A 288358-nucleotide genomic window follows, 5' to 3' on the forward strand; every position below is an offset into this window, starting at 1 on the left:
TTAAATGTGTAATTTTAATCTAGTTACCTGACTCCAAGAGCGGGTGTGAAGCTTTTGTTTTCATCTGCCTCATTTTGCAGTCTGTCTTTTGTCTTCTACAGAATATTAATCATTTTGTCTTTTTATATATTTCTTTCCTTGCGATACTTCTTAAATATATTTAGAAATAAAAAGGATATTAATAAATAAACAAATGGAACTAAAATATATTATGGAAATACGAATTAATTTCCAGTTAAGAAGGTGCATCACAGAAATTAGGATATAAGACAGTAAAAATGGATAAACGGGTTTAAATATACCAGCAAGCTGAATTCTAATAAGCTTAAACCAATCAGTGTGTTTATAGAGACAAACGATTTCATATAAAAATATACTTTTAGTGGCATAATTATTCCACTGAAAACTAAACATTAGATTTCTTCCTGTTGAGAAATGACCTATGTTACATGGAAACATAAGGCAGAAATATTGATTTCGCACCAACTTAACAGAGAAACTTCCTGTCTCCGGGTAAAGGAATGGGAGTTCCAGCAAGGGGAAAAGGAATCCTCTTTTTTCCCTTCTGATTTGATCCAGTGCATAAATTAATTTAGAAAACATAACGCTAATAACTTTTTTAGAATTCTTCTATGAAAAAAATAAAAGTAAAAGCCCATAGTTTAGACGCTTTTATTTTTTGGATGAGGCTTTAGGTAAAATCGGTTGCACCGGATCACGTGGTGCTGTCATCTGCTAGGAAACCCTGGGTGTCCTGTGCTTTCTACATCGTACTTTAGGAACAAAATCTGCACTTGAAGACAGGTAATGTAGCCAGGGACTTTTATTTTATTCAGTTAACACTCTTTTCTTGAGCACCGACATGCATGCTGGGAAGAGGAAGTAGACAAGCCGCAGTGAAGAACATTACTCCTCTCCTGTAGGCAGACCATCCATTTATGGTGGTCTTTATTCCATTCATTTGATCCTTTGTTTTATAATAGTAGTTTCAGAATTTATTGCACTCCTTCATTATAAGATTTCTCCCCAATTAATCCTTTTCTCTTTATTTTCATGACTTTGGATTTTCCTCCGTGTCCCCTTCCTTTTTTTTTTTTTTTTTTTGTTTGTTTTTCGAAACAGGGTTTCTCTGTGGCTTTGGAACCTGTCCTGGAACTAGCTCTGTAGACCAGGCTAGTCTCGAACTCACAGAGATCCACGTGCCTCTGTCTCTCGAGTGCTGGGATTAAAGACGGGCGCCACCATCGCCCGGTGAAAGGTTATTTGTCCCCTTCCTCTTCCTTCTCATCTTCCTTCTTTTTAATTTTGAGTCAGGGTCTCTTGTAGCCTAGCTGGCTTCAAACTTGCTATACACAATTCAGGGCTGCGGTTGAACACCTGGTTTTCCCGACCCCACATCCCGAATTCTGGGATTATAAGTATGTACCATAGAGTTGAATCAAGGCATTAGTTTATTTATTTTGGAAATTGCAATACAATTACATAATTTTCACCTTTCCCTTTTATCCTTCCAACAGCTCGCATGTATTCCCATGCTTGTTTCAAATTCATGGTTTCTGATCTCTCTCTCTCTCTCTCTCTCTCTCTCTCTCTCTCTCTCTCTGGAATATATACATACGTGTGTGTGTGTGTGTGTGTGTGTGTGTGTGTGTGTGTGTGTGATTTCAGAGCTGCCCACCTGGTATTGGATAGCCATTGGTTAAACAATTTGTAGGCTTCCGTGGTGAAGACTCTTATTTCTCTCACCTCAGTATTCATTTACCTGTAGATCTTTGTCTAGGGTTGGAGTCCCCATGAGAAGAGGGAAAGATCATATGAACCAAACATTATTTAATTTTTTTAATTAAAGAGGTAAGTCAGTGTAGGTTTGGTTTAAGTGAGGCAGGACATATGTTGGTTCATCTTGGTTGTCAACTTGACACTTGTCAACTTGGAAAGAAGGAACTCTCAATTACAGAATTGTCTCTATTATGTTCACCTATAACATCTCTTTAGGACTTTTTCTCGGTTGTTAAATGATGTAGGAGTGCCCTACCCATTGTGGGTGATGTCATCTGGAGGCCAAGGGTCTGGATTTATAGTTCAATAGGAGCCTAGAAGCAGGCCATCAGATAGGATTCCTTTGAGGTTTCTGCTTCTAGCTCCTGCTTTGAGTTACAGACTCAGCTTCCCTTAATAAGAAATTATCACTTGCAACCCAAATAAACCCTTTCTTCCCAAAGTTGGTTTGAGGTAGTGTTTTTGTCACAACAGAAAAGTAACTAGTAAGTAAGACAGTAGCTCAGTTGGTAGCGTGCTTGTCTACTGTGCACGAATCCTAGGATCTAACCCCAGGATGGCATAAGTAGGCATGATGGCATAGAGCTGCCACTCCAGAACTGGAAGGATGGAGGCAGAAAGTTCAGAAGCTCAAGGTCATCTTCTATTTCACTACCTAGGGAATCTGGGACTAGCCTAATCTACGCTCACAGTTTTCATGAAAATTAAAAAAAAAACACCAAAAAAATGTTTTGGTTGATATTCAAATGGAGGTGAAAGTTTTTACCTGACTTTCAAAAATTGAAGACAAACAGGAAATATGAATTGTGGGTTGTGAAGCAGTCACCACTGGGTTTAAACCTCTGCATGAGTGCAGGCTAGCCCAGAGACAACAGAGGCTAAGCTGGTGTGGTTGCAGGCTAACTCAAAGAAAACAAAAAAAAACTAAGCTGGTGTGAGCACAGGCTAGCCCAGAAACAACAGAGGCTAAGATGGTGTGGTTGCAGGCTAACTCAGAGAAAACAAAAACTAAGCTGGTGTGAGCGCAGGCTAGCCCAGAGACAAAAAGATAATGCACAGGGGCTTCTGCAATCCTGTCCTATAGAGTCAGCTGCAAACAACTACAACAACCTGGTAAGTTGAAGCAAGAGAGGAAAATTGATTACTTTAACCCGCGGCGCCAAGCAGTAAACAAGGCCCAGGTATTAGAAGAACGGTACTTAGGTAAAATGTCACTGAGAGTCTAGAAAATTTTCCTTTCTGTACTCCTACTTCTTTCTGCTCATTTGTGTAAACTAGTTTTTTATTAGCTTTCCTGAAGACCAGATTTCTCTGCTAACAGTCTAAATGCTAAGTAGAAGATTGCCCTCCTCAGCTTCCAGGCGTCGATGGTATATGATCAGCCTCAGGGGCATTTCCTACCTAAATCTCTGAGGAGTGGAATATATTACTCTAGACTGAAGTAGATACCCAATCTTGATCTAATCAGACAGAAAATGGAATTGGTCTCTATCTCATAATGCTTTAGTGAACTGTAGTTTAAGCAGAGAAGAAAGGCAAAAATGAGATCTTTTGAAAAGGATATTATTATGTATGCATTTAGACCAAAATGTAGAATGTCCTTTGGGACAGAGCTCAATCACTCAACAAATTCATTATGCAATGTTGGAAGAGGTCATTTCCTAACAGTGCATTATTTTCTTCATGGTAGCTGTGTTCTGGTAGAGCTGTAAATTTGGGGAAGGATGCTAACTATAGCAACAGCTCAAGAAAGATAGGGGGAGGCGAGGCAACACCTTTAGCTTTATGAGGATCAGATAAGACTCATTTTAAGAACAGTCTTCTACTGCAGCTTATTATAAAGCAGAACTTTAAATTGCTATTTTCTTTCTTTTGCCTAGCATGCTAGGAATTTAAAAGAAAAGTAATATTTATTAATATAGATAAACTGAAATTCACTAAGCAACAAATATTTGTCTTACATAGTAGCTCTTTGAAACTATTAGCTTTCTGGTGTTCTTTCTCTGAGCATGGGGAGTGAAAGAAGATTTATATTCCTGAAGGAATCTCAGAACTATGATGGGAGGGAATATTTATCCTAAGCATGAAAAATAATGCTGCCATTTTTAAGACCAGAAAGAATTCCCTGTGAATTTAGACAAAAGAGCAAGTAGTTGACACAGAATATTTACAGAACTTTGCCATTCCGGTTTTTATTTTTTTTTTCACCCGTCAGCTGGATTTTATGAACCTGGAGTCAATCTACAGTTCATTAGATCAGTACTGTGCAATAGAATTATGATGTGATTCAGAAATAGGAGATGATAAACTTTAAGATTTGTAGTAGAAAGTTCAAAAGTAAAAGGAAATGCAGATAATTTAAGCAACAAATTTTACCCTAATATGCATTCAAAATTCTAATTGGTAACAAACATAAAAATTATTGAGGCATTTTGCATCATTATTTTCATATTCACTACCCCGAACCTGGAATGTATTTTGTGCCTGAGACACATCTCCCATCTTCACCATGTACATTTGAGGCACTCAGTAGCCATGGGTGGCAAGTAGCAATCACTGACAGAATAGCCACAGAGAGTAGCTATTGTCATGCATTTTTAATAATAAAATGGAAGTGTGTCAAAAATCTCTCTTTGATGGCCAGCTCAAATCCCACATCTTTGAAGGCTGTTTGATATTATCAGTATGAAGTGATATTTTCTTGTACAGTCTCTCATCAAATTTTCTCCTACTGTGTTCCTTGAGCGTGTCTTTTGTTACCATTGATGTTCAAATGCTGACCTCCTCATGCTGTTTTCTTGAGGAAACTTTCTCCTGTTTAGCGATACAGTCCCAGCGTTGTGCCCTGAATAACACAATAATTTACTTTTCTCCACAGCTTCTGTTTTCAAGACTCCAGGTGACAGCTTAAACAATGTTGTCATTTGATGCAATTTTGATATGCTACCCTTTGGTCAGTTTATGTGTGATTATATAAGGGAGGATAGACTGTGAAAGAGTCAGGGGCCAGAGATTCTACACTTTGAATTCTGATTTAATGCCCATTGCAAAACTTGGGACTGGTTCCTAGTTCTCCACTTGTGATAAGGTTTTCTATTGATGGCTTGAGAAAACTCAACAAGATGATGTTCAGTCGATGCTCTGTTCTGCAAAGTCTAGGGCAGGACTTTTTTCTCCTTTGCTCACTGTTTTGTATGATCACAAGTCCCGTGTCTATGCACGACCAGAAAAAGAATATTTTAGTGAGTTATCTATCTTCCCAGCACCTGAAAAGAACCTATTTAGTCTTCTGCTCAGTTCCAGGAGCATTACATTCATCTTAAAAAGCACACCCTGAGTCTGTCCATTTCTTCCCATCTCCTCTGCAGGTCTCTGTATTTTCTCACCAAGACAACCCAGATGACACATGAACCTCCCTTCCAATGGCTGAGTATCATTTTAGACTTCCTTGCCATTCATTTGGCATTGGTTTTAACATTTGTCCACTCGCTTTTCAAATACAACCTGAACGATGGTCTCAGAGGCCTCTCCTGGCTGATCTTTATTTAATTTTCCAGTCCACTGAGTTACTATGTAGCAGCTGTTTATGTCTCTTTGTTCCTCAAATATCCAACCACATCCCTGCTACATGACAAGCACATTCACTTTGCTTGGGCATTCCACATCCGGATTGGATTAACTATTTTCCCCTCATTGCTCTCTCAGTTCAAATATAATCTTATCTTCCTCGCTGGTTGTCAAATTTAAATAAAATTTCTCTTTCTAGTGCATCTGTGATTTGATTATCTTATTTTTTTATTTACATAGTCATTTGTCAGCAGGCTCCAACACTGGAAGTAACTTCCCTTCAACCAGAAGCCTTTCTGTTTTACCAAAACAAGTTCGTTCCTGAAATTACACTGTCCTTTCAGTCAGTGCTCAATATGTTTTTGCTGGATAACTAAACTACACATACAAAGTTATTTCCGCATAGATCTTGGGTGATTGTGAAAAGCAGATATTAATTCTGAATGACAATATTGGAGAAGAGTTGAACTTGAGATGAACTTTTGCTAAGCCATAGCATCAGACTCCTGGAAAAGAGGGCAGGACATTCTATATTATTAGCAAGGTCATAAAGTCAGGAGTGAGCATCCTATTTGTCATTTGTAAATGTCATTCAAGACAGAGGCATCCTGAATAATAGATCATTCATGAAAAATTCTGTCCTTTCTAGAATGATTCAATTCATTCCGATATTCAGTGCAGGTATTCAGAGGTAAATACTCAAGAATTTTTAATATTAACTGTAAAGAATACTCACTTCTTATCCTACATATCTGTCCTAAATTTTACATTTTAAGTCAGGTGCCATATGGAATGATCTTTTCCTGTGTTACACTGAGACCATTAAAATAATTCATTGTAAGATGGAATATATAACCACACAATGGTGTCTCACTATACATTCTTTAGAGACTGAAAATTATGTACTCATTATCAAGTAAGATTAATTTTTAGACGCATATTGATCTTTAGAATTCATATGATTGTTATGGATAACATTGTGTTACTAATGGTTATCTGAGTCATTCGCAATCAATTGGATTATTTGTTAAAGTTTAATGAATTGGGCAACACTATCCCAGCTGCTCAGTGGAGTGCACTTGTATAATTGAGATCGTTTCTCTCTTCATATAAAATTTATCATCCCAGGTCTCCAAGCAGCGTTTGAAAGTTCAAATGAGGCACGAATTACGCCTCCCTCAATAGGGTTCTGATGTGCCTGCATTTGTTATATGCTCTTTTTTTTTTTTTTTTTTTTTTTTTTGGTTTTTCGAGACAGGGTTTCTCTGTGGCTTTGGAGCCTGTCCTGGAACTAGCTCTTGTAGACCAGGCTGGTCTCGAACTCACAGAGATCCGCCTGCCTCTGCCTCCCGAGTGCTGGGATTAAAGGCGTGCGCCACCATCGCCCGGCTCGTTATATGCTCTTTTTGGAGAGGAGAACTCCGTATGTTTTTATTCCATTAAAAGGTTATATACAGGAGAAGCTAAATAAGGAGAACCCAAAGAAAAACATATAGGCATCCTCCTGAATATTAACCCTCAGCAAGCGATGAAAGGAGACAGGGACAGAGACCCACATTGGAGCACAGGACTGAATTCTCAAGGTCCAAATCAGGAGCAGAAGGAGAGAGAGCACGAGCAAGGAAATCAGGACCATGAGGGGTGCACCCACACACTGAGACAATGGGGATGTTCTACTGGGAACTCACCAAGACCAGCTGGCCTGGGTCTGGAAAAGCCTGGGATAAAACCGGACTCTCTGAACATAACGGACAATGAGGACTACTGAGAACTCAAGAACAATGGCACTGGGTTTCTGATCCTACTGCACGTACTGGCTTTGTGGGAGCCTAGGCAGTTTGCATGCTCAATTTACTAGACCTGGATGGAGGTGGGGGGTTCCTTGGACTTCCCACAGAACAGGGAACCCTGATTGCTTTTCGGGCTGAGGGGGGGGGGGACTTAATTAGGGGAGGGGGAGGGAAATGGGAGGCGGTGGCTGGGAAGAGACAGAAATCTTTAATAAATAAATAAATTAAAAAAAATGTTATATACAGCTTTATGTTTCGAGCATGCGAACTGCTTTTCCTTCTACCTTTCATTAGTGCGTTACTGTGACTCACTGTGTCTGAGTGTAGCGCTCCATTAAGATAATAGCCACGTGTAACTGTGCGCTACTTTCTGCTGCTTCCGCTCTTATATCTCAGGTTCTCAGCATCCTATTAATTCCTCTAATCTTCGCACGCCAGACAAACAAGGAATGTTGTCAGTGACACCTGTGTCTCAGTAAGCACAGAAACGCAGCTAGATTTCATGACTTTCCCCTCTCAGAAAGAAGGTTGTATTTCCAGTAGATGGATGAGTGTGTCTGCCTAGGAAACCATTTTTTTTTGCTCCTACCATGCATCTTAATATTTATCAAAGCAAATAAAGTCTAAATAATTTATAAAATCAATATAATTGGTTTTATTTAGACATAGAAGCACGGAGGGGAGAAAAAATAAAGAAGGTGATGATTAGCCTCTGGTGAATTAAAAAAAAATCCAGGTTATTAGAATGCACAGGCTATAGAACTAGAAATATCTAGAGTCAATGGTGATTCTCAGTTTTAATGAGCAATTTAATGACCTGACCCAGGTTATGAGAAAGAGAGACTTGCTTGAGGTCTGTCGTTTATCATTCTTTGATTCTCTTCACATGTTTGTGATGTCTTTTGTATTTCAGATGTGCATTTTTGTAATTCTCTGTTGTTGGTTTTTACACCTGGACTGGTTTTTAGTGACTTGTGTTTCTTAATGTCCACATGTAGCTCTCTCCTTAGAAACAAGTATGCATTTGCTGGAGGGCTCTGCGGACCATTGTTCTGACTGTCCATTCCACTGACAAGCCAGACCTGGCTCTGGCTTCACCTTTGCCATCTCTTATTACCCTTTTCTTAAGGCATCATGTTCTACTCCTTTGTGCTGCTGGAGTTTCCTGGAAAGTCCTTGGAGGTGGGGAATGGATAGCAAAATTCAAGTTCAACCACTCTGGATGCTAAAGGAACTAAATGAATATATGATACCTTGTCCTAACACATATTTAGATTTTGTCTCTTATGCTTAAATGATGACATTTAACTTGAAAAGGGATGATAGATCAACCTATTTTGTGCTTATGTCTTCCCTAAATGTGCTCTCATTCAAGACTTTTTTTCTTGGGGGGGGGTTGTTGCTATATGTTAACTACTATGTGAAAATTAAAAACAGTAGCTATCAAGTTAATTAAAACTTGAAGTCATTGACCTGGGTCTAAATTATTGATTCTGTTATTTACCCATTTAAATGAGATTTGGGTAAAACTACCTAAATTCTTTTATTATTTTTCATGGAAATAGTATCCATTGATACTACTCCTTGAACTGTTTTGTTTTTTTGAGACAGAGTTTCTCTGTGTAGCCCTGACTGTCCTGGAATTCACTCTATATACTAGGTTGACCTCAAACTCACAGAGATCTGTCTTCCTTTGCATCTGCCTCCCGAGTGCTGGAATTAAAGGCATGTGTCAACACTGCCTGGCTTGTTTCTTGAACTGTTGCAAGTGTATAAAAGTTCATGGTGCATCATAATCTGTCCAAGAGTTATTCTTTTTTGTATTTCTTAAGGCTAGATATATTACTTATCAGACATAAAATATATGGTGCCCAACCTATGGCTTATCCACAGAAGTATTTAAATGTGGTACTCAAAGCTTATCAGATAGTTTTGTTACATTGCAAATATAAATGAAACTTGATAGTGTTTATTTTTAATATGCTTTGATAGACTTGCATGAATCTTTTATAGTACTCTTGAAGTATGTCATGCTTTATTTTGCTTTGCATATATTCTTTTGAAGTTAGAATTTGCCAAGGCCCTGGCAATGGGGCTAGTCACTTCCATTTTGTATTTCATATTTTTCTGCAAGGTTGTTTGCTGTTTGTTTTCAAACAAACTCTTATTAACACCTTTGAGGTAGTCCTGGGTTGTGAAAGAATACTAACCAACCATGAGCAAGTGAGGGAACGAAGGGGTAAATCAGCATTCAGCATTCCTTCATGGTTTCTGCTTCCTGTTCCCGCTTGGCATCCCTTCTGCAACATCGCTGGGTGAGGGATGCTGGGTGGGAAATATAAGTCACACGAGCTAGTTCCTCCTCAAGTTGCTTTTCGTTAGAGTGTTTATCACCCAAGTGTGGTGTCAGAATTACTACGTTAGTTGCCATCTTTTCTCGGGACCAAATATTCAAACGTCTGAGACGATGGGGAATGAACCACTGCACACATGCACACAAAATAAATAAATAGCAAGAAAGACGTCATAAAAATGTTATCTTTAAAATACTAAAAAACATCACGCTAGGTTACTATTGAATTTATGTGAGCACATAACACTTTTGTAGAGAAGTGTTCATAATTTTTATTATATCCCTGTCAAGTCATCCCTAGGAGTGGAGTTTTGAAATGAAAAATGGAAACCCAGGATTCATTGCAAACCCCATTCTTTTGGTGTTGGATTGGCTCTGTACCAGGTGTGTTTCGACAGGCTCTGCATCATCGCCTCCTTCCCTCCACTGATATTGTTTGAAATCCACTCTAAAGAATACAAGTTTAACTCATTGACCACACCCTGATTGTGGAAGCTCCGGCTAAGGATTCCAGGCTTCAGAAACAACACTGGAAGCAAAGGGTTAATAGTAAGCCAGAAATGGTGAGGCCAATGTGCACGCATCACTTAAAAACTCATATTTCATTTCTAGTATGAAAACTGAGTTTTTAAAAGAAATATGGGTGTCAATCCTAATCAGAAATGTAAGAATTTTTGTCACACTTTTCTCAGTTATCTTCTGTGATAAACCCCCTAGTCAATCAGGGAGTCTACACTGAATTTTAAAATGATTTTAATGCTCAAATAGAACATAACCTTTAAAATAAGCAGATTAACCAGCAGATTATATGAACTAAGGCATAAACAGGAACCAACAAAATTCATGTTATTCCTCATAACTGCATTTAAAAATTAAGAAAGGAAATGTCATTGAATATATATATTATATATGTGTGTGTGTGTGTGTGTGTGTGTGTGTATCCATGTATAAAGGGTGTTTAGGGGGGTCACTGTTTTCTAACAATTTGATTATTTAAAAATCCCATTGTAGACTATTGGTTATTTTTTAAAAAAGATGGAACATTTACGAAAATAATTGTTCGCTAACCTCTATTTTTCAGTATCAGAACTGGAAAAAGCTGAGCGAAAAGCGAAAAACCTGAGAGGAAAACACAGCAAAGCCTTGACAATGCCTTCCAGATGCTTTTCTCTGCGCCGGAGTCTGCTCTGAGCAGTGGGGAGATGTTTCTAGTGGATCTCATTGCTGCCATGGCTTTGTTGCTATCACAGATCGTGGAGGTGGGGCAGATCAAGTATAGTTTTCCTTCTTGCACTCGGCCTGCATGCGTGCATATTCATATTTGGTCCTGGCAGGATATTTTTGTGAGAAACTCACAAAGTATGAAAACTCTTTTCCTTGAGTGGGCTTCAAGGACATGAAGATGTGGCAAAAATGAATAAGTTTCAACATCCTGAGGTTTTGTCTTAGTAATGTCTCTTCTGTCTTCTCTCTCTCTCTCTCTCTCTCTCTCTCTCTCTCTCTCTGTGTGTGTGTGTGTGCGTGTGCGTGCACTGAACCTACAGCCATCCATCCAAGAGTTCATGAATAGTTTAACAAAGAAAGGGCAGAGCTATTGAGTAATCCAGGCTCATTAATTGTGTACTCGCCAGGAGGATCTGACTTTAAATCATTAATGCAGGCAACATTTCTCTTTAGAGCCATCAATGTGATTCTGCCGCATGAAAAAATGGAATAATGATGGATTTGTTTTTCTTTTTTCTTTTCCTTTTTATCGGAACTTCAGAGACACAGGTATTTTATAGGTACTCTTAGAAGGGGGGACCAAGTAAAAGGCTGGAAATGTTTTGAGGATGTCATTGTTGCCTTCCTGACAAAGAGCTGGCATCTGTAGAAATACTGATTTACACTTTGATAACACAGGGCATTTTGTAAGTTTCAACATGTTTTATGTTACTTAGTAGACAGTTACATGATACAGCAAATTCATACTTTGTAATAATATGGAACTTTCTTTTTGAAATTTTGAACAGTATAGCTATGTAGAAAAGTGTTATCTATTTAAATGATGATAGATTAATTCTTTTAACTTGCTTTTCAGAAATAATATGGTATTTACTTAACTCTTTGCAATCTAGGTGGGTGTTTCCAATGCTGTTTACGGCACTGGGTATGATATAACGCTCTCTTCGATTTCGGCTACGACATACAGCTCGCCCGTGAGCAGAACAGCATCAACAAATGTGACAAGTAGGTCCATGTTTTCAATTCCTTTCCACAGTGTGTTTGCTCATCCCAGCTCTGTTGGATAGAGCTGCTTACATGGGCAGCCTTTGCGTTTTCCGTACGAGATCAGTACAGAGTCATTAAAATCAAATGGGAAGTTGAGAAAATGTGTAGAACTTGCCTTCTCTGGGCTCTTTTGTTTCAATTACTTTCAAAGAGAAAAGGTGTCTTCTATTGTACTTGCCTGTGAAGTGTATCAGAACGACTGTTAACAGACATATTTGAATTATTAGAGCCAAGAAAACAAACTCACCATTCTGGTTAAGAAAAGATTATTCAGTTGTTAGGACTGTTTTTTCTTTTCTTAATTCTTGCAGGTAAACCTTGTATTAACAAATTCTTTCAAAAAAATGACTCGTCAAAAGTATATTTAGCATGCAGTGTTTGGTAGCATTCCATTTTCGACATTTTTACAAAAGAATGTTTGTAGTATTACCTCAAAGAATTTATTTCTTAGCCTTTCTTTTTAAAGCAAAACTCTAAGGAGAAAACATTCATACTGGTTTCTGGGAAGTTCAAAAGTTTATGTTTATAAATATATATATTTTTTTACTCTTTTTGGTGTAAATAGATCATTTAATAATGTATATTTAAAATAATAGAACCAGGGCCTCCAGTCTTCCTTGCTGGGGAAAGAGTTGGATCTGCTGGGATTCTTCTTTCCTGGAATACCCCACCCAACCCGAATGGAAGGATCCTATCTTATGTTGTTAAATACAAGGAAGTGTGCCCATGGATGCAGACAGCATACACCCGAGCCAGAGCAAAGCCGGACAGTTTGGAGGTTCTGCTCACTAACCTTAACCCTGGAACAACATACGAGATTAAGGTAAATATCGTGTGAGTGGATACTTAGTGTTAAATAGTAAACCCATGAGACAAGTGCAAGAGCTTTTGTCCACCTTGTACATCTGCTGGGCAAATACACGGAGTCACTGAAAAGGTAGTGACCGGCTGGCTACCTGTTCTCAACACCCAACTGCACATGTAAAACCTGCTGAGGTAATTGAAATCTTTCTTCATCTCTACCTAGATGAATATTTACATACTAATCCGTTTTGAAAAGCTTTATCTTAATATCTCCTAGGGAAAGCAAATTAAGTTTAAATTAAGTACTTTGGGTTTCCAAATGAAAATACTATGTTCTATTTGTTTATTATTTTATTTTTATTTCTTGCTGTGCAAGGAAGGAACAAACCCCATGCATGTCAGGCAAATGCTCAATCACCAATTCACATGCCCAACCTGAAATACAGTTCTTTTCAATCAGGCTTACGTTTCATGTTTGTATTTTCTTCTAACCCTGTTGAACTTGAATGTGCTTTTGGATGATGGATCGAAAACAATTGAAGATACAGTTTTACTAAAAATAATGAGTTCAATTCTGTTTCATTCAAGAAGTTTTATTGAGCTCTCACTCACTTTTGCCTTTCTAAAATTGCCTAATACTTTGCAACATTAAAGCTTCATGATTTAATGTTTGATTTGAATACTAAATAAATATGAGCTTACACAAAGCAGTACTATATTAGATTAAATAGAAATGTTTGCAATTAGGGATCACTGTGGCATTTGCGGATGAGAAAGTAAAGAACAGAGGCATCTGCTTGGCTCCTTGCTATTTTTAACTTAATATACACACCTTGTCTTCTTTTTGAACACATTAATATTTATTATTTATTTATTGTGTTGTATGGGGTGTGTGTTCCAGGGGATGTGCATGTCATGGTACAAGTGACCCCATGTGTTGATGTCAAGGGACAATTAGCGAGAGTTGATTCTTTCCTTCTACCTCTGGATCCGTGAGCTCTGACACAGGTTGTCAGGCTTGGTGGCAAAAATCCTTACCTTTTGAGCCACCTCACCAGCCCCGACATGCTTCTCTTCTTGGGGTTGCGAAGAAAAATGAGTACAGAAAAGAAAACTGTGTTAGAGTTGAGTGTGTGGCCTTACAAGCTGTGGCAGCCTTCCTTGATGATAAAACACAACAGAAAAGACGCTGTAAGAAAGGTTTTTGACATCTGAAAGTTGCAAAATGTATTTTCGAGAAACATATGCATATTTAGGTTAATGAGCACACACCATATACGCTTCTGAGTGTAATCAGTAAATAATAAATTTAACGGCATGTAAGAAATCATTGTTGAGGGCAAGATGGTTTGCCCAGGCTAGTTCTGCTTAGATCTATTTTTATGACTTTGTACTTGATTGCTCTGAATTCTCTCATTTCAGTCTGATTAAGAAGCCAGTAGTCTACGTTTCATCTCACACTTCATAAATCACTGTTGTGACATTTGCTCTCTTCAAATAAATGCTAGCCACTGATAAATTCCAAAGGGAATTTGGCATGGTACATTTGATATCTTCAGTATAAGTAACACCTATGGGGAAAAAGTCTGTAAAGTAGTCTCTGTATATTATTTCAGTGAGTCTCAGAAAGACCCAGTGACATAGGTATATTATTATGAGAAAAACATATGTCTCTAAAAGAGTTAAGCAAATTACCTAAAGTTCCCCATCTGGCAAGCGGAAGAACTACACAACAAGATTACCCCCTTCCACTCATGGCTTAGGAGTCTCGCTGCCATTTTCAGTGTCTTTTCTGGTCTATTTGACTAAATTATGCAAGTAAAACATAGTTTGGGTCCCTGTTAAATTTTGACTTTGTACTCTATGTTGTTAATTAAGCCGACTCTTTATTTATTTATTGCTGATACCTTTCTGCGAGTACTCATATGCCCCATTGTACAGTGTGAGCCTTAATGTCTGATTCCATATGGGTAGTCCGTCTCATATTTGTAGTGGGTAAAGACTGGCTTTGGAAAAAAATATTTCAACTGGGTTCATGTTCTACCATGATGTCTTTTATGAACACAGTTAAGCCTTCTGTCTTCTCCTTCATCCACTTCTTTTCATGTGAAGCATGTTGGCCAGACTAGTTCTTCATTTGGATATATGAACCCTCTCCCACCCCACACTTCCCACCCATGTCGCTTTTTATCTTGGGAATATGGTTAAGAATTCCTTTAGAGCTTACCTTGTGGGGAAGTGAATGCTGTATCACTTCAGAATCTGTGTATTTAGGAAGAATCTGAATCTCAAACCCTTGATCTGTTTCAGGTTGCTGCCGAAAACAGTGCTGGCATCGGAGTGTTTAGTGACCCATTTCTTTTCCAAACTGCAGAAAGCGGTAATTTTATGAAGTCATTAATTCTAAATTAATTTAATCATGAGTTCTTATCATTTAAAAAATGGAATACAATGAAAATATGATGCAAAAGGTATAAAGTTATTGAGGATGTCCTTTCAATTCCTATTAGTTATTTGGGGTAGTAAGAGCATTCTGAAAAACAAAATTGTTCTTTCTAATCATAACAGATATTTACTATAACGTTGGGAGCAGAGTATTTGAAAGTACAAGAACAATAGAATAAAAATTATTTTTTGTCTTGTTAGGCAAAACAGCTTTATTTTAATTTAATTTATTTATTTTAAGAAAAGTTCTTTCTCTGCAGACTAGGCTAGGCTTGAAGTCATTATGTCATCCAGGTTGGCCTCATATTTAGCATTTAGTGATGTAAATAGGCTTTTGCCAAGTGGGCCTCTATATGTCTTTTCCTATAAGCTCCAGTGAAAAGCATTTTGTGACATTATACATGATAATACGGACTTTGGTGATTGTTCTGTAACACTCAGCCATAACCAAACAGTTCACACATCTTCTTTCTCCCTGTGACCGAGAGGAATCTTGATGTCATCTTCAGTTCCTCCTTCCAAGTAATGTGGAAATCTACCAGCAACTTCTGTGAGCACTTTAATAAGATGTAACCAGGGTCTTAACCCACACTGCAAACTTTGCTGTCCAATCCATTTTCATTTCCTCCTTAGCCATCTAATCCAATTAGAAATCAAATAAGTAAATAGAAAAATAGACAATAGTATCACCAATAACAAATATTTTCCATGAATCTTATATTCTAATGGGATAAGGAAAATAAATATGTGACTTAATATGCCAGGTAGATTATAAGGCTATACAATAATTTCTATGATTTTTGAAATTATGAATGATATATATCTGTACATACATATGTACATATGTATATGTATACGTGTGTGTGTGTGTGTGTGTGTGTGTGCAAAATTTCCCAATGCTGAGCATAGTTTAGCATGGGCCCTGCTATATAAAGAATTTACAATAGTCAGTATAGAAAAAATGTGTAGTACACTCAGCAATCAAGTTACTGATTTAATATATATTGAATTCTATGGAATACATGGTATGTGTAATTATTAAGAAAGGAGAAACTTTTTCTATGAAAACAGTAGTTCTAAAATACAAATTAACCAATGATATCGTGCTGAATGATATTGGAGTCTGTCTACTAACATTAAAAGCCCTGCACTTAACCCCCTAAAGAGCGTTGTTCTTTTTTTCTTTTTTCAAGAAAATGTAAAATTTATTTCAGATTTAAATATTAAAGGAAGAACTTGCAGCTCTATGTTTAAAAAGTAATTTAGAAAAATGAAATTCTGTGTACACAGGCTGTATACAAGTCTTGATTTGTGGGACTTTGGGTACTTTATAGTAAACCTGTAGTTGGGTCAAGATGTATTGTAGGAGGCTGCTTGTTCATTTCCCAGCCACCCAGACTCCAAAATTAATCACACAGAACCCATATTATTTACAATACTGTTTGGTCAATAGCTTAAGCGTATTTCTGGCTAACTCTTATATTCTAAACTAACCCATCTCCATTAATCTGTGTATCACCACATGACTGGTTTACCAGCAAAATTTATGCATGTCTGTCTCTGGCGACTCCATGGCTTTTCTTTGACTCCTCCATCTTTCTCCCAGCATTCAGTTTAGTTTTCCCCTCCTGCAGAGGTCTGCTCTGCCCTATCAGGCCAAGCCAGTTTCTTTATTCATTAACCAATAAAAGCAACATATATGCAGAAGGACTTCCTACATCAATGCATGACTTTGCTCCATATAAAATCTACAATCAAGATGCTAGTGCATGCAATCAAGAAGCAGAATCTTTAGAGAAAAACACTTCAATCACAGACAGGACAATTAATTTTCAAACACAATGAAACCTCAAAGAAGTATACCAGAAATATTTCACTGAAGCAAAAATAATGTTAAAACAAGTTAATATAAACATCTTCCTTCAGGGATGTTTTTGTTTTGTTGTTTTTTTAAGCCTGATTTAGCAGAATGGTATTTGATCAATGTTTATTATTTACATTTTGGAAACAAAGTTTCAGATCTTAATAAAGGTGCAGTTACCTTACAAATTCCACTTCTTTGCATTTGTTCATTTTTTAAGGCCCAGTTGGAAATATTTCAGTTTGTGTGCAATCTTTTATTAACATATAAATATTTTGAAAATATTCAGATAATATATAACTACAATGAGAGAATTTTAACAATTAATATTCATGAAAAATCTTAATTTTACAATTGTACAATATCATGCCTTTAACAATCTCTGCTCCTTTGTTTTATTGTATTTTGTATACCTCTAAAAATTGAACATTAAATGCTTAACAAACTTCTTAAATTTCAACTCCATTTCATTAATTCTCTTTAAGGAACTTTCTGCTTATTATTTTATCTCTTAGAAATTATTCTCAATAACTGGTAATTTATCTTTGTCATTAAAATACAGTCAGCTTAGAATTTCTTCATTCTATTTGTCTAACTTGTCTTGAATCTCAGACTAAACCTCTTGCAGGATTTACACAGCCTTCTTTTACAAATCAGACTTTGGCATTTTTTGATACAGTGAAAACCTAAACCCTAGCATTTGGCAACTTACTCCCAGTCACCATGATTATTAGACAGAGTCTTACCCCAAGCATTTTTGTTTTATTCTATAATCTTAAAGACCTTGATTATTTATTTGCATACAAACTAATGTACACAGTTTATTTTCACTCTGATATCATATAGTTGTCACTGAAACTAAACATTCAGATTATTGTTATAGATAATTAATAATTGATAGTAAGGCATTTGGAGGAAAGGTTGTTTTTGAGCATATTTAAAACTCAAAAGAAAAAAAATCATCAACTATTATTTGGATAGCTATCTACTTGACATTAGACACTAAATATTTATGAACTTTTTAGATAAGAATTTTGTGCATTTTGGCTACTTCTACATTACCTAAATAATTTCAAAATATTTAAGGAAGTAAAATTTCAGTCCATATTTGTATATTCACAAAGAGTTATTGATTGAATAGTTTGCAAGTGTATTTGAAATACTTCATTGAATGAATGGATGTGGTCGACCAATAATTCTGAAATATGCAGATATGGCTCAACTACATTTTGTAAAAAATTTAAAATAAATATATATTTAGGTAGAAAGATGATTTTATCAAGGTATTACATATTTAGTTTCAAATTATGTGGAAATTTAATGCTTTTAAAAAACATAAAGAGCATTTTAAGTTTTACAATAGTTTCCCCTCTTCTCTTACCCCTGTGCTATCCCCAGCTCCGGGTAAAGTGGTCAATCTTACAGTTGAAGCCCTTAACTATTCTGCAGTAAACTTGATTTGGTATTTACCTCGGCAACCAAATGGAAAAATCACCAGCTTCAAGATCAGTGTCAAACATGCCAGAAGCGGCATAGTGGTGAAGGATGTCTCCATCAAAGTGGAGGATATTTTGACTGGGAAATTGCCAGAATGTAATGTAAGTGTTCCTGCAGCATGTTTTCTCACATCAAAATTTTTATTAAGCTTACATCTTCAAGTTTTTATATTTTTCAAAATTATACTCTTAGGCTATAAGTGTCATGTTATGTGACACTGACTCTATTTTAGGGCTGTGCATTAAAGATTGGAAGATAACATCTACAAGGCTGATCTTAAAAGACTTCATTAATGGGACAGCATTTGGTTCAGTAGTGTGTTGTAAGAGGCTGCTTGTTTGTTCCCGGCTGCTCAGACCTGAAATAATTACTCAGAAACTATATTAATTAAATCACTATTTGGTCTATTAGCTTTAGTTTCTTGTTGGCTAGCTCTTACATTAATCCATTTCCATTATTTTATATTTTACCATGAGGCTCATAGCCTACGGGCAAGGTTCCATCTGGCAGTTCACGTCTCTCCACTATGGTGGCTAAATGGCATCTCTCCACTCCTCCTTCTTTCTCTCAGCATCCAGTTTAGTTTTCCCCACCTAGCTCTACTCTGCCCTATCACAGACCAAGGCAGATTCTTTATTAATTAACCAATAAAAGCAACACATATACAGAAGGACTGCCCACACCAGTAGTGGAGAAAGGACAGATGGAGACAGGGTGTGTGTGGTGGGTGTTCCAATTGAGGTATGACAGTGTAGTTTCTACTGGAGTAGAGGCCGTAAGTCCTTGTGTCATAGGAGAAGGTACCTGTAGGGGAAGACAGTCAATGTTAGATTAAACTGGTGGGATGTTTAATGTGGTGGCAAATCTTTGTGAAAATATTGCCATTTTTCATCGATGCAAAATCTATGGAAATACTAAAGTAATGCTTTTCCCGAAATTATCTTTGGTATTTTTTATTGTGTTACCACTGATGGAAAAACGGCCAAGCAATAGTTACTTTTTAAAAATAGTTTAGTGAAGTTTCAAAATCTTTTGTTTCAAATTCCAATCTATTTTGAATACACACAATGTGTGAACCCTAATATCTGAAAACATAACTTTTTTATTGTTGTTTTTTTATCATTTGAATACTTATGATTTAACAACTGGTGGGAATAGTTAAGAATGGAGATTAAAATTTTCTTAGGTCTTTTGGTCTATTGACTTAGTATGAAATTTAAAAATTCTTAATGATAATTTAGCTGCTTCTTTACCTTAATTTTATGCTACTTTAAATTCTACAGAAAATTTAGAGATGGATATAATACAATGGATATAATAGATACATTCTGTTCTAATATTATAGACATCAGTGACCATGATTAAAATCTAGATTTTTTTTCTGAAACTCAATTTGTTAAATTTCTCATATACATTGAGAAATGATATTTATAGTACAAAGAAAAAACTAAATGGGTGGTGCTCCTTATGTTTACCTAGACTTCTCCTGTGGTTTTTCCTTTTGCTGTTTCCTTTACTCACTAGGAGAACAGCGAGTCTTTTCTGTGGAGTACCACCAGCCCGCCTCCGACCCTCGGTAGAGTTACACCTCCTCTTCGCACTACACATCCATCCAGCACATTGGCCCGGAGTAAGATCAGCTCTGTGTGGAAAGAGCCTGTTAGTTTTGTGGTGACGCACCTGCGACCATATACGACATATCTCTTTGAAGTTTCAGCTGTTACAACGGAAGCAGGGTATATTGATAGTACCATTGTTAGGACACCAGAATCAGGTATGATTTAATTTTGTTAGAAAAAGAGAAAATGACCTGAAGTTATATATAGGATTAATCTTTCATTCTGTCCATAGATTTTTTTTTTTACTGTTAATCTTACTGTCTTTAAGGAACTCTTTCTCCCATATTAGATAATAGGCATCTACTGGGAATGTCTTCGGTGCTAAACAACATCTAAAAGGAAAAGAGGTTTGAAAGAGGGAATTCTTTAGTTAGTGTTAATGGCAACTATCAATCTATGCCCTCTATAATTCTTCCTAATTGTCTTTACTCTTTCAATACATCTTAGTTATCTGTAGTCTTCCCACTGGTACATTATTACCAGATGTACAAGACACTATTTGAATCAGCAGAGCTAATCTTGATCAACATTTCAGTGTCAAATTATAACAGAGGTTGAATATATAACCACACATATCTTTATGCACAGCATTTTTCTTGATTGAAAAATAGAGGCAGTAATTAGGCCCTTCTCTGTGTTGGGACTTTGGGGCTAAGTTAGACATCATTAACACTATTCATTTTGGAAAGTCATATTTATAGGTATGATTTATTTATGTGGATACTGATACAGTATCATAACAAATAGTGTAGATATTATGAACATAATATGTACCTGATATTAACACAAAATATATATCACACATCTTAACACCAAATAGATGTCTGATAAGTATATTGTAATATAGCATCAGGCATCAGATATGATTTGTAGTTTTGAGGATACCAGAAATTATTGGTAAGGCAATTTTTTCTTTTGGTTCAAAGGCATGTATGTCGGGTCCTATTATTTTCCTTCACCTGTTACTTTGAAATTATTATAGTCTCTATTTAAATAGCTATATTTGAATCACGAAAAAATCATATAAAATTAAATTTATTGGACAAGAATTTTGAGTAAATACTCAGAGTTGTTCATTAGAACAAAGATATATTCTGATGTGAAAAATAAAGGTCATTGGGCCTATGTTTGAGGGTTTTTTCTCCTTAACTTTTCTATTCTATCTGTATGTCCATGAGAAAGAGTTTCTCAAGCCAAATATCCACATTGGTTGGAAGCATTTGTGTGTGTGTGTGTGTGTGTGTGTGTGTGTGTATGTGTGTGAATGTGTGTGTGAGCAAGAGAGAGACAGAGACAGAGAGATATTAATGATTAATGTATGTATTATATATGTTATATATGGCTATGTATAACTAATATGCATGTGATTATACTGGGAGGATATGACATTGGAAGGATTAGTTTACAGTAATTTTAAGAATGAAGTACATTGCATCATCATATACATTTATTTAGAAAACTGTGAGAAGAGGTTAATCTAATCATTTCATGGGCCTTACTCAAATACTTCATTTCTAAGCTTTTGTAATTTTTTTCAAGTTTAACATACTTTGCTTTTAGTGTGTTTTTTTATACTTTGTATTGCACTACTTGTTTTTAACAGGGCATCTCTTTATCATATATATATTGTATTTATTTTCTTTTTGTTAATTTCAGTGCCTGAAGGACCACCACAAAACTGTGTAACAGGCAATGTCACAGGAAAGGCCTTTTCCATTTCATGGGACCCACCGACTATTGTAACAGGGAAGTTTAGCTACAGAATTGAATTATATGGACCAACAGGTACGACTTAGTCCATTTTGCCTTTACACTTTAAAATAAAACCTATAAAACAATGGATCATTTCTATTTATTTTTAAAAACACAAATTCTTGAAAGGACCCTAAATTGAGGTAAATAATTGAAAATTAATGAGGAAATCAAGTCCTTTAGCTCTTCTGTTTAAAACCACAAATGCATGAAAGGAGGCTAAAGTGCTATTCATGTTCTCAACGGGGAAGGAAGAACTAGAGAAGGACTCTCAGGAAAATTTTAGACATGACCTACACCTTCAAGCATTTGATCCAGATCTTGACTTATATTTAAAAGAACATTAATTTTAGACTATGACTAATCAGGTTTCCATGTATAACAGGCATTCACTTCTAATCACCAGAGCTCTCTGGATATTCTACAGGGAATTCCTGTATTCTGTGCAGTGTTATTGTGACCCTAAATCCGCTGTGAAAAGGTTTTCAAAGTGATATTGGTGGTTTTAAATGGCAACAAATTCTCCACCTTTAAACAAGTGGGACTTGAGTGTTATCTTGTCAGAGGAACTAGAGGAATGCAGATATACTACAGGCCGTAAATTAAACATTAATTTTTACGGAATATGTGATCTCATAGTCTCTGTGAAAGTTTAACTCTGGCAGTGAGCAAATAACATAAACTCTTACACTGCTGTTTATGTGAAGCACTAAAAAAAAGCCTTAAAGTTGCAAATTCTTTCCTTGTGCAATGTCTGTGGTAGGCAATGAGTGAGTAGACTTATTTCTAAGTAACTTCTGAAAATCTAATACATGAAGTTTATAAAAGTAAAAGAAATCTCATTTCCTATAATTGCTCCCAGTGTGCTCACATGCATGTATGTACGCCCCCCCCCCCCGAGTCCATAGGTACCCACTCACACACATCTTTTCTATTTGGTATTTTTTCAGCTCTTGAATGGCATATACATTCTTTTAATCAGAAGTTTGAATGTTGAAAAATTCAAAGGAGGAGGAAGTAGGCATGAGAATAAGTAGAGTTGACAAATTTAGTTTTATTGGGACTAAATATTGTTGGGTTGCTAAAAATGAGAAACAAAAGGAAAATTGACATAAGAGAGCTGAGAATTAAGGTGTTTCTGATGGTAGAGGTAAGATCTCCTTAAATACAGGGATTGAACTAAGATACAAATATGGCTTGTCTATAGAAGTGGATCGTAGCATTCCTAATACTGCAGTCTTTTAAAAGGGTTCCTCAAGTTGTAATGACAATTGGTTTCTTTGCTACTCTCTAATTGCACTTTTGCTACTGTTATGAATCATAATGCAAATATTTTTGGAGATTAAAAATACTTGCCAAAGGTAATATTGACCCACAGGTTGAGAACCGTTGGTTTGTAGTAAGGCAGAGTATGGTGGGAGGAAAGGGGTTGTTGGTGGGATTGTGCAGACATTTTCTTATTGACTTAAATATTTCACTGTAATTGGAACAAGACCTCTACCTGAGACTGAAGAGGAGACAGGAGGTTTTGGAGGTCTGAAGAGAAAGCATAAAACAATCATTGAGAAGGCAAGACCATTTGCCTATGGAATTTGAGAAAATGCAAGGCACCATTTTAGGAATTATTTGGAACGTGGTCAAGGTCCACGTCATGAAAGTTGGAATGGGTTTGTGCTTTTTTTCTCCCTCCTTCAGCAAGAGCAACTGAAGAGCACTGAAGTTTTATGTGAGGCAATTGTTAATGACAATGATATTGAGTGAAGTGGGCATCAGGGATGAGGGTCCAAATGAAGTAATAGCATAGCCAATGTAAGATTCTTGAATGGGAGGTTTAGTGAAATTAATGTTTCCTCATTAATTTAATGAATAAGTGGAGTTCAGGTAGAATAATATGGCAGGAGATAATTGCATGAAAATGAGATAATACATCTTTTGTAGGTACTGATGATATGTATGATCAGAAAATTACTTAAGAAGGCTTTATAATTTAATGCTTATCTCTCAGGATAATAAAATCAGTACACACTGAAATGGTAGTGTAGAGTTATACACCATGAGCAGAATGAAAGTAAATGGCCCAAGCTAATGGATATCATGTTGACATGGGTTTGAGAACTGTGGACTTCCTATAAAGAGGCAGGGCAATAGTGCTCTTTGACCCTCCTGTTTCTTCTTCAAGCTCTGAGATCTTGAATTATATCACACACCATCATGCTCACCATCATTATATGCTGGGGACCTAACCCAGAGCTTTGAGTGTGTTAGGCAAACAGTATCCTAGATGAACTATGTTTCTAGCCGCTGTTTTCCATTTAAGTATATTAAAAAGGAAAATAGGAACTCAACAGAACTCTTTAACATAAGAAAATTATGTTAAGCACTGGAATATCTTATGTTGTTTCTACTGTTCAAATTTGCATAGAACTAAACCAAATATTTAAAATATATTCACTCATAATAATAAGATTTTAGTTTAGTAGTCTGGTTATTGTCCTTGCTTTTACACATTATATGAAATGATTACATATTTATAAAAATAACCCATTGGTCTGGTCTGCTTTGTGCAGGGCGGATTTTGGATAATAGCACGAAAGAACTCAGATTTGCATTTACGCACCTGACACCATTTACAATGTATGATGTCTATGTTGCTGCAGAAACCAGTGCAGGGGTGGGACCCAAATCAAATCTTTCAGTATTTACCCCTCCAGACGGTAAGAACTTTCTCTCATGCAGAGTTAATGCGACCATTTTTCAAATGCTTGTGAATTTTATTGAACTGGTAAAACAATTTTAGAAGGAATTTGGTTTATGTCTACTTAAATCCCATAATTTTCCTTGCTAAATTGCTGCCTACCTTGTTGTGAATCAGTGTTCTCTAGAATACTAAAACTTCAGCATGCTTCGTAGAGAAAAAAGACCCAGCAGCACGGACTGGAGAAGATTGTGTGCACTGAAGGTGTCAAGGAGTCAAAACGGCTTTTTACAAACACCAGAAGTCATAAATTAATCTCACTCTTTTAATATTGCTTAATGGCAGTATTAGGCAGACATGGAATGTGTTTTCTCACAAAAGCCATTTCCGAAGGCATCACTATATTCCTATCACCCAGAACAATGTATTTTGATAATCAAAGGGTTTTCTGAACTAGTGGGAACAAAATACAAAGTTTTCAGAGTTTACAGAAATTATGAAAATAACGTATCTCAAGAAATTATCGTATGTGTGCTTATTAAGCATCAATATATTGGGTGAAATCTATTGTTCTAGTATCATTTTTATATTGTTATAAAGAACCAATTTTATGGCTCATCCTTAACTTGCTCAATGGCTTCATTTCTGCTTAGATACAATTATTGGTATGAAGGCAATTGTGGTTCAGAATAAATTAACACTTAAAAATTTGCAGTTTGTGTAGTAGCTAACATACAGCAACTGGCAATACACACACACGTGCGTGCACACACACGCACTCACCTGCCTACTTAATTGAACTGGGCATGTCTTCACCGTTCTTGCTCATGGATTAGACCATTAGAGGGCAGCAAGTGTCAGGAAATTCTAATCATCTGTCTCTTTTTAAAGAAAAAAAATATTTAACCTTAATATGATCTGTTTGTTGAATAATGTAGAAGAATATAGTATTTATTGACTTAAGATTAAAATCTATGTGCATGTTATACATTTGTATAGGTGAATATGAAGATTAAAATGGGAATGTATAGTCATGAGGAGAAAGGTTTCATTTGTTGATGTTGAGACTTTAAGGTTTTGCCCCATCCAAAGAGCCTTCGCTTTGTATGGTTTTCCTAGTTTTCTCTAATTCAATCCAAACAGGACTCTTCAGCATTTCTCAGAAAGTCAAGAGAAACACAGTGGAGATTTTTCTCAAATTTATTTAACCCACTGATTTTTTTCTTTCATTAAACATTTAGTGTGTGTGTATGTGTGTTTGTGTGTGTATGTGTGTGTGTATTGCATACCTCTATGCCAAGGGGCATGTGTTAAGATAATCAGGGAACAGCTTTCTGGTGTGGACTGTGGTTCTTTCTTTTTACCTTTTGTGTCCAGGGTCAAACCTGGGTGATCCTGTTTACCTGCTCGTGCTCAGTGGTAGCGTTCATATTTAGCAAGTGTTAGGAACTTAGGATCAATCTTCAGAATGGGAATAATCAAAGCAAGACAAATTTTAAAACCCAACAAAATCATTACTTTTTATCATTAATCTTGATCTCCAGCATTTGACCAAGATAAGGAATTATTTGGCCAAGGTAATACGTTGCCACAGACAAGGCTACCTTGCCTGAAATTGATGTCACTTAAAATTTCATTCCCTTTATTTGTACGTGTTTTCTTCACAAAATGCACAGAATCCTGAGGACCCTCATTCAGAATTTTCACATGGACTGTTTTTCACACTGAATTATCTTGAACGGATGACTCTTTTGTTGAATATGAAAAGCCATTGGTCCTGAATTTCATCTTACCATCTCCAATAGCTTCCTATCTTAGAGACTGCATCCTGGAGACACTTAGGGGGTTCTCCACTGGCTACAGCAATACCTACGAAGGCTGGAAAGGCGTGGATCTAACCTGTCCAAGCCTGCCTTTCTTTGTGGGGATCCATGACCTTTCAGCTTCAGGAAGTTTTCGTGGGCTTTAGCAACTGTAAAATGTTTTCGGTTACTGACGTTAGTTAATCCTCCTCGCAATAATGAAATTGTGCCATAAAAGAATTCTGAAGCGACCTAATAACTCACTGCACTAGCTACAGTCAAGAAAATTAAGATCCGAATCTTATTCTGTACCATTTATCGTTATAACAAGGTTTGCTGTATTTTAATTAGCATTATTTATTCACTGCCCCATATCTTAAAGTACTCAATTTTCTGCTTTAATTAGAATAATTAGAACTAGCTTACTTCTCCTAAATAGGATTCTGACTAGCATCCAGAAATTCTTAGGCAAATGCTGAGTTGACTTCTTATAGAGAATGGCATGTGCTACCACAGGGCGACCGAGTTCATTAACACCAAGTCACTTAAGATCCATAGTCTATTTGGTTATCAGAGAAAGGATGCTACTTCTATAGTAGCTCTCCAGGATCTTTCCCTAATGTTTTTATGAGCACATCCTTTACTATTTTACTGAGCACATATCTACTTAGGCATGAAGAGAGATGACAGAGGAGGGAATTGTAATTTAATACTGCCCAATGTTCCAAATATCACATAATTGTTGGAAAACAACAGAATCCCATCACTTCGTGTTTTTTCATAAATCTCTTTAGATTTTAGTTTTAGTGTTTCCTCATAGTCTTTGAATAGAAGTTTAATCTAGCTGAATTAAATTATGGAGAAAGGTTACTTTCATGTATTTCCTTTGTTTCAATATCAGTGCCCTATTTCATTTCTTCTAGTAGGAGAAAAGAGCTTTCCATCTAAAAATTTGAAATTTACCAGAATTGGTGTGTATTAGTTTTGTTTCTGTTCTACTTCTCATTTTTCACAAACCTTTCAAATGTGTTGTGTTGAGAACGACTCATTCTCTGTGGCTAACACCTTCAGAATTGATTCTGCACTGTGAATAATTGCCCTGTGTGCTTGGTTTTCTTTAATTTTGTATCGATATTAAAGGGATCAACCTAATCCGCGCTTCTCTGGTTTCTCCATAAGAGCATCTGGGATACCAGATAAGTGACTTTTTAAAGAGAAAACAGGACTGTCTGCTTCACTTCCTTCATCAACTAAATTTTTTATGGTCGGTAAAACGAATTTAGCATCTTAATCTTCATTTGAATTACGATCGTCAGCATTAGTGTCATGATGTAATTTTTAGTTTTGTGGATAAATATGTGTAAAAGGGAATATAGTAAAAATACATAAAATTTATTTATTAATTGGGCTCACATGCTAATAGTTATAGTAGACATGTATTTTTCTATGATATTGATATTTTCGATGTGTTCCTACTAAGCTTTCACGAAGAAGAAAGGACAATTCATTTATTTCTCAACTAGAAGACTTATTGTCTGGTTAAATAAAAAGTTTAGTTATGAGTTATACGTTAAAATTTAAATTAATTTGAAAAATGGCTGCTTTCTTCTGTGATCTATATTACACAATGCTGTTTAAGGTCTTTGCTACACAGCAGCTCCATAAAAGGGTGTGAAAGAAAGGTAAAAAGAGGTTTGCTGTTTCTGTTGCTCTGCTTTGCGACCTTACAGTAACTTGAGAAACTTTTCTGCTCTTGGATAACACAGAGGGGTAAACACAGTGATAGCAACATAGCTAGAAACAATGTTTGCAGTGGAATAGAGCTTTCTTTTACTTAATTTGATAATAAAAATAAAACTTTGCTTCTACATAAAATGATAATTTCACTGAAATAAAACAGGTGAGCTGCTGTAGAAGGCTTTCTGCTTCTTTCGTCCTTGTGTTTTCAGGACCATGAATGTGTTCAAAGATGAATGAAGGACTCACTGATTGTGTGGTCCTTCGCTAGAACTCTTTCCTTAGCATCTTTCTTAGACCAAACCATGCCCTCTCCGCAGATCAGAACATCTCGGGGAGAGGAGTCTAAAGAGTTACCCTTCATTAAAGACTCAAAATTTGTAGCTAATTTAATTGATCTTAGTCCCTCTTTCCATTATGGCGTTTGCCCATGCTAGACACTAAAATCTTAACCACCAGAATGATTTTTTTCAGTCGTAAGTATCCATGTCCTTGGAAATAGTTATATTATTACATTGTCTAGATGGTTTCCATACTGAAAATTTTTTGAAGACAAAGGAAAAACAATCTATTGGAAGCAAAATCTACACAGCTATAGCATACTACATGTTTGGATTAGTTATAAATATGTTCTCTAATTGCAATGATACTTGTGGGAGTTGTGATATTATTTTCACTTTCTATTGTTTTGGAAAGGGAAGGGGGTTCTTCTTCTCTGTGTTTTCCTGAGGTGGTGTGATTCTCTTGTAAATTTACTAACCCTAGACCATTCAGAGATGCCAAAGGCACATAAGCTAAATGTGCTATTACATCTTGACCATAAAGTATAAAGAGCAATGTTTTCATGTCATATTTTCTTTTTCTTGAACCTGTAGTCTAGAAGTTCCTTTGAGTTTTGATCCATACAGTAACCTTATGGGAGTTAAAGAGAAGACAAATATGTGTGTGTGTGTGTGTGTGTGTGTGTGTGTGTGTGTCTGTCTGTCTGTCTGTCTGTCTGTTCTATAGGTAAAGAAAGGGATTCGGTTTTCAGGTCATTCACAAACATAATGGAATGCCTACCCTATTTAGTCTTGCTTCATTGTCTTCAAGGCACTGGGAGGTTTCCCAGATATCGCTCTTGACCATTTTACACCTAACACTTGTTTTAACTACTTGGTGCTGTATGCAAACAGTTGTTTGCTTGTCCTAGATGGTTAACGTATAAACTCAGCAGACAAATTAATTCCACTGAGTCTTCACACAGGTTCATGTAATAAACTAAGAGACAGCAAATTGCCATTGTCAACTATATCTCATTGCATCCTGGCTGTGCCAGAGACTGTTTGGGGGTGTGTTATTAATTTTTTTTTATAAAGACTTCAAGGTTTTGACTAGACATTAATTATTCATAAGAGCATCTTTGGAAATTTCTTCTTCTTCTTCTTCTTCTTCTTCTTCTTCTTCTTCTTCTTCTCCTCCTCCTCCTCCTCCTCCTCCTCCTCCTCCTCCTCCTCCTCTTCCTCCTCACTATTATTGCTGTGTTTGTGAACTGTTGGAGCCCTGAACTTGTCATGGTGTGATTGTGGAGGTTAGGGAGCAGCACTGGAAAGTCTGTTCTTTCTTTCCTTTCATTGGGAGTTCTGTGCATCCAGCTGAGATACTCAAGCTCAAGTTGTCAGGCTCAGAGGCAAGCAGTTTCCTGAGCATCTTGCCAGTCTGGAGATTATTTTAGTGATGCGGTCTGATCAAATGGTATGACATTTTGTTTTGGGGAAATGATTTCATGTGACCCTGTTGCTCATATTTTGAGAGGAATGCACATAAAGCTAGTTTTAAATTTCCATGCATTTAAGGAATCTTTTGCCATACTGAACTTTTTAATATGTTAGTAATTATTCTAGTCAATTTCCCCAGAGCTATTTATATATCTAATATTATGGGCTAAGGATTTAGGGAATAGTTTGCATTGGAAACTGTATTTTCTCTTTTTAATTCTATTTCAAAATACTTTTTAGTTCCAGGTGCAGTGTTTGATTTACAAATCACAGAGGTAGAAGCCACAGAAATAAGAATTACTTGGCGGAAACCTCGACAACCAAATGGAATCATCAACCAATACCGTGTGAGGGTATCAGTCCAGGAGACAGGAGTCGTTTTGGAAAACACACTACTCACAGGACAAGATGAGGTACTGCACTTTCATTTCCCACTTTGCCAAGGCAAAATATTGGTTGGTTCTCGTCCTGATGACTTGGTGGATTTGCCAACCTTCTACATAAAAACTTGACAAACTTGCTAGACCAGGAAGTAAAATACATTGAGATATTAACTAGATCGTAGTCTATTTTAGAACCTGTCAGTTAGTGTCACTAGGCTCTTTCATATGAAAAATGTTCATGGAGCCATCACACAGAACTAAAGCTATTTCTATATGTGGGTTTTATTACTCCAATCCTGTTAATGAGTGGCTTGGAGACAATGATTGTGATGTCAGTGCTCTCTTGGAGGCTTATAACTTAGAACAGTTGCCAAGAATGAAAAAAGAAAGGAAAAAGAAAAAGACTACTGTCCACAAGTGATTCTGTCCTTTTGGACCTAAGAAGCTAGCTAACAGCCTCAGCGTTACATTTATTAGTGAAAACATGTAACTAAATACAAAGAAAGCCAAGTGCCCCATTCAACATGAGAGGCTTCAGGCTTCTTAATACATTGCATTTCAGCACAGTGGCTGCCTTATTTTCTTCTCTTGTTGGTAGGAAGTGCAGGTGGCTGACGTGTGGCACTGTCTACTCTCCAGTCCAGCCAGCCAGCCACTCACCTGTGAGAACCCTTGAAGTCCCCAGACTTCTCAGAACCTCCTCGGGGGCACTCTAAGGCTAAGTGTACTTAGAAACAGAGTAGCAATCAGTGGGCCATTAGAGATGTATGTGAGGCTTATTAAGAAATTGGCTTCTGCTGTTTTTAGTTCAGAATTTCTATTCTTATACTATAGTACCATTCTCTGTCTCCCCACTCCCTCTATTTCTGGTACCAGAAGACCTCCTTTAACTCTGGCATTGATTTCACTGTGGTCCTAATGCTATGTAGCTATTCGGTATTTCTCACTCTAAGTTGTGACCCACCTCCATCCCCAGGTTAAACTTCAGTCGTATGTTGTGTTCTTTATTCTGTGTAATGGATCGCGAGTTATATGTTTTCTGATATTCTAGTTAGCGTCTCATCAAAGAGCAGAAGCTTAAACATTTGTTGCTGCTGAAGACATCTTAAAATAGATGCACGGTTTTCTTTGAACCAGGTGACACGTTTTCCAAGTTGGCTAATAGCATTTGTTGACTGGCCAGACACACCTGTTTTTCTCTCGAAGTTAAAGGTCCCGAAAGGACCAGATGGAGATTCTGCAACATAGTAGAAAGGATATTATTATTAGAGTTGTCCAATGTGCATTTAAATATGGACCTGGCTATTACAAGTTAAAATGGTTAAGAGTGTAGGTGTAGAAGGCAAATGATGAGGGCTTAGTGCCTGGTTCTGCCAATACTGATGGCTTAATCCTGGGAAGGGAGGCTTAACTCTTACGACTTGAGATTTAAGTTAGGAATTACACGATTTCCTATAATAAAAGGTCAGTGATGAGGACTTCATGGATGATGTCTATGTATCAAGAGCTTATCAATGCAGCTGACATTGTAGTAAATTCTGTGCTGATATTTACGACTTATTGGAATTAATCTTGGCATTAGAGCTTTCCCTCTACTGGACATTCAATTTCTCAACTCCTCTTAAGAAGAGTCACTCGTTCTTATGTCTGTAAAGGGATCATTTCTTCTTACACCAAATTCGTTTCAGGTGCTCTACTTCCTCGTGTGAATGATTGCTGTGTTCACTTTAGAACATTCATATGGGTGGTGGATATAATACAAAGGTCTTAACCAAGGGGCCTTGGGTATTTGGCCTGTCTCTGCTGTGCTTTATACTGTTGTTGTTTTTTTTAAAATATTTTTTGGCTCTTTTTGCAACTATGGGTTCTATATATTTCAATAAATTCAGAATATGCATGGATGAATGAGATACATATTTTATTTTTTAAAAAAAGAAAACAAACTATCTGTTTTCATTTAACATACCAATTCCAATTCCCACTTCCTCCCCACCTCCATCCACTCCTCAGAGAGGGTAAGGCACATTGCTTTGGGGAATGTCCAAGGCCCTCCCTATTATATCTAGGCTGAGCAAGGTATCCATCCAAAGATAATGGGTTCCCAGAAAGCCAGTACAAGTGGTAGGAATAAATCCTAATGTCCCTGCCAGTGGCCTCTCAGTCTGCCCCAGCCATACAACTGCCACCCAGATTCAGAGGATCTAGTTTGGTTCCCTGATAGTTCCTTCCCTGTCTTGCTGGAGTTGGTGAGCTCCCATTAGCTCAGGTAAACTGTTTCAGTGGGTATCCCCATCATGGTTATGATCTCTTTTCTCATATTCTTACTCCTTGTGATCTTCAGCTGGACTTTGGGAGCTCAGCTCAGTGGTCTGCTGCTAGTCTCTGCCTTTGTTTTCAACAGTTGCTGGATATTCATCAATCTAGCCAGGTGGTGGTGGCACACACCTTTAATTCCAGCACTCAGGAGGCAGAGACAAGCAGATCTCTGAGTTAAAGGCCAGCCTGGTCTACAAGAGTTAGTTCCAGGACAGATTCCAAAGCTACAGAGAAACCATGTCTCTAAAAAGCCCTCATCTTATGGGGTAGAGGCAGGGAGGGGATCAGATAAAAATGTAGAGCTCAATAAAAATCAATAAAAAAAAAGAAAAGAAAGCCCCCTCTCCATGCTCCCAGTTTTGTCAGGCAGTCTTGTCTATTTCCCATTTCCAAGTAGATCTATATATGTTTTTCCTAGGGTTCAGCTTCTTACTTAGCTTCTCTCGGGTCATGGACTATAGGCTCATTATCCTTTGCTTTACAGCTAGTATCCACTTATTAGTGAGTACATACTGTGTTCATCTTTCTGGGCATGGGTTACCAAAATGAGATACTTTGATTCTTCAGCTGTTTGGGGCTGAAATATTTGGTTGGTGATGTTTACTAAGGCTCCCTGCTCTCCTTTTAGACTTGTATTTCTGATAGTGACCTTTGGGGATTTGAAACCATGAAAATACAATCTAACCTACACTGTTATCACTAGTCTTACTAATTTGATCACATGACCATAGAAGGGAGCTGAAATTTCACTAGAGTGGCCAAGTGACATCTCGTGGGCAGAAACATTCAGCATTTTATTTGCCTTATGGTATCTTAAGATGCTATTCTGAATATTAATACAATTAATACATAAGGCTTTAACTTTTTATTGTGGATGGACAGTTTTTTTTATGCAACAGCTTCCCTTTCTCATTAGTTCTGGTTTCCAGATCATTTCTACTGAGTCCCTCTCCTGTGTGCATTTTGTAGTTTTACAGTGATCCTTCCCCCTAACTCAGCATAGTGTTCTATAGTGAGTTAAGCTAGATCCATGCTGAGCAGAACTAATTTCTCCATTAGTGCGAATTTCTCCTATTAAAAGAAAGATTAAAATTAAATTTTTGTAAACTTTATTCTTTTGGGACTGAAGCCTGAAGATCATTGTTGTCATCCCTCTATGAAATGATATCTAGTTGAATATCATATTTTGATATTTCCAGAGGCAATTTTATCTAGCAGTCATCAACTTGGCTGGTAGCATCATAGACTTCAGAGATCAATATTGATGGTTTTTTTCACCCTACACCTTTCTCAAGTACATCAATGTCTTTGCCTGGTGAACCAGAGGAAAGAGCCTGGTTAGTCGATCCAGAGGAGGCTGAGTAGGTAGGAATGCCTTAGCGAGAGTATGAGAGTATATTGAACACAGATGGAGCAAAACCTGACTAAAGCCTGAAACATTTGCTCACCCAGATAATGCCCAGAGTCAGCATCCTTTAGGATGCTTTCAAACATGTTAACTATAAACTTCCCTTTTACTCCTTGTTTTTGAGAACAATACAAATGATATATTGAAATAGGCGTATCTTTTAAGGATAAGTCAGACATCCCACGAATTCAATTAAGCAGAACTCCACTGAGTCTGAGCTGATAGAAATTCCACTTGTTGCATTGAAGGTTACTACATGTAAAATCAAGTTGGTTTATTCAGGTGGATTAGGAATTTAACTCTGCAGACTTCTAGCTCTTTCACATAAATTCCAAGGATTCCTCTGTAACATTTGCTAGGCCTTTCATGTTGATGAATTGTGACATTCCCTAATTCAGTGGTTTTCAGCTAGGAGCAACTTTGCTTTTTTTTTTTTTTTTTAATGTAGGGTAACCTCTAAAGACATTGTCTTTATGACAACTGGAGATATACTTTTAAGGGATATGGGCCAGGGATGCTACTACGCATCCTGTAGTGCTCAGGATGGTAAGACCAGTAACAAATTTACTTAATGTGGAAAGTCAACAAGTCAATAGCTATCACGTCCAGTCATTTGCACTCAAATTGTCAAAATTGTCAGCATTGCACTGGGCTTTCCTTTACCAGTCTAGTTCCTTTAGTTCTACCTCTTTCCCTCTGCCTCTTGACGTTCTTTTTAAAGTTTAAACCCATATAGTCATATTTTGCTATTAAAATCCACTCTTTTCTCACTGGAAAAGTCTAACAACTAACCTAATGCCATTTTTTTCATTAGGGGTGCAATGAACTTTATTGATGGTATTCAAGAGAGTAGGGCTCCCTAAGCCCCCTCCTGCTATTCTGGGGGTCTGGGATGGAAACTGTGAGGGAGATGCTCAGTGTTAAGGGTTAGTTAGGCCAGGGACCGCTCAGCAGCCGAGGACCTCTCTCTTGCTGTGTCCTTGCTGGGATGGGTGGTCCAGGGCGGGCTTCTTACTCCTTGGAGGCCATGTAGGCCATAAGATCCACCACTCTGTTGCTGTAGCCGAATTCATTGTCGTACCAGGAAATGAGCTTTACAAAGTTGTCATTGAGAGCAATGCCAGCCCCAGCATTGAAGGTGGAAGAGTGGGAGTCACTGTTAAAGTCACAGGAGACGACCTGGTCCTCAGTGTAGCCCAGGATGCCCTTTAGTGGGCCCTCGGATGCCTGCTTCACCACCTTCTTGATGTCATCATACTTGGCAGCTTTCTCCAGGCGGCATGTCAGATCCACGATGGAGACAATGTGCGAGAACTATTCTCAGGATGGGACAATCCATGATCATCTGCAATACTCTGGCTTGATAGGAAACTAGAGTTCAATTCATTGCCCTGGTTTGAGATGGGCACTTTTCAATGAAAATTAGAATTGGGGTGAGATTCGGAGTCAAAAGCATTCAAGTCAACTCTGATGTCAAAATGGCAGTTTGTCAACAGGTCTGTTCAACTTAGTTAATTGTCGGAATGCTATGGTTGCCTCGCCAAGATTTATTTGACATGTGGTTGAAACTATCGAGAGATTTTAATGCAAAAATCACTGTTTAAGGAGAAGCTCCTTGTGCTACCTCATGATGTCATCCACAGAGCTTTGTATATGGGAGATTTTCAAAGAGCGAATGATTGATAGTGGGAGCAGCTGTGTGGTTCCAGCAGCGCCTATTGGCTGGAATACCAGAGTGTTTCTGAATTATATCTTTGTGATTCATATCCTTCCCCATTTCCCTATGGAGTCAGAGCTCAAATGAGTTGTAAGAAGATAGAAAAGCTTTACTTTGTCCTACCGTAGATTCTCTTTCCTAGGTTCTTTATACTATTATGAATGATGGCCTTCCGGGGATCCTCTATCTTTTCCCAAAATGTTTTCCTGGCCAAGATTAAAAATGATTTGTGTGTGTGTGTGTGTGTGTGTGTGTGTGTATGTGTGTATCTCTCTCTGTGTGTGCATGTGCGTATGTGTATGTGAGAATGTATGCACATGCCACGTGTGAGTCTTCCCATGTGTGCTCACTTAAAGGCTTGTATTGGGATGTATTTCCCTATTGCTTCATTTAGTTTTAAAAACACCTTTATTAATTCTTAGAGATTTTCAATGTGTTTCGATCATATTCACCCCAATTCCTTTCTCTTTATTCCTCCAAGTTTCACCCCCACCTCCCTAGCATGCCCAATGTCATGTCTATAATTTAATTATTTATATTTAATAACCTATTGACTCCAGTTTGTGCTGTCCATATATTTCAGATGGAATGACATCTACTGGAGTGTTGTTGACCTACCAGGGGTCCAATCCTTAGATTGTCTCTCTCCTGTTAGAGCCATCACTCTGGTTTTTGAGACATGGTCTCTCCCAGAACCAGAACTCATAATTTTGGCCATGATGGCTGGTCAGTAGACATACTACATCCACCTGTCTATTATGATTTTTATGTCTAGCATGTGCACATGAGAATGCATGCTCTCGTGTGTATGGGAGCATGATTATGTTCACAAGCTTGTTGAGGTTCAAGGTTGATGGGTGGTATTCCCCTCAATCTCTTTCACTCTTTTAGTTGAGTTAGGATCTTTTTAAAAAGCACAGTGCCTGCTCAGAATGCTGGTCTACCGAGGCAGCTTGTCATGAGGACTTCCTTTCTCAGCTTTCTGAGTGCTGAGTCTGCAAGTGGGCTACCATGCTGCCTGGCATTTGTGCAGCTGCTGGAGGGATCTGAACTCAGGTTCTCAAGATTATGCAGTAAGCATTTGTAGGCAGAGACTGCTCGTTCGTTTCCTGGGCACCCAGACCCAAAATAATCACGCAGAAACTATATTAATTACAATAATGTTTGGCCAAGAGCTTAAGCATATTTTCAGCTAGCTTTTTCATCTTAAATTAACCCATCTCTACCACAAGGCTCGTGGTTTACCAGCAAGGTTCTGGGGCATGTCTGTCTTCATTGGCAGCTACATGGCATCTCCCAGACACTCTCTTCATCTCTGTTTGGATTTTCCACCTGACTTTACTCTGTTAAGCCACTGGCTAAAAGTAGCTTCTTTATTAACCAACAGCAATAAAATTTATTCCTAGCATACAGAGGGGAACCCCACATCAAGAATTTCACTGCTTTGGTCATCTTCCTAGCTTCTGGGTGATTTTATTTTAGTAATGTTATTTTGGAGTCTAGGAGTTTTCTTAAATCATTTCCCCATTTTTTTAATCTCACAGAAAAAATGGCATTTAAATAACATGTTTTGTAGATATTTCAATTAATTGAACTATTTTAAGAATTTTTCACCTTCTGAGGTTTTTTTCTTGAGCATCTATTATTACTATAACTTTGAAAACACTGAACATATCAGTGCTAACAAGGATAGGAATGTCTAGTATTAGCTCCAGCAGTAATGACAACCCAAAAGTATGTAAGGTAACTATGAATTAGGTGTCCCAGAACATAGGAATAATCAGAACATACATAATTAATTGATTATTAATTTAAAAAGTATCAGAGTGTTTAGTTTGTAAGAAACAGAATACATTCTTTTAAAGGGGGTTTTAGAAGTGGGATTGGAAGCAAAAGAGACATTTTTTTTCTCTGTATGGTAAGACTCCATCAATCCACTACCTACATTCAGCAGCTAGCATAGTTCTGAATGCTCACTCCCTCAGTTGGCTCCCATTGTTGCAGTAACGAATGGACTTAAAAATGAACTCCAGATTTCATAGCAGTCTTGCTCGCTATAGATCTTTCGAGAATCGGCATTTTCATCCATTTAATTATCGCATGGTTGTAACTAGGAAAACTCCTGATATTGTCTTGGCATCATTTAATCTACATTACAATCAATTGTTTCTGTTTATCTTAAACGCCTATGTTGACCAGTATGCTCAGATTAGAATCCAAAGTCCACATGTTGCTGTGATTCATAACCTCCTTGCAAGAATACATTTTAAATTAGTGGTTAATGTTCATTTCAAAGTACACATTCTATCCATGCATTTGACTAGAACCTTTCATTCATTCTACTGTGGTTAGTTATAGTGGTTTGGGAACCACAAAGGAAGTGACATCAAACAATCCCTGTCCCCACCTTCACTACATACATCTGTTATCTGCTTCTGATCTTTTCACTCCAGTGTCTGTTACCATGATAGATTTGACACTGTAGAATATAAGAACAAGGACAGTTACTGGGAATATATCTTAGAACCATGGCCAGGTGTGCTGTGAACACTGCTTCAAACCTATGCATTAAAAGTTCCTATTTGTCTGTAATTGATTTGATTAAAGAGAGATTCTAATATCACTAGTATTGATAGTAAGCAGACATCCAATCACTCATAAGTAGTATACAAATGAGGATGCTTAGATAAGAAAAAAAACAAATTTAATAGTATGCTCAAAATACTATTTGTAGATGAGAAGTTAAATTATTTATGTTACAAAACCTTAGCATGAAAATATCTAATTATGCCATGCAGAAAAACAACACATGTTTGAAACTTATACCCCCTTTCCTCCCAAAATACAGTACCATTCTAATAACAACTAGAGTGGTCATATTATGTTACCATGGTGCAGGGATTTAGTTGAGAACAAACTCTTGGAAAGTAAAGACCACAATACTTATAGAAACATTATTTTCTTTCAAGATGCATAATTCCAAAGTGACCAAATTTTATGTCATGAAGCATTGAGTTCTCATTGTTTGTAAATGCCGACTTTTTAATTGCAGTATATAAACAACCCCATGTCTCCAGAGATGATGAACCTAGTGGAACCAATGATAGGATTTTACGAGGGTTCTGCCGAGATGTCTTCGGACCTGCACTCTTTAGCTTCATTCATATATAACAGCCCCCAATACAGTGACTTTCCTGGCAGGATGAGAGCTGAAGACCAGAGTTCACCAGCTGGTAGGTAAAAATTTAATTCTCTCTGAAGCCATTGAGACCAATAGCGAACAGAGGTATGAACCTTAGAGTTCATACCATGTTATTAATGGTCCATGGATTGGAGTCAGATATTTCTTTTTAACTGTCGGATAGCCTCACGAAACAAATGGAGATGCCACCCAAGTAGTGCCTGGCCCTCTCTAACCCATTTGACCTTCTTCCTAGAGAAAGTAGCACCCCAGAGTCTCGAGCCAAGCTGCATAGACAATCAGTTATTACAGTTGCCAAAGCAGGTGTGATGGGGAGGGATTAATATATCTTCAAATCATTTACAGGCTCCACATTCTCTGCAGCTTTTGACAAATAGGTTTTCAAATGTCACTAAAGGCAAATAGGTCAGAAAGTTACAACTCCAGTGCACGGTGTGATAAACAGGTGTAGGTGTCCCTGGGATGTGGTGATGTCATTACCGTACACACTTGCTCTTTGGGGGTCAGGGAGGCTTATTGTTTCTAAAAGGAGAGTGTGATATATGGCAAATTGAAGGTACGTGATTAGATAACGCAGGACCACCCTGCTTCTTATGTTTTTATAAAATTTTAGGTAGGAATAGTGTGCTATTTCACTGCCGTTTCTGTGATCTGGTATTTTCCTTATTCCAAAACGAAAGGTTTTTTTGGCCTTCCATTTATGATAGAATTTGTAAAAGAAAATAACATTTCAATCAATATGTCTTTCTTTTATGGATTTATGTTTCTTGTGCAGAGCCCATTGGGGCAATACTAAGAACTAAAAGACTCACAGGTTCTAGTATAGCTGTTTCCTTATATATATTTCAAATTTAGTAGTTCCTAATTAAAAATACATATGTAAAATTTAAAAATAAACATCTTAGACGTTTTTGTAGGCACATGCATGTTTCAGTTAAGTATTAAGCAAGAATGCTTGCTGTAAGCAATCACTGGGACTAGCAAATGCATGATGAATTTTGAATCCGAATAAAACTTCCATTTCTTGAAGTCTACAATTAAAGTTTAGTGTTGATTTATCATGTTACCTTCTTATATTACTTCCTAGTGTTTGCTTTCAGGAACGAAAACCTCAGCAAGTCTTTCCTGGAAAGTTATATATTTTTTCCTAAAACACTGCTATCATGTTCTAAAACATTTTACAGCAACTTACAAGTCTATATGATGAACACAAGATTTTTATAGATATTGGAGAGTCTTTAGAATTCATAAAATGTTTACATTTATTATGTATTGTTTGTCTACTGTTCTCTATATGAGAGGGTACAAAGATATTAATATGTCTTATTAGGTTTCATTGAGAAAAATAATTTTGATTGTAGAGCCAAATGTCTTTTTTTTTCTTGTTTATTTCAAGTAGTCACCACCAAGAATCAGTACATAACTGACATCACCGCTGAACAGCTGTCTTATGTTATCAGGAGGCTTGTACCATACACCGAGCACACGATTAGTGTATCTGCTTTCACCATCATGGGCGAAGGACCACCAACAGTTATCACGGTTAGGACACGTGAACAAGGTATAAACACCTTTCCTTTGAAACAAATACTTGCAAATATTATTCGCGTTAATAATTCTTTGACTTCTTCATTCCTATTAACTGTTCATTCTTCTTTTCAAGTGCCAAGCTCCATCCAAACTATAAACTATAAAAACATTAGTTCTTCATCTATCTTGCTGTATTGGGATCCTCCAGAATACCCCAATGGGAAAATCACTCATTATACAATCTATGCCATGGAACTGGATACACACAGAGCTTTCCAGATGACTACTGTAGATACCAGCTTTCTCATCACAGGTAGAAGGAAACGTCGTGTTTCTTTTTGCACTCCTCCTCCTTGAATAGAAATGTGCACTAATATGCCTCTTAAATGCTGCAGTATGCATTCCAGATTCTGTTGACATGTGCTTCTTGGGATATCTTAGAAACATTTATGGCAATAATGATACAACCTATTTCTTCAACTACATCTACCCACAAAATATAAAAAAGGGTATCATCACCACTTTCACAGAAATACACATAACCTAAGAAATATTACACTTAGGGTATGGAAATAATTCATTCCTGACGACTTGAACAAATGGACTCACATGAAAATAAGCCAAAACGACTCAGTTGACAGGGGGTGTTTGACAATTATCCTTGCTGTGTGCCAAAAATTCTTTTTTCCCCAGCTTTAAGTTACTGCCTTAACATTACAGGAAAGATCTCTGATATCGTCTGCACGGAAAAGCTTGAAGCCCAAGGAATTTGGGGACAAGGAGTATACGAAAGCTGACTGAGAGAAATAGTCTTTCTAATAAATAATTCCCATGGTAAAGGACACTAAAAATATTATATTTTGAAGGTTTTAAATAATTATTCTTCTGTCCTTTAGGGTTAAAGAAATATACAAGATACAAAATGAGAGTGGCTGCCTCAACTCAGGTTGGGGAAGGTTCTTTGTCAGAAGAAAATGACATCTTTGTAAGAACTCCAGAAGATGGTAAGAATGTAGAGTGTATTTTTAATTAAGAAAGGAAGGAAGGAATGAACAAAGGGAAGAAGGGAGGGAAGAAGGAAGGAAGGAGGGAGGAAGGGAAGGAGAAGGAAAAGGAAGGGAAGGGAAGGAAAGGGTATTATTCTCTTGAATAATAAACCTCTACCTCATGGAAAATTCAGTGTCTAAAACAATAAGGATGAAAAATTACATGTTTTAACTCTTTTGTTCTATCCCTCCCAGTGCCTGAATCCTCACCTCAAGAGGTCAAAGTAACCGATGTGTCTCCCAGTGAAATGAGATTGAACTGGTCTCCACCTGAAAAACCTAACGGGATTATTATTGCCTATGAGGTGCTTTACCGAGATGCAGACAGTTTCTTTGTCAAGAACAGCTCCACAACAAACATAGTTTTAAGTGACCTAAAACCTTACACCCTCTATAATATTTCTGTCCGGTCATATACCAGACTTGGCCATGGCAGTCAGTCATCCTCATCCCTCTCTGTGCGGACGTCAGAGACTGGTAAGTGTTTTGTTTGCTTGCTTAATAATTAATTCTCACTTATGAAGTAAACACAGCTCTCAATTTCCTTGCTGTCTGTACTTTTATGAGCTAAAAATTCTCATTGTTATATTTTGTATTAAAGAAATTTATTCATTTTTTTTCTGGAAAAAATGTAGGGAAACGTCTTAGCTGTTTTAAAATTTATAAGCTAATTTTCTATATAAATGATCTTTTAATAAAAATCAGTGAATTGTTTAAACAAAAGGCAATTGGAAAATACCAAAGACTCATCCATGTTTCTACAGAATTTAGGCTGAGTAGCTTCTTGCTTTCACTTTAGATAAACTCAGTGGCACACTCAGGAGACTAGATTTCTGTATTCTAAGAGGGATATAAAGGTAGCAATGTAAAGATGGTGCACAAATCTTATGACAAGACAGTTCTTAGGGAGCAGGCTAAGTTCAGCCTGTGTTTTAATAATGGGGGTAGAAAGGGAAGAAGGATTCTGTAGAGGGTGGCGAATAGGCAGGCAGAGGTGTGTGTGTCTGTGTGTGTGTGTGTGTGTGTGTGTGTGTGTGGTGGGGGGGGGTAAGGGAATATCCCAGCTAACCAAAATAACACAAGCAAAAAGTCATTTGTATCTCAGTTTCAGCGGCGCATGAGCAATTAGCACAAATGTGAAGTTTTGTCCTTGGTTTTGAAGATCTAAAAATCTAGCAAGACAGTATACCCACACTGAGCGTGATCTCTTGAGGTTGTTTCACAGATTCAATATAATGAGATATCACAACATTGTGGATACCACTGGAGAAGTAAGAGCGACAAAGCAGTCCTTTGTAGCATCAAGAACTGTCACACCCTTGAACAAAACATAATTGATATCAAATTACATATTGCCATGAATATTGAATATTGAATTCCCTTTATGAACATTGAGACTTTTCTTTAGAAGGACAATTGTTTCTTTGGGACTCAGTTTATTTATGTTGAGCCAAATATTTTTTTCTGAATGCCCGTTATGTGTCACAGTTTCTGCTCATGGCCTTCAAGAAAGTTATCATTTTAATTCTAGAGTAGAGTGCAGCACTATGTTATTGATTTTCATCATGAAGAACTGGGGCTCCCAGAGGGTAATTTGTTCGTCAAACGAATACAATGTTCCACGACCTAATTTGCATATAGCAAGATAGAAGGAAATGGTTGCCCTTCCTTCCAAGGTTCATATTAATTGGTGGAAATTTAATTGCTTAAGGCTAGCCAGCTGGCAAGTGATGAAGCATCAAGAACTTGGAATTGAAGCCAACCCCATTAGTCATATAAAGCCCATTTTGCTCTCAAAGCACACGCTGGAAAAGAAATTATAAAATATACGGAGCATCTCTCAGTTCACAGTGGTGGTTGCCTATCTGAGCTTCACATGGCACTAGGAAGAAAAATGATCAAGTTTCATTCTATTGTGATTTTTGAATAAGTGGGATGCTTATAAGATATTTGACTTCTTATGTGGCATACCAAGGACACCACAGTTTAATGATGATTTATAAAAATGTTTCCTGAACATTGCAGACATGTGACATTTTACTTTATATTGGTAAAAGGACACTGATTTCCTTTTCATTATTTGTCTTGTGAGCTTATTTGTAATGCAAGAAGAAGTGAATATTGGAATTTAACTTGAGATGTAATTTCAAATGAGAATTTTAGTTCCAGGCACTATATAAGAAAACATGTTGAACTTTTATAGACAAAGTGAGGTAGGACTATTTTAATAAAATGACCAATAAATCACAGCAGAGGCAAAGCTCAGGCTTGATGGTAGGGTCTCCTGGGCCCCATTCCAGGGTTCATTTATTAGGCTCCCATTCGAGCTATGAAACAACAACGTGGATGGGAAACCTACCCCTGAGCTTCCTGGCCCACCTGTTCTGGTGGGTCACACAGGACTGGCTTGACAGTCTGCTGAGAAGCAGGAGGCCCACTCATGGAGGATCGTGTTTAATGCTGGAGAGGCCCACTTCCCCTGTGGAAGAAGTCTCAAGGCCTCCTGCACAGTCTCCACGTGTATAGAAGAAGGCAGCAGCGGGGTTGACTCCGGTGAGATTTCCTGGCTCCTGTTGAGCTACTAATTTGGCTCCTTTGGCAGAAGGAAAAGGAGGAATTCTGAAGGATTCTAAGATATCACCTGAAGATGAATGAGCTCAAAACAGCTGTCCATTCCTCAATTTAATAATAGTATTAAACATAGCTCTTTTTCATATAAAAGACCCACACTTTCAGTTAAGCTCTATGTACTGTTATTGTGGTGAAAACTTATTGATATGATAATGCTGCTAATAATAAAATACAAGTAAAATAAAAGAATTAGGGGCTGCAGAGATGGCTCGGCTGTTAAGAGTACTGCCTGATCTTCCAAAGATCCTGAGTTCAGTTCCCAGCAACCCTATGGTGGCTCACAACCATCTGTAATGAGATCTCATGCCCTCTTCTGCAGACATACATGAAGGCACAACACTGTATACATAATAAATAAATCTTAAAAAAAGCAAAAAAAGTAAGAAAATTAATTATCTGTTCAAGATCCTTATCATATTTAGAGAACTTGAGTTGATTTATGTTCAGAAGTAAAACAGAGGGTTCCTGTAGGGGCGATCAATTCAGGCTGATTTTGGGTTCATGGGAGTGAATGAGTTTGAGTGTGTGTAGGTGTGCTTTTGGTACAGAATGGGCAATTTACAAATGAGATTAGTTTTCTTATACCCAGTGTACAGTAATCGACAGAATAACAAGAATCACTAAGAATGGTTCCTTTGGTGACATAGGCAGAGTCTCTTTCCTTCTTACCCCATAACTTTCTCTATGGTCATCCTTTAAGTAAATATTTTTTAACTTCTCTGATTTGGGAAAAAAAAACACTAAACAATTTGACACAGATGTATACTAAGACAGTGAACATAACTCTATGAATTTTTTTGCATTAAGAACATCTTTAAGCTTGTTGATGTACTTCACAATTTTATATGCCAAGCATACTGTCTTACAGCATCTTTGTAATAACATCCTTTACTGTAATCACGAATCAAATTATAGCTTTTGTTTTTAGATCCTGAATAGAATCAGTTTATTCCAACAGTTAACTGTCATTGTGCGATTGCTACCATTGAGAGTACTCTGAATGCTCGCTGAGAAAATGATCAGTGTATCTTCACTCTCCAAAATCAATGAGTCGTTGCTCTGCCTGAAGATTCAGCTCTGGCTATCTCCTAAGGATAAATGAATAAAATATAAAGGCTGTCATGCTGAGCTCAGGGATATATTTTTGTCCTGATTGCTAAGAGTAGGCAAGCAATGCCAGAGGGACACCTTTGCAAAATTTCTTTCAAAGTCATAAGTTATACTACATTAAAGTCTTATTTCCACAGCATTCTAAATAACTTTTCTCCTCCTTATAATTAGAGGACCTTTTCATTTTCTTAAAATGGAAGGTGAAATGATGTAATTATGTTTTAACTAAAATTATTACTTTAAAAAGTAACATTTTTAGTTAAAACATAATTACATTGGGACCAGGCTCTGCAAATTTGCATATTGATTGGTGGCTGCTTTCTGTAGTAGTCTCAATCTGCTTCAAAGAGAAATTTCCTTGATGAGAGGTCAAGGCTACACTTATCTGTGGGCATACGGACAAACGTTTATAGATTGTTGGTAGGGAATATATCAGGCATGGTATCCCTCCTGTTGAGTGGGTTTTAAGTCCATTTAGAGTGTTGTTGGTTACCACCAAGGTATTTGTGCCACTATTGCGCTGTGACGATTGTTGATATGCTTCATAGGCATTATAGTTGGATAGGACTGTTGTTGTTTCTGGCCTTTGCAAGGTGTTTCCTGGGCCCAGTTCCAGTGAATACATGTACAACCCCCCTCCACACACATACCTAAGGCACAGGGAACACTGTTGATATTGTCAGAGTCAGAGAATCAGGAAGTTTACTATGAGATTGTATCTCCTTGTAATACCAGAAATTATACCCTAAAGCCTCACCAACATGACTTCCCAGTACCAATCTGCGTGGAGAAATCATATGAGGCCTCAATCCTACCTAAAGAACTACAGTATAGCAAGGAAAGCTGGGAGTTGTTAAGGTAGTCTTCTATAGGAAGGACCTCACCAATTCGTTGTCCAGTGCAAAATGGTCAGTCCTGAAAATATACATACAGATAATATTAAATGGACTGAACAGGCTAGGAATATATGTGTGTGTGAAATATATATATGTATATATGAAATACATACATGTATATATGTATACAACATTATTATATATTCATGTGGTATATTATATATTCATATATTAATCATGCAAACATTAGTGAGACAAGAGGCAATGGATTTGAAGAAGAGTGGGGAGGGATATATAGCAGGGTTAGGAGGGAAAAAGGGGAAGGGAGAAATGTAGTTAAATTATAATCTAAAGAAGAAAAAATACAAGATTACATCGTTTCCTCCCTTCTATTTACTACTTGAAAACTGTTCCATTTCCCCTCCTTTTATTCCAACCATACACCAACCCATTACTCTTTCAGATTCATGGATTATTTTCCTTTTATTGTTATTGTTTTATACACACACGTACATGCAAGCACACACACACAATCACACATAAATGTATATAAATATAACCAACTGAGTCTATTTAGTGTTCCTTATATGATGATGATTTTAGGAATGAGCACTTGACATTGGACAATCAATTAAGGGAGTTATGCTGAGGAAGATTAATTTTTCCTCCACCTGCAGCCATTAGTTGCTGAAAATTCATTAGTGGAATTTTTAGGGTTACTTATGCATACTATCATAGCATCTTCAAATAATAAAATTTTGATTTCTTTCTTCCTTGCTTGTATCCTCTTGGTCTCCTTCAGTTTGTCTTATTGCTTTAGCTAAGACTACAACTACTGTATTGAATTGGTATGGAGAGTGTAGACAACCTTGTCTTATTCCCGATTTTAGTGGAATTGTTTTGAATTTCTCTCTGTTTAAGTTAATGTTGGCTATGGACTTTCTTCAAACTGCTTTTATCATGTTTTGGTATGCCCCTTGTATCCCTAATGTCTCTAGGACTTTTATCATGAAGGGTGTTGGATTTTGTCAAAAGACACTTCTGCTTCTAGTGAGATTTTTTTTTTTTACATTTATAGATTTTCATACATTGAACCATCCCCGCTTCTCTGGGATGAAGCCTTCTTGATCATGGTAGATGATCTTTTTCATGTGTACTTGGATTTGGTTCGCAAATATTTTGTTGAATGTTTTCATCTATGTTTGTAAGGGAAATTGATTCATAATTCTATTTTGTTGTTGTTGCTATTGTGTTTTTATGTGGTTTGGCTACAAGGATGACTATGGCCCTGCTAAACAAATTGGACAAGGTTCCTTCTGTTTCAATTTTGTGGAATAATTAAAGGAGTATTGACATTAACTCTTCTTTGAAAGTCTGGTAGATTTCTGTGCTAAAATCATGTGACCCCAGGTTTGGGGTTTGGAGACTTTAATTATGGCTTCTATTTAAATAGGGGCTATATGTCTGTTTAAATTGCTTGTCTGATCTTGATTTAACTTTAGGAAGTGGTATGTATTGAGAAAATTATCTTTTTTTTTTTGCTTTCCAATTTGGTGAAATATGGGATTTTAAACCATCATCCTTTGATTCTCTGGGTTTCCATAATGTCTGTTGTTATATTCCCTTTTTCATTTCTAATTTTGTTAATTTGGATATTCCTTCTCTTCCTTTTAGTGAAACTGGATAAGGATTTGTCAATCACAATGATTTTCTCAAAGAACCAACTCTTCGTTTCATTCATTCTTTTTGATATTGTTTCTATTATATAGATTTTAGTGCTGATGTTATTCCTTGCCATCTACCCATTTTGGGTGTGTCTTCTTTTTGGTCTAGAGCTTTCAAGTGTGCTATTAAGTTACTAGTATGAGATCTCTCTATTTTTTCTTTATACAAGCACTTACTTATTACTATGAACTTGCTTCTTAGACCCACCTTCACTGTGTCTGTTCCACGAGTTTGCATGTGCTATGAATTCATTTTTATTTATTTCAAAAGTATTTTTATTTATTTATTTTTAAAAATTTCTGCCTCCTCCCCACCTCCCATTTCCCTCCCCCTCCCGCCACTCCCGTCTCCCTCTCTCTCCAGTCCAAAGAGCATTCAGGGTTCCTTGCCCTGTGGGAAGTCCAAGGTCCTCCCCCCTCTATCCAGGTCCAGGAAGGTCCGCACCTTCCATAAGGCTCTTTTAAAGTTTTTTTTTTAATTTATTTATTTATTAAAGATTTCTGTCTCTTCCCCGCCACTGCCTCCCATTTCCCTCCCCCTCCCCCAAATAAGTCCCCCCCCCCAGCCCGAAAAGCAATCAGGGTTCCCTGTCCTGTGGGAAGTCCAAGGAACCCCCACCTCCATCCAGGTCTAGTAAGTTGAGCATCCAAACTGCCTAGGCTCCCACAAAGCCAGTGCGTGCAGTAGGATCAGAAACCCATTGCCATTGTTCTTGAGTTCTCAGTAGTCCTCATTGTCCGCTATGTTCAGAGAGTCCGGTTTTATCCCAGGCTTTTCCAGACCCAGGCCAGCTGGTCTTGGTGAGTTCCCAGTAGAATATCCCCATTGTCTCAGTGTGTGGGTGCACCCCTCGCGGTCCTGAGTTCCTTGCTCGTGCTCTCTCTCCTTCTGCTCCTGATTTGGACCTTGAGATTTCAGTCCTGTGCTCCAATGTGGGTCTCTGTCTCTGTCTCCTTTCATCGCTTGCTGAAGGTTAATATTCAGGAGGATGCCTATATGTTTTTCTTTGGGTTCTCCTTATTTAGCTTCTCTAGGATCACTAATTATAGGCTCAATGTCCTTGGTTTATGGCTAGAAACCAAATATGAGTGAGTACATCCCATGTTCCTCTTTTTGGGTCTGGCTTACCTCACTCAGGATAGTGTTTTCTATTTCCATCCATTTGCATGCAAAATTCAAGAAGTCCTTGTTTTTTATTGCTGAGTAGTACTCTAATATGTATATATTCCATACTTTCTTCATCCATTCTTCCATTGAAGGGCATCTAGGTTGTTTCCAGGTTCTGGCTATCACAAACAATGCTGCTATGAACATCGTAGAACATATACTTTTGTTGTATGATAAGGCCTCTCTTGGGTATATTCCCAAGAGTGGTATTGCTGGGTCCAGGGGTAAGTTGATCCCGAATTTCCTGATAAACCGCCACACTGCTTTCCAAAGTGGTTGCGCAAGTTTGCATTCCCACCAGCAATGGATGAGTGTACCCCTTTCTCCATAACCTCTCCGTTCAGCTATGTTGCAATCCTCAGGGCCTACTGTGGTAGGTAGGGTTGCTGGCCTCTAGTGGAGAAATCATGTCCTTACTATTACTGATTGTGTTTTTATGCCGGCCTCTAACCATCTGGTTTGGGGAGATTGCAATTCTAGGTTCTAATATCTGGTTTTGTCTTTGTTAGGTAGATTTTACCCATTGTTTCTGTTGCCCTTTCTCATTCTTAGGAAGGTGTGGTGGCTGTGTGTTGCCTGGTAGGGAATTTGTCTGTAATACTATTAGGCGTGGCCTCTGAGAATTCCAGGCAAAATGTGTTTCTAGGTTTTGAGCAGTGACACTTAGAAATGGGGTGGCCTAAAAGAAGAGATCCACAGGAGAGAAAAAAAGCAGCGTGCTCCACCAGGATCTGCTTATTCCTCTGGCAATGGAAGAAGAATTTGAGGAAAGATCACAACAGATAGTCTGCTAATTTAAACGAGAGGCAGAGAACAGTTCCTACTAGGGAGTTTTGATTTATCCAGACACATTTATAATCCTATGTGGGGGATTAAATGAGGAAAAATAAAGACAAAAAAGCATTCACATGGAGAAATTGCTAAATGTTAACAGTAGGAAGAAATGCTGTGTGTTTGAAGAACTGTATACTTGTCTTATTCAAGCTGTGAGACAGGCAGAAATAAGTGGAGCTGATTCCTGGGTACTAATCTAGGAAATTTGGTGATTCTTGCTAAGGTGAAACTGTTGGGGAATAATGGCACAAGAACATCATCTGATTCACACTTTCGGTATGTCTCTGCTGAATGAGTTGTACATGGGAAGATAGAAAAGTAAGTACGACTACTGGGCCGGTGTCATCTGAGTATCTGTGTGAAGGGTAGTGGCATTTATTGTGATGGGAGAAGTTCTAGGAAGCAGTCATTTAGAGAAAGTTCAGTTCTCTTCTTAGGTAGGTGGTTGTCAAAAGGCAATTAAATCTCAAAGAATCTGTAAGTTTGAAGGCATTGCTACATGTCTGATACACAAATTCAAAGGATAAAATTTCTCATAAGGATGAGCCACACAAGATAAGATAAGGAGCATAGAATACCTTGGGCTATGTGACATTGGGGGGTTGAAAATGAATCAATGAAAACCTAAGCAGTTGTCACCCATAAAGTGGGAGAAAAACCCATGGTCTGTTATTTGCAGTTAGAAGCCACTTACAAGGTCAAATGCTCTTGATGAATGAAGAGAGATGAAGACAAGCATTTGATGGATGCTGTGGTAAGAGATGGCTGGCATTAGTGACTTGAATGGAGTTGAATTCGTGGAGAAAATGCCTGATTGGAGTTATGATTTAGAGAGCATGATGGGTAAGAGAGGGTGGAATTTCAAGAAATCTAGATATTCAGTGAAAGATAGAATGGAACCATGTTTGAGGGGACTTTTTATGGAGGCTGACTTTATAACTCTTTCCTTGATGTGTATTACAACACATGTGTGTTAACGTACATTCATAGGTCATTTAAAGTGTGAGGTCTGAACAGCCAGGGGAATGTACTCTCGAAGAATGAAGGCCTTGGAAAGCAGTAATGAGGGTAGGCAGTTTATACAGATTTATGGAAGGAAGAAGTCTTATTATTTTTTTTAATCGATGAAATGGGATACAAGCTTATCAGGTTAGAATAAGAAAGGGAAAGTTTATCGGCCTTTTGGGGCAGATAAGGAAGGGTGAAAATGCACATAAAAAGAGTAGAAATATAAGCAACCAGTAATGAAAAAAAAAACTTCCCTGTAATTTCAGGTTAGAAATTCAAGTGAGGCTGTTCCACATGGAGGGATATTTCATGTTGCCATTTTCAGCAGTTACACTAGGAATGTTCATATGGGATAGAGTTGGGCTACACATCAATAGAGACTTGGCAAAGAAAGTAAGGTAGAAGCTGGAGTTGATGAAGATGGCTGAGTGTGGGGGAAGTCCTTCTGTATATGTGTTGCTTTTATCTGTTAATGAATAAAGAAGCTGGCTTAGCCTGTGATAGGACAGAGTAGAGTTAGGCAGGGAAAACTAAACTGAATGCTGGAAGAAAAAAGGCGGAGTCATGAAGCTGACAGATTAGAAAGATGCAAGCTGGTAGCTGGAATTTTGCCGGTAGGCCACGAGCCTTGTGGTAAAATCTAAAATAATAGAAATGGGTTAATTCTAGATGTAAGAGCTAGCTAGCAGTATGCTTAAGTGATTGGCCAAGCAGTGATTTAATTAAAAGAGTTTCTGAGTGATTTTTGGTTCTGGGCAGCTGGGAACAAACAAGCGGCCTCTAACTACAGCTGAGTTGTGATTATAGTAGCTGCTGGGAATGAGCCTCACTGTAGGGAAATTAGGGCCCACCAAAGACAATGGACAATGGGAACTCTATGAAAGGGAAAGAATTCTTTGAATTGGGATTACAAGACTGGAAAGGTAGGAGATAGATAAATGGAAGAACATTGGCTATTATTGGTAATCACCAAGTCTCAGGTGTGGCTATAAAAGCGAGGTTTAAGATGAAGTGGAAGAAAATATTACCAGAGTTAAAGAGATCAAGGGATGCAAAGTTCAGGGGCTTACATGTATCATTTGTGTGGCTGTTGATCTCTCTAAACGTGACAGAGAAAAAGCTAGTTTCCTGGGCTATATAAGTCCTTAAGATTCTTGGAGAAGTTATTTAGAAAAATGGCACAGCCTATTTAAGGAATGTGATTAAGGAATGAAGTGATGCCTGATGGAATAGGATCATAAAGGATCTGTAATTCTTCAGGAAGAAGAAAGTAGAAAATGTTTATACACAGAAGAGGGGAGACATAAATATATCTTCCCAGGTCTTAGGTCCCAGTGTTACCGGGATTATGAAGGAAAATCAAGTCCAGTTCCTGAGACCCCTTGGGCTCATATTCTTGGTCAATTCCGATTTTCACTCAGCGACAGAGGGTAACAGAAGCAGTTAAAGCAGCTGTTGAGGATTTCTGTCACTGCTGCACATGCTTGGGATGGAACTAAAGATTTAGAGTTCTTAGGAAGGGAAAATAGGTTTATATTGCTAGACATTGCTACTGATAGCTATGTATTAAATTATTATTTTTTATTAATGCTTTGCATTCTTGCATCACGTTTTCTCCTAATGCCTTAATTGTAATAAGGACATGGAATCTACGCTTGCAGGGGTTTCTGAATTTTATTAGTTTACGATGCTTGTAAGTAGGAATTTTGTCTATATATTTAGAATACCAATAATAAAAGATTAAATTCCTTTCTTCAGAGAGGGAAAAAAAATCTCATAATAGGACCATAAAATGCAATAACGTTCAGAATCTTAATTTACGTTGGTGAATTGCTCCCTTGAACAGTCATTATTGTCACTGCTGTGTGAGGGAACTGTTATCTTACCATGGTTGCCACCATGAGCTTTCCCCTCTTCCTTTCAAAATGTACCCATCTGTGGCAAAACAATGTTTCTTTTATGAGGGGCAAGGAGACCACTTGTCTGTGAATATGAGGATAAATGTTTAGAATATAGTGATGACTATCATGAGTTCATATACATGCACATCACATTACACAGACTAAGCTGGTTATATTTATTTAGGAACACACACACATATTATATGTATATCTGTGGGCACAAATATTTTTGAAATTATAATAAACTACATTATTACCTTTTCCCTAACACTTAAAATTAAACACACACACTCACATACAAACTGCATTTCTCATAGCAGAATATCACTAGGACTCATTTTATTGCCTTTTTTCCAGTTCTGTTTGGTTCTAACCTAGGTTTCTGTACTATCCAGCCTCTGGATCCTGACCCTCCAGGCAGTATCAGGGGTGAGCTCCCTCTTATGAGGGTCTCAAGAAGGACCTGTCATTGGGCAGCCATTTCACAATTTCTGTGCCAACTTTACTCCAGCACAACTTATAGGCTGGACAAATTGTAGGTTGAAGGCTTTGTGGCTGGGCTGGTGTCCAATCCCTCTACTGGAAGTCTTGCCTGGTTACAGGAGATAGCCAGTTCAGTCTTAGTATCCCCTATTGTTAGGAATCTTAGCTGGGATATCCTTGTAGAGTCCTGAGATTTTCCTTTGTACTGGGTTTCTAGATCTTTCTAGATATACCTTTGACTCCAGTTGTTTCTCCCAGTACTCTCTCCCTCCATTCTCCCCCTCATTACTGAATCCCTCATATTTCCATCCCCACCTCCTTAACCAACTCCCGTTGAGACCACTCTCCTCCCATCCACCAAAGAGGAAATAGAATAGGCATTCTTTTTAGTTCTTCACTCAGAGGAATGGCAAGAAGGATCGCATTTCTTCTGTCCTCTCTACTTGGACTGGTGATTGGGTTTTCCCTCCCTGTCACTGTTCACCAGTCGCCTGAGTACAGGAGTCACTGCTCACTTAAGGTCATTGTGCTCCTGGACTTCTAGTACCATGGTTCTTGTGTAATTGCATTGCTGGGGGCCCAACTCCTGCAGGGGTGTTCCTTACCCTTCAATTGTCCCAAGACATTACAATCATTCTATAGGTAAGCTGGATATTATACCAGATTCTTCCTTCAGTTTTCTTTCTTTCTTTCTGTATGTATGTGTGCATACATGGATGTATGTAAGTGAGAATGGATCGATGTATGTCATAACAAGTTTGTGGGACTAGAAGACAACAGTCAGGAGTTTGATTTTGCTTGGAACTTGTAGAGGCGGGACCTTTGTCGCTGTTTGTGTTGTCCTTTGTCAACCTGCTGGCTGCCCACAGGATGTCATTTTCCTTCCTCTCTCCACCTCCCACGCTACTGCAGGAGTGCAGGGGTCATAGATTACACATTATTACAAGCAAGGATTCTTTACACGGGTTCTAGGCTCCAGTGTGAGTTATGTGGCTTGTATGGAGAACACTTACTTGCTGAGCCATCTTCCTGCTGCAGCTCTCCAGCTGCTTTTGGTAATTGCTTTTATGTCACATTGAGTTTTAGTTATTGTAGGTAACGTATTCATTCGGTGCTGTCAGTCTTCTCCATGGCCAGAACTAGAATCCCATACAGTTGAGAACCACTTTCTACACTGCATTCAACACAGTGGGACCACTAAATACAGAAAACCAGTCTTTTATTTAGGAATATCTTATATTCTTAGGGGATGCTTTTATTCTCAAGTTATATTACTCAGCCTCTAATTCAAGACAATTTCTTTTATTTTTTTCTTTTCTTTCTTTGAATTTTTTATTTTATTAATTAAAAAGTTTCATTTATTATACATACTGGCCACAGTCTCCCCTCCTTCTTTTCCTCCCATTCCGTTCCCCCTGCTTCTCCTCTCTACCCTGTCCCACAATCTGCTCCTCCTCCATCTGGGTTCAGAAATGGAGGCAAGCCTTCCATGGAGTCAATAAAACATGGCACTTCAAGTTTAGGCAGGGCCAAGCTTACCCTGTAAGGCTGGGCAAGGCAGCTTATCACAGGGAATAGGTTTACAAAAGTCAGCTCAAGCTCCAGGGACAGGTCCTGATCCCGTTGCTAGAAGCCCAACGAACAGATCAAGCTACATAATTGTCACCGACATGCAGGGGGGGCTAGGTCAGTCTCATGTAGGCTCCCTAGCTGTCAGTACAGAGTCCTTGAGCTCCCACTAGGTGGGTCAGCTGTTTCTGTGGGTTCCTCTGTCATGACCTTGACCAACTCCCCCTCCTCCCTCACTTCAGCAGGAGTCCTGGAGCTTGGCCCAGGGCTTGGCTGTGGATCTCTGCATCTGTTTCCATCAGTTACTGGATTCAGACTCTCTGATGACAATTAGGGTAGTCACCAATCTGATTACAGAAAATGGCCAGTTTAGGGATGCTCTCCAGAACCTGAAAACAAAAATCAAGATCAAGACAGTTTCTTGCTTTTTCATTGATTCTGTTTTGGGCCAAACTAGCTTATTGATTTTTTGAAATGGTATTGTGGGTAAAAGCCAAAATCATTAAAAAACTGTTTTTGCTTCTCCTTCTTGCATCAGTGTTTAGCTTAGCACAGGTCAAAGTCTTTTAACAAAAAATTCTTACAGTCAATTTACTATTAAGTATTAGAACAACATACTTAAATCAATTCCCTTTTTAAATATGAGGTTGTTGTCCCCCCACCACCAAGAAGTGACCCACCGAGTGGCAAACTGAACCAGAACATGGGTTTTAATTTAAAATGTAAGTTTTCTCCATTGATGTTTAAGCAGGAACCCAATTTTCTGCTTTCACCTCATATGTATTTGCACATATAGAAGATCTTGAAATTTTCTCCCTCATATCAAAATGACTCAAGTTATCTTGAGATTCAGTAGTGTATTCATGGTTTGAAAATAAAAATATCAATTAGAAAGTCCAGAATCATCGAGTGTTCTTTCCTTTGAAATGGCTTTTGGCCCTTTATAGCTGTTAGTTGCCATGGTTCTTGTACACCTCACTTTGTTTAAGAGGCACAGCACTGTGTGTCACTCTGGGTCTAATGTGTGTATTTAAATGTCTTCTGGCAAGTGTGTAAAACTTTTAGTTGGGAAGTTTTAGGGTGCATTTGTTTTTATAAAAATTCTATCTTTGATTTCTCCTCCCCAGTTCCTGGTAGTGCACCAGAAAATATTACCTACAAAAACATTTCCTCTCGCGAGATTGAGCTATCCTTCCTTCCTCCAAGCAGTCCAAATGGCATTATACAAAAGTACACAATTTACCTTCGGAGGAGTAATGGCAACGAGGCAAGAACTATAAATACGACCTCCCTGACTCAGAGCATTAGAGGTAAGATAAAATTATTCCGTTTTATATTTACCTTTATATTGAAGGCATGGCCAGAAAATATTAACCTAATATGTTAAAATAACTTAATTGCCATGATTTATATACTAGGAATAAGAATTCTTTTTTGGCAAAACAGTGTGGGAATTTATGATAGTCGGTTGTGAAAACACTCTCCATCTGGTATTTTCTATAGTATCTTATATCTTGTGTTCATTAACAGAAGGGATTTTTTTGGGGGGGGGCATGGTGTGTATGTGAGTGTCACTGCACACACGTGGAGGTTAGAAGACTCTCCTGTGTGTTCGTGCTCATCTTCCTGTGAACTTCTGTGAATTCTCCCATGTGTACCTCCGATGTTACTGTGGGAACACGGGGGTTCCAGTTACACAGTTCTGCCCCTGGCTTGACATGAATTCTGGAGATTTGAGCTAAGGTCCGCAGGATTGCCCAGCTACTGCTCTACCCACTGAGCCATCTCCACAGCCCTATTTCCGTACTTCAAGCCTGCTAATCAATCCTAGTTTATTGGGCTTTCACTTTTGGAAGAGCGTCAAATGGAGAATCATTTTGTTGTTTACCTACTGCACATCAAGAATATGTTTACTCTCTGTGCCAGCGTATCGATTCTGTTTCTACTTAGGACTGAAGAAATACACCCACTATGTGATCGAGGTGTCTGCGAGTACACTCAAAGGTGAAGGAGTCCGGAGTAAGCCAGTAAGCATACTGACAGAGGAAGACGGTAAGACTGCCATCCATACTGACAGGCTTTTGTTGTGAAGATTCCACAGAACCTGCAGAGATGAGATTGGGGTAATGTGGCCATAGACTGGAGACTGGACAGAATAAAACCTCGTGTAAAAAATTTCCTTTCACCTAAGCTCTGCACACCACTGGCCCTATAGAGAAGCTTCAGTGTTGTGGTATAAGAGCAACTACAAAAGTTAGATTTATATTGAGAAAAATCAGATACAAACATCTTTTTTTTTGCCTTTGAAGCCAACTATACTATGTAAATGTAAATAATAGTTTTATGGGAGTTTTTAAGGTACAGGTTCTAGACTGAATAATGTGAATATTTTAACTAAACAGTGCTCAACATTTTTAATGATATTTATAGTCATTTTGCAGTAGAATTTTTGTACCTTTCAAAGTCTTACAGTATTAGGATTAGCTTATTAATATATTCAGGCTGTTATTTTAGATTTCCCTAGGTATTAGCCAATATGCTACCAATGAATATTAATACTTTTTAAAATTGAAAATAGATTATTCTCTCATACAAAACATCCTGATCACAGTTTCCCCTCCCTCTACTTCTCTAAGCTCCCCCACTTTCCCTCTTCCCGAGGTCAACTCCTCTTCCATTTCTCTTCAGAAAAGAAAAGGCCTCCAAGAGACAACAACCAAAACATGACAAAATAAGGCACAATAAGATAAGGCAAAAATCCCTCATACTGGGGCTGGATAAGGTAACCCAATAGGAGGAAAAGAATCCCAAGAGCAGGCAACAGAGTCAGAGACACCCATTCCCACTGTTAGGAGTCCCACAAAAATACCAAGCTAACAGCTATAACATGTAGCCAGAGGACCTGTGCAGGCCCATTCAGGCCCTGTGCTTGTTGCTAAAGTCTCCGTGAGCCCATGTGAGTCCTGCTTCGTTGATTAGTGGGCCATGTTCTCTTGCTGTCCTCCATCCCTTCGGACTCCCACAACACCTCCTTCTGTGAAGTTCCTGATCTCTAAGGGGAGGGGCCAGATGGAGACCTCCAATTTAGACTCTCTTTCTGCATAATGTCTGACTGTGAGTCTCTGCACCTGCTCCCATCTGCTGAAAGAGGAAGCCTCTTTGATGATGACTGAACAAGTCACTGGTCTATGAATAGCCTAGCAGAATACCATTAAGAATCATTTCATTGTTCTTTTTCCAGTCGTGTTTGGTTCTCCCCTAGGCCTTTGGGCTATCCAGTCTCTAGTTACTGGACTTTCAAGCAGTGTAGGACATGGGCTCCCTCCCATGTCATGGCCCTCAAGTTAAACTAGACATTGGTTGGACACTTCCATAAGTTCTGTGCCATTATTGCTCCAGTATATCTTGTAGGTAGGACAGATTGTAGATCAAAGGTTTTGTGGTTAGGTTGGTGTCATTTGCTCATGCATTTTCTGAATCTAGGTAAAATCAACCTTACTGCAGAGATCATTCTGTATTGATCCCTCAGCAAACCACAGGCCTCTATTGTACTAGAAAATCACTCTGAGTGAGATGCTTTAAAATGGTATTTGTTTATTTTTATATATTTTGAAATAATTGGCTTTTGAAAAAAATTTATTTATTTTATGTATATGAGTACTCCATCTGCATGTAAGACTTTATGAGAGAAAAGGGCCTCAGATCTTACTATAGATGGTTCTGAGCCACCATGGTTGCTGGGAATGGCTCTACTTCTGGTAGAGCAGACAGTGCTCTTAATGGCTGAGCCATCTTTCCAGCCCAGCAATGGGTTTTCTATGAAAAAGAATTATTATTATCATGTTGGGTCGCTTAAGTCATTAAAAAAATAGGTTGTCAAGGCAAGTATTCATCTGAATTCTTGGCCCCATTGCATATTGACTGAGGAACGGAGACAACAAGAAATCCTTTCTGCCTTTCCTGAAAATTCTTAGCAAATGAAGAATGGCCCGGCGAAGTCGACTTTGCTGAGTTAGAACCCTTGGCTAAAAGAGCTTTCAGTGTAGAAGTGTGTAAACAAGCAATGTGTGTAACTTTAGTTACTGGTAGAAGTAAGTTCCTCCAAAAATTATTCACTAGGAATAAAGAGGCAATTAGGTTACGCCATGGCATTGAGGAAAATAGAGCTGAGCACTATGTTTAAGCTGAGACTGAGGGAAACGAAGTGAAGAGGGAACGGGTGAGTTGAGATCATGCCACAAAAACACTCTCGGTGTGTTCTGCTGCTCTGAGAGGCTGAATTGATTATGTTGTAAAAGAATTTAGTTTTTAAAAATTCATCTCTTTCCAGTTTTTACTATGCTTTGTGTGTGTGTGTTCACATCTATACGTGTTGCACTCATTGAAAGTCAGAGGTCAACTCTAGGAAATGGGTTCTCTCATGTTACCATGTACGTTCTGGGGATTGAACTCAGGACATTAAGCTTGGCAGCAAGTGACTTTACCTGCTGGCTACTCTTGCTGGACTAAAGTTTAGTTTCTCTGGATTGTATTTGATAATAAAAATGCCCAAAGTATTAATATATATCATTCAGAATATAATATTCATTATATATTCTGTATGATGTATTAACACTTAGGTCATATATATGTATATATTCTAGTATTCTTTCAAAGAATATTAAAGTTTATTATAGAATAAAAATATGGAGTCCTGCATGTTTGTATCTAAATTACTTCCAGTTTCTGACTGGAATCCTTCTTCCTAAAAGTAAACACAAAATATACCTCATAATGATGCTAAAAGAATATTTAAAGGTTTTCTTTGATAAGTGAGAGAATGTTCTCTCTTAGAAATAATTTATAGCACAGGAAATACATGTCTCTAAATGATGTTCAGACTCTTGTGATAATCAGTAGTCAGCAGCATTTGCCAGGGTAGTGCCATTGCAAACAGCAAAGCAGAAATACCAACTAGAGCTGCCATTCTCTGCTATAAGAACATTGAGAGGGATGCTAACCATTTTCTTACTTATGTGCTATACTGCTGCACTGGTGTTTTCTATGGGACCCGTTCAATGACAAAGATGCATTGATTAGATTTTGATCTTACATAGAGTTTTCTGCCATGTCTAAGGTTGAGGAATGCCATTGGTCTGGGGGTGGTCAGTCATTCTAACTTCCTTCACAATCTTATTCTTATTGTTTTTTTGAATATGTGACACCTTTTCCTCTCAACTCTTTACTATCTGGGGACAGTTTTATTGTTCAATATCTATAATCACCCCCAATAAAACATTGGCTTCTATTAGAGTATGATAATTTACCAAAATGTTCTTGAACAGTCAGTGAGTTACTGTGACAGACCCGAGTTGTATTTTCTCATGAAATACTTTTTTTCCCATTGAATCACAGGAGCAGATGTTCCATGAGCACCATGAAAATCTTCTTTCATCGTTTCTTCTGAAAGTAAACAATCAGGCCCTCCTATCTGTGGAGAGAAGCCCTGAACCTGATTCGTTTACCATAGAGTTTATCAGAAAAAAACCCTAGATGCTTTCAATTTACATTTTCCATAAATATTTAATGAAATGTGTCATTCTTTGTCAAAAATTTCCAGCTCCTGATTCTCCTCCTCAGAACTTCTCTGTGAAACAGTTGTCTGGTGTCACTGTGATGTTGTCATGGCAACCACCCTTGGAGCCAAATGGAATTATCCTCTATTACACAGTTTATGTCTGGTAAGAATTTTTTGGGAGTAGTTCTGAGAACAAATATTAATTTGTAATCTAATAGGAATGTAGTGTTTATTTCAGAATGTGATGCTGCATTAGGGCCCTGGTTATTAATAGGTGGGCTAAAATCCTTTTTAATGAAGAACTCGGCTCAGCTCATATTATGCAGTAGGTCAGCAAATAAAAACTTTTGCATCTAAAACAGAAAATTGTTATGGAAAAATTACACTAAACGTATGCTCCAGGAGATCTGAATAATCAACCTACATGATTATAAGTGTATGATTTAAAATATTTGAAACTCTTAAAACAAATGCTCTATACAACTTTTTTCAAGTTTCCTTACATAAAATAATTTCGATTGAAGTTTAAACCAAAGATATGCTTTTGGGTATATTAAGGTCAACTTTCCATTGATGGTAACCCGGGACTTACTGGTCATTTTAACATTCGTTACTTATTTATCCTTCAGTTTTGAAAATGATGACATCCCAAAGTGTTTCATGTGAGTTAACAAACAGCTATAACTGCTTTTTAACAACATGAGACCCTAGAATTCTTTTGATCTAATTTATGTTCATTAAACATAATCCACTACCCATGTAACACATTTTAAGGACATTTTAAATTATTTCAACAGAGAAAATAGAATTTGTATGAGATTTTGTTAAAAACAGATACTTTCTCACATTTATGTTTCTGATTTGAGAAGAACCAGCATTGGAAGGACTGTCCTGTTTCAAAAGCTTTCCTTTCCTTCCCCAATTTAATACTTCCCCTAATTCCTCTATAGATCTTACTATACTATTCCTTAAAGTTTTTCTTTCTTGCATAAATACCTGATTTCTAGTGTCTTTGTCTAGTTTTGATGACACTAGGAACATCATGAGTGATATTAGTGAAAAGGAAGAAGGAATTCTACTCTATCCATCTTTCCACTTAGTTGATGCATTCATGCATTCATTCATTCATTACTTCATTCATCAATAATTGGTAGAATACTTCTGTCCCTGGGAGCAAGACACCATAAAGCCCCATCCTCAGGGAGTCTACACTGTGAAGAGAAAGCTGGATTGTATACTCAATACTCATAAACAATCAGAAGAAAAAATCGGACCTCATAAAACTGTCATCCTTTATGATCTGAGTAGTAAGAAGGCTCCTCTTGTCTTGCATTGATCTGCAAGGAACTTTCCAACAGGAGATAATATCAACTCCACACTCCCTACCCCACCATGGGAAAACATGATTTGTCATTTTGAAGACGAAGTGTCAGGTTTGATCAGGATTATGGAGTCGGAGCAGAGTAAAATTGTGACAGAGCACTGCTGAAGCTCAGGAGCCAAGTCATGAAGACAATATGGTTGGCCATTTCCCCTCAGAGTTGCCTGAGCATTCCCAGCCCTCTGAGCTCTTTACAGAGGATGAGTTGTAGGGGATGAAATGGCTAGCGGGATGCCAGGAAGTAGGCTATTCAACAGTGTAGGCAAAGATGATATTAGCAGTAGAGGAAGGAGTGGGCAGCTTTGTCCTAGATTTAGGAAGAAGAGCCCAGTCCACCTGGTGATGCATTGGTTGGTTACAGGGGTATAAATCAAAAATAAAAAGATCGATCTACAGTGGTTTCTAGATGTTTGAACCATGCACGCTGTATCCTGGATTTCTGGTGTTTCGGTAAAATATAAGTAAAACATCTTGTTCTTCTATGCTGTGACCATGCTTCTCTCCACAAGCATCCAGGAGTCTCCCCACAATACACATCACACACGCGTCTGGAGAGTATACCAAGGGGTATGGCTGTACCAGGTTTATCTCTTTCTGGGCTTGCACAATGAAGATCCATACTAATCACCTAAACGGGAGCACTGCAATAATTCTAGATGTCTATCTTCAATATGGAAGTATATAAAAGTAGGAGGACTTTTTGTGAAAAACAGTGTCAGATACTTGGCATCTAGCAAGGCTAGAGTCACATGTATCAAACAAGACATTTATCCTCAGTAAGTTGTTCTTTATGCTTTGTTTGTAATGATGTTGAGTACTATGGAAATATTTCAGGCAACTCATACTTTTTACATTCCATGGATTTAGTTCAATTTTTATTGGGTAAACAATAAATTCAAAGTTCAATTCCTCCCTAAGAATACTTATTCTCTTAACTTTGAAGAGGTATTTCTTCTCTAATCTATGTCGAGATAGACCTGAGCCCAAGGGGAGTTTGGTGAAAGCCGGGAGTAAGTGTCTCTAGTGTGTGCTACTGTAGCTCACTGAGCCTAACCTCAATTTAGAATTTATCTGACACTGACTTACACTGACTTACAGTTATAGTTTCTGGTCTGAAAGTTCTTATTTTCGTTTCATCCTTGATTTTCTCAAGACTCATCCAAGTTCCCAGGCCCCAATGAACCTCTGATATTAGACTATTTTTGTTGTTTTCTTAGCCCTAGTCTGCAACTGTGAGGTGCCTGCAAGATCACACCCCTCCCGCCCCATCTTTTTGTCACTTCCAGTCACAGTAAACCTTGCTGTACAAGGTGACCCACCATGCTGAGATTTTCAAAAGGCTCTCTACTTATTCCTCTGCTATAAGAAGGAGCATATTTACATGGAGTTTCCCTCCCAAATCTACTTGGATAATTTTGTGATCCCCTGAGACACTATAATATGACTAACTTATGCCTCCCAGCTCGATTTCTCAGAATTTTTTTAATCAAGACTTTAAAAAAAATACACCCTTTTCTTGACAGATGGGAAGTGATCATTTTTTAAAAATGAATGTGTGTGTGTGTGTGCGTGTGTGTGTGTGTGTGTATGTGTGTGTGTGTGTGTGTGTGTGTGAGAGAGAGAGAGAGAGAGAGAGAGAGAGAGAGAGTTTGCTTCTGTATGGTATGCATATGGAGACTAGAGACAGCTGATGGGCTGTCTTCTTTGATCCACCTTTATGGTATTTCGTTGACATAGGGTCTTTCATTGAACTTAATCTCAATACTTTAACTGGACTGGCTGGTCAGAAAGCTCTCAGTGACTGCCTGCCTCCACCCACACTCACCCAAATGTGGAGCTTCCAGGCCCATACAGCTATACTTAGCATTTTATATGAGTTTTGGGGATTTGAACTCGGGCCGTTATGTTTAACAGAGCAAGAATTCCTGTCTACTGAGCCACATCCTCACCCGGGGATATGACATTTTGGGATCTTAAATCATACAGGATTTGTTATTTTCATTAATTGATTAATTAAAATTTTAGATGTATGAGTGGTTTGCCTCCGTGACATGTGTGCCTGATGCCCGAGGAGGTCAGAAGAAGCCATGAGATCCTCCAGAACGAGTTATAGACAGTTTTGAGCTTCTGTGTAATTTCTGGGGATCTAAGAAGGTGTGGTGCAGGCATCACCATTCCCTCATGGATTTCAAGTTAGTGAGACATAGGGTCAATCCCTGGTTCTGATGTGCGTTATCTGGGGTTCCCTACGAATCTTGATAAGTGATGTCTGCTGTGTAGAACAGCGTCTCCAGTCCAGATTTTCTGTATCTCCCATGATTCTAAGTTTTTGTCATTCCAGTTCTTCTGATAATTGAAAATTCTTATAAAACCATCCCTTTGAGTAGTCTTTCTGTCACTGTGTTTTTGAGATAAAGGATTTTATATTTAGCATTCTGGGTGACTCTTCTCCTTGTCATGAATATTTCTCTACAAAATTGCTCATGAGGATTGATGTGTAATCATTTTGTTTCTTTGACCATGTTAGTCACAGTGTGTAGATGATTTATTCAGAAATCTGTCTTAATCTTTTACAGTTTAAAATAATTTGTTCCTCTAAACTTTCCATCATGAAATAGTGCTCACCATATCAAGATGATAAAGTAACCTTTTCCCTCATTTATGTCAATAAATTATATGTTTTCAATGATACACAGTCCTTGCTGAGGGCAAATACATTAGTTAAATAGTTTTATTAGAACACTGTACATTTATTCTTTCAATGCACTTTGAATTGAGACATGATGATTTTGTAAAGTCATATAAAGCTAATTTACTTGCTGCAGCTTGGATTTAACAATATTGTCTCTGCATATGTCAGCCATGAGTCAGTAAAACTGAGACTTAATGTTTTTCAAAATTGCTGAAGGAATACCCTAAAAGGTATAGGTAACAGACAGTAGAGTAAAAGTGAATCTGTGATTCTAGCATATGTATAAATCTTGCCTTAAAATATTTTCTTTGCCAAATACTATGAGAAGAAATACTGAATCACAGTTTGACAGATATGTATCAACACATGTATAGAAATAAAAGTGTGTAGAACATTAAAGAGGTTATAGATTTATTAAATATGCAATAATATGCCAATCTAAAATAATTTTAAAGGATTTGCTGTTGGTCTTTGATTGGGGTTTTAAAGCAATTCTAATACAGATCTTAATTAAATTTATGATTCTAAAAATTTCCAGGGTACTATAAAAACTAATCTTTATACATGACTGTTTATATGATAAAAATGATGAATAGTACCATTTTTGCAGTGTTTTCAAGATTTTCATCTTATTAAAAATGTCCTTGCTGGATGGTTGTGGCTCGTGCCTTTAATCCTAGCATTTGGGAGGCAGAGGCAAGCAGATATCTGTGAGTTTGATGCCAGCCTGGTTTACAGAGTTAGTTCTAGGAGAGTAAAGACTACACAAAGAAGCCCTGTCTCAAAAAAAAAAAACCTAAAAATTAAAAAAAAAAAAGAAAATGTTCTTGTTGGAGGAGAGTCACTTGTTCGTTCCCAGCCATTCAGCCCCAAAATAATCACATGGAAACCATATTGTTTAAATCACTGCTTGGCCCATTCGCTCTAGCTTCTTATTTGCTAACTCTTACATCTTAATTTAACCCATCTCCATTAATCTGTGCATCACCACAAGGTTGTGGCCTACCAGCAAAGTTTCAGTGTCTGTCTCCAGTGGGGCTACATGGCTTCTCTCTGATTCTGCCCTTCTTTTTCTCAGCATTCAGTTTTTCCCCCACCTCAACTGGCCAAGGCATTTTCTTCATGCACCAATGGTATTCACACCATACAGAGAGGAATGCCACATAGTGTCCTAATGGAATAATTGAGTAATATCAATTCTTGGGACATTGAAGCAGGAGAACCATGAGTTCAAGGTCAGCCTGGGATGCATAGTAATGTCATATCTCAAGAAAATACTACCTAAAGTTAAAAACACTCAATATAAATCAACACCAAACATGGGGTATTTCTTGACTAGAGTTCTCATTTTAAAATGTTGGTTGTAATGACAGGTTAATGAGTCAGAGAGTATTTCAACAGAGTCCGCATATGAAGGATAAAGTCACCATGACTCTTAGGAGGTTGAAAGGTAGCATTATGGGATGTACTATAATGCTGTGTTGAGTGAATGAGAGAAACAAGCTCAGACAGATGAGGTAACTGAGTATACGATCAAATAGGAGCTCTAGTGGGATAACAGTATGTGGAAAAATGAATTAGCAAACACCAGTTTATAGTAGGAAGAAAGCAATTTTGTAAGTAACAAATAATGAATGTTAACATCAGTTTGATTATCAGTACTTAGTGAGAAAGGGAATGAGTTTAGAATGTTTAAGTAATAGAAATAGTTTCAAAAATGAATTCAGAAAATCAAGAATCAAGTTAAGACTACGTACATGAACTAAAATATCAAATGATGAGGATGAGAATTAAGACTGCCACCTTTTATTAACTCTCAACCTTGATTAGTAAAGTATGCCTTTCCATATTTAAAGAAATGGAGAAATATGTTTAGGTCTGGCCATGTAATTTTAGTATTATAGATGTTTGTTTCTTTGTAGGACATTATTGTTTACCATGGGCTTGATGTTCCAAGGCATATAAAATTGGTAAACAAGGGGAATTGGTCTCATGTATTAGAACAGTGGTTCTTAATCTGTGGATTGTGACCCCATTGGAGTCAAATTACTCTTTCACAGGGGTCAAATATCATGTATCCAACATATGATATATTAACATTACAATTCATAACAGTAGCAAATTACAGTTATGAAGTAGCAATGCAATAATTTTATGGTTGGGGGTCACCACAACATGAGGAACTGTAAATGGTCATAGCATTAAGAAGAAAGAGAACCACTGCCCTGAAATTGTCTTTTGACCTAGGTGCCATAATTCAGTCAGACAATATGCAAGTAAAAATAATTAATAACTTTATCTCTAAGACTTCACTAATGCTAATTCAAGGTATTTTCTTTAAATAGGTCATGACTGAAACAAGAAAATGACATGGCATTTTTTTTTTCAGAATGATTCCAAAGGAAATCAAGATCCTTTTGAGATATAAAATCAAAAGTGGTTTTAAAACATTCTGCCAAGTTTAGAATTAAACTTAGCAAAACAATTACAGAAGACTATTTTTTTTACATTTTTTTAAAGTTTTAAAATTGAATGATATAAATTTGTCTGTTTCAGGGATTCAGTGTTGGGTAACTTTCATAGTCTTTAAATATGGTGTGCCCATGACTTTGGATAGATAAAGGTTAGACATGCCTCTCTAGTTTTTCCCTCTATATAACCCTCAGCTTCTGGGTCCACTCATACACTGTGCAGCGATTTTTTAGGTGAACAATTTACTCCCTCTCTGACTTTAACATCTCTTCCTTTCCCATGCTACAGTCATAATTTAATTTAATTACTCATCACCTTAAATTTTTTCTTTCGTTGTTTGTGGGGAAAGGTTCTTGTCCTGTCTTTAGGAAATCACATTATTACCAATGAAATGTTTTATGTTTAAATTGCTGCTTTCTGTTTGACTTAAGGATATAAATCTATTTCTTATCATACTGATGTCTACCACAGTGTTTCATATAAAGTAGATGCTAAGTAAGCCTGGGTAACTTGTCTTGAATGTTGGTTTCCTACTTACATCTCTGAATTAATAAAGATATCTATGTTTGGGACATTATCCAAAGACATACACTATTCACCTCTTGAAAGACTAGAATAGGAGATAGGTAATATGTGATACTAACTTATTCTAAAAGTGAACTTCATGCCATGATTGTTTAACACACATGAACACACATATCATAACATGCTTGATCAGGGACATGAAAACAAAATTAGAAGTCTTTGTCAGTTAATGCTTGTAGAATTTGAGAAACTAATAGTATCAGGATCAATATGCGAGTTTACCCAATGTAACTCTCATATATATATATATATATATATATACACACACATACATACATATATACATATATATATCCATATTCTTGATATAACTGAACAGTGCTTTAAAGATTGGAATGGTAGTTATTGAGAAGCAACAATCACTAAGAGAAGCATTAAACCCATTTGACTTAATGGTCACAAAATTTCAAAAGCAGAAATAAAAGAACCACGAATGAAAAGATTTCTGTTCAAGGATGACCACTGGCTTATTGTTAGTAATAACTAAGGAGAGAAAGCCAGATAATTCAAAGAACAGTGGCTGAATATTATTCCTGGCATGTCCATATTAAGTAATAACAAAACAGAATAATGTTAAATAATTTTATTAACATGTGAGATGATATAACTAATGTAAGATTCACAATAACACATATTTTATATAAGAAAAAGAAACATTATAATGGAGCACATGCAAATTATATTATACATTAAAATAATAACTACAGAACAGAGAATTAAATACTAACCCAGCTAATACCGAAAGTAATAACCACAATTGCAGTGGTACCAAAGTCAGGGAGAGTCAGTCTTCCAGGTTACAGCTTTGCCCACTGATGGCTCCTCAGAGACAAAGATGTTACACGTGGTCCAGAGATTTCTGTGTCACCCACGACCTATTAGCAGCTACTAAAATCAGGAAAACAGGCTGATTTTCAGGGATAGTTCACTCCCCTCTCCTCTTTACTTCCTCTTTGTTCTCAGGTTTTTTGTTTCCTTCTCTATCTCTGCTTGGATTTCCTGCCTTGCTATATTCTGCCTTATCACAGACCAAAGCAACTTCTTTATTAAGAACTGCCAATAAAACTATTTCATAGCATACATAGGGGAATCCCATATGACTTTAATGGTTTTATTAAAATAACAGTTGCCATTTCTGTTTGTTTGTTTTTGTAAATTATATTTTTGTTTTAAAATGACATTTCTCTTAAATGAGTAAATAATAACTATTAGACTTATTTTGGGGGGTATCAGCACTTGGGCTGGGGTGGTAGGAGAATTGGGAGTTGAAGGACATCATGAGTTTGAAATGTGTTTGAGCTACACAAGACCCTGCCTCAAAACAAACAAAACACAAGAAGATGCTCTTGCTTAGTATTTTCTATCTACTTGTTTGGATTGCTTTAGACCTAAAACTCACTTTTATACAACATATGAGAGATGGATTTATCTGAGAAAATAATGACATAAATACTATCTTGACAACAACAGAGAGAAGGGAGTATGTAAGCATTGGTATGCAAGGTGTGCTAATGTAAGTTTGAATACACAGTGTTTTTAGATGTCTGGTTTGGTCTTCTGTTATAGTGGTAGAATACCTGCTCAAGGGCTGGAGAGGTTACTAAGGGGTTAAGCAGGTGTACTGCTATTGCACAGGACCAGAGTTATGTATGTTCCCAGCACCCAGGTTGGGTAGTTCAAAACTCTCTGTAACTCCAACTCCAGGGGATATGGTCCCTCTTGCTTCCACAGTCCCCACCACTAACATTTTACACACAGACAGGCACAGCTGTATATACATAAATAAACATGAAATAAATACCTGGGTGAGCAGAACAAATTAAGAACAGAAATAATAATAATAATAAATTATGATGATGATTATTCTCATAGATTTGGTCATGGTACATGTTGTTGTAGGAACACCTCACGGCATGACTGCCAGGAAGAAGGGAGACACATCATGCTTTCATTAACTCTTCTGTTTTCTATGGTTATCCTACCCAGACCCTCAACCTCTGGGATGATGTCATCCACATTCATGATATCTTTCTCCATAATCCTCTCTGAAGACACACTTTCAGACACATCCAAAGTAGTGATTTTCTTAGCGGTGTCTCAAGCCAATGAAGTTGTACTATCCCAAGATTCACTAAAATTGGTCCAAGCCAATTGTAATTATAGACACTTAACATTTGATTGAATGTTTAAACATACTTGAGAACTAATGAAGTTAATTTATTGAAGTATTCTGAAATATTTTTGATATTTCAGATAAGTGGTGGCTTTATCAAGTTAAGCCAATAAATTACTGTGTAGGAGTGACACATATTTTTGATGTAGTTATTCTCAAAATTATGTGGTGGCAATTAATTCAATTGTCGGTTTCACGTTTCCTCTGTCTCTCTTAGGGATAAGTCATCATTAAAAGCTATTAATGCAACTGAAGCATCACTGGAGTTGCCAGACTTAGACTATAATGTGGACTACAGTGCCTATGTCACAGCTAGCACCAGATTTGGCGACGGGAAGACAAGAAGCAGTACCATTAACTTTCGAACACCAGAGGGAGGTGAGTCCTCAGGGATCTCAATCAATCTGAAGAATAGTCAGCTCAAAAATAATATCAAATATCAATGTTATTACTAAGCCTAATAGCCATCATTAGCTGGATACAAAACTGCATCGACTTCCTGTGTGATGCTGCGAAATCTAAGTCCATGCTTCCATTTCCCATTTGCTAAGGTGGAAACAGTGTATGACGTCATAGGGTTCTGATGAGTAAAGGAGTAAGATCTGTGGATGGATTCAGCACACATCACCAATATTTTAACTGTAGGCTAAATGTGTCAAAGTAAACTATGTGAGGTTGACTTTCTGTTTGCTTTTAGCTTTTGCTATTTCAAGACTATACATTAAAATAGGATTTCATTTTCATGTACTCTGTACTAGAAATTGGCAATGTTACTGTCTGCAAATCAAGAACAGTGGCAATCTTTTAGAGCCAAGATAGTATTGTATGAGCAAGAAAGCTCTGTCTGTAGATACCGTATGTTAAGAGTAGAAGGAAAGCCCAGCCCATAGTATGGATTTAATTTCTGACATTCCCACAGATACTATCCCTAAATTAAGAATTTTCAAAAATGATTATTCCCGTTTTTAACTTAACGACTGTTGCAAAATTTAGACACTTCAGCTTAACTTGTAGTCATGTCTGTCAATTTTCTGAATTATTTGTTTTATAGCACCCAGTGATCCTCCCAAAGATGTCCATTATGTGAATCTCAGTTCTTCATCAATAATTCTCTTTTGGACACCTCCCATAAAACCTAATGGAATCATACAATATTATTCTGTTTATTACCAAAATACATCAGGTACTTTTGTGCAGGTAAGAGCTGGGTATTATTTTTTATATCCTTAATATTGTTGATATTGTGGACTATTTATATTGATAATTATGTAGACATGTGTTTTATGAAAGTCTTATTGATGTATAAAATAGTGGAGAAAAGTCAGGTTCTTTTACATCTTCTCTCTCTCTCTCTCTCTCTCTCCCCTCTACTCTGTATCAGTTTTATACATGTTTGCAGCAGTGAAGTTGATACCACATAAAGAGACTTTAATTTAATTTCTCCAATAACTTTTCTCTTTTAACAATAATGGTTTCATTTGCTATCATTTCCTCCTTAGTTGAAAACAGATTTTAATTTTGTTTATATGCAATACAATTTCAGTGATTAAATATTCTTGCATATTTTCAATTAGTTATTTTAGTTTTTGAGATTATGATATAATTACACGACACAATTTTCTCCTTTCCTTTTTTCCCTCCCCAAAGACTCCCATATATCCCTCCTTGTTCTCTTTCAGATTTATGATCTCTGTTTTTCATTAATTATTGTTGCATACATATATGTATTTCTGTATATATTCCTCAATACATAAATACAACCTGCATAGTCTGTATAATGTTACTCATAGATATATTTTCAGGGCTGACTATTTGGTTGTAGGTAACTAATTGGTGTGTTCTTCCCCAGAGAAGACTAGTTTTTCCACTTTCTGTGTTCTGTAGTTGCCTATAGTTCTCTGTGTAGGGTGGAGGCCTTGCCGACTTCCCCATTCACTTGGGCATGTCCATTGATGTTGTCTGTGTTCTGCTCACATTTGGGAAGCCATGTGGATGAGACTTTGTGCGTATGTCTTCTGTCATTACTAAGAGACACAATCTTATAGTAAACTCTTTGACCCTCTGGTTTTTGCAAATCTTCTCTCCCATAGGAGACATGTCCATTGGAAATGGCTTCACTGATCTGCATTTTGTTTGGCTGTGCTTTTCTTTAATAGTCTCTGTCAAAAGAGAAGCTTCAGGAATGAGGGTTGAGGACTACACTTACCTGTGGGTTTAAGGACAAATATTTATCATATAGTATTTTTCCCTCAATTGAAATTTTTTATTATTGGGAAGAGAGTTTTTATAGTTGCAGGGATATTCTTATTGCTTAGCATCAGCTATCAAAAGGACCAGTAGGCATATGGCTGTTAGTCTGCAGAATGTAGGTCATGGGACTGCGGTGTGCAGAGGGGACTTATCTGGGATATGAATATAGTAGTAATGAAAATGCCAAGATGGATTTAATTTAGAGAAATGTTTTCAATTATGTCCAGTGCAGTTATATTACTTCTGCAAATTAAGTATTTATCAGATTTCTTATACATGAAAAAGAGAAAATGTGGTGGCTTGGTTCAATCAAAGACAGGGAGTTAGAATATAATTTCGGAAACATGAATTTAAAAGAAACGCTCTAATTTGAAGAATAAGGTTTTTCCTGGGTAAAATGACTGAATTGGTTGTGACTTGGCAATTCCTATTCCTGGGTGTCGTTCTAATTAAAAGAGAAGGCAGATACACTGTACTTTGCAGAGGCTGAGTTTCATTTGTAACTCAGGACACTTCGCTCAGAGTCAGGACTTGTGATTGACTGAATGTCTCTAAGACTAGGTTGCTGTATGACTTGCTGCGTTAGTAGGAAAAGGGCAGAGCTTTGCAAACCACCTCAGGCAAAGGCAGCAGAACACAGTGTCCAGAGGTCAGGTCAGTGCACACAGCCTGTCTCCTCCAAGTGAAGTTTTTAAGCTTCATTCCTTGTAAGCAGACTACTTTATAAAAGATGCACAGATAAAGATATATGTGTAACTGAAGGTGAAGGTATTTTTAAACAAATGCCTTAAGAACAAAAAACAAAAGAGGAGTCTGTTTATTTTTTTCTTTACATCAAGCAGAACTTCTATCCCTTTTTGAAAACTGAAAATAATTAAGATAATTATTTCTTCCAAAAAGTCACTCTCAGACTTAACATTATAACACTATGCATAGAAGGTGTTCAACATGAAGATTTCCCCTTTTTTTCTGCCCTTAGAAGAAGCATCACAAAATGTTTTGTACAGTTTGAGATCTTAACAGCAGTTTTACTTCTATACTTGCAGTTTGTGCAAAATTGCAGTTTGGTTCTCTTTGTCTACAACTCCCCCTCAGTTTTGAACATCTACATCCGGTTTCAGCATAATCGTCTAAGTCTATATATTCAAATCTGTGTATAGACTATGATCCCATTTTTAACTCATCAGTGTTAGAATAGGTTATCTCCTATTAAGTAATCTTAAGAATGCTTTTAAGTGTGACAGCTGCAAGCAGGCATAGGCAAGAGATGCTCAAACATTTCAAAAGCACAGTCTCATGTTGCTTGACAGTCTCTCAGGCTTTAATGTATCTCTAAAATTAATGTTCAAAGTGGCATATCTTCTCTATCTTTTTATAAGTTGGTAGAGAAAATACTTGGAATGAAAAATTACACAGCAGGTTATGTATATAGTTTTTATCTTCTTCTGTCTCCTTCTCATAGAACTTTGTGGAACACCCCCATCCTTAGCATGTTTTATTTCCTTCCTATTCCAGACATCTGGTTTCTGTCTTAGGATTCTTCTGTTATAGCTAACACAATGAATAAAAATGGAACATATGACATTCATATTTCTTCTGTGTTCCTGGAAATATTTTAATTGAAATAGCATAGAATTGTTAGCATGGAACAAGATTTACAGCACTTAGCTCTATGATTCAGAAGCATTTGAGCATGAAGTACACCCATGTTTCCATACTATTTTGGGGAGTGTAAGCTCTTTACTGCGGCTCAAGGATCCACCTTTTCTGTTATCACACACTGTTTTTAGTATAGGAAATGACCTCTTATATTATTGTTTCTACTAATATGTGTCATGTTTTTTAGGATGTCTGACAAAATGTCACATACAATTAAAAGTGTTAAAATAAGTCTGCTTGATAATCAACTTTGAAAGCATTTGTAAGATACCTTCTGGTCTTATTTACGTGAGCAAAATGTAAGGTTTAATTATGTAATTTGAGCCCCAAAACAGTATGAGACAAAAATAAGAAATACAAGGTGAAGAAATTAATGAAATAATCACCTGGATAATGTCTAAGATTTTATGAAATTGTTTGGTGTCTATGTATGTCTAAGACATACACCCATCAGGAAAGAATATTGGGTGATTCAAAATAATTCGTTGTTTATTTGTGACGTTTACAGATAATTAGAATGAATTCTATTCCAAAGAAAAGCTAAAATTCATTCTAATAACCTTCCAGTAATTAATATTTTTAAATTGTGTTTATATCAGGCAGTGACTCTATGTGTACAGCTATTTTATGGGTACAAGAGTATTGGAAGGCATCCAAGCTCATATATCATATTTTCTGAAAAATTGTTAGATGTCATTAACATGTCTATTGTCAAATAAGGCACCACAAAACCAAAGAAAATCTTTTATTATACTGACAGATAATGTGAAAGGAACCATAAAAACTTAGCAAATTTTTAAGTCAGTGAATTTTAGAATCATCTTGACTATAAACTTAATCAAATGGAGTATCCTAATTAATTACTTAAGCAAATTATTCTTGCTTTTATTGTAGTTAAACACAGTATTAATTGGTTTGTGTGTGTCAATGGAGTCTAATCCTTAGTAACTCCCTATAAAGTGGGAATAGCTATTCCTATTTTATTGTTAGGGGCCAAGAACCTTTGAGATTAGATTTTTGGTTCAACCTTGCCTTGTTGTACTTGAGTTTAGGTCTACAAGATTTAAAGTAACTAGTGTACATTGTATAGTGCATTTTTCTTATAAAAGTATGGGTAATGATACACTTCTATTGAGACAGGGTCCTCTGTGTATCAGTGAAGTCACTATGTAGTGCAGTCTGACCTTGAACGAGGGATCCACTTGACTCGGTCTTCCAGGTGTTAAAATTACTAAATGCGTGACTCTTGACTAACTTTGTGGTTTTGCTTAAATTATTTTCCATTATTTTAGAATTCTCTTGGTTAGATTATATATTTTATTTTAAATTTTGTACAGAAAGGAAATTGCAGCACAAAATTCTTATTACTGAAAAATATCGAATATTATTTTTACTCTGTATATCAGTGTGTTAACTGCCTTTGCATTGTTCACTACACAGTGTAATAAAGAGTCAATGAAGATGAATAGTAGAAATGCTTTGAGTTTGTAGATCAGGCAAATACTTCAACACTTCTGTTATTATTCATGGAAAAAAGAATATGAAAAGCTGTTTTAATCTTTTCTTTCAAATCTGTTGGAAAAATATCTAATACTTTGGAATAATGCCCAAAAGTTTCCTAAGGGAAACTGAGCTTAGCCAGCATAACCACAGAGTTTTTTCTCTTGGCCATTTGACATTTTCTACTGTATATAACAATTAGTGTGTTTCTCTTTAATATTTGATGTAGTGATCTAAAAAGAAAAACTGCTACCACCTAGTTCACTTTTAGTACAAACATAGTTCCAGTTTAATTTTTAGTTTTGAGACAGGATTTCTCTTTAGCTTTGGAACCTGTCCTGGAATTAACTCCTATAGACCAGGATGGCCTCAAACTCACAGAGATCTTCCTGCCTCTGCCTCCTGAGTGCTGAGATTAAAGATGTGTACCACTACCGCCCAGCCCAGTTCAATTTTTATGATAACATTGCCTTATGCTATTTCTCCTAAGAATTGAAATATTAAAACCATAACAGAGAGTTCTTAGTCAATAACTATTTTGCAACACTCATGTCTACTAAAACACACTCTGAACTATTATAACTATGTGCTTATTTTCAGAATTTTACCCTCCGTGAAGTAACCAATGAGCCTGACAACGTAACAGTGTCTACAAAAATATCCAGGCTGGCCATATTCAGTTACTATACATTCTGGGTCACAGCAAGCACTTCTGTCGGAAACGGGAATAAAAGCAGTGACGTAATTCCTGTATACACAGACCAAGACAGTATGTAAATGTACATGTGATTTTATCTTTAATCGGGAAACTTAAAAATCTCATCATTTGTCAGGAACTTCTCTTTGTGTACATTGGTGTTAAAATTTGTTAGACATTTAATACTGTCCTAGGAGTTTAAGTATATCTAATGCAGCTCTGACTTCTATAACTATAACAGCTTCTTCTATTTTTCCTGCATAATATTATTTTCACATGGTTGATGGTTTTTATTTTACTTTATTTTTATTTTAGCACTGTGCTGTGGATGAGCTGAGGGTTCTCTACATGTTTCTTCATAAACACCTGGAGGTTTAACACTCTCTTTATGACTTCTAATGTTCTCTAGATCTCATTTTACCAATCTGTTCTATTACAGCCTTATACATAAGAAGTACCATAGTTTCTGCCCTTCATACTTTATAACAGCATTTGAACGTATATAAATGGAAAAAATATAAATTGAGTAATATAAACACAACAAAGGAATACATTGCTTGTTCTTGGTAAAAAAAATCACTTTTAAATAATGGACAGGCTCAACACAGGCTTCCTTCTCATCAATCCACTAAAATCCTGTTGTTTCTGTTGCTTTGAGCGATGAGTCATCTGGAATGACAAGGAAGAGTACTCCTGCAAGCACGGATGATTTGGGGGATAGTTAGGACACCTGATCATTTGTTTCAGAAGTTGCTTTGAATCCCAGCAGCTATCTTTTTTTTTTTCCTGGCTTTGAATCCATGTAGGACTTCATGAAGTGTTTTCTAAATTGTCTTTGTGACAAACGTAATAAAAATGTCTATTTGCATTAAAAGAAATTTTTTGTTTACAACTTCTTCAGAATGCTGTTCACGCAGGCCATTCACACAACTATGATGACTGATCCCTTGATTTTGAATTTTTTGTTTGTTTGTTTCAGTTTCTAAAATGAAAAGGAAGGTGGATCACTGTCTATTTCCCATATGGATTCTGTTCCATTTTGTTTAATATTAAGGATTTATTTGTATGTGTATGGGTGTTTTGCCTGCATGTTTGTGAGTGCATCAGGGGACTGAAGTTCCCTCAGAGTCCAGAAAAGGACATGAAACTCTCCTGACCCCACTACAGGAGTTAAAGAGGGTGTGAGTCACCATGTAGGCTCTGGGAACCCAATCCAGATCCTCAGGAAGAGCAGCAAGTGCTCTTAACTGCTGAGTCATCCCTCCAGCCCCCTTCTTGTTTATTTTTATAAAGATTACTGTCTTATTGAGAATGACTTTGACTTAAAGTTCTACTGAGTTAAATCCCAATGTGTACTGTTTGGAAAAAAATCATTAACCTACCAATATAAATATGAAAAACTTTGCCTTTTTCTGGCAAAAATAACTTGAGTAGAGGATAGGTTCACCCATAGAATATAATCAACATGTGAAAATGTATAGTTAAGGAATGTTTAACAAAACCTTTTAGTATAATGAGGTCAATATCATTTCAGACTCTCTTAATTGTAGACCTCTCCCAGGATAATTGCAACCCATAATAGTTTATCAGTTATAATTGCAGCACCACAAGTAATAACTATTTGCTGTGCATTGTATCTTGTGAGACTTTCAAATTCACATTGAGTCTAGTTAATATCTGAAAATTAAAATTTAATAAGTGGGATAATTTCTTAAAATACAAATGCAGGTTAGTGTTTTGTTGGCTGGAGACATCTTGTTCCTGGGGTCAGAAAAGTTTAGAATTAAATATTCATACTACAAACATGACTTTGACCAGGTCTCTTATGGACTCTAAGGATCGGTCTCTGCATATTCAGATAATCATTGGAATAAGGAAATCAAATGTATTATTTAGAAAATTAAGAAATTATTGGTTCTACTTAGAAATGTGTTGCATATAAACACATGTAATCCCCACATGGTAAGAAAGGTAAGTCAGAGGAATACGATAGATATACAGTTCTTCCATGTGTTCAAAATGAAAAGGCTTATTTTTAATAATTTTCATATTTATATGAATATGCATGTTTTTACTTAAAGAATGTACATATATGAGCTGGTGATGGTGTTTCAATAACTACATTCAACTTGTAAATTGTTACTTCTGGAATAACGAATGACTTTCATGTTCTGATCACTGCCTACCTCAGTACCTGAAGGGTTTGTTGGAAACCTGACTTTTGAGTCCATTTCATCAACCGCAATAAATGTGAGCTGGGCGCCACCATCTCAGCCAAATGGCCTTGTCTTCTACTACGTCTCATTGACTCCTGAGCAGAGTCCTCACGGCACGAAGCCACCTGTGATTACACGTGAAAACAGCATACATTTTGATAATCTGGAAAAATATGCCGATTATATATTTCAAATTACACCATCAACAGAAAAGGGGTTCTCTGAGACCTATACTGCCCGGCTACACATCAAAACGGAAGAAGACGGTAGGAAGACCCTGTTGTTGCTTATTTTGCAGATTATTAATGTCCTCTTTGTTTGCATTGCTTTTGTTTTTTTACAGAAGACATTATTTATAATTATTAATTATCTTTTCAGTTGACACAGTAAGTCCTAAGTGACTTACAGTTAAACCAGTCTACTAATAAAATGAAGCCCAATTATATTTGAAGCATCTTCTTTACTAATAAAAATTTGTTCTCATTTAACACTCTCTTTTTCTTTTGTAGTTCCAGAAACTCCACCAATAATCAACACTTTTAAAAACCTTTCTTCTACCTCAATTCTTTTATCATGGAATCCCCCATTAAAGCCAAACGGTATAATTCTAAGTTATCATTTAACTTTACAAGGACCGCACGGAAATCATTCTTTCATCACTTCCGGTAATCACATAGTCCTGGAAGAACTCTCGCCATTTACCTTGTATAGCTTTTTTGCTGCTGCAAGAACAGTGAAAGGACTCGGTCCTTCTAGCGTTCTTTTCTTTTACACAGATGAATCAGGTAAGCTGGAAGATAATGCTACGCCAAGTGATTTCTCTGTTCACCTTGCACACTCTGTTTTGAAGGAACAGCCGGAACAACAAAGAATATTAGATCCTGTTGGTAGCCAACTTAGCATCCTCCTTCTACTTTGCTGGTCTCTTTTCTTTTCCTTTTATCTCCCCCAGGTCAGGCTTCAGAATTGCCTGTTCTGTTTAAAACTGTTTTGAAGCATAGGGTCATAAATATAGGAGCAAAATTATTTGTGGTATTTATTTTGAGAATTATAACGTGGTAGTTTTATAAATCTCTCTGAATTTGTTTCTTCAAGTAGTTAGAATCGAGACAGTATTTCTGTGATACACGATTTATGAACACAAGTTTTATAACGTGTTTCCCTGCAGCGCCTTTAGCGCCTCCTCAGAATCTGACTTTAATCAACTACACTTCAGACTTCGTATGGCTGACATGGAGCCCAAGTCCTCTTCCTGGCGGTATTGTTAAAGTCTATAGTTTTAAAATTCATGAGCATGACACTGATACTATATTTTATAAGGTAGGTTGATTGTAATGGCATATATTGATTTCAGACACTCAGAAAGTATATTAAAATGTTTTGAGCTCAAGGAAAATGGGCTGCTTCATATTAAACAAGGGAAGGGGATGGAGTGGGATATTTGCCTCTTATGTGCAAAGCTCTGAATTTGATTCCAGGTACCACAGTGATTAATTGAACGATGAAAATATTTACATAAAACCCCCCTTTTCCTATAATATGGGTGTTTGTGGAAAATATAGGGAACCACTTTTCAGATGAGAATTGAATGCTTCTGAGAACATTTTACATATTCTCACAGTTTCTACATTTCAAGAACTAACTGTATCATTTATTTAATGCTAGGAAATATACAATGATTTGTGGGTTTTATATAAAATTTAATACATACGAAAGTTATTTTTATTGATGAAATAAGTATCAAATGAATCATTTTAGCCTTTTCACAAAGTATTTATACGGGTCTTGTGGCAACGGTTCCAGAAGGCAAGTGATGTCAACCTCTGAGTCCTCTACGACAAATTTTTATTCTGTGAATTTTAATGGTGATTCGTTTGCAATCCTCAGTGTCTCTTCCTTGTTCTATTTTGTTTGGACATAGGATCAGTGAAAAATACGCAAAGAACCAATAGAATATCCGAAACTTAAGAGTTCTAGAGTTTGAATGCCAAAAAATGTTACAACTAGCTAATAGTTACTTCAGAAAGTTGTCTCTGTCTCTGTCTCTATCTCTCTCTGTCTCTGTCTCTCTGTCTCTATCTCTCTGTCTCTCTGTCTCTCTCTCTGTCTCTCTCTCTCTCTCTCTCTTCCAATGGCAAATAAAACTCCTAGGATATTTTTATTTGCAAGAAGAATGCAGTATGCAGAGTAAACATTCAATGTTGTGAATACTATAATTTATTTCTCTGATAAATCCATTTTCTAGCATGTGCAGCTTACAAAGACAATTGTAGAAAATCAAGAACAACAGTTATATTTTGTTTGTTATCGTCATCATGAACAATGTCTTCTTTCCTGGAAATTAATATATTGCTTTAATATCTGATAGGTTGAGTAGCATTTGCATTATGTAACTTCCTAAATGTGGAATGGTTCCCAGAACAATAAAACTTGTATTAGTGACCCGAGTGTCTAGCCCTTTATTATCAATCCCAAGTTTAATCTCAGTGTTTTCTCATAATTTTGGATTGCCTGTATGGGCTACAGAAAATATTCACAGGAGAGACATAGTTTCTTTGGAACAATCCCATTCTTAAGATTACCTTGCATATGTATCAGAGTGTGCATGCATATATATGACCTAATTTCCATAGAATGATGGCCTTTAATATAAACACTTAACAGAATAGTAAAGCAAAGGCTCTGACATCAAATTACCTAGTTCAAATTTTTCCATTGAGATTTACAAAGATGCGTTATAGAAGTTACTTATCCTCTTAAAATTATTTTCTTCAAATGTAAAATAAGAATTAAAAAGCTTCTTATGTTAATGAAGACTGTATAGGCAAATCCATATAAAACACCTTGGACAATTCCAGAAATATACTAAATGCATTAGCGTTCATTGCACAGAGATTAAAGAAGAACAAAAACTCCCTTTAGTGTCATGGTAGCTTTGAACATTAAAAAAAAAAAAAACAACATTATACTGTTACCTGAATATGGTTTCAGTATCTTTAAACATTCTTTGTTTTCTATTATGTATTTTCCATTAATATTTCACTAGTAGCAAACATACAATTTTATGCCACACAATGTTAAATATATAATTTTAGAGTAAGTAGTTTTCTTTTTAAAAATCTACTATATTTGATTACTTCTATTTGCCACTATTTTCGGTCCTTCTTAATGATTATATTTTTCTTCAAATTCCTTTATGTCTCTTCTCACGTCATGCCCACCTCTGAATATTTAGTTTACCATGCTGATTGTCTTCCTTGTATCTGACTGTCGTTGCTACTGGCTTTTTCAGCTTTTCCTGCCAGGATCATTCTATGTTCCATTTTGTTCTTTTTCTATTGTTTCATTCTTTTTCTGTTCTCAATTACCTGTAACTCTGTTGAGGCAACATAGCATTGGGGCCATTCCAGATGTCACTGGCTCCTTGTCAGCGCACGCTGAGACGTTGACATTGCTGAGAAATTTGGGTCACTCGAAAATGCTGCAGGAAGTCATTTGTTTAATAGAAAAAATTTTTAAAGACTCACTTCTGTGTGAATATATTCAACAGCTAATAAGCTAATTTATTGCAGTGAATGATTAAACTCTCAAGTTTAGTCATTTCCCTGGTCACTAGTTCTTCTGAGCAAAAATCAAAATGGATTTTTATTGTGCTTAATTTTTATGTGGATTTTAATAGCTAATATAAAGTTTTCTTGCTGATGGGGACCATGTTCTGTTTATTAATTTGTATAACTCACAGATCATCTCTCAGAATGGTTTATAAATAGAAAGTGTGGAATAAGAAAGAGGTGGTAGAGCGAGTCCCCCTAGCTGTTAGTGTCTTCTTGGAGATTATTTTCTTTTTAAGAACAAATTTGAGACGATAATTACAACATTCCCTCCTTCTTGCAAGCACTTCTATATGTCCTTCTGTTCTCTTACAAAATCATGAATCCTTTTCTCAATAATTATTATTACATGCATATGTGTATATGCATATACCTATCTATTCCTAAGTACACCTGGTTTTCGTGGAGATGACTTTAAAATGTGATCTAGCATTATTATCAATGTAGGTACCTTAAGACTTAATGCTTGTTGGATGGCACAATGGATCAGCTAGGAAAGTTTCTTACCACCAAGCCTGACCACTTGAGCCCATTCCCCAAAACCACATGATAAAAGGAGAGAACTTACTCCCACCAGTTGTCCCTTGACCACCACACAAATGTCCTGGTGCTCCCTCCAAACAAATGAGTAGATTGGTGTTCTTGGTAAATTTCCACTAGGGAAATATGCAATAAGCACTATAGTTTATATTTTGAGATATACAATTGAATGTGTGTTTGACTGTAATATAAGTGCTTCATCTTGACTTTTCGCTTTCATTAGGATACATTTCCTAATAATTATTTTTTTATTGGGGGAAGTTTTCTATAAGAAAGCATATTCTTGGGCTGGAGAGATGGCTCAGTGGTTAAGAGCATTGCCTGCTCTTCCAAAGGTCCTGAGTTCAATTCCTGGCAACCACATGGTGGCTCACAACCATCTGTAATGAAGTCTGGTGCCCTCTTCTGGTCTGTAAATATATACACAGAATATTGTATACATAATAAATATTTTTTTTAAAAAAAAAAAAAAGCATATTCTTCCCTGGTCAACTATGAAGGCTTTTTAGGTTTTTTTCCCCCTGTATTTTCCTAAGAAAGTTGTCAAAATATAACTTTAGGAGTTATTTGGAATCTCCAACTTAAGTTCCATGGAGACAGACTTTGTTTTATCTATGGCTTTCCTTCCACTGGCTATAATGCAGTTCCTGGTAGATCAGTAAACACACACAGATATGTTGGGTATGAGCAAGTAGGTGAATGTAAATTTGGAAGATATGACTACTGCTCACTGCCCATAAACAGCACTTAAATTTGAAACTTTCACTTAGCAAATTGAAAGGAAATTATAATAAACACATGATTCTAAAAAACAGTTCAAAAACAAAAATTATGAGATTCTTCAAGACCAAAATGGTACACAGTTCATCCTTGTATCATAAGCTCAGCATGCCCTGTAGGACAGAATGTTAATGATTGTTTTAATTATTAATATTCATCAACTCCTAGGTTAAATATAAGAGAAATATATCATTATGTTTGAATGTATCTGGGATGACAAATACATATTTGAAGATGCCTTGTGACTAAGCATCTTTTGCTTTTCAGAATATCTCAGGTTTTCAAACTGATGCCAAACTGTTTGGGCTGGAGCCTGTCAAGACCTACTCGATCAGTGTGTCTGCATTTACCAAAGTCGGAAATGGCAATCAATTCAGTAATGTAGTGAAATTCACAACTCGGGAGTCCGGTAAGTCACAGTTTCTGCCTCTGCAATGTTTGCTCTCATTTTTAATCAAGACTCTCACCATCCCTCTGTTTAATAAAATGTCATTTAGTATTCCCTCAAAGAGAAATAAATTCCAGGGCTTAAAGGTTAGGCTGGGTCATTTCTGGAATCATATATATGTATTGATACATGCATATTTATATACAACTTTTCCTCTATAACTGAGAAGAACAAAATAAAAGGCTACCTTCTTTTCCAAAGAGGCGACAAGGCAGGCTTCTAGACTGTGAAATGTCCCAATTCTTAGAATTGCCTGTGGGGCTAGGAAGAGCAGGAAACTGAACCAGTACTTCTAACATAACTGTTCAGATTTTCATGAGTTGTAACTTGGATTGTTCTTCAAGAAGGTAAGCTATAAGGTTTGAAAGAAAGGAGTCAGTGTTGTCTCTTGTACTTCATACAGTTCCCTAATAACATAGAGTACTATAAAGGGCCACTGGCCTGGTTTCCCAGCAACCAAACTACTGTAGCACAATGGTATGGGCCACATCTAGACTCTGTGTAGGTGTTAAATAGCTCTCATTTGTGAATTAATTGTGAGTTAAATATGCCCCCTTTTATCCTACTAACTAGGTCATATATTTGAAGACGCCCCTCTTCACCTTTTCTTTTTAACAATGATTAATAGATGACTGAAAATTCCTTTTCTAGTCAATCATCACAGTTCTGGATGTACTTGTATTAATGAACTTCTGCATTAAGATTGGAGGTTAAAGATGTTAAATCAATAATTTCCCCCATGAACTTATAGACACTTGAGGGCTTCTCTCCCAGCATGCCCACAGACAAATCAAACCCCTAGTACTTAGAGTTGGAGCTGTGCAATCAGTGTCTGAATTAGAATTCTAGCTACATGGCTTATTGGTTGTGTAACCTTGACAAAGTCTCAAGATTTCTTCGAGCTCTGCATCTTCCACTGAAAAGAAACACACATTAGCCACATACAGTGTAGGAGTTGCCCAAAACTTGAAAATATCCATTAAACCATACTTATTAGCAAGTTTATCATGCAATAAATGTAGCATAAATATTATCATAAGTATTCCATCCTTTGCATGAAGAAGTCACGATCTGGGCAGAGTAAGTGTAATGTGCCTTCCAAACTTAGTGAGTAACCCAAGTGGAAAACCATCATTGTTTTGTTGTTGTTGTTAGAAATGATGGAAATGACTATGGGAAGTGTGAATCAACTTGAGGGAAAATATCAAAATATTTTGAACCTATAAAATATTTAATCGTATTCATAAAATGAATAAAGGTTGAGGATCATCTTACATAAACTGCTTCATAAACTAATATTTTTCAGTAACAAAATTATGTCACAAAACATAATGCTCTGATTACAAAAAAAATAGAAAATTTACACACACACACACACACACACACACACACACATACACAGTAGGCTGTCCTTAATCTCAGAGATCCCACTTGCCTTAAATCCTGAAATTAAAGGTGTGGACCACTCTCACTCAACTCATTTTTTGTGTATTGTTTATTATTTGTTGGGAGTTCAGTGAGTCAGTTAAGTAGATGTTCCCAAAATGTTCAATTTGCTTATTTTAAGACACATTTTAGTATTGTCTTTCTGCATTGATGTATTCATCCTACAGAAGAAAGGTTTATAAGGGTCACATTGAGGACTAGAGAACAGTTATTGAGAAGTCATAGATTTCATGAACTTTTTTTAAATCAAGTTTCTATAATAGCAACATCCCTTCTTTTATTGTTGTGAGCAGTTTGTAATCTGTGAATTAACCACATGATAATTTTCTTCCACTACCCTCATTTTACCGTAACAATGAAGTTATGCTAAAATATCTAAACTAAAATTGAAGTTAGGCTAAAATACTAAAACTAAGGGACCTTATTGGATATGTCCACTGAAAATAGCCAGTGTCTCTAACCCATAATCACTCTCACACGTGGGGTATTACTCTTTGTTCATGTCAACTGCATAGAATGGACCCCAGAGAAAAGAAGCCATTATCGAATAAATTGAGAGAAGTTCTAGCAGAAAAACCTGAGACCCATTAAACAATATCTCCAGATTTCTGTATTGAAATAGTCCCCATTCTTCCAAAGAACCCCAATAGAATGTCTCTGCTTTTCTTATGAACTTCCCAGCCCTGTTGAACCTGAAACAGTGATAGTAGACAATTTTGTATTGCAAAAATGTTCAGTGAGAATATTGAGAAGGTTGCACCAATCTGACTAAGAAAGTTGGCATCTGTGACTGCCCAGACTTGAGGCCAATGCATTTCTGAGACTATGTGAGAATGTGTTTGCTGCTTGGGCCTAGAAAAACATTCCATTAACGGATCAAACTTGTGAGCCTTAGCAAGATCAGAGACAAAAGTTTCCATTAGCCATTTATGTTAAGAACTTGTTGCACACATATTAGAGAAGTTGACATATTAAATTTTTATTTTATCTTTGTGAAACCTCATCCTATGTCTTGGTTGCATAGTTCAATAATTTACTATGTGTCTATAAATCTGAACTTGGAATAAATATTTTTCTCTTAAGTTCCAGATGTCGTACAGAATATAGAGTGTATGGCACGTAATTGGCAATCAGTGTTAGTGATGTGGGATCCGCCCAGGAAAACGAACGGAATAATAATCCACTATGTGATAACCATTGAAAGGAATTCTACAAAACTTTCTCCCCAAGACCACATGTATACTTTTACAAAACTTCTTGCCAATACATCATACGTCTTTGAAGTAAGAGCGTCAACATCAGCTGGTGAAGGCAAGGAAAGCACGTGTAATGTCAGCACACTCCCCGAGACAGGTAACTAGTATGGAGCACATAACTGACCTGAAGCAGGTAACGGGGGTAAAATAATTAACTAAGCTGAAATAGGCCATTAATAACCTGAAGTATTATGAAATGGGTAGCTGACCTTGAGTATATGACTAACATGAATGCAGTAACTAGTATGGAGTAATAAATAACACGGAACGGTGACTATTAGTAATATAAAACAGTTCACTAGTTTTAAACCAACAGCTTATATGAAATGGGCAAATAACCTGAAACAGGTATCTAAGCTTCAGGTAAGTAGTGTAAAATAGGTAACTAATGTGAACAGTTCATCAGTATGGGACTAACCCGATAACTAGCCTGATAGATCTAATGGCAACTAGTAGGAAGTTGGTAATTAATCTGAAACATTTAGTTATTCATAAATAATATCATACATTTATCATGGTATTTACTTGACACTTGTTTTAGTGGTATGTGTATGTAGTAGGTATGCCTGCCAATGTGTATATGTGTTTGCATGTGTCTGGGGATGTGTGCATGAGTTCAAACATATACATGCATGTTTATGTTTGGTTCTGGACACCTGAAGCCAACATGAGAGTCTTTTTGACCCATGTCCAACTTCTAAGTTGAGTCAGAATCTCTCAGTTGAATGCAGGACTTATCTATATGGCTACTGTGGCTAACCTGCTTGCCCTAGGGATCCCACAGCTCCTCCTCCTTCCAAGCTCTGGCGTTAGGGGTAGGCTGCATACCCAGCCAGCATTTATGTAGGTTCTAGGGATCGAAACTTTGCTCCTAACACTTGAATGATAGGTGATTTGCACACTCAGCCACCTCCATAGTCACAATAGCACACTTATATGAAGATACTAAAGTTTAGTTCGAAAAGGCAACAAGCGCTTCCTTAGCCTACACATGTGATCCCTGAGTACCAACTGAGTGTATATTTAACCTTCTTTGCTTTGAGGAGAGATTGAGAAGAAGACACATAGATGGTTATACAAATATAAAATCCTCTAACGTATTGACTGTGTTTTATCATTACTTAAAGGAACTAATTAACATACAAACATTTTAGACTATATTTTCTTAATAATTGTTTTCTTGGCATTCTGGTTGCTTCTGTGGAGTCTTAAGACTTGCAGTATCAGAGCCCTGTGCATCCATTTTTCTTTTCTAAACACTCAGAACTGCCTTTTAGACCATCCGAGTAAAAGAAAAAGGTCACTCAGCTCCAGTCTATAAGAAGAAGCGTCACAACTTCTCAGCGGTGTTTCTTTGTGTTGTTTCCTTCTTTCTACCTTCTCCCACATTCTACAGGTTACCTAAGAAAACCTGGACTCACTCTTGATAACACCACTTCCCTGGCTGTCAGCCCTAATGAGATCTGTGGTACAGCCATAACTCTGGACCACTTCACACGCATTTCCTCTTCAGTGGACCATCTTATAAGTCCCCGTCTCTGGTGAAAGTCACACCACCTAATTTAACTTCACATTTACATCCCCGAGGATACACACTTTAGAAATTTGAAAGGCCTACCTTCCTCTTCGGTGTCAGCATTCATTTCATTCCCATTCATCGTTCTAATGTAATGTTCTTCGGAACTCGCAATATTCTTCCTTTGTAGGTTAGAATGGCCATATTGCATTTGCTTTGTAGGTTTCAAACCATGTTGTGATCTTTCTCCCAGGAAGATCCTGAACTCTGAAAACATACCCAACATTCAAGCTGATGAATACTGTCGGGAAAAAGAGGAGCAGTTCAGCTTTAAATTCCCCTTTCATGAAGGTGGCAGCTGCTTTGTCATCTTTGATATGCTTTGGGTTGAAACTTCAGCAGTTTTCTTATGGAGAAACATATTTACATACAGGAGCAGCAGGAATGAGGATCAATGGCAGCAGTCAGATTCCAAAAAAGAAAACAGCAAAACAAATAGTTCTTTATGCTGGGCTTTTACTGCTTCCTGCAGTGTCTCTGCAGAGGGCTTACCGCCCACAGTTACCCAGCCTGCTCTTCAGTCTTGTCTTTCTATGTAAGGACTTGAGATTAATTGACTCTAGTATACTATTTAGATCTCCTATGTTCTGCCAGCTTAGATCTGTTATCTAAAGAACAGACTTGGCTATTTGAAACATAGAGGTGATACTGAAAGGCATAGGGTGTGTCTGTAACCCGTGTTGGTAATTCGTGTCAGTAACCCACTTTTCCAAGCGCTTCATCTATTCTCTTACTCTAGAAACTCTACCCTAGAACTTATCACCAGATAGAATTTGTCTCTCTACTAGTACTGTTACCTATATGCTTTCCCCATCCCTCCTCATAGAGTAGCTGTCTCCAGCCTAACATTATTTATTCAGCACAATAGACTTCATCTATTCATCCTAGGAGACAGTACCGAAGCAGCACCTCCTACAGACTAGTAAAGTTCCATTCAAATGTGGGACCTGTAGTAGAACTTTTAATGGCATCCCACGTTTGATGGCCCAGATTCCCAAACTATCCTCCAATTTTGTTTCATCAAAGCCTCAATTGGGAAAGTGCCTGACTCAGTACATTGAAGCACACCACAGACATTCCCAACACTGTAGCCTTGTTGAAGTATCGGTCTAGAGCATACAGGTGTGTCCGAGGACAGATGAATAGTTCCATACAAGTCCAACAAGAGGTGACAACAAATTAATCAGTGGGAGGAAAGCAGATCATTACTAGAAGGAACTATTTTCAGTTCCACACAGGTGGTCTTTATCAGAGAGCACAAGGTATAAAAAAAAAAGTCATAAGCGGGGCACACAGGATAATAACTTCAAAATAAGTGAGAAATTCAGACTTTTAAAAAGGAGATAGAGTGCTTGTTATTATTTTAAGTATATTTGTGTTTTGAGTTGAAGTCAGTCAAGAGAACAAAGCGGAAATTCAGCTAATAGAGCCAAGATACAGTCCAAGTTTGGGGTACATTAGATATGCAGTCATCTGACTTCAGAGTCCAGATCTTTGTCACAATTATTTGTTGAAGAGTTTGAATGGATCTTAATTCAGGTTTGGAGGTCTACCTAGATGGGTATTGGAAAGATAGAAATACAGATTTAGTTAGTTGTTGACATTTTGGATGGCTTCTTGTGTACCCACACAGTTTGCTCATCTGACTTCTGTATCAGAATGAACAACCAAATAACCTCATTCTAGATTTCTGGAGTCGGAATTTTATGTATGACATCATTTTTTCTTTGAAATGAGATGATATGGATATTAATACACTTAATTCTACTCTTTGCTCTTAGAGCCAGCATGTGGTTTTGTTTCTGTTTACGTAAAATTCCTGGCAGAAAGTTCCAAGTCAGAAGGAATTTGTCATTCAGGCACTCACAAGTTTGTAGAAGTAAGAGAAGATTTGTCTTTTTCTGGTAGCTATTTTTATGAGAACTTTTTCTCCATTTCTGTATATTATTTCCACATACCCATCAGACAAAAGTAGACCTGTTTTCTTCCAGTCAAATATAAAACTTCTTATAATTAAAATGAATCATTCAGATGAAATATTAATTTCTGCTTCAGAAGTATTTTTCATCTTTAAAATTAGGTGTTGAGTCTAGTATATAATTATATTTATGATTACAGTCCTCGTTAGGTGTCTAATTTTTTATCAGGGTTCACACGAATTGTTTGTTGATGAGATGGTAGTGAGAGTTGGGAACTCATTGTTCAGATGGAAGCAGTTTTATAGCTGCCGCAAGCTTCTAATTTATGGTGGAAAATTAGTCATGGTGTACAGCTAGCCCTGAGTCACAGACAGTGCTCTTATTCCTGTCCTAAGAAGAAATCAAATTTGGCTCACACTCCTACAGTCTGGTGTTTGACCTTGACATATGCTCTTTTCAAGGATCTCTTCTCTTCTCTTCTCTTCTCTTCTCTTCTCTTCTCTTCTCTTCTCTTCTCTTCTCTCTCTCTCTCTCTCTCTCTCTCTCTCTCTCTCGGTATGCCAATACCAAGCTGTTTTCAATACTGTAGCTCTGTAGTAGAGTTTGAAGTCAGGGATGGTAATGCCTCCAGACGATCCTTTGTTGTATAAGATTGTTTTGGCTATCCTGGGTTTTTTGTTTTTCCATATAAAGGCTAATCAACCAAATTATAAAATGGGGCACGGAGCTGAACAGAGAATTCTCAACAGAAGAAGTCCAAATGGCCAAAAGACACTTAAGGTCATGCTCAACTTCCTTAGCGATCAGGGAAATGCAAATCAAGACAACTTTAAGATACCATCTTACACCTTTCAGAATGGCTAAAATAAAAAACACCAAGAATAGCCTTTGCTGGAGAGGCTGTGGAGAAAGGGGTACACTCATCCATTGCTGGTGGGAATGCAAACTTGTGCAACCACTTTGGAAAGCAGTGTGGCGGTTTATCAGGAAATTCGGGATCAACTTACCCCTGGACCCAGCAATACCACTCTTGGAAATATACCCAAGAGAGGCCTTATCATACAACAAAAATATATGCTCTACTATGTTCATAGCAGCATTGTTTGTAATAGCCAGAACCTGGAAACAACCTAGATGCCCTTCAATAGAAGAATGGATGAAGAAAGTATGGAATATATACATATTAGAGTACTACTCAGCAGTAAAAAACAAGGGCTTCTTGAATTTTGCATGCAAATGGATGGAAATAGAAAACACTATCCTGAGTGAGGTAAGCCAGACCCAAAAAGAGGAACATGGGATGTAGTCACTCATATTTGGTTTCTAGCCATAAACCAAGGACATTGGGCCTATAATTAGGGATCCTAGAGAAGCTAAATAAGGAGAACCCAAAGAAAAACATATAGGCATCCTCCTGAATATTAACCTTCATCAGGCGATGAAAGGAGACAGAGACAGAGATCCACATTGGAGCACCGGACAGAAATCTCAAGGTCCAAATCAGGAGCAGAAGGAGAGAGAGCACGAGCAAGGAACTCAGGACCGCAAGGGGTGCACCCACACACTGAGACAATGGGGATGTTCTATTGGGAACTCACCAAGGCCAGCCGGACTGGGTCTGAAAAAGCCTGGGATAAAACCGGACTCACTGAACATAGTGGACAATGAGGACTACTGAGAACTCAAGAACAATGGCAATGGGTTTCTGATCCTACTGCACGTACTGGCTTTGTAGGAGCCTAGGCAGTTTGGATGCTCACCTTACTAGAACTGGATGGAGGTGGGGGTTTCTTGGACTTTCCACAGGGCAGGGAACCCTGATTGCTCTTCGAGCTGAGGAGGGAGGGGAACTTGATTGGGGGAGGGGGAGGGAAATGGGAGGCAGTGGCGGGGAAGAGACAGAAATCTTTAATAAATAAATAAATTTTTAAAAAATTGCCGTTTAGACTACCCCAGTCTTCCCAACTCCTTGATTTCCCAGCCCCTTCTCTTTGTAAATGACCCATGTATCCTTTTGTCAACTCTGTTCTTCTTCACTGTTTGCAGTTGTAGCTAGTGGCGAAAATGGGAAGGTACAAATTGGCTGTCTTCTATATCGGGTCAAGTGTGTCCCTTTAAACTCAGTCCTGTTCTTCTTTATGCTCTAAAATGGGCATGTCTACTGTATTGTAGACTTAGTTTGAGGGGCATATGGTACTGTATGAGGGTCTATATAGAAGAATGAAAAGGCACATATATTTATTGTGCTTTAAATTTCAATGATGCAAGGCTTGACTGTCAATGGATCTTAAGAAGAACTTCAGCAATTTTGCTTTCAAAGCATGAGAAACAAAGCCAAGGGAAGGAGGTTTGATGTGTACTGGCTTTCTGTGACTGATTCTGAGCAGAGATAGTACTGGTTCAGAATGTCCCTCCTGCCTCGTGATTTCCCTGCTTTATCTGTATTTGTTGGAATTTTTTCCACTCACCATTTAACAAGATAAAATAGAAAACATTGGTCCTATCATGAGAATTTTCTCATTAAAAATCTATAACAATAGTTATACCAATGAGGGTAAATAAAATTTTGCAAAAACATGGATTGAAAATGTAGGAAAACAATTTATAACCTCAAACCTGTGCTTGTTTTACAAAAGAAAAAGTGCTACAAGCTGGCTTGCTGAAAGCTATAAACCACAGAGGCATTGTGGGAAATGTTTTTAACATTCCTAAACTTGTTTTGCATTATCTTTAGCCTGGACCAGTTCCAAAAAGGTAATGTTTGGTATATTCAAACAGTCTTAGGTATCAAATTCTAAATTTAAAAGTTCTTTTAGACACATTTTTAAAAAAATGAATTTGGGTTTCCATGTATAATTCTCCCTGACCTCCTTGTTACTCTAATATCTTTCATTAAGTGACCTCCAGGCAGGCATTCTTGGCTTCACCCAAGCTCCAGCTAAAGCCAGCTGTTCCTCACGCAGTTTTTAAAGACGTAGTTAGGAACCAGGGCATATCTTATTACCTTATTTTCCATTCCTGCTCTGTGTAGCTGATACTCTTTGGAACAGACTTGACCTAACAACTGCCTCCCTCATTTTCCCCTTGTTCTTTTTCTTTCCAGTGTTAAGGAAGTTATGTGAATGTGCAAAATTGTTTTTTTTTCTTTCTAGTAAATATAGTACTTGTTTTTATGAGATTGTAAACTGTGTAGACAACACTTAGCAGAAGTATAAACACTCTGAAATATTCAATAAATTTATTGAGAAAAACCATGTTTCAAAAGGAATATATTAATTTTGACTTAATTTAAAATCAATGCTATATAAATGATTTGATCATAAATGTCATACACATACTATTAATCACAACTTGGTAAATTTAAAACACGAAAGCTCCTTGGCTTACCAAAATAAAAATTTGAGGAGGAATCTTATTTTTAATGAAAGAATATAAATACTATCCCCAATAAAGTTCTTTTGGATTTCAAATAGAATAAAATCCCATTTCTTAATATATTAGTGAATTATAATTGTAATATGAATTTCACCATATATTTATCACAATGTTGAATAAATCTTGTATTAGTTTTGTGATTAGATATCTTATTATAAAGAGTTACTACATTAAAACTTGCAGTATTAGAAAGAAAATAAAAAGTGACTGGGCAATAGTGGCGCATGTTTTTAGTGTAGCATTTGGGAGGCAGGACAGATGGATCTCTATGAGTTTGGGGCCAGCCTGGACTACACAGTGAGTATCAGAACTGTCTCACAGAGAAACCATGTCTTGAAAAAAATAAATGTAATAAAATGTCTACATGAAGTAGGTTTGTTTCCTGACTGCTCAGACTCCCAAAATAATCACACAGAAACTATATTATTTCAAACACTGCTTGGTCTATTAGCTCTAGCATTCCAACATCACGGATATACTGCTTTAAATCTTATTCTATATATTGAATAGCTTTAGATTATACATTCAGGACCATTATTCATCTCATGTAGTATAAAGTATGGTAAAAAAATTAATTCTTTTTTATTATTTTTAATTTTATTAAAATTTTCCAAACTATTTGTTAAATAGCTCTCAATGTTTTTTTTTTCCTTATGGAAGTTTTGTCAAAAATAAACTGAGTTTATCACTTTGGTCTATTTTAGATAGAATATCTTCCATTCACTTTTCCATCTTTGTAGGTGGAAGTTTCTGTCCCACAAGTTGCTCCTAAGTAACTGGCATTGAGACTTAGTATTAATTACAAATGCTTGGTCAATAGTTCAGGCTTGTTCCTAGCTAGGTCTTACATTTAAATTGACCCATATTTGTTATTTACGCTTTACCATGTTGCTTGGATCTTTTCTTAGTATGACATGCACATCTCGCTTCTTCCTGCATCTCTTGGAATCTTCTCAGACTCCACCCCTCTTTTGTCTCAGGCTGTCTTGACCAATCTCTTCCTGTTCAGCTATCAACCAATCAGTTTTTTTTTTAACAGTGAGACCAATACATTTTTACAGTGTACAGAATGATTATTCCACAACACGTCTTTATCATAAAACTACACTACATAGATCATTATGGCTTTATAAAGTCTTATATTTTATTTTAGGACAGGGTCTCTCATAACTCAAGGTGTCCTTGAACTCACTATATCAAAAATATGACCTTGATCTTCTAATTGTCTTGCCTTCCACACCAGAATGATGGGATTACAAACATTCACTATCACACCTGGCTTAAAGTTGCTGAGTTCAAGCCCAGGGCTTCATGTATGCTAGGCAAGCTTTCTATCTTTGGCTACATCCTCAGTTCTTATAGGAATTCTTGAAGTCACTAGATAGAAGTTCTACAAACATTCTTTTTCAAAATTTTAGCTATATTTAGTTCTTTACATTTCCATTTAAATCTTGTTATTAGAATAATCTTGTTCAGTTTTTTTTCAAACATCGATGTCCCATTTTCATTGATATTGCATGGAATAAATATAAATTTGGGATTTATGACTTCTTAACATTTTGGAGTTAGGATGAATATGGTTCTTCATCTTTTTGGTCTTTAATTTCAATAATTTTCAGTAAATAATTATTTGTCTTTTAATAAAATCATTCCTGTGTAGTTTTCTTATGTTACTTGAATGAAATTCTTAAATTTTAGTTACATTTTGATATAAAATATAGTTGATTTTAATATTGATAATTATATTCTGTGCTTTTGATAAATTCATATTCAACTCTTTTCATAAGTTTATTTCAGAGTTGTAGGAGACCACTAAAATCCATCCTTTTTGAAGTTCTTACTATATAAAATGCCATACAGTCTGCAATGAAAGGAACTTTTACCTCTTCTGTAACTCTATTTTTCTTCTGTTTTACACTGGCTAGATTGTTAAAACATGACATATTGTTTTTCCCAGGCATAGGACAGGATTAGTGTAATATTTTGTGTGCTGCTGTCTTAGGCTCTCTGTTAGTGGCATTTTCTTATTGAGAAATACATTTTCTAGTTAAACATGCTTATTTATTGCTAAATGGGCATTGAATTTTGGACTTGACTTTCTGAGTTTATGGAAATATTGCTCATTTTTTATTCTATTACTATGAAAACTGGCAGGAATTAGTTTGATTGTTAACGAAAGTTTGAATTCTATAGAGAGATATACTTAATCAGATGGATTATCCTAGTGTCTATAGTTAGACTTGATTTGCTGATATGTTGTGTGGAATTGTATCTGTGATCAAGTTATTAACTGTTACTTCTTTTATATTGTAGTATATTTTGAAGGTATATATACTGTCCTAATGAAAGTAGTTGGGAAATAATTTCAACTTGATTCCTCAGATAGTTTTATTTTATTCTATCTAAACTATTTGATGGAATTTATGATGACATCTAGCCTTCGCTTTTTGTATTATAGCAGATTTTTTTTTATGGACTGACTTTTTAATATTTATTTATTTAATTTTATATGTTTACATGTTTTGTCTGCATGATCAGATTACAGTTCCCTAAAGTTGTTCAATGTAGAGGTTAGAACGTGTTATTATTATTAGTTTGGATCTTTTCAAAATTATTTTTTTAAATAAATATATTGGAACACTATTATTTGACAATAACTCTAATCATACAAAGTATTTTGTGTAAAATATCACAGTGAACACTTGGTGATACACATGATATGTGTTTATATTATAATAATTTATATTGTATTCATTCTGTTCGTATCTATTTTGGTAACTAGAGATTCTATTAATCTTTTTCTTCTCTTTTCTTTTCTATCTTACCTCTCGTAGGATTACTAAAGATTCATAATACTTAATTGTTTCCTATGAATATTTTTTACAGTTTAGATCCAGGGCGTTTTTGTGTATATATCTTTTAATCAATGTTTCTTTCTGTAGAGATACAATCCGTAGAAAACAGAAAAAAAAAACTAAATCATCATTCAACTAGAGTTAGTATTGTGGCACATATCTTGTGGAAATCCTTTCATTTAGCAATACATGCATTACTTTTCTCACTTATACCCTTCATTGTTGAAGTAATATTCACTAGGTATCAATGTTGAACCGGCATTATAGGCTAAAATGAGTCCCTTCTGGCAATTAAGCATATGATAGTTTTAGCATACTTGTGTGTGCTTATATTTCTGTAACACTTTAAAAAAAATAGATCATATGAACGTTCTAAAAGGTAAAAGTTTCCTAACAAAGTCTGAAAAATTGTGGGGATTATTTTTAGTTTTTGTAAATATAGTTAAAAATCATCAGATAGTGTAAACATCCATGCAAGAAGACACACAATGTATCTGAAATGCTTAGTTAAAAATAAAGAAGTTTCAAAACTTGGTTTTGCATATTTGTGTACCTAACCAGGTTAGGTGAGAAAGCAAACCAAGTGACCATCAGCCTCTCGTGGTAAGAGGCTGGCAATTTCTAAAACGTGACTCTCATAAATTAACATAATATTTAAATATTATATGTACGTCCATCATGTAGATACTGCAATTTAGTCCATGGAGACTGGGGGATATTTAAATCTCTAGCAAGTTTAACAGGCTCTTGAGTTCAACAGTGATGAGCATGTTTTTGCTGATACAAATAATTTATGAATAAAAATGTAATTTCCGAAATGCTTTGGTCATTAATGTTGATCGCTTCATCACAGTTCAGTCATGTTTAGAAAATTTAAGCAAGCTGTGTGATTACTCCAGGAAACATGGAATGATGTGTTCAAATTAGTACCATCTGTGGGTTAAAAAAAAAAAGTTTGAAATTTTTAGTCATTCTTAAAGAATGGAAATCTGATTCTCCATGCTAAAGTGGGAGTAATCCTCTTTGTATCTGTAATTCAATAGGGCGGTTGCCTTGAAATGGTCCAGTTCCGCATACAGCTCATCAAAAGTGAAGATACTGGGTCTAAATGAGCATTACTGCTGGTCACTTAGGAGTACTTGTGAAGTTGCCCTGTTATAGATTATCCATGCATAACAGCATATATTGGGGGTCTGATCATTTCTAGCTCATCTTTCTAGATACATTGAATGGAAAAACGTGTGCTGTATTTGATGCCGCATCAAAATCAAAGGACTATTTCAATGAATTAGAATTTATTCACACAAATACTTGCTGGGGAACCGCACTCTTCATTGTTGCTTCTATGTGGTTGTCCCATGGTATGAAACAGAAGAGTTTGCTGCACGTGAGCATACGTTTCCACTATCAACAGTTAGGAAATTGTATATCTGGGCTTTGTCAGGCAAAAGTATGACTCTACTTACAGTTTCCTTCTTTGGAATACTTACTTGGGAAAAACTGGATTCTTTGAACCAGTAATTTACTGAAAATATTATTCTGCATCAATTTTTTTAATGGGGTCTCATTTGCTAATATCTGAAAGTTGAAAGACAACATTGCTCCCACAGCCACAGATAACAATTGTGTCTCCTGATAAGATGAGAAGGAGCCAGTACCTCTGCCTTTTGTAGTTCATTAACTAGCATCTGCTCTCTCCTGTATGGTTTTATACGCACCTCGGAGTCCTCCCTCTAGAACACGTAATTGTGGCAGGGTTTAATTTCCTGTCCTTGAAGGCTGCAGTTACTTGGTCCTTGCAAGGCTCCACCTTCTTGGTTGGTTTCACCTTTGGTGGGTTAAAAAACCTTGGGTCAAAGATGGAAGGAGTGGCTGGAGATATACAAAAGGAAAATGTCCTGACCTACTTGGCTCTCAAGGGGAAGAGGCAATGAATTTGAAAAAGAACAAAGTAAATCTGAATGAATTTTTTTTTAAAAAAAGCAAACGTGTCATTTCTTCACTGCACTTAGGCAAAAACTAAAATCTTAAATCAGTCTAGATGGTGTCACAGGATGTGATTTTGTTCCCTTCCCCACCACCAGCCTGTTCCTTTTAGGTCTGACTAAGTTGAGGTTGTTCATCTGACTCTCTATTTCTCATTGTCTGCTCTCTTACTAACTCATCTCTCAGCAGCAGAGCTTGCTCAAGTCATCTAAATAAAACCCCATGATATGTATTCATTTAGTTGTGAATTCAAAAAGGGGAGTCAACAAAGTCTAGCACATTGCTTTGAGGCAGGACTAAGGCCCTCCCCACTATATCTAGGCTGAACAAGGTATTTCTCCAAATAGAATTGGTTCCAAAAAGCCAGTACCTGCAGTAGGGATGAATCCTTGTCTCACTGCCAGTGGCCCCACAGACTGCCCCAGTCACACAACTGTCACCCACATTCAGAGGTCCTAGTTTGGTCCTATGCTTGTTTCCCCGTTGTCAGTCCAGAGTCAATGAACTTCCATTAGCTCACGTAGTCTGTTTCAATGGGTATCGCCATCATGGTCTTGACCTCTTTGTTCTTATTCTCACTCCTCCCATTCTTTGACTGGACTTTGGTAGCTCAGTCCAGAACTCTGCTATGGGTCACTGCCTCTGCTGCCATCAGTTGCTGGATGAAAGTTCTATGATGACATTTAAGATAGTCATCAATCTGACTACAGGGCAAGGCCAGTTCAGGCAACCTCGCCTCTTTTGCTTAGAGTCATCCTTGCACCCTCTCCTCTGTTGCTTAGGGTCATCCTTGTGGATACTAGCTGCAAAGCAAAGGAGAATGAGCCTATAATACATGATCCTAGAGAAGCTAAGTAACAAGGAGACCCCTAAGAGAGACATATATAGATCCCTTTGGAAAGGGGAATTAGACAAGATCTCCTGAGAAAATGGGAGAGTGGGGTGAAGATGGTAGAAAAGGATGAGGAGAGGATATGGAGAGGGAGGAGGAGAACATGAGGGAATGGATGGTCAAGATGGGAGAAGGACAGAGCAAGGAAGGAGATATCCTGATTGAGGGACCCATTGTGGGGCTAGCAAGAAACCCAGAACTAGAGAAGTTCCCAGGGGTAATTCAAAATTTTAAGACACGAAGCCTACCTCTTCCACAGAACTCCAGACACACATAGACATCTATCATTTCTCATTTCTACTGAGTATCTGAGAAGCATTTCAGAGTTACCATACTAAAAATAAAACTTTATCCTTTCTTCCAGATCATTCTCCTTCCACAGGCCTCCGATTTTTTGATTGGTTCTCATGTTTCAGTTTGCTCAGTCTCACTGCCTGGGCCCATTCACTTTCCCTCCCCTTCCTCTCACCTCCCAATTGCACAAGAGTTAATCCTGCCATCCCTCCTGTAAGACATATTTGGGGCGTGAAAGGTCCTTTTCCCTTCTCTTGCCACCATCTGAGTCCAGAGCACTGGGGCCCTTTGCGTTGACATGACAAACCCTACACATTCATTTCTCCATTCTCATCCTTGTCTCCCTTCAGTCTGTCTTAACTCAGTAGCAGGAATGGTTCTGCAGATGCATGCTGGAGCCTGCTTTTCCTCTGCTGATGGAACAGCCATAACAACACTCTGTAATAATGCGCACAACCTGGCCTGCAACTCTCGAACCTCCCCTCCTGCTAGTCACTCCTCGCTCCTCGTTATTTTGCAGCAAAGCAAAGCATCACCCTATAACAGTCACTCCAATTACAGTTTCCTCCACTAGAGCTGGTCCTCCTGGAAGCTTTTATACAACTCCCTCCCTTTCCTTTATCAGGAACTTAGTATCTTCTCATTTAACATATTATTATCCACGAAGCCTTCTTCCATTCCCGCTTTACCTTTTCTTCTACACCAATAACCACCTCCCAATTCACTATATACAACACTATCTGTATATTTTAAGCGTTTCTATGTGTAAGAATGTTTTGTGTGTGTGTTGTATGTGCACTGCATGTGCCCCTTGTGTGTGCAGAGACCAGCAGAGGGCGCCAGATCTCCAGGAACTGTAGTCAAGGAAGGCTGTAAGCAACCCTGTGGGTGCTGGGAAAAGAGCTTAGGGTCCTCTGTGGGAAAAGCAAGGTCTTTTAACCACGAAGCCGTCTCTCCATTGCCCATCTTATCTGTATTTTTACTATATAAATTTATTTAATTAAATACATTTCTTTCTTTAATATAAATTTCACCAAGCAAAGATCTGGATTTGTTTACTGTAATTTTGGTACCTACAATATTATTCATACTAGTAGGTGATCTTTATATATTTATTAAGTATTTTACCAATTTGACATGTTTAGGAATAAGTGAGTTTTCTGAACATTTATTATCTTTACTTTTAATCTGAATATTAGCATAATTTTCATTAATATTTCAATTTTTAAAGGTCAAAATAATTTTTACATCATTTTAAAAAAGGGTAAGCATTCATGGTTGAGAACAGTTCCAATACTACTTAGTCTATTGATCTTTCATATTTCTAACTATAATATGCTTTTATTACTCTAAATTGTCTTTAAAAACATGAGCTTTAGTGTACACTGATTGCCCAACAGTGGGTTCAGAGTCTGATAGATGGTTCCCAGGTATTAAAATGTTGTAGGGTTCCTACTAAGGGCACACGGTTGTGACAATATATTGTTACTTCAGTCTGTATGGTAATACTAGTGTGTCAGGGATGTTACAGAAAGAGTTAACTTTCATTATACACATTATCAACGGAGTTCAATTAATTCCATGAATTTATTAAGTAAGCTGACTTACTTAAAACAGTTTTTAATCAAAACTTCTAATAAAAAGAATGTGCTTATTGCTTACTAGATACCTAAATTATTAAAAAAAATCCTCCTTAGGAACAGAACAATAAAAATTCAGGCTGTATCTAGGGAAGTTCTGAGGATGATGTAAGCATATGATTATCTTTGTATCAGTAAATTTTTCTATGCAAATCCAGAGTGTTTGTCTACAACCATTTCAGAGTGGGTTGTGCAGTCAAGTTAGAAATGAAGAATACCAAAATGTTGGAAATGATGGCCCCCAAAGGATCAACATGAGATTCTGTTTATTAAGTGTGACAATAACGAGTTGAGCACTGCCATCAAGTGACTTACCTTCACAGGTTGCATTATAATGTTTATAACTTTTCCCTTTAATTCTTAGTTCCCAGTGTTCCCACAAATATAGCTTTTACTAATGTGCAGTCAACTAGTGCAACGCTAATATGGATAAAACCTGACACTATCCTTGGCTACTTCCAAAACTACAAGATCACCACTCAGCTCCGTGCTCAAAAATGCAGAGAATGGGAATCTGACGAGTGTGTCGAACAGCAAAAGGTTCAATTCCTCTATGAAGTGAACGTAACAGAAGAAACGGTGTATGGATTAAAGAAATTTAGGTGGTATAGATTCCAAGTGGCTGCCAGCACCAACGCTGGCTATGGCAATGCTTCCAGTTGGATTTCTACACAAACCCTGCCTGGCCGTGAGTATTGTCTTGACATATTTATTCATGCTGCTTCTGTTGTGCTAATGGTTTTTTCTTATTTCACTGTGTACAAAATCACCAAATGTGAAAATGAGTTATTATGCAAACTAACTTATGCAGCAACATATTGGCTTTTAATTGAAACAAAACTAAGTGTAAAACTAAATTGCGGTGATTGTTAGAACTTTTTATATACACCTAGAACTGTGTCAACATCTTAGAGTCTTATATTACAACAAGGAATTATGGGGACACTCTCTTATGGAATCCCACTAAGCCACATTGATTAGCCATATGCTGACCTAGAATGATACCTACACATTCACTTCATATATATTGTTTTTGTGACTTTTTTTTTTTTTTGGTTTTCTGAAATGATGGTTTCTCTGCAGCTTTTGAGCCTGTCCTGGAACTAGCTCTGGTAGACCAGGCTGGCCTTGAACACACAGAGATTCACCTGCCTCTGCCTTCCAAGAGCAGGGATTAAATTGTGCACCACCACTGTCTGTCAGTTTTGTGACTTTTATGTGGAATTTTCAACTATTTTTATTGAATTCAGACCCACATAAGCATACATAACATAAACACTGTAAATGTGATGACCCTAATAGATGTCAGTTTCTGGGAAAATATTATCAAGCATCTGATAAACACCTAAAGATAGGGAGAAGAAAAAATAATATAAAGAAGCGTAATCTGTAATAATAATATTTACAGTTCAAATTCAGGGAAAAGTCCTGAAAATACATTTCCTTTTGGAAATAATTGAGTATAGATAAAGATTACTCTTAAATTTAAGTTTCATATTTTAAAATAACTGGCCCCCCCATTTACTTAAGAAACATTAATAGCCATGTTTGGGTCCTATCTTCATGGAAGTGTGGGAATTTCCATGAAATGTAAATGATTTGCAAGTCAAATTCTGAATGCCATATTTATGTAGATGTTCTCCAAAACCCATCTTTGTCCCATGCCTAACCCTTCTGAGTCAACATAGCTGCTCATGCCAGCTCTACTTCCCTTCTGTGTTAATTTATACACAACAACAAAATACCTGACCAAAGGGACTTAAGAAAGAGGGACTTATTTTATCTTATAGTTCCACAGAGATTAGTCCACAATTGCAGGGGGGCATGGCATCAGGAGCATGCCCACGACTCGACACATTCCACCTGTAGTCATGAAGCAGAGCAAGAACCAGAAGTAGACCAGTTTATAAAACCTCTTCATCGGCCCTCCAGTGGGGTGCTTCCTCCTGAAAGCCTCCTTCCACTAAAAATTCCACAATCTTCCCAAAATTTCCAGTAGTTGGGGGTGAAATATTCAAACATGAATCTGCCAGGGATATTTTATATAAAAGACAACACCCTCTAAGTACAGAATTCATACTGTTCCTCTCTTAATGAAGTTCTTATTCAGGAATTCCTCTCAAATTAAAGTTTTATTTTCCCAAAATAATTTTTTTTCTTATTAGCAGACAGACAGACAAAGACTGACAGACAGACAGACACATGATTTTTAGTGACAAGTGGATTCTGTTGTGGGACCTTACAGCTAATAAAATAAGCTTTTATCTAGACACTTTGTCTGGTTCCTTGCCTGTATCTTTTGTTACAGTTCCCTGGAGTGCCTGGGTCATTTTTATCATAGCGATTAACAAATGTTGTGTAGTGTAATTCTACACTTGACGTTGAATCCCCCAAATTCAGTTTTCAACACATTGCTTATCCAAGGCCTTTTCTTTAATACTTTGGCTTTTCTGGAAGATTTTCCCCCCTTTAGTTTCCTTGTTTCTTTCCCCCCGACTTTCCTGTCAGTCCTTTCTTAGTTACTCTTGCTTATTTTTCCTGCCCTGTTTTTTTTTTTTAATTCTAAGTGTTGGAATATCCAGAAATTCACATTTGTTTTTTTCTTTAATGTTGCACAGCATCAGGAGATGTTACATTAATTAGATTTCTTCTCTCCTATGAGTTTTGTCTACTTACATATTGATTATCCTTAAATCTGTATAGTCCCAAATGCTCCCAGGAACTGTATATCAATATGAGTTGATAGCATTAGGCAGGCATGTCTCATAAACCTCTTGAAATAAAAAAATCTAAACACCAAATCTCCCCCATAGTCTTCGCTTTGATATCTTTGTATATACTACTATTGATTTACTTGCAGAAAATGAAAATCTAGACAGTGTTTTTTTCCCTCTTCTGTCCGTCTAGGATTAACTTCAACTAAGTGAACTAATTTGACTTTTTTATGACTGACTTGTAACCACCTTTTCCTTACTTCCACCTCCTGTTTATGCTATAGAATTTTGCTGCTAAAATTCCTGCTTTTTGGCTGAACTGTTATACCCTGTCTTTCTTAGCATGATCAGAAAAAAAAATTATATAACCTTCTATTTAATGATTTATGTTTAGAATCATTTATGACATCTCCATCTAAAATAGCCATGTAGTTATTTTTATAGCCCCATCTTACAGTGAATAAATACCTAGTTATTTTTAAAGTTTTTGTTGTTTGTTACCGGAACCTAAATAGCTCGGATAATTTCTGATAATAGCGGATACTCTATAGGAATTTCTCAAATAAATGAAAAATTGACTGAATAAACTATAGAACTATAGTTGATAAGGGAGAAGGAGTTGTTTTCCAATGTGGGTGATAATTAGGATGCCAATGCTAAGAGAGAGAGGGGGGGGGAGGGAGGGAGGGAGGGAGGAAGAGAGGGAGGGAGGGAGGGAGGGAGGGAGGGAGGGAGGGAGGGAGAGGAAATGTAAAAACACTTTTGATTTAGTTGGGATAAGTCAATAAGAATAGTCATTTTAAATGCTATTATTTGAGAAAACATTGCTCTTCTTTTTATTTACTTTTTTGAAAATTTTGTATACAAGTACTACATTTGCATCATTTTTACTACTCTTTCTTCTCCCTTCAGCTCCTGCAGTATTCTGCCTAATTTCCTTTCAAATCCATGGCCTCTTCTTCCATAATTATTGTTACACACACACACACACACACGCATGCACACACACACACACACACACACACACATACACACACCGCTGATTCCATTTGCAGTTGCTCTTATGTGTTTAGGGTTGACCTCTTGGAATTAGATAACCTATCACAATGCTCATCTCTGGGGAAAACTGATTAACTCTCTCTGAGCAGCTGTTGATTGCCTATAGTTCTTCCTTTAGAGGTGACACCTGGTGAAATTCCCCATCTTCATTGGCGTGCCAACTGGTTGCCAAATCTTGCTTAGACAACCATATTGCTGAGACCATTGATGTAACCTTTCTATCATACCTACAAGGCACTATCTAATATAAAGCATCCTAGTCCACTGGCTCTTAAGCCTTTCCAACCCCTCTCTCAAGGTGTTTCCTGACCCATGGGTGTAGGGTGGCGATGTAAATGTAACCATTTGGGTTTGGGCACCCCATTCTCACCTGTTCTTAGCATTTGGGCTAGTTTTGGATGTCTGTAATAATCTCCACCTGGGGCAAGAAGAAACTTCTTGGATGAGAGGCAAAGCTATGGTCTGAGGTGCTCCTGATAGCAGTAGGCAAATGACTAAGTGGGACTTTGAACTAAAAGAACAAACTTTAAAGCCCAGGAATCTATATGTGATTGGAAAGAGTATCACAATGAATAAAGCTCACTGATATGAGACAACTGAGTTGATAGGAACAATGGAAAATTAGCAGATAATGTATTATCCACAGCCATGTTTTTCTGGCCCAACTATTTGGTCTTCTGATGTAGCACAGTTAATAAAAACACAGAGACAGATATTTCGGTTCAACCTGAAGGTCAGAAAAGCGAAGCAGCCAGCCACTGGCTCTTACCTCGACCTCAGTCCATAATGGCGATCCTGCCTCCAGGAATATCAGAATTAGACTGTGTGTGAGAGCTGTCTTTTCCTGTTTTACATTCCTCTCTAGGGCTGGGATTAAAGGTTTCTGTGACAAACTGGTGTGGCTACTGGGATTAAAAGTGTGTGTCACCACTGCCTGGTCTGTAAGGCTGATGGGGGGGGGGCTGTTTTACTCTCTGATTTTCAGGCAAGCTTTATTAATTAAAATACAAATGAAAAAATCACTACACTCTGGTGTTTGGTAGGAAACAGCAAGGTTAGGTATTTTTAAGTGAACACACCTAGTTTTTAACATGAAGGTAAGTTTTAAAAATTAAAAGAGTATGTTTAATATGTATCTCAAACACATCACATCTGGCCGGTTCATTTGCAACTTTGGGATAGAATATGCCTGTTTCTCAGTGTCTTCTGTGAAGGGTTTCATTCTGCATCCTGTGAGCGGCTTGCTCATGAAGTGCCTACTTCTACACGCACTATCCACACACTGCCTCAGGAAGTAAACTCTCTAAATGCGCTGACTCTTATAGAGACACTTAAGGCTACTGTAGATTTGTTTAATTAGTATAACAACATATCACATCAATTCAGAATCTAACAAATAAAGTGAAGAAGTTGGATTCTTGACATTTCTTGTGCTTGAATTGCTAGTTGAACACTATTCCTTACACTGCTTTCTGACACTTCTTACCCATTGTTAAGACTTTATTATCATATTGTTTTCAGAAACAGATGAATAAAATTACATTCAGTTTGAGATCAATCAGTCAAGATGCATGAGTATCTTAACCCCTTCTGGTGTGGAAAAGAAATAACTATTCTAATCTTAGTAACTGGGAAGAAATAGTTGCATATTGAATAGAACAATATATGTGTGTATATATTATATATGTTTATTGAATATTATTACATTATATACTATACACATAATATATTAATATATATCATTTAAAAATTATATATGTTGTTCTGTTTGCTATGCAACTATTTTTCCAGTTATAGTGTAATGATATGTAATATACATATAATAATATATACATATATGGTATAGAAAATGAAAATATATTACATGTATTATATATTTAGCACAGGTGTACCTTTGCTACCTGTATCATAATACATGAAATGATATTTAAAAATAAAAAGCATTATTAAAATTCTTAAAGAGCAGTTATGTTTAACTCGTCAGTTAACTCAAAACTGGAGATAGATTATTTTTTGTAAATAATCATTTATAGATGTGTATCTGTGCATATTTTAGCTTTATGAAAGTATATTATGTTTGTAGCATTCATAAAGCTATACCTCTTAAAAGGAGAAGTCTTTTGTGTGGGTGTAATAAATTAATTATTTAACTAATGAAGAGTTGTTTACTTATTTTTTATTCTAAGGAATATGGCAACTTCTTGATCTCATAGAAGAAACATTTTTCTAATGAAAAATATTTTAATTTCTGAATTACATATACGTGCAGTAAAACACTATTTTGTTAATTTTATGAAACCTGATTTTATTTTATATATAAGACTAAAAGATGCTGCATATATTATATATGATAATAAACATATGTATACATGTGCTACATGTATGCTTGAACGGTGAACTGACATTTAAAATCAAAAATAATTAGAGGTGGACATGTGGTGTACACTTTAACCCCAGCATTTGGGAGGCAGAGGCAGGGGTATCTCTGTGAGATCAAGACCAGCGAGGTCTATATAGTGAGTTCCAGGACAAGCAGAGCTGCACAGTGAGACCCTGCCTCAAAGAAAACCAGAGAAAACAAGCAAACAATGAAAATTAATTAAAATAACCAAAGAAAAATCTCTTTAAAAACAATCATGTTTTCAGCATTTAAATAATGTTTAGGTTTCTTCGTATCAAAATTAATAGACATTTTATAAAATCATATAACCCAGATGAAAATAGTTAATGTTGTCTATTACTCTCTACAATTGGAAAATGGTGTGCTGTTTCATGATACAATTTAAAACAAAGTATTTAATCACATAACCGAATTAGATGAGAAGAAAACTGAGTAGTAATATAACAAAATAATGTTTCATGTAAGTGTGTGTTTTGTTTAACCTGTGGGAACTTGTCCCTAAGCATTTATTAATATAACAACTTACTAGCACTTGGTGCCTTTAAGAAAGGGATCATGCTTAGTGATTAGTCTGAAATTAAACTGTTCAAAAGTTGAATATCAAAAAATGTCAAAGTGTGAATTGCAAGTGTAAAGGCTGGTTTACAGTATCAGAAAGTGTTATTATTGAATCTCTCTGGGCTCGTAAAGAAGAGCAACAGGACAGAATCTCTCTGAATTTGAATGCAAGCTGAGAGCTAAATTGTCTTTGAATGTGAATCTGAAAATATAAACCAGAATGAACAGCAGAAACGATACCCAGCCAATTCACACTATGTTTCTTTCTCCCTTGTTCTGTGGTCTCCATAATGAAGCAAAATGTTTTCTCTTTAAATCATCTCTATAGAAATTATGTCTCTATTTTGTTCTGTGTGGATATAGACACAAAGCACAAAATTACAAGGCAGAGAGAGTGATTTAACTTAAAGCATTAACTTATAGATTATCATATCCATCCTTTTGTTTCTGCTTATCCTTAGCCTCAGTTTGCGCTGTGTGGTCTGAGAGTATAGTATAGAAATTGGTTAATCCTTGTGTTGTGCAACAGGCATGCATAATAATAAGGAAAGAGACAACATTAAAAAAAGTGTGGGTGTGAAATTAGTATGGAATGAAGAGGGAATCTCATTACGTGCATCTCCTATAGACCACCAGGACAGAGGAACTGTAAGAAAGGAAAATTCCTGAGGTAGAGCCTAGGTTGTGAAAACCACAGGATACCATACTCATGAGGAATTTTAACTACCCAAACATCTGTCAGGTTAAAAAAATTCAACAAAACATGCCTCATCAAAGAAGTTTCTAAGGAATGTAACTTTACAAACTAAAAAAGAAGGAAAGACAAGCAGAGGACTGAGTGCACTTTAATGTGTCTTAAAAGGTTGTTAATGCATTGCCATATATTGTCTTTTCTTAATTTAATTTGTAAAATACACTTACAAGCAATGTTAGAGCAACACAAATATAAAGACACAATGCCAAAGTGATGTTAGCCATAAATAGGAAAAGTGAATCAAGGACACACAAAAATCCACTGCCTGGATAGAAGAAATACTCTGTTAGAATAGTTCTACCTTCCTGTCACTAGGGAAAATGGAACAATTATAATTCATTCTATAAATGAAATCAGTCCGATGCTGTTGAAACTTATCTGTATCAGTTGCCTAGAACTATCAAATCTGTCTTTTAAAATTGTTTCTCCTTTAGACCTGTATATAGATGTTATTGGTCTAACCATTTTAGATTTCCAAAGGTTCAATTGCCCGTCTCCTCTGTGCCATGGCCAGTCATTTCTTTCCTTTTGTGTCCTGGTTCTATATATTAAACAACTGATTGTCTTGTTGTTGAATGTAGCAGCAGAGGAATCGTTCTTGGTTCTTGTTTTTGCCTGTTCGCATCATCCGTGAACTTTCCTGTTTTAATCGTTCTTGTTTTTGTATTTATTTTTCTTTTGTTAAGGTTTCTAAGAATATTCTTCATTTCCGTCTTCTGGGTTAGTACAAAAACAATCTATCCTGTTTTCTAATTTTTACCACACCATTTTTATGATGAAAGTTTTTTGATGCTTTTTATACCTTTGTGTAAAACATACCCATCAGCATTCTTTAGACAACCATTTGTTCCTTTATGCTCCTGTATTTCTTCTGTTCTTAGTGTCCTTTTCATACTCTTTTGAAGAGCAGCTACCTTTTCTTTTCCATTTGTATTTTTTAAAAAAGCTTCTAGGCATTTCCCTCCTTGCTCTTGCCTCCAAAAAGTGTGTTTTTAAAATATTAAGCAAATTACATCATAATTTATCTTGTTCTTTGATGGGACTTTGAGTACCTTAAAAGCAGAAATAATCAGGTAACCATTACTTATAAATTCTTCCATCCTTCATGCATTTGTACATATGATGTACTATAGATATTGAAGAAAGAGGTGATTTGATGAACAAACATTTCAAATTCAAATCTATGTTTCAAAATAATTCGTATAAATTTTCTTAGTTTTCTGAATCTTGTCCTTCAAATATTTGTATAGGTGTTATTAAGAGTAAAATCCATCCAGTGAGTTACTGTTTATGTAGAATAGATTTATCATAATTTTAAAAATTGACCTACTTAATACTCAGAATTTTGAGTTTTCTTTTTAATAATCAGCATAAATCTGAATTTTTATACAGGAAAGGAGTATGTACCTAATATTTCTGTCAGGACTTCAAACAGTAAAGAAATAATTTTCTAAAATGAGTCTAAACACTCATGATATTTCATACATAAATAACTTGTTGAAATAATGAAATATAATAAATGTACATGGTAAAGGAAGATTACTCACACGGGTAACAAAAGGGAAGTACATTGTGTTACACCTAGGGTGCTACCACACAGGTAAAAGATGGTTGGTAGTCTTAAGAGACAGACAGTAAGCATATAACATTTCATGATATCATTTAATAAATAGTGTCAAATGAGCTGTTCCAAATTATTAAACAAATGTCCCAGAAATCAATACAAAGGACAGCATGTCCAAGAAGAGTCTCAGTGAGGGCTTGATACCCATAGTGTCACAGAAGCCAGAGACCTTGAACCAGACCCGTGAATCATTGCAATTAACACTTACAAGTCAAGATGCACAGACTAAAGTATATACTGTGTGACTCACTGTGTCACACCACAGCTTCCATGGACAGATGATTTCCTTTCTTTTATTTTTTTGGTAGGGGAGAAGGTTTCAAGGGCACAGGGTGGTTATGAAAGGACAACAGGGATGTGAATGGGATCGGGATGTGAAAATCCACAAAGAATCAATAAAAAGTTAAAAAATATATTTTTGTTGAAATTTCATTAACATAAACATAAAGACAGTTTTGCAACAAATTTTCTAAATCCTACAAAAGAAATTATAAAGGTTATCACCATGTTTTTTTTTTTTTTAAAATTAGTGTTTAGACCCATTCTTCACAGAGTAGGAAGGAATCTTCTATTGTCCTATTCATGACTCAACCCTAGTTTCTCTTTTCAAAATTAAAACAATCACCTCCTTTCTCAGCACAAACTTCAAATCTCATTTCTAGTTGGATTTGCTTTCACTCTACAGAGAATAATCTTTCATTTGATTCAGAAAGATCTATAAAGGAAGATTAGTGTGTTGGGAGTTTGCGTTTGTAACTACCTCGCCAGCCTCAGAAACTAAATCATCAAAAATTCAGCTGTTTTTTCATTTTTTAAGATATAATAAAAACTCATAGTTGACTATGGAAAACTCTAAATAAAAAGAAACATGATTGCTGTACCTCAGGAGTGCTATTGAAAATGTTTTTTATTTATTTTCATCAAATATATCTTGATAATATTCTTTCTTCTCTCTCAACTTTGAACAGATTTTCCCTCTCCACCTCCTTACCCACAGTTCCATTCTCTCTCTCTCTTTCTTCCTCTCTTTCTCTCAAAGGAAAAATAAAAAAAAAACGCAAAGAATAAAAATCAAAAATTAGAACAAACAAGCAAAAATTAATAAAACAAAAAAGTCTAAAGCAAAGCAAAGGGCACACAAAAGACATGGAGTCTGTTTTGTGTTGACCAAGTACTTTTGGGTATCGGGTATATATACCCGTATAGTATAGTTGCTATGCCAGTGACACTCCATTAGAGAAAAGTGATTTTCCTTTTTCTTGCAGTTATAAATGGCAACTAGCTTCATGGTTAGGGGTGTGATTTTGCATACACTTCCCCTTCTTCTTGTTGGTATTGTTATCTTGTTTGAATATGTGGAGGCCTTGAGCTTACTCTCCTAGACGCTGTGAGATCACATGTCCACTGGCTCTGCTGTGTCTGGATGAGACAGTTTTCTGGGACTCATCCTGACCTCTGACTCTTACAATCCTTTGGCTCGTTGTTCATAGAGATGTCTGTGCTTCGTGAGGAAGAGTTTGATAAAGATATTCAAAATGTCTCGGCACATTGTCCCCTTATACGCCTCTATTAATTCCTGTCTACTCCAAGAAGAAGCTTTTCTGGAGAGAGTTGAGTGGTGTATTGATCTACAGGTATAGCATTGTGTTATTAAGAGGCATTTTTATTGCTGTGATCCTTTAACAGAAAAAAAGTAGCAGATTTTCCTTTAGGATCTCAGCCCTATGTTGTCTCAGGTTCTTTGCCGGTGTAGCAGTGTGAGGTGTGGGTTCCGTCTTATGGAATGCCCTTAAATAAAATCAAAACATGGTTGGCTTCTTCCATAACATTTGCGCTATGGTTGCATCATTGTGTCTTACAGTTTGGTCTCAGTTGTGGGTTTCAGGGTTTCTAGCTGGGCAATATAAATAATTACTTTTCTCAGGCTGAGTAACTGAATGGAGAGCTGTAGGTTCCATTATCCATTATTCAGAACAATGATAGCAGAAGTAATATTTTCTTTTTAGATACAGGGTTTCTCTGTGTAATAGCCCTAGCTGTCCTGGAAGTAGCTCTTCTAGACCAGGCTGGCCTCAAACACACAGAGATCCTCCTGTCTCTGCCTCCAAAGGGGTGCACCACCACCACCACCAAGCAGCAACAGTAATCTTAAGGGATGGTCATGTGTTATACTCATACAGCCCTAACGACTGCATACCTGTACAGTCATGTGCCATGTTTATCTGGAGCATTGAGCCTGGACTCTCACACCTTAGCAGGATTGGGAAAATCCTCTGAGTGAGTATAAATGTACTAGTAGACCAAGCATGGCTGTGGACACGTGAAATTTCGGCACTTGGGAGTGGAGGTGAGAAACAATGAGTTTGAGGTCATTCTAGGCTCTACATTAACTTCCAAAGCAGCCTGTAGTCCACCGAGGGACATTTTCTAGAGTGGGGAAGGCAGTTCAGTAACAGTATAGACTTTATTAGGACTGGAATAGTACTGAGTATTATTACCAGGAGCATCTTCCAAGATGATAATTAACAAGAAATATCAGCAAGGTTATAAAATTAATCGATTAAAAGCATTCAAATATATTGTCAGAAAAGGGTTTTTACAGTCTTAATGTTTTCAAAATATAAATAAAAATGCTTTTAAAATCTTAAATATATGAGCAAATTGTATGCCTTTTTCTATAATATTAGTAATAAATATTTTATTTCTAATTACATGAAATTAAAAGAAATATCAGTGTGTAATATTCTTAGCTCTAACTAATTGATATAAGAAATATCTGAATATATTTATCTCTATTTTTAGCAAATAATCCAAGCATTTCCAATCACAAATGAATGGGTTAGGGCTTTCCGTAACACCATATCCTGAAAGTATACTTTGGAGGTTATTTTAATCCCTTGTTTTTGAGTTATCTTTAATGATGTCTCAATAATTATATTACCTAAATTATTCCCTTTAGCAAATGAGAAAGAGAGCAAAACAGTCATGTTTATTTTTCTTCTAATGTTCAATTCTGCTTCTGGTCTTACTTGAGTGATTGTTCATTATTGATGTGTCCTTTTCAAAGACAAGATGGATTTCGCTATATTTCTTGATGCCTTTATGAAACACGATGACCTATTATGCTCTAGAAACTTTGGAGACTGCAAGAAGCAATGGTAGCAGTAAGTTTACTTCATAGTTTATCCAGAACCAAGACAACATGGCATTAAATCAGTTGGTGGATTGACTGTCCGGGGTTGTGCATCCCCAGGTGATCACTAGCTCCCATATATCCACACAGCTATCTTCCCAGCCTTCACAGAAGCAGGAAACATCTAATCTATCCCCTTGTCTACCACTGTTACTACATTTCCAAAGGTATGCTGACATTAGAAAGCAATACTGCTTACACGTGTTCAATTAATAGCTGTCCTGGGTGCATATTAATTAATTGTCCCTTTCCCCAGGGTTCAATTCATTTAGTGTGAAGTATGGCATAGTTTGGAGTTGCACTCTTATAACTATTGAGGATGATACAGATGCTACTGCAAAGTTATTTTGAAAATATGATACAATTCTAGAAAAAGATGTCATTCTAAATTAATACAATATTGGAATATTTTAATTATAATCTGGCAGCACGAGTGTTAGAATGGATTTTGCTTATATTTTGTATTTCTTTCATCACATTTCTTTAGTAAACTTGTCTAAAATGATAATAGATGCCGCCTTTAAGGATCAAATGAAATAACTATATGATAAAGTCTAATGGTGTGAGCATCCATTAATCATTTTCCCTACTTATTATGTGGTGTAATTTGACATTTAGGTTCGCAGTACCTGCTCTTCATGGTGCTAATATGTTGTTGTGATAACTATAGAGCAAGATTAAGGTTTATAAAATGGTAGGAAATATTTTTGGTACTAACAGTGTACTAACATTTCAGCCAAGGAAAGCACAGTGTTCTAGGAAATAAAACAACCAATTATCACATTCATGGCACCATTGGAAGGAGGCATGCGCTGAGATGCTCTCCCTGTGTGGAAACATTGTAAATCTAATGCTGTGTTTCTTTAGAAGCCTTTGATGCCTTAGGTCCTTTAAGATATGCAGCCTGGACTCGATTTTCTCTAGTCTTAAGAGATACCTGAAACATAAAGCTAATTCCTCCAGGTCCAGCTCACAATTCTAGAGGTTGTTGATGACTGCAACACAAAAATCATAGAACCCTTCACTTAGTGATGATGGTTGTTAGGAATCCTATGATCCAGTGTGTCAAGTTCTGAATTACTATAACCTGACTAGGAGGCATTTTTTTTTTTTTTTGGTTTTTCGAGACAGGGTTTCTCTGTGGTTTTGGAGCCTGTCCTGGAACTAGCTCTTGTAGACCAGGCTGGTCTCGAACTCACAGAGATCCGCCTGCCTCTGCCTCCCAAGTGCTGGGATTAAAGGCGTGCGCCACCACCGCCTGGCTAGGAGGCATTTTCAAATAAGATTTAAACCGAACTTGAGTGAAAATACACATACAGAAAAATGTAGTTACTATTCATAGAGCTCAGGATTTTCAACCTTGTGAATTGCTATCACTTCTTATTTTTATTTAACATGTATTCATTTAGGAAATTCACCCACAGAATGATACTCTTAAAAAATTATTGAGTATTTAGTATAAAGGTTTCAACATCAAATTTACAGGGATGGGTAAACAGTAACACTCCAAACAAGTCTTTGAATGTTACACTACTGGTAGTGTAATATCAGACACACCAAAGCATATTGGTTCTTAAAGTGGTTCAGACTTGGGGGCAGTCAAACTTTTATATGGACCAGGCAAAATGATGGCGTATCCAGACTCACCTTTCAGCTAAGACACGTAGCATGGAGACACAGATGGATGGGAAAGATGACCCTGACCCGCATGAGACCTGCATTCCTGTGCAAGGATAGAAGCATGAAAATCAGGAAATGACGGTTATTAGCTGCAGAAAATGCATTATTGTGAAAGCCGGGGGGGGAGAGTGCTCTTGAGAGGAAGTGATTGGATTATGGGGAATGAGAGAATAAGGATAGATCATGCCTACTGAGTAAATTGCTGTGATTTATAAGAAAAGGGTAGAGCGGTATCTTGGCCCATTAGTGACTAGATTCATTTCACAAACAATCCTAAATCAGAATGTGACAGTTGACAGGGAGACAAACAATGTCTCCCAAAGATGCTTAAAAGCTTATTGAGCTTTGAAACTGTTAAAGTTTGAGTGCCTCGTAGCTTTGCTTCCCTTAGCTTCCTTTATCTTAGAATTTAGTTAAACATTATACAAAAACACTTTTTATGTGTTTGTAGTAATATATTATCACACACTGTAGTCAAATAAGAAGATAATGCTGGCATACTTTATTAGGCATTCTTGGAATTTTGATGATTTCTTCACGAAAGTTACCTAGAAGCCTCTGAGATGTTTGAGTGCTTATATAATTTTAAAGATGGTAAAATAATTAAGTACTTAATTATAAAGGATGATCTCTTGATATTTCAAACATTTCTTTTAAATTTACTGTGATTTAAATTAGTATTTTTTATTTCTTCAGTTAGCATGCATATTGATATGTACAAATGCTGTACTCATACTTGCTAATATATTTATCTGCTTTTCATAGTTTCAATTTAGGAGGTCTAATCATTTATAGCTCTAGTTTATAAAATATGAAATTTTTCACAGAAGCAGTTGACACGGGCTACTTATTTGTAAAGCAGGCAATTTGATTATTAAATTTACTGAAAATGAAAATGTTGTTTAGAGTGATTATTTCTAAAAGAAAGAAACTATGAAAGAAGAACAACCGCAGAGAGCTCAGAAATGACATTTTGCACAAATCAGCAAGGGGCTGGATAGCTTGCTTTAAAGAAAAAAATGTTTGATCAGTGTATGGAACATAAAATATTTAGTTGCCTGGGAGGGTGGATGTATCATGAGTGATTTCTGAATGTCATGTTTCTCTCCGCTCTGCTTGGGGTCGCTGGCACTCCCTGATGGGTGCTTTGATTGCTTGCATTGAAGGAATGCTTGCAGGATTGGCATTTTACAGTAAGAGATAAAAAAAAATTTAAGCAAGGCATTTTGCTTCTTTTTGAGCTGGTATATAGATGTACTGGCAAATCCAGGTCTTCCTGGGAGGGAGATTGGGATCTGTCCTCAGCTGAGATTTAAAGATGCATACTCAAGACCAAGAATCTGTAGATGTAGTCTCTTGAAATATTTCCCAAACCAAACTACTCTCAATAAAAACACAAAACTCAATTCGCCACTCTTGAGTCAGAACAGTTCTCAATAATTGTTCATGATGTCAGGACAATAGCAGGAAGAAGAATTTTCCTGGTAGAGCTCTTGTATTTAACTGCAATCCCAGCAGCTCTGAGCTTGATCATTTCATGGAGAAGAATCAGCTAGGTTTGAGAGATTCTTTTCTCCTTCCATCTAGTTGATTCATGGGGTAAGAGGGACATGAAGGCTTCTCCCTTCCTAAGTGAGATTAAGGTTCCCATAAAAGAGACCTCATAGACCATTCAGCTAGCTTGCCCTTCTGCTTCCTAGCATGTAATGATAGAACACTTCAAGTATAAAGTGGGCATCAGGAGCCTTAATCTACAGTGGCCCTTTCTCCTTCATGATAATAATTTATTATTATTATTTTTGCCCAGGATTTTTTGCTCAGGAGACTTTAGCATTAGCCTTGAAGACACTGAATCTTTACCTCTTCACTTTCTTGCATTTTCTATTCCATGTATAAGCAGAAATAAATTTGCATTTCCATAGTATTATTAAATTATATCAATATATTTATGATATATACATGGACTAACTTTGCCACCCAAATTCCACACTATGACCTATGCTGCTGTCTCTGAGACTAGATAACTAATAAAGAATATGTATTTGTTTACTTGTAGTAATCTAGATGATAGGAAGTGAAAGATAAAAGCACCAGGATATTTGGTCATCAGGTGGGGATTGCAGTACCTGAGGAGGTGACTTGCTATATCCTCACAAGATGGAAGGCTGAAGGGCGAATGAACTGGATACTCTATTAAACTTTTTGAATATGGTCCTTAAACCTACTCGCTGTATGAGGAGTTCTCATGACCTCATCATCTCTTAAGGGCATGTTCCTTAATATCATCATTTTGACTATAATATTTCAATACCTAAATTCAAGTGGGACACATACAACACAGCAATGTTATAAACACTTATCTAGTGAAATAAATGTGGGTTTCCCAGCTTTATTGATGGCATCTCAATATATAATTAATTTCCCAAATTTTAAGTCATTTTTGCAGAGGCTGCGAAATCCAGCATCATGACAACAACCAGGGTTCTTTGGCTGTTAATAGTGACTTGATTTAATTCATATCAAAATATCTACTTGTTCCTAAGCTATGTGAGTCTTCTCCCTAAATGCTGAGCATACGCTCCTTTTCTCGGTTGTGCCATCCTGATATTTAAGGAATGAGCTCCGCATTCTTTAGCATAGAGATCACAACTAGATAACTAGATTCCAAAGTTACTCTTTTGGCATTATTCCTGCTATTTAATTCCATGAGCATTGCTCTTCCTATGATATCTATACTTACTGAATTTAGAGGTTCTGGATTGTTTTTGTACTGTGTGACCCTCCAACAGCCTGGTAGCCTTTGGGAGCTCATTTCCAGAGTTATAGTAGTCTTTAGAGCAAGCTCCTGAGCAACAACATGATGTGGGATTCCCCTCTGTATGCTGTGAATACCATTGGTTAATAAAGAAAGTGGTTTGGCTTGAAAGGATAGGTAAGCAGGGAAAACTAAACTGAATGCTAAGAGAAAGGAGCTGAAGTCAAGGGGAAACCATGAAGCTGCTGCCAGAAATAGATTTGCTGAAACTTTGCTGGTAGGCCACAACCTCATGTTGATACACAGATTAATGGAAATGGGTTAAATTAAGATATAAGAGTAAGCCAATAAGAAGCTAGAGCTAATGGGCCAAACAGTGATTTATTATTACAGGACTGAACAGCCAGGAACCAATAAGCTGTCTCCTCACAGAAACATTTTGCTGTTTTACTGTACAGGAATGGAGAAGACTATTAAATCACATTTAATATGTTGGCTAGTATCATGTCAGCTTGGTATAGGCTGACATCATCTGCGAGGAGGGAACATCAGTTAAGAAAAGGCTTATATAAGTTCCAGCTGTAGGACATATTCTTAATTAGTGATTGATGGGAGGGAAGCCCATTTTGGGTAGTGCCATCACTTGACTGGTGGTCTTGGGTACCATAAGAAAGAAAACTGAGAAGCCACAAGAAACCAGACAATAAACGACACCTCTCCATGGTGTCTACATCAACACATTTCTAATTCTAGTTTTTCACAAACTGAAAACCCACATGGCTTTCAATAAATTTCCTAAATCATGGTTGATCATGAATATAACTGACATTTTCATGTCTAAGAAAGACCAGAACGACTGCATAGTTATATCTTACTTTACCCTTCAGTGAAAACATAAACCTGACCCAGTTTGCAATCACATGATGACATTTTAAACAATGGCAGCATTTTATGTTAGTTCCCATCTTCAACTATAATTTTTGCCTCTTTCAATAATCAAATACTTCTGAGTTATTTTAAGACTATTGTGCCAATTATTTACTTTTAAATAAAATATTTATTTACACAAATGACATATAATGCTTTCTTTTAAACATATTACACCAAAATTAAATATCATGTATTATAACTTTAGTTATTTTATGTGGAAGTAATTTGTGTATGGTAACTAGTTTTTACGAATCTGGTCTTGTGGTTAACCTTTGGCATGCTTGTGATCTGTAAATGAATGTAAAATTAATTCATTGTGACTATCCATTTTCCATGGTCTTTCCTTTCATGTAGCAAGTAATAACTAATGTGGCAGAGTAATTGATTTCCTATTGTTGCAGCTCCCGATGGTCCTCCTGAAAATGTGCATGTGGTTGCAACATCCCCCTTTGGTATCAGTATCAGCTGGAGTGAACCTGCTGTCATAACTGGACCAACACTCTACTTGATTGATGTCAAATCAGTAAGGCTTGTCTTACTTACTCCGAAAGACAATATAAAACACAGTTTGTGATGCTGATTGTTTATTCAGAGGTTTTGATTTTGGACCATGGTTCTTAGACTTTCATAGATTTATTAGCGTAGGCATTGACTCTGTAGTTACCAACTGCTCAAAAAAATATTTGCTTTAGTTGAATGTTTGTTGCATGTTTTCTCAGGGTAAAGACTGTGCACATATTGAAAAGTAGTGAATTTGGATTTAAAATACAGTGAAAGGGGTCTTTTAGGATAGAATGAGAAGGAAGAGGCATTCAGGAAACAATCTCCCGATTAAGGTATGAAGAGGTGTATCCTGGAAGACTTTTGGATAGCATGAAAGGGACCTGAGAAGAGAGATGCTGAAGAAAAAGAATCACTCTTTTCTTTCCAAAAACAAATAATACAACCATTCCATGCCCCAGCATTCAAATCTTGGTGTATTGAGACATGAAACTAGACCCAATTTGTGGATACTGACTTTCATGTTCTTGCTGCCTCTTGCAGAACTAAAACAGTGATGTGATAAGATTTTTATCACACTGGCATGCTCGTTGCTTGTTTAGAGATTCTGTATTCTGTATTTGGGATGCAGTCTAGGTCAGGGTCAGGAAACTGTAAGAATAAATAGGAAAAAAAAATAAATGATAAAAACAGAGGAGGAAGTACAGCAAAGGAGCCAGATGAGAAATAATTGTAAGTATGTGTGCCCCTGTTGAAAACTCATCTAAACTCATGGTGGTGAGTGAGAATACAATTCAAGGATGGTGGGGGTGATTACTTGGAAACAAGAGGAACAACTCTTGAGGAGGGAAGCAATGAGTGTAGCATAGGCATGAGCTTGAGAAGCCTGGGAGCTAATCTTCTGCCTGCAGCTGCATGAGCTGCAGGCATGCGTGGAGCTCATGGGGGAGAAATGATTGTTACTTATTATAAGTATAGCTTATACTCTAGGGGCAGAAAAGCCTCGCTGAGGAACAGGTAAATATATTAATTCTTTAAAGGAGGTACTTCTGTCTCAAAAGCCCTGCTATAGTCAAAATCAAATGAGATTTTAATGTCTTCTCCCATGCATTCTTCTGTTTTTTCTTTTTTTTTTTTTAAAAAAGAGTATATTTATGAAGACCTTGGTACATTAATAGATAAAAACAAATGATGTCAGGGCCCTGGGAATATTTATTTAATGCAAATTATAAAAAAGATAATTATGAAAGACTCCTCATTAAAGAGGGAAATTATCCTTTAGAATTTGGTTGTGCTTAAAGAAAAGAAAGAAGAAGTTTGAGGAGGATTTTATGATCTCATTGCTACAGCCTTCTTCCTGACTTTAAAAGCGAGCAAGTGGGATAAGGGAAAGAAGGGTAGGAAGATAGAGAGGCACAGAGAGCAACTCAGCGAATTCCACTAGAAGTTAATGTATTTTGTGATTTCTTAGTACCTTTATCCTCCGCGTTCTATACACTAGGAGAAGAACAGGAAATGAAAGTTTAGCTTCACACAGCTCCCATTTTAGCAGTCTACATGGCAGCATAAACAATAATAGGGAAAGGCATGAAGCTGTCGGGGAGAGAATGAGGTAATTATAATTTCTGTGGTGAGGACAGAATATGGAGGAGGTTCCACAGAGCAAATCAAACCCACATAGAAACTGGGGGATTAGACAGCATTACAGCAAACTGGGAAGGCAGCAGTGGGTCCAGAAGTGGAACAAATATAGGCAGTCGAGCACATGCATCATGATATAATCCTACTAGCTGATATTGTCGTCTACTGAACAAGTGTAAAACATTGCATAGTTTATGATATAAAGAGAGTATTTTATATGATCAGAGGTCATTCATCATATTCCATGATAGATAGTTTTGAACTCATAAGGGACCTAAACTGAAATTCTATCTCATTGGCCCTGTGGCTATAGAGCTTGAGGGAGTCACCAGAACTCAGTAAATTTATCTCCTGCTGGAAAATTCACTCTTTACTAAGCAGGAGTATGGGAGCCTCATTCTCCTTCACAGTGATTAACTGTTATTTCTAGGTAGTTATTATTCAACACAGTGATTGGCTGTTATCTCTAGATAATTATTATTCGACATGAATAAGCCTAATCATAAGGAAAACATAAAAATCCATATTTTATGAGAATTCAAGTGTTGATGACTAATGAAATACTCAAATATTTTGTGCCATGGTTATTGTGCTTGATGAATAGAATTTGTAAGTTAAAAGGTTTTTCTATCGTTTTAGAGAAGTGGACTATCTCCCTCCCCTTCTTTGTGTAATAAATGACCTTTTTGTCTGTGATGCTGGTTATTTATTGACCTTTTAGTGTGTTTATCATAGCAGCATATTCTTTAAGTTAAAAGCTCTTACACACCAAAATTTAAAGAAATGGTTGAGTAATTCCAAAATTCCTTTCTCAGTATTTCAAAGGATGGGCAAGTTAAAAAAGTATCTCTATATCCCTAACTATACATAGAGCCTGAAATACTCAGTGTGGCTACCTGTGAATAATATGCCTTAATGGGTTATGCATTTTCTCAAATTTGTGTCAGAAAAATCCCTTCTAAATTTATTATATGTGTACATGGTGTGTGTGTGTGTGTGTGTGTGTGTGTGTTTATGTACGTATGTACAATTTGTGGAGGTCATAGGTCAACATTAGTTAGTGTCTTCTTCAGCCACTTTCTGCCTTATCATTTGAGACATATTGCATTGAACTTGCATCTTGCAGTGTGGTTGAACTGACTGGCAAATGGACTATAGAGATATATCTACGTTTGCTCCTCTGCCCCAGTGGTGGGAGAACAGATGTGGCCTCCCCATAAGCCTTTCATATAGATGCTATGAGTCCACACTCAGGTTCCCATGAGTGTATAGCAAGCACTTACATACTAAACCATTTCCCCAAAGATCCTCTATTTAGTACTAAAATCTTTAGCCATGTTTAATGTCCAGAGTGATGGGCAAAAACTTTCATCAAAGACAAACTATATTTGAACAAAGCATGTAGCCACATTTAATATACCTAAAGATACCACGTTTGTGCATGCTTCATTTATGGTATTTAGAGTTAGCTGTGTCTGTCACCACTCTTCTACCTAACAGTGGTAGGCTAGAAGCTTTTTTGATCTGTTATTATGACCACAATTTTTAAATGAATATGCATGCAATTGCAATTACTGAAAAAAAAAGGCTGCAGGAGCATGAATCTGGAGCATGAGGAGGGGTATGTGGGAGGGAAGGAAAGGGAGAACGGTTGTAATTATATTATAATCTCAAAAAAAGTAAAATAAGAAAAAGAAAAAGTTAAAAGGGCAGAAAATATCAATGAGTATTACAGAAAGTTGTCCTCTCAATTATTATTCAGTTGGAAAGTACATGAATGTGATTTTACTATCTATACCTTCTTAATTTTGTTACAAAGCATAATTTACAGAGTAATTAAACAAACATCAAAATCTCCATGCCAACCACTTTTGATCTGATCTTTATACATTCTCAAGTAGATACAATAATTTAGTCTTACCACCCCAGTAGAAAGTAAAAGTGCATGAGTAGCTTCCCAAATGGAGTGAATTGATCAATTTGGAATTTGCATGCCGGGTGATTGGGCACCAAAACCTACACGTTCTCTTCCATACACTATTGAAGCAGACAACAGTTTCATTGACTCTAAAAGTAACTTTTGCTGATTCAATTGATAGGTTTGTTGACTGTGGTGGGTTAATTACATTCTCTGACTTTCCACTATTAAAATAATTGCAAATGGATTAACTGTTGTCATAGTGCTTTGGATTCCTGAGAGTGAGCTGATTTTAAAGCAAGTGAATAAATATTGGCCAGATTAATATATACCCATACCTTTGGACTGTTATCTATCTTAATCACTATTTTTCCCCATAGGTAGATAATGATGACTTTAATATTTCCTTCGTGAAGTCAAATGACGAAAACAAAACAATAGAAATAAATGACTTACAAGTATTCACGAGGTATTCTGTGGTGATCATAGCATTTGTTGGAAATGTTAGTGAGGCGTATGCAGAAGGGAAGCCAAGTGCGGAAGTGATTGTTACTACTCTGGAATCAGGTAAGGAATGTTTCTCACCTTTCCTACCAGTTAACTGCGGATTGGCTGCTGGTCTTTCTTATAGTTCCTCTCACTCTTCCGGAGAAAAGATATGCACTACGAGACACTGGCAGAGCCTAAGAAAATCAAAATCAATGATGCTGTAATGGAGAAAAGTAAAGTTTGTTTACACTTTGGAGGCAAAGCGGGATGTGAAGAAGATTCAGTCCTTGTAAATATGGAACCAAATTGAATGCGTCCCTCTGTAGTATTTTACATTTGTCAAACCTGCTGTTTTAGAAATGAATTACTATGCCTACCAGGTAATTCATCTAAATGTTTTCAGCTAGCAGTGTTCCATCTAAAAATTTCACTTTGATTATGTTGGTCCTGATTTTTTTTAATGAAAATTGACTGATATTAGAATCAGGTCACATATAATCATTTTCTCAGTCAAGTGACGTAGCCTATTACATGACTCTTTTATAAGGGTCAGATCCATGAAGGTTTCCTCTAGTTCTGTAAGCAGGGTCTGAATGAATAAAAAGACCATAAAAGTCAGTAGCAATTGAATGTGGAGAGTGAATCTCCCAGGGCCTGCTTGCCCACCTTCTCTAGACTCCCAAGGTTCTTTGCCACTAGATATATCTCGGGAAATATCAGGTGAAGGGTTGTGTCGCTATGGTCTATTTGTTGCTGTCTCTAAGGTACACAGAGGAGGTAAAAATATTTTTCGCCTGTTTCTTTACTACGCTGTTTTCCAATAGTTCCTGCAAAGTGAGGACTCTTAATTTGCAAGGTCCTTTTTCTTCTCTTGTACTAAGATCCCATGTGTTTCTGTTTTACTGCCAACTATTTATATTTGGATCTGTATTTTGATTGTGCTTTTTTACATTTTTTCCTCATGCTTCTTTGTGAGCAAAGTTGGTGAATACACTCACGTGTGTACCACAAAATAGGGCTCATCAAACTTATCCTAACAGTGGTTCTCAACCTGTGGGTCGCGACCCCCACAGGTTGCATATCAGATATTTACATTATGATTCATAACAGTAGCAAAATTGTAGCTATGAAATAGCAACAAAATGATGTCATCGTTGGTGGTCACCACAATATGAGGAGCCACATTAAAGGGTCAAAGCATTAGGAAGGTTGAGAGCCACGGCACCAGGAGGTAGTTAATAGTGCTATTACCAGAAGAAAAAAAAAAGCAAGCTAAGCGTCTGAGAATAGAATTAATGATGTAAAGGCTTGAGTAATTTTGGGATAAGAAAGTGTTGCCAACATCGAGAGAATTCCATGCCTCATCCAGCTTTAAGCCTGATTCTCGATTTGCAGAAACACTTTCTATATAAAAAAAGGATAAAATTCTGAAGTAATGTAAATATGTAGAAACATGTACAAAAAATAGCTGTTTAAACCAAACTAAGCTTTAGTTTGTCTGTAAAGCATTCTACTTACCATGGGATATTTCACAAAGTGATGAATTTTCCTGCTTGTCTTTTTTACTCTCTTTTATTTGTCTGCATTTGAGGGGTGCTGCAAGATTCTCTCTACAAAGAAGTGCCAAGTTAACCAAATTTGAGTGTCTAAACTGTGAGGCCACATCTTATGTCTTCCTTACAGACAGTTTTGGCTGAAAAGTAACGTTTCCATATCATTCAGATGACAATAGATGTACAAATCCATTTTGATGGTATGATATAAAGAACAGTACTCTGTAATCCTAATGTTTTTTCATGTATCTTTTTATTTTATAATTTACTATGACTGGTGACATACTAAACTGTTTTTTGAGGGTGATTTGCTTTGTTTTAATAAGGGAGTGTTTTATTGGCACGGAGTATCAATTATACAGAGTAATGAGTGTCATTGTGACAGTTACCTATACATTGGTCATCTGTAACTTCTTTGACCTCCTCTTCATGATTGTCCTCCTTCCTAAAATAGTCTTCTAAAAGAAAAACATCTTTAAATTTTAATTATTTCTTTAAGGATTCCATTCATTGAGTTTTAATCATATTTGACTCCATACCTCAACTCTTCCTAGGCACACCTTTTTCCCTTTTATGCCATTTTTCTGCCCCCATCTTATCAAGGCCAATTTGTGTTGCACAAATATTCTTGGATTGTAAGTCCTTCTCCTGGAATGCATTCAACTTATCATGGCTCACAACTTTATAGAAAACTGATTCTTTCTTTCCCAGCAGCTAACTCTTGTCACTAGTGCCTTGGCTAGGGAAGGGACATTGCGCCCAGTCCCTTCTTCATGCTGAAATGTTGTCTAACTTGGGCTTTAACAAACATTGTGCATGCTATCGCAACTAGAATGCATTTATATGTGCAACTGTCCTGCTGTGTTTTTATTTTAGTATAATGAACTGGAATTTTATAAATTCCAGCAATTAAAAAATCCAATTAGAAAACTGTTAAAAGACATAAAAAGATATTTCATCCATCAGAAGGTATGGCTAGGAAATAAACACATAGTAAGATAAGATTTCCAGACCATTAGCCCTAGCACAAAGGCAAATTAAACCAACATCATGTAACTATGTATCTACTGAAACGGAATTACATAATAACTCTAAAAGTAGTGATAATATCAACTGATGGCAAAGATGTAAGCTGAACTCTGACACTTGTCAGCGGGAATATAAAGTGTGATAGACACATGGAAATATATTTGGCAGTCTCTTGTAAAACTAAACATGTACTTCCCATATGGTCAAGCAATTAATAGTCAACGATGATCAGAAAGACTCTAAAACTTCTGTTTATATATGCATGGATAGTAAAGTCAGCCTTACAGGAATGACAAAAACTACAAACAGCACAGATGGCTTTCCATGTTAAACAAATCAATTAAGCCACAAAATGGAACACTTCTTGATGACAATCAAGGCTACTGTCCCTTTCTCCTGTGGTTGCAGACTACATCTGGGAAGATGACTCAGAGGGTACAGATATTTGTCACCAAGACTAATAACCAGAACTCCGTCCCAGGGATCCACGTGTTGGAAGGAGAGGACAAAATCCTGCAAGCTGCTTTCTGCCCTCTGCATGCTCAACATGGCACACAAATGATTCCCTATCAGAAAAAAAAAATAGAGAAATAACTATAGGAGGAGACTATGCCTTTGTTTCCCGGCCACCCAGACCTGAATAATCACATGAAAACTATATTAATTACAACACTATTTGGCCAATGGCTCAGGAATATTTCCAGCTATCTCTTACATGTTAAATTAACCCATTTTTATTAGTTTGTATATTGCCACGTGACCGTGGTGTTATCTCATTTTCTACATCCGGTTTCCTTGGTGGTTGGCTATGTCTTTCAACTTCGGCAGCTAAATGGCATCTGCATGACACTGCCTTCTTTCTTCCTCCATCTCTGCTTGGATTTTCCACCTTGTTATAGTCTGCCCTGCCATGGGCCAAAGTAGCTTCCTTGTTAACCATTGGTAATAAAACATATTTACAGCATATACAGGGAAATCCCACATCAAATAGCTTTTTGAAAAAGGCTGAAATATTGAGATACACACACACACACACACACACACACACACACACACCTCAAAGCCATCACACTATTGATATGCTGGAAATGACAACAGAGATGAAAACTTTCTATTACAGGGAGGCATGTAATAAAAACACAAAGGCATGGAAGGTAAGAGTTCTTAAGTGATGGGCTAGTTCTATCTTTTCCATGTTAGTAATTGCAGGAATCTATATATGGCTTACAATTCCATAAATTGAATTACACACAAAACCATGAAAACACTGATGATAATAGAACAAGGCCTGTCATCTAGTTAATAGTATTACATATATGCCTGTTATCTGGCATATATAAATAAAGCTGAATAAAGCCATATGCAGTGTCACCACGGGGAACTGCAGGAAGGTTACACGGGGCTCTGATCCTCTTGGTGACAACTTCCTATGAATCTGTTTTATTTTTTAATAAAGTGGTCGAAGAGTTGAGGAGGCATGTCCTGTGGAAGTTGGCCTGCTGATGAAATAAGAGGTTCTGGCTTTAATCTCCAATTGTAAACACAGAGCTCCCGCACAAGGAAAATAAACAAACTGAAGTACCAATGGAATTTCTAGGAAAGAAAGTCAGTGTGCTTGGTCATTTTTCTAGTTTCCAGAATACATGATTTTGGTAATATGTGTAATTAGAAGTGTGAAGGAAATACATTTTATATTGTGATTTAAAAATTATAATTGTCAACTTCTCATTTCTAGTGCCCAAGGACCCACCTAACAATATGACATTTCAGAAGATACCAGATGAAGTAACAAAGTTTCAGTTAACATTCCTTCCGCCTTCTCAACCCAATGGAAATATCCAAGTATACCAAGCGTTGGTTTACAGAGACGATGACCCGACTGCTGTCCAGATTCATAACCTCAGCATTATCCAGAAGACGGACACGTCTGTCATTGCAGTGTTAGAAGGATTGAAAGGTGGACATACGTACAACATCAGCGTAAGCAGCCACAACTTGACGCTGCCCAGCCCGTTTGTAAAGTCAGCACTGCGAACCATGTCTGCATAGCACATTTCAGCCTTTTTCCTTATAAAATACAGCAAGTACTATTAGCTAAGAACCCTTTCTAGAAATAGCGAGGATGCAGTAATAAAGAAAGGAAATGAACATTAAACATAAAGGAGTGATGACATGCAGAATCCAGCTGCCCTAAAGAAAACTATAAATGGAACATGCAAAAGTGAATTTTGAAGAAAATCGCAAGAATAGGCCATTTTGTCATTTTCTTTCTCTAAAGCCTTTGATTCTGCTGGATGTTAATAATAATTTTATAAAGGATGTGAGACATGCAGAAACATGTGTGCAAGTTCACATGTATGAGCATATACCCAAATTACCAGGAAAGCAGAAGCGGCGGCTGGGAGCATGCTCGCCAAATTTATAGGCAAACATTAGCCCGAGGCGAACACGCTCCCTAAGGGGCGGGACTTATCCCTACATCTCCCCTTTTTGTCTAAATAAGACAGAACTAAACCAAATACAACTATATACAATAATAACAAATAATAAATATAACAAACTATATTGAGAACAAAAGTTTTGCTAAACATTCTATCTCAAGGAGTCTAAAAAATGTAGAGAGTAACTACAATTATATAATCTTCAACTCCGTCAAAGATCTGAGAAGGGAATAAATATTTTTATCACCCCTTAGGGATTATAAGCAAAATTGTTTTGGTTCAAAAACATCACATTTCAGTAACCTATCATCCATTATAACAATCCCTAGGATAGTTTCCCTCCCTCAAAGTAATTCTTAGTACTTATCAATTTAGTTATATAAGAATATTGTTCATAATAGGTAAATTTGTTCCTTGCTTCAATTTTCTATCTTCCTGGGGGTTCTTCTTGCATTTCCAGTTAAGTTTAATGAAACATCTATTAGAAAAATGAGTGGTCATTTGAACCCCAGTTCAAATCCTCGTTTCTATAGCCATCTGGGAAACTTCTTCAAAAGTTGATTCACAGTCCACTTTCACAAGTTAAAACTTGGGGATAGGAAAGGAAACTTTTGCAGGACATGTTGGGAGGAACCGTTATTTACAGTGGTAGTATAGAAAAAAATGCTATATCAATGTGACTGCTGAAAATAAGAGTAAAGAAGACATAAAACAAAACACAGCTGGTCTCTAAAGGAAAAATTCAAATTTCAATGTCAACATCTTAGGATATTGAAGTTTATCATGAATATTTGTATTTATTTAGATGTCTAAGTAACTTCTATGCATCTTATTATTTAAGAAGTGCTTCCTCTTTTCTCACCATTCTTTTTACTCATCACCACAGTTTAAGTTATATACTAAAGAAATAAATCATTTATTTTGAATAGTTCCTTTTTAAATGTTACAAATGACCCCAATTTTTTTCAGTTATTGAAACCAAAATTCATAAGATTTGTTTATTTAATATAGTTACCATATACCATGTATTATATTATAAGTTCATTTCAACAAAAATATTTCCAAAATATTGACATAAGGAAAGGATGGACCATTAATATATAAAATGAGTTCATTCCAGAAACTATATTACATATGCCAAATTGTATTTACTAATTTCAAGGAAGTTGGGCTACTCTTGTGGTCTTTGTTTTCTTCAGCTAGATGAGGTGAAAGCAGGGACTCAGGGTCTTCAGCTTCCTGAGCACAAAGCTAATTGAAAGGACTCCCATTTGTGTAAATCACCCTCTGTGTACACAAACAGAAATGTTTTATGAGTATATGCCGCATTATGTAGGCTATGCATCGGATACTTTGGGGCAGGGGTGAAGAAGGGCATAAAGGCCAACTTTCAGGAGGATGATTTAATACAGGAAAATGGGGAGGCGGGAGGAGTTGGGTTTCATCTCCGACACAAGAAGAAGATCTTGAATATGGATTTAAAGGAGGGCAAAATGTGCTGGCTACAGAGAGAAGTAACAGATGTTAGAGTGGAGGATGAGGTAGGATAAGCATGGTGGTTGTCTACTCTTTTCCTCCCATGGGTTCAAATGGCAGCCAGCCATCCTGGTCTTGGTGCTGGGACCTTTCTGTCAGCATTTAGTCTCACGATTTAGTTCCAGAATATTAATTGTAAGAAACTCTTGATCGTTCATGTTCTTATGATCTTTATGGTAGTAAGCAGGTTTGAGAAAATATAATTAATAGGCAGATACAATTGTTTTTTAAAAGGGATAATTTTTTTAATTGTTTTTAACCATGCTCACTTGCACATGCATAGACAGAAGGCTTGGAGTTGTGATAAAGCCTTTCTTTGCTTCAGGTTTATGCTATCAACAGTGCTGGCGCTGGGCCAAAAGTGCAGATGCGAATAACCATGGATATTAAAGGTACAAATGAACTGCCTTCCATTAAACTGTTGTTTGCTTTTAACCAGATGGTGATTGTAATCTGAATCACGTGCAGGAGGCCAACCTTTGCTTGTTGTGTATGCATGTGATGTGCATGTATATTAAGCAATAGTGGGTATATATTAAAAGTATGGTTTAAGCATCAAAATGAAGACATGAATTACTGTTGAAGAGAATGTCTGTCTTAAAGGTTGTCACCTAAACTTTATTTTTATTGGAAAGAGAGTATTTTAAAATCTCTGTTTTTGTTAGGAGTTGGATTTTGCTCAGGTGACTACCAAACCCCCACATAACCAACCTTATAATTTTAACTTTAACCTAGATCTACTGCTTCATTATTTTGGCAGGTATTTTAGTGAAGTTCTCCTCTGGCAAATAACCATAAGACCCCAAAGCGGAATTTAAGTCCATATGACCAAAAAATGCCTGCCTAGATATGGAAATCAAGCATTTTTTTTGCTACTTCTATCACATAAGGGAATATTAAAAAATGAAAGAAAAAAAAAGGTCCCAAGATGTTTAAGAAAACCCTCGTCCAGTCCTAATAAGAGGGTCTGTGCCTAGTCTTATTGTGACTTATTATGCTGTGTTCAGTTGGTATCCCTGGGAGGTCTGCTTTTTCCTGAAGGGAAATAAAAGAGGAGTGGATCTAGGGAAGAGGGGTGTGGGGTGGGGGTTGGGAAGAGTGGACAGAGGGAAAAAAAATGAAAGCAACAACAAAAAACCCTTAAGGATTTGTTCCAGGGTACTTGTAGTAGAATCCCACCAAGCATGTCTTTCTAAAGAGATGTATAATGTCCCCTTCTTTGGAAGGGACAGCAGAGTACAGTGGCTGGCCTACAAGCCTTTTGGGCTATTTGGGTAACTCTTGAGACTGAATCCTGGATTGGTCATTTGATAGCTGTTTGACGTTGGAAGATCTTCCCAACATACATAAGTCTAGAACGTGCAGATGCTATTATTTTCTACCTTGCAGATTGCTAATTATAAGAATTAAGAGTGAGAGCATTTGAAAAAAATCCTGTAAGCAACACCTGAAATTTGTTATTATCAAGAGTATGAGATAGTTATTGTCAGAAGCAATTTTACATTTAATCTTTTAATAATGACTAATACGTATAGGTGTGCTCTTATTTATAAGCCTTGTTTATTTTATTTGATAAATTCTGGAGGTGTGTTTCAGTAGTTAAAAGCACTTGATGCTTCTTCAAAGCCCTTAGATTCAGGTCGCAGCACCTGCTTTGGGTGGCAATGGCCTATTCACTTCACTTCTGGGTTCCAAAGCCCGTGCTCTCTTCATACTGGGCAGGTCCCTTCATGCACACTGTGCATATACAGACAGGCAGGCACATATACACATACACATTAAGTTTTTTGACCAATATCTCTCTATCTTGGAATATACAAACACATAAGTTGTTTCAGCTGTAATTTTTTTTTCACAGAATGATTTTAGGAAGCACAAAGGAGAGGTGAAGCCATACCATCAAAAATGTTTGCATCCCTTTGTATAGACACACATATATACAAACACAGTGTATGCAATTTTTTTGTTTTATCAAAATTTCCCATTTTACATGTTTCACCCACCTCCATCCCAAAATGATTCTGGCCTCCACTCTTCATCCAAAGCCCACAGAGAGATGCAAGAGCATGGGGTTGTGGTGGAATCCCCTAGAGAAAATTTGTCTTTAGTGCTACCTGTGATTTTCTTAGCTACATGGTGTATTGAATTAGAAGCAGTCCCGCTAAATTTTTATCTGACAGATAATATACAGTTGCATTGTGGCACCCTGATAATGGGTTCCTGTTACTGAAATTTGTCCTTGAGGGCTGCTGGTGACCTCATTGAGTGTTCAGAAAAGAAAAAAAGCCCCAGGCCTCTTTCTACTAAACCCCTCTCTCTGCTCTGTGACTGTACATCAGGCATTTGTAGCTGAAGGCTTTTGCAACCTACTCCTGTGCTTTGCCTCTTCCTTTGTCACAGATTTTACTCTCAATGAACCGCATGCATACCCAGTCTCATTCCAACCTTGACTTGTCAGAATAACAAAGTGGTGTATCAACTAAGAGATTTGCTTTTGAATCCAATGCACAAGAAAGAGTGAGTCAAATACTCAACTCAAAAGGTTTTATTCAAACCCTGTTATTCAGATTTTACATCTGTTGGCTCAATTTTCACCTATTAAAAGGAAACAATATTGCAAATTTTGTGAAACTGTTCAGAGATCCTTTCCTTCATTTTCTTTTAAAGATTGAAGTCTGGGTATGTAACTGTCATACAATAAATATGCATATGTATACACACATGTAAACACATACACAGCTATTAGAAGAACTGAAAGCAGGAGAAACCCAAAAAAATATTGGTTTGGGAATTTTTGTGCTTATTGATGGCAAAATATTAAATATTATGATATCTTTGAAACTATCTTAAAATATCTACTAATGTTATAGATAAAATATTTCATCACACAAATGTCATGACCAAGATCCAAACTCCCAGATCTCATGTAGAACTCAAGCAGGCATAGTGATTGCTTGTAACCCAGCACTATGGTGGCAGAGGTTCAGGATCTCCGGGATAAGTTGGCTACCTAGACTAGCTGGATTCTTTACGGTTCTAGTGAAATAAAGTCAAGAGTGATCAAAGCAGACATTAAATATCAAATTCAGTCTGCCTCAAGAGTGTACATACTTATGTGTACACATCTGTACAGTTGTGCACCTATGCACATACATTACATATATGCAACATCAATACACACATAAAATGCACATTTATTTAATTCTACAATTTGGAATATTTTCTATAAAAATAACAGGACAACTGAAGTCAACTGTTTGAGGTTAATTATTATAGAAAATGCTGAAGACTATTTTTAAAAAGTAAATTTTTGCTCTTGGATAAAGAAATCTTATTGAAGAAATAATAGTGAAGAAATATTATGCAGCCGTACCACATACTGTAGCCATTATGAAGCAAGAGTTAGCATTGTATCTCTGGCAGCGTAAGACTCACACAAGAAACCAATTTGCAGGGTAATTTGAAAACCTGGTGTATCTGTATTTAAAAAACCCAATAGTAAACAGTCTGTTACATATCAATCTGAAATTGTACCTGATAATATGGACGTTCCTCAAAGGGAGCCTGTTATTCAGGTTTTGACATGGATGACCAGTAAAAAGAAGTTACTATGAAGAGGATGGAGAGTAATCTACCAAATAACAAAAGTGAAGAAAAAGAACACACAAAATATACAAAAGTGTTATTGAGATATAAATAATTTTTGAAAATTATTTGTGACAGCATTTATGGATTGTTTTTATCGCTTGAAGAAGAGTTGCTTGCCTGGAAAATTGCACCTGGGCTCCAGTTTCTCGGGAAAGTCTCAAATACATAATTACACCTTTATGAGATAATAATTATTGTTCATCTACTGTACCCAAAGACAACTTGTAGTTTGCAGGTGCTGTCACTTTCTCTGTCAGTTACTTGCATGAAATGAGAATATTTTACTGTTTTTAGCTCCAGCACGACCCAAGACCAAGCCAATCCCTATTCATGATGCCACAGGAAAACTGCTCGTGACGTCAACAACAATTACAATCAGAATGCCGATATGCTACTACAATGATGATCATGGCCCAATCAAAAATGTCCAAGTGCTGGTGGCAGAAACAGGAGGTAGCTCAGATTCAGTCTACTTTGGGAGACTGGAGAATGTGAACTTTTAAATGCTAAGGAAGTTCGACTCAAAATTATCAAGTAAAGTTGACTCAGAATTCTAACTAATTTAAGGTTATCAATTATCTAACTAATTTAAGGTTATAAATAGACTATTACTATTATCAGTAATTATATTAATAACTTACATCAAAAATGCTGTTCTCAAATAAGAAAAGGCCTAATCATGATATATGATCTATTTTTGCATACTGGTTGGAGTAATTTGATTTGGCCAAGATAGAACCTTTTATTTATAGCTTTTGTCTGTCATTTGTTTTTTTTATATAATTTTTATCGAGTTACATATTTTTCTCTGCTCCCCACTCTTCCTCGGCCCTCCCCTTCGCCCATGTTCCCCATGCTTCCAATTTACTCAGGAGATCTTTTCTACTTCCTATGTAGATTAGACCCATGTATGTCTCTCTAAGGGTCCTATTTGTTATCTAGGTTCTCAGGGGTTGTAAATTGTAGGCTGGCTTTTCTTTGCTTAATGTCTAAAAGCCACTTATGAGTGAGTACATATTATATTTATCTTTCTGGATCTGGGTTACCACACTCACCCAAATGCCCCTCAACCAAAGATGGGTAAAGAAAATGTGATGCATTTACAGAATGAAGTACAAATAGCAATAATAATAATAATGATGACATCTGAATTTGTCATTCAAACAAATGGATGGAGCCAAGAGAAAATCTTGATAGTTTCTTTAGAAATATGAACATTAGTGACACATGACTGATGAACATTTTTTTGTACTTTAGTGATTCTCAACCTTCTTAATGCTGTGACCCTTTAATATCGTTTTTCATGTAGCAGTGAACACCCCCATCATAAAATTACTTTTGCTGCTACGTCATAGTTGTAACTTTGGTACTGCTATGAATCATGATATTATCTGAGGTGCAGAATATCTGATATGTGGCCCCTGTGAAAGGGTCGATCAACCTCTATGGGTGTCTCAACCCATAGGTTAGGAACCACTATTCCATTTGCTACATCAGCACAACTATAGTACTTCAAATTCCTGTGTGATGGACGACTGTCCAAGTTCATAAACGGAATGGTCCCAATGGTTCATGGCATGACTCCTGCTGCGTCTAGAATTCTCTAATGGAATCGTAAAATGCTGTGTTGATGTGAAGATACTTTCAGTGTGATTTGTGGTGGGTGTTCTTTTTCCCTTCTACTAGCTCAGCAAGATGGAAATGTGACAAAATGGTATGATGCATACTTCAACAAAGCGAGGCCGTATTTTACAAACGAAGGATTCCCTAATCCCCCGTGTATAGAGGGAAAGACGAAGTTCAGTGGTAATGAAGACATCTATGTGATAGGCGCTGATAATGCCTGTATGATCCCTGGCAATGAAGAGAAGATTTGCAATGGCCCCCTGAAACCGAAAAAGCAATATTTGTAAGTATAGTTTACATCAACTGTGCACAACACTACAAGTTCATTAATGTATGCCATCTATCTGCCAATCCATCCTTTCATCCTTCTGATGAGTGATGGAATTGTGGGCCTGATTGTGCATGCACTGGAAATGAAGAGCTGGACAAGGCATTATCTATTCATTGCAAAGACATACAAATTTATGGGAAAGGTATACAATCCTGAAAGAAAGTATGATTTGATGTGATAAGTTGTTTAAAATCAGTTTGAAACATATGGCACTAGAGAACACACAATGTGGGAGAAGTTAGTTATCTCTGTAATTATTAGATTAATAGTGTGGTTGATATGTTGGATCTCAGTGTTTTGCTTTTTTTTTTTAACCATAGACAATGATATATATAGGCTTTCAGAAAGTCTTGTGGTCTTTCAATTAATTAAGGTTTCCTTTTATGATACCAATACCAATCTCTCTCTCTTTTTTTATCCCATCAGATATATGAATGATTGCTTTCTTAATTTTTGTTGAATTCATTGATATTATTTGCTGTTTAATTGTAGATATTATTTTATAAAAGCAAGTTGGCAGTTTAGAAGATAATTACCTTAGCCTTGATTTTTCCAAATCTTATTGTTATTACTAATTTTTAAAAGTAGGTGCTCACACTTCAGCATGTTAGTTAAAATGATATTAAATTCCTTATTAAGGTTTTGACTGAATTAGAGTAAGAAAATTTAGAATAATTTGGCAAGTGAAAAATAATGTTCTGCCCACCCCCCAATGCCACATTACTAAAGATATCTTGTCTACTTCCTCTTCCGGGGGGACTCATATATCTCCCTTAGGATTCTTTTTGTTTCCTGTTTTCTCTGGGGTTGTAGATTGTAGGCTGGTTATCCTTTGCTTTATGTCTAATATCCACTTATGAGTGAGTACATACTGTGTTTGTCTTTCTGTATCAGGAAAGGAGAGTAGGAAAGTGGTGAGGGAAGCAGGGGAGTGGGGAGGGGAGAAAAGGAGTGGGGAGGGGGAAGGGGAGTGGGTAGACAACATGAGAGATTATGAAGATCCAATTGGATGAAGGACTGAAAGGGAGAACAAGGAAAGAGATACCTTGAAAAAGGGAGCCATTATGGGGTTAGCCATTATGAAGTTCCCAGGTACTAGGGAAATTGCCAGGAACCCACAAGGTTGACCCCAGCTAAGAATCTAAGCAATAGTAGAGAGGGTACCCAAAATGTCCTTTCTCTATAATCAGATTTATGACTACCTTAATTGTAATCATAGAACCTTCATTCAGTATCTGATGGGAACAGATGCAGAGATTCACAGCTAAGCACTGGGCCAAATTCATGGAGTCCAGCCATAGAAAGGGAGGAGCAATATTATAAGCAAAGGGGCCAAGACCATGATGGGGAAACCCACAGAAATAGCTGACCCAAGCTAGTGGGACTGACAGCTGGGGAAGACTAAACTAGGCTCTCTAAATGTGGGTGACAGTTTTACGGCTTAAACAGTTTGTGGGGCGACTATCAGTAGAACCAGTATTTATCCTTAGTGCATGAACTGGCTCTTTGGAACCCATTCCCTATAAAGGAATACTGTGCTCAGCCTAGATACAGAGGGGAGGACCTTGGTGCTGCCTCAAGTGATGTAACAGACTTTGTTGATTCCTTATGGGAGGCCTCACCCTCTCTGAGTATGGGGTGGAGAGAAGGTGGGGAAGTGGGAGGATGGGAGAGAGAGAGAACTGGGATTTGCGTGTAAAATAAGAATGTTTTAAAATTAAAATAAAAAAGAAATAATTATTTATTATTTATTATCAAAGGTAATTGGTTTAAATTTTGGTTGTTATTTGAACTAAACATCATTTTAAAAATGATAAAATTTTATATTTACTCTTATTCATTGTTTTTGCATATTGTTTTCTAAAAAGAGTCCTTTCATAACAGATGCTATCATAAGAGTTTGATAATGCTAGAGAAAAATCATGCACTGTAATTTGAATGGTTGTTGTGTTTTAGTTTTCAAATTAGGTAATTTCAGGTGTCTTCAAGGATGATCTTCTGCATTGTTTGTGTTTTATATTTGTAAAAACGGGTAAGCACAATTAGACACATAATGAAAATAGCAATTATTGTTTTTAATTTGTATACATGTGAACAAGACAATTCTACTTAATCTTTGTTCTTTGATTCTGCAATATTTCCAAAAATAAGCTACACTAGTTACTATGCTTCATATTTTAATTACAGTAGCCACATTGTTATTTATATTAAATTGTTCCATTAAAACATATCTGTGAGTGAGATTATCAGCTTAATGTTCTTCGACTACTGCTGCTTCATGAGTTTGGTCAAATTACAACTCATTGTCCCCTCAAAGTCAATGAGCCTGAGAGCAAGATAATTAGTTATTTGATTAGATTCAAGTATAGACTTTTCCTTATTATAGCTTAGTCTTAAGCTCATGTCTTATAATTTATTTTTCATGAATAAACTATTAATTTTCAATAATTATTTGTCAAAATAATTCCTTGAAAAGATAATGGGATATGAAAATTGTTTTTCTTGTATAATTTTAAAACAATATCTTTGACTAACATAAACAAAAGTTCTTAGTAGAATACTTTCAAAATGAGTTAAATAAAACATCAAAAATGTCATCTCCCCTGATGAAATAGGCTTCATCCCAGAGATGTAGGAATAGTTCAACATAGGTAAAGCAATAAACATAACTTAAAACATAGATTCAAGAACAGAAACCACAATGTCATCTCATTAGTTAAAGAAGAAGACCATTGACAAAATCAAGCATCCATTCATGATAAAGTTCTAGTGGAACTAGAAATACACGAGATGAACTTCAGCATAATAAAAGTAATATACAGGAAACCTACAACCAATGTCATCCAAAACAAAACAAAACTCAAAGCATTTTCATCAAAATTAGGAATATGACAAGGATCTCCACTTTCTCCATACCTATTCAACAAAGTGCTTGATGTCTTAGCTCGAACAATAAGACAAGTAAAGGGGTTAAAGGGAATAAAAATTGGAAAAGAAGTCAAAGTATCATAATTTGCATATAACGTGATTATATGTATGCATGTAGGTATGTATGTATATATGTATGTAACCGTTAATACTCCATTGGAAAACTCCTAAGTCTGGTAAACACCAGCAGAAACATCTTCAAAGTACCAGAATATAAAATTAACAAATGAAATCAGAAGCTTTTCTAAACATAAATGACAAATGTGTTCATAAAAAAAACAATAAAAAACAGTACCACTTACTATTGCCTAAAAGTTATCTTAGGATGAATCTTTTTTTTTCTTTTATAGGTTCAAATTTAGAGCCACAAATGTCATGGGACAATTTACTGACTCAGATTACTCTGACCCTATTAAAACTCTAGGTAAGATTTTGTAGTTTAACTTATCGCTACTTTTTCTTTTTTATGGGTATGCATGTGTAGTATCTGTGCATGCAGATATGCATGTTTGCTTGAGTGTGGGTGCAAATGTATATGCAGGTGAGCATGCATTTGTGTTCATATGCATGTGGAGGCTGGAAGTTGATGTCTCTTCCCATCATTGTCTGCTCTATTTATTGTGAAAGGGCCATTTGATGAACTCAGAGCCTTTAGATTTTGCCGATAGTAACTATCTTGTTACCTCCAGGGGTCTTGTGTTGTGATTACAGACCATCACCATGCACACTAATCTTTTAACATGATCTCTGGGATCTGAAATCTGGTTCTCTACTATGCAAGTCAGACATATTATCCACCAAGCTATCCTTCGAGCCTCTACCTATGATATCAATGTATTTATATGATGGTAACAATTATTAAATGTTTGGTAAATAATCCACGGCTGCATAGTCTTTGGTTACAAATGTATCTTAAAGATAACTTTTTAAGGAAAACTGATATTTTCAACATCCTTTTAAAGGATAGATGCTCCAAATATTCACATCTGGCTATAAATTTTGTTAAAGTGTTCATTTCTTGATGATATGCTAAATAATAAAGTATTTTGTTCTTTATATTGCTTACACTATAAAATTCTTTATAAGTGAGAAATCATATAATAATGTTTTACCTTGAAAAATTCTCAAAACTACAAGCTGCCCTACAAAGGGGGGGGCAGTAAAAAAATCAGGAACCATGTAGTCCGAAGACATGGTTTCTTACATTTTTCTAAAAGGCATAATATAGAACACAGTTTCAAGATACTTGGCAGTGTTTTGATTTTCATTTCTCTGATGGCTAAGGATGTTGGGCTTTTCCTTAGGTATCTTTTAGCCATTATGGATACATCTGCTGAGAGTTTTCTGTTTAGGTCGGTATCCCATTTTTTTTTTATTGGATTATTTGTTCTTTTGATGGCCAATTTCTTGAGTCCTTTGTATATTTTGGAAAACAGCCCTCAGTCTGATGTGGGATTGGTGAAGATCTTTTCCCATTTTTGTAGGCTGCCATTTTGTCTTGTTGACCATGTCGTTTGCTTTACGGAAGCTTTTCAGTTTCAAGAGGTACCATTTATTAATGGTTTCTCTCAGTGTCTGTACTATGGGGGCTATATTTAGGAAGTGGTCTTTGATTAATTTGGACTTGAGTTTTGTGCATGTTGATAGACATGTATCTATTTTCATCTTCTACATGTTGATATCTAGTTATGCCAGCACCATTTGTTAAATATGTTTTCTATTTTTCCATTTTTTATATTTTGCTTCTTTGTCAAAAGTCAGGTGTTCATAGGTGTGTGGATTAATATCTGGATCTTTGATTTGATGCCATTGGTCCTCCTGTCTGTTTTTATGCCAATAACAAGCAGTTTCCAGTACTATATCTCTGTAGTAGAGTTTGAAGTCAGGGATTGTGATGTTTCCAGAAGTTCCTTTATTGTACAGGATTATTTGGCTATCCTGAGTTTTTTGCTTTTCCATATAAAGTTGACTATTGTTCTTTTGAGGTCTGTGAAGAATTTTTCTGGGCATTCTTATACCTGTAAGAATGGCAAAGATCAAAAACACTGATCACAACTTATGCTGGAGAGGATGTGGGGTAAAGGGAACACTCCTGCATTGCTGGTGGAAGTACAAACTGGTTACAGCCCCTTTGGATATCAGTATGACGATTTCTCCGAAAATTAGGAAACAACCTTCTTCAAGACCCAGAAATACCGTTTTTGGGTATATATCTAAAGGATGCTCAATCATACCACAAGGACATGTGCTCAACTATGTTCATAGCAGCATTATTTGTCATAGCCAAAACTTGGAAACAACCTAAATGCCCCTCAACCAAAGAATGGATAAGGAAAACATGTGTAAATGGAGTACTACACAGCAGAAAAAAATGACATCTTGTAATTTATGGGCAAATGGATGAATCTAGAAAATATCATATTGAGTGAGGTAACCCAGACCCAGAAAGACAAATATCATATGTACTCACTCATAAGTGGTTTTTAGACATAAAGCAAAGAAAACCAGCTTACAATTCACAAACCCAGAGAACCTAGACAACAATGAGGACCCTAAGAGAGACATACATGGATCTAATATACATGGGAAGTAGGAAAAAAACAAGAATTCCTATGTAAATTGGGAGCATGGGAACCATGGTAGAGGGTAGAAGAAGAGGGGAGAGGAAGGGAGGGGAGCAGAGAAAAATGTATAGCTCAATAAAATCAATTAAAAAATTTAAAAGGACACTTGTCAGCAATGGCTTTCTCTTCATTTCGTATACTGCAACAAAGGGAGGGGGCTAAAGAAGCTCCAGTTTCAGAAACACATATTGTTTGTGTTTGGAAAGATGACTACTTTTACCAAATCATCCAGAACTAATTCCTATGTGCCCTATAAATGGAGGGCACCTTCAGCCTGTGAATGATGCAGGATGAAAGATGAAGCTTTCACAAAGGCCACAAAAGCAGTGACCAGGGAGACATAGACCAGACAGAGCAAACTGAGTCCCAATGGACTGGTAAGTGACCAAGAAGGAACCCATTATCCAACGACTCAAAGTTCAGTGTAATATTCATATATCAGCCATGTAAGGAAGGCCTATTGAACGCTTTCTTAGACTGACCTTTTGGGGACTCCCTCTTGATGGATAGTGGTTTTATAATTGGCTTTTGCCCTGTAATGTTTAAATGGCTATCGGAACAGTGACAGATGCAAGAGGAGGCCATTAACAGAGGCCATGGAGTAGAAAAAGGACGCCTGGCAAAAGAGCACGGCAGAGAAGATGAAGTAGAAGGACTCGGAATGGAAATAACATTGATTGTCTCTGTGGTGAGAAAATGCCCATGGATGGAACGGATCCCTGAGCACCTGGGGGCAAGCAAAGAGACATGGATTTGCAAGAATACCTTTGCATCACCAGATGAAGACAACGGAAGCCTGAGTCGTTTTCTGTCCCAGGTATGCCGTGCATCAGTCAGGACAGATGGCATCACTTACAGCAGACCAGTGGAACCCAGCGCTGCCGACAAGCCTGCTGAAGACATATGCATGAATGTAATCCTAGACTTCATGGAGGGAGGATAGCTCCCATTCAAGGTTATGCAATCATGGGCAGATAAGCATTCATTTAGTAATATTTGCATACCATCGGCAACAAACACTTAACTGAATAGCCTATCAACTAATAATTCAATTTTGAGAGATTTGCCAAGACTGTTCTTCTCATGGGTGTTAGCATATGGAACTGAAAATAAGGGCCAAGAAAAAACATCTTATACCAACTAACTAAAAGGGTTAAAATTTAGTGACTATCTTGCATTGAGAGAACTCTTTATAACATGTAGTAGTAACTGGGAAATGACATACACCTTACTTTAATTGTATTTAATTGATTTTGTTTTCACGTTAGATTGAGTCCTAGCATTCTCATTTTCAATGATGACATAATTTTACTTTTACAGCATGTACTCTCTCCAGCTTTTTTAATCTTCCTCCTAAGGCATATGAGTTTGAGGAGGCTGTGTGTAGGCAATGTGTGGTTTCTAAGATTTAATAGCTGAAGGTTTCTGTGACTTGAAAGCCAGACATCCCTTTCTGTACCTAGCAGGGCCCTTGTCAGAGTTGAGCAAGAAGACACCCTAAAGCCCATGGCAAAGGGACTCTCTGATGGCTTTCTGCTGTCATAACACGTACCATTAAATTACTGTGCAAAACATGTCATGGTGTATTCAAGCTGAGAAAGAGAAGGGGGAGGAAGATTTTGTGTGTGTGTGTGTGTGTGTGTGTGTGTGTGTAAGAGAGAAAGAGAGAATTACTATGCCATCTGCACCACTGATCACATTTTGCAAGGTCACCCATAAGCAGAGGGAATGTTCATCTACTTAGTAAGACAGTGTTGGTGTGGCACAAACCTCACAAACTCCGCAGCCAAACAGATATATTTACTATGCTATTCATATGTGTTGACTTTAGATACCTCAAGATAGCTATGAATGTGCTTAAAGTATTTAACTTTGGAAATCCTATTTCTACAATGGCAATGCTAATGAATACCTCCTTTATAAATCAACCGAGAGATTTGTTCAGATTAGGGAATGGCTGTGCCAGTATGAAATGATTACTAATGAGGAAACCCGACACTGGGAAGTGGCCTTAGAAATCAAACCCTGTGTCCACTCTGAACTCTGTAGCATGCATTGCTACAGATAATACTAACCCATAAGCAAGAAACCTGACGCAGTGGGTTTTAACCTAGCAAAGGCATAGGCGGCATCAGCTTTCCAATCCAGGCAGTGTGACTCTGGCCAGTGTCATGCTATTAACTACTGTACAACATCATGGGGGAAGACAAAAGAGACAAAAAAACAACAACAAAAAAACCCAACATGTCCTGATGCCGCCTCCAATTTCCTTGTGCCAGAGACTGATGCCTCTGCTTGCTTGCTGTGCTGGGCCCCTTTCTCATCTCAGCGTTTTAAGATATTTCTAGCTGTTCTCGTTTCTTTACCATTGTGTCTTGGCTTTTAAGGTTAGCGTTTCAGAAATAAGCATGTTTTTGAAGTGTATTTCATTCTCTTTTGGTTTCTGAACAAAGATTTGACAATAGCTTTTAATTTTTTTTAACAATGAATAAATGACTGTTTTTTCACATTCTGAAGAGCACTGTTTTTCTCCTTTCAAAATTTTGTCTCTCTGACTGTAGGAAAATGTTCTTGTAGAGCATTTTAGGGCATTCTTATTTTTAAATGAACTGATTGACCATTAGAACAATGCCTATTTGTGCTTTGCAATGATGCCATGATGTATGTAGGGAATACTGAATAGGATACTGAATCATGCCAGTTAGCAGATGCATCACCTCAAACCCTTATCGTGTTTCCCTTCTATATAACCATATTTCAAAAATATTGATATTAGTTTTGGCAAGATAAGTCTGAGTATATTAGCTTACTGGGCGAGCCTGACTACCTCAGTGTGATATACAACTTACAGTAGGGTCAATTTTCAGAAACTGTCCTCTTCTACTGACTTGTCTTCACTTGCACATTCTTACACACACATACACACACGCACGCGCACACCCACACTTGTGGGTGCGTGCTTTAAAAATCATGAAATAATAAAATTAACTGGAGCTAATTCTTCATGTTATTTTTAATATCCTAAAAGACTAGTAATTTCATAAGAGAAAGGACAGTCTCCCCGTATGTTAACTCTCAGAGCGTGTATACAGAATGAAGAGCCTAGAATGATGAAGCCAATATGGTAGCGTGAGAATAATACCTTTCATTTAACTCAAAGTCTTCATTTTAAAACGTTGAATCCCTGTGCTAAAATTAAGTGATACTAATTTAAGTCAGACAATAACAGTTATGAGAAATGTGCGCTTTTTATTATACATTGCTAAACTGCAGTGCTAGAATATATTACTGAAATGAAGCCATTTAATTAACAGAGGCCAAGACTAGGGAGGAAATGGCTTTGGTATATTATGAGTAATACCACGTAAAAGAATCCCACTTCGTATGACAGGATTTGGAGAAATGACCTCATTCCTGCATCGCGGTGAATCCAGCAAGTGTACCCTACAATCACGGTACATTGTATCTCCTCCTGAGGGCACTTAGCACATGTGCTCAGAGGATTACACGCTGTTTATTAATATATTACATGTCATTTCCTCACATGAGCCAGTGCTTTGAAATGGCAATCTAGTCTGAGATTTCATTTTGTGGTCTCTGAAAACTGTCCTAAGGCTCCGTGTCTTACCATCACCCGATCCACGAGGTTCCTTATTCACCTTCCTGTTTCCTTTGACAAGAATATCTCCATAGGAACCCATACCCTCTCTGAGGAGTGGATGGGGTGGGGGGTTGGGAGAGAGGTGGAGGGGATGGGAGGAGGGGAGGGAGTGGGAACTGGGATTGGCATGTAAAATCCGAGAAAATAGTTTTTAAAGAGTAAATATATAAATTTAAAAAAGAATATCTCGTTATATGTAGCTTGCTAAAAATTCATAAAACAAAGCACGGGGGGTTTAATAAATGAGGAGGTACAGTTAATATCATATGAGACACTTGCTCTTATAGCATCCTTTAAATGGAGCTTCATATTCTAGGGACTATGAAATTCTGATGACTATTTAAAACTCAGTATTCATTCAACTTTACCAGTAGCCACAGGAACTTATCACCATTTTATAATCACCAATCTAGAGGAGAGAGATAAAACATGAATCTTTGTTTATTTTAAAGATCTTGAACTTATTTTGTCATTGAACTGAAACATTTTTATAGCAAAATTATAAATCATATCAATTAAAATTTCCCCCAGTACAGCATATGAATGTAAAAACTTTCCCATATGAGTTAGAGAGATATATGTATTCATTCTATAACAAATCATTTGAGATATTATTGAACAATCCTCTGCAAAAAAAAAAAAATGATGTGACCAGGGGCTGTAGAGTAGGTTCAGTGCTTTTTAAAGTGCCTGCTACATTATAAAGAAGAGTTAGGTAACCAGCAACTTCATCGGGATGCTTACAATGCCTATAATTCCATTCCAATGATTCTTGGAACTTACTTTATTTTTCTTTCTCTCACATTGAGACTATGATTTTATTTATTAAAAAGCACACTGTTACTATACAACCATACATATATACATAAATACACACACATGATATTACCAATGGGGAGTATATTATCAAGGCAAGAGAGTCAAATGTGATATAAAGGTTGCTTTCTTATCAGAGCAACTACAGTAATGGAGTTTTCTTCAACTGAGAGGAGGATTCAGTTAAAAAGAGAAAACAGCACCGTTTGTATGTACTGACTTTGAAATTATAACCATAAGTCTCAGTAAAAAAAAATCTGGTAGGTAAATAGAAGTCTGGAGTTTATTAGTTAAAAAAATAAGCAGTTATCATATAGATGAGATTATAAATCCATGAGCCTGTCTGAGCTCACAGAGGTAAAATAAACAATTGTATGGGGAAAGAAAAAAATTAAGAACTGACCCTCCAAATTAAAAGGAAGAAGAGGAAGAGGAGAGGAGGAGACAGCAAATGCAATTTGTTTCCCTGGCTCTCTTAAGTACTAGGCTGAGAAGCAGTCTGTGTGGTTTGAGACTCAGGACAGAACTCCAGTATAATGTTAATCATCGTGTTTGATCTTTTTCAGGTGAAGGACTTTCAGAAAGAACTGTCGAGATCATCCTGTCAGTCACCTTGTGTATCCTTTCAATAATCCTCCTTGGAACAGCTGTTTTTGCCTTTGCCAGGTGAGATGTGTCGCAAATGCTCCGTGGGCGTTACATCTGTCATAGTCCAATCAAGAAACCACAGCAATTATCCAAATGGGAAACACTTACATTTATTTTTTCTTAAATTTTTAAAGCGCCCAACCTGCCTGGAATATATTTTACAAAGTTTTGAAGTATGCAATGCATTATGAATTAAACACATCTAGCCTTAAAGAAGTAAATTCTGCTATTTTGATAGGAAATGTTCGATATAAATACCAGAGAGAACAGGAGTGAAAGAGAATTAAAAGGAATCAAGAGCTGAGAGTGCAGTTGAGCAGTGAGTCTCGTTAGACTAGGGAGACAGAACGAGGAAACTAAGAGCCATGAGGTCTTCTCCCAAACGTTGTCATGGGATGACTATTAGAAGCATATGCAACCTTTCCGTGGCAAAGAAGCATGTCAGGGGGAAAGTGGCTCTTTGCAGACGTTACCCATCCTTATCGGAAGGTGGGAAGGTTGATTGCTGACGTATCTCATTTATAAGAATGGTTTGGGCAGATGAGGGCTTTGTGGAATGGTTGGCTAATGAGATGGGCAGAGGAGCATTGAGAACTCCTCAGGTGGGCTGCCAGGTCCCCACATGGAGCATTAAAATTTCAGCACCTGTCAGGTATGTGGTGTGCGCCTTTAATCTGAGCACTTGGGAAGCAGAGGCAATCTTTGTTTGTTTGAGATCAACCTGATCTATCTAGTGAATTCTAAGCAAACAAAGGCTGAAACGTGAGACCCTGTCTCAATAATCAAATCAAATCAAATAAAATAAAACATTTAGTACTAGAGGCCAGAAAAACAGTAACTCCCTGACCCATTGCCTGCTCAGTTTACTTTGCCACTCTGGACAAAGTTTAGCATCCTGGCAGGTGGCAAAGGAGAAAAAGCAATCAAGATTCAGTGGATTATCACAGAGGGCAAATGGAGGTTGGAGGAGGTGATGTTTTCCATCTAGACCACGAATCAGCTTTGTCTCAACAGATGCTCCCCAAGTAACCACACAGAGACTTATTATTAATTGTAAAAGCTCAGCTAGCTTAGGCTTGTTTCCAGTCTGCTCTTATAACCTAAATTAACCCATTTCTATTATCTATCTGCTGCCCTAAGGCTCGCTGACCTCGTCTATGAACTTCCCACGGTGATTCTTTGCCCTCCGACTCAAAACTCCTCTGTTCCTCACTCCTTCTGAGCGTTCTCTCTGCCCTGAAAATTCTGTCTAGCTATCGACCAACCAGCCTTTTTATTAACAATGAGACCAACACATCTTCACAGTGTACAGGAGAATTATTCCACAGCAGATCGATTTGTAATTTGGAGACAATAAGATAAATGAAACAGAACATGGTGGTTTCAGGCCACACACACACACACACACACACACACACACACGCACACACGCGCACACACACACACACACACACACACTCACAAAGTGAGTCTGAGTAGGGTTAAGTTGTTTCAATCAGGTGCGTAAGTTCTAAACTTCTTACCTAAGGGCCAACTGTTAAAGACGTTCATTCCTATTGGGTTTTTTTTTTTCTTTCACACATCCTTCCCTTCTCTTAATTGCATGCAGATATTTGCTTCTCAGCATCTCTCTTCTGATTCTCAACACTTTTAGCCCTGTCCTTCTCCTATAAAACCTCAGGGGAGATCTCTCTTCAGTCCCCTACAATGGAGGTTCACCCGAGAAACTGCCAAGATAAGAGTTTTTATTTGTGAAAATAACTGGCCTACTACCTTTCTAAATTGCTCCATGGGCTTAATTTTTAACTCAGAACATTGTCCGTGTAGGTTGGGTGTCACATGCTGCCACCTTTTTCACCTTGAGTCAAGTCAGCTTTAAATGTATAATTTGAAAGTCTCCTTTAAAAAACATCTTCTTTGTAACAGAGGCTGGTTTTTGGTTCTTCCAGATGATAACAAGGGGAAGCCACTATTCTAGACAATTAGAAAGAATTTACATTTTAGTAAGAGTTGTGGCACATTATCAAAATGCCTCAATATGAAGGAAAACCGTCAAACAACAAGAAAATGCAGAAAGTATGTTGTACAAGTTATGGGCCTTGCCAATAAGAAGTACTCAACGTCAGTGTTCAAATCATTTGCTCCAAAACTGCATTTGACCTCCTGACTTCTTACAAGATGAACCCTTGTATGGGCAGGAAGGGCTCTCCTATTCAATACAGCTTTCCAGCATCTTCTTTCAGCCAAAGAGCATTTTTCTTGGGTGAACATCAAGTGTTACGATTTCTGAAACTCTGTTTTAGTTCATCTCATCTAAAGTGTGCTCTCTTCCCCACTCTGGCTCCAGAGCATCTAAGTCAAACTGGATTTCTCTATGTTCTCCAAATATTACTAATAATAATCACGCAAAATACCTTATCAAGGAGTCAAGCACTGCCTCATGAGTTTTCAATGTTTTTCTTCACCCTTACACATTTTGAACATACTTCTCAGATATATAGTGCCTCTGCGGATGGGGCTACATTTCATGCTCTTGATATCATCTTAGATATCAATATTTTTCATACACAACTGCGGATGGGGCTACATTTCATGCTCTTGATATCATCTTAGATATCAATATTTTTCATACACAACCCATGAAAATATTAATGATTAACACAGATCCAAATTAGTGTCTTGTAATGTATCACACCATACCTTAGATAAATGAGTAGAGAAAGGCCTTAAATTAAAAAGTCTTTGGGCTGGTGGGAGCTCATTCCTTTAATCCTAGCACTCTTTATTTTTTTTTTACAGAAATCACGGTATGTTTATTTATTTTTTTAATTTTTTTTATTGAGAAAAGGAAGAAAAAGTTTCCGCCTCCTCCCAGCCTCCCATTTCCCTCCCCCTCCTCCAACTCTTCTCCCCCTCCCCCCACTCCTCTCCCCCTCCCTCTCCAGTCCATAGAGCAGTCAGGGTTCCCTGCCCTGTGGAAAGTCCAAGGTCCTCCCGCCTCGGTCCATGTCTAGGAAGGTGAACATCCAAACTGGCTAGGCTCCCACAAAGCCAGAACATGAAGTAGGATCAAAACCCCGTGCCATTGTCCTTGGCTTCTCATCAGCCCTCCTTGTTCGCCATGTTCAGAGAGTCCGGTTTTATCCCATGCTTTTTCAGTCACAGTCCAGCTGGCCTGGGTGAGCTCCCAATAGATCAGCCCCACTGTCTCCGTGGGTGGGTGCACCCCTTGCGGTCCTGACCTCCTCGCTCATGTTCTCCCTCCTTTGGCTCCTCATTGGGACTTTGGAAGCTCAGTCCAGTGCTCCAGTGTGGGTCTCTGTCTCTATCTCCATCCATCGCTAGATGAAGGTTCTATGGTGATATGCAAGATATTCATCAGTATTGCTATAGGATAGGGTCATTTCAGGTTCCCTATCCTCAGCTGCCCAAGGAACTAACTGGGGACATCGCCTTGGGCTCCTGGGAGACACTCTAGGTTCAAGTCTCTTGCCAACCCTAAGGTGGCTCCCTTAACTAAGAATTGTGCTTCCGTGCTCCCCTATCCAACCTTCCTTTATCCCAATCATCCTGTTTCCCCAAGTTCCCCCATCCTCCCCTTCTCCCTTTCCTCTCCCCATCTCCCCTTACCCCCGTTCCACCCCACCCCCAAGACCCCACTCTTGATGCAGACTCAGAAAGATTCCTTTGAGCTCAAGGCCAGTCGGGTTTAAATATAGAGTTTCAAACCAGCCAGAACTATAAAATGAAATAAAACTCTGTCTTTAAAAAAACCCAGAACAAGCAAACAATCAAACAAAAAAATCCAATGATTCGTTTAGGTGTTCAGGGTCATATTACCCAGTTCTGAACCTAAACTTGAGTTTTCTGATTATAAAATAGAGATAATATTTTACACCTCATATTCCCATAAAAATTAAATGAGACAATTTAAAATCCATCTTATATATTTGATGCATGTAAAATATTCCATTATAAGAAACAATAGCTAACTGATTTTTAGCACTGATAGAATCTTAGATATTTCCATTTTATTTTCCTTTTGTGACAAAATGAGGAGAAACTAAAGAGGGAAGGGGTGGGTCACAGAGAGCAAAAGAATTATTTGTCTGAATGGTTTTGTTAAAAGAAAGAAAGAAAAAAAGAAAAAGAAAGAAAGAAAGAAAGAAAGAAAAACACCGTACCTAATCTACCATCCTTTCTGTGATAGTTCCTGCACTGATAACCCTGCCCTTGTTTCAGAATTAGACAGAAGCAGAAAGAAGGTGGTACATACTCTCCTCGGGAGGCAGAGATCATTGATACTAAATTCAAGTTGGACCAGCTCATCACGGTGGCAGACTTGGAACTGAAGGACGAGAGATTAACGCGGTGAGCACACTCCTCTGGGCAAGCCGTGGTTCAGAGGGCCTGGAGCCATGACCCTCTTCTGACCTATGCTTGTTGGAAGTGTTTGTGGGGCTCCAGTTTACACAGGTCACAGAGATCTTCTTTCAAAGGCTAACCTCCATCTTCTACACACTTCTCCCTGCTAAGCAGAGACTCAGTTTTATTTGAGTTCAGTGTGAACCTTGCTTGGACTATGGTACTGAAACGAGACGTTTTCCCTGAGATGAAATATTTCTACGCATTAAATCTTCAACATTTTATTTCATAATTCTTCTCATATAAAAGATTTTCTAACTTGGATTTTTCTAGAAATGTCCACAAATATTTACCATAAGCTTAATTTAATTATGCTTTCTAAAAGCTTGCTGTTGTTTATACCATTTATTACCGTTTATGAGAGCTCTATTTATAGTGCCTTCTTTCAGCATAAAATTATATAAATGTCCAAACTGTATGTGCCATTTATATAAACCTACTTAGAATTTAGAAACCAACGCAACATAAAAAGCATATTACCTTTAGAAAAAATGTCACCATGTGTGCCGAATGAGTGACATTGCAGCTTAACTTTTTTTAAAAAATAAAAAGTTTAATTCTTTTGAAAAGCATTCATACTGTTCATAATATTAGCACATTTTAAGAGCTTATCAAACAAGATAATTCCCTAAGTACTTAACAAAAGCTGTCACGAGACTTTCTTAAGTGTATACTTATGTGAGCTCCAACGCCACAAGGTTCTTATAAGTACATGATTGTTCCAAGGCCTTGGCAAAGCCTCTTGACATATTACATGTTATAGTTAATTTTTACAAGGGCACATTAAAATGTTGAGCACCAAAAGCAATGTGTGGTTACTACCTTTCAAACTTGGTCTTTATTTATGTGATCATACGGCTCTCATGTATAGAAGATGTGCTACTTAGGGAGGACCTCCAAAACTCTAGGAAACGAAAGTTTTTTGAGTATTACTACAATGTAAGGACATTTCATGTGTGAGATAACCTTTTAACTTTTAGAAATTGATCACTGTTTGTATTCTACTGCAATCAAAAGGAGGGTGCTTTTAAGGCTTTTGTATGGAATTGTATGTTACCTAGTAATATGTAGCTTGTTTGTTTGTCTTTATATAAGCAAAATTATATGTAGAAGAAAAATGGATTCCCAACACAGCCGCCACAGTAAACCATATTATCAGAATGCTAGAGCATCCTCAGCTCCAGCTCACCTCCTGGCTCTCTAGAGGACCAACCCAAATTCAGCAGTTGTCCTCTTTCTTCCTGCACTCTTTTCTCAATTCCTATGTGTCTCCCACGAAGCCAGGCTGGCCACAGTCCTTCTGAATGTGTATAAGGGAATAACCTCAACTCTCTCAGAGATATTAATTAGAGTGGCTTGAAAATATATAGGGGAATACTGCCATCCTGCTGTGAATCACAGGAAGGCCACAACAATTCTTTGAGACCATTTTTATTTTGTCCTGAAGCATCTTTATTGAACTGGTAGAAATCCACAGTAGGCAGATCTTGAGAAGTTCAATACAGTACCGAGTGTGGGTTGGGGTGAAGTTATCATGAGAAAGAGCACTCATTGAGGTGACTTTTCCTCATGGATGTAGGTGCTGGGGTTCCTTTCCTGAACATGGTGTGTTTGCACAGTGTAACCATTCTCTACTTCTTAGCATTCAACACAGCTAGGACACTGTGTGGTTTTCTTGTTGATTTTTTCTTCTGGTAAGGACCAACTTGGCAGTTACAGAGAGAATTTGAATCATAGAAATGTAGGCCAGGTCTCTACCAATTCTTTGTTACTGGGCATTTTTAATTCAAGTGTGTGCTTATTTTCCTTTGGTTCTTTGTTGATCTTCCTGCTTCATGCTATTTTATCTGTATATCATGCTATTTGTTAAGACATAAAAGATCAAAATAATATTTTAAATATGTTTGATTTCTGTATCACAGAAAATCATTGTTTGAATAATAATGAAATTGAAAATATTAATTTCCATTCATCCCACTTCACCATTTTGTGTGTAGGACTACAGAGTTTATCTTATAAAAATCCTCCGTGAGGAATCAGCTGAGCTTCTGTAGTTACCCCCTTCTTTTCCTTCTCTTTCCCTTATTCATTGCTGTGTGTCCTTCACAAGTTTGGGTCCCTTCCATTCTGAAATCCATTCTGAAACAATACAAAAAGAGTTATATGTACCAATGACCCATAACAAATATGATTTGCTGGATTTAGTACAGAAAATCATTAAAATTTTCATGTTAATAAAGTCACTAATACATTAGGCAAGGCTAAAAATTAATAACTTAATATTAGTGCATTAGACATATTTGCATGGGAGCTGGTTATCAGTGGAGTACAACATTGGAAGTCATTGAGATGCTTCACAATCTAAGTGTGCTCCAAGTCAGAAATGATAGTTTAGTTCTGGAAATGAAGAGTCAAAGAGATTAGGTTTTCTCCCGAAATTGCTGGCTACCTTATACCAATTGCCAACTGTGTAGGAAGGAGCTCAGCTTCCTTGAAACCTACCCAGTTCTCATTTGTTTGCTGCCCAGGTCATGGGTACATCCTTCCAAACTGCCAGAATTTTCTTGTTCAAATGAGCTTGCACCTATTCTCAGTGCTGTTATCTCTTCACCTGTCCAAGAGAAAGCACTAATCAGTAAAGACTGTATTAATTCTAAGGAGTTACATGGTTGATATAAACCAAGTCAAGATGCTTAGTGGTGCATAATGCTGTAGGCTTGAGTTTACATTATGAAGTCATTTAATATTTATGCATTCTACTGTGTACTTCTGTTGCAAAACTCATTGTATAAATGTTCATTCTTTAATTACATTCCACTCTGCATCCTAACGAGTTTGAGGATCCATTCTCCACATTGTATGTTTCTTTCCCAATGAAGTAAAAAAAAATATACAAATTAGTACTTGCTGATTCTATGAGAATTCTAAGAGATGTGCTAAGAAATTGTTTTAAATCCTTAGTCAGAGTTCAAGGCCAGCAAGTACAACTTACTAAGATCTTGTCTCTAAACAAAACAAACAAACAAACAAACAAAAAATAAAAGGAAAGAAAAAAGAAAGGAAGGAAGGAAGACAAAAAAGAAGGAAGGAAGGAAGGAAAAAAGGAAAGAAGGGAGAAAGAAAGAAAGAAGAATAAGAAGAAGAAAAAAGTAAAAGTAAAAGTTCTGGGCAAATAACTAAGTCAAATACTGCTTGTCTAACCTATCTTGAAGTCATCTCCATTACTTAAAAATATAATTTAATAAATAATGTAATTGTATGCATGTCCTTGGTAAGCTGTATATCAACATGCACTGGGTATTGTTACTATTATTTGTATTTGTAAAATTAAAAACTATTCCACTTCACTATCATACATAGAAATTAGCAACATAATAGTTACTATTATTACATGCAAGTTTTACTTATTATTACTTGCAGAAACTAGGAAACTGTACAAGTGCAATTTTCATTCCGGCTTGAGTAAGAATCTGCTTGGTTTGGTGGTGCAAGCCTTTAATCCTGGGACCTGTGAGGCAAGGCCAGGCAGATCTCTGAATCGGAAGCTAATACAGTCTACGTAGTGCATGCCACGTGAGCCAGACCTACATAGTTGGATGCTGATTCAAAATAAAATAAACAATAATTGACACAAGAAACTAAATGTAAGATCATTTGCACATAGATTGCCATCATTGCTTGATAGATCCTGATTATTAATTTTACATCTGTTCTAAATTTATGATCTCTTTGTAAACAGTTGCAAAAATATCTGAGTCTTTAGTACAATTCCTCACCAACAGAATGAACTGTAAGACAACCAATGTTCATGTTCCCATAGTGGCAAATAGAAGATAATGTAGTCTTGTGCCCTCAATGAATAATGAATCTTTACTTCCAGATACTCTTCATTTTTCTTTAGACGCAAGGAGATTTTTGTCATCCAGTAAGTGGCGTGGGAATGCAGAGTTCTGCTGTGATTATCTTGATTTTGCCAGGTGCTGTGCTGTCTACTTTACAATACATGATATTGAGCATTTTGTTGCTTAATATGCCATTCTTTCCAAGGCCAGAAAGAAAAGAAAGCCTTTTCTTCCTGTGATGTGTTCTCTCTATGACTGCATGCTGTTGCTATGGTAAAATTCTTACCAAAATGCACATTGACTTACGATGTGTATGTATTGAGGCTATGTTGTGTTCTTACGTTGGTATAGTTTTGATGGTAAATTGGATTCTCATCTAGGTTTTTTTTTTCACAAGCTTACCATTTTTGCCAACCACCCTCTGTGACACAGAGTTTAATTTTCCATATGATGATGGAGAATAATTCATAAAAACCCATTTCTCCAAGTGCAGGTGTCAGTCTCTAAGAAGCAATGCACTGGCTTTTCCTGTCCTCTGTTCTCTAGCTATGATTTATGAAACTTAAATTTCTGTCCTGACTAGTAGGTAACCAACTGTGACCTTCCAGGAACTACCCTAATGCTTGGTGATTCCATTTGTGTCCCGGCACAAATATAGCAGTGTGAAGTGATTAATAATATTATTAATAATAGCAGGGATGGCCCAGAGCTAAATTAGAGGTCTGGAGATAATAAATGTCTAGAGGTAAATTGTTTGGATGGAGGCAGCGGATGAAAAGGCATTTGGTTTCAAAATCACAAACCTATTAACGAGGAGCAAGTATCCATAACCCAGAGGGCGATAGGAGCTAGGATTCCTACCATTCTACTTGACAATGTATAATACACCTAGTGATTAAAGTAAAAGGGAATAGGCCTTTTCTATTCTAGGCGCACTTGATATTTTATAATTAAAACTAACCCTGTTTTATTTTAGTTTAAATAGGGAGCGGATCAGCATGGACAGAATTAGAAATTTTATGAAACACTTTATTTTCAGAGAATTTCCCTGATGGAACGATACCTGTCAATGTCAAAAGCTCTTAGACTAAAGATTTCATTGATCTTCTTACACATAAACCATCCATTTCCAGGCAGCATTATAAGCTGACCTTTGGGAATTGTTGATTCCTGGTGTATTGGCTGCTCAATTTAACTCCAGTTAATGTTTGCGATCAGCATACAATAGAATAATTTTATAGTCGTTTTCCCTTCTTGCAATGAGTGCCCATGAAAGAGATAAGCTTGATAATTTGGGTGAATCAGTTTTTGCCTAACTCCTTCCCGTCCATATGTGATGCTAGCGACGCTGATCGACATACGATGTCTGTGCTGCTTCCCAAGCTTTTACACAGGCCTTCCATTGCTCTCCTGCAATCTGCACAGATAGCTCAGGCCAGATTTCCTATACAGCGTGTGAGGCCTTTCCAATACATCTGCACCGAGGGCACTCACACCTCTTAACACAGCTGTCCGCAGCCTCACAACTCTCTGCTCCTGTCTCGTTGCCCCTGAGATAAATAATCTGTGCCCACGGTTAGTGAAATAAAACATCTGTCAAGGGTTTGTTTGCAACTGTACTAATGGAAGGAGGCTTTGTAGCAAGGAAAATGCAAGGCCTGTCACGCAGGGAGTCTCCCCTTCACTGGTTGGCAGCAGGGTGAATACTGCCTTCTTATCTCATCTAGAAGCTATTCCCCTTGCCTGAATGAGAAGAACCTGTCTGTAACTGATTGCTCCGTGATTACAGCTATGTCTCCCTTAGGAGATGATGCTTTAGAATCAGAGTTACTCTTTTAGAATCTTTCTAATTTTTGTTGGGACTCACAGAACAATTACTGGGTTGACGTGACAAAAGATGGAGGGGATTTGAAAGAACACTGTTTCAAAGCCCAAAGCAGATTTAAAACATTAGGGTAGGAAGGGATTAAGAAATATCTATAATTATGACTTACAATGGACAGGTGACCATTGTGATCATAAAAGAGGCAGATAAAACCCTAGGAATAACTAGGGATGATCAAATACATAATATAAAAACTTATTCAAAAAACTTACTATTTCACAAAAAACTTTGTATTTCTCAAAACCTAAAAAATTTAACTTGTACATTTTACTGGGGAGAGTCTTCTCTGATTCATTATTTGAATAGCCTGGACATGATCTGGTGTACAATCCATGTATTTTATCAAATCAGTGCTTTATTTTATTTTAACCTTATTGAGCTGTTCAAGGGAAAAAGACAAAGTTTCTCTGTTTGTCCTATAGCACAGTTAATGCTGATTTGAGCTGCCTCTCTTCTTCCACTGTAGACTTATCTCTATAAAGATATTTTAATGCCCTGTAGATTTCAACTAATTGGCCTTGGGGGAAAGCAGACTCCCTGGCAATACAGTCTTTCATCACCTCTGCCAACGTAAATAAATGGTTCCTCCTTGGGTCCATAGGAGTCATCTGAGTGGAATTTAAGTTTTTGATAGACTTTCAAGCAATGAATTCAGCAGTGAAATAATACTCTTTCTACCCAAAGACGCAGGATTTAAGCCAACTAGAATTTATGTAATGAAGAGATTTATGTAATAAAAGTATTTAGCCCTTTATATTGAAAATTGGTCAGTAATCTTACAAAAATCTGGTCAATTGCAAACCTGATTTATCTGCGTAATGAGCTGAATATGATTTGACAGTTACCTTCATTGCCAAAGTGAATATGAGTGCTGTCCTGATGTGAAAATGAGTTCCACTCAACAGTTTTTAAAAAGTTTTAAATTTTTTAATTAAAAGAAACTTTTGGATTGAGGGTGGAGGCCCCCTTAGAACACTTTATTTGAAAGCATCACTGCTAAACTAACACTGTTGTTGGGTTTTGCCCATCGTCTCGGTGAGTTTTTTTTTAATTTTTTAATTTATATGTATGAGTGTTCTGTCTTTCTGAGCATCAGATCCAATTATAGATGGTTATGAGCCATCATGTGGTTGCTGGGAATCGAACCTCTGGAAGAGCAACCAGTACTCTTAGCCACTGAACCATTTCCCCAGCCCATCACATATATATATAACCAGTCTTCCCTTCAAGGAATTCAACTGTTCTCTCAGTGATAAACATGTGAAAGCATTGTTCTCACAGTGGGTACACCTCCTTTTCTGGCCATACATTTTCCAATTTAATGTTTTTGAGTAGAAATAAAAGTTCAGAATTTAAAAGGAAATGAATTATTCATTTATTTTGATTATGTGTTAATAATTAGTATTATTAACATGATTTATTATGCAAATGGCATATGACTTAGAAATATAGCTATACAGCCTACAAGAATCAGATACAGCCATATAGCATGAAGCTAAGGAATCAGAGCAATGGGGTAGGCAGAACACAAACAAAGAGGGAAAAATAGGATTTCTACTTGAGATAGCTGCATACATATTCTAAAATACAATCTCCATTTCTGTGGTCATATATAAAGATTTCAAACTTTTAATTTATACATAAGTATGATATAAACATAGGCTAAAATATACCAAAATTTAAGAGTTATAAGCTTTATTTCTTATGTTACATAAAGATAATTATGAAAAATAATTACAGAAAGTTTGACTTTAGATAAAGTGATAGAAAAGAAAATACAGTAAGAGGCCATCATCTTCCTTCCTATCTTCCTTCCTTCCTTCCTTCCTCCCTCCCTCCCTCTCTCTTTCTTTCCCTTCCTCTCTTTTTCCCTTCCTTCTTCCCTCCCTCCCTTCCTTTCCCTTTTCTCTTCCTCTTTCCCTCCCTTTCCTTTCTTTCCCTTCCCTTTTCTTTCTTCCTCCCTTTTTCCCTTTCTTATTTTCCGTTCCCCCTGCCTCCTCCTTTCCTTTCCCTCCCTCACTTCCTTTTTCCTTTTTTCTTTTCTTTCTTTCTTTCTTTCTTTCTTCCTTTTTTTCATTTGTGGGGCTGTAGAAAGTTTCCCGAGATTCTCTTGCAGCAGCCTCCCAAGTACTGTTATGGCAGGTGTGTTCCACCATAACTGGTATCTTTTCTTTTCTTTTCTTTTCTTTTTTTTTTGAGAAGGCAAACACAATTTGTTGTTCCATTTCTAACTTACTAAGTGGCTATCTGTTGTTACACTGTATACATTAGGAGACATAATATAAAAATATAGGGGCTTTATTTAGAATTGATTATTTTTTACTAGTAAATCTAATGATTGCACTTATTTCATGTATTAGTTTTTGGCCTCCTAAAAATTCATAGTTTCCTAAAAACTATGAATTCATTCAATTTCAGTATCATTTCACAATAATATTAATAAAGGATTCATTATTATTATAAAATTATGAAGTGTTAGTCCTTTCTTGAATGTCAATATATCTAAACGAATAAATGCATACATGCTTAGTATATGAACTGAAATATCTATGTCACACAGTAGAAAGTTTTTTATTCTTAGAAATCATTTTGCACAGAAAGAAGACATTATTTTCTTGTCTATGCCATTAGGTGAGGCTCACTGGGAGTTAACTTTTGAATAGGATTAAGAGGGTTGAAGGGGAGGTGAGAGACAGGGAGGGAGCAAAGAAAAATTGTAGAGCTCAATAAAAATCAATAAAAAAAGAAATAAGTAGAAATTGGATGTAAATAAAATGCATAGAATTTAAGATGAAGGGCCCTTAGAGAAATATGAGGACCAGGGGAAGGCATGTGAGGAGCTCTGTGGTCAAGGTCAGTAGCAAAATATTTTATAAAATCTGCTAATGGAGTGGTGGTTTATTACACCTTTAATCCCTGCATTGGGGAGGCAGAGGCAGGAGGATCTCTGAGTTCAAGGGCAGCCTGCTTTACAGAGTGATTCCCAGGACAGCCAGGGCAACACAGAGAAGTGCTGTTTCAAAAAACCAAAGAGAGAAATGGGGGCTGGTGGGAGGTGATGAAGAAACCTGCTCACAATAGTTCAAGTCAGTAAGGCCATCTTATTTTATGAGGCATGTATGCACAAATATCTAACCAATCTCATAGTTAGGTAGTTGAAATTTTAAATTAGAATCTATAGCGGAATATTTCTTGTAAAATAAAAAGTAAAATATTAAAAAAGTAAAATTAAGACAAATTTCTAATTTTTCACTGAGGAAAAATGACCTTAGAAAAATAATATTTTCCCTATTTATAAGTTGTAAATGAAGGACAGAGTTCTTACCGAAAAAGTCAGAGTGTGAATAATATGACCTTTTTCTAGGTCTTACTTATTTGCACTTAATGTTATTCATATTTCATATCCCTTTCACAAACATGCATTGATTTTGATAATTCCTTGTTCATGACTTCCCAAAAAGAAGCATCCATCTCAGAGTTTAATTATCCAAGTAGCATAAATTTCTTTAGTACAGCCTTAATAATCCTGAATCTGCCAGGTAGATCATCTGTCATCTACACTGAGATCAAAAACTTTCATTTCCACGCAGTCGCGTGAAATGGTATCTCAAAATGCAAAGATCCAAGTCATTTCTCAAGCGCAGGTAATCAAGATTTGCCTAGCCTAACACATTTCCCTTTCGCTATTTTTAAAGAACCGGGCAGCACGGAAGGTGTGCCAACTCTAGTCCTGGGATCGGAGGCACTTATCTGAGGCAAGATCATTTCTCTCTGTTCTTCTTGCTGGTCTTTGCTGAGGGTAGGCATTTCCAACAGGCATGGATTATTGTGCCTGTCTCTATAGCATATATCTACTGGCTCCAGGGCCTCACATTTTCTGTGTTGCATTCTCCATTTAAAGCAAAGCTTTTCTGATTGAACAACCAGATCAGCTGTTTCTGAATCCCTGGAGCAATGATAAGAAGCTCTCTGTTGGCGTCTTGGACGCACTTTAGGCTGCTGTGGGAAACTCTTCAGCTTATCCTGCTACTCACAGCTCAGCCCTTACAGCTTTGTCTCTTCCACGTTTGATGCTAGAACGACGATAGAATGTTCTACTGGCTCACAGTGGGAAAAGTAGCAGGCTATTTTCTCTTTGGCATCACTGACTTAGAATTCTAATATCCGGGTTCATAATACCTGCTGCTTCATCCCCATTAAGTTCCATTAAATCTTTTTCTGTCATAAAATATATTCCTTTTTGATTCAAGTTTTCTCCATTAGACATACATCTTTGGAATCCTTTTCATTATGGAATCCTTTTCATCATGTCTTGTTCTTCAATCTTATTATTTCATTTCATGCCTTTGTAACTTTGAAAATACATATTTAAAATTTTTCTTGACGTTTATTGTAAAATAATTTGTAATGTCATCCGAAATGTAAAACTTTGAAAAAGCTCCCTTCTGCATTTTGTTTGTGTATATATTTGTGCCTTTTGTGTTTTTTTGCAGTGCAAATTTGTTGTGCATGATATTTTTTAACAGGGAGCATATCTCTAAGTGTGTGTTGCATTATCTATTTTTTTCTGTTAAAATATTTAGTGTTTCAGAGTTTAACTTTGTCAGTAACATATCACAAAAATGTACATAAAGTTGTTTAAATGGCTGAAATGTGATTGTTATGACGTATTAACCAAAACTCAGTCATGAAATAAGATTTGAGCAATATAATATCATTCTGAACAACTTCTGTTTCTCATATTTGCCACTCTTTCTAAATAAAGAATATGTTTCTTGAATCTGTATTAACTCTTTCTCCTATGCATTATATTAAAAGTTGGCCTGCATTTAATGCTCTGTCTCAAACGATAATGCTACCTTTATAACTTGGAAGAGAAACTAAAATAGTTTGAGTTAATATAATTTTCGAAAATGAAATCAATACTTGCATGTTTGTTGAAGCCATAATGTACTTATACGTTATTGATTTACGATAATTTTCTGATTTTAATCTAGAACTCTTTCAGAATGAGCCATCCACTCCCACTCACAATGCATCTAACATGATCTCTGTTGCAGGTTACTTAGTTATAGAAAATCCATCAAGTAAGTCTGTGAACTCTTTCCCCTTCCTTCTGAATATCAGCTTTAGATTCACTGACTTGATGAGTCTTAATGTGTGGCTCTCTTTCTGAATGCTTGTTGGAAAAACCTTTAAGCTGGATATAAATCATAAAAGCATGACTAATTGCATGGTAACTGGAGAAATGCTTTCTCCCTCTCTGGGGTGAAGCCTGCATGTCTGTATTTTAACTTGGGAAGTAATATGGGGGATATTTAAACCCCTTTGGGCTTAAAAGCCATATCATTATGAGAATGAGGTCACTGCAATATTTTATATCTTCTAAAACCTTGTAATGTGTAAAATTCTTCTGTATGACAAAGAGCTATTATGTGCATTTAAGAGTCCATGATAACTTTATGCCCTTACAGTTATGTGAAAACCTTTGTTCATGAAAACGCTAACTCTTTCCTTTGAAGTCGCTGAGACATTGAAAGAATTTTGCGTGATGAACCCCAAAAAAAGTGAGCTTAAAGAGGACGAGCTCCTTTCGTAAACAGGACAGGGCGACTTTGAAGGACTGTGTGACAGGGGCTTTCCAGTGTCCTTGTTGCTTAGATGTTAGCAGGGCAAGCAGTGCCCAAGCTTTCCCTTAAGCTAAAGCGCACAAGCTAACAATACCTTTCTTTCCTTGGAGACCGATAAGCAAGAAATCCTTCCTGCAGCACGTTGAGGAACTCTGCACAAACAGCAACCTAAAGTTTCAGGAGGAATTTTCGGTATGTTACCAGCAGTTGTCACAACATTGCAAGACCTCCGGTAGTTTCCTGTGTCACATTTCATGTCCATTTTAAGCATGCCAGGCCATGAAGGACTCTGGCCTTGATAATCAATACTCAATTACCAGGTTGATTGTTTAGATAGTAATGTTACCCTGGGTGGCCTTTGGTGCAACCTCCTCGGAGGATTCACCTACTGTGTTCGGAGAAGGTGATCTTCTTCGGGCCTCCCTGCAATGGCAGGCTGGTCCAGCTCCCTGTTCTTTCATCCTGCAGGAGCTGGAAACGCAGAGGGATGGATTCCTTGGTTCATATTTGTGTGTGAGCTTTAGATCGTACTGTAAATGTAGGTCGACACTGAAATATTTGTGTTAGACTTAGGCACCTAATGATTCCATGTTGTGTTTTATGATAAGGACATTGAACAATGGGTGTAACTTAAAGTGAATTTGTGGTGTAAAATGATCAGGGAACAGAGCCGGACATTTGTAGACACTGCAGATACTATGACTTCTAGAACTACCACAATACAGATAAGTAATACCTACATCCAATATGGTCTGTTTCTAAGTTATTATTAATTAAATGCTGCACCTTACATGGATAGTAGTAAAACTAAGACCTCATTGCTGAAGTTTTTCTAAAGTTGAAAATAATTTTACTTTTTAAAACAATTTTATCATGTTTCTTTGATATAGTATTTTTATTAATCAGCCGAGTATCATGTATCAATAAAATTGAAATTGTTTAGACGCATAAAGGTTAGAGCTGTAAACAATCTATTTTAAGATTCATAAGTGCCTTATCTAGTTGATCTGATTATTTTACATTGTGAAAGCAAAGTAGATTTTATATTGTACCCAAAAGTCTACTTCTACCTTTTTATTCATGAATTTCGTAGTGTGTGAACTTCTGAAACAAAAAGGCAGACAATTGGCTTAAATAATTCAGGATTATAAAATTTCAGTTTCTCAGGGAGGAATAACAAGAATGTGAGAAGATGAATGGAGCCCCCTGCCGCTTGTTGGTTATGCTTCTTAAGTAATACTGGGCTGGGCTTAGCAAGACCACAGGAGCCAAGAAGCTCCCTTAGCATTTACACAGAAAGAAATTTTAATTTTTCAGGAGCAAAAGTGTAATTTTACTAGAAGAGGAGCAAGCATAAATAAATTATTCATGACTAAGTAGATAAACAGTTTTATTAACAAATACATTTTCATGTATTCAGAAAAATTCTAGCTTTGGGGGGGGGGGCATGTTACTCTTTTGTAAAATCAAACAAACAAAAAACCCAAATCATTCTTATCCTAATGCTTTATTAAGTCTTTTAAAAAAATCAAAGTTATTACATCATAATAAACATACATATTGGATGCACAAATTTTTCTAGTCTTTGACCGCATGTTTTATTTTCTTAGCTTTTACTTATTTATTAGGTTTTGTTGTATGACACACGATACGCATTTACAGTTTAGCCTTTACAAGCTGAATGAATTTACACAAATTGCCTAATCTCTCTGCCCCCCCCCAATGTCTTCATCCATTAAAGAATAATATCTAACTCACTGAACTGAGAATACTAAAGTTACTATGTACAGAATGTGTAGAAAGTGCTTGGCACAAATATCATGGATGATAATCTCTTTGATTTTTGGTTTTGAGCCTTTAAAGGTTGACCCATCTTGCCAGCCATAGATTGATCCTTTCTACCACACATAAACTCAGATTAGAGTAAGACATGTAGCGATGAGAGACATGTTTCAAACAGGACGAATGGATTGTGATTGAAATGTGCATAAAGATGTGGGAATTAACGTTAAATGCTGTTTTAAATGAATACACATGGTGATGTCTCAAACAAACAGTAGCATGAGCCGAATCCCAATGAGAAGATAAAGAGGTAACTACTCCAGAGAGGGAGAATAAATACAAAGCAGGAGGAGGGCCAAGTAATCTGTTCATCTTGTTCCCAGGGAGAGGACATCAATCAGCAGCAGAAAGACCCACTTAGGGAAGACCACTGAGGCTCTATGGCCTAATAAGAATAAGACCCCCCCCCCCAGAATCAAGATGCTATTCAAACTACCATCCTGGTGACTGAATGTTGGTTACCAAAACCACAGTCACTTAAAACTATAAATGGAAACTTGTAATTGGTTTAATTCCAAACTGTATCATTTTCAAGTCAATTTCCAGCATCTTTCCTTCCCCTTCCCCTTTCAATTCTTCTAACACATTGACACAGGGAAACTATTTTGGGTCTTCTAATTTTGTTCATTTCTTTAATAAGCCTTGTTGCTTATACCCTAACTTGTCGATGATATATATATATATATATATATATATATATATATGCATGTATATGAAAAGAACTCTTCAGTATCTGTTTTATTTTTAGTAGAAGGGAGAAAGGAGAAGTGTTGAATTAAAAGAAATAATTTATAATTGCATTAAAATGGAAAATATAGTCTATTATCTTTACAGAAGATGCAATAATGTCATGAATGACAATCATTGGCCCAACCAAACAATCAATACATTTTCTTCCACCAGCTTCCTTATGGATGCATTAGAAAGAGCAAGACAGACAGCTGCAGCATTTTTCTTTCCAACATCAACAGTCGATCTTCCCACCTCTTCAGCTGTGTCAGATCATATTCTAAATCACACCTTTGCATTCCACTATCAGTTTAACAAGGCCCACGGGGTGCGGAATTGACCTCTGACATCTTCTCAAAATGACCAGGGTTGTGCCAATTAATAGGCATGAAATCACACTGTCTGGGGAGAAAAAACAAAAAATAAATCATTCAACTCCCTTCTTCCCTCTAAAGAGGCATTAACATATTAAATAACAGTTGTGTGTGCCTGATGAAGCCATGGGTAGCATGTGGCACCTTAGTGCTCTCCAGAGGTCAATGAAATTATCTCAAGGAAAAGTCATAATCTGGCCGATCAAAATCATTCAGAATAGTAATGGGGACATTTAGGGAAAATCATTCATTTGACCTTGTTCCCATATCTATGATGGGAATTTTTAATTAATATAATAAGAAAGTGTGGCCTGGGAGAATAGTTCTACAATAGATAAATTGCGAATAAATAAATAAAAACCAAAAGCATTTACAACTGGGATGATAGCTCAGGAGGCCAACCCTGAAAGCATAAAGACATAAATTGGATATCTGGAACTTATACAAAAGCTGCCTATAGTGGCAGGCATTTGTAAGACCAGCACTGGGGACATGGGCACAGATAGTCACCTGAGGTTAGTTGACCAGACAGTATAACCTACTTGCTAAGCCCTGGGCCAATAAATGATGCTTTGTTTTGGTTTTTAAAAAAGAAGTAAAATTAAATTGGCCTGTGGCACTGAAGAATAATACTCAAGGTTGTCCCTGATTCTCCAACATGTAGATGTACATACACGTCTGAATGAACATGCACACACACACTAAACAAATGAAGTGTTTAGAATAAGGAATTGCATTTTACTAAGCAGAATTTCATATTTACCAAATTTAAAGTTTGCAATGACTTTTTTCCCCCACAGGAGTTACCAAAATTTCTTCAAGATCTTTCTTCAACGGATGCCGACCTCCCTTGGAATCGAGCAAAAAATCGCTTTCCAAACATAAAACCATGTATGTTCCATTTCCATCTGTGTTCTAACTGTGAAGTGTTTTCAAATGCCCACCATCTCAACTTTTTGCATTTGTTGAAGGTTTCCTTCCGCATTAATTGAACTGCAATAATACACTTCATTAATGGTAGCTTTCAAGTTGTATCACATTTGCTTTGTTCCTAATTACTGAAGTTAATTTACATGGCTTTTCAGTTTGTTCACACAAGGTTCATTTATGCAGGTGCAAGAAACTGTAGATTGACCTGCTTCTCAGCTTTGTAATTTAACTCTTTTAACATCTTCCTACTGAGCATGTCTCAAAGGGAAGGGAAATTCACACTTAGCTTTGTGTATTAGATTTCCTTAAGAGTATAGTAGTCTTATGGAACATTAACATGCCTTGCAAAATAGTAGTTGATGGCCAGAGTCCATGTTCCCACCACCACCACTGGAATTGTTCCTGCAGAGAGGCAGAACTAGACCTTGCTGTAGAACAACTCCATTTTTCGATTCAGGGGATATAATGTGTTATTGTTTTAAGAATTATTGATGATTTGATATCCCTATGTTGCTAACATGTCTGTTATTATAGTCTTTGAATACATGTCCCTGCTTAAGAGCCAAGGCATTTTCTATTAAGAAACTGAGGCTTTTGATGCCCTGAAACTTTGTTCCACTGTATACCAGGAAGCAGGACAGGAGACACAGCCCTGTAATCTCAAGTAGATGGGAGCCTTTAGCATGGAGAATGAAAGTTCAAGAACAGCTCTCTCTACCTAAGGAATTCAAGATCCACCCGAGCAACACAATGAGAACCTGCCTAGATCTTTAAAAGGGTTTTGCAAAGAGCTGGGAATTTAGTTCATTGATAAAAGGCTTTCCAGTGGGCACACGCTTAGTGTTGTGATAAACAAATAAACAAATAAATAAACATATTGAGGCAATCCCGATGGCCCTTTCAGCCAGGGATGTGTTAATTTAGAGCAGACCATAATCCCATAAAGAATTTAAATAGGAAGAAGCAGCACACAGGGTGATTCTAGAGCACCAAACGGCAGCCAAATTCAGAGGATTGTGATATCAGAGATCATAATCCATAAAACCTGCAGAGTCTAGGAAGCAAAACAGAGTGAAAAAGAAACAGCAATGTCCCCTGGAGAGTCCTTCTGTAACAAAATGACATCAGAAGAAAATGACTTCAGCGGTAAGGTGACGAATCTGTGATGTGTGAAGTTGACTGATAATCTCTACTTGTCTCAAATCAGAACTTTTTCGACCTGTATTTTATTCTAACTTTAAAAAAATTAACTTGAATTGAATACAACTTAAATTTAAGTTGGAACGCCCATGTTGTGGGATGTATTTGCACTAAGTTTCTTCTATACTGCTTGCAACATGCTTATTTAAGCGGCATTCAGTGTAAATAAGTATTATACTCTTCTCTGATCAAAAAGCAACTACCATGAATTCATTAGTATTTAGTTCTAGTTACATTATAAAGTTGGGAGTAATTTATAATATACCAACACATATAAAGTAGCTCAAATAAGTCTAAGTAATTTTAAAATGATTAAAGTATAAAAATTTTGAGTTCTTTGGTGGTTTGTTGCAACATTTCCTTTTTTTGCAATGAAAGTCTTGGTTAATAATAGTTTCCTTTTCAACTGAAAGAAAGCTCACATCATCAGCTTATTAGTTTTATGCTGAGAAGGGAATAAGAGTGGTTAATGGGAATCAATGATCGGACTAGAAACTATCAAAAGGAGCAAGGAGAATAAATGTCTGAAACCTCCATACTGAAATTAAGGCAAAAAAAATAATGAGACTCCCTGAGACCCAGTTCTGTTTTGTTGCTGTCTGTCTTTAACTTCCAACCTGCTATTTGTCTGTCTGTTCCTTGTAAAGCTCATAGGAGGATTTGGTAAAATAGTCACGTAAATCACTTTGCCGGTACAGGGACACAGAAGCCATTCAGCAGCATTATCCCTCATGGTTAGTAACTAACAGATCATTTCCTTTTAAATGCTGATAACTTTCTGAATGGATAAGACTGTTATCCATGTCAGAGTACTGAATTCTGAAGGTGGCAAGACCCCCTCCCTAGTTAAGACTAGAAGTCCATCTTTAATGTCATAGCTGTGTCTGCACGAAAGACAACATTTTTTCACACACAAACCCACACAGAAACAGAGGCATAAACACTAGGAGAACAGCCAAGATTTTGTGACCGTGTGTTGCCATTATGCTTGAACAGGACCCATAAAACTGGGAAACTGACTCTTTCGTCATAGTGAATGAATAAATTTCAATAGACTGAAGTTTTGCTTAAGCCAGCTTTGCGTAGTGCTGTATTTCCCCTGAGTAATGTCAGAAAGATTTCAAATATCACAGAGGCTTTTGAAGGATATTAGCTTACAGGGCTTTAGGATACTAGAATTAGCAGCAAATGCTTGCAGAAGTGATTTCCAAATCTGGGTCTGACAGGACACGATGACCTTAATATCCCAACTCCATGAGAAAAAGTGTAGTGTGTTGTTGACTCTGCTTGTTATAAACAGGCATGCTGAGTGAATAGCAGTCTGACGGCTTCCCCTCCTGAATTAAAAGACTAGCTACAATGTCATTAGGCAGATCTTAAAAGTCTCAATAACGGACACATAAGAATTTGTAAAAATTTATTTAAACACTAGGAATCTCTAAGTTTCAATGCATTGATCATAATTTCCCACAAAATAATTAAAACATCTTAAATAATTAATATTGATATATTAATTGAAGATTAATAACTTGGAGAACCAGAGAACAGTACTGAATACTTCTTATAAACTTTCACATTTTTCAAAAGTTATAATATAATAAATATTACATTATTATATTAAATATTGTTATTAAATATTATAACTGCATGGTGCAGTTGAGAAGAGTACGAAGAAGAGAAGCTAAGTGGTTCACTTAGGATTGTGTAAGAATTCACAGTCAGGTCTCTTCTTATGTAGCTTCCATGAAGACAGTGAGTCTTTCTTTTCTTTTCCCAGTGCTGACAACCCAGATCTCTGCAAAGGCTAACCATATCCAGGAACCACTTAGGCACACAACCCAGTTAAACCTCTGAATTATTCAGTCAAAGATCTTTGGTGATTCCTGTGCTTAAAGTTATCAGAAGACACTACAGTTATAAAATAAACTTGGTAGAAATTCCCAAGAACTTTTTTGGCACTACTTCTTGAAAAAAAAAATTACTGGCCACAGAATATCTACTTGATGATGGTGTTCTTAAAAATAGTCTCAAGAAGAATAATTAGAAATTTTATATTAAAGAAAGAATAGGCAATGGAAAAGAATAAATGGCTTAAAACTAGACCTAAATATATGGATAATCTAGTAGATGATAAAAGTAATATTTTAAATCAAGGAAAAAGAGTGGAATATTTTTAAATGGAACTATTATGTTTCAGGTAACAATAAATAGTAAAAGAGAAACCTACATCTCACTTTTTTAAAAAAATCAAGTTTCAGAAAAATAAATGAAAAATAAGAATATTCATATAATGAACGTCCTAAGAAATGTTCAGCTAATCCTCAGAGTGTGTACTGTGTGCCTGATAAAATTAGGAGATAATTAGACAGTATTTTCAAGATATGAAAGGTGGGCCTGTGAACTGGGGATTCTTACTTCTGGCAGAATGCTGTACAAATGCAATTTTACAGCACTGTGATTAGCTCTATTATGTTTTCCAGCATTTTGAATAGTAAGTGGTATCAGTTCAATCCATAATTAAACAGGGTATGCTGTATTAAAAATGCTGTATTTCTTCTTAAGAACACAAGCTAGCTATACTTAAGTTTGTGTTGAAAGATTAAGTAAATGAAAACAGTCTTCAGAATAGAGTATATGGCACAACATTTATAGCTAGTTTTGTAATGATATGTGTAAGAATTTTAGAAATATGTGCAAGATCTGATTAATTTGTATTTTGCGGAGTAGAAATATGGGACGTGAGGGAATGTTTTTAAGTGTTATACTCATATATGGATTGGGATTATTAGATCATGAACTTTTATATTACTTTCGTAGTACAGAGGTCTTAGCAATTTGGAAATCCTATTATGATTTCTTTTTTTTTCTCAGATAATAATAACAGAGTGAAGCTGATAGCTGATGTCAGCATTCCAGGATCAGATTACATCAATGCCAGCTATATTTCTGTAAGTTACTAATTTCACAGATAGCATATTTTGATAGAGCATAAATACTATAATTTTCAAATACTTAAAGCAACAAATTCACTCCAACACTACGGAATAGAAAATGCCATTTCTCCTAATAACAACTTGATGCACGCATATTTCAGAGATGGGAATATGTTGACTTTTAATTCATTATTTATTTCACTGGTTTGTGCAGATAGAACAATTCTTCTCACTATCCCTGACCTTTGCACCATTTCACAGGCTTTGTTAATATATTCTCTGAACACAAGGTCAACTAATCTCTCCGTCAATGGAGTATCAGTCAAAGTGACCGTCATGTTCATACAATGTAAAAACTTGTTACATGCCTTTCCCTGTGAGATAAGGAGTCCATCAAAGGGATGATGTTGAGGTAAAATGTATACTCCATCTGGCCACTCAGCACACATCAATGAGTCAACATGGAGAGAATTGTGACGTACTCAGTGTAGTCTCGGACGTATCAGAGATAATCAATCTTACTGAGTCAAACAGAAAACTGAAGCGAGCCAATTGGTTCTCTATCCCTCTTTTTCTCTTTGTTGCTTCGTTCTGCCAATATTCTTCGCCATCCCAATACTTAGAAACCTCCATTCATCCAGAACCACAGCTTGGCTGACACATTCTTACAACTTTATAGTGGGAAGAGCCCCTTTGGTCATTTAATGTGACAATCATCTTGGAATGTTTTCTAAACATCCTTGAGAATTAATTGTTACTGTTTCCAGGCATCAGTTCATTAATTTTCTCCCAACATAGATGGCTTTATCTCTATTATGCATTTTGTTCCTACTGGCTTCAGCTGGAATGGGGAGATTAATCATTGTCATCTTACGACACTCAAAGATTTCTGCTGCTGTGCACATTCTCCAGTTTTACATTATTTTCTTATTCTTAGGTATTTTCCTACTCACTGACTTGCCACTTCCTTCCATTTATTTCAATTGATTTGAGGTCCTTCTCATCCTTTTCCTTATGTCAAACACATCTGGGTTGTATTCATTGTTTCCATGCTTCTGTGAAGTGCTGTTTGTGTAGACTTTATTATTATTCCTTATTAGTCAATATTACTCTGAAATTACAATCTTTTATTGGCTCTTATTGTCAATGGCGTAAATAATGAAGTGAAAATTCCTTCACATAGCCTATTAGGGATGATCTAAAGAAGATAGAGATTTCATCCAATTTTGATGCTTGATCTGTAGGTTTCTCTTGAATTGACCATATGAATTTACTATTATAAGGTTTTATTCATCCACCAAATGACGGAGTCCTTGGGGTATACCATTCTTCTCTAAATATACAGGAGTTTTATACTTACTAATTTTAATCATAGGCTAGGTCCTAGAGCCCGTTGAAGTCCCACTTTATGCAATAATGCCTAGACATCTAGATTTTAAATATGTTCATTGTCATATTGTTCAAATTTCTTGCAATGTTATAGAATGTGCAAAGTTAAGTCATTGTACTATTTTCAATGTCCGATAAGTAGATTCAAATCAATACCTAATTTCTGCAATGTTGTTTAGGCTCACAGAGACTAAAGGAGCAAGCACAGGGAATGCAGGGGCCTGCTCCTGGTCCTCTCCATATATCTTAGGACTGTTAGTTTGATGTTTTCGTGGAACTCCTAGAAGTAGGAGCAGGTGTGCCTCTGACTCTTTTGCCTGCTCCTGGGACTCTTCCTCTTATTGGGTTGCATTGTTCAGTCTTGATATGAGGGCTTTTGCCTTGTATTATTGTATCTTTTTTTCTGTTTTGTTCTTGTCTCTTAGAGGCAAGCTCTTTTTTGAGTGGATCTGTGAGAGAAGGGGAGGTCGCAGGAGGAAGCTGGAGGAGTGGAGGGAGGGGAAACTGTGGTTGGAATGCTCTGTATGAGTGAAGAATCTATTTTCGATTTTAAAAAAAAGGAAAGCAGTGCATTCTAGTTAGCACGACAAGCAAACAGATGAGACAGCAAAGTAATGTTTATGAACCTCTAAGTGTTCTCTCTAAATGTTAAAGTTGTCAGCAGGCAATAAGGCAATATTGAAAGGGATGAGGTAGTTTAAGCAGGGATTGGGCTGATGGCTCAGTAGTTAAGAGCACCTGTGGCGCTCATAGAAGACTCAGGTTCTATTCCAGCACCCACAAGGTGACTCATAATGATCTGACAATTCTCCTTTGGCTCGGAGGGTGCCAGATGTGCACATGGTGCACATATATGCATTCAGACAAAACACTTACATACATAAGCACATACTTAAAAACAGATACTTCAAGCAATAAACTAGGAAGCCTGAAGGACATATATTCTGTTACAATCAAGTGATGTTAAAATGTATGAAATCTTTTAAAAAAAAATTTCCTGTGACTTACATGGTAAGCAGGAATAGGAGAAGGAACTCCATGTGGAAGTAGGTTTGCATAGCACTGTGAGCAGTGTACTACATTGCTAATACTCGTCAGGAAAGCATCCCTTACTGTAGATACCCCAAACAAAAGGGAAACATAGAGCGACGATACCATAGTGTTCCTTACTTCTCTATCTCCAACAGGTGTATGCTTTACCTCAAAAAAACACATGTGACCCTTCAGTTCCCCCCAATTTACCAGTTTTGTTATGTGACACCTTCTTTTTGTTTTTGGTTTTTTTCATTTGTTTTTGTTTTGTTTTGTTTTTCCCTTGGAGACAGGGTCTCTCTGTGTAGCCCTGGCTCTCCTGGAACTCACTCTGTAGACCAGATTGGTCTTGAACTCAGAAATTCTGCTGCCTCTGCCTGGGTGTTGCCTGAGTGCTGGTATTAAAGATATGTAACATTATTATCACCCAGCTGACACTTTCAATGGAAAGTTGATGAAGTATCCCCAAAAGCAAAAGACAGAGGCTGGAGTGGCATTGGGGTTCTTATTTCTTTGAATCTGGGAGCAAAGGGAAGAGGACTAAAAGGAGGTATTAAAGTAGTTTGTCTGTGTGAAGAAAAGTAGGCTACAGGAAAGGGAAATACAAGAGGGTAGCATTCAGTAGTCACTGAAAACAAGACCTACCACTAGGCTTGTGTGACAGTACGTACCTAAGTTCTTCTGTCCTGGACCAGACTGGGGAATTGTGTTTCTTTAGCCAGCACTTAGTGAGAGGCTATAACATTTTGATAAAGGATGTACCATGAAAAAGAAGATGAGAGACTGTAGCCTCAGTGGTAGCTAGTTGTACATCCAGAACAGTTCAGTGGAACCAACAGTGGAAATGAGATTTTATGGACAAGAGAAAGACTTTGTCACCAAGCATGTACACTAGAAATTCTCCGTCAACAGCTTTTAACCCTGTGTGCCTTTCTGTGAATTATTAACAATTACCTGAGAGTTAGCCAGGCTGGGAGTTACTAAGATGACTAATTAAATAATTATGTATTGGAAATTGATAGAGAAAAATACTACTTTGTTGGCAATAGTTAAATTATTTTTTAACGTATTCTACCATGTCTGGGACATAGCACTAAGTACGTAAATGGGTTCACTAAGTGAGACACTTTTAATGATTCAAAACTTGGGTGCACCTACTTTTTCTGCCCTTTTGTGTCTGTGACCCTAGATACTCTAAGTTTCTAAACTCTGTGAATGAGGAACAAAAACACCTTCCCTAAAGGCTGCAGCAGGCTTAAAGAGGCCAATGTGTGCAAGCAGCTAATCACACTTGTGTCTCCTCAGAAGCACCCAATGAATGCATGTTCCTTTTATTGTAATGGGTGTTTAGCTAGAGTAGATTTTATACTTCTTGGCTAGTAACCCAGAGGCAAATCTTAGAAACTAACTTAAGGACGGCTGTAAAAACTGTCATGTAGGCTCAGTGATGATGATCAGACTTGAAACGTGCCATGAAACTCACACTTTTTTTTCTAACTATTAGAGAGCTTTAAAACCAGTTAAACTGCATATTTCAATTCAGGGAAAGCTTTCTAGCCGGTAGGTCTCTTCTCGGAGGAAGTGAATTTTATACGCTGATACTCACTACTAGAGGCTAAGTAGTAAAAAGAAGTGGCATGCTTCCCCAACTCTAATAAAACATGAAGGAAGTGTCTCCAGCATTTCCTCCTGTGCGACATTTCACTGTTCCTTAGCCTTCCTTTAAAAGCAAGTCGCCTTACCCAGAGAAAAACTTCAATTGTCCTCTCTATATGAAAAGCAAGGTGAGTAGGGCTGTATATATGTGTATTAAGGAAGAATTAAAAACAAGATTTATACATTTAAAACTCACCCTGGCAATGGGAGAACTGATTAGAACATGAGTCATTTGAATACAAAACTTTCGTGGATTGGCATAGGATTTGCCTTCTATAACACATTTCCTTTTTTTAAAAAAAAATTAATTACATTTACTCTTTGACCAAAGAAGAAGAGGGAGAAAAGAAGAGGAGAATGAGAAGAAGAAGAAGAAGAAGAAGAAGAAGAAGAAGAAGAAGAAGAAGAAGAAGAAGAAGAAGAAGAAGATAATGCTTTACCATCCAGGAAAATAAGGATCATTTAATATTATTTTTATAAATACTTGCTAAAAGTTTCAAAGAACTAATATTTTATGTGTTTATGCTCAAGTTCTTTGCAGAATGAAGTATAGTTGATCATGTGTGATATTAATTATCATCCAACCTGGTTCCTTTCTAAACCTGGATGATTCCTTCCAAACCTGGCTCACCACTGAGTCCACATCCTCACCCATAGACATTAAACCTAAAGAAGGACAAAGCTGGCGTGTTCCTCCTTGCCCATCTCTCTCCCTCCTCACTGAAGCCACCAAATGAGTTCATGGTATTAAGTACAGAACACACTATCTGTCCTTTTGTGTTTTAACTACTATCTCAAATGTTCTTAGATTTAACTCCAGGGTCACTACTGCTCACTCATCATTACCTCTCTCCTAACTCCTCATGATGTCAAAATCCATTTAGAATGTGGATTTGCTGATATTCTCACTATTTTATTGATCTCTTCTGGTCACTTGCCTTCTGCTTGACATCATCACAGGGTTCACAGCGCAGACCTAATCATAACCATAACGTTCAGTGCAGCCTTGCAGCCTCTCCACAGTCTTCAAAATCTCTCTTCCTGGATCCCTGGAATCTGACAGTTCTCCCTCTCTGCTCTAACCTGGAGCCGATAAATCTTCTCAGAATTTCAGTCTTTTCCATTCCAATTGATACTTCACCTTCTCCCAACGTTTCTATTTCATAGTCCATTTTTTGTTTATTTTGTTTTCGATTTCTTTAATGATTTTTTTCTTCTCTCAATCTGTAGCCTTTATGACTATACGATCTTGTTTACAGAAAACTCGATGAATTATCTGTTTCCCTAGATAGGATTGGAGAAATACGCTTAACCACACCACTGTGGGCCACTTTACACTCAGGTCTTCTAACAGAAAATTTTAAGCTAATTAATTAATTCCATCACAGTTTTCCCTCCCTCCCTCCTCTTCTTCTAGTCCCTCTGCCCAAACCCCACCTCCATCCACTCCTCCTCCTTTCTCTTCAGAAAAGGACAAACCTCCCATGGCGTATAAGTCAGACATGCCACATTAAACTGGAGTAAGAAGAGGCACTTCCTCTCCTATTAAGACTGGACAAGGCAAGCCAGTAGGAAGGAAGGATCCTAAAAGCAGATAGCAGAGTCAGAGACAGCCCCTGTTGCTATAGTTAGAGGTCCCATAAGAAGTCCAAGCTACACAACTGTAACATATGTGCAGAGGGACTAGCTCAGTCCCATGCAGGCTCCCTGGTTGGTGGTTCAGTTTCTGTGAGCCTCTAGGAGCCCAAGTTAGTGATTCTGTGGGTTTCGTTGTGGTATCCTTAATCCCTCTGGATCCTGCAATCCCTCTCTTCAACAGGATTCTCCTAACTACGCCTAATGTTTGGCTGTGGATCTTCGCATCTGTTTCCATCAGTTGTGGGGTGAAGCCATTCTGATGACAGTTGGGCTAAGTGACAATCTTTGAGTATAGCAGAATATCATTAGGAATTATTTCATTGACATTTTTTGCCAGCCATGTTTAGTTCTATCCTGGGTCGCTGGGCTATGCAGCCTCTGAGTTCTGGCCTTCCAGGCAGTGTCAGGGGTGGGCTCCCTCTCATGGTCTGGGTCTTAAGCTGGGCCAGTCATCTGTTGGCTACTCACTTAACTTCTGCCCCTAACCAGAGATTTCTGATCATATCACAGTCCAGTCATCCAGTTGAGTTCCTGCGATGGGTATTATTTCATTCTTTCTCTCAGCCCCAAATCCTGTCCCGCATGTCCACCTGTATCTGATGTCTATACCACCTCACTGATACAATGGATGCAGTGGGAAGACCTCCTGTTCATCTTCAACTACAGCCACAGACTGATTCACTCTTTCTTCTGCAGCCAAGGCAAATTCTCCTGGTCTCTAAGTAGCTATTCCCTCCTCTCTAAGAACATTGGCTGGGGATTTTTTTTTTCTCTCTTCTGCCCCATTAGTGTTATTCTTTGAAAAAAACCGAACAAACATATTTTAATTTCCTTCATCTTACAAAAACAAATATCATAATATTACATTCGCACTTTTTTAACTATCTCCATGCTCATCCTAATGTAGCTTTCTTCCGTTATTAAAGAATTTTTTTAATTTTATGTGTATGTGTGTATGACTATGTGTGCCTGGGTTGGGATGTCGGGTCTGCACATGGTGGTTAGAAAAGGAGCCAAGAATACCGTAGAGCTAGAATTATAGATGCCAGTGAGAAGCCTGATGTGGGTGTTAGAAACTAAACTCTGTTTCTCTGGGAGAGGTAAAAGCTCTCTTAACTGCTGAGACATCTCTCCAGCCTTCTTTCCTACTTCTTTTTTGAGACAGGGTTTCTTGAACTTCAAGATGGCCTGGAACGCCCTGTGTAACTGAGGATGACCTTGAATTCTTCATTCTCCTGCCTCTATACCTCAACTGCTGGGATTGCACACCAACATCATCACACCCAACTTTGGCCTGCAGTAGCATAACCCATTGACACTAGAGTTCCTTAAGAAACTGACTATGCAAACCTCCTATTCTTCTCCTATCTTATCTATTTTTCAAACTGTTCAAATCATGCTTTGATGCCAAAGAAACTCAATAAACACACACACACACACACACACACACACACACACACACTGCTCCTTTTTCCTTTTGAGATGACTGGTTAACCACTTAGGAAACTTGAATCAAATATCAGCACCTCTGCCCTTTCATTGGATATGTCAGAAGTTCCGATTCCTTCATCTGTACTGCACTGATTGTCTCTCATTAGTTTGACCTGTGAGCCTTTAAATGATCTAGATCACAATCCTTGAGCTTACAGCCTCCACCTAAATTCATGTTATGGTGATCTGGTGACTTTATGTCAAATTATCTTCCTACTGAGCTTCTTCCCTTTACTCCAAATGCACATGCCTGGTTGTATAACATTTTAACTTGGATAACTAATGGCTCACGTTCAATACATACAATTCGAATCTCTAATTTTCCATTTAAATTCCCTTATCTTTAAGTCTTTGTCTTCTTGCTTTGGAGTCATTGTTTGTTCCATCTGTATACTTCATGCCCTCTACACATTTGTTATGTTCCCTCTATTATCAAATTCCATTGGATTGTGTGGTTTCGAGTTGATGTTGGAAGTTTGCAGTGTCTAAGCTTATTCACTACTCAAAAGCAGACAATATTTTTAAATAACCCCATCATTTACAGCTAATATATTCCCACTATTGATCAGAAGTAAAAATATGCTGATGCTGTGTATGAACCTGATTCCTTCTAGGGATACTTATGTCCAAATGAGTTTATTGCTACCCAAGGCCCGTTACCAGGAACAGTCGGAGATTTTTGGAGAATGGTATGGGAAACCAAAGCGAAAACATTAGTAATGCTCACACAGTGTTTCGAAAAAGGGCGGGTGAGTTATATGAAATACCTTCAACAATGTGTTCTTTTATAATTATATTGATATTCGTGAATGTTCCAGCTGGTGCTGTGTATAGATCATCAAAGACTTTGCTATCTATAAAGTAGCTTTGCCTTTGTGGCACTGAAGGTTATAAAGAGCAGCACTATGACGGCTCATGACTGCTGATTTTTCTCTGGATGCAGATCAGGTGCCATCAGTATTGGCCAGAGGACAACAAGCCTGTGACGGTCTTTGGAGACATCGTGATTACAAAGCTTATGGAGGACATTCAGATAGATTGGACCATCAGGGATCTGAAAATCGAAAGGGTAAAATAAAAGAAAAAAAGGGAAAGTGAATATGGTATGAAATATGACTGGTTTAAATGCATAAAATGAAATGAATACCAGAATTATCCCTTGTACATAGGCTATGTATTTGACCATGCTTTCCCACTGTTTTGTAAATGTAAACTGAGGTATGCATGTAACTGTCTCATCCCAAATCATGTGATTACAGTATATATTAATCAATTGGCATCAAGCTCATGGGCTGAAAAATACATAGAAGAAGGAAGGAATTACTAGAGCCCTTGATACACTAGTTATTTTTATCAATAGAAACTCCGGAGTCAGATATCGGGGTAAGAACCTGAACAATCAGACAAGCAGCAGAGAAGCAACCAGTGACCTCCTGTCTCTTTTGTGTCTCCATTCAAAAGGGCTGAGATCCCCTCTAAGCTCCACCCTACTAATTCCTAGCTCTCTATCTGTCCTCAGTCCTCCAAAACCTCTGTGGTTAATTTCAGTCAGCTAATATCTAGCTCCACCCTCTGATTCAAAGCAAACCTTACTGTTACAATGGGATCAAGGTACCACACAACAAGCCCTGTGTTTATGTGAGGAAACTATATTAAGACAGTGGTCTCAAAACCATCCATCCCTGAATCTTGAAGATCCGATGTGTATGCATGTGTGTGTCATGTGTGGTTCATATATTTATACACAGGTTTATGTGTGGTGTGAGCACAGGTTCATCTGTACATGCATATTCATGTGGAGGTAGATGGTCATTGTTGGAAGTCTTTCTTTGATTGCTTGTCACCTTTGCATTCCCAGACAGAGACTCACACTGAACCGGAAGCATATAGGTTCCAGCTCAGTATACTGTTTATGCTGGATGGCCAATGAGCTTCACTGGTCCACTTGGCTTTGATCCTGCCTCTCCGGTGCAGCATAGGGTTTACAGCTATGTCTCATGGGGTGGGGATCTGAAAGCTGGTTCTCACCACAGCCATCTCTCCTTCCTCTGCGTTTTCTTTTGAATCCAGAACTACCACAGAAGAGACAGTACTGGCTACCACTATACTACTATATAGCTTCCCCTTTATGTACGGTCTTTCCCCTCTCTGACATACTAGATACTCAATGCCCTTGTTTTATATAGATAATGAATTCAAGTATTTTGTTTTATGTCAAATTGTTTCAAAACCTAAATTATGCAGAATGTCAGGCTACATTACAATATATTTTGTGATTTACCTTCAGATCTATTTGAAGATCTATCTTTTATTGATGCCATTCACAATGACATACAATTTCCCTTTTCCTTTTGTTTTGTGTTGGGTGTTGAACAGAGTTTTCTGTGTGCTAAGCCAAAGCTCCGCCCCTGAGCTCCATTGGCAGCCTCAATCCTGTTAGTTGTAACAGTAAAAGATTCCATTAGTAGTTATATACACAAAATTTGTTTTGTCTGGTAAAGGATCATCTTTCTAAAGTCACTGGTGAAAGCCAAGACATCAGTTATCTTTGCCTAGCATGTCATTCTAACAAATTTTATCATTTCTAATCTACCACTTTGTCTAGCACGGAGACTGCATGACTGTCCGCCAGTGTAACTTCACTGGCTGGCCTGAGCATGGGGTTCCTGAGAACACCACCCCTCTGATTCACTTTGTGAAGTTGGTGCGCACAAGCAGAGCCCACGACACTACCCCTATGGTGGTACACTGCAGGTAAGATGTCTGTAGAGCCCATGATACGCTTGTGATAGCCTTCCATCTGATGAGACCTTGTTACAAATCACAATGAGTATTTTATTTTCTTATAGAAGGTGGATTTAGGTTCATTTCAACCCTTCATTTCTAACCATTTTTTTGGTTGTGATAAACCAGAAGGTAGCTTTCAAAAAGTCTAAATGGCAGAGGTGAGGTGGGTGCAGAGTTAATGAGTGACGAGGCAAAGTTAAATCACCTCAACTCGATGAGTCATGCTTTCTTCAAACCCATGTGAGGCCTGCCTTTTTCTGAATGGACACAGAGGAGGAAGAGATTTGGTGGAGGGGTAGATGGGAATTGGGGGGAACAGGAGGAAAAGGAGGGGAAACTGCAGTTGGTATGTAAAATAAATTTTAAAAAAGTTAATCTCATTAAAACTTTTAAAAAAACTTTAAAAAATCTTGATCAGTACAGGATTTGCTATTTTAATCTCTTGGTTGGATGACCCTTCTCTAAACCATTTAAAAATCACAACCCATCCCTTGCCCTGTGTGTTTATTTCTGATAAAAGTAGAATAGTAATAAGATAAAGCATCTTTCTGTGTTTATACATAGTTTTGGTAAAATCAATATCCAAAGAGTCTCCAAATTAAAAAAAGAATCTATCTCCAGCTAAGGAAAAGAAACTTCTCAGAATATGTCTGTACCATACTTCATTGTCATCATCATCCTCAACACAACTAAACCTTGGCTGAAAATAGTCCCTGTGATTTCGTCTTCCTTACAGCGCTGGGGTTGGAAGAACTGGAGTGTTCATTGCTCTGGACCACTTAACACAACATGTAAATGACCATGACTTTGTGGACATATATGGACTGGTGGCTGAACTAAGGAGTGAGAGAATGTGCATGGTACAGAACCTGGTAAGATATCTGAACTTACACTCAATTCATGCATCCCCTCTTTTGCAAGAAAACAAGTGTTCTGAAGCTCTTTCATCTGTCTTAGTTCCGTGACATTCTTCCCTATCTAGTGTTTCCATGTAATAATAACAATAAGGAAAAATGACTCTATCCTAAATCCAGTCCTTATAAACTGGTGTTGTCCTGTAGAAGAGGCATGGCTTATTTTCTTCGGTTACACTGAGGCGTGATTTCAGTTTCTATTGAGGAATGTTCCTGTCTCATCTCCTACCGCAATAACAAAACAAGAGTGGGAAGGCAGGAAGCCCAGCACCATCCTGCTGCTGGAAGACACCAAAGGGACACAGATCATAACTAGAAGGAAGAGAGATCTAAAAACCCATTCTGAGAGAAGGCTCTGAAGTGCTATTACATCGTGAAATAGTACTGATACTTTGATTATGATCTGGATTAGTGCCTGTCCTGCTCTGGGTTCTGCTGGAAGTTTTCTGGCACAAACTCGCGTGGTAGAAGAAAAATAAGTAATCGTATTTTGCCACATATTTTATGGATGTTATATTCTTTAAATCTCCCAGCATAAGTCTTAGGTTTTCTGGGACCAGGGAATTAAGCATCAGAAAAAGAAATGAATTCTGAAGGTGGTATGGTTGTCTAAGGTCGAAACTGCAGTTTTCATGACATCCTACAGCCTGCTTGGCAATAACACATGATGGCAGAAGGATCTTGGAGCCCACAGGCTATCTCTCACAGCTCAGCTTGCACTCCTGGCAGATTTTATACCCGTCATTCTTTCCAACAGGGAGGATGAGATCCTCATAGCCCAAAGCCTCAAATATCAAATGTGACTACAAGTTCAAATGTGTTTTTGAAAGACACCAAAATTCCTCAGTGTAAATTATTTTTCAATAATTGAGTACATTTCTATTAATAATGTGGTTGACCGCATGCTGTGAATTTGAGGAAACACAGTTATTGTGACAAGGAACATACTGGAAATTTCCATAGAATTGATATTTCCTGACTACACTTAATGTCTTAACAGACACAAAGGCTGTAATTTGATCATCTGTGAGTACTAAACCTGAACACAAAGCTTGTTCTTTGATGGCTTGTTCATGCTCTCCAAATTACATCTTCCCTCCAACAGTAAAGGCTGGGTAGTTGTGAAAATTAAACGAAGTGAAGTAAACAAATATTTATTATGCAATTGCTGTGTGTCAGGCCCTGTTTTTGCCAATTGGAATTTAGCACTGAATAGGAAAGAGTTCAACTCTTGTGGAGATGCCATTCTTGTGATGAAGCATGACAGAAAAGGTTTTTGAGCCCCCCCAAAAAATAAATACTGCTAGTAATGATAAGCTGTCCCAGAAGATAATTTCAGGCAGAGCATTCTCAAAAAGGATTAAAAGCATTATACTAATAACTATGAATATAACCACTTAATATGGCCATTTTTCAGAATTTTCTTGAAACCCACTACATACATATGTTTAAATAAAACATTCACTGATATTCCTTTAAAGCCAGGTGTGCTCTGGAGGCGTGAAAAAGGATGGTTGAAAATAGACATTTTCGTAGTCTGAAAAACTTTCCAGCAATGCATGCAAGTTGGCATTAGCGTTAGCAGTGTGGAGGGTACCAGTTCGATTTGGACATGTTAATGGAATATTAGAAGTCTTTGCTCAGCACTTGCATGTTAAGATACCTCAATTGCAACTAATTATATTGACAGACTAAGAACAGGTCTTTGACATTGAATCAGCCAAATGTCCAGTGATTAGCAAAATTGCTAGATATGTTCAAAAAAAGTGCTACTTATTATATTAAAATACTCATAAATTTCACAAATAAATATAGCATCTGTGTTTTTGAAAGAAGGTTATCTTTAAATAAGTAGAAACTGCTGAACTATGCCTTGCAGGAAAAAGGAAGTTCACACATAGATTCACTAGTATTTGCTACTTTTCCTACAGCAAAAAAGAATATATTATTATTTGTCACTTAATGGCAAATATTTTGTAAAGCGAACCCTTAAACCAGTAAGAAGCCACAAGAGGTTAGCAAATCTTACGATGGAGATGGGAGAAAATCCCTGATAAACTACAACATATTCTTTCTCTAACTTAGATAATTTATATTTGTCAAGAGTCGGTGCATCTTTCTCAGTAACGAAATATTCCTGTTTACAAGAAAAATCCCACCCTGCCATTGGTTTACACTTCCTTCCTTTGTTGTTTAGGCACAGTATATCTTCTTACACCAGTGCATTCTGGATCTTTTATCAAATAAAGGAAATCACCAACCCATCTGCTTTGTTAACTACTCCACACTCCAGAAGATGGATTCTTTGGATGCCATGGAAGGTAAGCAGATACAATTCACACCCAGTTCATTAGCTTAATATTTCCTGCAGTACGATTAACTTCATAATAACTATAATTTCAAAATGCCAGAAAAGCTAGTGTAGTGTCTATACCTTGTATTTCATTTCTCTGTTATCTAAGTTGGAAGAATAGCCTTCCGGTCTTGATCACATTTTTCTTTTTATTTTTTTTTAAATTTATTTATTTATTAAAGATTTCTGTCTCTTCCCCGCCACCGCCTCCCATTTCCCTTCCCCTCCCACAATTAAGTCCCCCACACTCCTCAGCCCGCAAAAGCAATCAGGGTTCCCTGTCCTGTGGGAAGTCCAAGGAACCTCCACCTCCATCCAGGTCTAGTAAGTTGAGCATCCAAACTGCCTAGGCTCTCACAAAGCCAGTGCATGCAGTAGGATCAGAAACCCATTGCCATTGTTCTTGAGTTCTCAGTAGTCCTCATTGTCCGTTACACCTGTCAGAATGGCTAAAATAAAAAACACCAATGATAGCCTTTGTTGGAGAGGTTGTGGAGAAAGCGGTACACTCATCCATTGCTGGTGGAAATGCAAACTTGTGCAACCACTTTGGAAAGCAGTGTGGCAGTTTCTCAGGAAATTCTGGATCAACTTACCCCTGGACCCAGCAATACCACTCTTGGGAATATACCCAAGAGAGGCCCTATCATACAACAAAAGTATATGCTCTACGATGTTCATAGCAGCATTGTTTGTGATAGCCAGAACCTGGAAACAACCTAGATGCCCTTCAATAGAAGAATGGATGAAGAAAGTATGGAATATATACATATTAGAATACTACTCAGCAGTAAAAAACAAGGGCTTCTTGAATTTTGCATGCAAATGAATGGAAATAGAAAACACTATCCTGAGTAAGGTAAGCCAGACCCAAAAAGAGGAACATGGAATGTACTAACTCATATTTGGTTTCTAGCCATAAACCAAGGACATTGAGCCTATAATTAGGGATCCTAGAGAAGCTAAATAAGGAGAACCCAAAGAAAAACATATAGGCATCCTCCTGAATATTAACCTTCATCAGGCGATGAAAGGAGACAGAGACAGAGACCCACATTGGAGCACCGGACAGAAACCTCAAGGTCCAAATCAGGAGCAGAAGGAGAGAGAGCACGAGCAAGGAACTCAGGACCGCAAGGGGTGCACCCACACACTGAGACAATGGGGATGTTCTACTGGGAACTCACCAAGGCCAGCTGGCCTGGGTCTGGAAAAGCCTGGGATAAAACCGGACTCTTTGATCACATTTTTCCATTAAAAATTCAACAATAAATAAGAGGAAGGAAAAGAGGCCATGAATTTTAAAAAGAACAAGGAAGGATATATGGGAGCGTTTAGATGGAGGATAGAGAAAAGAGAGGTGGTGTAAGTATATTATAATGTCAAAAATAAAAAAAAAAGATTTAAACCTTTTAGACTGTTAACTTAAATAGTCTTTGGTATCTTGCTATCTTCTATAGGTGATGTTGAGCTTGAGTGGGAAGAAACTACCATGTAAATTTTGACCAGAGATTGCGGCTGGAAGATACACCTTGCAGATCCCAGGAGCCAAAATTATTATCCCCCTGCTTTGGAATTGACCTGGGCAGAGGAAATCTTCACGCTTCCCTTGCTGTAACTCACAAACTGGATTGACCTTTTGGGGGACTGTTGTAGGAAATGCTCGCATAAGATAGCTATTTGTTCTGTATAGAATTAAATATTATGGAATTAAAATGTTTAAGAAAACACATACTGCAAGTTTTTTGAGGTCCTCAATACTTTTTGGAATGAGCCAAATATAAAATTATTATTAGGTTAGCATACGTGTTTCAGTGTGCTTTTCCCCTACATATTGGATTTCGTTTTGAACAAAAGCTGTAAATGTTAATTTGGCAGTGTTATTTTGGCCTCCAGGGGCTGACGTTTTTTGTGGATGACTTCCAAGACTGTCATAATGATCTGTACTTCCATGCACGGCCCCGTGTTTTGCATCTCCTGTTTTATGAGTGTGAAGATATCATCTCTTGAGCCCGAACAGCTGAACAGTAACCCCCTGACACTGCAATGGTCATTCAGCACACAGTAGCACTCTGAGAAGACCTCAGGCTATTGAAACTGCACTGTGGTCTTCAGTTTGCAAAAATGAAAGGAAGATTGCAGCGTGCACGTTCCCATGTGAAGTTATGGGGACTCTTTCTAGCCTGCCTACATTGGCCAGGCCAGGCACACCACCGGGCATAGGTTGTGCCCCTCTGTTATTTTGAAATACATAATTAAGAGAATCAGAATATTTGTCCACTAGGTTTACACTCAACACTAACAGTTTTAAAGAGGTTCTGAATAGAAATGAATAAAGATGACAATAAAAGCTTGCAAACTGGTGAGCGACATGCTGCCGCAGTGCCAACAGAACCTTCTGTGTAGATGACATTGCACAGCCTTTACTTCATGCACAAGGGTTGAGTATATAGAAATAGCAATTAGTAGAATTTAAGGTGGTGGTGGCACACGCCTTTAATCCCAGCACTTGGGAGACAGAAGCAGGTGGATCTCTGTGAGTTCGAGGCCAGCCTGGTCTACAAGCACTAGTTCCAGGACAGGCTCCAAAGCTACACAGAAAACCTATGTTGAAAAAATAAAAAAGAAAAACAATAACAACAGCTAAAAGCAATGACAATGAACAAGTTTGAAGCAAATAAGAGCCATTTTTTAAGAAGTAAAATCACTTTAACCCCTTTTTCTCTGAGTAATAACGTACTTAACTGAACTATATGAAATTGTTTTTCACAGAGTCAAAGCCCTAACAAATAAATAGTATTAATTTTTCTACTTCTATGATAGGAACTATATATTGTGCTTATTTCTGTCTAAGTATACATAAAGAAAATCTGATGGCTAGTAAAAGTGAATATTAAGGAATTGAGTTAAATTGAAACATGATTGAAATATTAATTAGATGTTATATGTATTAAGATATCAACAATTATATTAATTATATCATAGATAATAAATGCTAGTATAAAACCTTTTCTATATTAGTGTAACAGTTATAATTTATATGCTATGTATAACTCATGCAAGATTATTTCCAAAAGCATCCTCAAAAGTTAGTATTCATAAGGAACACACTAGCCAGAAAATGAAATATTTTATTCTTAAACATAGTCTCAGAAAGAGTTTAAAGTCTGCATATCATTTTTATAGGAAGAAAATATAAAAAAATACCATCTACAACTCCAATCAGCATATTTATGCTATTGAGAGTACAAAAAACACCAATAACAATAGACGAGAAGTCTAAGAGGCTTGAGTTTTAGCTAACTACTCTTTATTAAAAAGGTTTGGCAGCCAGCGGGATTTTGTGTTCGTGGAAGACAGAAAACAGTCTCTGGAAAGTGCTGATTGGATTTACTTTTTATTATAGTACATGAAAATAAAGACAAAACTATAGTTTGATTCAAAGGGAAGATCATTGTCTCTAATATCTGCACTGGAGATATTACATTCACGGAGAAGAATTTTTCAGTGTTGCCAAGGATGTTTACGTGTAAATATCCGTAATGCAAATGAATAATGTCAGCTCTGTTCTAAAACAGCCCTGAACGAGCTCTAGTGGTTTTTTGTTCTGCTTTTTTAAAATTAAGTCATCTACAGATTACTTTAAAATAAAAAAGTTGCTTTGATGAAAATAGGATAGCCTTCAGAAACACTTGTACATATACTCCAACTATATTGCTGTCTGATATCAAATTATATGCTAAATAATATTGAAGCTATAGAAGACAGTGGGGTCAGAACAGTTTTAGATCTACCAGAAACTAATGAAGACAATTTTTCAAAAGAACTTGAATTCTTCATCAGAAAACAATATGTACGTTGTTAAATATGGACAGCATAGTGATGTATCAAGAAAGCTTAACTGAAAGTGGATAGAAACTCGCAGATTGTTAGGCAAGTGGACTCCTAATGAGATTACGAAAGGACCCATGTCTATTTAAGTTCTGCTGGTGGCTACTAAGTGAGAATTAAAATGAAGAACACCTGTAGCTTCTCAGCTCCAATTTGTCAAAGTTCATTGGAGCCCATGTACAATAAATGAGCAACATGTGTTTTGGAGGAGCCAAATGAAACTGGAGCCTCTCTGAATAGTTCGCCAGAGACCAGAGCAGCTGTGGGCATGGCCTCTTCTTTCAAGCTGCACTTTAGTGCATACGCTGCCTCTGGTGCTTTATAGGAAATGTACGTCAATCGTTTGCAAAAACATTAATTAAACTTTGACCTCTACATAGAAGAGTGTATCACACTCCACATACTATACTAAGAACTTGAATTTTAAAATGGAATTTATGTTCAGCTGAGTATTCCATAAACCCATGCAGTCATTGGGATAACTAAGTCTATTTCCAAGGCCTATCGGAAACTTCATAGTCAATTTTTTCAGAGGCTTGGAATACACAATGACTTGAATTATTCAACTGAATGATACAAATATTTGAATACTGAAGGTTATATTATGCTTAATCTCAGCAAAACAGCTTGTCTTCTTAGAATAAATATTATTTCAAGACAAATGATTTCATGAATATGGACAGAGTTCCTAGGTGGAATGGAACCCAGACTAGCATATCTACTCCTGGAGATATTCAAAGAAACACTTAGGATCTCACCTATGAAAATGTTTTGAAACGTAAAATAAACTTGGTCGAGTTAGAATGGTCTTATACCCAGGCTTCTGCCTAGATGTAATGTAAAAATAAAGCAAGGTATAATGGACAAAATAAAGCTTTCATCATATATTTTAATTAATAAGCCAGGAAAAAGTTTAACAATGTCACACTGACAATACCTAATGTAGAAACACAAAATGATAAACATGTAAAATATTTATGACCCACAACCAGAAAAATTATCCATCAACAGAAACTGTAAATGTAATCAATAATCCTAAACATCCCATTTAAGGACTGCATTGAATCTTATGATCATGGTTTCATATTTGTTTGTATGTTTCATGTGGATAGACTGAAGAAAAGACATTATCAGAGATATGTCAGAGAGAAGTCAAAAAACATGCTAAAGGAATGGTTGAATTTAAATGTTTATATAGACAAATACACAACATAAAATGTGATTAGGAAAACAAGTTGAGAAAATTTTTATTTTAGATGACTCAACTTGACATGCTGAACAATGCCTGAACTATTGTCCTTTGAAGATTAAACTACCATAGTAGAAAGTCTCAAAGTATATTATTGTCCTATATTAGTAAGATCATGTTTGTGATGATACCTTTTATTCAATTTAGCTTCATATTCACAAAGTTATTTGTAGATTAAAAAGTCATTTGGATGGTTTACCGGTCTTCTTGCCGTATTTATGTTGACATTCTACTTAATCCTTACAAAATCGTTTAAATGTTTCAAGGTCTTATACAATACTTTTTGGTTTTGTATTTGTTTTTGTTTTGGAAGACAGGGTTTCTCTTGTAACTTTGGATCCTGTCCTGAACTAGCTCTTATAGTCCAGGCTGGCCTTGAATTTACAGAGATCTGCCTGCCCCTGCCTCCCGAGTGCTGGGATTAAAGGTGTGCACCACCACCGCCTGACTCCGTACGCAATAGTTAAAGAAAATAAAATATTATTTGTTGTGCCTTAATTCACAGGTAAGTGTGGGCATTAAATTTAAAGCCAAGTTTCTCTTAAAGATGAAAACTATTTTATTGCCCTGTGAAAGTATCTCCTTGAGTCACATAGATGGGATGCTTTGAATGGTATGAAATGTTCTTCATAAAGGAAAACCATAATTATGCTGTGTCCCAGTTTCCAATTAGCTAATTAGAGACTTTCTGCTAATCACAGCCAAACAGCACAAGAATAATTGTGGTCATGAGTCATATTTTTTGAGAAAATGTATCACTCTAGGATAAAACATAACATCCATGTTAATGAAAAATTATACCATATTCCAGGGGACAAGACTATAATAGAAATTTATCAATTCCTTCTAAATTAATTTGTGAAGTATCATAGTTGTTTTCTAAATTCCAAATTCCAAGATTGTTTCTTAAATGAAAGAGTAAAAGTCACCTGAGGCTTGACTAGAAATCTCCAGAGCCCTTAGTAAGCCAGACTTCCCCAACAAAACTATAAGGTTTGAAATATCTAAACAAAACATATTGCATTGAAAACCCCTTTTTGATCCTACTGCACGTACTGGCTTTGGGGGAGCCTAGGCAGTTTGGATTCTCACCTTACTAGACCTGGATAGAGGCGGGCGGCCCTTGAGCTTCCCACTGGTCAGGGAACCCTGATTGCTTTTCGAGCTGATGAGGGAGGGGGACTTAATCGGGGGAGGGGGAGGGAAATGGGAGGCGGTGGCAGGGAGGAGGCAGAAATCCTTAATAAATAAATAAATTAAAAAAAAAGAAAACCCCTCAATCCCTTTCAAATTAAGAAGCCTCTGAAGCACGCTTTCAAATGTCTCATTCACAACACACAGCATCTAACTATGAATTACCTACCTCCTTCCTACAGGGAAGGGTTCACTATTATCACCACGAAAGTAGCCATGCGAGGTAATGCATTTGGTAGTTAATTCTATGTAATCATTTTACAGTGTACATGTATTCCAGAACATTGTGTGCAATTCAATTGCACACGATTTTATTTTTCAGTTAATAAAGGTATTGTTTTAGAAAATTTCAAGTAATAGAACTACCTCATAATTATTAAAAATGAATAGAATTTCTACGTTATTAACTTTTTTGAATAAACTATACGAAATATCTGTGGATTATTTCCGCAAACCTATTATAGTTTCATGCTTTCCTGCTTACATAAGTTAAATGCAGAGACAATTATTAACTTGCTTTTGCTATTTAGTTATTTCTCCCATACAAATGTCTGCTAAACAACTGATATTTTAAATATTAAATGCAGCGCTTGACGTAGTCTGCATGCTTTCCAGAGAGATCATTCGACTGCTACAGAATATTTAGAACATCTGAGCTTCCATGGCTGAGACTGAACATTTATTTGCTTGCTGGACTCTCACAAACAGAGTTGCATCAGAGTGTGGTTTACTCATAAAGTTAATGGACAGTAGGAAGATTATTACTGTTGCCCTAATCTATTAAATCAGAAATTGTATATTTTTAAAGAATATACTTAAGTGGTGGTAAGCAACTATGCATGAAACAGACTATTTGCTTTAAGTAACCTTACTGAACTAATGCCAAGTCCCAGGAAGTTTTCTCAGACATTTTTATGACTTCATCTGACTTGTGACAATTCTTAGGATGTGATGCTATTATTGGCCTTTTACAGACTCCTAAAAGGCTCCTGGATCACAGGAGGTCATAGTTTTGACTATATCCTGCTGTATTCCATTGAGACCATCAGGTAGATGATTACACCTCTGTTCTTATTGGCTTGAACTTAGTACATTCTCATGGACACTAAACCCATCCTCAAAACAGATGCTCCTGGGTATTGCCTGTGATCATCTACGTAATTAGATACCATCACATGGTCAGTATCACCCTTTGTATGCAGATACCCAATTCATTATTCTTTCTATTCTTTGCTGCTTCTTCCAAAATATGTTTGGTCCTAAACAAAGCATATTGTTTACCTTGTAAATTCTGTAGTTTGTTGTCATATTTATGCTCCTCATTCATAGCTCTGATAATACCACTGTATTATCTGTAACCCCTAGTGGCCTGTTAAACTTGAACTACAAAAGATACATTTCCTGCTGTATCACCTCTGTCTATCTAGATTAGGGGTTCTCAACTTTCTTTAGGGTGCCACCCTTTAATACAATTCTTCATGTTGTTGTGAGCACAACCGTAAGATGATTCTCATTGCTACTTCATCACTGTAATTTTGCAACTGTTATGAATCACATTGTAAATATCTGTGTTTTCTGATGGTCTTTGGCAATTCCTGTGAAAGGGTTGAGGGTCGTGACCCATGGGATAAAAACCACTGGTCCAGATTTAAGTTGGATTACGCCCAGAGGTATACGACGTGAGTCCCAAAGCTGCAATTAGATTGGAGCAACAAGCCCTGGCCTTCTGTTGCTTGCTGAACTACACTGTTCATAGTCCCAATGCAGGCATCTATCTCCACATCTCTCTTATCTTTCTCAGTGCTGGTTGAAGGCAATTTTTTTCTGCGATTTTCTCTGATGGAATCATTCATTTACTATTCTCCATTTGTTGGCTTCTTGTAAACATGAATCAAATGCTTCTTGTAATTTTATCTGTGTTGCATTTTAGCACAATTACATGTGAAGGAGGAGTACAAATATATTCAACTGAACATTCACTTAAGCAGAAGTGAAATAGTTTGCCTGAGTGGTTATATATTTTATAGCAATATCTCTATGTTAAAATAAGTATCTTTTCACCTGACTGATGTGGGAGTGACTTCTTCCTAATCTGTTGCTTTCATTGGTTAATTAGTAAAGAAACTGCCTAGGCCCATTTGATAGGCCAACCCTTAGGTGGGTGGAGTAAACAGAACAGAATGCTGGGAGAAAGAAGCTAAGTCAAGAGTCACCATGATTCTCCCGCTCCAGACAGATGCAGGTTAAGATCTTTCCTGGTAAGCCAGCTCATGGTGCTACACAGAATATTAGAAATGGGTTAGACTAATATGTAAGAGCTAGCCAATAAGAGGCTGGAACTAATGGGCAAGGCAGTGTTTAAAAGAATACAGTTTCTGTGTAATTATTTCGGGTATAAAGCTAGCTGTGTGGGAGCCAGGGCGGCCGGAACGCAGCCCTCTGCTCCGCTCCATATCACTACACCTGACAAAATTGGGAGCATGGGGGTTGGGAGAGAAGAGAGGGTGGAAGAGGAAGAGGAGGGGAGAAAGGAAGGACTAAGGAGAACTTTAGGGAACGGGATAGTGGAGATGGGAGAAGGACAGAGATGGAGAGCAAGAAAAGAGATATCTTGATTGAGGGAGCCATTATGGGGCTGAAAGAAACCAGACACTAGAGAAATTACCAGGAATCCACAAGGTCAGCTAAGACTCTAAGCAACAGAGGAGAGTGTGCCCAAAATGACCCTGCCCTACAGGCAGATTGATGAATATCTTACATGTCATCATAGAAGCTTCATCCAGCAAGTGATGGAAACAGAGGCAGAGACCCACATCGGAGCACTGGACTGAGCTCCCAAAGTCCAGTTGAAGAATGCGAGGAGTGAGAATATGAGCAAAGAGGTCAAGATTATGATGGGGACACCCACTGAAACATTTTACCTGAGCTAATGGGAGCTCACCAACTCCAGCCGGACAGGGATGGAACCAGCAGAGGACCAAGCTAGATCCTCTGAGTGTGGGTGACAGTTGTGTGGCTGGGGCAGACTGAGAGGCCACTGGCAGCGACACTAGGATTTATCCCACTTCTTGTACTGACTTTTTGGGAATTCATTCTTTTCGGATGGACACCTTGCTCAGCCTAGATATAGTAGAGAGGGCCTTGGTCCTTCCTCAAAGCAATGTGCCTTACCCTCTCCGAGGAGTGGATGGTGGGTGAAAATGGGAGGAGGGGAGGGAGTGGGAACTGGTATTGATATATAAAATGAAAAAAAAAGATAGTTTATTTCTTTTAAAAAGATAAAATAAGTATCTTTTAGGTCAGGAAGAAAGCTATATTTCTTAATCAATGACAAATAAAGATGGGAAACTGGGAAAATTGGCACCTACTAATATATCCATTGTTAATAGCAACCAGTTACCCAGATCAAAACTCAAGTTCTTGAAACTGCCTAATACCTTTATCAACTGAAGGTGACAAGAAAGAATTCTGTGTGAGTAGGCAATTTGTAGTTCCACAATGATCTGAGTTGTTTGGCTGTTATTTTACATTGTAAACATTTCAAAAAAGTAACTTCCCAGTCGGCAGAAATGTGGAGGCATCAAAATTTGGGCATTGTTCATTTAAATATTTAACTGTATTTTTATTTCATGCATGTGGGTCTTCTGCCTGTATGTATGGTTGAGCGCCACATGTGAGCAGTAGCTGCAGAGGGGCTAAAGAGGTTGAATCCCTGGGACTGGAGGTACAGACCATGGTGAGTTGCCAAGTGCATGCTGGGAATCAACCCTGGGCCCTCTGTAACAGCAAGTGTTGCTCTCAACTGCTGAGCTATCTCTCCTGTCCCAGCCACTAAGTTCTTCTGTATGTATAAAACACATATACACAAATTTCAATACCAGCTGGACAGAATGAAAAGTAGAAACCCATTAATGCATCTGTGTCCTAAAGGCAATTTTTTTCTTTTAATCACATTTTGTTTATATCTTAAGGAGACAGAAATGAGCTGGGGTTTAGCATATTCTTTTCAAAAAGGTCTGGTCCAAATGAACTTGACCGAAGAACAGGATGAGGCAGTGTCAAGTTATCCCCAAACAAGATATCCCTGGGTGTTGGACAGGTGCTGGAGATGGAGAGGCGGATCTGAAGCGAGCTGCCAGTGCACTCATGCATAGAGGCCCGCACCGGGTCCAGAGATTACAGTAATGAGCAACAGGTGGTAAAGCAGGGTAGCAGGTCATTTGAGAGGAGCTCGGGAAGAGGTAGTGTATCATAACAGACAGGTGAAGCGAGGCTCAAAAGAGTCAGGGAACTGGCACTAGGTGGATCCAAGTAAAGCCAGAGGCAGGGAAGTGGGGCAGCAGGCAGCAGGCAGGAGGGCTCTCCCCACCAGCTAAACTCAGTGAGTGCTTTTTCTCAGGAATATACATACACAAAACAGAAGCCCAGGCAGAGTGCAGCATCCCCTTGCCTTCTGAATACTAATATTTTTGCATATAGATATATACACATATACAGTGCCTGAGCATCAAATAAGTGTGAGAGTGTGAATAAATAAATAAATATTAAAGTGTACCGAAGAGATTTAAACTACCTGAGAGATCTAGTATTATGACGAACCTAATCAATACAATGATCAACAGAACAACAGGAGGCAAAATCACCACTAGTTACTATGAAAATATTAAATGGCTGGAAGAGGAAGATAAATACATTGAAAAACCATGTAATTATTTCAGGTTGTGGAGTATTCCAACCATGAGAAACCATCTGTCAAAGAGAGAAAAGTTAATTTACGGACTGCATTCAAAATAGAAAACAGAAGGGGTAAAACTTATGGATCATTTCTGGAGAAAATTGCAGATCGGGGAAAATTTAAAATACTTTTTTTTAGTCATTGAAATCTGCTTTATAATTATACAATAGCTTTGGAGAACGCAATTGTCTTATTATTTCATAGGGTTCATAGACCTACTATTTCTGAGTTGTTTTAACATAAATTAAGATATGTTGTAACTATAAATCTGAGACTTTGTGAATATGAAAACGGAAGATGACTAATAGGTCGGGATGAATGCTTCCAGTCTGGACTTTTCTTCTTCTTCCTTAGGAACCAACAGTGCCCAGGAGGTCAGAAAGTAGCAACAGAGTCAACATTCGGAGAGTGGTATTGAAAGTGGAGAAAGTAACAACACATTCTGGGCTTGGGGCTAGCCAGACAAAATAATCATCTAGAGATGAGGGACAGCAATGATGACAAAAACTGAGGAGTTGGGTGACTGACCAGGAATAATCAACTCCCCCTGTGTTTTTAGGAGCAGTCAATAAACAGACTATGTGAACTCTAATTGATCTTTGATTGAGCTTTGACAGTCACACTTGTGTCAAAAGTTTTGCTATTTTAAAAACAAAAAAAATGAAGTCTCATTTTAAAATATCTTTTCTGTCAGCAATTTAAAAATCCCATAAACGTTTCAGGGACTTTTATTGAAACAGAGAGGCTTTTCTCAAAAATAGTAAGTAAGAATTACATGTTTCACTGATGTAGATATTAATTTTGAAGTCAAAGCACCAATATAATTTAAACAAATACGAAATTGAAATAAATATTTACATAAAATCAGGAATTTTGATAGGTCATATCAAGAAAGTAAAAATTTTGACAATCTATTGAAAATAAAATCTTTGCCATTACAAAGATTACATAGTATCAATGTTAGATTGAATAGTCTTCTCAGCCTGAAGGAATGATACTACACATTCTACCCTAGGTAGGTAATTTGAACAAATAAACATTAATGATGAATGGTCAGCTGTAGAATATAAATAACCATGGAACCAGAAACTGATACCGGCGTCAGCCGGGTGAGAAGACAGTTGAAACAACTGGGTAAGCTGTGATGATCCACACGCCACCGCTGACTCCTTACGTTTCCTTCTATGTACTGTGGAGGGAGGACAATTGAGTAGATCACAGCTTTTTGTGATTCATGTACTCATGTTTTCACCAGTTTTGGTTCAAGAAAGCAAGCCATTTAGAAGATATTTCCTATTCGAGTTGGCTCAGTCTGAGAGACCTCAGATTTAATCCTTATTACCAAAATCAATTAGGTAGATAGATAGATGGATGTATGATGGATGGGTAGATGATAGATAGATAGATAGATAGATAGATAGATAGATAGATAGATAGATACTGAACCCTAAAGCCATTTTATGTTAAACTAGAAATATTGAATATTTAAGACAGTTGTGAATTATGTATGGATTTTTAATTTTGGTCATACAATCTTTTTTAAAGGGTTGATTTTTATATTATCCTAATAGTAGTCTATTTTGGCCTCAAAAATGGCCTTACGGTTCCACTTTTCCCCTTCTGGCCTCTCTCTCCCACCTCCTCCTTCCTCTCCTTGTTTCTGTCTCTATTATGTGTTTTTACTCTAGTAGATCATCTGAAACACCTGAGTCCCAAAACAGTCCTGCTACCCACATCTGAAGCTAGAATTAAATTTCTGCTTCCTCTCAAAATTTTATACTAATCTTACAAAATTTTCTACGATCATACTTCATTTTTCTTCAGGTTCTGATTCTTATTATGAAAATGTATTTCTAAAACATAAAACTCTTTAAGTAAGTCACACTGCCAAAAATAGCCTTATGATATTATCATACACCCCCATGCTGATTCTAGTCATGACTTTAATCTTCAAAAGATACTTATTCCATTGAAAAACCTGGGATTTTCTTCAAAGTCAGAAAAAAAAGACCAGCGTTTTGGTAAAATGGCATGGATCAGACTAGAGAAAAATATCTGTTATTAAAGTTTTAGAAAAATAGTAAAAATATCAAATTCTCAAAGAGGCAAAAATACAGTTCAGAAACATGAGACGTCTTGTTATTTTAGAATCATATATGTAAGATTAAGGAATTAAAATCTGGAAAGGCTGGAGCGTTTTTAAGATACAATATTTTCTTCGTGTTATTCCATCATAACAGATATTCTGAAAGACAAAGTTGTATTAATTGATCTGAACAAAAGGGAAAAAAAGCATGTAAAAGCAGGCAAACATCACAAGTGCAGTCATTTTTCAATGCCCCAACCATAAAATAATTGCTGCTTTTTGGCGAAGCTCAAACAAACTTTTCCAGGAATAGCACGACAAATTGATAAAGCGCAAAGCCACCCTTTATTCTTGCATTCCTTCTTTGTGGCGTAATGAGTCTCAGTAGCTTAGAACAAAAACTAGCAGGGAAAAAGCTTGTTGTGTCATGGGAAAGGCCAACTACTTGATGGCGCGCCTTCGTTTCTTTACCAAATGCTGTGTGTATCTGCAGCTGTTATTAAACACCTATTATCCTTTAAGCGAGAGAATTTTCTGATTTCCTATAACACACAGTACCGTTGACCATATTTCATAAGGAATACAATCATTAGCCCCCTGCCTGGGCTCTGTTTGTATCCCAGCCATCACTGTGAAACAAGCTTACTTGCACAGACGTGAGTGCACATGGCTTCCAAAGGAAAGATAAAAATCTATAAACAAACTGTAATCAGAGTCTGTGGGATACACTCAGGTGAGGCATGAAGGTGACCACGGGTTAAACGCAAAACTTTTGCATGGATTTTCTGCTCTCCTAAGCCATGATCCCTCATCCAGAGAACTAGCTGATTTTTCTCTTTTTATTTTTAAGACGTCCACCCAAAGTTTCCCTTTCTGAAAGTACAGGGTGGAACTAGAGGTAAGCTGTGCTAGCTAATGTCACTATGACGCGCTGTGCAGCCACGTTCTCTGAAGGCAGAAAAAAAAATTGTCAACAAAGAACCTATCAGATGTTTGGTAAACCCTTAAATTTCCACAACAGCTGAGAGAAGCCAATCGTCCCATTGCAATAAAACCAATGGTAAGTGTCAAAATGGACCATAGTGGTCAATTCCAGGAGGATTTTAAAGAAAATAGAGTTGAAGAGAGCATATTCAGAGATCCCTGTTTGCGTGAAAAACACCTTACCGTACTGAAAATCTGTCTTGTCTAGCGATTCTGCTGCTCACAGTCTATGTTGATTTGCGCAGCAAAAAAAAAAAAAATAGTGTTCCTGAGCACACAGATACCTTTCCTTGTTGGTTTCTGCCCTCAGTCTACATGGCTTTAAAGCAATGCCAGCTACCACATGTAAAAAAGAAAGTCCTGAACCAGAGTATTTCTAAATGACTTAGAATATTCAGAACTAAAGTGTTTTGAGTTTTAGCCTTTTTAAAGAGCAATGTGTGAAATTAATCAGCTCCACTCTGCCAAGTCCTGCAAAAACAGCAAAGTTAAAAAAAAAAAAAAAGCTTTTCTTTTTTTTTCTTGATTATTAAATCTGATTAAAGAATAACTCAGGCTGGGCGGTGGTGTTGCACTCCTTTAATCCCAACATTCAGGAGGAAGAGAGAGGTGAATCTCTGTGAGTTCAAGGCCAGCCTGATCTACAGAGTGAGTTCCAGGACAGCCAGAGCTATACAGAGAAACCCTGTCTCAAAAAACAAAATAAAAACAAAAAATAAAAAAAAAACAAAAAAGAAGAATGGCAAATTTGAAATATATTTCATCTATATTTTAGAAGAAATTACACTTTGACTCATACTTCTTCAGCATTAAATAACAGATGTTTTATGAGATATAAATGCATGCACACATTACTGTTTCTCCATCCACTCTCTTGAAAAGCAGCTGGTCTCAAACCTTAGATGATGACCTAGGCACCTTACTTCTCACGATAGCTTACACTTAGTTGCAAGAAAATAAAGACGTCAGTGTCTTTCATCAATGTAATAAAAAAAATAGCATTATTCTATTGTGAGAGTATACTGCAAAAGTGTTTTAGCACCTCGACATCTGGTGCTGATGGCAAAATTAGAGAAGATATTGTCGTTGTGTGATCAGTGACATGCTGACCGTTTGATGCTTACACAAATTCCCAGATTGTATGCAATCACACTTTTAAAACCTTTCATATTTTTAAATTGCTTACCTAAAAAGTAATATATAGTGCCCGCACACTAGAAATCTTGCCTCTGGAAAATAGTGGGATATCTGAATAGTAGGACATGATTAAGCAACTATTTCCCAAGCTGGTTGAGACACTTTCTGGAACAGTGTGTTTGTACAGTGGTGACTATTTGTCACAGTAGGCCCTGACACCGGCATTAAAGCACCAACCAAATTGGGCAATATGTCATAAGCAGCCAGTTGGGGGGCAGTAACAAAATACTTGGATAACCATTCTATACCAGAGACATCTGTTTAGTTTAGTAAGACAGTAACACCAGGCACCACCATAATTTGGACACTGTAAATATCATAATTCACTTGATTTTTAAAAAGAAGTAGGCAACCTAGAAATCCTATACACTATATATATTTTAAATATCAGCTGTATGTGGCATTGTGCAAAAGCATTTATGTAATAGTTTAAGGAGGCAATACAGCAAAAATAAGCAAAAATTATGTGATATAAAATTTACATATGACAGTAAACAAAATTCTGTTTGTATGATTTCTTTGGATGGTAGAGTTATTTTGTACTTTCTAATTTGCTATTAAATAGTTCAATCCTACTAATAGTGAGCTTACTGGGTGTTAGACACTGTGTAATTATTTTGACGAAACTCTTTTAACCTTTGAAAACAATCTTATGAAGTGATGCTCTCATCCTAAGCCCTAGTTAACTGAAACTTGAAGAAATGAACTTGCTTGTTCAAGGTCAAAGGAAGGCCTAGAACTTCTCAGTTTAACACCAGACTTCACATGCGTGATCTTCAGTAGTTCTTAAAGGAAAAGTTGTCTGTGTCCATGGTGCACACTGTACATTACTCTCCTAAATGAATGGATATATGGAAACATCCTTAGTATGTTTTAGGACATACAGCAACTAGCTTGTTGTGATGGCTTCACAACCACCCTGGTTACAAGGCTTTCTATCACACATCCTAGGCATCTACTCAGCGTTAAGCAAACCCATGTTGATCGGTCACTCACACAAAAGGAATACTTATCCTCAAAAAAATCCTAATGATTCACAGATTTTTTAACCTTAAATCCAGAAACACAGATGAAAGAGAATGAGCATTTCTTGGCTAGAAGTCATTATCTTCTCCCTGAAAATCATGCCTCCAAAAGAAGAGATGAACAGCAGCCTGGTGATTGGTGCATAAAGAACACTGGCTCTTAGGAGCCTGTGTTCCTACTCCTACCGAAGAGTGAAGTGCTTCTTGAAAGAGCTGGAGAACAGCTTCAAGGTTCCCCTTCTTTTGGGCATCAAAAAAGACTTCACAGCTCAAGCGCCGCCTGTCTAGATCCTACCCCATTTCTTTGCATACCTTTCAAGTGTAGAGGACTGACCTTTCATTTATCTTTCTTTTCCTTTACTTGGTTTGGGTCCCTCCCCCGTGGCCCCAGAAGTGACTCAAATGTTCTCTCCGTCTAAGTGCAAAGCTATTTTTACCATCGTATTTGGGAATCTCTGAGCACACATTGCTGGCTGCTGAAGTAAGTTCCAGGTGCCCAGGGTTCATGTTTCTTGCTGTCCACAATTTGAGGCATGGCTCTTCGGAGTTTTGCCTTTTACTGGCAGGCTTGTCCCTCCCGTTTCTTCTGTAGGGCCACTCGTCTATGTTTCTGCAAACCAGTCTTGCATACTTTTCACTGTTTCTCTCTTCGTTTCTTTTATCGCTGGTCCCCAGCTCTACCTTCTCAGCTAAGGGTTTATTTGAATCTAGTCATATAATGATCTAGCCTCAAACACTGGTGTTAGACCACAGAAATTTTATTACCAAACTCTCATCCATTAGTCTCTTCTTTGAACATCCTCTTACTTTCACCATCACCCCCCAAAACGTGGTTTTCCAAAAGTTTCTTTTCTTCCTGGAAATATCAACATCTTAACACTTCTGTCCCTAAGTGACTACTCAAGGATTCTTACTTCCCCACACCCTAAAAGGATGGCAATCTTCTTTAAAGTTCCTGAGTTACTCATTTCTGTGAATTTAGCCACTATCTTTGTCTCCAGTCAACTGAAATTTTAACAAGGGCCGGGCGGTGGTGGCGCACGCCTTTAATCCCAGCACTTGGGAGGCAGAGGCAGGTGGATCTCTGTGAGTTCGAGACCAACCTGGTCTACAGAGCTAGTTCCAGGACAGGCTCCAAAGTCACAGAGAAACCCTGTCTCGAAAAACCAAAAAAAAAAAAAAAAAAAAAAGAAATTTTAACAAGGGCAAGAAATTTTAACAAGGGCATAAACACATGGAACACTATTATAGTAGAGCTTCTACTTGTAATAGTTTCGTTTTGATACCTTTAAAACAAACAAATCCCTAAATTTGTCTCCAACAGGTTCTGTACTAGACTTTGCAGTCTATTTTGATATGATTAGCATGATTAGTTCAATTAAAGCCTCATGAATGAAGGAAGAAAATTGATAATCACTGAGTGAGCGCTGTATATTATACACCAATGTGTGCGTGTTTATTTGTATGTGTGATACTATTTCATGTCAAATGCTAACATCAAAATTATGAGGCATTGATCAGATACACCACTTGATCTCTTAAAAAAAGTCGAACAATCAAACAATAACAACAAAAACCAAGACTAAGGCAATCAAACCCTAACGATGTCTTGCTCCCTTTCTGTCACAGTATTCTCTATGTTCTTAAAGACGCATAGTGAAAATCTGCTGTCCAATAAGTTACCCAAAACATTGTTTCTTCTGCTGCTAGCTGAGTTATCCACAGTCTTTTCTTTCTTTTCCTTTCCTTGGACAAGAATTAGACTTCTTTTCAAACTTTTGGGGGAAGATGAAAAAGGAAATGCATTTGAAAATAATAATAAATTACCAATGACAGGGCAAACTAGTGGGAAATGTTCTACCATTCACCTAGTAGAAGATCTTATGAAGAATGAATTCAGGGTTCTTTCAGTGGGTTGCTAATGACAGTGTTCATTCCTGTTGCTACTTATGTTCTCCAAGTTTTTTAAAGATGTATTTTAACCATTTAAAATGTGATGGTTTGAATTTACACCCACCTTTTTTAGCTAGTTGATAACATTTATGACTTCCTCATGGTTTACGGAGAAACAACATAATTGCAATTATGAGCCTCTCACATTTTATAAACATTTCGAGTTCCAAGAGTACACTAGGTAGTGGTTTTAGGGTCAGTGCATATTCTCCCACTAAGCTAATGTCAAAGGACTGCTATTGCTCATGCTAGAATAGTCTTATTCTTCCTTCCCCATTCCTGTCTACAACTTCCAAAACAACAATCAAGAGGTAAATTAGTTAATCAAAAGTGAGTAAAGTAGGAGGTGGGAGCAGAAATCTGTTCATGCCATACTGATTCTGTTTTACTGTACTATGGACGTTCTGCACCATGGTGGGAATATGTATTCACAATGTAGGAGGGGATAATTCAGTAGGAAAAGGCTGACTTGATGGGAAGAAAAGCCACCCTTAGCAGCCGTTCACCAGTCCTCTGAATCTTCTTTATTTATAATTTAGAATCCTCGTCTCCTACATTTCCGTACTGACTGTAAAATAAAAGGATTATGTGAGAACTCTCAGATTCTTTAGCAAGTTTGTGATGTGTGACGTCTACTTCAGACATGTTAAAGTTAGCAGATTCTAGGAACAGCTTTGCCTTAAAAAGCACTTCTACAGACCAACCTTTGAGATTTTTAATAGTAATATTTTTGTCTTGTTTATCTACTAATTTCAGTAATAAAAGTATTTTATATACCATGCTACATCTTTATTTTGAATTTATAGTAAGTGTGATATGATGTGTTTTGATATATACATGTTTTGTATCATTTGAATCAAGTTAGACATCTTAAACATTCAGCATTTCTTCATGGTGAAAGCTTTTGACATGTCTTCTAAGAAGATATTCTAACACGTCTGTATGTGTATGAATGTGTATGTCGGACAAAGTCATCCTCTAATATCTTATTTTATCATTCCCTACTTTGGTTTGTTTGTTTTGTAAGGGCAAGCTGCTCTTTCAAAACCTAGAGACCCCCCAACCACTTTTTCTATGCTTCAAATGCCTAGCCAACAGGTCCCGGAAAACCTCTCGTCTCCACCGTCTCTAGTACAAGGCTTACTTATAATCATGTACCACCTAGCTCAGTATTTGACATGTGCTCTGAGAATCTGAAGTCAGCTCTTGTTCTCAGAAGGCGGCAGTTTGCCCCCTGAGCCCTGTCTAGACTCTTCTGTGACACACACACTTCACTATCCTTGTCTGCTGTTCCTGTGGTCTATACGCCAGTCCCTCCTGGTCCAGTTTGCACTCAGTACCTACTGGTCAAGTTTTCCTTTCGCCTACTTAATAGTGCTCCATTTTAAAAGTGATCACAATTTTAAAAGTTTCATTTTTATAACAAACATTGAATGTTCTTCCATTACATCCATTTTAAGGACAGATTACGAGAAACTGAGTTGTTAAGTTTGAGCAAATTCCTTTTAAGTTTTCCCACCCCAATTCTTGGGCCACTTTTGTCTTCTTTCTTCTACTTCTGTCCTTCTGTCAAAGTAATTAATTACTATAGATTTAAATTTAGTGAGAAGAGATAGAAGTATTAAAATTATGAAAAGAGTAATTAGGACACTATTTTAATTCTTTGAGCAATAATGTTATATGATTCCCCTGTTTGAAAGATAAGTTTTCAAGTTATCTTCTACATATAAGAGACAGCATAGCATGTGGCTAGAAACAAAAGCTCACTTCCACATGAAAAGCTAGATTGGACCTGATTTTCATCAGCCTTTAGTCTGCAGTCTTAATCTTGGTGACTAGGCAGCTGGTGGAAATTGAATGAAATAACGTAATTTAGGTGTTGTGGTCTGCTTTATCTTCCTAGTGTTTTCTCTCACCCCAGAGTCTAAAGATGGTTCCCTGGCTTCCTAAGGAATTACACAGCTACACAACAGCAAATACATAAAAACCAGACAAGTTGCTCAAACTTAGCATTCAAAGGTCAGGTCTCAATGGAGGTTTTGAAGAACTGTCTTCCAGAATGAACAAAACATCTTGGGTTAAATTTTTAGCTAATTCCAAAATTATATGACAGTGATTTTTGTATTGCTTCTTTTGCTTTAATTTAGTTTAGTTTCTGAAAATGGAAGCCATAGAGAATATAGCCTACAATCATCGGTGCTTGGGGTAGAATAAGACCTTATACTTCCCACCAGGTTTTCAGACACTAAATATAAAATGTGGCTACTTGTTGGTAGTGCAGGTATTCCTCCAGAATTCTCAGGAAGGATAGAAAATGAAAGAAAGAGGAACAAGAGGTTAGGGGAGAAGAGAATAGCCAAACAGAGAGAGGAGAAACCCCCAGCTGTAGTTTATTGACCTTGTAATGCTTAGCCCCAATTAAAGTTTATGCTAAACATGGTAATTAATGCTGACTGCCTGGCTTCATGCTGCATAAGTTGTATGTATGACATTATTTTATTAAACCCTTACCTATACTGGATAAAGCAACCCCTGTCATCTTGAAGTAGTTCCAATAGCACTTTTCCATAGGCACAGAAATAAAACTCAACTCAGGAATGAAAGAGAGTTCTTTGAAATCTGGGGGCTTCCTACATTCCACCTTTGGGCTGGAAACCGTGTGCGTGTGCGTGTGCGTGTGCGTGTGCGTGCGTGCGTGCGTGCGTGCGTGTGTGTGTGTGTGTGTGTGTTGGACTATGGACACAGTGCAATAAAAAAACATTTGTTTCATTATATGTACCACGGGTGCTTCCTTTTTCATCTGAATCCTAGCAAAGAACTTAGGGGCGTCAGTGGACAGTGGGAACGCGAATAAAAATTGATGCAGAACAAAAGCACTTGGGATGAGGCCAAAAATACACTTGAAATGTCAAGCAAGTGTTTTGTGGCTTGTTTTTAATAGCTATTCTGAGTGCATTGTTACATGTATTTTCTCTTGCTTGTAGTTCAGTCCTAGCTGCATATGCTATTGCTCCAACTGGGAAAGGGAGCAGAATTCAGACTTTAGTTACGACTTTCGAAAATAACAAGTAGCCCTGGAAGGTCACCATGGAAGCATCCCGAGTCATTTCAGACAGTAGCGTGGGACATGAGCACCCTTCAGCCACCCCCCCCAACACCCACCTCATCTTACAGATTTAGTAAAAGAGAGGAAAGAGATTGTTTACCTGCTTCTATTGAGGCTGAGGCCTGAAAGTTGTGTGTAACCTTTGAAGCCCTTGTAATGGTTATAATCACAGGGATGGCATCTTTTTGACAGACAAAACAGAGAAAAGAGCCGAACCACGCTGGAAATATTAATGAGGCTATTTTGGAGCAAGGGCTATTGCCTATGAGATCTCTCATCATGAGTCTATACTTAGAATTCAGATGAACCCCGGAGGGAGGGGAACCGGGCAGTGTTAATCCCCAGTTGTTTTGAAGTTGCCTGGTTAGCAGGTTCGTATCTAAACCGTCCAAAATGGAAGTACTGGGTGTTTTCGGTGATGCGACTCTCTGTGTGTATTTTGTTTTAACCTGTTTGTCATAGGGACTGTTGCATCGCTCCGAGAGATGACATTTCTCCATTTTCTTTCAAACTGAATGTTCTTCTAGTGAGCGCTAGCTGTAATCAGTTTGGGAGCCTGATGCTTCATGACAGCTAGAAGTTGGATTGAGTTTCAGGAGCTACTATATATAAAGCTGGGTCGACTTATGTCACCGCACTAATTAAATGCCATCTGGGTGGCTCCTCTGGGTTTTTTGAGTCCATCACCCAGTTCAGATCAGTCAGAGGCCAAGGAGAACATGATGATGGACCTTTTTGAAACTGGCTCCTATTTCTTCTACTTAGATGGAGAAAATGTGACTCTGCAGCCATTAGAAGTGGCCGAGGGCTCTCCTTTGTATCCAGGGAGTGATGGTACCCTGTCCCCCTGCCAGGACCAAATGCTCCAGGAAGCCGGGAGCGACAGCAGTGGAGAGGAACACGTACTGGCGCCCCCGGGCCTGCAACCTTCCCACTGCCCGGGTCAGTGTCTGATCTGGGCTTGCAAGACTTGCAAGAGAAAATCTGCTCCTACAGATCGGCGGAAAGCTGCCACCCTGCGCGAAAGGAGGAGGCTAAAGAAAATCAACGAGGCCTTTGAGGCCCTGAAGCGTCGGACTGTGGCCAACCCCAACCAGAGGCTGCCCAAGGTAGAGATTCTGCGGAGCGCCATCAGCTACATTGAGCGTCTGCAAGACTTGCTGCATCGGCTGGATCAGCAGGAGAAGATGCAGGAGCTGGGGGTGGACCCCTATAGCTACAGACCCAAGCAAGAAATTGTAAGCCCAGATGTTGCCAGAGCCGGGACGTGTAAAGACCCATTAAATGCCTTCGTGAGGCCTTAACCTCCACCTGCTTGGTGCCCACCCCTCCCCGCCCTGCTCCCTCTCTAATGAACCCCCAGTGACCCAAGAAGACCGAGCCCCTGCCCTAAGCAGGAAATGCGGTCCGGCCCAAGGAAGCAGGGGAGACACCCCCAAGCCGCCTCCTCCCCCGGAATTTGTTTCTTTCCTAATCTGTTGCTTCGGTTTTCTTTCCAGCTTGAGGGTGCGGATTTCCTGCGCACCTGCAGCCCCCAGTGGCCAAGTGTTTCGGATCATTCCAGGGGGCTCGTGATAGCTACTAAGGAAGGTAATGTAAAGTAAAGGGCACTGGGCTGCACTGTAAGCATCCGGCTCAGCACCGGGATGCTCTGGCCGAGCAGAGGCAGAGAGCACTCAGCGCTCATCACTGGCTCAGAGATAGACTGTCAGTGTCCAGAGCCTTTTTTTTTTTCCGCTCCCACGGACGCAGTCTTCCTGAGCCGCCTTTGTAGCCTTTTGTGGGACACAGCTGCGCGTTTCTATATGCTCTGTTGTTTTTTCCACCCCTTGTACTTAGGAGGAGCAAGCGTGGATGCCTCGGCCACCAGCAGTCTCCAGTGCCTTTCTTCCATAGTGGACAGTATTTCCTCGGAGGAACGCAAACTCCCCAGTGTGGAGGAGGTGGTGGAGAAGTAACTCGGCCAGCATTTGGGACATTCTTCACTCAACAGGAAGACCTCTTATGGACTAATCATTTAGGTTAGGGCTCACGGACCCCAGAGTTTATGAAAGCATATGAAACACACTCACAAAGAACCCCTTAGTCACCTCAACTGAAAGTTCTTTGCCCCGCGCTTTTAATATGATTATTATACGATTATTATTATTATTTGGAACCGCTAGTGGCTTAGCTCTAGAACCCTAATTTTGTTTTTAATTTGGTTGGTTTTTATAGCATCTTAACTTTTATTATGGTCACGTGACCCTTTGGTGTCGGTTGCAAATGAAGTTCATTCCTGTCTAAATCCAAGTGGGAAGCTTTAATCCGAATGGTGTTTAATGTACTTTTGTAAATAGTCTTAGTATTTTCGTTTTTATGCACATCTAAAGACTATATTTTAAATGTGGAATTGAGCATTGTATATAAACTGTGTGAAGATCCTGTTATTGTAATATTAAAATATTAATATGTTTCTACATGTACAAAGAGGTGGCCTTCGTTTGATTTAACTAGAAAAAGAAAAACATGAGGGCAAGCAAACAAAACTAAAGAACAGCCATATTTTAACTTAGATAATACATGTACCCAGTTATTTAAGACTTTTCTCTCAGCCTAACTTAAAAGGAGGAAAATGAATGTTAGGGTCGCAGACTCAATTAAACTGAGTTCATTAACATTCCATGTAGATCCTGTACTTGTTTTTAATAGAAGGAAATATCCAGAAAGCATCTCTATTCTCCTATCTTTCTTTTCTTATCTTTCACTTTTTCTTTTCTTACTATTCTATAGTTGGTAATAAGGGTGGGATTTGCTTACTCTGAAATTTAATTTTAAATGTCCCAAAATTTCTACATTCATTTTTCTAGAAGAAATTGAATGAATTCAACCCAAATTATTATATATTTTTTCTATTCCTTGGTGTTCTATGCTGTTTCCAAGTATAGATCTGAGGTACCCAAGGCCTATGTCTTGATAGCTGGTTTTCTTGAACTAGACTAGCCCCCAACAGACTGGAATATCTTCAAGTGCTCTTTGGCCTGAGTTTATTTTCCAAACAGAAAGATAAAAGAAAAGAACAATCTGTCTCTTGAAGAGGGGTAGGTGTCTATGAAGGGGGTGAGGGGGGTTGCTGCTTCAAGAGATGGAAGGGTTAAATGCTTGGGAACTAAAGATAACAACACACATGAAACCTCTTAGCTGGACCAAACAGCAAAGCCCCAGAGACCAGAAAGCCCCAGGAGCTCTACAACATGAAGATTTTACAACGTGTGCCGCGTCTGTTTATCCTGTAACCTCAGAGGAAGGAAAAAAACGACCACCAAGAAACACAGCGGGACGTACAGAGAAAGCATGCAGTCTCTACTAAACCATGCCTTCTGTCTAACGCTCAGATTTTCAGTTTGTGACATTTGCATAAACGTTGAGATTCAGTCTCTCTAACCCAGAAACGTTTTGAGCATGTTTGTCAACAACAACAAAAAAAAAGTTTGGATTTTGAATCATTTTAGATTTTGGTTGCTGGAGTTGGGTATACTTTTGTTCGACTAATTTATTTTCTGATCATATGAAAACGTCTGGGTTCTTCTAAAATTCTTCAACATTCAGAAAGTTCTGTTGAGGCGACTGGCATTGGCATGTAATTCCTTTAAAAGCTTTGAGAGAGAGCAGGTGGCTGTGCTCCATACTACTGGGTCTCTGTGAGGACTCTGTAAACCAAATCCAGGCTGCTCCTGCACAACCCGAACCAACCCTTCTCCCGTTTAGTGCCCATACCTTGTTTATGAAACAAAGGGAGGGAGGGTTCTCCATGTCCCATGGGCTCGTGAAAATTCCCCAAGACAGCGCATGCTAAGTGTTGAGTCAAGAAGGCACAGACTGACACCCATATCGATGATTTTTATTTTGTATTAGTAAATCTCAAATTGGCCAACAAGAGGTATGTCACCCAGCACCGCAGTTTTTTACTTTTGCTGGCTTTGGCTAGGGACAATAATTATCCCGAGCAAAGAGGATGAACTATCTTTAGTTTTGTATTAATGTAATCTGACTATAACCAGAGAGAACGGCATTTGTTACTGCTACTTCAGAGGCTTCTTGGAGTGGAAACTTCTCATCTGGTGAGTATAAAGTCAAGACTCAAAACCAGGGAAATATGAATAGCTGCAAGATTATGCCCTGGATTATTTTGTATCCAGAAAGAGAAGCCTTGGAAAAGGGGCAAGGACATCTATAGTCTGTAGAATTATTTGGATCTCTTAGACAATTCTTTCTGAAGAGCTAGCTAGCAAACTCCAAATTATAGCATAACTTTCAAAAATAAATACCAAAGCATTTACTAGTCATGGGTAGTATTTACTACCCAACCAAAATATGGGTAACTATATCTGGGTGGTCTCTGTCTTTACTAAGCATACATATGATATATCTATGAATTTTTTGAAAACCAAAGGATTTGCCCTAGAATGAGCTTCTATGCCAATATTTTCAAAAACTGAATTATTTGTGCAATTGGCATATCATAATTGATCAGGGAAACATATTTATCTTAGATTTACAATATTTACAATAAGATTTCTATCATGAACTATTCTGTAGCAGAATGTGTCTACCAGCTCATGGTCTTTTCTCGCTGATGGATTTTGTTCAGTCTTGGCAGACCAAATCCTGTCTTTCTCAGCTGGGTAACCTGAGAAACGTTTAGAGTGAAGTTGCCTATGGGAGCCTCTTCTTTAAATAGAGAAAATATTTTCCAAAGAGTTCATGTGACCTCCAGAGCTATAGATGAAATGTTAGGGTTTCCAATGAAATCCTAGGTCTATTTGTGATTAAATTGTTTTTGTTTGATATTAATGATGATAATCTTTAACCGAGGCCAAAGCCAAAATAAACAGGGCTATAGGAGCAGAAAATTAAGACAGAATAGCTTGGTAAAGATAAGGACTTAGGGATTGAACTTAAATCTCTTTCCAGAGGTTCATATACTGTCATATATCAAATCATCAGTGGTTTTCTTTTATGCTATTACTGAAATAAATCATAGATATCAAATGTCAATAAGCTCTCTCTAGCTAGCTTTCATCATCATACCAGGATCATGGACTTCAAAGTCTGGACACTGGGGAAATTTGCTGATGTCAAATGATGTCAATTTTGTGCCAAACTCTTTCATGAGTTTTTTGTGGGGAGGACGGAAATTTGGGGCTCTTAGCAGCTATTAAGAGGGGCAGGGAAAATCAGGATGCTTCTGGAAGCCACTTTCAAAATTATGAAGACATTGTTCTACCATTCACATTCTCCCTTTGGAAACATCGCCTTTCTTCATTCAGCGACCCTTCCTTTCATATATCCAGATATAGGCATAAAAAGTTCCTTTATGTATGATTTTAAACATCATGTATCTCATTGTCTGATCATTAGTAAGCAAGCAATAATAGCATGATATTTCCTTGCCCAGAATTCTCCATTCAGTTTTAAAAATGAATGAAATCATTCCAAGATGATCCTTGGCATTAGAAAATTGTTTCTGCAAAAACAAGGTGTTTTGCAAGCCTGGTTACAAGTCATGCTGTGGAATGAAATGTCCCTGCCATGTGCCAGAGGGCGGGGCAACAAGGGTAGTGCTGAGGAGACAGGTTCCCCTCTCTCCTCCCCTCTCAAGGCTGCTAAACGCCCTGATATAGCCCTTTGATCTCTCCTGGGAGTCTTCGAATTCAAGCAGAGGCCAATGTCTTCCTCAGATGTCTCGTCCACAAATTCTTCTTACAACTCTGGCAGGTACTAGTGTGTTGACATAGGTGTGCCCAGCTCCCAGAGCCGGGTACAACTAAAAACTGTTTAGCAGGTTGTGAAGTCATCCACAACAAGCAAAAGCAGAATTCTGCAGGTAGCGGCAGAAGAATGGAGAAGGACTCGTGTGTGTGTGTGTGTGTGTGTGTGTGTGTGTGTGTATGTGTGAGTGTGTGTGTGTATGTGTACATGTATTATGTATATATGTGTGTCTTTGTGTCGCCACGTTTCTTACATGAACCAAATATACATTTCCTACACTTTCCTCCTTAATTTGTCTGATTTTGTTTTCATTCAAATCCCACACTTCCCCTCCTCATGGTCTGTCGTGTAAAAGAACAGCCCAGCCTTCTGAGTGGGGAGGGAGCCTTTCTCCTCTCTCAGGCGTGGGTTTTCTTCTTTTTGTGCAGACTGCCTCAGGGTTTTTGATCTCCCTCTGTTTTAGCTGCGGCTATGGCTTGAAAGTTTTTGCCTCATTTTTTATTCTTGTGTTCTGAGATCCTGTTTTCATCGCTTGAGTCCCATGGGCCTTCAACCCGGACCCTGTCTCCCCTCGGCAGGACTCATTAAGCAGCCGGCCGCTTGTGTTTTCCCCTGCTTCTTCAGTTCCACTGTGCCTGCTGCACTCTGGTAAATTTGTTTGGAGATCACCTTACCAGAGACAGCCTCTAACCTCTGAGAACTTCTGCTACTGACAGAAGCCCCTGAGTGACAGCGTCCTCCCAGCCCAGGAACCCAAGGAAAGACTCCAGTGTGTCCGACTTTGTACTTGTATGAGCTGAGGAAGCCCCTGAAAACTCAGGGAGAATGACTGTATGAAGCAAAAAAGATTACCTCCGGGGGCTTGGTGCCATTTCTGAGGACAAAGAGACTCATTCAAATGCCTTGTGGACAAGGGCAAATTATCCAGCCCTGGAGCGAAAGCTTACCTTTGAAAAAATAAATGAAATAAAGTGACAGAATTCTTTCTGTGAATATGTAAAAGTTGTGAAGAGCAGTAAACCAGCCATTCCTGGCATAGTCAAGGCAGTAGCTGTTAGGTATATCCATGGAACACTGAGAGGGGTCCCTGGAAGGAGCCAGAAGACACGAAAGGAAGACTCCCTGGCTTCCACTTCAACTCTAAGGATCGAGTTGGCATCCCAATCACCATGTTGTTTTAGCTACTTCAAATACAAGAAAAGGGGAGGGAAGGAGGAAGGAAGAAAAGAAGACAGGGAGGAGAAGAAGGGAGGAGAGGAGACGAAAGAAGGAGAGGAAGAGGGGGAGGAGGAGGAAGACCATGGTTCTGGGTTGTGCGGTTGATGGCCAGAGCCTCTCTTCAACTCTTGCTGTGGATTTGAGGATGAGAATACCTACCTCCCCAAAATGATGTACTCCTGGGTACAGTTATGTGCATCCATATAAATGAAGCGGGAGCCTTGCCTTCAGGGTTTTTAATCTGGTGTTTTCCTAAGACTGCATTCGTTTCAAAGGCATACATTCGTAACTAGGCCCCGTTAAGGTACAGTTGGATCTCATTGGCGAGATGATTAAGTAGACCCTGGGTGTGAGACAGGCCCTGGTTTTCATCAGAAATCTGTCTTCAAGGTGACAGTCCAGGTCAGAGGGAACAGAGACAGACACATCCAGCAAGTACAGTGACTGACACTGGAACTCTGGCCTTCAGGTCCTTCCTTGCAGTGCTTGCCTGCACAGACAGCTACAATTTTTCAGGTCCCTGTAGATACCAGATCAGTCATTCATGGTTGCTTTATAAAATTGACTTTTGATTCGTCATGATCATCACCATCATCACCATCATCATTATCATCACCACCACCATGGCCATCATTTTCAGAATAGAAAGTGCCCCTCCACAGAGAGAGAGGGAAAGCGAGAGAGAGAGAGAGAGAGAGAGAGAGAGAGAGAGACGCTTTGGAACCACAGCACTTAATCAATTAGATGACTCTCTAACTGCGAACTGTCCGTTTTTTTACAGTGGGGCTACAAATTGAGGTCCAAAGCCCCAGAGAACTTGTGTCCACCCCAAGTAATGGTGTTTCCTGAATATGCACAGCTTCCTTCAAGAGATCTGAAAATGGTTTAACAGTGGATGAGAGACTGTAAAAAAAACTGAGGAATAGGCTCTATTTTTATTTTTTGGAATGTTAGCTTCCCCCTTTGTCTTGGGCCCACCAAAGTTTCAAAAAGACCTGTCTGCAAATTGCATTTCTGGAAGGCTTTTGTCACCAGCGTGTGTGAAGTCACTCTGTTAGAGGAGCTGGAAATTTTACACTAGCCCAGGATCTCTGTGGCGGCAGCTGGGACGCATCTGTAACGGTGTTAGCTGGCCTGAAAGCAGAAAATTAGCGAGCCTGAAGCCTGGCTGGCTGTTTAGTCTGTAGAACTGATAGGGCGGAGCAGAAAACTCAGGAGAAAGGAAACTCCACTCCACACTGGGAAGGGGGTTTACTGTGAGAAATTGGACTTCTGCCTTCTCCCCGCCACAGGCGTGGGAATCTCTGGGTGCAGGTACTAGCCTAGGCCGGCCAGAGGGAGAGCAACAGGCAAATGTGCAAGGAAGAAAGCTGGGAGGGACGGGATGCTGAAGGGTCACCTGGTCCACCTGATGACATTTCCTTTATAGAGCTGCAGAAAAAAAAAATATGATCTCATTCAGGCCTGAAAAGGAAGCCCCAGCGAATGTCGCACCCATGAAAGAACCAGCTCATCAGAACTCCTTGAGTTTTTAGCAAACAAATTTTGAAACAGGACACTCGAGGCTCACCCCATGAATGAAAATGTCACTTCAATGTGGCAACTATTACCAGGTAATAAAGAAACGGTAAAGAAAATGGGAACAACCCCCAACACCCCAGGAAGGCGGCAACTCCTCCAGACTCTGGGTTCCCTTTTGGTGCCAGATGGAAATACGGAGTTTAATGCCTTATTGTGATGTTGCCGCTGATAGTGTTAAAGGGTGATTGATTTCAAGAAGCGCCCCTCCCCACCTTAAGGGACCCCAAGATTTGGAATAGCCAGAAGGCCACTGAGCAGGTTGGACTGCCTTAAAACCCTGCCTGTCAAAGAGGCCAGTAAACAGCAAATTGTCTCTAGAAGGAAGGCAGAGGTTTGGCCAGACCACCCCTGTGGGGGTTGTGGTGGGATATGCTAATAATGCCCAGCTACGGGGACCAGCCTCCCTTCCCATCCCCCAAGAATATATAAAGAGCCCCAACCTCAGCCAATGACCGACCCTGACCAACAGGCATCTGTCCTTGTTAATTACAGAGAAACAATCCCAACCCCCGAGCTCCGCCTGGGATTTGCTGGCCTGCAGCAGCCAGGGAATCCCGTTTCTCCCTCTCGGCTGAACTCAGGTGTCCCACCTGCCTCTCTGAAGAATGGACATGATGGACGGCTGCCAGTTCTCCCCTTCTGAGTACTTCTACGAAAGCTCTTGTATCCCCTCCCCGGAGGGTGAGTTTGGGGACCAATTTGAGCCAAGGGTAGCTGCCTTTGGAGCGCACAAAGCTGAGCTGCAGGGCTCAGACGATGAGGAGCACGTGCGAGCACCTACGGGCCACCACCAGGCTGGTCACTGCCTCATGTGGGCCTGCAAAGCCTGCAAGAGGAAGTCCACCACAATGGATCGACGCAAGGCCGCCACCATGCGCGAGCGCAGACGCCTGAAGAAGGTCAACCAAGCCTTCGAAACGCTCAAGAGGTGCACCACGACCAACCCCAACCAGAGGCTCCCCAAAGTGGAGATCCTCAGGAACGCCATCCGCTACATCGAGAGCCTCCAGGAGCTGCTGAGGGAGCAGGTGGAGAGCTATTACAGCCTGCCTGGACAGAGTTGCTCGGAGCCCACCAGCCCCACCTCCAACTGCTCGGATGGCATGGTAAGCCACAACTCCAAGACCCACTCTCTCTTACCCTGGTCTGTGTGAAAATCCTCGTATCTCACCTAAACCAGGTACAGTGGGACCGTTGCTTTAAGAGACACATTCACAGAAAGATGCAAAGAGGAAAAAAAAAAAAACTTGTATAAGATTTTACTGTGATTTTCTAGCTAGTTCTGTATGTATTACATGCTAGTAAAAGGTTGTCATGTACCCCAGGTTAATTTAAATGATTAATTAGGCGTTATCGCTTTTATTTACAAAATGTATCACCGTGGACCCTGATATACAGCTACCCCAAGTTTATACCTCTGAGGAATTAGAATCCCTAGCATGGTCCTGATCCCTGCTCCGAGGCCAAGATTTGGAAGAAAATGTTGGTTCATGTTTTTCCGAGGGTATCTGCTCCGGTGTTGCCAGGTTCTAACGTGTTTTTGCCCTGGGAAAGTGTTCTCTCCCAGGCAACGTTAGCACGGCTTTCTTTGACTGCAATCCATTTTGCATGGTTATAACCCAGTGCACATTGCTGCCGGATCCCATGGTCTTCCCTCTGTTTTCCTCTTCTTCCAGCAAGGAGACTGACCTTGGTGCCCCGGCGATTTAGAGACGGCAGCCCCTTCCTAAATCAGTGCTGCTGCGGAGCAAGCGAACTCACTGCAGTCAGTTTACTGAGCTAGGGGCCGGTACAATTTCACCCTCGGTCTGTATGTCTTCTGCCAGAGGCTTGAAAATACATTCTTGTGTGTTTTGTGTTACAGCCTGAATGTAATAGTCCTGTCTGGTCCCGAAAGAACAGCAGCTTCGACAGCGTCTACTGTCCTGATGTATCAAACGGTAAGAACTGATGACTTCAGACACATTTAAGGAACATTCAGTCTTGCAACTCAGTCCGCCCTTGCAAATAAACAGGGAAAAGGAATGAAAGTGATGGCTCACATGAGGAGGCTTTGACAGAGTAAACACACATTTTCCAAATTACACTAACAGACAGACAGACATACCGCACGCATGCTTGCACGCACACACAAACGCACTCCCTCCTGCTTGAAATATTGCCAGGGGTCTTCTGCCCTCCACACCCCACCCTCAGGAATTGCTAGATATTTGCAGCAAATTTTTACATCGGGCCCTCTGTGATCACCTGACCTACGTTGTCAAAGGTGCTGACCTGCAGTTTAAAGGGCAGCGTAAGCAAACCTGTCTGTGTGGGGATAATTTTTTTTTTCTTAACCACTTTTCTCCTTGTACTGTTAGCCTGTGCAGCAGATAAAAGCTCCCTGTCCAGTTTGGATTGTTTGTCCAGCATAGTGGATCGGATCACATCTGCAGAGAGAAGCGAGTTGTCTCTCCAGGATACAGCTTCTCTCTCTCCAGTTGCTAGCACCAATTCACAGCCGGCAACCCCAGGAGCCTCCAGTTCCAGACTTATCTATCATGTATTATGAACTATCACCAAGGAGGAAGGATGCCCCACATGTCCGAAGGGAAGACAAGTTGTGGATAATATGTGCTGTTCAGTTGTAAATATTATCTTGCCACTTTATAAGAAAACGTATTTAACTGAAAGTCACATTTGCAATGATGGCCTCTCCTCTTCCTGATCTTTCTCTTTGTCTTCATTTATTGCTTCCTTTTGTTTTGATTCATAATTCCCAAACTATTTTTCTGATGGGGGTAATAACTGACAGTTGCGAATAGTAATTCTTAACTTATACATATATAATGTAAATATTGCTCATCAAAATAACTTTGGAATTTAGATCTCTATTTTTGTCTTCAAAAACATTTTAATATCTTAGAATCCATTACAGGGAATTAAAAATATATTTAACTTTTGCTTTTCTCTTTAATCTTTTGTTCATATTGTATCTAATGAAAATATAACAATGCTGACTGATGGTATATATTTCCATCTTTTCTTGTAAGAAATACTTCTTTTCTATGTAAGCAATAAATAGCACATTGCGGATAATTTCAAAATATAAAAATTTCGTGAATTTCACTATAAATAAAATTGTTTACTGAAATAAATACTTTGTTTCTTGACTTTTAAAAATAACATCCTTAGTGGAATTAGAAAATCAAGAACATGACGCCTTTAAGTTCAGCTTAAAGATGATCGCACAGTTGGCCTTGCAGATAAATATAAACATAATTTATGAATTTCTTTTAGATCTTGTTATGTCACCTATGAAAATGAATTATTTCCATTTTAAACAAATTTAAAATATTTCAAGTTAAAAATGATAATATTTCCAGAGTGCACACTAAATCTCTCCTGCTATTCCATACAATGTCCAGCTGTATATGGAAAAGGATAGTAAACCTTTTCAGGCTGATATCAGTTATTTAAGTAAAAAGATTGAACAATAATGTGTCGTTTTACTATCTACAATAATTTGCCAATCATGAGCTAGGTTTTATTAACTTTTCCTGTAACTTGATAAACATACTATTATTATCAATAAAATATTTAGGGAAATAAAAACATTTAGGGGAAGTAGATATTTTTTCTTATTATTAGAAAGCCAGCATAAGAAATATTCACAACTAAATTGCAAAAATGAGATATATGGTGTTGTCTCTCATTTTTATAGCATTTTAAGAGTTTCCAACCACACTATGAATGTGTGCGCATATGTGTCTGTGAAATGGACGGGTATCTTTTAGTGTTCCCTTAATGCTCTTCTGGAAGAAATTGAGATGAAAAGTGGACGATCAAGCAGGAAATTAAAATGAGAAAGTCATTGAGACAATATTTTAAAAATGTTCCACTGAGAGGGATAAAATGAACCCACCCCTGAAGGACAGAAAATAGCTATTGATAGAGGCCAAATATAAGTCCTTCATTCTCCAACTTGTTATTTTACTTTCTGAGACAAGTTTTTGCTGTGTAGTTATTGCTGGTCTCAAACCCATAGGCTCTCTGTGAGACTGCTGGAAGTTTTCTGCCTGTGCCTCTGGAGAGATGCAATGTGCACGGCCCAACACAATCTCTAACTTGACTATGAGTGAGAAAATGCTTAAAGACTGCATTAGAGCTCAATCAATAAAAAAGACTGTATTTCTAACCAATGCACGTAGATGCTACGGCAGGCTGGCAGTATTCCTGTTCTCAGAAGGCTTTGTCAGATCTCTGTTTGGTTTGATTATGTGTGTGTCCAGTCATGAGGCTCAAAGGAATATACAGGGAGAAGAAGGTTTGGGACAGAAACCAACTGTGACTATTGTCACGATATTACCATGATGATACCATAGTATGGATGGCTGATTCTAGCCAGAAAAACCCTTGTTTTCCCTGACCTGGGATCATAAGGATTCTATGTGAAGAAGCCCCAAGAAGCAAGATAAAGGGTCCCATGTAGTTTAGCAGAAATTTGACTTATTAACTTGTACTAGGCACATTCTCTTTACTTGGTGTTTTTGCATAGAGTATGGAGACCCATTGTTCATAGAAAATAAGGAAGGACAGACTTTCTCAAGTGCTGGCTTTCTTTATGGTCAGGTTTTATATGTAACCATAATTAGTTGCTGAGAAAGAACTAGTCTCTCCAGAGAATAGTAGACCAATTAGTTACCAAACACCAATGGTCATTCTGGTTTTTTTTTGGTTTTTGTTTTTTTTGAGACAGGGTTTCTCTGTGGCTTTGGAGCCTGTCCTGGAACTAGCTCTGTAGACCAGGCTGGTCTCGAACTCACAGAGATCCGCCTGCCTCTGCCTCCCGAGTGCTGGGATTAAAGGCGTGTGCCACCATTGCCCGGCTTCTGATAAGCATATACATACAAGTAATATGGACTGAGAAGATTGTATTTATATATTTAGGAATATATACACTCTTTTTTCTTTTTAAAGAGGCCATGTATTTGAAAAAGAGTGAGAGGGGAGTATATAGAAAAATTTAGAATGAGGAAAGGGAAGGGAAAATGATATTATTTTATTATAATCTCAAAAAGTATTAAGATGAATATTATTTAAATATCTAATAATTAAAATATTAAAACTTTTAAAAGACAAGGAAGATAATTTTTGTAACTCCCTACAAAATTTAACTAAAATGCTGTAGAAAATGTTAACTAAGCTTCTCATTCAAATGTAATAACACTGACTCTGCCTACGAAGCTATTTCAGTAACTGTACAAGTGCATTTAATATGTTAATGGGTAATAACAGAAAGTATTATTATTTATTTAATTAATATAGCTATTACTTTATAAAACGTTCAAAGTATTTAAAATTCTCCCTGTGATCTAGATTGAAAAGGTAAGTAGAGACCAAACTCTCAATGTGAAGTTTTTCAGGGAATCCTATTTCTAACATTATCACATGGAAAGCTGGAGTCTGCTTATCCAGTAGCCCACCACAACACACTACCTGCACTATTTGGGAATTGGTCTCCTAATGATTCAGGTCCAGAGAAGTTTCCTTTCCTCTGAGGAAGCCACAGGGTGGGTGAAGAAGTGGCATAATTGACAACTGTGGAGCACAGGACATTGTCATCTGTAGATCTTAGGAAGTGGATGGCTAGTTGGGCTTCCTCTGTGTTTGCATTAGACCACGTCACCTCAGCTAAGGGACTAACACACATTTCTGGTGGTAACAAACAGTATTATTCCTTAAACCAAAAACCTACCAGGGAGGAGTGTCCAAGCAAGGAGCCTAGAGAGCTTCCTTTTTCCTCTTGTCCAGGATGCAAGGTCATGGAGCTACATATGAAAATTGAATCTATGACTCTGTGGAGTTTGACAGCCACTGTATGGAAGCGACTTGCTATACTCAAGCTTGTGTTCATCTTCAGTTTCCATTCATTTGAGAAATGCAAGAGGGTGATATGGGTGGCTATTTAATACCCATGCATGTAATACCCATGCATTTAATACCCATGCATGTAATACCCACGCATTCCTCTTTAGAACAGCTTTCTTACTGTTATTTAATCTGAGAGTGATATATCCTTCAAGTCTCCCATTGGGGTTGTTAGATTTAAAAAGTAATTTAATTCTCTGTCTTATTTATGGGAATAATATTTATGTGCAGCTATCTGTTACTCCAGAAAAGTTCCGCTTGAGTAACAAAGTACTTCTGAAAATATTAGCACTGAATATCCCCCACATTGCCCATAAAGTATAGAATATCATATTTATTTACTTAAAGAATTGTAGTTATAGGCATTTTAGCTGGCTAGTGATTTACTTTGTAAAAAGATTATAAAAATTGACCACTAAAATTATTATAGCCATAAAATCTTATAAAAGTTATCATTTGAAAACCAGAAATTAAGATTAATCTTAACTATATACCAACTGATACACATCAATATAGATTAAGCATGAAATAATGAAGAAATGACTAATAATAAATTTTTATCATTGTACAAATAAGAATTTGAAACATAAAGAGTAAATAAATTACTGAGAATACATACAAGTTCCAGGAGAGTTTCTTCACCTCACATGTTCCAGGAGACTCAGGCAGACATTTTAAGGCTTCTTATGATGTAACAACAAAAATCAATATTTCTGTTGTATTTTCTGAACTAGTTACTTTTCTTATTGTTGTAGTAGAAACAAAAAAAAAAAACTGGGCTCAAAGGAACATAGGGAAGAAAGTGTTTATTTTGATTTATACTCCTATGTGGCTTGGTACTCAGGTGGCAAGTGAAGGCAGTAGCTAGATACCTTGCATCTCATGAAACTGACAATGAGCAGGGATTGAGAAGGGATTACAAACCACAAGGCCTGCCTCCAGAAGCACACTTCCTCCAAGGAAGACCCACCTCTTTAAGATTACATAGTCTTCCCAAACAGTGTCACTACCCTCCGAAGATCTAGTGTTTAAACAAGCTGGGGTCCATTGGACATTCAAACCACAGTTCTTTGAGTGAAGCAAATTATAAAAACCAGGCAAGGAATAGAGACCAGTAACTTAGCCTCCTTCTTCCAGTGGTGACTGGAAATCTCCATGCCTTACCTTATACCCACTTCATTCCATGACTTCTGCTTTTATCATGACCCATGATACGTGACAGTCTTAAACTTTATTGTCTTCTTATGTCCTGGTCAATGTCACGCTGCTGTGGCAGATAATTTCTCTATCTAAATGTCTCCAGTGATTTTCTAAAAGTCCCATGATAGTCTCGAAGGCATCTCCAACTCAACATACTTCAAACCAGGCTCATTATCGAATCTGACTTGTCTCACTGCATGGCTTTTAGAGCTGGGTCACATGCAGTACTCATGAGGTGTACCAAGACCCCTCTCTCTGTTTGCAGATTTGTCTCCTATTCACACAATGAATGATGCCGTGAGTTATTGTTGTTACACAGTTTTACATAATTCCATTGTCTGGATACTCTTATCAGTAGTCTCAGAATATTAGACAATCATGTCATCTGATCTCCTAGATCAATGAGCATAGGGTAATGACAAAGCAATTTGATAACAAAGGTTTGGAAATGTTTATTTCAGTCTCTTGCCTATCTCCGTTGTGTTCCCTCTTTCTTGCTGAGTCTGTTACTTCTGCCCCAGCCATGGCAGGGGTTATTCTCAGCCGTCATGATTCCCTTACACCTTCTCTTTGGTCTGAAAGCCAAAGCTCTTTTCCTGCTTCCCTGTTTAATTCACATTCTCTTAGAGATCTCAGCTCTGGCCTCAGTTCTGGACTACTCCTTTTCAGATTTTGGCCACACCTCTTTAAAGCAATTTCATGGACTTCTTCTTCTGGAGGGCACCACATTGACGGCAAACTTAGTGTAGGCCCAGATGTCCTGAGCTCAAGTAATTTTTCTGCTTAGCTGTTGTAGCTAGGATTGCAGATGTGCACCACTTCACGCCACTTAGACATCAATTATACGACTTCTCTGAGCTCCCTCACAGGCTCGAGTCCCCTTGTTCTTTTTTTTCTCAGTATACGCATCCAGCTCTTTAGGGCCATTGATCCTTTGGCTGTTCTTGGTGCCCTAGTAAATCCTGCAAGATGACTTGACTCCAGAACTCTCTAGGTGAACTGCGTCACACTTGACATCTTCCAAACGCTAATCTATGGGGTTTTCTTCATTAGACCATACATATTTTCAGCTGTCAATTACATATTTCTCTTCTGATGATAAATGCAAGAAGGATAGAACTGACAGCCTTTAGAGGCAGTTTTTATAACCCTGTTTTTTTTTAAGGATATTGATTTAGTTATTTGGAACGTAAGGCAAAAACTTACTATGTAGACCATACTGGACTCGAAATCATGGAGACTTGAGATATACTTGCCTCTGTCTCTGCCTCCTGAGTACTCAAAATAAAGAACCACTATGCCTGACTTACCAAATGTCATATATGATCAACCTCAGCATTTTTTTTATTTGTTCGCTTTATGGAGTAACATTTTTTTAAACTCAAATTGAACATCCTACAATCAATGGGAGTTTTGATGAAGGAAATTAGGTACAAAAGCAAAGGAAAAGCATTTTTATTGAACACATTCTTTTCAACGCATAGTATGGTTTACATGCATTGGTATATCCGCAAATAACAATTATCTCTATTCATAGAGCGATGAAGATCACTTGGAACTATCATGGGGTCAGAGTTCATTACATTCAACTAAGAATGGAAGCTGCTCAAGGCAGTGAATATTCCCACTTTTTTTATTGCCAAGGTAAAACTTAGGATGTATGCGACCTGATCAATTTGCAAGTGGAGATATTGAAGATTCTGCTAGAATTCTGCTAGATTCTACTAGAATCTACTAGAATTCTACTAGATTCTACGAGAATTCGACTAGAATCAGCCTTGAGAGGTGAGTGGAATTGTGAGGCCAGGCCAAGCACTGGAGGCAAGTAACTGAGATTTTGTAATGGCATTTCAGTATTTTGATGTGGTGGAGTGGGGAGAGGGTGAACTGGGACGGGGATTTTGTAATAGCCCATGTACGAGGTGATGTTTTCTTTTAACCCTCACTGAGTGTATAGTACTAGGTGCTTCTCATTAAAAGTTGTTGGCTAAACCACTGAAGTTGTTTTTGCATGATTCTAGACATCTGGAAATAGAGGGTAGGATATACATGCCACCGTCCAGGTATCACAGTTACATGACATGTCACCGTTGAACCTTTAGAAACACCAAACTGAATGGCTATTGTTTTGCTTTCCACCCAGATGAGTACTTTGAGTTCTGCTTAAGCCAGTCCCCATTACAATACAATCCCTTTCTTTCCTCCTAGGGAATGCTTAATCAGGTTGGCATTGCTGCCAAACACTAGGACCGGAATTCGGGTACAGCAGGAAGATCAAATAGGAAAGCCAGTAAATAAAGAAGAAAGTAAAAAAAATTGATGCGATGCAAGTGCTATTTTGTTGTTGTTGTTTTTTGTTGTTTGATTTTTGAGACAGGGTTTCTCTGTAGCTTTTTGGTTCCTGTCCTGGAACTAGCTCTTGTAGACCAGGCTGGCCTCTGCCTCCCAAGTGCTGGGATTAAAGACGTGCGCCACCACCGCCCGGCTACAAGTGTTATTTTAAAGATTATTTATTGTAGTTTGTTGCGTTCTAATTCAGAAAGTTTTCATTGGGTTTGTGTCTCAAACTTATAGGCTTACAGAGTATTACTTTTTTCACATCAAAGTTGACTCTGAAAATATTTCACAGATAATTAAATGTTAACACTTTCCTTCTGTTAAGATGTGTACTCAGTTAAAATGTGATATAAAAACAGAGCACCGAAATCCCACCTGCCACTCACTAAAAGTGAGTATCGTCTTCCAAAGTGACTAAAATAATCATGCTCTAAGAGTTCTAGCCTTAACAAGACCATATTGTTATAACTAAACACTCATAGTGATACAAGTGTATTTTTGTTTGAGAAAAACAATCTATAAATAAAAATTGAAAACATGAGAATTTATGATCAAAGATTAATTCATAACTTTTTCATGCTCCAGTGGCTGGCCTCATATGCAGCATTAATTTGACTTAGCAGGTTATTTAAAGGAAGAGAGAGGAGAAAGAGAGAAGAGGGAGAGAGAGAGAGAGAGAGAACACATGGGGAGCAGATTTGGCAGAAATTGTAGGGGAGAAATTGTGGTTTTGTTACATATACACATAAAGTTCTTAAAAATAAATATTAACATAATAATTTCTTTAAGTTTATTAAATCACATGTGCAAATGTTAATATGTATTAGTTAAACAGATGAATCTGTGTCTGACCATAAAAGAATCATTGCAGACATGTTGAACATTTCATAAATAAGAACAAGTCTGAAATTTTTTCACCTAATTTTCTATCAGGCACACAAGGATATGAAATAAAGCTCTTTGAATCAATCTTTATTTTCTCATATTAGTGTGTACACATAAGTAGTTCCTCTATTCAAGGAATTTAAATTTCTTTTTATATCTGACGGTAGATCAAAAGCCCATCCTGTGTGAAATGCTATCATCTCTTTCAGAAAGACAGGATATAGTGCATCAATTGTCTCATGTAAATTTAGAATCTACTCACCATGAAAAAGCAAGTGTCTCCTACAGAGACACCATTTTCCAACCATGAAGTTAGAAATAGTTACATGGAAATAGTCTATGAACATGTGAGGGATGAGAAGAATTTTCTATAAAGAATTTCAAAGTCTTTCATGCTGGTTGTGTGTGAGAGAAATGTCTTCCACTGATATACTGCCAAGTCAAAGCATCTAAGAATCCTTTTAAGATTACAAATAAGTAAGAATCATCTCACCTATCTCTGGGGTGGGATGTGACAGCTGGTTGGAGCAACATTGCATAACTGTGCCAAACAGGATGACTGGCTTAACTCATTAAAAATAGAGCCTCCAATTACAATACCACAAACCCCACTCCTATTGAAAAACGATATTTCAAATGTTATATTACAATCATCTTAAGCTACAGGCCTAATGTTATTCATGGATAGAACTGGTATTTTTCTATTCAACAAATAATCTAATTAAATTTGAGAAATAGAAATGATAAAATCTTATTACCAATGCCAAAATTAAAAAAAATACATATACTTCTGTTTTTGTAGGAAGGTGTTCAGTTTTTCTGCTTCCATGTTTTCTTCTGATACAGTGTATTGATAGCCCAGGATGTCTCAAAATGGGTGAGCAGCTGCTCATGGTCTTGGCAGGTGCTGGTCTAAGGGTATCTCATACAGCAAAACTCTACATCTTAATAAATATTACCTTATATATCACACAGCCTACTTTTTCTTAAAGTACTTCTTTAAGGGAACACTAGATATTCAACTTCAATAACCTTAAATAAAAAATATAAAAATATTAAACAATTCATAATTTATATAGTTTATATAATTATGCAACTATATAATAATATATAATTAATATAAACTTTTATATATTGAAACCATATCTCAGAAAGCAAAATAATTATACAGTAACTAAGCATAAAAGTTGCAGGCTCTTTATTACCACAAAAATGTGTCTAGTAATAGTATTGAGTTTGCTGAAACATCTGAACCAGAAATAAAATATTAATTTTATAATTTGTAAAGTGGGAATACAAGTAAAAATCAAACATTATGCATGACTACTATAATATAAGATGTATATGGGAATAAAATACAATTGCATATGTGAATAAACAAAATGCCTAGAGTATACTGGTGAAGTCATTCATTTCAAATGTTTGGTGTAACACAAGAAAATGGCTGTACCAAAGGTCACAGCTTGAAATTCAAGTACATGGGATTATAATTGTTGGAGTAGTCCTCTCCGGAGGTCAATCGCTAAAGCTGTGGCTACTGCATTTCCTGTGTTATATTTACTCTTGTACTTGAAACACTGACAAGAGATGGAGATCTCTGTCTGATTCAGGTTTTACTTGATGAGGCAAGTGTCTCCTAAATGACCACCTAAACGGTTTAAACAAAGCCAGCTGTGCTGGTGCATTCCTGTCACTTCAGAACTTTGGAGGCGAAGGTGGGGGATCCTGAGTTCAAGGCCAGCCTGGGCCACGTAGGAAGACAATGTCTACAAACATCAGCAGCAATTGAACATTAGTAGATTGGCAATTCCAGTAGCAACACCATCCATGTGAAGTTTGTCTTTCAGGTCATTAACCCTCTAATGCAAATGTATTGTTTATTGTGGGTGGATATCTGAAATATCTTTTGACCTAAGGACAAAGACCGCACTGTGAAGAAAAAGAAGGACATATAAAGAGGACTGGTTTACGACTGGTTTACATACAAGGCGTACTGAAAACCCATTAAACTCAAATAAAACCCTCATAAAAGGGCTTTGTCAAAGCTAATTGCAGGGAACCTGTCTGGCTTCTGCTCTTTATTTCTACCATTTTAGTAACTTTAGAGTGGAAACCAACTTCTCCTCAAAGAATATGTTCTTAGAATCATTTAGGGAAATGCCAGAAGCTTAAAGAAAACATTATTCAATATTTGTCTAACAATAAGTGGTCAACAACATTTTAAAATCAGAGAGAATAAGAAGATATTCATATGAATTTTTCTAATAGATTTTCAGAAAGATTTTTTTTTTCTGATGAAATACACAGGCTGGCTATGATGAAGAGAAGCTCAATGACTAAAAATGCTTTGGTGCACTGTAGCTGAAATAGAATATAAGGAAATAAATCAGGAATAATAGAAAAACGTGGCCAGCGAGGAAAAGGCCAGAAACATTTTTTTACATGGTTTCTTCTTCTTTCTCTAAAGCCATATGCAGGATTTTCTCATGTTTTCATTAAACTGCCATAACTTTCATATTTCAAGTATCTTCCCAGTGAATTATTGAACCACAGATGAGGGTGAATAATGCCTGCCGTGCTTGCCTTCTGAAGGGCTGAAGCTAGCCTGCATGCTTTATAGCTGATAAAGTAGGCGTCAACCCTTCATTGCGGTGATGTATTCACTCTACTAAGAACGTCTCCATTGTAAATTAATTCCTAAAACACTGGACCGTAAATGTCACTGGTATCATTACCCCCTTCTCTCCATGCCCAGGAGCCGAGGCTGTCAGTTAGCTGCAGGTGTTGGCTTCTAAACGGAAGGTGTTCTAAACAAAGCACATTAAACCATGACTCCCTTCTAAGGGCTGTTCCTCTCGAAGGCGTCCTTACTTGATGCTGCTTGGCAAAAGATTAATGGATGCTATTTCTGTTATGCAATTGGCTTCAGGGTTTTCCTGTGCCCTTTTAGAATGAAGTGCTCCTGAGTGTTCTTTAACAAATATGTTCTTAAACGTTCCTTTGTAGGAGCCTGCACGAGGCTTAGTCAGAGCGCATCTGCTGATGTGTCCCTTTGGAATATGTGGATTTAAAATACAACCACTTGTCAGAACTTTATTGAGTCATCAGTGACATAGAACTTTCCAGGAATCATGGGGAGGAACAAAATAAAAATCAGGCAAAACCGGCTGCCCCTGAAGAACTTGGGTTTTCGTAGAAAAAGGAATAAATCTACTGACTGAGTTAGGGAAAACTAGTAAGCAAAAGCCACGCCATGAAGTCTCACTCTTCCCCGTCTCCTATCCTTTCTGATGCTGCCTACATCTGAATATGTTTAATCACTGCGTGACATTTTCTAAGGATAAAATATTCCGGGGGTCGTGGGAATTACCTAGAGCCATAACTACTTGACATAAATACTACTGATGGGCACATCATTTTAGAGTAACGGTCGGGCATGTCTGTTTGGGGCAGAATACCCTAGAAGTGGTTCTTTGTCTTTAGGTGTTTTTATTAGGGTGTTTTTTTTCTCTTCTTTCAGCAGCACGTACAGATTAATTCAGTAAAGTGTTCACGAAATCTAAAGCTCAGGATAGGACGACCTAGTGAGAAAGCCCTGGGTACTGAAGAATACTTTGATTTCTTTAACCTATTCTTGGGTTTTGCATCATAAGACAGCAAGAAGAAGTGTTCCACTCTTTAAGAAGTCAGCAAGGAAATGCTAAAGAAGAAGAAGAAGAAGAAGAAGAAGAAGAAGAAGAAGAAGAAGAAGAAGAAGAAGAAGAAGAAAAGAAAAAAGCATTCACTGCAATGTAGATCTCTGATGGAATCCTTGTAAACCGTCATCCTAAACTGATAGTTGAAGGCATGTTAACCCTCAGTACTCACACACATTCGGAAATCTATAGCCAGGACGTTAAGGGTAGTACTGTAGCTTCGGAACAAATGATTATTGAGTGCCAATTTTCAGATAGTCACTGCAATGGGCCCTTCTATACATTATTTTAAAGATGTTGAAGTGATGGCTAGAATAAATTAAAGAATTTTTTGCCAATTTGATATAAAAGTATCGTGTTGTTTGATCGTATTAAACCTGATTTAGATTTTTAAGTAAATACTATATATTTATAAAACCACATGTCACAGGATTCCAAAACTACACTTTTAAGTAATGGAAGGTTAAAAATGATTTGGGGAAATAGTGTAGCCAAACATTTAATATGATGTTAAACTTGTAGGACACGTAAAACTTCAAAATACTACATCAGAAATAAACTTAATTACTTAATTAGCTACTCACAAAATTAATCAATTGTAAAAAGAATAGAAAAGCTTCACACCCTCAACATTTAACTTATAATTTAGTGTAAATGATGAAATAGAAATACAGAATAGACAGACATTTATTGATCACAATATAATGACAGATGTAGCAAGGATTTGGAAATGAGGACAAGTTTCAGATAACTGTAATTTTAAAAATATTAGTTTACTGTTCAGAAAAGTGTCCCAGCAAATGTAATGTATGACATAAACAACTTCCTAGAGCATGGTTTCTCAAGATAGATGAAAGCAAAAAGAAAACACAAATAGCCTTGTTTTCAACAAAACTAAATTTATACTTGCAAATCGTCCAATGAAGAAGGTGTCATGCCCAATTATCATTGAATGACATATTCTGTCAAACTAAGAGTGTTCCATTTATTTAATAGCACAAAGTTTAGCCTTCTTAATTTGCACTAGACAGTTAAGAGATAGTAATGTCAAAGAAGCAAAAATAAAATAAAATAAAATAAAGCTTGTCTTAGGGTTTCTATTGATATGAGGAGACACCATGACCACGCAACTCTTATAAAGAAAACATTTAATTGGGTTGGCTCACTTACAGTTTCAGAGGTTCAGTAATTATCATTATGACAGGGACATGCAAGCAGTCACAGTGCTGGAGAAGTAGCTGAGAGTCCTACATCTTGTAGGCAAGAGGAAGTGGTCTCAGTATCACACTGAGAAAAGCTTGAGCCAAAGAGACCTCAAATCCCATCTCCACAGTGACACACTTCCTCCAAAAAGACCACAGCTACTTCAACAAGGCCACACTTCCTAATAGTGCCATTTCCCTTTGGGAGTCATTCTTTCAGACTCCTACAAAAAATCCTTCTCATTTCTGAATATAGAGACAACCCCTAAATAACTATTGGCAAACTAGTTGCTAGATGGGTTTGCTTAACATTAGCAATGTTGCAATGCTTTGGAAATCTGTTAATATAAGTGAACGTTTTGTGATTAAAGCAGAAAAAATGCCAATCACCATTTTATAATAGATGCAGAAAAGAATTTTACACGATCAACAGTCACTTATAATTAAAAAATAGAAAAGTTGGATAAAATGCACTGTTATTATCCTGATAATCATGTTTGTAAAATCCTAAGAACAAACATCTAACTCAATAGTCAAACGGTACAGGCATTCCTTTCTATATTACAATAGGAACTTGTTTGCTGTCCCTGCTTTTTGTTAATAGCTGAATTTGATATTCATCTGTAATAGCAAAGAAAAACAAATGATATATGACCCGGAAAACAAGTAAATAACACAACTGTGCTAACCTGGTTGCAGACAAAGGAAAACCCACTGCAGCGCAAAAGACCAGCCCATATGAGAACACAGATAGGACCGAAGGGTCAAGATTCATGCTGCGTACAATTGACAATTCCATCCTTCATTTCTTAGATTGCCACTCCCTTCCGGTAGCACCCAAGGCAGAGATTTTTGTGTATAAAATAGCTGTTTATTAAAGAAGGGTTCCCATAGAAACCTGATTCCGGGGTCAACACATCTGAATGGGAAAGAGGGTGAGCAATCATGTAATTGCAGACTCAGCTCTTGTGTCAGTCTGATCTGATCCCACAGACAGCTTCGAAATGTGAATTGCAGATCTGAATTCGTCATTACCAAGGAGAAGGAGCTGACTTTTCCATTTGAGCATCAAGTTAATCACTGGGTCAAGAGCCTGATAGAGAGCGATGACCTTCTGGGTCTGGCTAAGGTCAGCTTCCTCTAAGTAGAAAGAAGACCCAGATCCTGGAAAGGGCTGCGCAGCTCACATGAAAGGGTCTTTGTGTGGTGGGCATCAGAGTAGCAGCGTCTGCTGTTGTTTCAATCGCTTTTCACGGAGCCAGCAAGGCGGCTCAGTAGGTTAAGGCACCTGAAGCAAAAGCCTGATGACCTGAGTTTGGTCCCTTAAAGTCATGTAAGGTTGAGCAGCAGGAATGAATGCCACAAAGCTGTCACCCACTGTCCTTCTATCTCCACTCAGGCGCCATGGCATGCAGGTACTCAAATATCTCCGCTCATTTCTGTCTGTTTCTGTCTCTCATAACCAAGCATACACTCACACACACATACAACTAACAATAATAAAATTTTAAAAATCTTCCTTTTTAATAGTTATTTTGGGGGAATTTACCACTTGGGTACTCTCCTCTGCTCTCTCATCCCCTTAACCCTTCCGTGATGTTCCCTGAGTCTTGGTGTAGGAGTTGTGTTGTAGATGTAAAAACTGGTGATGGCCTCCCTAGGGTCAGTTGTCTGAATTTTGACCCAGTTGTAAATTTTTGTCTCTGTCCTCTGTAAGAAAAGGTTCTTTGATAAAAGGTTGGAGTTACACCAATCTGTGCACATAAGGTGGAGTATTTACAATGTAATTGGTAATTCTATTAGCTTAGGAAAATGGCAATAGAACGTTCTCCTCTAGGGTTCATAACGTCACCAGTCACACGTAGTTATGTAGGTTTACAGTATCATGCATAAATTTCCTCCTGCCAAGCAGGCCTTAATTCTAGTTAGGTGGCTGTCAGTTATTCTAAAGACATAAGTATCACTATTACACTGTTGGGTACATCTTTCTCTCCTGGGCATTGCAGTGGTCCACAGACTTTACAGTTAGTTTAGGAAACAATGGTCAGGAGATGGTTTGATCAGAAAAAGAGCATTAGTTAGGAAAGTAGAGAGAAGCTTCTGGGAAATTTTAATAATTTAGTATTTTATTAATAATATCTAAATTTGTATGCATGCTTGCTTGTGTCTGTGTGTGTTATGTTTGTGTATGTGTGGATGCCACCAAGGCTCTTCAAGTGGATGTTAGAAATCTGAATTCATATTCTTAGACTTACAGAGCAAGCACTTGACTGACTTAAGTGCTGTAGGAAGTCTGACAGCTAGTAGTTACCCGCCTACTGGGGCGTGGCCTGCTGATGCGGAGCCTGCCTCAGGCCTCTTTTCCGGCCTCTCTGTTCTGGTAGCAGATTTCAATTTCTGATTTCTGTTCCAGCAGAGGATTCTGATTTGTGAGTCTACTTTTAAATAAATAACCATCTATTTCTTAATTCTGAGCTAATGTGGGATTTCTTTTCAACATCGTTCTTCACTTAGCCATCTTTCCAGCTCCTCCTAAAAAAGCTGAAATTATAAACCTCTGACAATAACATCATTTTAAAAATGTGAGACCCAAAACAGGAGTTAGAGTGTATGGGGTTTTATTATTCTGGTTTGTCTCATTTTCTTTACTGACATAGGAAGGAAATAACTTTGGCATACTGTGGTATTGCATTGAGTGTGATTTAATTCCATTGTACTCTATAAGCTATAAGTGAAGGACCTGTTGGCTTGCAGCAGAGGTCACTAAGAGGTTATCAAATGGGCACACTTCTCAAGTCAGTACCAACCCCATGCTCAGATGATCCTGCCAGTTTACCGAAGAAAAGACTTGCAGAAACAGCGAGTAGGTATAAATATTTCTTGGTGACTGTCAGCAGCAGGTGAAAGTCCAGGAATCTAGGCATAATGAAATACCAATAAGAGTTCAAATTAACTTTGGAAGATGTGAGGGGTGCTGCACACCAGAATAAATAAAATTTGACTGAAAATCTGAGGGTTCCATTTTTTTTATTAGAATGGCTACCTACAATATTAGCAATAAAGATTGGTCTTTCCAGTCATATTTTGCATGAAAGTAGCAGAAAATTCATTGCTAAATAGGATGGCACCGTAGTTGAAGCATAGCTTCTGGAGAAAGATTGTGTAGATTTTAGTACTTTGCTAGGGATGGCTAACTTCTGCTATCAACTGGATTTAGAATCGCACAAGAAAGACATCTCTAGGATGCCTGTGAAAAAAACTTCCCAAGAAGCTTTGCACGGGAGTAAGGACCCATCTCAAACACGGGCCAAATTTAAGGGTGGTATCAAAAGGACTTATTAAAAGGGAGAAGCCAAGTTGAACACAAGTACTTATCTCTACTTCTTGACCAAAGACGCAATGTGCCCAGCTGCTTGATGTCCTTGCCATGCCTTCTTCATCGTGATGGATGGCATCTCCTTAAACCGTAAATTTTCTTATTTCCTTAAAGTGCCCTTTCAAGTATATTGGTCACCGTAATGAAAAAGTAATTAATGGACCTATTAAACTTTAGATAATCATTTAATTTCTCAGTATACTTACCTAAAACGCGGGGGTGACGAGCACAGTTAATATATGTAAAACAAGTGAGCTGTGCCATAAGCTGTGCCTGTATATAAAAGACTGTCTGAGTATAGTAATGCCTAATTAAAGAGTTTAAACTATGCTTTAAATTTTAGTTACCCTTTTTTTTTGGTCTTTTTGGTTATTTTTTTTTTCCGAAGCTGAGGACAGAACCCAGGGTCTTGTGCTTGCTAGGCAAGCGCTCTACCACTGAGCTAAATCCCCAAACCTGCTTTGAATTTTAGAAGGAAGGCACAAGAATATTTTTCTTGTCATGAATTTTTGTTAAACAGGAAAAAATACCAATTTAAATACAGGAAAAATTACTAGAGTAGAGACTGTTTTTCTCCATAAAAATGCAAGATTTATTTGTAGCAAAGGACAAGTTTTGCCCAGCTAGACTTTATTTATTTATAATTTATCTATAATCACATCTGATTCTTTTTGTCTTATATTTAAATGTCTTAATTTAAAGAAAATTCATGTTTTTGCCCATGTGAGCCTATTTAGACTTCCTTTATGCTTTTGAAAACTATTATAATATATATTCCATCTTTTGTCATCTCACATTGATGAACTTAAAGATTATTTACTGTGAATACTACAATAAATTCCACTGAATATGGATATTTGGAGACTTCTATGAAAACATTCAGATGATAAAACTAAACAATAATATTTGATATGACATTATTAAGTATAGACTCCAAAAGTAATTAAAAAGGATTCATGAAATGTTTAGCATTAAAATTAAAAATTTATTGTATTCCACATGATATAGAACATCTGTACATGACTCTAACTATGTGAGAAACTGGGAATGACTGCTCTAAACTTCACTTGGCTGATTCCACATTAAGAGTCCATTATTGCTGGCAAGTCCCGCCTCTGTCCACAGACCTTTCAATCACCTCCACAGGCCAGAGCTAGCAAGATACCAGAAAAAGGAGCCAAAACAAATACAAAATAAAATTTTTGGAGAGGAAGGGAGTATTCAGAGAAAAAAAGTCATCCATAAAGAATGGATAAAATATAAAATATTATCAGAGAATTTCATTTCAAAAGAAATTTGTGGCCTACCTCTAACTAAATCTTGAGCAAGCATGGTTCAAACGCTGCCCTATGATGTGTGGGAATGATTGCATCCCAAAACAAAAGCAGATTCTAAAAAAGGGAGATGTTCGGAAAACAAGAAGATGTCATGATAACATGATAAAAATGAAATCTTTAAAATAAGGACTGGATAAGGAATTTCAAAGCATAGCGTACAAAAGAGAACACAGAGATCAAATAGAGTCGGTTTCCAAGTTTTCATTGGCTCAGTCAGGCAGAGAGAATGCTAAAAGAAGGGAAAGAATAATGAAAAAATAAATAATTTTCCTTTTTTAAAAGATTAACTTTTAGCTCTCATTTGTTTCATGCATGCATGTGTACATGCAAACTGGTGTGTGTGTGTGTGTGTGTGTGTGTGTGTGTGTGTGTGTGTGTGTATGTGTATAGACATGTACACGTGTCCACAGGTAACCATGGAGGCCAGAAAAAAAGGTATCAAACAGAACTTACAGGAGGTTCTGAGCCACATGGCATGGGTGCTGAAAGATGAACTGGGGTCCATTCTGGAAGAGCAGCAAATATTACTAACCACTGGGCTACTTCTCTAGCACCAACATTCTACCATTCTTATGTTGATTGACTTTCTGTGTGTTCTTTTTTTTTTTTTGGTATTGCAAATAGATTATAGTTTCCCCTACCCCAGCTGCCCCCAGCACCTTCACATGTCCTCACCCACCCAAATCTATACTCTGTCCTTCTCGCTCTCATTAAAATATAAACAGGCACCTAAAACAACAGTTAACAACAACAATAATAATAGCAATAATAATAATAATAAAAAACAAACAACCCCCCAAAATATAATTGAATTGGTTATCTACTGCTGGACATGGGGCCTGGCTTTAAATGTGGTTTATAAACCCAGTGAAACCTCCGTGGAGAAAAACACTTTTTCTTTAGGGAGTAGAAATCAATTGGAGTTGCTTCTGGGTTAGGGATGTGAGCTCATGCCTGCTTCTCCTCTCTGCTCTGAGACCCCATCTGACTTAAACCTGTGCAGGCCCTGCGGACACTGCCAAGGTCTCTGTTAAGTTCATTTGCGGATCAGTCCTGTTTTGTCTTGGAAACCGTGTTAAAATGATTTTTAAAAGCTTATAAACAAAGAGAATAAGAAAATCTCAAGTTGATTCTGTCTACTGGATCTCCAGTGTTATAAATAAACACCGCTTCAGATCAATGAACCAGGTTGTATTGTCAGAAGATTTAGGCAAAGAAAAATTCTAGAAGCCTCTAATATGAATAGGAATCAGAGCTCAGTAATCTTAAGAACAATTCTGTGTGAAAATTATTTTGCATTTCGACTTTCCTCAGTTAACTCCGAGTGTAGAATGGGGCCAATTTTTAATGTTTTGCATGATTTTTTAAAATGATTTATTGCTGAGAAAATTGCACAAAGAACAATATGTAAAAATTGTAATGAAGGGCATCAGGTGCAGGAAATGATAATGGTAAATCTCAAGGACACCTACCAGAAGGATTGGAACCAGACAGAAATTGCTACCAAGGACACTTTTCAGGAGGTAAGTGGTGAAGAGTGCTCTGTTTCTAAATGTAATCACAGAGATGAATAAAACATTGGAGAGTTAGCGGATGAATTAAATTTCAGCCAAGAAAATAAAACTACCATTAACTCAGCAGAAATAGAAAAGAAAACTTATCTGGGTAAGAAAAAATAATCCAAGTAATCTCAAGATGATCCGAGATAGAATTTATAGAGCCATGAAAATCAGAGAGATCAGGGGCAAAGGATAATTTTGTAGATGGGCCACTTGGGCTCAGTTCAGATTTGTTTGGTCAACCCTTGCTCTTCACGAAGTATCAGAATTGATTGCGGTTTGCATTGATCAAGAAAAGGTGGCATACCGGGCGGTGGTGGCGCACACCTTTAATCCCAGCACTCAGGAGGCAGAGGCAGGCGGATCTCTGTGAGTTCGAGGCCAGCCTGGTCTACAAGAGCTAGTTCCAGGACAGGAACCAAAAAGCTACGGAGAAACCCTGTCTCGAAAAATCAAAAAAAAAGAAAAGAAAAAAAAAAGAAAATGTGGCATGAGTACTATTGTGCTGTAGCGTATTTGTTTATGCAAAGATGGGTTGCATTTGTTTATGCTGTGAAATATTTGTTTAACTGAGTAAAGATGTGCTGCATTTGTTTAATTTTATAAAGATGTGTTGCTGCTTTCCATTGCCTACCTACCAAAGTACTTGATTGGTCTAACAGAAAGCTGAATAGCCAATAGCAGGGAGGAGGTATAGGTGGAACTTCTGGGCAGGGGCCAGACAAACATGAAAGAAACAGGAATGTAGGAAATACAGAATAAAAAAAAAAAGTAAAATGCCTTGTGGAGAAATAAATAGATGAATAGAAACAGGTAAGTAAATTTACAAGAGGTAGTGGGATAAGTCAAAGCAAATGCTGATTATTCATAATTAATAATAAGTCTTTGTGTCTTTATTTGGGAGCTGGCTGGCGGCCCAAAGAATATGCCAACTACACTATTGAGTGAACTTCTGTACCTGGGACTCAAAAGTCTAGCAATTGTCATGTTTTCCCACTTGGCGCCCTGAGTCTATCATGCTGGGAAGATATTTAATCGGGGTTTGGTGAGGATAAAAGACTAGAGAGAGTGAACAGGACAGTGATCTGAGCAGGTCCAACTGAGCGAGGGCCCTAGGAAGCCAGTAGCTGCAAACAGCCTTCTCAGGGACACACATGAAACGATGCCCCTCCGACCCTCAGAACTGATCAAGTTCGACTGCTATTTTACAATGCTAAAACTTTGAGGCATATTCTGTGGTGAATAAGTAATTGATGCCGTGCATAGCCATTTATCTCTTTCTGTAGTACGCAGCCCTTTCCTCTTCAGTCAAATGTAATCCATCTTCCCACAGATGCTACTAGTAGACATTAAATAGGTTCACCATCAAATCTGATTCCTGCTTGTGTTGTTTCACACTCTCTTCTAATAAAACTTAACGTTGGATATGGATTTAGCAGTTAGTATATAAGATGTGGTCTCTGGCTTCATCCACAATTATCACCCCATTCTATCCTTAATTGCCGTCTCCACTGTGACATTTGTCCTATGCTGTTGAGTGTTAGAGATAATATTCTTTCTCACCGGAGCAATCTTCCTTCCCTCATTAGAATGTTGCCATTTCCTCCCAATGTTTAAGGTTTGCAACATGGAGTCCCCGGTGAACTGGCTTCATTATATTTTACTCAGCAAGTTCAAGCTTTTTTCTTCAATTCTCCATGCCCGCCCCTCCCGGCAATAAAAGTTACTTGTTGCTGTGTTTGCTGTGTTTCTTCACTAATTGGGAATGTCCCTATTTTCTCTTGGGCACAACAATAATGGTTTCTCTCACTGGCTTGGGTTTATTATTTTTGCAGGCTTCTGGAAGTTGGTTTGCTAAGGAAACTTTCACTTCATCTACATTTATTCAGCTAAAGACTCACCTCAGTCAATGGATTTATCTTGCAATTGAAATGTTTGAAAATTGGGCTGGAGACCCCTACACAGACCAATACCCATCCTGTGTCCTAAGTTACAGTCACCCTGAAGATTTCTGGCTTTGATATGTTCTGTGTTCCTGTTGCTGTATTCCGGTTTCCCTTTGATATTTCTCTCTCCTTTGGACAAGCAAACCTCAGTTCAGTATTAACATTTTACTTAATTCTTAAATTGGTCCCTTTCTACTGATCCAGGTAGAACCAGGAGGATTTGCTGGATTGGAGTGCTAAGTACTTTTGCCTTTACTGGCTCAAAGTTTATTACGTCAGATTTTGTGTCACATATGAAAATAGGAGATTTGGCAAACTGCTAACAGCTTGCAGCATCCAAAAAACTTCGCATACCTCTGTTTCCGGAAGTCATGTAATGACATGAGCAAATTATTCTTCTATCGAGAATACACACAGATCAGATGGGTCCATGAAATTGTTCTTTCCCGCTGGGCAGTGGTGGCGCACGCCTTTAATCCCAGCACTCGGGAGGCAGAGGCAGGCGGATCTCTGTGAGTTCGAGGCCAGCCTGGTCTAGCTCCAGCTAGTTCCAGGACAGGAACCAAAAGCTACGGAGAAACCCTGTCTCAAAAATCAAAAAAAAAAAAAAAAGAAAGAAAGAAAGAAAGAAAGAAAGAAAGAAAGAAAGAAATTGTTCTTCCCCGCCACCTTTATATGTCAGATAATCCCTACCCATTCATGCACACATGATGTCACCGCTTCCAGGGGCATGAATCTTTTAAGGCCTAGGTCATCTTGTAAACCTGATAGCAATCACTTTCACTTCAACCCTTCACCAAGAGATTGTTGAGTTTTTTTTATATTGTTGTTATTCATTGTCCTACTTTCTCTGTCTCAAAAAGATCAATTTTTTTCCCATTAAAGGTTAACGCTAATCGTTCTGTGCTTCAAGAGGTTTTCCTAGGATGCTCACTTTGACTTTGTACAAATTCTACTTGAACTACAACTGAGGGGTTCAAGGACAGTAATTTCTTCCCTTTACAGAAAAGTCATTTTATCTCTTTCGAAATCTTTCTTCTTTTCCTCTATTAGAAGCCATTGAACTGTAGGTATTTTGGACGAACTGATGTAATTCCTGTATTTCTTACATCTCTATGAAAGAAAAGAGACTGGAGTCATCACCTCAACTTTTTTTCCATTCCCAGACATTGTATTTAGAAAGTTAGAAATTATTTTAATTTCATAGATCTCTAAGGTATCTTCTATGATTTTAAAATTAAATAACTCTTACTTTCATCAAATTTAATTACTTATTTTCTTCTATTTGTTTCTGTTATTTATTTGCTCCTGTCTGAATATACAGCTTAAACCTGCTGTGTTAAAGTGTTTGAGTGCTTTCATAATTGTGATTCTAAGAAAAATACTTTTCTAGGCACAGAACACTTTTATTCTTGATTACTATAGTTTTCTAAAAATTTTGCAAATAAAATGTGTTTTTTTGTTTTTGTTCTTTTACCTCTAGATAAAAAGATAGTCTATCTAATTTCTTTAATTTATGGACACACATATACATGTACACTTATACATACACAGAAACACATGTGCACACACATACATTCATACACACAGATACGCACATTACATACACACAAATATATAAACACATATACACAGACACACACTGCAATTAACAAATTCAACCTCTGAGTAACAGTACAGATTGAGCTTATGAAATTTAAACCAAAACTTGTCCAATAAATAAGACCATAACCACTTTTGCAACCATACAGTAGTGTTAGGGGAGGAATACATACAAGTAAGGTGGATAAGGCATTTGGAACAAAGACATTGGCTCTTATTTTGCCAAGAATGAGTTTTTTTCCCAAGATAGTAGAAAGAAGAATGGAATTTCAGGCAGGGGATCTAGTACTTTCTGCTTGTGGGTAGTGCTAATATTTTAAGGTTAAAATGCTCTGGTGAAATCCATATAGAACTCAACACTGTGTGGTTCAAAGACTCAGTCCAGAGCTGGAGAGATGTCTCAGACATTAAAGGCTAGGCTCACAACCAAAAATATTAGCCAAAGAGTCTGTGAAGCCTGGCTGAAAAAAGTAGAAGAAGCCAACATCTTCCTGTCTAACAACGTTCCATAAAAAGAATCCATTGTTCTGTCCTCTTTCATTGCCAAGCTGAAGTGCAGTTTATGATTAAACTACTGGTATTTGACCTTTAGAGTTGAAACAGGTTTTTTTTGTTTTCTGACAAGTTCCTTATGGGACATTATTGCAGAGATAGAATTAATTTCCTGAGAATGGAGTCACCCTAAAAGTGATAACTTGCCAAGTTGCACTCAATAAAATTTCAACTCCTAAACCCATCCATATAAATGGTGCCAGTTAAAAAATCAAAAGAGGTAGATGTATACCCCAAAAACACATCATAAAGCACAGCATTGACTACAATAGAGTGTTTCAAAAAGGAGCACTTGTTAGAAACTATCTGAAGGGGACTCTGGCTAGATTGAACGTGGTGCGCATGACTCTGCAAGCCTTGCCCTTCTTCCCCATTCCTCCTTCCTTGCTAAAACACCATTAAATTACATTCCTAAGCCAGCCACCAAAGTCTATTCTCTTATTTAGTCTCTTCTTCCTCTAGTAGCTGACTACCAAGGTCCAACTATCAAAGTATTGAAGCACAGCAATCAAAAGCCCCTTTGAGCTCACCTAACATGCCTAATTAAAATTAAAGATATCATTCTAACACGGGGTTTCCCCTTTATCGTTATAAACTCCCATTTTCCTGTGAACTATGTCTGTTCCTTCTCTATCCAGCAGCAGTCTTTTTTCCCTGTGGAGCAAATATCCCTGCCCTCTTTCTTTTGTTCCCTTCCCCTTCTCCTTTTTCCTCTATCTACTACCTTTGTCTCTGTCCATCAGGGGCAAACAGATCTCCTTTGTGCTGAGAAATTCATCTTGGGGGTCCAGAGCTGACACTTTTTCTTTCTCTATCCCTAGATGTATTTCAACGGAGCATAATGTAGTTTCTGAAGAGAAGGAAACTCCCAAGGGAATTTGGTAGTCACCGAACCATAAAGGCTCAGTATAAATGCTCAGTTTCTACCTCTTTATGAAGCCACATTTGGAATTTCATCCTAGAACAGTCAGACAATCCTATTACATTTCAACGAGGGTGTTTATGCCTCACAGCCTGGAGGGAGGGGTATAGAGAAATTTAAGGTTGTCATAGTTCAAGGGGTGTTACTGGCATCTAGTGGGCAAAGTTGAGGAATGTTGCTAAATATCCATCAACACCTTCAGCATCCATGAGAACGACCAATTACAGGGATTAATATGTCAGTACCACCTAGGCTAACGTGACCTACAAGATCAACTAAGCAGGGTTCACATCGGCTCACAGACACTGGAGTTGCAATCACATGGCCTACGTGAGTCTGCACCAGGTCCTCTTCATACGTTATGGTTGTTAGCTTGGTGTTTTTATAGAACTCCTAACAGTGGGATCAGGTGTATCTCTGACTCTTTTGCTTGCTCTTGAGAGTCTTTCCCTTGTTTTGGGTTACCTAATACGAGGCCTTTTGTCTTGTCTTGTTGTATCTTGTTTTTTTCCTGTTTGGCTGTTGTCTCTTGGAGGCCTGCTCTTTTCTGAAGAGGAAACAACGAGGGAATGGATCTGGGGGACAGAGAAGTTGCGAGAAGCTGGAAGTAGTAGAAGGAGGAGAAACTGTGGTTAGAATGTAATGAATGAGAGAAGACTCTTTTTTCAATTAAAAATACATTTAAAAAGATAACCACAGCTCACAAAAAAGCAAGTGTGAAGAATAGTATTTCTCCTTAACCCTAGATTTATCATACACAAACATAGCATTCTAATGATGTGGTATAGGTTATGAGAGTATAGGCAGGAAAGGGAAAGATGCTATAGGGAAGAATGACGCATGCCTCTGCAGAAGTTTGTGCATATAGGAGATCTGTGGACTCATTGAGAGCCATTGTCAGTGGTCATCATTCTAGATAACTTTAACTCATTTATGTTTTGTATTTATCTATTAACAGTTCTTGTGTAATTAATGTTTCTTTAGTGGTACGTTTTAAGAAGTAAATTCTTAAGACTTTTACTTAAGTCAAAGAAAAGAAATTGTATGTTATGAAATTATTCAGAATATTCCAAACACAACAGGGAGTATATGTTCCAATTGTGAATATTACAAAAATGTACGATTGTAGTAGTTTGAAAGAAAATGAACCCCAAGGAAAGTGCAACTGTTAGGAGGTGTGGCTTTGTTGGAGTGGGTGTGGTCTTGTTGGAGGAAGTATGTGACTGTGGAGGTGGGCTTTGAGGTCTCATATATGCTCAAGCCACACCTAGAGCCTCAGACCACTTCCTGTTTCCCGTGAGTCAAAATGTAAGAACTTGCAGCTCCTTCTCTAGTACTGTTTCTGCCTGCATGCTATCTTGCTTCCTGCCTTGATGATAATGGACTAAACCTCTAAACTGAAAGGGAATCACCAGAATTAAAAATTTTTTATAGGAGTTGCCATGGTCATTTCTATTGCGGTGTCTCTTCATAGCAATAGAAATCATCACTAAAAAAAAAAACTAGCTAATTCCGATCGCCCTATTAGGAATATAGAGAAGAACATATTACAGTACTAATATCTATCTTTTATGAGGTCACAGAATTTTTCCCCTCTGCCAAATATAAAAGAACAAGCAATTCTTCATATTCTTAGCCATGAGTTTCTTGATGCTTGTTTTCTCCCCCTTTTTGTAGAATAAAGGAGAAAACAGAGTCATTTGACTCTTACTGTATTATTAACTATAAGTCACATCTGAAATGGGAGCCCCGCACGGAGGCTGTAGATAACAGCACATCAAAGAAAGAGCACAGTCTAAAAATATTTGGTTTGAAATCTCATTCACAACATGCCAAGTATTATATTACTTGACATCCTTTCTTGACTGCCTTTGGAAAATTATAATTAGAATACCTTCCCACGCATACACAGTGGAGAAGAGGCTGGGGAATCTCATGACCGAGCTGGCAAATTTGTAGAAATTGAGAATAATCCAATTCAAAGAACTCTAGAATCATGCAGTTCTAAAGTGAAAGGAAAATTATCATCATCCCGACTGCCTCATTTTTAGAAAGTGTTGCCCTGCAAGTGGAGAAATTCCTTAGTAAGGCTCACATAGCATGGTATGCTGATTCTTAGGCCAGCCTCTTTCCTGCTCAGCAACCATTTCACATCTCTCACACTATCCTTTTGTTAGCTCTTCATCCATTATAGACTCTGAAAATTCAACAAATGAAATAAAAATAAAACCCTTTTGGAGGTAACAGCTAAACACAAGGAAAGACTTTCAAAGTGCTAGTTTGAAGAACAAACTGACACATATGGTGAAGGAAGGAAAAAAATCAAAAACATAAAGCCAGTCTCATATAAAAATTAGATGGTAACAGAGAGGGTCAAAGAGGCTGTATGTTTGAAATGAATTAGTGAGAACTGGGCAAAAAAGAAGATTTAGAGCATGTAGATTGTCAGTTCTGGACATAACCAGCAACGATTCGGGTCTGGTTGCCCCAAGATAAACTAAGAATCTCAGGGCTGGGCTGGTGAGATGGCTCAGAGGTTAAGAGCACTGGCTGCTCTTCCAGAGGTCCTGAGTTCAATTCCCAGCAACCACATGGTGGGTCACAACCATCGGTACTGAGATCTGGCGCCCTCCTCTGGCGTGCTGGCATACATCGAGGCAGAGTGTTGTATACATAATAAATAAATAAATCTTTTTTTTTTTTAAAAAAAAAAAGAATCTCAGGGCTTACATAAAATGGTCCTTCCTCCTTAAAGCTTTTTCATTTTGTATATGTGTTATAAGAAAAAGGAGAATTATAATAAAAGAGGAATAGAGAAGAATAATGATAAATGGCTTTGGGGCTGACCATCTTGAAGGTTTGCATGTGCTCTTGTCTTAGTATTCCCTCTCCTTATGTATCCACATTGATGCTTGCTTGATGCTGTTTCAGTTTGAATTAATGAGGTATTTATTTTGTCACATCGTCTCATTATCTCAGTAATTGGTCCATTTTCTGACTCTCGCGGGTGTCAGAAAGGCCCTTGAGCATTAGCACTGCTTTTGTAGATTGAGATTTGAAGCTTGCTGCAGCTTCTGGTCTACCCCTCTCATGGGCAGTGAATCTCTTTTTGTGACAGCCTTGTTTTGAAACTATACAACAGATGGGAGTTGGCTAGACATCATAAGAGAGAGAGAGAGAGATCAACCATGAATTATGATTGCCAAGAAATCCTCCAATGATGTTCTGTATTAAATAGCATGGAATATACTAGGGCACAGAATGCTGTAATAATAAAGTTTATTGTTTTCTTCAAAGGGCAATAAAATGTTTTTGATATTTTAATAGATTAGAAGCGCCTGCTTTCCTTCCCTTTTTATATATAGAGAATATGGTTTCCTTTCAGTCATCACTTGTACGAGTAACCAACTGGTACTCTGGCCCTCTTACTAAGCACAATGTACCACTCAAGTCAGAAGTGTGTGTGGTCGTGACACCACAGATAAAACCAAAGTTTTATCTTTTAAGGTACTAAAAATATAATATGCTTAGAAACTGTTGCTATTTTAGATAAACATTGATATAACAAAAGGAACAAACCTCCAATTCTCTGGAAGTCACAGTAATTTGTGGATAATTGCCATATTTATCAATGGAGAACCATACCACCATTGGAGCAAACATTTATTAAATATTCAGTATGTACAGTTAATTGCTATTTTCCACAAGTTGGGGTTTACTTGATGGATAAAGAGGTTCTACACATACGCCATGCTGTTTTAGCCCTGTAGCCTGGAAATGTAAATTTTTTAAAATTTTCTTTCTGAAACATGATTTCACTACTCTAACTTGGGATCTTAGTTGATGGGATTACTTCTTTAGGAAACAAGGCTGAAATAAGATCATTCCCTATTCAGCTTTATTAAAGTCCTTTTACTTCTGACGTAACCTTGAACTTTTGTTTCCACGCGAGACAAATGTAAGAGCAGAATTTCATTTACTGTTAGCACACCCACATACTTGTATAAATATTTGAATAGATGAATGAATAAATAGATGGTTGGACTAAGAGATAGATTGTGGATGGATAGGAGGGGGCTGGGAGTGAACAAATAATAAGATATAATTTAGAATGAAGAATATGGAGAATGACTCAGCCTGTAGGTGTTAAAAGGAACTTTTCAGAATAGATGTAAATATTGATTCAAACTGTAAACATCCTTTAATTTGCCTAGTAAACTTTTCTTGCATGTCCTAACAGTGCCACATACTTTCTAAGAAATAGCTCTTCAGTCCAAAGAAAGATCCTCTGTTCTCAGAGCTTAGAAATGAGGACAAGGAAATGAAATTTTACATACTCACCTTTATAATGTCTGAATACAAACATGCATATACACATTCATGGTAATTATTAGTGCTGTGGCTAAAATAAAATGCTATTATATAAAAAAGCATGAGGGAGAACAATTTATTCAGTTTCTCCAGGGATTAGCAAAACCAAAAGTCTATAACTTTATTCACAAACTAGGGTGAGGTCCCAAGATGCTTGTCTGCTTGAAGTTGTCTTAGAAAAATCCCATCCCTCAGTTGAATAAGATCCTTAATATTTGATATTGTTTCTTCTTCCTGATTTGAAGTTTTCTTTCATACCTAGCAAAATCCTCTTTCTTATCATGTTAGCCTGAATCTCTCAGCGAGCACTTGTGCCCTCCTTCCTCTGAGTCAAGTGATCTAAGGATTAGTCAATGAAATAAAGAATTAAAAGGGTGTGTTCTGATGGGGCTTAACTTAAAAAAATGGATTGTAGATGATTTATCAATTTCTAAGGGCAGTGAAAGTGACAAGGGCATCTTAAAGAAGGGTTTCTTTTTGACTTATCATTTCAGGGTATTCAATCTACTGTCGCTGGGAAAACATTGTGGAAGGAGAAAGAGGCACCTGGACATACTATGCCCACAGTCAAGAAGCAGGGGGCGATTATTGTTGTTTTCCAGCTCATTTTCTCCTTCTTATTTAACCTAGGACTCCTCCCACCATGGAATACCGCCACCAACATTTAGGGTGGTCTGATAACCTAAATTAAGCTGATCTCTAAACTCCCTTCCAGATGAGTCCAGAGATTCGTTTCCATGGTGATCCTAAATCCCATCAAGTTGATGATAAAAATTGACCATCATACTGGGTAATGAAGTATCAGCAAAGAAAGAGGCAAAATGGCCTTTCTGTGAGATGGGAAAGACATTAAGGGAACAACTGCATTTCACTGCATTTTCTGTACATGTAATAAATCTTGCCCACACTGAGATGAATCTAGATGTTTAAATTTTTGTTATAGGTTTTTTTAACTAATAATTTAAAGTCACAGTAGTCCTCAACCCAGAATACACATTTAGTCCAGAAATTCTAGTGTGAATACCAACAGGCTGATAAAATAACAAAGTTCAATTCAAGCATTATGTGACTTGTATCATAAATGGGTGGTTATGTTCTATAAAGACTCCCAAATTCATTGTAACTATGGTGCTTAATAAACTGAGTTCCACTCACACTTTTTGCTTAGTGAGCTATCCATTTCCAATTCTAATTCGTTAATCCTAACTAATTCTAGTTAGACTACTAATGAGTCCTATCTGTTGTCCAAAACATTACTAAATATAAAGCATGATGTCCATTATTCTACATCTGCTTTGCTGAGGTTAAAACTTTCCCAGTTTCGTGGCAAATTCAAGATGCCTGAACCAAAGGCAAAACTACTCAAAATAATTTAGTGCTTTTGACTTACTTTCTGTTTTTTCTTAATAATAAATAATAGCATTAAGGAAATTGTGTTCTCCCAGTAGGGCTCAATAATAATTCCCTCTAGGAATTAATTAATTCAACATACATAAACAAACACCCTCAATGTACTTATGTTAGCTTTTTTTTTCTGATACTGTGATCAAATTCTCTCTTCGAAAATAGCTTTATGCGAGTGGATTTAGTTTAGTTCACACTTCGAGTCATTTTCGAAATATATAGGTTGGGTTAATCCCACAGCATTTGTAATCAAATGTCTTTTAACAGCTGTTGTTCCTTCCTCAGCAGTCAAAACAGTTCAAAGATAACACAATAACATACAATATCTGGAATTTCTGAGTATTTTCCATCTTTATATGGCTTTTTTCTTACTCTATTTCATTAATTTTGAGGTTTTTTGTTTGTTTTGTTTTCTGTTTTCTGAGACAGGGTTTCTCTGTATTCTTTTGGCTGTCTGGGAACTCAGTCTGTAGACCAGACTGACCTTGAACTCTGCCTCCCAAGTGCTGGAATTAAAGGCGTGCACCACCACGCCCGACTACTCTATTTCTTTTTTTTTTTTTAAGGACTTTCTCATTCATTTTCTTTTCGCTCCCAAGAAGGTTTTTTTATTTTTTTTTTATTTCTCTCCGAATCTGTCTTTGCTTTATATCTCTGTCTTTTTCTGAGCACATGAGTCCCTTATCTGCTATGCAATATGGCTAGGATTAAAGCTGCAGTTTTGGCAACCGGCTCAGCCCCATTCTTTAGCTTCCTGAGAGTCTTCATGGTGGCGGTACTGAGAGGAGCCATGCTTACTGCCACAACTCTGTGGATTTTCAAGGTCCATGCCACCACTAAGAAGCTGGCCTCTCACTAGCTGCTCATAAACACCATTTAAGTGTTTGGTTGCAGAGCCTCTTAAAAGAGCTGCAAGGGCTGGGTTGTGGTGGTGCACACCTTTAATCCCAACACTTGGAGGCAGAGGCAGGCATATTTCTGTGATGTGTAGGCCATCCTGGTCTACAAGAGCTAGTTCCAGGACAGGTTCAAAAACTACAAGGAAACCCTGCCTTGAAAAACAAAAAACAAAACCAAACCAAACCAAACCAAAGCTGCTCACATCTAGCAAAAAGAGCCCACCTGAGACAATGTTGCTACCAAGAAGCCATGCTTGACCTTTTCTTTCTAGAATCTTTTTGTTTTTCTTTTTTTAAAGCTTTCTCAGGCTTTATGTGGAAATTCTTGCCAATCGTTTAGATGCAATTTTTAGATGGAGACTGCACTTTAGTTTCCTGGCTGGCCAGACTCAAATAATCACACAGAAACTATATTAATTACAACACTGTTTGGCCAATGACTGAGGCGTGTTTCTAGCTAGTTGTAACATCTTAAATCAATCCATTTCTATTAGTCTATGTATTGCCATGCAACTGTGACGTTACCTCATGTCTTGCTTCCTCTGCTGCTGGCTCCTTGACTATGCCTACTCTCTCTTTATTTCTCTGTTTGGATTTCCTGCCTGAGTTTACTCTGCTAAGTCATTGGCCAAAATAGCTTTATTCATCAACCAATAAAAGCAACACATATACAGAAGGACATCCCACATCAGCTAGGTAATTTAAAGGCCTGGAAGAGGGACACATGGATTTCCTTAGGAAATAGAAAAGATCTCCTGGATAAACTGAGGGGTGATGGGAACATGAGGGATTGTGAACAAAAAATAAATAAATAAATAAATGAGATGTGACTTCCCACATCAAGTAATAAAAATCAAGATAATCCCCTATAAACACGTTCAGGTGATTCTAGACCCTGTCAAGTTGACGCTACCAATCAGAACAGTAATATTGTTGGGTTACAATGTTATCTACCTTCTAATTATAAAATAAAATATGAAAAGAGCAAAAATTACAAATGCTATGGTGGTCCAGTATTTTGCAAGCATATGAGAGGGCCCTGGTATATAGGCTGGAAAAATCAGGAAATGTTTAATGAGAAAGATATAAATGATCTGAGATTTTAGGGAGTTCTTCGAACAACTGAGAATAGCTGGTATGTGTCAATGAAGAAGAGTTCCTAGCAGAGAAAACTGCGTACAGAGTCCTACAGAGTACAGGGTTCAATTAAGGAGCCAAGAGTGAATGAAAAGGATTGTTCTGAGGTAAGTCTCAAGGTACGACCTCGGGATTCAGGAGGCCACCTGAGATGTATTAGTATTTCAATTAAGAAGGCCTTAATCTTAATTAAGGTGTAGGAGAGACGAGATGGCTTATCAGTTAAGAGTACTGACAGCTCTTCAGAGGCTCTGAGCTTAATTCTCAGCAAGCACATGGCGGTTTTCATCCATCTGTAACTCCATTTTGCCTATTGTTCTTCCCAATTCACTCTGCGGTAGCCATATTGGCCTCCCTACTGCTCCTGGCTTGAATTTATCTTTTCTGAAATTATAAACACTTTGTTTTCGCTTCTTATTATTTTCATCAGTTATGTATGTGTGTGAGTTTTGCCTGGATGTATGTTCGTGTTCCTGCTACCCAAGTAATCTAACACCTTCTGCTGACCACCACTGGCACCTGACATAGTTGGTGCAGACATTCAGAGGCCTGCAGAGAACAGGGTTCAATTAAAGAGTCAACCGTTAATTGAAAAGGATTGTTCTGAGGTAAGTCTCGAGAAAATTTAGGGTTATATTGTTGGACTCTAGCGTCCAAACACCAAGGAGGAGTCGCCCCCAGAGACCATCTCATACACCACAGCCGATGCAAAAGCAGGAGGATTTTATTAATTCTGTCATGACAGGGTCCCCCAGCATTTGGGAAGCCGAGGGACCTCGAATAGCGGGTACAGTCTACTTTTAAAGGGGCCACGGAAGCAAGGGGGGTTGTTCTTTGACTATTCTGATTGGCTTATTTGAAAGGGCTATTACCAATAATTGACTGGAGAGCTGTTGACAGATCAGATGAGGTAAGAGGTCATTTTGACCCCGTTTCCCAGGGGACTGAATCAAAACATATGTATATGGGTAATTGTTCAGGAACTGAGTACGTGTGAGTGTAGCTGTTAGGTCCTTGGTTCCCAGGGGAGGAGGGAAAGCACTATGGCACAGAGGCTGAGAGGATTCAGAATTGTCAAAAATGGCTTCAGGATTGTCTTAAAGTCTTACAATACACAGGTGAAACACCCATACACATAAAATAGTAAAATAAAGACCAACAGGAAACCACTGAAGAATTTATGGTGGAGGGGTGGTGATATAGTCTGGCATACGTCATATCTTAAATAAAAAAATAAGAAGGCCTTAGTCTATATTTTAATGACAGAAAATAATCACTTGATTCACTGTGTCAAAAAAAGACCAAATTTTCCTACCACATTGTTCTTTGGCTAGATTTATAATTTTTCCCAATAACTGTTAATGTTAAAAGTATGCTTAACTTTGCTCTCACTTTAATCCCAGCGCATGGAAGGCTGAGGTTCTGGTATAGCCTGGTATGCATAGAGAGACTCTCTCTTGAACAAACAAAAAACATACCCAGCTAAATTTTGGATAAGCATGGGGCTATCACTCATAAGTGATTACCACCTGGATGCCTCAAATACGCAAATATGTCTAGAAAAGTAACAGAATTTATGAACTATATTTGGCAAAATATTTTGCGATCAATAATGTAAAGATTTGGGTAACTGAGATTAACCAATCAGAATGCGGTTAGGACCTAAAACCAGTCAAATAGGCCATTCCGGTGAGCTCTGTCTTCCAATGAGACTCCATGTGCTGTCAACCATTCTGTGAGCTGTACTCTTTCCCTTTACCTCAAAAGTGTACAGAGCTGTTGTACACTGGGCAACTCTGAGCCTTGGTGAAGACTGGCAGAGACAACCTTGTGGAAAATATTTCCACGCACATACATGTATTACCTTAAATATTTATCTGTGGCTTTAAAATTCTCCCTTCAAACAAAAACCACTAAGTTCAACAAAGAACCCAATCATTACTTAGATATTTAAAAAGCGTCACAAGCTACATGTGGAAAAGCTTAAGTTATTTAACTTCTCTCCCAAGCCTGTTTCTTTTCTGCCTTCTTCTCTCATAAATAACACTTAGTTATTTCAGTTGTTTAGGACACAAACCTCTAACTCATCACTTTTGCTGCCTTTATTTCATATTATTATGATTAATCCACACACTCTGCTCTCTTCATCTTCTGAACATACCTACGATCCAGTCACTTCGTATCGCCTGCGGTGTGCATTGGTTATAGGTACCGTTTTATTTCTGGACTCTTGTTGTTCCTCCTCCACCTACAGCATGCCTTTCAGACAGTGTGCAGGATGCTAATTAGAACCATTATCAATGTGAAACACACATTCATCGCGCTCTGCCGCTGATCCAATGCAGCACTTTCTCCTCTAAGTCAACATAAAAGCTGTGTTGCTCCAATCGATATACAAAAGCCAAGATAATGAGCATCTATTAACTTCTCTAATTTTGCCTATTGTCCTTTCCAATTCACTCTGCGGTAGCCATATCATACTGCTCCTGGCTTTAATTTATCTTTTCTGAAATTATAAACACTTTGTTTTCGCTTCTTATTATTTTCATCAGTTATGTATGGGTGTGAGTTTTGCCTGGATGTACGTTCGTGTGCCTGCTACCTACAGAAGCTGGAAGAGGACGTGGGATCCTTTGGACCTGCAGTTATAGATAGCTCTGAGATGTTGTGTGGAACTAGGAATCAAACATGGGCCCTCAGAAAAGGCAGCCAGTGCCCTTAACCACTTAACCAGCCCCTCCCCTTATTTCTTAACAAAAATATCGCTCTCTTAGAGCACAGATGTGTTCTTGGTTCATCTCTAACTCTTATCCAACTTTTGCACCTCACTCTTGTTTTTTTCTTCCTCTCACTAGTAACATCTAACATCATTTAAATTTTACTTTGCATTTATTTGTTTTGCCACTAGAATATAAATCCCTAAGGGGCTGGTGTAGTGGCACATTCCTTTAATCCCAGCACAGAAGAGGCAAGTAGATCTCTGAGTTCAAAGCCAGACAAGACTACATAGTGAAACCTTCTCTCTATAAACAAATAAATATTAAGGGGAATGGATATTTGTCTATTTTGTTTGCTTTTACTACCTTCATGATTATAAAATGTGAATTTTCTATTTACACTTGCAACTTGGGTCCTCGTCTAAAATATCTTATGCAGAGGCAAATATTTGAAAGTCAGAAAAGGATGTTCATAATCTGAAACACTTCTCATCATAATTTAAAATAAGAATTGAAAGTAAGTGGAATAACCTGTACTGAGAAACAAAGGAATGTATAACACAAAGTAACACGGATCAAGAGTGTGGGGCATGTAGGCAGGTAGTCTGTGATATCAAATGAATCTGTTGAAGCAGTCTACATTGTGAAAAGTCAGATCTGAACCAAGGTTTGAAAGACTTTCCTGCAGTAGCTAACAGTTTTCCTTGGAAGAGTAATGTAGGCAGAGAAATGAGCTAGCTAGCTCAGGGCGGACATGCCTGGTGTTCTGCAGGAACCACATAGAGACCAACAGTGCTGGAAGAAGATGAGCTGGAGAAGACAGCGGAAGTAGAGAAGCAAAGCCAATGGGACCACCACAAACCCTGAGTGCTGCGAGAGTCCAGCGATTTCCTCGAGGTCCAGCAGTACAATCTGTCTCACGTCTGTAAAGGAAACGATTCCTTTTTGGGAATAGGTAGAACGGTAGGGAACGTGATCAGAGTCCAGGTTGGAGTTTACAACCATCCAGGTTAGAGATGGGGGTCAGGGTACGATGACAGCAACAGGAACCGAAAAGGACTGGATGGCTGAGTGACTTAAACACATGCAAGATAGCGTCCAAACCAAACAATGGCGGTTGGGAATCTTGACATGAAGATTTTAGTTCTTTATATATTTTGGATATAGTCCTCCATAGTATCGTTGACTGTACATCCTGTAGACTGATATTTTTTTTCCAAATCATTCTTTGCCATATATAATCTTTTCAGTTTTATGAGGTCACATTTATTAATTGTTGATTAAAGTGCCTGTGCTAAAGGTGTTTTCTCCAGAAATTATTTTCCTGTGTCCATGAGTTCAAAGGTATTCCCCTCTTTCTCTTTCATCAGATTAAATGTATCTTCTCTTATGTTGAAGTCTTTGATACAGTTGGAATTGTATTTTGTTCAGTGTGATAAGGATAGATCTATTTGTATTCTTCTACATTCAGTCATCCAGCTTGGCAAGCATCATTTGTAAAAGTTGCTGCCCTTTTTTGCGTGTATTTCTAGATTCTTTATCAAAACTCAGGTGACCATATGCGTGTGGACTTATTTCTGGGTCTTCAGTTCAGTTTTATCAATTGACATGTCTGTTTTTGTACCGGTACCATGCTGATTTTGATGCTATAGCTCTATAGTCCAATTTGAGTTCAGGAATGATGATACCTCATGCAGTATTGTTTTAGATATCCTGAGTATTTTTGTATTTCCACATGAAGTCGAAAATTGTCCTTTCAAGACACGTGAAGAATTGTATTGGAATGTTAATGAGTCTTACATTGACTCTGTAGATAGCTTTTGGTTGGACGACCCATTTCCCTAAGTTGAACCCACTGATCCATGAGCATGGGACATCTTTTCATCTTCTGTTAATTCTTCTTTAATTCTTCTCTCCAGTGTCTTCGCGTTTCTATCACATAAGTCTTTCACTTGCTTAGAGTGACTGCAGGAATTTTTTTATTATTTGAGGCTATTGTGAGATGTTTTGCTTCCCTTATTTCATTTGAAGTCCTTTGTCATTTGTCTACTAATTTTGTGTGAGTTAATTTTGTCCACAGCCCCTTTTGTAATAGTGTTTATCAGCCGTAGGGGTTTTCCAATAAAACTTTTAAGGTCACTTATGTATGCTATCATATCATCTGCCAATAAAGACATTTTGATTTCTTCCCTTGCTATTTATATCCTCTTGATCTCCTTCAGTTGACTTATTGTTCTAGCTAACATTTCCAGTACTATATTGAGTAGGTATGGAAAGAGTGTGCAATTTTGCTTTGTTCCTGATTTTAGCGCAAATGCTTAGGGTTTCTCTCCATTTCAGTTGATTTTTGTTATAGGCTTGCTATTATTATATTGAAATGTCTTTATTATATTGAGGTATATCTCTTCTATTCATAATCTTCCCAGGACTTTAATCATGAAAGGATGTTGAATTTTGTCAAAGAAATCTTTATTTCTAAGTGAATCAGACATTCGATTACCCATATTTATTTTTCCTGTCATTTAGTTGTGATTGACAAGCCTTTCTTTCAAGGCGTTTGTCTGCTACCTGGTGGTCAGAGAAAATATTGCACCCTAAAGCTCGCCATTCAAGGCTACATTAAAAATAATTTTAAGTTTACATTCAGAGTGCATTCCTTCAAATTTTATCATAAAGTAGGTCTTGATTTAAATTAAATTATTATTTATTTTTTGAGGCTCTAATATTCTTTTGATAGTAATTTATCAGAATAACTACAGAACAACTTCTATTCATTAATTTCTAGTCTGATCTAAACAATTGATCTAACTGCTAAAAATTAATAAAGTGTAAAAGAAAAATTATTACTTACTTCTGGAACTATAAGGGTACAATGCTGAAGTTTTTTACTTGTGGGAACAAGATTTTATGGTTTCTTTTTATTCTTCTTACACACACACACACACACACACACACACACTCAGACAACACAGGAAAGGAGTGTACCTCCTTCTGCAACAAATGGTAATTTTTCCTAATTTTCCATACAAAATTGTTACAATGATTTATAAATTGTGTGTGTGTGTGTGTGTGTGTGTGTGTGTGTGTGCGCGCGCGTGCGCACATGTGTGCTTGTGCCATGGAGTACATGTGGATAGAAGTAGACAACTTGCTAGAGTCTGCATTGTCCTTCTACCATGTAGGTCCTGGGAACTGAACTCAAGTCGTCAGACTGGACAGTGAGCACATTTATACCCCAACTCATTTCGCTGGCCCGTAGTTTTCCATTGTGATGCTCTGTCTCAATGATGTGTGTATGGGTACTGCTCAGAGTCTAAGGTCTTGCTTGAGCTTCTGTTGTCTACTTTGCCTCTATTCTCATTCCCTGCACATGGTCATCTATGCAGAAACCCAGTATGGCAAACCCAACTGCAACTCACTAAAGTATGTACTGTGAGGAGCAGAGGGGTGAGAAACCAATGAGATAAAGTCTACAGCCTCCCTGCATCTGCTTCCTCCCATCTGCTTCCTCGGGGCTGCTTACAAGATTCTCACTGGGCTTTCACATTGCCTTCCATTTCTACACAGTTTGCAAAGTGTAAGGCATTTTAATGTACTGATTGAATTGAGCTATCCCTAGACGCCCTAATCCTGCCTCATCATAGAACCCAAGAAGGGGAGATCATAATACTTTGTTTAGTAGAAATTTGCAAAGAACAGGTTTTAAATGTCCTCAACACCCTCTCTCCCTTCTCCCAAAGGAGACTCAATTTTCTCAAAGAATAATGCCTGGATAATGGCAGGGGTTTTACATTTGAATAATGATATAAGATTTCGCATTCCCTACAGTAATGAGAAGTCTATGTGGAGGGGGGACTGCTTATTCTATGAATAAGGGGGGGACAAAAAACTACTTACATCTCTAAAATGTGCTGCTTCTTAGGTATTTATCCATCGAACAGACACAACAAAATCAAAACTACTTTAGACCCTTTTGCTTCAGTTTCATTTTACTTCAGAGCACCCTTTGTGATACAGGGCCTCCTGTAGCTCAGTCTGGCCTTGAACTAATTATTATAGGCCAGGTTGGCCTTGAAAGTTAGATCTTGCTTCCACCTAAATGCTGAGGTTATAGGTGTGAGCCACTGTGCACAATGCCTTCTCCTGTATTTTGCAACTAAATGCTTCTGTGCTTTTCATGTTTGGAACTAGCACTATGGATATATTTATTGTTCTTTTTTAAAAAGAAAAATATGGTGTTATTGCTATGAGTGCTGTCTAACAAAAGACAAAGCCACTGCTATCTGACTTCAAGGTGGCGGGTTTGTAGTTTTGTGAGAAATAAAATATGTGCTAGTTTTTCTTTGTTTGGCAGTTCCCCATGTGTGTATACATGGCTGTGATATGAGAATGCTGTGACATACTTTCATCCAATAGGAAAAGAAAATGGTAGCTTTGGTTGAGATCTTTCTCAAGGAAATACTTATGGCTGCTCCAAAAGCTTGGGTCAATGTAACAGATTCATTTTGTTATGTCCAAAGTTGCTCATGTCCTGCCCCTGCCCCCAACTACACACTCAACCTGCCCCACCCAGATGGACTTGGCACTTTGATCCCTAATAAACATTTCTTGCTGTGGAATAATCCTCTTGTGTGCTGTAAAGATTTGTCACTTGAATTGGTTTAATAAAACACTGATTGGCTGGTAGCCAGGCTGGACATATAGGCGGGGTGACCAAACAAAGGATGACAGGAAGGAGAAGGGTGGAGTCAGGAGTTTTCAGCCGGATGCAAAGGGAGCAGGAGATGAATAGTGCCACCCTAAAAAAGGTACTGCTATGTGGCAGAGCATCAATATAGAATATGGGTCAACTTAAAATTTTAAGAGTTAGCTCGTAAAAAGCCTGAGCTATCGACTGAACACTTGTGCTGTAAGAATTCCCAACAGTCAGTTAGTATAACCATTAAGTTACCCCCCCACTTGGGCATGGCCTCTTATACTATAAATGCCAATGTAAAGTGCAAGGTCACTCTCTATTCCAGCTGTTTCCTGTTTGAGCAGAGGACTGTGATCTGTGAGTCTATCCTTAAATATATAACCCTTTATTATACTCAATTCTGAGCTAGTATGGGATTTCTTTTTAGTGCCCATCTTCACATTCATAATTAATATAAACCTCTGTTTGGTAATTGGGGAAGTGGCCTCAGGGTATTTGGGAAAAGGAAATTGGGGCAGGAAATATTTGCTTACATATGGCATTCCAATGTGAGGCCAGAATGTCTGTGTAAAACCTGACAAAGGCTTAAAAAAGGATTCTAGACACACAAGGATAGAGTCAAGAACAGCTTCTTGGTAACCCCAATTTTTCAGGTGGGTTCTGTTTACTGGCAGTGAAAAGAAGTATGGTTCCTTTAAGTTTAAGTTTAAGAGGCAGCTTCCTCCCTGTGTCCACCATCCCCCCCCCCACGAGAGAGAGAGAGAGAGAGAGAGAGAGAGAGAGAGAGAGAACTTCTTGCTTCTTGGTTCACTGCTAGCAGCAAACAGGCAGCCCTTTTAAGAGGCCTTGCTACCAAACACTCATATGGTGTTTATGGGCAGCTGGAGGCACACTACATGGTGAATGCATGGACCTAGGAACTCCCCAGAGTTGTTGCAGTAGATGTGGCTCTGGCTTGTACCTCCACCATGAAGCTAGGCTCCCAGAGCCAAGGAATGGAGCAGAGCTAGCCACGAAAGCTGCCGATGTTTTGATCCTAGTCATGCGTCTTAGCAGTTTAAAGACTCGTGTGGTCAGAAAAAGATAGAGATGTGCAGTAAAGACAGATTCAGACAAAGCAAACAACAACAACAAAACTCTAAATGGGATACAATGTGTGAAAACCATTTGTAGACTTGGGAGAGAAAAGAAAAAGGGTAGAGAAAGTCCTTTAAAAAATAGAGTAATAAAAAATATAATAAGCCACATAAAGATATAAAATACGCAGAGTCTGAGTTATGGATATTATTGTGTTGTTTTTAAAGTTCTTGATGTCTAAGAGACTTTGGATTATAGAAACTGCTTGATTCAACCAATCTATATATTTTAAAAATATCTTGACTTAAAAATTTAAGTCAAAAGGTGTGTTACATTTGGGGCGGGGGGGGGAGGTTCTGCTTTTATTTCCACAGAAAATAAAGTTGTGGATTCATTCAAAGTTAAAAAAAATAGGTTTGATTGAGGAAAACACCCTGAAATCCTAACTGCAAACATAAAATATAAACCAGAAAGAACTGAAAGACATGCATTATATATTTCACCTGCTCAAACACATAACAAGAAATTATCTTTGTCTGACTTGTGTACAATGAACAGTCTATACTTGTATTAATGCAGATATGTATGTTATACCATTAAAAGTATTTGTATTTTTAGATGAGGGACCATACAACAGTGAAAACAAATGGCCTAGGTGATTCAGCATAAAAACAGTTACCAGGCTACTGACTGAGATGATCAGGCCTTCCAGAATACTACAGTCAAGACCTAACAATTATCCCAATTTTCTAAGGGTTCCTTCAAAGATTACCAGTGCCTCCAAACAACAGGAAGTAGCCTAGAAAACTATGCCCACATTTCCAAAAGACAATGGATATTTATTATCATTTAATGGGGTTTGGTTACAAATTGTTATAGGTCATAGTAAAAAAAAGTGGGGGGAGGCTAAACAAAGGAGTTAAATTCAAAAATCCCTAGAAGAAAAAAATGGAGATAGGACATAGAAATGATAGGATAAAAGGATATATTATTGAATTGACTTTAATTGAAAACAACTATTAACCTTACATTTTTGTATTGGTATGGATTTTAGTTTATTAATACACATTTAAAGTTAATTTTATTATAGTGCATTTCTACTCTTGGTTAGGGTATTATGTTTATGTAACTCAAAGACCTATAGAATAGGGCATTTAAAATGTTTTAATAACTTAGACTTTTTATGACAGTGAGACCTGTCTGCTCCTGGCAGCACCAATCTACTTCAGAGATGATGATGGGCACCAATGAAACTCCATATGGAGGTTTTTATGAAAAATAACTAGCCATGTAGGCCAAGAAACTGCCCTTGCCTCAATTGCTGACAGTTACTGTTCAAACTAGACCAGCAGGGCACAAAATAAGTGACTACTAAACTTTTCAAAACAAGTTAGGACAGTCCTTCAAAATTCCCTGCTTCACAGGAAAGTCTGCCAGATAAGCTAGGCCTATAGGCCAAAGTTGGATATCCCAATGTTGTAGAGGAACTTTGGGTGACTGTCCAGGCAACTTGAGGTCCCTGTCATTAGAAAATATTTCACTCTTCTGGGGTCTTTGACAGAGTTCAAGATTAGGTAGTCATAGTTACAGCATTTTTTTTTAGTTATGATAAAAAATAAATTAGATACAAAACTTTGGATGAAATCACAAAGATAAGATAGATGATAGAATATTTTCTCTAATTTTTCTAAATACAAATAGACTAGATATTGTAACTGTAATCTTATTTGGTAACTGTTTTTGTTGTATATAATCTTATAATCTTAAAGTTAAAACCTTCCTTTTCAACTAGACAAAAAAGGGGAAAATGCTTTGGAATAATCCTTTTGTACACTGTAAAGATTCATCACTTGAATTGGTTTAATAAAGTGCTGATTGACAAATAGCCAGGCAGGAAGTATAGACAAAGTGACCACACTAAGGATGATGGGAAGGAGGCAGGTTGCGTTAATTGTCTCTAGCAGATGTAAAGGGAGCAGAAGATGAATGTGCCATGCTCATAAAATGCCCCACCATGTAGCAGAGTGTAAATAAGAAATATGGGTTAACTTAAAATGTAAGAGTTAGCTATAGGCTGAGCATTTGTAAGTTATATTAGGCCTATGAGTCAATTATTTGGAGAGAAGCTGCTGGGTATTTGGGATCGGGCGGGTGGGAGAGAAACATCTGATTATATTCTCTTTCTATCCACGGAGGAGTTTAGCTTAGTAATTTCTCTGTGTCATGGCTCATATATTTCACTTGAACAAAACATAGGAACAGGCCTCCCATCCAGCTACTGCATTAGCAGTCTGAAGACTTTTCTCTTTCTTGTGGTCTATATGGTCTAAACTGGGCTTTTATCTAATATAAAATGAATGTTTATACTCATGAGGTAAGATAGTGTTCTAAGGTGGCTGACCTTATGCACAGGAAATCATACATTAACTTCTATGTGCTGAATGATCTTCATGTAGGATTTTGTAGTTGTATGAATTCTAGCAATAGATCACACTATTGATTAATTTCTTCCTTACAGAGGCAAGGAGATGGATTAGCCACTGGCTTCATCAATGCTTAATGAAGGAGATATATACACTAATAAGCTAAGATTTGGTGCTATTATTGCAGAAAAACAAAATTTAAATCTGTTGAAGCACAGAATTACCCAGTCTCCTAACTTCTTTAGGAATTGGATTTTTCATGTAATTCTTTTTCTCCTTCTTCTAATAAACTCATCTACTTAGGAAATGTAGGAATGATTACAAGAAGAAGCATTTCATATTGTTATGTGTGTGGACTTTAAGTAGTTATCAGTCACTAATAATTTATCATGAATTGATTAGACTTTACCTGTAGGTTCAATATTTGGTTTTCAGTCTTTTGGCTAACTAGCAAGATTAAATGATTTGCCCTACATAATGTAATTGCTTTAAAAAACCAAGATTCATTAATAATTCATGAAGAATCATATATTGAGTTGTTATGAGAATCAATCTTAGAGACTGAATTAGTCAAGACTTGTGACCACATACGACCCAGCGTGAATTGCCGGATTGACTTGGTACTTCGTAACCCTCTGTGGGACTGGCAGGAGAAAGGATGGAGTCTCTCTCCAAATAGACCAAAGAGATTTAAAGATAAAGACTTTATCTATATTTTGAACTCTGAAGGAGAGATTTTCATATTTTAGAGACCAGAGACTCAATCCACATGGCCCCTAGTATTTATCAAGGATGTCTATAAGTTATTAGGCCAGCTGGGTGTTGTTGTTGTTATGGTTTAAATAAAGCAGTATAATGTTTTCCCTAGTGTTAAGAATATTCTTAACACAAGCCTCTCCGCCGATGCAAATAATTCCAATCAGACCATAGTAGACCAAATAAAAGATGCCCACATTGAATACAATGCTCCCGGGTGCATGATGAGGGGAAGAGACCAGGAAAGACAAAGCAAAACCTGGAGACCACGTGTTCCTTTTCTGGGTGGCAACCGAAATAGCCTTTAGAGAGGCCCACCACTTAGCAGGGTTTTTTTGATCCTCCCTGGGAAGGGTTCACTTCTTGGCAGGTTTTCCTGGAGGTGGAGTCTGGACTGAGGCAACTCCGAGGGGATAAGGGGCTTCCAAATATGGACGTCAGATATTACATTCCAGACTCTTTGTATAAGAGGTGACAGGGAGCTGAGGTGATGCTTATGACCAACATTTTAGGCTCTGTTTGGATAAAGGGGCATCAGCTCAAGTCTGGCTACTTCCTGCAGGCATAGGGTGACGTGGGGGAAGAGGGGCTGGAAATTGGTGGGCTCACACTCAGCAAGAAGTGTGACTGGAGCCAGGCGGTGGTGGCGCACGCCTTTAATCCCAGCACTCGGGAGGCAGAGGCAGGCGGAACTCTGTGAGTTCGAGGCCAGCCTGGTCTACAAGAGCTAGTACCAGGACAGGCTCCAAAGCTACAGAGAAACCCTGTCTCGAAAAACTAAAAAAAAGAAGAAGAAGAAGAAGAAGAAGAAGAAGAAGAAGAAGAAGAAGAAGAAGTGTGACTGTAATAGTATCAGATTTACTGTCATCCTGGAGCCCTCAGGCAGCTGCTTTTTGAGGGAGATGAGAAGGCAGGTGGCTAGGAGAAAAAATATTGTTATTATTGGTCCTATGAATGGGGCTAGCTGTGGAAAGTCATTAACTGCCAGAAAGAATGGGGCAGAGAAGTGTCCTGGTTGTACAGGTGAAGCTCGGGTATATAACTGGGATATAATAGCAGATACAACCAAATTTTAGTTGGTAGGTGTCCTTGATCCAGGAGAGTTGGTACCAATGGTAAAGTCTCAGGAGCTGATAAAGGTGTTGGCATTGTTTGGAGAGCACTTTGTCTTGGCCCAGACAGCAGGAGTGACCTGTAAAATATGCTTGAAACTGGGTGGGGTTAAAACAGGTTAAAACAGGCTCTGGAGGCTGTTAGTCTTTACCAGTGATAACACAGCAAAACTTTTTCCCAGAACCTGCAGGTGTCTGTAAGAAAAGTGGAACAGTTTTACATCTTGGTGTCATCCTAGTATTTATTAAGGATGTCTATAAGTTATTAGGCTAGCTGGGTGGTGGTGGTGTTATGGTTCAAATAAAGCAAAAGGCTATTGCTTTAGGTTAATTGGGAACTGGATTTTTAAGATACACCTGAAACTTGTTAGTCCTGTTAAAGAGGCTGTTAAAGAGACCTGTCTGCATTTTAGCAAGAAACGTAACAAACGAAGTAATAAGTTACCAATACCTTAAGTCATCAAATGCTATTAAACAGATTCAGGAGGGATAAATGAGCAGAAATGAGACAGCTTTTTTTAGCTACATAGGCAATCCCAAATCACTTTTTAGATCTTGGAAAGCATCAGCCTAGAAGTTAGACGTTAGATAGCCCCAATTTAAAAAGATTTTTGTAAAAGACCACCCAAGGGCATTTGAGTAATCGGCTTGGAATTGCAAGAGCCCATCTTGAAGCCTATGCCTATTGAGACTCAAGTCTGTCATAGTGCGTCCACTGGAATAACTCTTGAGTCAAACTGGGGGTGCAAGAGAAATGAGCTGAGTCAAAATGGGGGTGCATGAGAAATGAGCGGCAGACGTCTCCAAACACCCAAGTCTCATCTCTGCAAAGCCCTGCTAAGCCATGTTGGTCAGGCTTTCCACACAGCCGCAACTCCAACGGAAAGAATGGTTGACAAAGTAAAGATGCGAAAATGGGCCAACTGGGGACCCTACTGGCCCTGTACTCTGAAAGGGGAACTCACCAAGTCAAAGCCAATCTTAACCTGGCAAAGAGGGTGCGAGAAGAGCTTTTTTCCAACACGTGGCTGGGAAAAACCGAACCCCTCCCAGCAGCGACCTCTGGGACAAGCTCTCCATCCTCTCTGCTGACACAATTCCAATCAGATCAAATTAGACTAAATGAAAGATGTCCACATTTAATGCATCGCTCCCTGGTGGCCGAGAGAGCATGGCAAGGGAAAGGAGCAGGGACCACACAAAACCTGAAGACCCTGTATTTCTTTTCTGGGTGGCAGCCTAAATAGCCTGTGGAAGTGGTCCACTGCTTGGCGGGCTTTTTTTTTACTCTCTCTGGGAAGGGGTCACTGCTTGGGGGGCTTTCCCGGAGGTGGAGTCCAGACCAAGGCGACTCCCAGGGGAGGGGACTTTCAAAGATGGATGCAGGCCACTAGGGGCAGCTGGTCCCAGGCAGAAAGCCAAGGCGTCACTTTGGGTCACCCAAGGTCATGGAAGGCAGAACTGTGGCAGGTGAGAGATGGATAGACGTGCCATGCAGAGAGAGTTTGGATATAGTTTATTTAGTGGGGAAGGAGAGGGAGAGGAGGGGAGAGGAGGAGAGGGAAGTGAAAGGAAGGGGGAGAGGGACACACAGAGAGAAATTGGGTTGGGGGAGAGGAGAAGAGGCAGCAGCCACCTTTTTTCTCCCTCTCCCCTTTCCCTTCCATAACCCACTGAATAAACTTTACCCAAACTCTTTCTGCAGGGTATGTCTGTCTATCCATCTCTCACCGGCTGCGGCTCTGCTGCAGCCATGACATCGGGTCATGGGGAACTTTGGGGAACCGCTGGCCTTTGGGGAACCTCTGTGCTGCTTATTTTAAACCATAACAGGTGGTACACACCTTTAATCCCAGCACTCGGGAGACAGAGACAGGAGGATCTCTGTGAATTCAAGACCAGCCTGGACTACCAAGTGAGTTCCAGGGCAGGTTCCAAAGATACAGAGAAACCTTGTCTTGAAAAACCTAAAATAATAAATAAGAAAAGAAAAAGAAAAAAAAAGAAAGAAAGAAATTTATTATATTAGGCCATCTCTGTCACATTTGTTTCAATTGTGAGAAACAATGCCTCTGTGTGAGGAACCTGCCTGACTCCATTTTGAAGGAAAGAGTCATTATGCTGTATTGTTAAATATAAGTTTCTGTTTACTGTAAGAGCTGAGTTTCTCTTTTAAGTCTCTATTTCCTGGAACCTCCTAACCTACCCTAACTCATGACCTTGACTTGTTTTTGAGAACATCCTATCCCCCCTCCCCCAATCACATGGTGACCATGTGGTTGGTGGTGGCTGATTTGTGTTATGTCTTGTTTTGTTTGAGAATTTTCTCCTCTGCTTCCTTACTGCTCTGTTGTCTCGATTCTGTTCACCTGCTTTGCAACTACTCAAGATTTTACTTTTTAAGGGTGCCCTAAGAAGGGAACTTGGGGCTGCTCTCTTTAACCTGACTTTGGAGACAGTTGCTGTTGTTCTTTTTTTAAAAATGCTGCAAGATCCCCGCGGCAGTTGGCAGCAGAAATGGCTGCACCGGTCCCAGAGTGGGGGCCCGAGCGGTGGCGGCGGGCCATGTGGCGGCAGAGAGCGGGCCCTGGGAGCAGCCAGTCCCAGGCAGAGACAGCTGCCGGTCCCAGAGCAGTGGTGCGGGCCATGTGGCAGCAGGCAGTGGGCCCCAGGCAGAGTCGGCTGCTGGTCCCCGAGCAATGGCTGGTTCCAGGCAGGGAGACACATGGCGGGCTGGCAGAAGACAGAAACATGGATAGACATGACATGCAGGGTGAGGTTGAATGTTTATTCAGGGGGTTATGGAGGAGGAAGGGTGAAGGGGGGACAGAGAGAGAGAGAGAGAGAGAGAGAGAGAAGAGGAGAAAGAGACAGAGACAGAGAAGGGGGGAAGCAGAGAAGTGGGGAGAGAGGCAGAAGCAAAGCTGCCTCTCTGAGAGGAAGATGGAAAAGAGAACGAGCTCAGTCCAGAAGCTGAAGATCAGCCTGCCTCAGCAGATGGGGAGGGGAATGGGTGTGGTTTGTCTCTTAAAGGGACCAAAACCATAACAGTTGCTGGTTGGTCTGTGAGTGTACCCCAATAAATAAATCAAGTTTGTTTCAAATTTGGCTTAAATTTTGTGGTAGTGGTCATATTCTTGTCCAATGGGATTGACATGTAGGTCAAGTGTAGTTACTTTTTTTTTTTCAACCAACCAAACATACAAACAAACAAATCTCAGTGTTGTATAGATGAATTAATCTGTTTGGTTAAATAAGTGGTGAAAAATCTGAAAATCAAAACACTCTTTTAAGCTAATAAGCAGCAATGTCCTCATTGCTTTCTTAACTGGTGATTTGAGCAGGATATGCCTGCAGAAACAATGCTTGGTCCTGGAGAGTTATCTTTTTTTTTTTTTTAAATAAATGCTCCATTAAATACTTGGCTATTTTCTAGAGCTTTGTCTATGAACCTCACAATAACTGCATTAATTTTGTTATCTGGTATTTCCCAGCCGCTGTAATGAGCTGTATAAACCAGTCTTCATGGCCACAGTTCATTGGATCAGGACCTAAGGTGTGCGAGTTGTTTCCTGGAAACTGCACAGTAGATGGGGAGAGAAATGGTGGATTCCGGGTGGCTGTGTGGGTGGCATCCTCACAGCAACACACACACACACACACACACACACACACGCCAAACAAAAGAATGAATGAGGATCATATTGGGGTGGGAGTGAGAACAGGAAACAAGGATATGATGAGCACGCATACACACACACACACACATACACACACAAACACACACACACACACACACACACACACACGTACACAGGCCAAACAAAGGGATGAATGAAGATCATACTGCAGTGGAAGTGGGAATAGCAAACAAGGATATGATGAGCACACATACACACACACACACACACACATACACACACACACACACACACACACACACACGCCAAACAAAGGGATGAATGAAGATCATACTGCAGTGGAAGTGGGAATAGCAAACAAGGATATGATGAGCCTTTCTGCTTTTCAGACATTTGGAGTCTGAGAAACAACCCTTTACAACTGCTCCTTTAGAAAGAGTCTTTATCTGCTTTAACTAGGGAAAAGCCTTGGCTTTTACAAATGCACCTCCCCTGAAGGCTGAAAGCCTCTTCTAAGTTAGAGACCACTGAAGTCACCTAGGAGGAGGGGCGTGGAAGAGCCTCAGGCACCACCCAAACAGCATAATTGCTCTTCTTTGTTTCTCCCACAGAGGGCAACTCCCCTCTACTGCAGTTACCTTTCCCTGGCTGGAGACTGAGCCCCAGGAGGGAAGGAACTGCTGTACACCGGGATCCTCCAATCTTCCCGTTTGGCTGGGAGAGAATAGTAATATAAAAGGGATGCCCCAGGCAGGGCTGGTCTGAAACTCCCTAATTTCACTCTGCGGAGGTAGGATAAGGCTCTTCTCTGCAGGCATCAGCATTAAGGAGGCAGAGCCTCAGGCACAGAAGCTAGTGAATATAAATGGCTCCTCTGGGTCTTGCATCACTGACCACTCCTTCTGTATTGCCCCAGGCTAGCCTTCACTCCTCTTCAACTGGTTAGCTCTGGAGAGCCTCCTTTCTCACAAAGATTATTTCATTATTATTTTCCAAATTTGTTTTTCCGAGGGGCGTAGGGAATGTTCAAACCTAGCTGTCTGGACTATTTTACCATTTTGGCAGAATTCTGAATTCCATTAGATTTTTAAGTAACTATTCCAAGCTAAAGAAAGTCAGACATGTCTGGTAATAGAAAAAGGGCCTATACCTTCTGGGAAAAAAAAAACAAAAAACACTGTATCTTTTTTTTTTCCTGCTGCTTTTCTTTGTGTACCTGCCAAAGTACATAATAAGCAAACCCGTTCCTGCACTTGATTAAATTTAGAGCAGGCAAGGCCATTGCTATGGTTTGACTTTATTGAAGCATGAATATTTGTAAAATGGTAAGATAATGAGAATATATTGGAATCAGTCTATGGAATGGGTTTAATCAAGGCTTCTGACCTTGGAGTCGGAAAATACTTCTGTTCTTGCGGTTTCCATTTCTTCGCATTGTTTTCACCAAAGATTTCTGCACATCTATTAAGCTATATCATGGGCAGAGTCTATAACTTTCTGGCTCTTAATATTTACAGAAATGTAAACCAGTTCTATTTTAAACTGCAAATCCTTTATTGTTTATATGATCTTCAGCAAGTATATGTTATGCCCAGATCGCGGGGTTCCCCCAAAATCACCACAAAGTACGCTCATATGTAAAAGCTGTTAGGCTGGGAGCCTAGGCCCCAGTCCCTGGCATCTATCTCAGCCCCCAGGCCTGGTATGGACTTCGAATCCCAGCAGGCCAGTCCTGACCCCTCCCTGGGGGTGGGGTCAGGACCACTCCCCAGGGTACTTAAGTGATCCCCCAAAAGAAGAACACGTCCCCCTTTCCCCCCTTTCTTCCTCCCGGGGGGTTGCGTTCCTGCAGCTTCCTGGTTTCCCCCTCGGGGCCACCTGAGAGCGCAGATCTCCCATTAAACCTGGATATTTCTTAATTTGGCTTGTTTTGATTTGGTTTGATTGGGAATTTTTGCGTCCTCAGAGAGCTCAGTTAGGAAATTTCCTAACAAAAGCAAAGAGCCTTTATTTAAACTTAAGCTTCAAGACTCTCCATCTGTTGAGAGTAGAGAGTGCCCAGTCCAGTTTGGGTAGGGATTTACCAAAGAGGTTGGGGTGAGGTGATTTCCAGGGTTGAGGACCCTGATTGGCTGACCTTTGTCTAAGAGGCTTGGCAAAAGGGGAATAGGTGAGTCCTGGGCTCAGCAACAACTGGTGGTCTTATCTTATCTAATGGTTGGGTGTCAGGTGCTTCCCTTTAGATGCTGACCCTCCCTGGGTGGTGTCAGCTTAGGGTTTTTCCTCAAACCCGGTGCTGCCTGCCCGGCAGCTGTGAGTGCGGCCTGGGTCCCATGTGTGCGGCCAATTTGTCCTGGGCCTCGCAGTATACTTTGCAATAGTGCTAATTAATTTTTTGGCAACTTGACGTAAACCTTGAAGAGGGAACATCAGGAAGAGGGTACCTCAACTGGGGAATTAGCTGGGCCAGACTGACCTGTGGGCAAGTCAGTGGGGCACTTCCTTGATTGCTGATTGCTGTGGAAGGGTCCAGTCCTAGTCCTAGGGAGGTTATCTTAGGAGACAGAAGAAAGGTAACTAACTGTGAGCCTGGAAGCAAGCCATTAAGCTGCTTTCCTCCGTGGTCTGGTCCAGTTTCAGCTGCCAGGTTCCTCCTACCCTGAACTCCCTTCCTGGCTTATGTTTAACGTGTACTGAAACTGTATGTTGAAATAAACCTTGCTAACCCCCCTCTGCCCCCAACTTTTCCTTTTATCAGTGTTTTATCAGAGCAACTGAGAGATTCAAACTGGAACACTGTGTTCCTCCAAGTATGGCTCAGGAATGGTTTGAAATAGACCAGAGACTAAGTACAAACAAACATTTAGAGATCTGTATATAATTAAGATTTCTGTTTGCTTTGTTTTAAGGCAGGATCTCACTATTAGCCCTGACTGGCCTGTAACTCTCTGAGTAGACCAAGATGGCCTTGAACTCACAGAGATCTGCCTGCTTGGGGCTTGCTGAGATGAAAAGCAGATACCACTGATCCCTCTGATTTCATTCTGCTCTGGAAGAATACACTCTGCAACTATGGGTTTCTGTAATTCCACATTATCTAATTGGGGGTGCTTTTCTTATTTTTTTAATTGAAAATAGATTTTTTTTTCATATGCTATATTCTGATTACGTTTTCACCTCCTCCAACTCCTCCCAGATCCTTTCCACTTCTCCACTCACCCAAATGGAAATCCTTTCCTTCTGTCATCAGAATACAAACAGGTATCTAAAATAATAATGATAATAAGTAATAATAATATTTTTAAATAGAATAAAATTAAGACAAACTACAATAGGACAAAACAAACAAACAGAAAAAAAAAGCCAAAGAAAAAGCGGAAAAAAAATTCATAGACAACAAAGTACACATTTGTACACAAAGAAAGTCCACAGAAACAAAACTGGAAACCATAATATATAAACAAAACATCTATAAGGTGAAAAATTAGCTAATCAATTTAAAAAAATATCTAGATAAAGCATTATGAGAAAAAAAATATATCCAAAAATACCTTAGAGGTTTTTTGTTTCTTTGGATTACTTTTATGTTTACTGTTATGCCCAGATCCACGAAGTCCCCACAAAAGACAACAAGGAGACTGAGTTCCTTATATAAAAGCAAAGAGCCTTTACTTTAAGCAAGTTTGCAAACCCGGTCTTTCTGCATGTCCAACATATTGGAATAAATGGAGAGCCTCAAGCTCAGTTAGAATTGGGTTTTTATAGTAGTGAAGGTGGGGGTGAGGTATTTCTAAGGCTTAGGACCCCTGATTGGTTGACATTTTTCTAGGGGTGTCCTGGTGGGTGTGTGCTGGCAGGTGGTCCTATCTACAGCAGTTGGAATGCCAGGCATTTCTTTTGGATGGCCTGTTTTTGGGTGCTGCTCAGGTAATCTCAGTTTGTGGTTCTTCCTGCAGCCAGGTATTGCTTTAGGGTAAACTACTGAGAGCCAGGCCTCTTATTAAATTTATCCATGGCCAGAGTTCTACTCTGGCAGGTGCTAATGGTTGGAAGTAAAGAACTTCCTTTGGGTGACCTGCCCATACTTAGCTTATCATGGCTGGCTCCCACATCTACCACTGGGCATAGGTGTAATCTGCTGCCCTGGTCTGTCACCTGGGTACCCTGCTCCTTTAAGAGACAAACTCTGCTCACTCCCAACCTCCCCCACCTTTCTACCTAGGCAAGTGAATCTTCCACTTCCTCTCCAGCTCTCTCTCTCTCTCTCTCTCTCTCTCTCTCTCTCTCTCTCTCTCTCTCTGCCCTTCTTCTGGAGAGACAGTTGCTGCTTCTCTCTCTTCTCCTCACCTTCTTCCCATTCCCCCTTCTCCCTCCATAACCCACTAAATAAACTCTATACCCCAGCTCTCTCTGCATGGCATATCTATCTGTCTGTCTCTTACCCGCCACAGTCTCTCACCAGCCAAGGGGACCCACTGAGGCCTCAGGTGGCCCACTGTTGCCCCTTGTGGGACCACTGCTCCTTGTGGGTGGGGTCTCAGGCCATCACTGTTTTATAGATAACAGTTGGGCCTGCCTTCCCTTAAGTGTGGTTTGTATCCCCATTGAGACTCCTTTGGAGAAAACTGATTTTTTCATTGAGAGCAGTTATCAATTGGAGACAGCTTTCTGGGTTAGAGATGGGAGCTTGTATCTACTTCCGCTCTCAACATGGGGACCCCAGAGCCTTGCTCAGCCATCATCAGAGAAGCTTCCTCCTGCAGCAGATGGGAACAAAAACAGAACCACAAGTAGGCAGTGGGCAGAGTGAGAGACTTTGGAACATTTGAGTCTATGAGAGAGGTCTCCATCAAATTCCTTCTCTCAGGGCTTCGGGAACTCTGTGGAAGAGGAGGCAGAAAAAATGTAAGAGCCGGAGGGGATGGAGGGCATCAAGAACACAAGGTCTTCTAAGCACAGCAACATGGTTGACGTATGAACTGTTTAGGATTCAGGCATCATGCCCTGTCATCTGGCAGGATGCACCTAGGCAGTACCCTGGCCAGCCCAGGGTCTAGTCTGTACACAGGTGCCAAAAGGTCCCTTTAAGAGACAAGCCCTGCCTACTCCCTTGCTTTCTTTCTGCCATTTCCTCTGATGAGGCAGCTGTGTGTCTTTTTCTCTCTCCCCACTCTCTCTCCCTCCCCCACCTTCTCTCTCTCTCTCTCTCTCTCTCTCTCTCTCTCTCTGTGTGTGTGTGTCTTTCTCTCTGTCTTTCTTCCTTCCCCTCTACCCTTCTCTCAATAAACTCAAGTTCTGTCTGTGTGGTGTATCTGTCATCTGCCATGGTTTATTCTGGTAAAATTTACCCTTCTAAAGATCTCTGATGCAGTTTGACAATTGGTAGCTTTGCCATCTGCATTCTCAATTCTCTGTAAAATTCAGTTCACAGGCCTCACTCTTACGGAGCCAATACTACATCTGGGCACAGTTTACCTCATTATCAGGCTCAAATGAGAAATGAACTCATAAAACAGATTTCTCCTGAGTGTTAAGGTGATGTCATAATGATGGGAAAGGAACGGTTGCTTTCAGGGGCACATGTCAAAATGCAAAGCTCAAGATGTGAGGGTCTAAGAACGTTTTAGGGCCTAAGAAGGTTATTCAAGGCATGCAAATGCAAGGTATTAAGATGTGTAGACAGAAGTTATAAAAGTCTGGAAATAAGAATGTTTCAGTGTACAAGCAAGTGACTTATGGTGTGTAAATGCAAGCTATGAAGGTGTGAGGAGAAAACGTTAAAGTGACGACAGAGGCGAGGGATTTGAGATGCTTGCAAGAATGAAATATGTTCCAGATTTCTCTCTTTCATTATGCTACTGTTATATTGTCCTAATATATGGACTCTGAGGGTCCATAGTCTTAATAGTAATCAATAAAATTCTAATAAGCCATTAAACTAGTGATGGAGGAAGGTCATTGGCTAATAAAGGCACTGCCCTGGCCCATTTTATTGGTTAGAGGATAGGTGGGAGGAGTAAACAGAACAAAATGCTGGGAGGAAGAGGAAGTGAGCTCAGAGACTCCACAGCTCTCTCGGGAGCAGACGCCTCAGAGAGACGCCATGCCCCACTCCCGGGCAGACACACGCCATGAAGCTCCGACCCAGGATGGACATAGGCTAGAATCTTCCTGGTAAGCGCACCTTGGGGTGCCATACACAGATGATTAGAAATGGGCTAAATTAATATGTGAGAATTAGCCTAGAAGAGAATGGGCCAAGCAGTGTTTAAATGAATACAGTTTGTGTGTTGTTATTTCGGGCATAAGCTAGCCGAGCAGGTGGCTGGGGTGTTGGGGACGCAGCCCCGCCGCCCTTATTACTGCAAACTAGCTCTGGAAGAGTATTGCCACCATCATCACTGTAACTGCAAGATCAAGACTTTAAATTCTCTTTGGTCGTTTCCGATTGATTTAAAGGGTCCTTCTCACGGTCACTGCCGTTTCTGACATGAGTCTGCTGTCGTTTCTACAGTACAGATTTCAGTACCTGTTATAAGCAGTGGAGATGCTATGTACAGAAAACTTACTTTTTCACAAATGTAAAAAAATCTTGTAAGTCCTAGGGAGTCAACTTGGAGGATTCACCTCGATCAGGTTAGGTGTACCCCTCCCTCGATTACCAGGCTCCAAGAGCCAAGTCTCCCTACATTTCCCCTGTCCTGATACTATCTCCCTCCATAGCCAGGACCTAGAGAAATTCTTACCCCTTAACTTTTCCCCTAAACCCAATCTTGTCCTCTGTTCTGCCAGCACCTTGTCAGGTCCAAGAGACACTGGACAATTCCACAGAGCCTAGACAGCTATGAAACAGCCAACTACCCCAGGACGTGGCAGCACTCCAGCTTCATTAGGTCCCCCAAGATTTCAGTTCCCACAAATCTGCAGGAAGCAGTCTTGACAACCTGGTGCCCCTATCCCTGTCTTACCTGCTGTCCTCTTTAGTGTCTCCCCACCTTTTTATAATAAGAGAAAAATGGGATACAGGCATGATGCTGGTCTGCCCTGTCATCTGGCAGGATGCACCCAGACAGTACCCTGGCCAGTCTAGGGTCTCAGTCCGTATGCAGATGCAAAAGGTCCCTTTAAGAGACAAGCCCCATCGATTCCCTTTCTCCCTTCCATATGTCCCTTCTTCTTTTCTTTAAAATTCATGGTCTCTTTTTCTCTTTTTCATTAATTATTGTCATGTACATATATGTATGATATATTTATTTGTGTGTGTGTGTGTGCATGAGTGTGAATTTCTAATATATAACTTAATCAGTCTGTTTAAAGCTACTTGTATTTATTAGGTCTCAATGAAACTTGATGTAAGTCTCCCTCAGTATCTGAAACCCCGTCCAGCAATTCTCATCTGTCTCCCTACCTTAAAGCTCTCCCTCTCCAGGGCTTGGCTTCTGTTTCCCTTCCCCCAGCTTTTCTTTCCTGTATAACCTCATCCATTTTGGCTACAAGGTCTCTTGCTCTCTTGGCACTTGGTCGGCTCTGCTGCCAGATCTCTGTTGGTTCATTTGCCTCCCCTCCTCTTCCTGTCTTGCTCTCCTCCCTCTCCTCTTATAACTTAGTTCAGTATGTTGGCCATGTTTAGTCTAGACCCTTCCCAATGCCTCTGGCTTCATTCATATCAAATATACAATATACTATCTCTGAAACCATACCCTGGGGAAGCCCATGTCTGTAGTGGGAGGCTGCTTGTTCATTTCCCAGCTGCCTAGACCTGAAATAAGTATCAAGAAACTATTAATTAAAATACTGCTTGGCCTATGACCTTATGCATATTTCTAGCTAGTTCTTATATCTTAAATCAACCCATTTCTATTAATCTGTGTATCAATATGTGGTTGTGGCCTACCAGTAAGCTTCTGTTCGGCATCCAGCATCTGCCTCCTGTGGTGGCTACTTGGCTTCTTCTTGACTCCGCCTACCCTCTCTATGTATCTTTTCCAGTCTGGCTATATTCTCTTAAGTCATTGACTGAAAGCAGCTTCTTTATTAACCAATGGCAATAAAACATATTCACAACACACAGAAGGGAATCCCATATCACATGTCCTTATTTTTTCATTCACCGATATGTTTTAGTGATTTCAACATTCTTAATTTTAGAGAAGCAGACCACTAGGTCAGTCTAGGAGGGGCTTATTAGTAAAAGAAACACAACCAAGTTCAAGATCAGAAATTCCTTGTCTTTTGAGTTCTGTTCTTTATCAGACATTAGGGCTCTTTGCAAAGTCACTGCTTGCATTTGCAACTGTGTACATTAAGATCGACAATTACTTGAATGGATTCGACATTTTTCTTCCCCTAAACTAAATGCAATCTAGAAAGGCAATTACGATAAAATGCTGAAGGGAGTTTTCTCTTTTCATTAGCCCAGAATTACAGTAAAGAATCAAAATTGAAATCAAAGTGCACCACACATTTTCATAATCTAAATGGAGAATTAGACTCTCAATAAGGAGGCTGCATTGTGCCCATCTATTTCAGAATTTGCCGTCAATCATGACACAAGAGATCCAGCCCAAATCATAGCTGATATGGAGGCTCACACTTGCAATCCAAGCACTCAGGAAGAGTACTGTAAGTGTATGGCCACCTGAGATACATCGTGAATGCCAAACCAACCTGCACTACAGTGCCAGACCTTGTCTGTTGTGTGTGATATTTTGATCGTGTTCTAACAAATAAAGCTTGCTTGGAGTCAGAGGTTGGAGCTAGCCACTAGCTAATCAAATTTAATTACAAAGGCTTTGGAGGACTGTAGATAGATAGGACAAAAAGTAGTAAGGTGGGGTGGAGGGGGACCTCAGCGCTTCTGGAAGAAGGAAGGAGGTAGAAGAGGACTTGTGGCTTCTTTGCTTCTCTGATCAAAACCCCTACACCCAAAGAGTCTGTGATATTTGGTTGGAAGCTTCACCCCAGCCCCTGGCATCCATATACCCAAAGAATCTGGGATGTTTGGGTGAAAGTGTTGCCTCAGCCCCTGGTACCCATATATCCAAAAAGAGTCTGGAATGTTTGGGTAGAAAGTTCCATCCCAAGACCCCTCCCCTGGGAGTTGCCTCAGTCCAGGCTACACTTGGAAGAAAGCCCACCAAACAGTGACCCCTCTCCAGAGATGCTCAAGACCACTCCCACAGGGTATTTAAACTGTCTCCTAGAGAACAAACACATGGTTTCCTGGTCTTCCTTCCCCATTTCTTCTCTGGGGGCTGGAATGTTACCCAGAAGCACTGGCGTCCATTCAACCTGAACTTTTTCTAATTTGGTTGATGTGGTCTGATTTGGGTTATTGTGTTGGCAGAGAGGTTTATCAGGCTGAAAAAAATTTTCACTGACATTCCAGATTTTGTTGATGGTAAAGACCAAAGTAATTTCTTCTGTCTTCCTGCTGAAATGTAGAGGATGTATAGGGACCCAGGAAGGTTGGATTGATGGTTGAAGAACTACAGGAAGGGAGGAGTGCAGACTGGAAGAAGTGTTTCCCTACCTGCTTGCTGCCCAGGATCTGGGAGACCACCAGGGGCTAGTAAAGTACAGACAGATTTGGAGCCAAAACGTCTGAGGTTATGTAATCAGAAGCTGGGGGAAGTGAAATGGAAGCCCAGTTCTGGGAGGGAGAGGTTTAGGGTAAGGGTTGAGGGGCAAAGTGTTAGAAGAAGCTAGAGTTACAGAGACTTGTCCTGGGTTTCTTTGTGATGTGACAAGTAAGAGACATTAAAGTCTTGAAATACGAAAGTAGTTGATACTGAATAAGGCATTTGATACCTAGTAAACACTCATACATTATCAATTTTATGTTGTGATGACACACAAACAAGCTTGTCACTGTCGGTGCAATTTTCTGTTCACTGACTTCCTGAAGGGGCTGTATTCCGATATTGACATTATATAAGAGCTTCTTGAGGATGGCTTCCTTATTGGTCTTCCGTTTAAGCTGCCGAGCTTAAAAAACAGAATAACTTCCCAGCTGATACCATCCAATATAGGTGACCTTCCTTGTTATAAGGCAAGGTTTGTGGTCCTGAAGCTCTTGCAACCAATGTCTGTCCAGTGCTAATCCAGCCCTCCTTCATACATGGCAGGCCCCATTTAGTTTGAAACATTTGATTTTGTGGTTTCTGTTTCAGGAAGGTATCTCTAATTTTTTCATTAAAATGTTATCTCAGTAATTCAGTGTTATCAAAATAACTCAGTCTGCTTTTGAACATGTGTTTTCTGGGGCAGTTCTTGGCTTGCTTTATACCAGAGCCATGGTGTCCCTCTCCTCCTGGTTTCTGTGCAGCTACTACATAGAGACTTAGTGGATATGAGAATCTTTCTTGCCTGAGTTCAGTCAATCATTTATCTTATAGTGATTTGTTTTATTAAGAGACCAGAACCAAAGAATGTCATTCAGAATCTTCCTATGAGATATTGACACCAAAAAAAGAATTTGCTTTTTTCTTTATTTGTTCATGCATCATTTTTAATCACACATGAGTATGTGCCTATGTGAATGTGAGTGTAAGGTATGAAGCCTCAGGTCTCTGGAGCTAGAGTTACAGGCAGTTGTGAACTGCTCAGTACGGGTGCTAGGAACTGATCTTTCTTAGCTTCTAAGGCCATTTCTCCGGGCCTCAGTTTTGTTCTTAAATTCATAGCTATGAAGGTATAGGCCTGATTCTCCTGGGCAGAGGAGCATGACTTATAAGGAAAAAAAAAACTGTAGCAGGAAAAAAAAAAAGAAACAGAAAGAGGAGAGATAGGCAGACCCAAGAAAGAGGTAAGGGTAAGAAGCAGGACATTTATTATTGAGGCATGGATAGTGTCTGCTTTGGAATTGACTCATTTTCTCTTTAAAACTTGGAACCCGCTGCTGGTTTTGATTACTTGCAACAGAAAAAGAGAATCCCTTCAAATCATGCTGTGGATCGAAGGAGGTTAAACTGACCCTCGGTCGCACTGTTATTTCTTCGGTGTGGGTTGACCACACACTGTGTTCTCGGCAATGAGGCCCTTCTGGGAAATGAAGGGGACCAGTGACATTGAGCTGAAGTGCGAGTTTTCAGTGGAACTTTTTTTTATAGGTTTCTCAGAGAAAATGCACGGGCCGGGTGAGGGCTGGATTCTGAATCCTCACGCTGCAGGGCAGGCCCATGTGCAGCCTCTCCGCGTGTTTCCACCCCTTGGCAACCAGTCTGCCTCTTGCTCTTCCACACCTTTTACTTTTTTTTTTAAATTGTGGTGCAGTTAATAAACAAAAGCTTCCAGGTAACAATAGGATTCTTTGAAATGATACTCATGTGTTTTTCCTTTCTGTAATCTAGTTTAATGAAAACATATAGGCTGTGACTATTTCCTTTTGGGTGTTGTAGGTTTTCATCATTCAAATGAATGAGAGAAACTTGGTCCCTTATACAGACTCAGTACAGGTAATATTTGTATGTGTCAGTCACTTTTGTTGTCCCCGTGACTAAATACCAGAGAGAAACTAAGGCATAAAGAAGGAAAGTTCACTTTGCTCACAGTTTTTGTGGCATCAGTTCACGACTCGTTGGCCCTGCTGCTTTGGTCCTATGGTGATGCAACATTGTGATGTGTATGGGGTAACAAATCCATTGACCACATGGTTAAAATCTGAGAAAGAAAAGGAAGGGGGCTGGAGACCCGGTACCCACTTTCAAGGGAGCTCAACAACACCCACCAAGCTTTAAGACCATACTGGCTACTAAGCCCTTTCCACTTGATCCTCTATGGGATGCTTGTCTAATTTATACTAGAATATAAATTCTAATCTCAGGTAAAGCTAATGTTGACAACATTAAGGCTGAATAAATGGTTTGAGTTTTATTAGTAACTATTTATTAGTTGCCTTTATTCACCTGCATAACCGAAGCAGTTAAGAGGATGGTTATTAGGCCCACAAGGTCTCACAACTGGAGCAGGGTAGGAAAGGCGCCCTATAGCTGAGCTGATAATTTGAAATCCACTTTTGCTTCTTGGAATTTTCTCCCATGGAATAATGTGTGTGGGGAAAGTGGGAGATGGTGGGGGTGAGGGTGAAAAATATTGACACAAATCTCCAAGTTCATTCTGAGGATAAAAATCAGGTCAGGAAAGCTGAGTGAGTAAGAGATAAATCTCTGTCTGAGGACCCAGAGAGTAAAGTGCTATATAATCAAGAGAATGTGAGTTCAAATCCCCAGCATTCATGTTAGAAAAAAATGGCTAGGTGGGGTAGCATGGGCAGGATTCTAAAACTCGGGGTTACTTCTCTGTAGGAAAGCTTAGAAAGGTGTGGAAGAAAACATCCAAAACAAGTGACGAGATTTCAAAAACCATACTGGTTCTGGTATCCACTTGTAGCATTCAACAACCCCGCTGTAAAATCGAGTCTCTGCAGGGAAGGGGAAATGGGAAAGAAGACCTTGTGTTCTTTCTTTATGGAAAGAACCTCAACCCTACACAGCAAGATCGAAACCTATGTTAGGAATACACATATGAGACTTCATATCCAAATAAACACATGGCTCAGCGTCCGATGATCCCTGGGATGTGAATAAAAACAGTATGTCCAGTCTGGTGTCTAATACGTTTACTTCCCAGCAGCATAATACCACTTTGGTCAGGTTGAACCACTGCACAATTTTGCAGCTCTTTCGTAAAAACAACAAAAACAATTGGAAAGACACGATGTACATGCAATGCAACGGGGGAGAAACGGTACAATTGGCCAATCCTTCCCTATAAAGATGAAATAGCCTTAGTTCATCTCTGCACTGTGTATGTAGAAGCCCTTAGAGCGGGGGTTTTTGTTCTTTCGGTTTTTTGTAGCACCAGATAGACACAGTGGCTGACAATAAATACGTCTGAAGTCATTGAAACGTTTTCACAAATAGAAATTATCTGGATCTGGAACCTGGATGCCTGTCCCTGGCTTGAAGTACTGTTCATAAATGTACTATGAAGTAAGATTCAGTTCTCACCCTGTTTTGTTTTTATTTCTGATGTGATTTGTTGACTATCATGAGTTGTAATTTACTAACAACTTTTATTTGCTACTTTGCAAATTCAGGGTATTTCTATATACAACGACTCATCCATTTGAATATACTAGTGCTCCCACAGTCCACAGATCATGGTTAGGCACATGAACTAGTGTGTCAGACTTCATGGGTTGAAGCCCCAACTCCACCAGCGAATCAGGTGACCTTGGCAAAGTCATGCAGTCTGTGCTTTCGTTTTCCTGGGTGTAAGCAGAGCCTAGTGTGTAGAGCTGTCCTAGGGAGGTGTTTGTGTAGGCATTTGGCACACAAGCTGCAGCCTGGTAAGTACTACTGCATGGTTAAGACTGTCACAACTGCCTACGTCACTGGGTTGTAAGTTTGCTTTATGGTTAAACTATGTGGCACATTTAAGGGGTATGTTCAGAAAAGCAAGCTCACGCAAATTATGCAGGAAATATTTCATGCCTCCCATGAGGTGAGGGTTTGCTTTTGTTCTAGCATGTGTGAAGAGGACCCAGGGATTTTGACCAGAATAAGCGCTAAGGAGTCCCTCACTGTGAACATTGGCATGGCATTACATTTGACTTCCTTCTCAATGCCTTTCCAGAATCTAGCACACACCAGCGACACAGGCATATCTGTTAAATAAATAGATCCATGGAGACTTTGGGGGGGGGTGACATGGGAGCAATCTGAAGCTCAGGTACATTCTAGGAATCAAGGATGAAGAAAGTGGTCATGGAAAGCAGAAAGTTTAGAAACGATGTTTTCATTGACCGTGGACTGCTTTAACGAATAGAAATATCACAGGGGAATTTAATATGCTTGACAATATAACTTTTTTTTTTCAGAAAGAAACTAAAGCGTGGTCTTCTGTAAACTTTGGAAATGAAGTTCCTTATTTGAAGCACCCATGCCAAGTTGTCCAAGTGCTTTTGTAAAGAACTGGGGAGATTTTTTCCTACTCCTATAAATTTCTGTAAATCTGAATTCCCAAGCATTTCCCCTGAATTACAGACCCTTAAATCTTTGAGATAGTTCATGTAATTTGATTCCAGATCCTATCTTAGAGAAAATCCTGGCTCTGACTATGAGATTCTTGTACCAATTAATATGCTAGTCAAGTCAAAATTAATTCATATATCCCCTCTTGAATCATTCATTCATTTAAGAAATAGTCATTGAGTGCCCCACAGTATGCCAGTCCATCCACAGGGCTGCAGTCACATCCCTTGGTCTTATTTGGGATCTAAATAAGGACAGAATGTGGGGGGAGGTCATACTCAAAGGGTTCCCTGAATCCTCAGGGAATGATCTTTATCTGTGTTGCAATTTTGAGAATTTTGAAGCTACTCTTAAATATCACCTATGAGTGCTTAAAAGCAAAGCCATGCTAAAAAGGTGAAAAATCCAGGCACTCATTCACACACCCATAGATAGCAATAGATGCAGAAAGCAAAGTACCACATTCGGTGCCCTGAACGTGCACCCACGTAAAGGAAATAGAATCAGCTTGGTGTCACGTTTGAGAACCTCATTTGCAAATGGGTGTAATTTGTCTCTAAGTTCTTTAGATACAAGCTCCAGTTTTTAACAAGCCCCTGGATGCTAAACTTTTCATTTAGATCTTAGCATAGTCTTAAGAGATAGCGGTGGCTCTCACTGCTAGAGAGTTTCCTATTGATGACTTGATTGAGGAAGACAAAGTCCGTTATTCTTCCAAAGTCGATTGTAATTTAGGGCCATTATCCCCCTGCAGTTGTCCCGTTGTAAATGGTGAGAGAATCAAAATAGAAATGCTCCAATGAAGAGGTTCAGTGATTCTTTGACCTTCTGGGCTTGCCTCGGAAATTGCAGCAGGGAAAACGCGCAGAAGAGGTTTGTTGCACTGTCTAACTGCCTTGACCCGGGGACAGAACTGAGATTCACTTCAGATCCCTGTTGAGAAGTCACAGCCGTTTCTCCCTAACTGTTCACACAACATTTCTGATATTTGTATTGAATGGAATGGAAGAGTCGTCTATTTTGCCTTTTTCTTTGAACGGATGACATCAGCCATGGCAATGGCTCTATATGTGATTTTCTAGGAATAGAGAATGTCAGGCCAAATTGTGGTAGATTTGTCCTTCCTTTTCCGTCTTGCTTCAATGAAACTTCAGAGACCCATCGGTGGCACTGTAAATCTTTGAGGATGTCACGCGTAATCACAATTTTAGGGAAATGCTTGCATTTCAACAAGCTATACTTCACTGAAGTAAACCAGTCATTTGTACGTGAGCCCCACTAAGACATGTAACCTATCCTTGGCTTCTGTACATATGATGGATTGCTTCATCTCAACAAACAACCTGGTATACATTTATCAGCACGACACACTGTACGAATGAAGCATAAAATACAGAGACTTCAAGAAAACAACAGTGGAAAGCATCTGCTTATTTCATAGCTGTTTCTGACAATACTCGTATTGATGGGAAACCATATGTTGACTTCGAGATTAACTAAACGCTTAACAGCTACGTGAAAACGTACTCATCTTAAGCTCCAAATTTATACAATGTACTGAAACTCATTGAAATGACCATTTTCTCACTGTAAGGGTAAGATGACTTCCTTTTATGAGACTGTTGTGGCATCTTCTGAATAGCTTTAATATTTCTTTGTTAAATGATAACTAAAATATAGGTTTATTATTTTTTCTTATAAAAATGAGGACTATCTTTCAAACTGAATAATATTCACATTGTCTCCACTTCATTCTTTTTCTCATGCTTGTCCCTTTTATTGACCTATTTTATATAACATTCTGGGTTCTTGCTGACGCCTTCCCCAACTTCTCTCTTGTAAAAAATAATGTTTTTCAGGATGGGAACCTGTTACCACAACAGAATCGTCTTGAAATAAATTGGTGTAGCTCTTGGCTTTTTCACTCTTTGTCACCTGGTTGGTGATGCACTATCTAGAGCAGTAAGGCATTCCTGTTGACAATAGAGCCACCAAACAGTGTGCAATAAAACATGCTGGGCAAATCTAATTGGTTTTGTTTAGTTTCAAAAAGATGGCTTGTAAGCCATGTTTCAGAAATTTTTTATGTTGAAGGACTATCTGAAATATCAGGTTTGTTGTGTCTTGGTGGGGAACCATTTTCTGTTTGTAAAATTGGACATAGTAAAATATCTGACTCTATTTCAACAGTTCAACTAGGTTTAACTAGGCAGTTATTCTTTTGTGTGCGCGTGCGTGTGTGTGTGTGTGTGTGTGTGTGTGTGTGTGTGTATGTATGTGTACATTTTTGTGCTTAAGGTATTTACGTGCCCAGATAATTAAAGTTTCCTTCTCATTACAGTATGGAAAACCATATTAGGGGCCTATATTTACCCTAAACTAAAAAAGTATTTTGTGTCCAGGATGCCCTAACAGATTTTTGTGAAAGTTGAAAAACCTTATTGGGGATTTACAAGTGGGAATATGCAAACTAGAATAGATTTCTCTTTGGAGAAAGCAGCGTCTGTCATTCACAATACTGGTATCACTGGGTTTCACATACCTCAATGTAAGTGGGCCAATACCTTTGATACTAGACTGTCAAAAATATACTGTTTGCATTTAGGGAAATTAATCAAAACTTTCTGTGATATATCCCCTTGGATGTATATCTATGTGTACCTATTATAATTCAGTTTTATAAATCTCCAAGATTTGAAATATCAAATAGATATCTATGAAAGCACACTAATGTGTGCAGGATGGGTTTAGACTTCTCCAAAGTTTATCAATAAAAATAAATAAATAAAATTTAACAAGAAAATATGGAGGGCTGGTTATACATAACTGAGGATGAGTTCATAAAGTGAAGATAATCTCTTACCAGAGTAGTAAATCTTGGTAAACAAAGAACCAAGTTAGAGCAAGTGTACTCTGGTCTTAAGTATTTTGTGGAATAAATATACGTTATACTCTGTTGAAATTAATAATAGATATAATAATACTTAAATTTTTAAAAAGCACAGCGTTGAGTTCCAACCCCTGCTTCTAAAAATTAAAAGTTCAGCTAAAATATCCTACTCTTCTAAGATACTCAGAAATGGATAAAAACAGAAAATAAGAAAGCCAACTGGTTCCAGGTTCTAAAGAGATTATGTAAGATAAGAACTTGCCATTTTCAAGAGGAGAATAGAGGTTGGGTTTATAACTAAATCAAATTCCAATTCGGACAGCTCAGCAATATAGACTATGAAAGCGGTGAGGGCAAGGGACAATGTGTAGGTTACTTTCAAGTGACCACAACCTTGAACTGATGCAGTTTGAACTATAGCCTAATGAAGGGTTCACTAACCTCCAGAAGAGCCTCAGACTAAAGAATCACTTAATCCTAGCCCTGGTGATTTGTTCAAAAGTCACAGACTTTATTCTTACACTGCTTCAGTCTGCAGACTGGAGAAGTCCCTCCCTCAACACACTGGGAGTTTCCACTGCCATGAACGGAAGATCTGAGTGGGTAAAAAGCGATGAGCAGGGGGCTGGTACCCAGAGGAGGAAGATGTTGAACTGCCGTGGTAAAGGATGGAGACAGCACGTGTTCACAGCTTTGTGACGGGTGCAGTTATTGGTGTTGCCTTTCCCTTTTTCTATGTGCTGGGATTCTGGAGCACTGTTTCAAATTCTTGACTGTCTGATGGTTGACCTGGTAGCTTTTCTTCACGGCCTAAAAATGGAGTTGGGTAGAGGAAGACAATAAAGAGAAATCAGTGATTAGGATTCATTTTTTAACCTATGAATCACTAAAATCATCAAGAATATTCACTACATGATATCTTAGTCACTGTTCTATTGCTGTGAAGAGACACCGTGACAAAGGCACCTTATGAAAGAAAGCATTTAATTGGGGTTTGCTTGTGATTTTAGAGGGTGAGACCATGAGCTTGTTTGGGGACAGTATTGCATCAAGGAGGCAGGAATGGCACTGGAGGAGTCACATAATCAGGAAGCAGAGTGGCAGGGTGGGGAGAAGCTGGGCATAGTAATATTTTGAAATCTCAAAGCTCCTGCCTGTATGGTACACCTCCTCCAGTAAGGCCACACTTACTAATCCTTCCAAAAACAGTTCTACAAAATGGGAAGCTAACATTCAAACATGGGAGACGATGGTGGTGTGCTGGACAGTATCATGTATTCTACATAGGCTGGAGGCATTGGAGAGCAGGGAATCTCAGCTGAGAAAATGCCTTCATCAAGTCAGGCTGTAGGCAAGGCTGTAGAGCATTTTACTGATTGATGGGGAGGTCCCAGACCATTGTGGGTGATACCACCCCTGGGCTAGTGGTACAGAGTTGTGGAATATATGAATATGTATATATACTTATATTAACTTGTAAAGCTATGTTACATTTGTTTATGCTGTGGAATATTACTTTAACTGCATAAAGATGTGTTAAATTTGCTTATGCTGCATTTGTTTAACGATGTAAGGATATGTGTTTAATTATGTAAAAGTGTGCCTGCTTAAGGCACCTGATTGGTCCAATACAGAGCTAAATGGTCAATAGCTAGGCAGAGAAAGGATAGGCGGGGCTGGCAGGCAGAGAGAAGGAACAGGAAGAGGAACCTAGGTTCAGGAAAAGAACAAGAATGAGAGAGAGAGAGAGAGAGGAGAGAATGAGCAAGAAAGTGAGGGACCTGCCTGGGGTAAGAAACCACACAAACAGCTGTCTGCCAGCCAGTCAGATACTGCAGGAAACAGGGAAGTAAGACGTACGGAAGGAAAGAAAAGTAAAAGCCCAGAGGCAAAATGTAGATAAAGAGAAACAGGGGCTGGAGAGATGGCTCAGTGGTTAAGAGCACACTGCCTGCTCTTCCAAAGGTCCTGAGTTCAATTCCCAGCAACCACATGGTGGCTCACAATCACCTGTAATGAGATCTGGTGCCCTCTTCTGGCCTGTATACTTAATAAAACAGATTAATTTAAGTCAAAAGAGCTAAGAAAAGGAACCGCCTAAGCTAGGTTGAGCATTCATAACTAATAAGAAGTCTCTGTGTCATGATTTAGGAGTTGGTTGGTGGTCCAAAAGAAAAAGCCTGGTAGGGTCCTAGGTGTTGTAAGAAAACAGGCTGAACAAGCTATGGAAAGCCAGCCAGGAAGCAGCACTCCTCCACGGCCTCTGCATCAGCTCCTGCCTCCAGGTTTCTGCCCAGTTTGAGTTTCTGACTTGGCTTCCCTCAGTGGACTGTGTTTCAGGATATGTGAGCCAAATAAACCCTTTTCTCCCCCCAGGTGAATTTTAGTCGTGAAGTTTCATCACAGCAATAATAACGGTAACTAAGACAGGGAGGCATTCTCATTGAAACCACCGCAGTGAGAATGGCTTGGATTATGTGGGGCATCATCATTCATTCATGGTCTTCCACATGTGAAAAAAACAAAACAAAACACAACAACAAGAAAACCCTGATATTAAGGAAGTCACTGATGGACATGACAGGAAAAGCTGTAACATTTCCCAAAATGAAATAAAGAATTGAGTTTGGAAACATTTCAAATACTTAACATTTGTTCCTATAAGTTCTAGATGATTCTAATTCTCTCCATGAAGGCAAAAAAAAAAAAAATCCAAGTAGCATTCATAGTGTAACTATAACTAACACCACAGCATTTAGCAATGCCTTTCCTGAGATGGAAGCCTTCAAAGCCTTTGGCTGACCAGTGGGAAACACCAATATCCCTTGTCAGAGGCAGAAATTAAGTGCCAGCCCTCCCCCTAGGTCAGTCTGACACCACGTAGAACAGGCAGTGTCATCTGTCTGTCCAGATTTGGGGGTGCTGCTCCCCTGAACCCCTCCCTCAGAACTGTTGCACTTCAGCTAGTACAGAATCATTTCTCCCAATCCCTGTTTTTAAGGATGCTGCTATTTTTGCTTCGGTCAATGCCCCCAAATGCACAAAATAGATTTCCGACAAATTGTTCTGCCTACTCTTCACTGACCCACTGGCTGAAAGTCTTCTAGTGATGTGCCAGCAAGCACAGGGGCTACAGAATACACACAGACGTGTAAGAGGCCACTGGGCAGAAGCAAATTGCCTTCCTGCATTGTATAAAGTGTAAATTCCATCAGCATTTTAACCCCTGCAGTATCAGTAGCAACAGTTTATCATGACTGAAATGTACGAAATGGTCCCTAATTGATGTGTTGTATTGACTTACATAGTTCTCCTTTCTTATTTAATCTTCCTAAGACAGCATTTTATTCAGATATTTTGTGTTTAAAATTTGTTGAATTTAACATTTTCTTTGACCGATGAATCTATTTCCTCTATTGACTCTTCAATGCCTGAGATTCTCTTTTCCATCTCCTGCATTCTGTTGTTTATGTTTGCAACTGTAGTTTCTGATCATTTCTCCAGATTTTCCATTTCCAGAGTTCCCTCAGTTTGTGTTCTCCGTATAGCCTCTATTTCAGTTTTTAAGTCATGAACCTGTTTAAGTCCTTCATCTGTTTGATTGCTTTTCTTTTTGGTTTTCTTTAAGGGATTTGTTGATCTCTTCCAATTTTTCATTTGTCCTTTCTTCCATTTCTTTAAAGGATTTTTTCATTTCCTCTTTAAGAGCTTTAATTGCCTGGTAAATTTATTTTTAATGACATTTTCTTCTGCTTCAACTATGTTTGGATGTTCAGATGTTCAGGTCTTGTTGCTCTAGAACTACTGGTTTCTGATGGTGCTCTACTTCTAATTGTGTTGTTGAGTATATTCTTACCTTACTGTCTACATGTCTTTTCCTCCACTTGGTTCAGGTGGAGCCTGTTCTTCTGGAGTTCCTCTTCCTCCAATTGGTTAAGCTGGAGTCTTTGATTCCCTTCAACGCTCCCTTCAGTTACAGGCAAGGTTGAGCGTTTCGGTGATGGCTTCTCCATGTGTATATAGGCCCAAAACTCAGATGTTCACAGCTCCCGCGGTCACTCCTCCAGGTGCAGGCGGTGTCTCAGTTCCAGTGGTTGCTCCGCTAGGTGCAGGCAGAACTGGGGCTGAGGCTCCTGTTCTGGATAGTCCTGGACACCACTGTTGTCACCACGGCCTGCTGACTGGTACTGATGCTGTCTCCCAGTGTGGTGTGGCCTGGGCCTGCTGCCTGGTGTTGACACTGTCAAACCTTTACTCTGTATTGCCTCGTGTCTCTCCTCAGAAAGAGTTCTTGCTTGTATTGTTTCATAAACATTAGCGTTCTTGTTACTTCTGCTTCAGATTTCTACTTGATGGACTCTGGATTCCTCATATTTGCTTTTATTGGGTCACCCTATGGGATCTACTGTTCCCAGTGGCTGGATCGGTGGTTTTGGCAACAACTCCTTGGTATTAACAGGAGGTAGAGAAAGATTTCAGAAATGATGAAGTAAAAGGAACAGGTGTAAAGAGCAGATGGTAGGGTCAGTGAGGCAGATGGCAAATGCCAACTCCTATGTTCATATGTGGGGGTTTGTCACGGTTTCATAGTTGATGAATTCTTTGTCCTATCCTTGCCCAACACTGGAGTGCAGGAACAGGCGTTGGTCTTGGAACTTTTCTTGGACTAGTAATGCAATGGTTTAAATAAAATGGTGCCTTTCCTCGAGGGGTGGCAGCGGGCGGGCCACTAGGGGGAGCTGTGTCCCATGAGGATCCCTGGCGGGTTCGAGACAGAGATGGACAGGCACACCATACAGAGTGAGTTTGGTTATAGTTTGCTCAGTAAAAGGGAAGAAGAGAAAGAGAGAGAGAGAGAGAGAGAGAGAGAGAGAGAGAGAGAGAGAGAGAGAGAGGCAGAAAGGAGAAGAGACCTCAGTCATCTCTTCTGAAGAGAGACAGGGCAGAGAGAATACAGGCTTAAAGAGGAAGAAAAATCTGCTTGCCTTGGTGGAAGGGGGGAAGTGGGAGAGGGCACTTTAGAGACAAACCCTGCCCATACCCCCCTTCCTCTGAGGCACTTCCTGAACTCTGTCCTGTCTCTCTTTGGAAGAGGTGGCAGCCGTCCCCCCTTCCCCCCTCTGTTCTCTCTCTCTCTCTGTGTTCTCTCTCTCTCTGTGTTCTCTCTCTCTCTCTCTCTCTCCCCCCTCTCTCTCTCTCTCTCTCTTCTCTCTCTCTCTCTCTTCTCTCTCTCTCTCTCGTTCTCTCTTTCCTTCCCTCCCTCCCTTCCTTTCTCCCCTCCTTCGCTCCCTTCCCTTTCCTCCTATAACCCACCGAATAGACTATACCCAAACCTCTTTCTGCATGGCATGCCTATTTGTCCATGTCTCTCATCTACCACAGCTCCCAGTGGGATTGGCTGCCCTGTCTCTCACACACTGCCTCCCACCCACCTGGGACCCACAGAGGCCACGGGTTGTGGGACCTGGCTACCCATCATGGCTCACCACTGCTGCCCCTTGGGGAACTGCGTCGTTTTATCTAAACCATTACAGTTAACATATGAAAAAGTGTTAGTGTTCCTCTTGATTTTTTATTCTTTGAAAGTCAGAGTGAAAATCCAAGTGTACACATGAAATCGTGTTTTCAAACTAAAAATCTGTATAAGATGAATAAACACAGTACACTCTGAAAGAAGTGCCATCACACGACAAACCCTATAATCAAATTGTATGTTTAGATTTCTTTCATGTAACTTTGGAATATTCATATATTTACATTTTTGGAAATGGGATCTAATCTAATGAGGATAAAAGACAATTTTAGTTTGGCAGGATATAAAATTCAAGTGGGTATGGAAGATAAACCCTGTCTGACTTACATTCCATCTGCTTTTCTTTCTTATCCGTTTTCCATTCACAGTGACTTCATAATTTCAAACTTCTCAGATAACATACATTACCTCTGATTCAGAGAATATGAAGTTATATTTCATCTGATAAGCAGTGAGACTGTATCTGACAGCTATTCTGATTTGATTATCTGGTCTTGACTTGAATGGCAACAAAAAATCTCAAAGATATGCTTCCAGTCAAACAGATTTAATAAGCTTGAAAATCCTTAAAAATGACTGTAGTATAAATTAGTAAGTGTTGTAAATCTTTTCTGACTGCTTAAAGATCAAGGTAATTAAAACATAAACAAGAGCTCATGTGGGTCTTTTTGACTGTATTCGCAGTAAAATCCTTGAATGACATGACTTGGGTGTGCTTTGATTGTTCTTAAAATGGTCACACTCAATCTCAAGGGACTGTCTCTGTGTACTGCACCAGCTCTCTTTATGGGCATAGATACAAAGATCATATTCAAGCAAACAGAACTCTCCCACATTCTGTGTCAACAACAAAAGACCCCTGGTGCTTTTGTTTACTGGTAAAATATGCAAGTGGATTTCTAATGAGCTGTAGGAAATCTTGAAGTGACTTAATAAGGAGGGAACAGGGACTAGAAATACAAATGACTATATATGTCAACTTGTGTATTTCCAAAGATAACTGAAGTAGCAAAACATGGGCAGCTTTCACAGTAAGCTCTCAGAAGTCTGACTGACACATACTACTTTCAAAATATCCCTGGGCAATTTTACTCAGGGCAAACATCATAAATCACCCAGGAGAATAGCTATGAGCCTGTAATACCAGGAATAGAAGAAACAGTAGCATTAGCAGAACGCACGCTAGCGATTGATTAGAGAATCATGGATTTCCTCTACTACCAAAAGGACTTTTTGATAAAATTCTGAGACTACTGAATCAGTAACTGAGGATAAATCTTTAGGCAAAATGTCTAGTCTATTCATTGTATTTATCCCAACCACACAGTTTATGCCAATCCATCCCTTGCCCGGATCACTGTATCTTTCATATATATATATATATATATATATATCCAACTTGTCTCTTTCCATCATAACCCTGTAATTCTCTATTGTCACAGAAGCTGAATTACCTTTATAGAACATAAATCAAATCATGCCACCTTTTTGCTTAAAAACCTTCATCATGTCCCATTGCAATAAAATCTAATTTCTTTAATAGGGTGTGGAGGCTTTCTGTACCCAGTCCCTACACATCTTTTTGACCTCACAGCCCACCACTGTCATTATCACTCATTGTTCCCACCTCTTAAGGTCTTCTTTTTGTTCTTCAAATACAAACCACTCATACACTATCGCACTGGCCATTTCTTCCCTTATTATGTCCTTGGGGGCTGCCCCTTGGCATTCAGTTTCATCTCAGATGCTTTTCCCTTTGAGAACTTTGTGTCTTAACTGACCACCTAGCTAGAGTCCATTCAAACAGTCTCCATTTAACTTTTCAAAGTACTGCTCCCAAAAGGATGTAGACTTATTTTCTTGCTTAGTTATTAATTATCCCCTCTAAGCAGAACGCAGCCCCATGAAGATAAAGTGTTTTGCTCCCTGGACAGTGCCTGGCCACAATTGTGCTAAAAGGCATGTGGTATTGAATCAAAATACTTTGGGGGAAGAAATATAATTTAAAAAATGTATGTATATGTGTATTATCTCATTATTTAGTTAATTTATCTCTTGCATGTCTAATTATCTATATGTATATTATGATTGTGATATACTCTCAGGAGCCAGAGAAAAGCATCAGAAAACTTGGAGCTGGAATTACAGGTGGTTGTGAGCTCCGTGATGTAGGTGTTGGGAACCAAATCCAGCTTCTCTGCAAAGCTGGAATGTGCTCTTATTACTCAGCCCTCTCTGCAGTCCCTGAATATACTCAGAGAGAAAAAAAAAACTCACCATGTAGCTTTCCTTTGTCACAAGTGTCACTTTATAAAAAAAAAAAAGACACGTCTCATGTCTTATTCAGCATTTCTTTTAAGCAAACAATAAACCAATATGACAAAATGGAAAATCATCATTACTTATTGTCACTTTTCTGTGAACATTTGAACATCCTTATCAAGGCACATTTAAAGACAACATAGTACAAAATACCTAATGATAAATTTGCTCTTTTTCAGTGAATAGCTTGGAAAAAAATAACTTTAGAGCATCCTACACTTGAGGAAGAAGAACCACAATTTCAAGCTACTTTTTAATAGTGGCTGATCACAGCTTTAGACTGCTCAT

At 38.0% G+C, this 288358-nt stretch overlaps 4 protein-coding genes across 9 annotated transcripts in view; 3 read left to right on the plus strand and 1 right to left on the minus strand.

Annotated features, from left to right (window-relative positions):
• The first annotated feature begins 11205 nt into the window (after nt 1–11205).
• On the plus strand, nt 11206–184061 carry Ptprq (protein tyrosine phosphatase receptor type Q). 2 transcript variants are annotated; one of them, XM_041672384.1, is made up of 45 exons: nt 11206–11262; nt 11607–11718; nt 12357–12583; nt 14875–14944; nt 18269–18468; nt 19892–20141; nt 21643–21771; nt 24306–24452; nt 29970–30142; nt 38606–38786; nt 40155–40316; nt 40419–40598; nt 41182–41289; nt 41527–41808; nt 55723–55905; nt 56546–56647; nt 60195–60315; nt 69673–69833; nt 70507–70652; nt 75465–75633; nt 77753–78043; nt 78287–78562; nt 78946–79097; nt 82976–83117; nt 85686–85955; nt 100820–101143; nt 118525–118646; nt 122564–122750; nt 126990–127234; nt 129557–129623; nt 133174–133332; nt 134566–134788; nt 138115–138188; nt 145432–145531; nt 149756–149884; nt 160726–160752; nt 161406–161487; nt 165041–165131; nt 169242–169318; nt 177124–177258; nt 177453–177578; nt 179115–179263; nt 180033–180168; nt 182408–182531; nt 184024–184061. In XM_041672384.1, the coding sequence occupies exons 1-45, from the start codon at nt 11206–11208 to the stop codon at nt 184059–184061; spliced, it is 6906 nt and encodes a 2301-aa protein (XP_041528318.1). The 2 variants fall into 2 exon arrangements, with proteins under 2 accessions (XP_041528318.1, XP_041528310.1); XM_041672376.1 differs by having other exon boundaries at nt 11209–11262; nt 40152–40316.
• A 20641-nt stretch (nt 184062–204702) lies between these two features.
• Nucleotides 204703–206056, plus strand: Myf6 (myogenic factor 6). Its single transcript, XM_041676500.1, has 3 exons — nt 204703–205221; nt 205483–205573; nt 205823–206056. Exons 1-3 carry the CDS (start codon nt 204703–204705, stop codon nt 205939–205941), a joined length of 729 nt encoding a protein of 242 aa, XP_041532434.1. The 3' UTR covers nt 205942–206056.
• Nucleotides 206057–213138: 7082 nt separating this feature from the next.
• On the plus strand, nt 213139–215084 carry Myf5 (myogenic factor 5). Its single transcript, XM_041677282.1, has 3 exons — nt 213139–213639; nt 214398–214473; nt 214894–215084. The coding sequence occupies exons 1-3, from the start codon at nt 213139–213141 to the stop codon at nt 215082–215084; spliced, it is 768 nt and encodes a 255-aa protein (XP_041533216.1).
• Nucleotides 215085–275420: 60336 nt separating this feature from the next.
• Nucleotides 275421–288358, minus strand: part of Lin7a (lin-7 homolog A, crumbs cell polarity complex component) — a 132012-nt gene continuing 119074 nt past the window's right edge. For all 5 annotated transcript variants that reach the window (XM_041670280.1, XM_041670271.1, XM_041670289.1 and 2 more), the window contains one exon: nt 275421–281025. The gene's annotated coding sequence lies outside the window, so the exon portion shown is untranslated. The remainder of the gene's footprint in view (nt 281026–288358) is intronic.

The sequence above is a fragment of the Microtus oregoni genome, unplaced genomic scaffold, assembly GCF_018167655.1.
Source record: "Microtus oregoni isolate MIOR12 unplaced genomic scaffold, Mior012 000001F_ref0000356, whole genome shotgun sequence".
In the NCBI taxonomy this organism is placed as follows: Eukaryota; Metazoa; Chordata; class Mammalia; order Rodentia; family Cricetidae; genus Microtus; species Microtus oregoni.

What these genes read in the sequence shown, in the direction of transcription:
- Myf5 (XM_041677282.1), top strand. Translation starts at nt 213,139, where the DNA reads ATGGACATGATGGACGGCTGCCAGTTCTCCCCTTCTGAGTACTTCTAC. An exon ending in CCAACTGCTCGGATGGCATG is followed by an intron (nt 213,640 to 214,397) that starts GTAAGCCACAAC and finishes TTTGTGTTACAG; the next exon opens with CCTGAATGTAATAGTCCTGT. An exon ending in CTGTCCTGATGTATCAAACG is followed by an intron (nt 214,474 to 214,893) that starts GTAAGAACTGAT and finishes TTGTACTGTTAG; the next exon opens with CCTGTGCAGCAGATAAAAGC.
- Ptprq (XM_041672384.1), top strand. Translation starts at nt 11,206, where the DNA reads ATGATGGATTTGTTTTTCTTTTTTCTTTTCCTTTTTATCGGAACTTCA. An exon ending in TACCAGCTTTCTCATCACAG is followed by an intron (nt 40,599 to 41,181) that starts GTAGAAGGAAAC and finishes TCTGTCCTTTAG; the next exon opens with GGTTAAAGAAATATACAAGA. An exon ending in AGTGTTTCGAAAAAGGGCGG is followed by an intron (nt 177,259 to 177,452) that starts GTGAGTTATATG and finishes CTCTGGATGCAG; the next exon opens with ATCAGGTGCCATCAGTATTG.
- Myf6 (XM_041676500.1), top strand. Translation starts at nt 204,703, where the DNA reads ATGATGATGGACCTTTTTGAAACTGGCTCCTATTTCTTCTACTTAGAT. An exon ending in ACAGACCCAAGCAAGAAATT is followed by an intron (nt 205,222 to 205,482) that starts GTAAGCCCAGAT and finishes TTTTCTTTCCAG; the next exon opens with CTTGAGGGTGCGGATTTCCT. An exon ending in CGTGATAGCTACTAAGGAAG is followed by an intron (nt 205,574 to 205,822) that starts GTAATGTAAAGT and finishes CCTTGTACTTAG; the next exon opens with GAGGAGCAAGCGTGGATGCC.